General features: G+C 44.6%; 2 protein-coding genes across 8 annotated transcripts; both read left to right on the top strand.

Annotated features, from left to right (window-relative positions):
• Window positions 1–95172: 95172 nt before the first annotated feature.
• On the top strand, window positions 95173–258204 carry ano5a (anoctamin 5a). Of its 7 annotated transcripts, XM_080189902.1 has the most exons (23): window positions 95173–95280; window positions 144826–144864; window positions 146963–147036; window positions 162407–162460; window positions 170096–170137; window positions 188701–188811; window positions 215090–215158; window positions 218221–218505; window positions 219743–219856; window positions 228049–228164; window positions 231382–231516; window positions 232859–232961; window positions 239614–239674; window positions 240216–240367; window positions 241173–241247; window positions 242948–243170; window positions 246013–246182; window positions 249727–249824; window positions 250596–250726; window positions 250886–251091; window positions 252357–252526; window positions 253867–253972; window positions 256090–258204. In XM_080189902.1, the coding sequence occupies exons 1-23, from the start codon at window positions 95211–95213 to the stop codon at window positions 256312–256314; spliced, it is 2829 nt and encodes a 942-aa protein (XP_080046028.1). In that variant the 5' UTR covers window positions 95173–95210; the 3' UTR covers window positions 256315–258204. The 7 variants fall into 7 exon arrangements, with proteins under 7 accessions (XP_080046028.1, XP_080046029.1, XP_080046031.1 ...); XM_080189903.1 differs by lacking the exon at window positions 144826–144864; XM_080189905.1 differs by lacking the exon at window positions 162407–162460.
• Window positions 258205–275531: 17327 nt separating this feature from the next.
• On the top strand, window positions 275532–276398 carry LOC145344408 (P2Y purinoceptor 1-like). The gene has a single exon (XM_080191537.1). The coding sequence runs from the start codon at window positions 275532–275534 to the stop codon at window positions 276396–276398; it is 867 nt and encodes a 288-aa protein (XP_080047663.1).
• The last annotated feature ends 11960 nt before the right edge of the window (window positions 276399–288358 follow it).

Genomic DNA, 288358 nt, shown 5'->3' with positions numbered 1-288358 from the left:
AGAAATTACAATGTCTAAAGTAAAATAGAGGGTACGGGCACGGGAAAATGTTGAGGATGATCCAATAATAAAGGGAGAAGGGGGCATGAGAAAGGTTGGTAGCGTTCCTTCAAATAGGGTCCAGATAAAGGCTGGGATAAAGACACTTTACCTGAATGCACGAAGCATTCGGAACAGAGTGAATGAGCTGGTGGCGCAGATCAGCACAAATAGATATGATCTGGTGGCCATTACGGAAACGTGGCTGCAGGGTGACAGGGACTGGGAGCCGAATGTCCAGAGGTATCGAGTGTTTAGGAAGGATAGAAGGGAGGAAAAAGGGGGAGGGGTAGCTCTGCTGATTAAGGATAATATCAGGGCGGTAGTAAGGGAAGATATAGGCGCCAAAGAGCAGAATGTGGAATCGTTGTGGGTGGAGATAGGAACAGTAAGGGGAGGAAGACGCTGGTGGGTGTGGTCTATAGGCCCCAAATAATAACTTGGAGGTGGGGCGGGCTATAAACAAACAAATAAATGATGCGTGCAGAAATGGAACGGCAATAATTATGGGGGATTTCAATCTACATATTGATTGGTTGACCCATGTCGGACGCGGTGAGCTTGAGGAAGAGTTCTTAGAATGTTGCCGGGATAGTTTCCTTGAACAGTGTGTGACGGAACCAATGAGGGAGCGAGCTATCTTAGATCTGGTGTTGTGTAACGAGGCAGGAAGAATTAGGGATCTTGTTGTGAGGGATCCTCTTGGGCCGAGCAATCATTGTATGGTTGAGTTTTTGATGCAGATGGAGGATGAGAAAATAGGGTCCCGGACCTGAGTCCTCTGTTTGAACAGAGGGGAGAACGATAGGATGAGAGAGGAATTGGCAAATGTAGATTGGGGGCGCAGATTGGTCAGTAGGACTGCTGAGGAAAAGTGGAGGATCTTTAAGGAAATCTTTTTCGGTGCTCAGCAGAAATATATTCCGATGGTAAAGAAGGAATGTAGGAGAAGGGATAATCAGCCTGGTTATCGAAGGAAATAAAGGAGAGTATTAAATTAAAAGCTGATACTTTTAGAGTGGCTAAAAATAGTGGGCGAGTAGAAGATTGGGAGAGGTTTAAAAATCAACAAAGATTGACTAAGAAGTTGGAGATAAGGGGGGAGCAGTTTAGAACGGAGTTGAGGAGCAACTTCTTCACTCAAAGGGTGGTGAATCTCTGGAATCCTCTGCCCGTTGAAGTGGTGGAGGCTACCTCGCTAAATATATTTAAGTCGCGGATAGGTAGGTTTTTGGTAGACAAGGGAATTAAGGGTTATGGGGAGAAAGTGGGAAAGTGGAACTGAGCCACTTCAGATCAGCCATGAACTTATTGAATGGCGGGGCAGGCTCGAAGGGCTAGGTGGCCTACTCCTGCTCCTATTTCTTATGTTCTTATGTTATGTTATGTTATGGGGAAAAGGCAGGAGAATGGGGTGAGAAAAATATCAGCCATGATTGAATGGCAGAGCAGACTTGATGGACCAAATGGCCTAATTCTGCTCCTATGTCATATGGTCTCATGGTTTTGGCCTCAATTACTTTCTGTGGTAGTAAATTCCACACATTCACCACCCTCTGGGTAAAGGAATTTCTCCTCACCTCAATTCAAAAAGGTTTACCCCTTATCCTCAAACAATGACCTTTAGTTTTGGACTTCCCCACCATTGGGAACATTTTTTCTGAATCTACCCTGTCTAACCCTGTTAGAATTTTATAAGTTTCTATGAGATCCCCTCTCACTCTTCTGAATTCCAGAGAATATAATCCTATTATAATCCAGTGTTCAGTTATGAACAGGGAGCTCATTCTCTGATGTGTATAGAATTATGTGAACAAAGTTCTGTGCTGTTCCTGGCTCTTTTGCAGACTGACAGTAGTTTCAGGAGAAGGCAGGAAAGGTTGGGAAATATTAGGGGTGAGAAACAAATAAAAGACAGGAAAAGTGATATAAAAAAAATTTTCAACATATTTTCTTTTGAGCGATTTAGACTACACGCTTGTTAAGTTAATTTTTCAGGGCCAGAGAGATTGTTCATAGGTAATTATCATGATGACATAATGAAAAGCTCAGTCCTGAATGTACCAACTTAACCAGCTCATTTTACCCCTGCTACTGTTGTGTTATTGTTGCCTCTCCTTTTGATCCTTATCTGAGACCCAAAGAACAGCTGCATAAATGTCTCCCATACCATTGTGAAGGTTGATGCTGGCAAGTGCAAGAGAGTTATCTCCAAAGGAATGAAAGCACTCTTAGAACAAGCCCAGGGAACGAAACCCTTCATCTTTTCCAAGAAAGCTGTCTTATATCAGCATTTAAAAATACTCATATTGCTCAGCCCACAACTATCTTTCCTTTCTTAAATGGAAAATTCCAGGAATATGTACTCACAGTTATAGAATCCAGCATTAAAATCCCACTTAATTGTCTTTTTACATATGTAAATATCTGGCACAGTGGTCAGCATTGCTGCCTCACAGCGTCAGGGACAAGAGTTCGATTCCTGGCTTGGGTCACTGTCTATGTGGAGTTTGCATGTTCTCCCCATGTCTGCGTGGATTTCCACCTTCTGGGAATATGTGTGGAATTTCTAAACTTGCTGCCCACAAGTGACAGAGCCTGGGTGGAATTTTCCATTCTTTGAACAGAGCGTGCCATCCCTGTGAGATGGTGTGACCAGAGTGGCTTCATCTCACACTCCAAAGATGTGCAGGTTAGGTGGATTGCCATGCTAAATTGCCAATGGTGTCATGGAGACTAACTAGCAAATGGAATTTAATGTTGGCAAGTGCGAGGTGGTCCACTTTGGTAGGAATAATGGTAGGAAGGACTATTACTTACGTGGCAAAAAACTGCAGCAGGCGACGGTGCAGAGGGACCTCGGGGTCCTTGTGCATGAGTCGCAAAAACCCAGCCTGCAGGTGCAGCAGGTGGTCAGGAAGGCGAATGGGATGCTGGCCTTCATAGCGAGGGGGATTGATTATAAAAGTAGGGAGGTCTTGCTGCGGCTGTATAGGGCATTGGTGAGGCCGCAGCTGGAGTACTGTGTGCAGTTTTGGTCGCCGCACTTACGCAAGGATATTTTGGCCTTGGAGGGAGTGCAGAGGAAGTTTACGAGGCTGATACCAGAGTTGAGGGGGTTGAGCTATGAGGAGAGGCTGAATAAACTAGGCTTGTACTCGTCAGAGTTTAGAAGAATGAGGGGAGATCTCATTGAGACATATAAGATGATGAATGGGATGGATAGGATAGAGGTGGAGAGACTCTTCCTGCTCAGAAAGGACAGTAGGACTAGGGGGCACAGCCTCAAGATAAAGGGGGGGCAGTTTAGAACGGAGTTGAGGAGGAACTTCTTCACTCAAAGGGTGGTGAATCTCTGGAATTCTCTGCCCGTTGAAGTGGTGGAGGCTACCTCGCTAAATATTTTTAAGACGCGGGTTGATGGGTTTTTGATAAGAGAGGGGATTAAGGGTTATGGGGAGAAGGCGGGAAAGTGGAACTGAGCCACGACAGATCAGCCATGATCTTATTGAATGGCGGGGCAGGCTCGAAGGGCTAGATGGCCTACTCCTGCTCCTATTTCTTATGTCCTTATGTTCTTATGTTCTTAAATATGTGCGGTTACAGGGATAGGACTTGGGTGGAATTGTTGTTGGTGCAAGCTTGTTGGATAAAATGTCTTCTTTCTGCACTGGAGGAATTCTATGATTCTATCGAGCTTTACAGCACAGAAAAAGCCCTTTGGCCTATTGTGCCAAGCCTACCTGTCCCATGGGGTTTCTTAGACACTGAAGGATACACGTGGTCTAAAGTTAGAAGTCAGTATGTTCCTCTGAGCTTGTTAACGCAGTAGTTTCAGCTGGTTTAACAGGCCAACTGCAGAGAATGAAACCCACCTTGATTGGATCCAAAGCAGAAAATATAAAATAGATTTAAATGATGTATATTGAAAGAGAAATAAAGATTAGAAAATGTTAAGGGAGAGAAGTAAAAAGAGGCAGGAAAAGCATTAAAAAAGTAAAAATATCTTCAACACTCATTTTCTTTTGATCAATTGAGAGTACACAAATGCGACATTATATTTTCAGGGCCAGAGAGGTTTTTCAGAGGAAATTAACATGATTACATAATTAATAACTCGTGACTGAACGTACCAACTTTTCCAGCATCTCTGTTGTGAAAGCGCTAGGTGTTATAACTCACTCACAGTGTTGCAGTCAGGTCACTGCTGAGTCTATGCTGTGTGAATGCATACCCAGCACAAAACATTTCCAACAGCAACTTCTGGGTTTAATTATCTAACTGTGTAAGTATGAGCTCCAGAAGGTGCTGTCAGACTTTGTCCATTATAAATATGAGTGGTGATTCCCTGCAGAAATTCCGGGTTATTGTACTCACAGTGAGAGTGGCACGGTGGTACAGTGGTTAGCACTGCTGCCTCAAAGCGCCAGGGACCCAGGTTCGATTCCGGCTTTGGGTCACAGTCTGTGTGGAGTTTGCACGTTCTCCCCGTGTCTGCGTGTGTTTTTTCCGGGTGCTCCAGTTCCTTCTCCCAGTCCAAAAATTTGCATGTTCAGTTCATAGAAATCATAGAATCCCTACAATGCAGAAAAAGGCCATTCGGCCCATTGGGTCTGCACCAACAGCAATCCCACCCAAGACTTATCCCTGTAATCCCACATATTTACGCCACCCAGACTCAATGGGCCAAATGGCCTCTTTCTGCATTGTAGGAATGGAATCCCAGTGAGAAATCTCCCCACTCCCCTGATAAAGGAGCAGTGGTCCAAAAGCTAGTGGCATTTGTTACTAAATAAACCTGTTGGACTTTAACCTGGTGTTGTGAGGCTTCTTACTGTATTTACCCCAGTCCAACGCCGGCATCTCCACTTCAGGAATGGAATCCTTACAGTGCAGAAAGAGGCCAATGAAGGGAGTCAACCCTGAACCCTAAATCCTCAAGTGACAGCGAGCAGTAATGCGTTAGAGGGCAGGCGATTTGAAGAAACTTTCTTGCTCCATTCACAATGGGTGATTAAGGTTCAAACGCAGGCTGGAGCGATTAGCATTTCAGAACACCAAGCTACGCGCACGTCAAACTACGCCGCAAAACGAGAACTGACAAAACCTGAATAAGCAAATCATAATGCAAAATCTGGACAATGGGAATCACAAATAAAAATGTAATTGTTTATTTCAGATGGCCAAAAGCAAAGGACTTGCAGTAATACATTGAGAAGTTGTTATCCGATACATCTAATGGCCATTACAGTGGACTGGACGTGAATGTTAAACCACGACTTACACTTCCTGCATTGGAGATTGAAGAGTGCCATCTTGTGGCCATGTTCCAAGCAATCGATATGCTTTATTGTCGCTCTCTTCCTTCAGAAAGTGCCTTTTTAAATTTTTCATCAAATAATTTACCTTGTAAATTGCATTTGAGCGTATGAATTCGGAGCAGGTGTGGGCTACCCAGCCCTTCGAACATTCGCCGCCATTCAATAAAATCATGGTTGACCTGACTGTAATCCCAACTACACATTCCCACCTACCCCAATCACCTTTCACACCGCCCACCCCCACCTCCCCTCCCCTCCGCCCCATTGCATATCAAGGATCTATCTATCTTTGTCTTAAAAAATATTCAAAGACTCTGCTTCCACTGCCTTTTGAGGAAGAGAGTTCCAAAAACGCACAACCCCACTATGGAAAGAAGACGCATTCATCATTTTAATGGATTCTTGTTTACTGGAGGGTCTCCCCCCCCGGCTGCCATTGTTCCACCATTGACAACCAGACCCTTGGTTGCCAAGGCCCTAAATTCTAGATTCCCCTCCCTAAACTTCTCTATATCCCTCTCCTGCTTTAAGATGCTCCTCAAAGCTTACTTCTTTGACCAAGTTTTTGGCCATCAGTCCAAGTATCTCCTTATTATTTCTGCGTACCCCTGCCTTGGTATTTTTCACTACACTTGAGGTGTTGCATAAATGCAAGTTCTTATAGTTAGGAGAGATCATCAAGGTCTCGTTTCACTGCTAGCTTTCCTACCAAGCCACTGTTGAAATAGAATTGGAGTGGCATGATGGCACAGTGGTTAGCACTGCTGCCTCACAGCTCCAGGAACCCGGGTTCGATTCCCAGCTTGGATCACTATCTGTGTGGGATCTGCACATTCTCCTCATGCCTGCCAGTCTGGGTTTCCTCTGGGTGCTTCAGTTTCCTCCCACAATCGAAAAGACATGCTGGTTAGGTGAATTGGTCAGGCTAAATTTTCCCTCAGTGTACCCGAACAGGCACCGGAGTGTGGTAACTAGGTGATTTTCACAGTAACTTCATTGCATTGTTAATGTCTAGGAAGTGTCTTTGCATTCAGCTTCATGTCATGGGTGTTCATGTGAAGGCCAATGTGCCAGAATGATGTTCCCCAGTGGTATCTGAGGGACGGTACATGGATATAGCTTTCATTTCCCCAGTCAATGCTGCAGTTTCCATTCATGTACATGAATGAATAAGGGAAGAGGTCACCTGTGAACCTACAGAATGAGCTTCATCATGGGCGGGGGGGGGGTCAGAGATCGACCAATGCACACTCCAAGGCTTCCCATTGGCTGTACCATTAAATGCCAAGGCACAGCTTCAAAATATTTTTTGTTCTCTATCCAATTCAATCCAATCAAAGCCCAATTCAAAGTCTCAGCAAGTGAGACATTCCTGATCCAATCTTACAAGACAGGTGCCTCACTTCCTGTCTTGGGCTTGATCTACATGATCCAAGCTGATTGGAGCAGGAATTGTACTCCTCCAAGACCATAAGACCATAAGACATAGGTGCAGAATTAGGCCATTCAGCCCATCAAGTCTGCTCTGCCATTCAATCATGGCTGATATTTTTCTCATCCCTATTCCCCTGCCTTTTCCATATAACCCCTGATCCCCTTATTAGTCAAGAACCTATCTATCTCTATCTTAAAGACACTCAATGACCTGGCCTCCACAGCCTTCTGCGGCAAAGAGATTCAACACTCTCTGGCTGAAGAAATTCTTCCTCATCTCTGTTTTAAAGAATCATCTCTTTAGCCTGAGGTTGTGGCCTCTGGTTCTAGTTTTTCCTACTAGTGGGAACATCCTCTCCACATCCACTTTGTCCAGGCCTCCGAGTAACCTGTGAGTTTCAATAAAATTCCCCCTCATCCTTCTAAACTCCAACGAGTACAGACCCAGAATCCTCAACTGTTCCTCATACGACAAGCTCTTCATTCCAGGGATCATCCTTGTGAACCTCTTCTGGACCCTTTCCGAGGCCAGCGCATCCTTCCTTAGATATGGAGCCCAAAACTGCCCACAATGATCTCCTTTGCATCTTAGCCAAATGGCCTAGATGCCAATTTAAAAAATTGCTTCAAGTGACCAAAGAGGTGGATGGGGGCAAGGCAGTTGACGTGGTATACATGGATTTTAGTAAGGCGTTCGACAAGGTTCACCATGGTAGGCTTCTGCAGAAAATGCAGATGTATGGGATTGTGGGTAATCTAGGAAGTTGGATCAGGAATTGGCTAGCAGATAGGAGACAGAGGGTGGTGGTGGATGGTAAATATTCATCATGGAGTACAGTTACGAGTGGTGTGCCTCAGGGATCTGTTTTGGGGCCACTGTTGTTTGTAATTTTTATTAATGATCTGGATGAGGGTATAGTTGGGTGGATTAGTAAATTTGCTGATGACACCAAAGTTGGAGGTGTGGTAGATTGTGAGGAAGGGTGTCATAGTCTGCAGGGAGACTTAGATAGGTTGCAGAGCTGGGCCGAGAGGTGGCGGATGGAATTTAATGTGGAGAAGTGTGAGGTAATTCACTTTGGTAGGAGCAACAGATGTGTCGAGTATAGGGCTAACGGGAGGACTTTGAATAGTGTGGATGAACAGAGGGATCTAGGTGTGTGTGTACATAGATCCCTGAAAGTTGGGAATCAAGTAGATAAGGTTGTTAAGAAGGCGTACGGTGTCTTGGCGTTTATTGGTAGGGGGATTGAATTTAGGAGTCGCAGTGTAATGTTGCAACTGTACACTACTCTAGTGCGGCCGCACTTGGAGTACTGTGTGCAGTTCTGGTCCCCGCATTACAAGAAGGATGTGGAGGCGTTGGAGAGGGTGCAGAGGAGGTTTACTAGGATGTTGCCTGGTATGGTGGGGAGGTCCTATGAGGAGAGACTGAGGGATTTAGGGTTGTTTTCGTTGGAAAGAAGGCGGCTAAGAGGGGATCTTATTGAAACATATAAGATGATTAGAGGTTTAGATAGGGTGGATAGTGATAGCCTTTTTCCTCGGATGGAGAAAGCTAGCACGAGGGGGCATGGCTTTAAATTAAGGGGGGGTAGCTACAGGACGGATGTCAGGGGTAGGTTCTTTACCCAGCGGGTGGTGAGGGATTGGAATGCCCTGCCTGCTGCAGTTGTAAATGCGTCTAGTTTGGGGGCGTTTAAGAGATCTCTGGATAGGTTTATGGACGAAAAGGGATTGGTATAGGCTAGTGGGTCATTGTTTTTGTAACTGGTCGGCGCAACATCGTGGGCCGAAGGGCCTGTTCTGCGCTGTAATGTTCTATGTTCTATGTTCTATGTTCTATGAAGGCTCAGTGTAACCTCATGACTTCAACCAAGTGCAGGCCAACAAAGCTACACTTTGACTGGGGCATAGCTTCAAGTATGCTAACTGGATGGATCACTGCCATTTGTTCACAGATCACCTCAGGCTTACATGTTGCTAGCTCCAGGCAACTCTGCACTTCTTAGTAGCTGTGATCCAACCGAGGAGGCAGCAGTGGGAGTACCGACTTCCTGCCCACTCCACTACAAGGTTTTCTCTGCTCCTCTCCCATGTGTAGCTGATGAGCTGATTAGTGCATGATAATGCTTGGTTAGCCATCCGCCTCTGAGTAGGAATCGTTCTCACTTCTGCTCCTGCTCCCCCCAATTAATATTTGAGATCAGAAGATTCCACTTCTGGATGGAATTATTTTCCAAGAGGAACTCCTTCTCTTTGGGATAAAAGCAAAATATTGCAGATGCTGGAATTGCTGGAAAATGTCAGCAGGTCTGACAGCATCTGTGGAGAGAGAATAGAACCAATGTTTCAAGTCTGATGAAGGGCGATCCAGACTCGAAACATTAGCTCTATTCTCTCTCCACGGCTTCTGTTGGATCTGCTGACATTTTCCAGCATTTTTCTGTTTTTGTTCCTTCTTTTTGAGGATCATTCGTGTTTGGAATTCTTCTCTCCTTGCAGTGAGCAGTGAAGGGTTGTCATTAAATACATTCAATTTTAATTAGAGAGATTTTTGACTGACACAGGAGTCAACGATTATGGGAGACAGACAGGAAAGTAGATTTCATGTCACATCAGATCAAATCATGTTCGTATTGAATGGCAGTCCATTCTCCAAGAGCTGAACGGCCTTGTCCATACTATTTCTTATGTTTCTCTGTAATGTCCTTCTACCAGGATGGCACAGTGGGTTAACATTGCTGCCTCACAGCTCCAGGGACCTGGGTTCAATTCCTTGTGTAGCGTTTGCACATTTTTCTTTATTCATTTGCGAGACATGGGTGTCACTCGTTGGCCAGGAAGGGCAATTGGAAGTCAACCACATTGCTGTGGCTCTGGAGTTACACATAGGCCAGACCGGGTAAAGGTGGCACATTTCCTTCCCTATAGGATATCAGTGAGCCAAATGGGTTTTTCCGACAGTGGTTTCATGGTCATCAGTAAATTCTTAATTCCAGATATTTTATATTGAATTCAAATTCCGCCATGGTGGGATTCAAACCCAGGTCCCCAGAACATTAGCTGAGTTTCTGGATTAATAGTCTAGCTATAATACCACTAGGCCATTGCCTCCTCATAGTCCAAAGATGTGCAGATCAGGCAGATTGGCCATGCTAAGTTAGCTCTTAGTGCCTCAAGATGTGTAGGTTAGGAAGATTAGCTAAGTTTAAAGTTTATTAATGTCGCAAGTGGGCTTACATTAACACTGCAGTTAAGTTACTGTGAAAGTCCCCTAGTTGCCATAGTCCAACACCTGTTTGGGTACACTGAGGGAGAATTTAGCATGGCCAATGCACCTGGCCAGCCTGCCTTGTGTGGGATAAGTACATGGTTACAGGGAGAGGACCTGAGTAAGACACTGTGTCGGAGAATTGGTGCAGACTCAATGGGCAGAATGGCCTCCTCTGCACTGTAGGGATTCTCTGATTTTAAGTGATAACCCCCTGAATTTTCCACGCTTGAGACTTTACAAGCTGCCACACGGGGTTTGACAGGGGCAAGCCATCTTTTCATAGACAGATGTATCCGAAATGTCATCAAGCATGTAGCTGCTGTTTGCCTTTGTTGCAGTCTCTGGGCTTTAGCCATCTGGCTGAGGAATGGTCAAGATCTCTACATGGATTACACTAATAACCACAGGCAGTCCTGGTTTCTTTCCTTCTGACATGACATCCTGTGTTGAATTTACAGATCATTTCAGGAGATTTCAAATAAATTCTTATGGGCTTAATTAGCCTCCTGAAGACAAAAATTGTTGCATAATACTTGTAATAACCTGTATACTGGCCTTATTATGAACAGTCTCAAATTGTTTGAGTATTTTCATTTCTTTTCAGCCCCTGTAGATAATCGATGCGGCAGCTAAGCAGTTCTGGCATCTTTTCACTATTTAATGAGATACGATTCAATTTCATAATTTACCAACATTCTTTTAAAAGGTTTTCAATTGCTGGCTAGATTACCTGCCATCAGTACTTGTGCTGGCTTGATACATACTGAAAAATAGCTTGTAGATTTGAACAATATCCCCAGTGCATAGCAGTCTAATTTTGCATTTTGTATAGTCACATCGAGAGATTTACATTCGTATGAATATGGATATTTTTTGCATTATTCGGAAACAAAGGCAGAGCAGCTAATGTAAGCAGAGGTGGTTTAAATTGTGCGCTCGCAAACTCTTAACCTTTTAATCACAATGAACCATTGGAGAGCATTAATTTTCAGGATAGCAGACATTGTACTCTAAGCATTGGCACCTTTAGGTTTTAAAAGAGTACACTTGTTGGGTTTGATGATATAATATGGAAGCGAAAAGTTGTTAGGTTAAGAATAGGCTTTTGAAAAGGCAGGTTTTTGAACACAGCAGGGGCAGTGTAAAATGAAGCAAAAGACCGCAACGCAAGTATGACATTAGCTTCCTCTCACCTTAGAGATTGCAAGGTATCATGACACTAATGCCTCGAATAACAAAGGATAGGGCGAGGGAAGAGCAAAGATAGGAAGCATAAGGCATCTTCTAATTGTCCAGCAACCTGTTCAATGAGACAAGGGTCATAAAGTACACGGTAGAATTGAATCCAGTGAGAATCAGATGACGAAAGAAAATGGAATAATAAGAGGCAAGGCATTTTACTCAATACAAATTTTTGACTCCTATCTAGGCTGTTCAGGTAGCAGGATAAAACAGCTTGGATAGATCTATTCTGGAGTCCAAGAGGCGTAGACAAAGGTCATAGGCAGAAGAAGGATTGGAATGAGGCACTGACTGAATGTTGAAATGGCAGCGTGGGCTTGTAGGGCCGAAGGGCCTATTTCCTATGCTGTGTTGTTCTTTGTTCTTTGTTAACCCTACAGTGCAGAAAGAGGCCCCTCAGCCCATCGAGTCTGCACTGACCACAATCCCACCCAGGCCCTACCCCCACATCCCTACATATTTTTACCCACTAATCCCTCTAACCTAAGCATCTTAGGACACTAAGGGGCAATTTAGCATGGCCAATCAACCTAACCTGTACATCTTTGGACTGTGGGAGGAAACCGGAGCACCCGGAGGAGACCCATGCAGACACGAGGAGAATGTGCAAACTCCACACAGGCAGTAACCCAAGCCGGGAATCGAACCCAGGTCCCTGGAGCTGTGAAGCAGCAGTGCTAACTACTGTGCCACCGTGCCGCCCATACTATATGAACTATACTCATAATTCCCTGTAAAAATATCCTTCTTCACCTAAAATTTGGACCTGGGGCTGCCATGAATAAAGATTCTAGATAAAGATTTTGAAGCAATAATATATGCAGTTGCTAGACATATTATTGTCTCGGGCTTTATACATCCATTAAAAGGATAAGGAAGGAATATTATTCTAATAATAGTTAAGTATTTGTGCACGGCAAGCAGTATATAATTATCTATTGTCACTGAAGGTTCTTTGCTTTTAGTCATTTGGAATAAACAATGGAATTCTTTTGTGTTTTCTGTTCTCCAAATGTATCTCATAGTTTTTTTTTAATTCATTTTCAAGATGTGGGCATTGCTGGCTGGACCCAGCATTTATTGCCCATCCCTAATTGCCCACCATTTCAGAGGGCATTTGAAAGTCAGATGCACTGTTGCGGATCTGGACTTACATGGATCCCAGGTAAGGATGGCAGATTTCCTTCCTTAAAGGACATTAATGAACCAGATGGGTTATATGACAATTGGCAGTGGTTTCATGGTCATCATTAGGCTTTTAATTCCAGATTTTTTACTGAATTCAAATTCCACCATCTGCCATGGTGGGATTTGAACCTGGTTCCCAAGATCATGTCTGGGATCTTTGTACTACTAATCCAGTGACAAAACCCTTACACCACTGCCTCTGTTTAAATTTGTTAATTCTGTTTCTGTCAGTATTATTTTTGGAGCAAATTACAGATATATATTTTATTCTGTTGGTAATACAAGGGGAGATGATATCCTGCTGGTATTATCATTAGACTATTAATTCAGCAACTCAGTTAATATTCTGGGGACTCGGGTTTGAATTTCACCATGGCAGATTGTCGGAAAAATCCATCTGGTTTAGGGAAGGAAATCTGCCGTCCTTACCTGGTCTGGCCAACATGTGACTCAAGGCTGATTCTCAACTGCCCTCGGGCAACGAGGGATGTGCAATAAATGCTGTGATGTGGAGATGCTGGCGTTGAACTGGGGCGGGGACTGTAAGAAGTCTCACAACACCAGGTTAAAGTCCAACAGGTTTATTTGGTAGCACAAGATTTCGGAGCACTGCTCCTTCATTGGGTAGTGCAATGCTGGCCAGGCAGTGATGCCCATGTCTCAGGAATGAATTTAAAAAAAAGCCTTTATAGTTAAAGTTGCATCAACTACAGCCAAATTTATAATATTTGTATAACTCATAAGTGAAAGTGTTCAAAGTGCAATTTTTTTAAATCATTTTTTTAAAGCCCCTTTGGTTTTGCTCTGAGGTTGCTCATGGCAATACTCTGGAGATTAAACCTTGATTCCTAGAGACAGCAAAATCAGTCCTATAAGACCATAATCATAAGACCATATGACGTAGGTGTAGATTTAGACCATTGGCCCATCGAGTCTTCTCCATCATTCAATCATGGTTGATATTATTCTCATCCCCATTCTCTTGCCTTTTCTCCATAACCCCTTATCCTCTTGTTAATCAAGAACGTATCTACCTCTGTCTTAAAGACACTCAATGACCTGGCCTCCACAGCCTTCAGTGGCAAAGAGTTCCACAGATTCACCACTCTCTGGCTGGAGAAATTCCTCCTTATCGCTGTTTTAAAAGATCGTCCCTTCAGCCTGAGGTTGTGCCCTCTGGCTCTTGTTTTTCCTACCAGTGGAAACATCCTCTCCATATCCACTCTTTCCAGGCCTCGCAGTGTTCTGTAAGTTTCAATAAGATCCCCCCTCATCCTTTTAGACTCCAATGAGTACAGACCCAGAATCCTCAGCCATTCCTCATACTCTTCAGGCTCTTCATTCCAGGAATCATTCTTGTGAACCCCTTCTGGACACTTTTCTGGTCAGCACATCCTTCCTTAGATATGAGGCCCAAAACTGTTCACAATACTCCAAATGGGGTCTCACCAGAGCCTTATACAGCCTCAGAAGGCCTCTTGACATGAATGCTAACACTGCATTTGCCTTCCTAACAATCGGCTGAACTTGCACATTAACCTTAAGAGGATCTTAAGAACATAAGAAATAGGAGCAGGAGTAGGCCTTCTAGCCCTTCGAGCCTGCCCCGCCATTCAATAAGATCATGGCTGATCTGTCGTGGCTCAGTTCCACATTCCCGCCCTCTCCCCATAACCCTTAATCCCCTTGCCTATCAAAAACCTATCAACCCGAGTCTTAAAAATATTGAGCGAGGCAGTCTCCACCACTTCAACAGGCAGAGAATTCCAGAGATTCACCACCCTTTGAGTGAAGAAGTTCCTCCTCAACTCCGTTCTAAACCGCCCCCCCTTTATCCTGAGGCTGTGCCATCTAGTCCTACTGTCCTTTCTGAGCGGGAAGAGCCTCTCCATCTTGAACAATGACTCCCAAGTTCCTTTGTGTTTCTGATTTCCTAAGCATTTTCCCATCTAGAAAATAGTCTATGCCTCCATTCCTCCTTCCAAAGTGCATACCTCACACTTTTCCTCATTGTATTCCATCTGCCACTTCTTTGCCCACTCTCCTAACCCATCCAAGTCCTTCTGTAGCCCTCCCCCCACCTTCTTTGTATCATCTGCAAACTTAGCAACAGTGCTTTCAGTTCCTTCTTCCAAATCATTTATGTATAGTGCAAAAAGTTGTGGTCACAGAACCAACCCCTGAGGCACACCACTAATCAATGGCTGCCATCCTGAGAAAGATCCCTTTATCTCCACTCTCTGCCTTCTGCCAGTCAGCCAATCCTCTATCCATGGTAGGATCTTACCCTTAACACCATGGGTGCTTAACTTATTTAACAATCTCCAAGCAACACTTTGTCAAAGGCCTTTGGAAATCTAAATAAATCACATCCACTGGTTCTCCTTTATCTAACCCCCTTATTACCTCCTCAAAGAACTCTAACTGGTGTGCTGGCAATTCTCGATAACTCTAGATAAACTAGAGCAGCACGGTGGCACAGTGGTTAGCACTGCTGCCTCACAGCACCAGGGACCCGGGTTCAACTCCAGCCTCGGGTCATTAACTTTGTGGAGTTTGCACATTCTCCCCATGTCTGCGTGGATTCCCTCCAGGTGCTCTGGTTTCCTCCCACAATCCAAAGATGTGCAAGTTAGGTTGATTGGCTGTGGTAAATTGACCCGAATATCTGGGGGATTAGCAGGGTAAATATGTGGGGTTACGGGAATAGGGTCTGGATGGGATTGTGATTGGTGCTGACTCAATGGGCAGAAAGGCTGCCTTCTGTACTGTCGGATTCTATGATGCTATAACAACAGCTGGACAGGCAACAAGTTATCTAAGTCATGTAGGCCTGAGGTCCATCACTGCATGCTGGGATAGTTATCACTATGGAACAACTATAGCAAGAAATGTTCAGCCTCTTATAGAATGACTGGGCATTATTATGGTTCATTGATTAGATTAACATTGGAAATCCGAATACAGCTTTACAAGGTGAGTGTCATAGGGTAAAAGTTGTATATTTGAACCTATGAATTCCCAAAAGAAATTTCAATAGTAAGTTTTTTAGGTTTCACATCCAAGCCATCGATTTGTTTTTAAATGGAGAAAGGAAATCAGTCATTCGTCCTTTTTGTTTCTCCAGAGTTGCAAATTCACAAGTGACTTCCATTCCACAAACAATGACTAACCATTACTCGAGCACAGCATGCTCCGTAAGGGCAGCAATTAGACCTCATGGACTTAAAACAAAAAGCTAGGTTGGGAAATATCTGTATCCAATATATTACTATATATTAGATAGCTTATTAAGCATTGTAGGTGTAGAGATTGAGTGTCATTTCTGGTTGTATCATAGCTTGGTATGACTCCCGCTCTGACCAAGACTACAAAGGGTCAGGAAGGAAGCCCAGACCACTCAAACCAGCCCTCCATCCATTGACCCTGCCTACCTTTCCTGCTGCCTCAGAAAAGAAACATAATCAAGGACCCCACGTACCCCGGACATTCTCTCTTCCACCTTCTTCCGTTGGGTAAAAGATACAAAAGTCTGAGGGCACGAACCAACCGACTCAAGAACAGCTTCTTCCCTACTGCTGTCAGCTTTTTAAATGGACCGAGCATATATTAAGCTGACCTTTCTCTACACCCTAGTATGACTATAACAATACATTCTACCCTCTCTCCTTTCTTTCTCTATGAACAGTGTGCTTTGTCTGTGTAACACAAGAAAAAATACTTTTCATTGTATACGAATACATGTGACAATAACAAATCAAAACCTGAGAACGTGGCTACAAAAGAGGTCACATTTCCCTCATCCCCCTACCCTCCCCTCATCCTCCTCCCCTCATCCCCTTCCCCACCCCTCATCTCCCTCGTCTCCCCTCATCCCCTCCCCTCATCCCCTTCCCCACCCCTCATCCCCCCACCCCTCAACCCCCTCCCCTCCCCTCATCTCCCCCCTCCCCTCCTCTCATCTCCCCCTCCCCTCCCTTCCCCCTCCCCTCATCGACCATTTCCCCCTCCCCTCAACTCCCCCCGCCTCTCTTCATCCCCCCCTCCCCTCCCCTCATCCACCATCTCCTCCCCTCATTCCCAGCCTCCTCCCCTCATTTGCCCCCTTCCCTCCCCTCATCCTCCCCACCTCTCCCCTCATCCTCATCCCGTCCCCTCATCCCCCCACCCCCTCCCTTCATTCCCCCCTCCTCTCCCCTCATCCCCATCCCCTCCCCTCATCCCCCTCTGTTCCCCTCCCCTCATCCCCCTCCCCTCCCCTCAGGGAGTTATCCCTGGAGCACGGGCAGAGTGCACGTGTAGAAGTAGCTGTCAAGTTACTGAATAAACTATCTTTTGTTGAAAGTTCTTGCCGTCAGTGACTGGGGAACCCAGAACAGCTACAGTAGTTTTACACAAAAATTGCAGCAAATTTATTCTTGGGGGAAAGAAAATATTTCAGAATCCTTTAGCAATGTTTGTATCAGAATCACTGCTGTATAATTGATCCCATTTGTGAATTGTAAAGTTTCAGCATTTAACATTTATTTACCCCCTGCAACCTTACCACAGCTCTGTATACATGTCGGGAATCAAATTTATAACTAAAGAGATTCCTTGAAGTCCGGGTCACAGACTACAGGAGAGAGATTTTCTATCCAGTGATGCCACTGCAGAGTTGCACTCGCTAATCGTGTAAGTTAATTGATGGAACTTCTTTGAGAACCTACAGTATCCTGACAGAGGGTCCTCAGCGCAGGCTCATTTGATAAATTTCCTCATATTTCCTTGGTTAAAATAGAACGGAAAGGCCTTTATATAGTAACGTTCACTTCAGGACATCCCAACCTGCTTTACAATGAGGTGCTTTTGAAATGCAATTGCTGTTGTAATGTAGGACGCACGCTAACCAATTTGTGCACAGCAAGCTCCCACAAACAGCATTGATGTTAGTTGAAGGATAAATGCTGGACAGAACACCAGGGAGAATTTCCCAGATTGTCTTTGAAGTAACGCCATGGGATTTTTTATGCCCCCTGCAAGGGCAGATGGGGTCTCAATTTATTGCCTCAACTACCTCCAACAGTGCACCTTCCTCTTTACTGCACTGGGATCCTGCACTCAATTTTCTGGCATAGGACTTGAGTTTATGACCTTCTATCTCTGAGATGAGTAACAGCCAACAAGCCACAGCTATTACTAAAGCTTCTTCAAAAATCACTCAAAGCCCTATTAGCTCAATTACCCAGTGCTCACTGACTCTCAGACCCCAAAAAGCCTTGATTTTAAAATTCTCATCCTCAAATGCCCACCGGGTCTATAGCGTCTCTCTGAAACATCCTTTAGCCCCTACAACTTCCCTCTCTCTGTCCTTTAGCCCCAACATCCTCCCTATCTCTGTAACCTCCAATCCCAACAACCCACCCTGTCTCTGTAACCTCCAGACCCAACAACCCTCCCAATCTCTGAAACCTCCGCCAGTCTCTACACACCTCCCTATCTCCTTCAGTCCCTACAGCCCTCTCGATCTCTGTGACATCCTCTAGTCCCTACAACCCTCCCTATCTCTGGAACCTCTTACAGCCCTACAATTCTCTGTAACCTGCTAAATCTTGCAGGGCATATTTGTATACTGCCAAAAATAGGAATTTTTAAATGTGATTCTGTTATGAGCTAAGTGAGTAACTGAGAACTATGCCTGCATTAGCACTGAAAGTGTGCATATAGTTCTAGACAATATCACAGGAGCTATTTTATTATTGGTATATATTAGGGAATTAATCTCAAGCGTAGGCAATCCTCGGCATGTTACTCCACTACACGCATCAACTTTCTTCGTTCCAGTTGGAAAGGCTGCAGATATGATCTAGCAAACTCAATTCTAGCTATGACTCTACATCAAAAAATATCTCATTAAAACTTAAATAAAATCAGTACAGTGATAGATAGCAGAGAAGGAAACCATTCAGCCAACTGTCCCCATGCCAGCTCTGCTAGTCAAGCTACAACTAATCAGGTCCTCCCACTCTTTCCCCATCAACACTCACTGTACAAAGAATTCCAGGCCCCAACAATCCAACAGGAATTTGCTCCTTATATTTTGTCGCACTCTGGCGATACTACAAATCATTAAAAACATTTTTAATGGATAAAAATTTGGCGTGTCAGCTACGACTCTCACCAACTTTTACAGATGCACCATAGACAGCATTCTTCAGTTGTATCACAGCTTGGTATGGCTCCTGCTCTGCCCAAGACTGCAAGAAACTACAAAGGGTTGTGAACAAAGCCCAATCCATCATGCAAACCAACCTCCCACCCATTGACATTGTTCACATTTCCCACTGCCTCGGAAAAGCAGCCAGCATAATCAAGAACCCTACTCACCCGGACATTCTCTCTTCCACCTTCTTCAGTCGGAATAAAGGTACAAAAGTCTGAGGACACTACCAACCAAGTCAAGAGTAGCTTCTTCCCTGCTGCCATTAGACTTATGAATGGACCTATCTTGCAATAAGTTGATCTTTCTCTACGCCCTAGCTATGACTGTAACACTACATTCTGCAGCTTCTCCTTTCCTTCTCTGTGAACAGTCTGCTTTGTCTGTATAGCGCACAAGAAACAATACTTTTCACTGTATACGTGTGACAATAATAAATCAAATCAAATCAAACCAAAGTTCAATGATCTGTCCCTGAATTAATTTACATTGAATTACATAGGATGACATAGGATTTATAGTACAGAAACAGCCCACTTGGCCCATCTAATTAATGCAAGTTTTTATGCTCCACTCCAGCCTCCTCCTATCAACATAACTCTCTTGTCATGTGCTTCCCTATAAATGCATTTATGCCATTCACCCCACCCATTCCTCCAGCAGCAAGTTCCATACTCTCACCAACCTCTGTCTACAAAGGTTTCTTTTGAATTTTAATTTAATTTCTTGGTAAGTATCTTACATTGATGTCCTCTAATTTTACTTATTCTTATTTAATTCTTTCACAGGATGTGAATGTCGCTGGCTAAGCCAACAATTACTACAGCTGCAACTATCCTCCCTGCCCTCTGTAACAAACCCATTCATAATTTTAAAGACCTTTTTTTATATATTCACATCATTCCTAGTTGGAACAAGTCATGATGTGGAGATGTCAGCCTTGGACTGGGGTGGGCACAGTAAGAAGCCTCACAACATCAGGTTAAAGTCCAACAGATTTATTCGGTAGCTTTTGGAGCACTGCCCCTTCATCAGGTGATTTGGAACAAGGGCACTTTAAGAGACCAGTCGTGTGATGTCCTCATGACATCATCGGCCATCTGTCCGGGCAAACGAGTGGTCTATCCTAACAGCCTGTACAGTTAACTTCTTTCCAATAGAGCTCTTGTTCATTTGTACCTCTGTGATCTGCAAGTCTGTCCTTTAAAAATATCACAAGTAAAACGGATGATGAGAAGTGTGATCCACACCCGAGAAAGAATTGCAAACATCTGGGGAAACAATGGAAAAATCATCGGTCACATTGCAGACATCCAGTAAGACTTAAGAAGTTAAAAAAAATTGCAGCACTAAAGCTGGTGATCGAGGGGCACTAAATAATGATAGCAGACATTGAAGCAACTGAAACTTAAACAAAGCATTCAAAGAAACAATGTCATTTGATTTGAGTTGATTTGATTTGATTTATTATTGTCACATATATTGATATACAGTGAACAGTATTGCTTCTTTCATGCTATGAAGAGAAAGCACACCCTTCATAGAGAAGGAAATGAGAGGGTGCAGAATGTAGTGTTACAGTCATAGCTAGGGTGTAAAGAAAGATCAACTTAATGCAAAGTAGGTCCGTTCAAAACTCTGACAGCAGCAGGGAAGAAACTGTTCTTGAGTCGGTTGGTACATGACCTCAGACTTATATTTCTTTTTCCGAAGGAAAAAGGTGGAAAAGAAAATGTCCGTGGTGTGTGCGGTAAAGAAGCTCATCAAATGGCAACATGGCGGGATGGTGGTTAGCACTGCTGCCTCACAGCGCCAGAGACCCAGGTTCGATTCTGGCTTTGGGTCACTGTCAGTGTGGAGTTTGCATATTCTCCCCATGTCTGTGTGGGTTTCCACTGGGTGCTCCGGTTTCCTCTCACAGTCCAACGATACGCAGGTTGGGTGGATTGGCCATGCTAAATTCTTCCTTAGTGTCCCGAGATTTGTAGATGAGATGGATTAGCCTTGGTAAATGTGTTGGGCTACAGGGATACAGCAGGAGAGATGGCCTGAATAAGATACTCTGTCAGACAGTTAGTGCAGATTCAGTGGGCCAAATGAACTCTCCTGCACTGTTGGAATGCCATGATTCTAAGCGGTCTGCCCAGAAAGATTTGGAACAGTACAAGGAGCACAGCGAGTGTGTCCTGCAACAATATGTTTTGGGATAGGGCTGTTGCTAAACCTGGAAGGAAACAAGCTGAATTCAGGAGTACCTTACTTGAAAAAACAGAAATGAACATAGGAACATAGAAACTGGGAGCAGGAGCAGGTAATCCAGCCCTTCGTGCCTTCTCATTTAACACAATCCTAGCTGATCTCATCTGGTCTCAATTCCACTTTCCTGCCTGCTCCCCCATCATCCTTTATCCCGCTTTCCATCAGAAACATATCTATCTCTTTCTGGAATCTGTTGATTGATTCTGCCTCCACTGCACTCCAGGCCAGTGAATTGAGAGATTCACAACTCTCTCAAGGGAGGTAATGGCCCAGTGGTATTATCGCTAGGCTATTAATCCAAAAACTCAGCTAATGTTCTGGGGACCCGTGTTCGAATCCCTTCACAGCAGATGGTGGAATTTGATCAAAAAAAATCTGGAATTAAGAATCTACTGACGACCATGAAATCATTGTCGATTGTCAGAAAAACCCATCCGGCTCACAAATGTTCTTTAGGGAAGGAAATCTGCCATCCTTACCTGGTCTGGCCTTCATGTGACTCCAGAGCCACAGCAATGTGGTTGACTCTCAACTGCCCTCAGGCAACTAGGGATGGGCAATAAATGTTGGCCAACCAGCGACGGCCATGTCCCATGAATGAATAAAAAAAAGAGAGAAGTAGTTTCTCCTCATCTCAGCTTTGAATCTACCTCCTCTCAGTCGATAGCGTGATAGTGCGAGAAGAATTTCATGGCACATTGTGTTCATGCGAGCCATTTCCATCGTAAAAATGATGAGAATGCTTGGCACCAGGGGACCGTATGATGAGAACACAGAGCGGCGAAGCTCATATACCGAAAGATTTGATTATTTTTGTCTATCATTAGCAAGCCAAATGGATTTTTACAACAATCAACGGTCATTGTCACGGTCACCGTGACTGAATCTAGCTTTACATTCCCAATTTATTGATGGAACTTGAATTCCGTCAGCTGCCATCATGGGATTTGAATCCATGTTCCCCGAGCATTGGGTGGGTGCCTGGATTGTGACCCAGTGAAGTTACCACAATGCCACCATTTTCCTAGCATTTACCATTGTAAATTGATAGCCTTTCTTCGTGTGGTTACCTGTCAGAATACAGGTGAAGATTCTGGTCAAAACCTGGTTCCATGGAAAGGGTTTTGTCTTCCACTCCATTGCCACCTAGTGCTTAAAGAAAAATGTATCTTCAGCGAATGCTGCCACAGGCAATTTACTGGTACGTACCGTATTTAAAAAGTGACTAACTTGGCAAATTATGACAGAGTTTAACGTTTGACAAGGAATTAAAGTGAGTGTCATCAAATAAAGCTGCTAAGAGTTTAATTTCCATCTGATCTGCAAGCTTTCATCCTCATGATGACTCAATGATCAGAAATAATGGATTATGCTGTAATTTACATCTTGCAAAAACAATAGCAGGTGGGTGAAGTCTGGAATTGCCTGAATCTATCATCTTGCTACATTAAAACAGAGATGGGATCATGTACAATACTGCCAGCTACATAACAGATCCAGCCTGAAATATAATATAATTAATTCCTGCTCCAGTGCAAACTAAATTCTTGGAAAGATTTTACAGTCTCTTGATTTTATATTGTTCCTGTCTTACTGCTGAGAAGGTTATTAAGGTATTTTGAAGTTTTGTTTTGCTTCCCTGAATGTACTTCTAATATCTTGAGGAGCATGAACTCTGTGTTAATCCTTAGCTCTGAGTGCACAGATGCTTCATAGAGGGATGGCAACCCTAATGGAGAGGCATTTCTAGTCTAAGTTTGTCACAAGTAGGCTTACATTAACCCTGCAATGAAGTTACTGTGAAAATCCCCCCGTCGCCACACTCTAGCGCCTGTTCGGCTACCCTGAGGGAAAGTTTAGCCTGTACCTAACCAGCACATCTTTCAGACTGTTGGAGGAAACAGAAGCGCTCGGAGGAAACCCACGTAGACACAGTGAGAATGTGCAGACTCCGCACAGACAGCGACCCATGCCAGGATTGAACCCAGGCCTGCGGAGCTGTGAGACAACAGTGCTAACCGCTGTGCTGCCTGGTTGTGTTTGGACCTGCAAGCTCTTACACACAGTGACCTCAGGAGGTCACCGCCAATCTACAAGAGTGATGCACGACCCAGTCTCTCAGATGGATGGCCAACCTTCACTGGTGAGCAGGAAGGCCCAGAAGTACCTCAAAATGGCAGATGAGCTGGCTGCCTTCTCTGAGGCCTCTCCTCTCAGTAACCTGGGCAAGCTCCTCCTGCCACTCATGGTGCCATTCTCAGAGTCTGTGGCAGCTGAGGAGAGCTCAGCCATGTCGCTGAGTGCACCTTCCCAGGCGGATCCAGCTCAGGCCTTGCTGGCCAATGGAGGACTGCCAAGATCACCTACACTAACTGCACGGTGGCACAGTGGTTAGCATTGCTGCCTCACAGCTCCAGGGACTATGGTTCAATTCTGGCCTCAGGTCACTGTCTGTGTGGAGCTTGCACATTCTCCCCGTGTCTGCGCGGGTTTCCTCCGCGTGCTCTGGTTTCCTCCCACAGTCCAAAGATGTGCAGGGTAGGTTGACTGGCCATGCTAAATCGCCACTGAAGGCCTACATACTGTACTTAAAAAGTGACCAAATTGGCAAATTATGACAGAGTTTAACATTAGCAGGGTAAACACATGAGGGATAGGACCTGGGTGGATTGATTGTTGTCGGTGCAGGCTTGATGGGCCAAATGGCCTCCTTCTGCACCGTAGTCTTTCTATGATTCTAACTGGACACCTGCCTTTGATCCACCTGTTAGTAATGGTGAGGGGTGGGGTAGGGGATGGGGAGGGGGGTGGTAATCTAGCCATAGCCATCACAAACATAAGCTTCTGTATATGGGGGGAAGAAGGGATCAGGACATCGAACTTGATGATCAGCCATGATCATAATGAACAGAGCGGACTAGTCTCAAAGGGCCGAATGGCCTACTGCTGCTGCATCTCGTTTCTCTGTTTTCAAACACAGTGACAACAGCGATCGATTCAGAACAACCTTCAGCCAGGAGTGGATGATACATTTTGGCCTCCTTTGACAGTTGCCATCATCGTAGATGCCAACTTTTAGCCAATTCGATTCACTCCACATCGTATCAAGGAACAGCTGAAGGCACTGGACACTGTAAAGGTGATGGGCCTTGTCAATATTCAGCATTGGAACTTGCCACACTCCTAGCCAAATTGTTCTAAAACAACACTGGCAGCTGCCCTACAAGGTGGATTCTATTTTTATTCATTCATGAAATGTGGGCATAACTGGTTATCGATACCTAATTGCCCTTGAATGGCCTTATTTGGTCATTTCAGAGCCAACTACATTGCCGTGGATCTGGAGTCACATGTAGGGCAGGTAAGAATTGCAGATTTACTTCCCTAAAGGACATTAGTGAAACAGTTGGGTTTTTGCAACAATCGACAATGGTTTCATAAGACTTCTAATTATAGATTCTGACTGAATTCAAATTTCACCATCTGCCGTGGGGGATTTGAACCCAGGTCCTCAGAGATTTACCCTGGGTCTCTGAATTACCAGGCCAGTGACACTACCAATATGCCACCACCTCCCCAAGGCATGTCATATACACAAAAAGCAGACAACTCCAACCTGTCCAATTACTGCCTCATTAGTCTACTATTGATCCCTCATGGCAGGCTGGTGCAAAAGGTTAAATCTCACGGGATAAAGGGGGAGCTAGCCAGATGGGTGGAGAACTGGCTTGGCCATAGAGGGTAGCCGTGGAGAGGTCTTTTTCCGGTTGGAGGTCTGTGACTAGTAGTGTTCTGCAGGGCCCTGTACTGGGACCTCTGCTGTTTGTGATATATATAAAAGATTTGGAAGAAGATGTAGCTGGTGTAATCAGTAAGTTTGCGGACGACACAAAGATTGCTGGACTTGCAGATAGTGATGAACATTGTCAGAGAATACAGCAGGATATAGATAGGCTGGAAAATTGGGCCGAGAAATGGCAGATGGAATTTAATCCAGATAAACCCAGCCTGCAGGTGCAGCAGGTGGTCAGGAAGGCGAATGGGATGCTGGCCTTCATAGCGAGGGGCATTGAATATAAAAGTAGGGAGGTCTTGCTGCAGCTGTATAGGGCATTGGTGAGGCCACAGCTGGAGTACAGTGTGCAGTTTTGGGCGCCGCACCTGCGCAAGGATATTTTGGCCCTGGAGGGAGTGCAGGGGAGGTTTACTAGGCTGATACCGGAGTTGAGGGGGTTGAGCTATGAGGAGAGGCTGAATAAACTAGGCTTGTACTCATTAGAGTTTAGAAGAATGAGGGGAGATCTCATTGAGACGTATAAGATGATGAATGGGATGGATAGGATAGAGGTGGAGAGGCTCTTCCTGCTCAGAAAAGACAGTAGGACTAGGGGGCACAGCCTCAAGATAAAGGGGAGGCGGTTTAGAACGGAGTTGAGGAAGAACTTCTTCACTCAAAGGGTGGTGAATCTCTGGAATTCTCTGCCCGTTGAAGTGGTGGAGGCTGCCTCGCTAAATATTTTTAAGACGCGGGTTGATGGGTTTTTGATAAGCGAGGGGATTAAGGGTTATGGGGAGAGGGCGGGAATGTGGAACAGAGACACGACAGATCAGCCATGATCTTATTGAATGGCGGGGCAGGCTCGAAGGGCTGGATGGCCTACTCCTGCTCCTATTTTTTATGTTCTTATGTAAGTGCGAAGTGATGCATATTGGTAGATCTAATGCAGGGGAGACCTATACAATTAATGGCAGAACCATCAGGAGTATAAACACACAGAGGGACCTGGGGGTGCAAGTCCACAGATCCCTAAAAGTGGCAGCACAGGTGAGGAGGATGGTGAAGAAGGCATATGGCATGCTTGCCTTTATTTGACTGGGCATAGAGTATAAGAGTTGGCATATGATGTTGCAGCTATAAAGAACATTGGTTCGGCCACATTTGGAATACTGCATCCAGTTCTGGTCGCCACACTACCAGAAGGACGTGGAGGCTTTGGAGACAGTACAGAAAAGGTTTATCAGGATGTTGCCTGGTATGGAGGGTCTTAGCTATGAGGAGAGATTGGGCAAACTGGGGTTGTTCTCCCTGGAAAGACGGAGGATGAGGGGTGACCTAATAGAGGTGTATAAAATTATGAAGGGCATAGAAAGGGTGAACCAAAGAACAAAGAACAAAGAACAACACAGCACGGGAAACAGGCCCTTCGGCCCAACGAGCCCCCGTGGGAAGTTTTTTCCCAGGTCGGAGGTGACGAACACAAGGGGTCACAAGTTCAAGGTGAGGGGGGGGGCAAGGTTCAACACAGATTTCAGGGGGACGTATTTTACACAGAGGGTGGCGGGGGCCTGGAATGCACTGCCAAGCAAGGCGGTTGAGGTGGACACGCTGGGATCATGTAAGACTTGTCTAGATAGCCACATGAACAGACTGGGAATAGAGGGATACAAACGAATGATCTAGTTGGGCGCGTGAGCGGCGCAGGCTTGGAGGGCCGAAGGGCCTGTTCCTGTGCTGTACTGTTCTTTGTTCTTCTTTGTTCTTTATTCTTTGATCATTAATAAAGTGATGGAAGGAATCATCAATAATGCAATCAAGTGGCACTTGCTCAGCAATAACCTGCTCAATGATGGGTCATTTAACTCTTAATCATATTACAGCCTTTGTTCAGACATTTACAAAAGAGCTGACCTCCAGAAGTGAGGCAAGAGTGACTGTCCCTGACATCAAGACAGCATTTGACCAAGTGAGGCATCAAGGACCCCTAGCAAAACTGGAGTCAATGGAATCAGGGGGAAAAAAAATCTCACACTTGAGCACAAAGGAAGATGGTCGTTGGAGCCCAATTCACCTCAGTTCCAGGACATCACTGCAGGAGCTCTGTTGGATAATATTCTAGGCCCAACCTAGAATATTATCCAAATTTTCAGCTGCTTCATCAATGACCTTCCTTCCATCATGAGTTCCGAAGTGGGGGATATTCATTGATGGTTGCACAATTGTTCAATACCATTTGTTGCTTCTCAGATACTGAAGCAGCCCATGTCAAAATGTAGCGAGACCTGGTCAATATCCAGGCTTGGACTGACATGTGGCAAGTAACAATTCTGCCACACTAGTGCTGGGCAATGACTATCTCCAACAAGAGAGAGTCAAACCATCGCCCCTTGATATACAATGGCATTCCGCCACCATCAATATCCTGGGGGTTACCATTGACAAGAAACTGAACTGGACTAGCCATGTAAATACTGTGAGTACGAGAGCAGGTCAGAGTAAGAAGGTCTGTGATGAGTAACTAGGGATGGCCTAAGATGTCCACATGCCAAGAATGAATTTTTTAAAAGTTATAGATTGGCTCTTAGCATTGGATTACATTTGTGGGTAGTTAATATGGAGGCTGTGAAGGAATGTAATTCTAGGGCAAGGGAATGCTATTTTAGCTCTTTCATTTTATCAAAGAGAAAACTATGATATGGTTTAGAGAGATATAATTTGTCATAAAAATTGAGGAATACATGCTGTGTTCTACAAGAAAGATCCTGGTGAATTTCTGTATTATTAAAATTAAATGTATAAATCAAGAAGTTGCTGTATGAGATCCCCTGCTCTGCCAGAACGGAATGCCACTATCCAGCTGAAATAAACAAGATGAAATTCCTCTACATAAGGGAGGCGATGGCCTAATGGTAGCATTGCTTAAACAATTAATCCAGAAACTCAGCTAACGTTCTGGGGATCCATGTGCGAATCCTGCCACGGCAGACTGGAATTCGATTAAAAAAAAATTTGGAATTAAGAATCTGCTGTTGACTATCAAAACCATCGTCGATTGCCAGGAAAAACCCATCTGGTTCACTAATGTCCTTTAGGGAAGGAAATCTGCCATCCTTACCTGGTGCGGCCTACATGCGAGTTCAGAACTACAGCAATGTGGTTGACTCTCAGCTGCCATGGGCAATATGATGCTGGCCAGTCAGTGACAACCGTGTACTGTAAAATAATATACATACAAGAACCTGGCAGTCTGTTCCAGTGTAAGTACACTTTTAATGTTGTAATAAAGTTTTGATTTTTGCTAAATAACCTCCGTGACACTAAAAACAAACTTTAAAAGAGTGGAACCTCATCCCTTCAGATTTAGTTATTGTTGGAGAATTTTAATGGCATGTTTTTTGTTTACTTTTTCTCTCGCCCTCTTTTATTCCTCTCTCTTTCATTTTCCAGTCCTTTTTTTTCCCTCTCTCATTATTTTGATTTCTGGCAGTTGTTTTGACATTGAATTACAGACTATGCACTACTTATGACTGACAGGCTAACATGGGGTGGCACAGTGGTTAGCACTGCTGCCTCACAGTGCCAGGGACCCAGGTTCAATTGCAGCCTCAGGTCACTGTCTGTGTGGAATTTGCACATTCTCCCCGTGTCTGCGTGGGTTTCCTCCGGGTGCTCCAGTTTCCTCCCACACTCTTAAGACGTGCAGGTTAGGTTGTTTGGCCATGATAAATTGCACCTTATTGTCAGGAGGGCTAGCAGGGGGTTACGGGATAGGGCCTATGTGGGATTGTGGCTGCTGCAGACTCAATGTCCTACATAGGGATTCTATGAAATCTATGTTGCCCTGTTCTCGCATGTTCCAAAGGGTTCGTAGAGGATTTTGTGCCTCTTGGATCACTGGTTGACAGCAAGATTCTATGGGCAAATGCAAGAATAATAAGTGTTTGATGTGGCATATTCAATGCTGACAGAAAACCGTGGTCCAATACTGAAATTCTCTAAGATATGAAGCAAAATGTTGTTAATTTATAACTCGATAACTGAAGGAATAGCCTGTGCTTTGATAAAGAAAGCACAATGAGAATAATAACCTTGGTGAATGTAGTTTAATCTTTGAACGAGTGTAAATATAATTGATGAAAACAGATAAGAGAATCATTTTAAAACGGGAGTAAAGCTGCGTCACAAAAGATAACTTATATATTGAATATAACTTGAAGCCTGTCGAGCACCAGGAATGCTTAATGAATACACAAAATTCAGGATTAAGCAAATAATCACTCAAAGCAAAGTACAGGAAATCTAAAATAAAATCAGAAAGTGCTGGAAATTCTCCGCTCAAAAAAGACAGTAGGACTAGGGGGCACAGCCTCAAGATAAAGGGGAGGCGGTTTAGAACGGAGTTGAGGAGGAACTTCTTCACTCAAAGGGTGGTGAATCTCTGGAATTCTCTGCCCGTTGAAGTGGTGGAGGCTGCCTCGCTAAATATTTTTAAGAAGCGGGTTGATGGGTTCTTGAGAAGAGAGGGGATTAAGGGTTATGGGGAGAGGGCGGGAAAGTGGAACTGAGCCACGACAGATCAGCCATGATCTTATTGAATGGCGGGGCAGGCTCGAGGGGCTAGATGGCCTACTCCTGCTCCTATTTCTTATGTTCTTATGTTCTTATGTTCTCATAGAATCTGTAGTGCAGAATGGCCCCATTGAGCCTGTAGACAACAACCCCACCCTGACGCTATCCCTATAGCTCCACACATTTACCCTCCTAATCCCTTTGACACTCAGGGGCAATTTAGCCTGGCCAATCAACCTAACCCACACATTTTTGGATTGTAGGAGGAACCAAGAGCACCCGGAGAAAACCCACGTAGACATGGGGAGAATGCGCGAACTCCAACGCAGACAGTGACCCGAGGCCAGAATCAAACCTGGGATCCTGGCGCTGTAAGGCAGCAGTGCTAGCCAGTGTGCCACCATGCCGCCCTAGATCTGATGGACTCTGTGGAGAGAGAAACAGAGTTAATATGCTTGAGGTCAACTTGATCGTCAAGCTAGAGGGTTAACTTAATTTCTTCACCTGCACCCCCCCCCGCTCCCCGCCATCTCCAGTGCCCACTGAAAGAAAATTGGATAATCACAGGGAAACACTTTAACATCTCCTCATTAATTCGGGCCAAGAGAAACTGTTACTTTGAATTCAGAGTTGATATTTCTAAGGTCCTAGTTCCTTTGATAGGTTTTATTCAGTCAGCTGACATCTGCCGGATTAATTTGAAGGGATTTCTTTGCATTTTGTCGGGATTACTCGGCGCTGTGACTATTTAACACGCAGCCTGACTATTATTAAGGGTGTCAAAGAGAAGGAGAAAAACCGGCCCTTTCTGCTACCTCTTCAAAAAATCCTAGCAAGTTTGTTAAATATGATTTCCCATTTAAAAATCAATCCCATGCTCGACTATTCTCTATACCCGTGCATGTCTGTCTCCCCAGTATTTTGTGTTTCCTGTTTTGAAAGCCGTTGAGGACATTGGTTCCTCAGGGGAGCGCAGGCAGAGTCTGATTTGTGGCACCATGAGGATCTTGGCTGTACAGCAGGGGAGGAAGGAGAAAGGAAGTGCAGTAGTGTTGGAGGCTTCAGTAGGCCAGGGGACAGATAGGCATTTCTGTGGCTGGAGTTGCGACTCTACAGAGTTTGTCTAATCATTGTCAGCACAATGTCATGGTGAGGAAATAATCAGCGTCAATCAAACAAGTCAAGAGGGGCCTGATGAGGATTCCTCTATCCACATAATTTTTCCATGATATATCTTGCTCAGAAGTTCCATAGGTCCTGGAATTACCTGCAGAAAGGTCAGATCTCAAACAATGACGAGACAGAGTACAGGAATGAGATAGAGAATCTGGTGAACTGGTACAGCAACAATAATCTTCCCCTCAAAACGAAGGAAGTTGTCATTGACAAGGAGAACATGCTCTGGTCTACATCATGACATGGAGATGCCGGCGTTGGACTGGGGTAAATACAGTAAGAAGTCTCACAGCACCAGGTTAAAGCCCAACAAATTTATTTGGTAGTCCAAATAAACCTGTTGGACTTTTAACCTGGTGTTGTAGGGCTTGTCTACATCAACGGGGATGAAGTAGAAAGGGTCGAGAGCTTCAAGTTTTTAGGTGGCCAGATCACTAACAATCTGTCCTCATCCTCCCATGCTGACACTCTCATTAAGAAAGCCCACCAATGCCTTTATTTTCTCAGAAGACTAAGGAAAGTGGAAATGGCTGAAAGATTCAAGTTTCTGGGTATCCAGATCACCAACAACCTATCCTGGCCCCTCCACGCTAACACTGTTGCTAAAAACACCTAGCAAAGCATCTGTCTTACAGGTAAGGAAATTTGGCATATCTGCTAAACTCTCACCAACGTTTACAAATGCACCATAGAAAGCATTCTTTCTGATTGTATCACAGCTTGGTGTGGCCCCTGCTCTGTCCAAGATGTAAAAACTACAGAAGATCATGAATGAATCCCAATCCATCTCACAAATCAGCCTCCCATCTATTGACTCTGTCTACACTTCCCACTGCCTTGGAAAAGCAGCCAGCATAATCAAAGACCCCACTCATCCTGGACATTCTTTTTTCCACCTTTTCACTCAAAGGGTGGTGAATCTCTGGAATTCTCTGCCCGTTGAAGTGGTGGAGGCTACCTCGCTAAATATTTTTAAGACGCAGGTTGATGGGTTTTTGATAAGAGAGGGGATTAAGGGTTATGGGGAGAGGGCGGGAATGTGGAACTGAGCCACGACAGATCAGCCATGATCTTATTGAATGGCGGGGCAGACTCGTAGGGCTAGATGGCCTACTCCTGCTCCTATTTCTTATGTTCTTATGTTCTTATGAGAAAGATACAAAAGTCTGAAGTCCTATGTCAACCAACTCAAGAATGTCTTCTTTCCTGCTCTCATCAAACTTTTAAATGGATTATCTCATATTAATTTGATCTTTCTCTACACCCTAGCTATGACTGTAACATTACATTTTGCACTCTTCTCTGTGTACGGTATGCTTTATCTGTATAGTATGCAAGAAACAACACTTTTTACTATATACCAATACATGCAGCAATAACAAATCAACTCAAATCAAATGAGTGTGAAGTAATACTCTTCACTTGTCTAGATGAGTATAAGTCCAACAACACTCAAGAGGCTTAACACCATCAAGCCACTCATTTGACCAACACCCCATCCACCACCTCACAATTTCACTTTCCCCATCACTCAAGCACAGTGCAAGCAGTGTAGACCATCCATAAGATGCACTGCAGCAACTCACCAAGGCTCCTTTGATAGCACCTCTCGTATTTCCAATCTCTACCACCTAGAAGGACAAGTACAGCAGAAGCATGGCAACACCACCGCGTGCAAATTCCCCATGTTAGCTGCACGCCACCTTGTTTTGAAATCGTGTCACAGTCTTTGGATCAAGTTCTTGGAACTCCCTCCCGAACAGAACAAAGACCAAAGAACAACACAGCATGGGAAACAGGCCCAACGAGCCCGCGCCGCCATTTTAACATTATGAGTCCCTCTCCACCCATGACCCTTGTCTGTGCATTGCACTGTGTGCGTCACAATGTGAAATGGGCCGCAATGGTTCAAGAAGGCCAACTTTTCATGGGTAAATACTGACGTGCAATAAAGTCAGCAATGCTTACATTCCAAGAACAAATTGCAGCTCTCTGTAAAGCTCTTGGAAAGAAGCTTAATGATGTAGTTGGTACTGAACTTGTCACTAATGACCAGGTAGACACTCCACGTGCTTGGATGATGTCCACAGAGAGAGGTTGATGAGTGAGAACAAGGTTAAATTAAAAGCCATCCAGCATTTGTTAAAATTGCTGGCTTGCTTTTATACACAGAGAAATGAAATTGGGAAAAATCGATATCCTAAAACAGAAAGGAACATTGTGTGGCAACACATCAAGGGCAGTTGAAGGGTGTATTGATTACAATTGAAGGCTTCAGGAGTTAGCAGACAATGCACGAATGGAGGATTTTTTACAAAGAGAGAACAGTCGATTGAAGCGAATGTCAGAGGATGTTTGAGCAGGCCTTCTTGATGACACAACGGGCCCCATTTTGTACCATTTTGATTCTGAGTGCTGGGTGAATTTGAAACTAGGGGTCTTTCAGATCGAACTTTTTAACCCATTCTGAAGTGCCCCAGTACACACTCTACCTGTAAAAATATCAGCAATTCCGAATCGCACTGCACAAGCCTGTGGACGGGGCTTAACACACCCGAAACGTTTAGGTTTGGAAAGCTGTTGGAAAGATATTCAAATTTCCAGTGGACAAGCAGAAGAATCCTGGGACAAGATTTCAAGTTTTAAGACTTTTACTGCATTAAGCAACTAAAAGCAAAACTGACTAACCATTATTCAGTACACAATTTATAAAATACAGAAAATATCCCCCATTTAACTTATCAAATTATAGAAAATGTCCCTCCCTGGTTTAATTTTGCTCTGTCCCAGCTCAGGTGGGTAGCACAATCTCCAGGAACCAGTACAAATCTATTCACAATGGCTTGCTTACTTTTCCCTTTCATAGCCAGATCATTTCTAATCCTGGTCAAGGACAAAATGGAGATTTTTCTCTCTAGCCAAGCCAGGCAAGACTTTCAATTTTGTCTAAATCCTAACGGACTCAATCTCTTTAATGTGAATGTCAATTCCCATCTTTCCCTACACCCTAGCTATAACTGTAACATTCTGCTCTCTCTCATTTCCTTCTCTATGAATGGTATGTTTTGTCTGAATAACACACAAGAAACACTTTTCACTATGTTAATATATATGACAATAATAAATCAATTCAAAATCAAACCCATACATTCTGTGATGATTAATCAGTAGGGCTAAAATTTTCTCTATTAAAGGTGCTGCACTAGCTGCCTCTAGCTTTCTCCTTTCTCTTTTTCTCTCCCAGGGACAAGCCAAAAGTATAACAGTTTACTATGACCTGGTCCTCTCTCTAAACGACATTGGGTCTAACATGAATCACATAGGCCTTTTATCCAAGTAGAAATACTGACAGGTAGACATCTGCCCTAGCCATTGCTTACATGCGTGAACATATTAAACCTCCTCCCTCTAAACAAAAACTGGGACCCTTCCCCTCCTTTAAACTTTACTAACCAAACCATCTAAGCTTGTGGTCAGGCAGAATTCAGAACTGGTCACATGACTCACTTCATTCCTCCATTTTACCCTTAATTAAAGAGACAGTCCAGTGAATTTTGATAAATAATTACTAAGGCATCCACTATCACCTCTGCCATTTCTTTCAGATCCCTGGGATGCATTCCATCCAGTCCCAGGGACTTCTCTACCTTCAACCCCGTTAGTCTATCAAGCACTACCTCTCTAGTGACAGTAATTGCATTAAGGGCCTCATCTCCTACCAATCTTCTATCTTCAATATTCATAGAAACTTCATAGATTGTACACTCGGTGAGAAATCAGTTAAACCATGTCGCCGAACCTTAGAATCCAGTGCAAAAGGAGGCCATACAGCTCATCGAGCCTGCACTGATTCTCTGATGCAGCATCCCACCCAGGCCCTATCCCCATAACCTCACACATTCAGCCCACTAAGCCCTCCAATCTACGTATCTTGGGACACTAAAGGGCAATTTATCACGGCCAATCTACTTAATCAGCACATCTTTGGACTGTGGGAGCACCCAGAGGAAACCCAGACAGACACGGGAAGAATGTGCAAACTCTGCACAGAGAATGACCCAAGCTGGGAATTGAACCTGGGTTCCTGGTGCAGTGAGGCAGCAGAGCTAAATACTGTGCCACTGTGCCGTCCATGTCCTACTCTTGTACAACTGACCCCATAGCCAACAAAATCATAGCAACAACTTCAAGTCAATATTTTTATGAAAAAGTTCAGGCAGCCCCGAGGAATCATTATTTTCTGCTTGTTGTTTGTAATCTCCATAGCCAATGGCTGGAGATTGCTATAACAAATTCCAGAAGAGCTGTTTCAGTAAATTGGGGTTTGTGGGAGGCTATGACTGCGGACAGTTTGTTTCCAGTTATTTCACAGAGTTCCCAGCAAGTTACAGATCTCAGCATCATCCCATACTGTGTTACATGCATAACTGAGTGGTGGCTTTCAATGATTCGACAGGCTGCTGAAGGACAGTCTGAGGGCTATTCTGTCAGAGGGAGCAACATTCAGATAATCCATCCACCGTCCTACTTCAACACACATTCATCCACCACACACTGTCTGGCAGAAGGACACGAGCTGAAACTTGTCAGCTTTCACACACGGCTGACCATTCCTAAGCTGCCAACACCAGCTCACAAGAATGTCAGAGCGAAAGCAGATGAAATCGCGAAGCAACGCAGTGAAGCAAAACATCCTTTTGTGGTTTGTTCTCACTGGGGTGACAGAGGTTGAGGGGTGTCCTGATAGAAGTCTACAAGATTATGAGGGCCATGGACAGAGTGGATTGTCAGAAGTTTTCTACCAAGGTGGTAGAGTCAATTACTAGGGGGCACAGGTTTAAGGTGCGGAGGGCAAGGTTTAAAGGAGATGTACGAGGCAAGTTTTTTACACAGAAGTGGTGGGTGCCTGGAACTTGCTGACGGGGGAGATAGTGGAAGCAGATACGATAGTGAGTTTTAAGGGGTGTCTGAACAAATACATGAATAGGATGGGAATAGAGGGATATGGTCCCCGGAAGGGTAGGGGGTTTTAGTTAAGACGGGTAGCATGGTTGGTGCAGGTTTGGAAGGCCGAAGGGCATGTTTCTATGCTGTAATTTTCTTTGTTCTTTGACAAATCTAAAGTAACCATGATTTGAAGTTGGATTAAGGTTGAATCAAGAGACCAAATCATGTCCAGAAATTTACATCAACTGTATCAGGTCCAAAGCAGATCATGTGGTTGCTAGGTACCATTTCTTACAAGTTCCTCAAGTGCATCAAGTGGTACATGAGATGCTTGATACCAAGCAGAGCAGGATATCTCAAGAACAGTAATTTTGAGAATACATTTCCCTTTCCAAAGCTGATCATCTGTCTCATTTAGTTGATCACATGGAATCACAACATCATTTGTATTTTGAATACTATTCTGATACGTAGAGAAAATAGATAAGCTGAACTCTAAGGAAGACTTAATGTATATAAATATATTCTTTGCAAAGAATAATTTAATTCAAAACAAGTTAAAAGGGGAAACTGTGTGGTGTTCAATGGTTTGTTTAATTAGTGTTTGATTATGTTATTCTGGTAATTAATTTATGTAACTGTATTTGATTTCTTAATCTTTTTGGTGGTGTTACTGAGCCAAGGAGATGGAAAAAGTTCTAGAGAGACTAAGGCAGACAGGATGTTTGTGTAAAGAATTATAAAAGTTCTGAGATATTTGCATTGCTCTGATTTAATTTAGACATCTAAGATATAAAGCAAACTTTAAAAAAAATGAAGACTTTGATGAAATGGCTTGACATTTTGAATATGAAGTTATTGACACCATCATGTTGTTAGATTACAAGAAAAGTTATCATATGTTTGCATCAAAATAGCAAGGACATTTTCCAGTTGTGGATAAGGCAAACTCGACTGTGTGAGTGGCCTGTTGGCACAGTGGTTAGCACCGCTGCCAGGTGACCAGGGACACAGACTCAATTCCCAGTTTGACTCACTGTCTGTGGAGAATCTGTACATTCTCCCCGTGTCTGCATGGGTCTCCTCCAGGTGCGTCGGATTCCTCTAACATTCTGAAAGCCATTCTGGTTAAGTGCTAAATTCTCCTTCAGTGTACCTGAACAGGTGCCAGAATGTGGCAACTAGGGAATTTTCACAGTAACCACTAACTTCATTGTAGCGTTAGTATCAGCCTACTTGTGACACTAATAAATAAACTTTAAAACTTTGCCTTTTACCACACAAGAGGAAAAAGAAACCTAAAATCTAGATGGTATCGCATTAATCAATTAAGGACTGTGTAGTGGGGATAGAAATGGTCTCATAAGTAAACTATTTGCAATACTTGATTTACAAATGCAGAAACAGAATGCTAATGATGTTTACTTATTGTAACTGCAACAGTGAGGCTTTTGTGTGGAAATAATCACGTTGAATGAATTTGCATTAGGTATTGTATCTTGTTGATGGACTCACAAAGCAAGCCACAATTATACAAGATGGCTCCTTGATTGTGGAATGCAGAATACAAAGTGTCAGTCAACATTACATTGATGGAGCGTGGATAGAAATAATGATTACTTTTCATTTCATGTTTTAATGAGTACCATCCACCTTAAGGAGGGCCAAAGGGCCTGTTTCCTGTGCTGTATTGTTAAGGTAAAGAAAGATGGAGAAATCACGTACAGGACATCCTTCCCAGGACATCGGGTTAAGCCGGGAACTGTTGAGCCACTCTGATGATTACATATCTTTGTACATGTTCAGAAAAGACGTGAAGGCAAATACTATTGTGTGGCAAAATCAAAATGCTGGTATCAGGATGTTTTTCAAATAAGGAGGACACAAGAATCGATATTAATTCAAGTCCTACAAGATTCTCAAATAAAAACGCCCAAGCCCAGGGAAGAGTGTGTGATGGAGCACACTTTAGAGGGTCCCAGTAATTGGCTTGTGGCTCTGGTTACATACAAATCAAGTGCTACTCGAATGTGCAATCTGAAATGTTTGTAATTAGCTCAATAAGTGTAAAATTGCCTCGGGGATTGTTTGATAATCATTGTGAAGTTTGGGCTCAAGTAGTGCTCAAACAAGGATGGGACTGGTTTCATAAGTATATATCGCCAGGAGGCATGGAGAAAGTGTAATATTTCAGCACATTCTTGCCAGCGGAGGTAGATGATGGATCAAGTGGAGGTGCCGCTGATACTGCGTGAAACACAAATCAATATAATGTTCAAGGCAAACAAACTGATCTTTTGGAAGGGATACTCTCAAGCGTGAATGCAAGCGAGAAGGGCATAATTAAGGATGAAATGCAAGGGATGATCTCATTGAGGGTAATTATAAATGGGATAGGCGTGACTCAGGAAAGCATCAGTTAATGAATCAATAACTATAATGCGATAATTTTAAATGCCTCATCTGCAGTTGTTTATGCATTAAATGTACCACATTGGGAGAATATAACAAATCAGAGACTGGAGGACCTCATAAATCTTTTTTCCTTTCATGGGATGTGGACATTAACTGGTAAGGCCAGTATTTATGTCCATCCCAAATTGTCCATCCACTGAGTGGCTTACGAGGTCATTTCAGTGGGCAGTCTAGGGATGGGCAATAAATCCATCACGCAAACCAACCTCCCATTCACTGACTCTGCCCACACTTCCTGCTGCCTCGGCAAAGCAATCAGCATAAGACCCCACGCACCCCAGACATTCTCTCTTCCACCTTCTTCCTTCGGGAAAAGATAGAAAAGTCTGAGGTCACGTACCAACCGACTCAAGAAAGCTTCTTCCCTGCTGCTGACAGATTTTTGAATGGACTTACTTTGCATTAAGTTGATTTTCTTACATCTTAGCCATGACTGTAACACCACATTCTACACTCTCTCATTTCCTTCTCTATGAACAGTATGTTTTGTCCATGTAGCACGTGAGAAACAATACTTTTCACTGTATTTTAATATATATGACAATAATAAATCTAATCAAAATCAAAAATGCTGCCTTAAAAAAGCATTGTGACCAGTCTGGTCACAGGGTGGCATGGTCAGTGGAGGTTTGATGGGCTGAATGGCCTCTTTCTGCACTGTAGGATTCTATCATTCTATGGTGTCACATGTTGGGCAGACAGGATAAGGGTAGTAGATTTTCTTCCTTAAATGGCAATAATGTAATCGAGATTTTTTTTGTTACAACTATCAATCATTGTTAAGTTTAAGTTTATTTATTAGTATCACAAGTAGGCTTAGATTAACACTGCAATGAAGTTACTGGGAAAATCCTCCAGCCATCACACTCCGGCACCTGTTTGATAACCCTGAGGGAGAATTTAGCATGGCCAATGCACCTAACCAGGTCTTTTGGACTGTGGGAGGAAACTGGAGCACCTGGTGAAACGCTATATAGACACGGGGAGAACTTGCAAGCAGTGACCCAAGCTAGAACTCAAACCCAGGTCCCTGAGCAGTGCTAACCACTAATGGGAAACTCAGGGTCCTTATTAACATACTATGATTTGGGTATAAAACTGGAGAACAATCACATAAGATTTAGTCTATAGAACAAGTAAGAAGGAAAAGTATGAAATACCTTAATATCCACTTTGGAAGGTGATGGCCTAGTGGGATTATCTCTGGACTATTAATCCAGAAACTCAGGCAATGTTTTGGGAATTCAGGTTTGAATTCCCCCTCGGCAGATAGTGGAGGATGAATTCAATACCAAAAAAATCTGGAATTTAGAATCTACTGATGTCCTGAAACCATTGTTGATTGTCGGAAAAGCCCATCTGGTTCACCAATGTCCTTTGGGAAGGAAATCTGCCATCCTTACTTGGTCTGGCCAACATGTGACTGCAGAGCCACAGCAATGGTGTGGCAATAATGCAGGCCAGCCAGCGATGCCCATGTCCTATGAATGCATAAAAAAAATTGAACAAATGGACAGAAGTGAGACTGGATTTATGAAGTGGGCAAGGACAAAGCTAGCCACATGGGATATCACAATCCGTTAGGTTGTGGCATCCTTCTAAGATGATGGTTCGCACCATGGTAGTCGTGTGAGTGTAGTTGTGCAGACAAGTCACCATTGCAGAAGATTCAGATAATCTCTTTTCGCGAAAGGGCTAATATTGCATATAAAGGGAAAGAGATGTGTTATTATACCAGCTCAGAAACCATAGGGAGGCAATCTTACCAAAAAATGTCTCAGTGCCAAATGACCATAGAAACAGCAGAATTTCAGATCCATTTTTTGGGTGAGTTTGAAAATGCAATCCTGTGCCACTTTGCGCAAAAAGTGATGCACAATCTGTTTCTCACCAGTAGGGGGAGGGGGTGGTGCCTAAGCTCAATGGCAATCTAGCTGCTTACACGACAGGACACAATCGCGCATGCACAGATCTCTCTGTTCCCCAGAAAATCAGGCCTACCCCCATGGATATTGCCTCCTCCACTCGCTCCCAGTCAATCACATTACTTTAAATATTTTGTAGACTTCAATGAGGTCATTTCTCATTCTTTGAGACCCTCAAAAATACAGACCCAGCTTCCCTAATCTCACTTCATAAGACAGTCCCGCCATTCCCAGAACAAGTCCGGTGAACCTTTGTTGCACTCCCTCTGTTATGATAATATCCTTTCTGAGGTTAGGGGACTGAAAATGCACTCAGTACTCCAGATGTGGTTTAACCATGAACAGTTAAAAATACTGGGATTGTTGAATCATAAATGAGGAAGCAAAAGAAACTCTTCAACCTCAAGGAAGGAATTGTAAGATGCCATAATTATGTAAACATATGTATGTAGGATACAGCTTGTTTTAATCTTGTATGATTAAAAAAACTTTTGGTTTCTTTTGACTGAATGAAATCATAAAAGTTGTACATCCCCGAGAGGCTTTAGAGTTTGATGTGTCAGGGGAACAGCTTAGTTGGCTCTGTTTGAATTGTCTGCTGATAAGCAAGATATAAGATTTATCTTCCTGGCCATGTTAGTTAAGACCGTTTGAGATAAGGGATGGAACAGCAGTCAGCAAAGTTAAAAACAAGCAGCATCTGCTGTTTATGTGGGAGGTGCATTGTTTCCAAGAACATTGGTTTCAATTCTATAACCAACGGGAGGGCATTCTTCGACAGACACAAAAAAATCTTGAGACTTTCACTATTTGCAGAACGGTTCAGAGACAGAAAAGGGTAACATCTATAGCTACGTGCCCAAGAAAAAAAAAACATGTTTTAGCATTGTTTTGTCTCTCTGTCTGTGCTCTGTTTAAAGACATTTGGCTGGATTTAATCCAATTTGTCACAATGGGAACCATGGTACCAAAAGGCGCAACATCAGTCTCTAAACTGTGGAAAAACCTCTCCTCATTAACGTGAAGGGCTCATTGCAATTTTGTGGTGGCTCAGGAAGTAATTGGGCTTTGCACACTTCCCAAAGGTTACCCAGCAAATCAGACATAGAATCATAGACATAGAATCTTACAGTGAAGAAGGAGGCCATTCAGCCCATCAAATCTGCACCAACCACAATCGCACCCAGGCCCTGTCCTCATAACCCCATGCATTTACGCTAGCAAGTCCCACTGACACTAAGAGGAAATTTAGCATGACCAATCCACCTAACCCGCGCATCTTTGGACTGTGGGAGGAAATCGGAGCATTCGGAGAAAAACCACGCAGGCATGGGGAGAATGTGCAGCTCCACAAAGAAGTGACCCAAGATAGGAATCAAACCCAGGTCCCTGGCACTGTGAGGCAGCAGTGCTAACCAAGATAGGAATCAAACCTGGGTCCCTGGCACTGTGAGGCAGCAGTGCTAACCAAGATAGGAATCAAACCTGGGTCCCCGGCACCGTGAGGCAGCAGTGCTAACCAAGATAGGAATCAAACCTGGGTCCCCGGCACCGTGAGGCAGCAGTGCTAACCAAGATAGGAATCAAATCTGGGTCCCCGGCACCGTGAGGCAGCAGTGCTAACCAAGATAGGAATCAAATCTGGGTCCCTGGCACTGTGAGGCGGCAATGCTAACCACTATGCCACCAGGCCACGTCAAATCCTATTGGATTTTCCAGCCATTTCCCGGGGATCCCCCATTATCAGGGGCTCATTGCATGATTGAAGGGCTTTACAGCTTTACACAAGAAGGGACAACTTAAAGCTACACCAGTGCCCTTGATTCTAACATCCCTGTCCGTTCCCACCCCCCCGCCCCCCACATTCACCCAAACCTCACTTTGCAACCTCCATTTCACCCTTGAGGCCTAGTTGTCTTTCTGCGATCCTACGCCTCCAGTGAGTGCAGTGCTGCTGGGCTGCCGCCATTCCCCCGGTGCTGACGGGCAACACGCAGCTGCTGGCCTCTGATTGGCTGGCCGCTCTTAGCCCTCAGCAGTTTCGTCGGGGGGTCCTGAATGCGGCACGGTGGCCCAGTGGTTAGCACCACTGCCTCACAGCTCCAAGGAACAGGGCTCGATTCCCGGCTTGTCTGTGTGGAATTTGCACGTTCTCCCCATGTCTACACGGGTTTCCTTCAGGTGCCCCAGTTTCCTCCCACATTCTGAAAGTGTACCCAAAACAGGTGCCAGGCTGTTGCAATAAGGGAACTTCCACTTCATTGCAGTGTTAATGTAAGCCTACCTGAGACACTGGTAAAATAAAAAGAAATGTAAATCCTGGGGAAAGTCTGATGGTGAAAGACTCATAGTACAGTCGGGCCTCCCTCATGAGTGACACCCCCGCTGGTTTGGCTTAAGCCTGTGTATCATGTCTTTTTGCCTTGGCCTCATCCAATTAAATGGAGAATGTTTGTCAATCAGAATTTGTTGTCAGGAATCATTACTGTTTGAGAACCTTGGGCACCGAGTTGTCACTTTCTGAACTGAGAGTTGACAAATTATGCATCAATATGACTACTTGCCCTGCCAAGTAAATGTACTGACAATTGGCCACAAATTCATTAGGAGGCTACAGTGCTGTCAGTAATAAATGCGAATGGTTTGTATAATTGCCGTACTTCATTAGGGTGGCTTGCATATTTAGTATCACCGCATAAGATTAATCCAGGTTTAATATAAAAGATATGGGCTGGAATTCTCCCATCCCGGAATTGTAACGGACAGGGAGCAGACCATGTAAAGGTCCATTGACCTCAGGCGGGATTCTCCGATTTTGAGGCGAGCATGGCCACAGAATCCTGCCCTCGGATTAGGCTAATGGAACCCAGTATAACAGCAATTGATTTGATTTGACTTGATTTATTATTGTCACACGTATTAGTATTCAGTGAAAAGTATTTTCTTGTGCACTATACAGACAAAGCTCACCGTTCATAGAGAAGGAAAGGAGAGGGTGCAGAATGTACTTTCTTTAATTCATGGGTCATGGGTGTCACTAGCTGGCCAGCATGTATTGCCCATCCTAAATTGCCTTTGGGGGGCAGTTGAGAGTCATAGAATCAAAGAAATCATAGAAACCCTACAGTGCAGAAAGAGGCCATTTGGCCCATCGAGTCTGCACTGACCACAATCCCACCCAGACCCTGTCCCCAAATCCCTACATATTTAACTGCTAATCCCTCTAACCTACACATCTCAGGACACTAAGGGGCAATTTTAGCAAGGCCAATCAACTTAATCCGCACATCTTAGGACTGTGGGGGGAAACCCATGCAGACACAAGGAGAACATGCAAACTCCACACAGACAGTGACCCAAGCCGGGAATTGAACCCTGGTCCCTGGAGTTGTGAAGCAGCAGTGCAAACCACTGTACTACTGTGCCGCCCATAAGTCAACCACATTGCTGTGGCTCTGGAGTCACATATAGCCCAGACCAGATAAGGACAGCAGGTTTCCTTTCCCAAAGGACATTAGTGAACCAGATGGGTTTTTCTGACAGGCAACTTTGGTTTCATGGTCATCATTAGATTCTTAATTCCAGATATTTTTATTGAATTTAAGTTCCACCATCTGCCATGGTGGGATTCGAACCTAAGTTCCCAGAACACTAGCTGACTATCTGGATTAATAGTCTAGCGAGAATACCACTAGGCCATCACCTCTCTTGTTATAGTGTTATAGTCATAGCTGGGATGTAGAGAAAGATCAACTTAGTGCGAGGTAGATCCATTCAAAAGTCTGATGGGCATGAAGGAAGAAGCTGTTCTTGAGTTGGTTGGTACATGACCTCAGACATTTGTATCTTTTTCCTGACAGAAGAAGACGGAAGAGAGTATTCCCGTGGTGCTTGGGGTCTTTAATTATGCTGACAGATTTTCCGAGGAAGTGTAGGCAGAATCAATTGAAGGGAGATTGGTTTGCGTGCTGGATTGGGCTACATTCACAACCTTTTGTAGTTTCTTGCAGCCTTGGGCAGAGTAGGATCCATATGAGGTTGTGACACAACCAGAAAAAATGCTTTCTATGGTGCACCATAATTGGTGTTGCAAATATCTAATTCCATAAACCATAAGCTTTAGAAACGTAACTTTTAATACTCAAAATTTAAAAATATAAGATCAATGGCAAACCTCAGTTTCAAAAATTGTTAAATGCCCCTCAGCTAATTACAGTTCAAAAGATTTCCCATGTTTATTCAAAGGATTGGAACTAAGAGGTCTGAAAGCAACACATCATACCTGGTCATCTCTTTGCTTCATATTGGAGCCAATGACTCTGGGTGGGGATTAAGTTTATTTCAGTTTACTTACTAGTGCCACAAGCAGGTTTACATTAACACTGCAATGAAGTTACTGTGAAAATCCCTTAGTCACCACACACCAGCACCTATTCAGGTGAATTAAGGGAACATTTAACATGGTCAATGCATCTAACCAGCATGTCCTTTGGGCTGTGGGAGGAAACAGGAGCACCTGGAGGAAACCCAGGCAAACACGGGGAGAATGTGCAGACTTTGCACAGACAGTGACACAAACCAGGATTCAAACCCAGGTCCCTGGCACTATGAGGCAATACTACTAATAACTGTGCCACTGTGCCACCCATATAATTGAGCTTGCCTTATCCACAACTGGAAAATATCCTTGCCATTTTGATGCAAACACACGATTATGTTTCTTGTAATCTAACACTATAACCATGTCAATAACTTCATATCCAAAATGTCAAGCCATTGTATCAAAGTCTTCATGGTTATATTTTAATTTAGGTTTGATTTATATCTTAGATGTCTAATCACTATGCTACTTTGCCACCCCAAAGGATTGGAGAGAAGATGCAAATTATGTCGCTGGAAGGGAGGTGACCTTTATTTGCATTTGAAGACAACCACAGCTGCTGCAATGACAAAATCAAAAGATTTTAAGTTTCCTGATACCTGTGAAAGTATTTCCAGTATCAGGGTGGTAAAAGTTCACCTGCCCCTGTGTTTTTGAGATGAAAGGCTGTCGTGTATCGCTGTTGTTAATTATCATTGCTACTTCAAAACAGGGCTAAAGTGATTCCCGTTACTAGGGAGAAGGGGATAGGGGAAGTCATTTTTTGGATCAGGTTACAGGGTTTCCTATAAACCCATGAATATCACAGACAGACAGTTGCAATTGAGTCGCTGCGAAGTTTGTTGGAGCTGGATTTTGTGAGGGATAAGAAGCTGGAAGATTTGCCTGGCTTGGAAACAGAGAAAAAGATCTGCAGAAACCCTCACAACAAGAATCATTTAGCCGTCGGCTTGATCAGAACTTGGAAAATAAATATATGGGGGGAGGGGGTATTCACCAACCTCATTAGATGGCAAGTGGGAATCCTGATACTCTGCTGAATGGGGTGTCGGCTAGAAATCAGGATTCCCAATGGGTGTGGTGTGATGGCTGCCATAGGGGGCAGTAACACAATAACTATGCAAATCTTCTAAATGTAATATAATGTAATAACCACTCACCAGCTATTCGCCCAAGCCTCCCCCAGTTGGAACTGCATCGGGTGGACTTCAGTAATGGTAACCATCAGAATGAACAAGTGCTAGCAGAAGGGCTCCAACAGTCCTCGGAGAGTGGCTGGAACCCTGAAGAGAAATCAGAATGAATTCCAAGAAGCTGTGGCATGCCTTGAATTGGTGCCAAGGAAAGGTGAATTACCCCTCAAGGTCCTGTTAAGTATAAGGGGACTCTTGGGTGGAATGAAAATCTAGAAGTGGCTTCAAACAATAATGTTTAAGTCAGTAGTGCTGATTATGTGTATTTTTGTTATATATGATAAAAACGCATAATTTTATTTAAAAGGTGAAATCTGATGGCTTAGCTCCTACAGTTAATAACTGGAAGTTAAATGTATCTTTGAACATTAACTGTCTCTATGGAGATTGTAACACTGATGAAAGTTTAAAGTTATACAGAATCATACAGCAGTATATCGTACAGCCTATCATGCCAGTGCCAGCTCCTGAAAGACCTTCCAATTAGTTCTGCTCCTCTGTGCTTACAGCCCTGCGATTTTCTTTTCCCCTTATTAAGTAGAGATCCAATTCCCTTTTGAAAGCGACTATTGAATCTGCTTCCCCCTTCCTTCCAGGCAATGCTTGATATATATTTTTTGAGAGTTTTACTCTTCAACGGGGATCTCACAAGTTCTCCTGCATTGATGTTGTGCTAACCACTATTTAATATAATTCCTCTTGCGCTGATTATAAAAATTATTTTTGCCGTACATGTATCAATAGTGACAGGCTTTCCGAGGTCTGATTTGCTCTGCGGCAAATTTCACTTCAATCCATTTGGATGAAGGAAATAAAGCTTCTTGGTGTGGGTGGCACAGTGGCACAGCGGTTAGCACTGCTGCCTTACAGCGCCAGGGACTCAGGTTTGATTCCGGCCTTAGGTCACTGTCGGTGTGGAGTTTGCACATTCTTCCTGTATCTGCGTGGGTTTCCTCTGGTTGCTCTGGTTGCCACCAACAGTTCGAAAGATTAGGTGCATTGGTCATGCAAAATTCTCCCTCAGTGTTTCCGAAAAGGCGCCAGAGTGTGGTGACTAGGGTATTTTCATTGCAGTGTTAATGATAGCCTGCTTGTGACGCTAGTAAATAAACTAAAAGATTATGCATTTAAATAAGAATATTACTAAAAAAAAAATGTTCCTCTGCTGATGTTTATTTCTTTTGGCAGATCTGTGCTCACAACGTGTAACTAACCCATAGGAAATGAGGAATACTGGGAAATGGCCTACTCAAATAGGCTTCACGGAAAGACCTTGTTGCTGGAATTGATATGTTGCTTTAAAATAGGTTCTCTGTGCTATCTTGTTTCAGATATTGACTGGTTAGTTTTTTGAACAATTTTGTTTTTTATTTTTGTCAATGTTTTGCCTCATTAAAGCAGGCAATACAAATTGGTAAGCAATGGTATTCCACTGAGGATTCTTAACACAACACATTTCTGAGATGAGGAAGAAGGCCCACAAAAATACCTGATTCATCTTCTCCACACCTCCTCGTACCCAGTTATTTGCATTCATTGATAGCTTTCACAGGTATAATGAGGAGCCATCGCCATCTCTGCTTCACAAAGGAAGCTGTCACTGAGGTGTGCCATCTGCAGCAGATGGAACTGAAGACAGATTTGTATTTTGGTGATGGCAAACCCCATCCTCCATCCTGGCCATTCCCAAATCTTAGGAGCACCGGCTATTTAATATTGTTTCATTGGATGGTAGAATGACCATGTTACAGATTTGGGAGTGTTATGAAAAGCTGTCCATTTGATGTCATACATGTCGGTGATGGGAGATGAGGCATTGTCCTTGAGGACTAGTGTCCAGCACAGTGAGCTCCAAGGGTAGATTTGAGTTTTAAATAGATGTTCAATCATCTGATCCAAAAGAACATAGGAACAAGTGTTGGCCATTTGCCCCCTCAACCCTGTTCTGCCTAACCATGAGATCATGGAGGGATTACGTTTTGCACAACTAAGTTCCTGACACTCAGGAACTGAGTGAGAAAGATGTCGGAAGTGAGCAAAGCTGTGTGTGATAGAAGACTACCAAGATATTGTGTTTTATACCTCATAGATATGCGAAGATAACTCTCACCAGGTTCTATGGCTGGGATCTTCTGGTCCCACCAAAAGTCCAAGGCCTTTTGGCCGGCTGCCACATCCCTGGCATAACCTTAAAATCCCGCCCACTTTGTGAACTGGTGTTTTACTTCAATGCTTTTAAAATATCTGCTTTCTCACATTTAGTGTTTACTTTGGCCTGAACATTGAATACAGGAGTTGGGACGTCTTGTTGAAGTTGTACAAGACATTGGTAAGACCACACTTAGTATACTGCGTACAGTTCTGGTCACCCTATTATAGAAAGGTTATTATTAAACTAGACAGAGTGCAGAAAAGATTTACTAGACTGCTATCGGGACTTGATGGTTTGAATTATAAGGAGAGGCTGGATAAACTGGGACTTTTTTCCCTAGGGCATAGGAGACTGAGGGGTGATCTTATAGAGGTCTATAAAATAATGAGGAGCATAGATCAACTAGATAGTCAATGTCTTTTCCCAAAGGTAGGGGAGTCTAAAACTAGAGAGCATAGGTTTAAGGTGAGAGGGGAGAGATACAGAAGGGCCCAGAGGGGGAGTTTTTCATTCAGAGAGTGGTGAGTGTCTGGAATGAGCTGCTAGACCTAGTAGTAGAGGCGAGTATAATTATGTCTTTTAACAAACATTTAGACAGTTACATGGGTAAAATGGAGGAATATGGGCCAAATGTGGGCAATTGGGATTAGCTTAATGGTTAAAAAAAAGGGTGGCATGAACAAGTTGGGCCAAAGGGCCTGTTTCCATGCTATAACCCTCTATGACTCTATGACACTACATCCCAGGGCTTGACTAACAGCACACAGCACAATAAGCAGTCAACAGACATGAACAATCAAACAATGAACAATTAAACATAAGAAAAACATTGAGTTGTGACATAACTGAATCACTTCCATTACAGCGGGATCTATCTTGTATGGGGTGGAAGGGAGTGTGGGAGGGAGTAATTAACCTCTGCCATTTTCCTCAGACAATATGTATCGCGTGGTTATGAGAATGCTTGTGTCCTTCTGCCAGCAGTGACTGGTAAATGATTGCTCCTGAGGGGTTCTCCAGCAGCAGCCATGGGTAAATCTGGGGGTCAGTCCAGCTGCTGGTATTTCTAAGGCTGCAGTTCCTTAGGTTACTCCACTGAAAAGTGCAAAAAAAACTGCAGATGCTGGAATCTGAAACAAAAACAGAAAGTGCTGGAAAATCTCAGCTGGTCTGACAGCATCTGTGGGGGGAAAATAAAGCCAGCGTTTCGAGTCTAGGTGACCCTTCACTGTTGCTCCTCAGAGAGTCAAGAGCAGAAAGTTTGGAAGGAGGTAAATTAGAGTGGTTGAGAGGAGCAGAGAATTTGATACGACGGATATCACACCAACAATTCTTGATGAAAAGATCAAAAACAGGTAAGAGGCCAGAGGGAGGGATCCAGGTGGAGGAGCTGATGAGCAAAGGGTCGTCTAGACTCAAAACGTTGGCTCTATTCTCTCCCCACAGTTCTAGGTTGCATTAAGTGATGTTTTCAAGAAGGTAAATGATTTGTGAATTCAGTTTTGCATCATGCTTGATCAGGAGCAGCACAACAAGAGCTCATGTTAACAAATAAATCTGTTGGTCTTTATAACCTGGTGTTGTGAGACTACTTACTCTGTCTATCTATGCTGCTTCTGTGAACTTCTTCACTCACCTGATGAAGGAGCACTGCTCCGAAAGCTCGTGATTCAAAAACCTGCTGTTGTGAGACTTCTTACTGCGCCCTTTCAAGTAAGGCAGAGTGACTCTTACAGGAGATGCACCGATGCCTTGGGTGATCACAACTCTGCTTTTTTCCATTCTCACAAAAACCAAGGTGTTAGTTCTCTTATATCAATTCTCTTGACTCATCCAACAACGCTCATGCTGCTGAGGTTGTAGGTTTGAACCCCGTTACATGATGTCAACTACAACTGAGTAACCAATTGCCGTCAGAAGCCTCCACTCCAGAAATTTGAGCCCATAATCTGGGCTCAGTGTACCACTGAGAGAATACATAGTCCCTGGCCAAAATTCTCCGACCTCGCACACAGCTGGGATTTTCCGGTCCGCTGCAGTGAACTGAGATGTAGCTGAGCGCCAGATTCTCCATTCTCATTGGCAGGACAACGGGGTGTGTGAGACCCAGAGAATTCCAGCTTCGGATGAGATGTTAAACCAAGCACTGATCTCCTCTCTCAGTTGGGCGTCAAAGATTGCACATCATTAATTGATTCACTGATGTCCTGATCAATTTGGATCCCCTAACCGGCACCTCTAATAATCGTTATGATTATTTAATCATTCATTTCATTCCTGTTGATACAATCTTGCTCTGTGCAAATTAGCTGCCATGTTTCCCTATAATGAATGCACATGAAAGGTACTTCATTCATGTCTTGAAATCATTCCAAGTATGATATAACTGGGGCGGCATGGTGGAACAGTGGTTAGCACTGCTGCCTCACAACGCCAGGAACCTGGACTCTATTCTGTCCTCAGGTCACTGTCTGTACAGAGTCTGCACATTCTCCCCGTGTCTGCATGGGTTTCCACCAGGTGCTTCAGTTTCCTCCCACATGTGTAGGTTAGGTCGAATGGCTGGGCTAAATTGCCCCTCTGTGTCCCAAGATGTGTAGGTTAGGGATATTAGTGTGGTAAATACTTAGGGTTATGGGGAAAGGCCTGGGAGGGATTTCCTCTTAGCGTCAGGAGATTTACATGGGATTATGGGGATAGAGCTTGGATGGGATTGTTCTTGATGCAGATTTGAGGGGCTGAATGGCCTTCTTCTGCACTGTAAGGATTCTATGATTCTATCTATAACTTCTTGGTTGAAAGATTTGACCACATAATCAAGGCAGGGGCTTCAATGAGGGAGTGCTGTGTTGATCTCCATAGAAACTAGCAGTGCAGAGGGAATATATCTCTTTGCTAGAACACTATTTATCCCACTGTTCCCATCATTTTCTCCAAAAAAAATCCATTAAAACGTTTTTTCTTTTCATTTTTTTTAAAAGCCTTAAATATGGAAATTTATATAAGGCTTTCTGAAAATCCATACAAAATGTATCAAGTGGATTGCCTTCGTAAAGAACTTCAGCCTCAATTTTTGATTGTAACCTTGGCACACTATCCAAGAAAGACATCAATGAGTTCAGTTCATGATGGCAAGAGGAGGAAATTGACAAAAAGCAAGCTAACAGCATATTAACGTGGCAGGCGCATTATACATTTTGCTAAATCAATTTACCTGAAATATCCTAGGAGTAAAATTTTACCAACCAGTGCAATTACATCTCTTGAATCTTATATTGGTTATCCTGGACAAAAAGAAATCATTTTGTCCAATCACCCTCTCAAACTCAGGCAGAATTTTAAAAACCCTTATTCAGTCTTCTCTCAGACTTTTCCTGCAACAAGTGGCTGGCACCTTGCTACAACCAGATTAGTAGCTGTGTTTGCCTCTATTACCAGAGTGTCACAGTCTCTGAGGAGGCCAGTAATTGTTCATTTTTGAAGAAATACAACAAGAATGAAGTCACATGGTACAACAGTTTAAAACAGAAGAAATTTTGCTGTACAAGAGTCAAGCAAAGCAAACACTAAATACTATTTCAGATAACCTGCCATACTCTTGGGTGGCACTGTAGCACAGTGGTGTGCACTGCTGCTTCACAGCTCCAGGGTCCTGGGTTCAATTCCCAGCTTGGGTCGCTGTCTGTGTGGAGTTTGCACGTTCTCCTTGTGCCTGCGTAGTCCGGTTTCCTCCCACAATCCAAAGATGTGCAGGTTAGGTTGATTGGCCATGCTAAGAAATTGCCCCTTAGTGTCCAGGGATGCATAGGTTAAAGGGATTTGTGGGTATAATATGTAGGGATATCGGGGTAGAGCCTGGGTGGGATTGTGTTCGGTGCGGACTCGATGGGATGAAGGGCTTCTTTCTGCACTGTAGAGTTCTATGTTCTTACCAGCCAAAGTCAACATAATTTAAACGTGAATCAACAGGCACATTTTGGTTGATCACAAACCATAAATTACACATTAAATGGCAACTGGGACATATCTCATAATCCACATTATGTAGATCATCAAACTCAGTTACAAAGCCCTTCAAGGCTCTGTCTTCCTCATGAAGGATTTCAGCTCCTGCCCTTTGAAGAATCACTCTAACCCCCAGCCGACAGCAGCGCAATCTGAGTTCCATGGGAATGGCCTTCACCAAGAATGGCACACATCTGTAGAATTCTCTCCACTTGGTCTTGACAGTATGGATCCACCAATATCATCTTCAAGTATCATAAATAGCTGCAGTAACCTATCCTCAGATTCTGGGGCTAGGTCAGTCTTCGTCAGCCTAGCTATACTACACTGCTGGACTCATCAACTGGTGAACTTGGAGTACGCTGTGTACATTTATATGGCCTCAACTCAGTTCATTTTATCCAGAGGTTTTTGCTTCCATAGGAACCAAGAGGGTCAGTTTCCTTTCTATCATTCTTTTGTTAGGCTATGCTTTCAACTTCCATTTCCAGCTAGGGCCTGCCTCTAGAAATGCGAACTTTGAACCCACAGATTTAATCACAACAGTGTAATTTATTGATTGTCAACACATCGGCAAGTTCTTTTTCTATCCACACACAAATGTTTCAGTCCTGATTTGAATTTTGCTTTGGGTCTGAATTTCTCCACAAGGATTAACTGTCAATGGTCATTTCACAGAATCACAGAATACTATTGTGCAGAAGAAGCCCTTTGGCCCATCCATTTTGCACCAACACATGAAAAGCCCTGACCTGCCCACCTAATTGGAGGTGGCGCAATGGTTAGTGTTGCTGCCTCACAGCACCAGGAACCGGCTTCAATTCTGCCCTCTGGTCACTATCTGTGTGGAGTTTTTACTTTCTCTCCTTGTCTGCGTGGGTTTCCTCCAAGTGCTCCGGTTTCGTCCCACAGTCCAAAGATGTGCAGGTTAGGTTGACTGGCAATGCTAAATTGATCCAGGTGTCGGGGGATTAGCAGGATGAATGTGTGGGGTTACGGCTTGGGTGGGATTGTGGTCAGTGCAGACTCGATGGGCTGAATGGCCTCCTTTTGCACTGTAGGATTCTATGATTCTATAATCACTTAGGCCCATAGCCTTGAATGTTATATCATGGCAAGAACTCATCCAGGTACTTTTTAAAGTATGTGAGGCGTCCTGTCTCCACCACCATCCCAGGCAGTGTGGTCCAGACCATCACCACCCTTTGGGTAAAAGAGTCTTTCCTCAAATCCCCCCTAAATCTCCCACCCCTCAGTTTTAACTTGTGTCCCCTTGTAACTGACCCTTCAACCAAGGGGAACAGCTGCTCCCTATCCTCCCTGTCCGTGCCCCTCATAATCTTGAACACCACAATCAGGTCGACCCCTCAGTCTTTTCTGCTGCAGAGAAAACAACACAAGTCTATCCATCTTCTATTTATAACTTGAATGTTCCATCCCCAGGCACCATCCTGATTCACTCCTCTGCACGCCACCCCCCTCCAATGCGTGCGTGTCCTTCCCATAATGTGGCAATCAGAACTGCACACAGCACTCCAGCTATGGCCTCACCTAAGTTTTATACAACTCCAACACGATCTCTCTGCTTTTGCAATCGAGACCCTTATTTCTTTAAGGGTTTGTGGCCTGATTTCAGTCATACCAGCGGGGGTGTTATATATTCTCACTTGCAGTCACTCAATCTGACTCTTGCTCTTTCTCTGTAGATGGCAGAATAGATAAATGAAGCAGAATTCATGTCTTAGCAAATTAACATCAGGCAGAATGATTGAAGAAAGATACTGAATGTCAAAGCAATCAATCTCTCAGACCATTCCCATTATGGAAAGGTCATTTTCAAGCAAGGCCCCTCTCCAACTCAGCACTATCCAGACCTCATCCTCATTAGTTTTTTATGAAGTGTACTTTAAACACAGAATGCAGAATGCGCCCTCTTGACATTGCAGCGTGAGCGAGGCTGATCACATAGTGAAGCTTGCAATCCAGACTGACACTCCCGCACTAAGGTGGTGCTGCACTGTCAGCGAAGCCCTCACCTGGATGTGAATGGGGGACTAGTCCCCCCACCCCAGTGGAGGTTTAATAAAAAGTCAAATGGTTATTATTTGAAGAAGGGCAGAAAGGTTCTCCGCAGCATCCTGGCCAATAAATAACCCTCAACCGAATCGCCTAGCAACAGCTCATTATCAGAATGCTGCTTCTGCAAGCTTACTTAGGCACAGTTAGCCCAATTGTAACAACAACAAGCCCTCATGGCACAATTACTTTTTTTAATTCGCACAGAGGATGTGGGCATTGCTGGCTGGGCCAACACTTATTGCCCATCCCTAACTGCTCTCCGTTTCAGAGGGCAAGTAGGAGTCAACCACATTCTGTGGATCTGGAGTAACATATGGACCAGACCAGGTAAGGACAGCAGATTTCCTTCCCTAATGGGCATCAGTGAACTGGATTGGGTTGTACAACAATCAGCAAGACTTTCACAGTCATCATTGGACTTTTTTCTATGAATTCAAATTTTACCATCTGCCAAGTTGAGATTTGAACCTGGGATCCCCAGGTCCTGTCCTGAGTCTCTGGATTACTAACCCAATGGCAATACCACTACACCACTGCTTTTGGTTGTTAACTGAAAGGTTGGAGTTTTGTGACCATCTAGGGAAGGAGCTGCCTCTGTTTGGGAGGGATTGGTTCAGACAGCTGGTTAAAGATGCAGAGGGATGCTAACAGCATGGGTTCAATTCCCGTACTAACTGAGGTCATTCATGAAGCCCCTACCTTCTCATATTTGCCCTTTGCCTGAGGTGTGGTGGTCCTCAGATTAAAATCACCACCAGTTAGCTCTCTCCCTCAAAGGGGAGAGCAGCTTATGATCAGCAGGGACTATGGCAACTTGACCTTTTATTACAACAACAACTACAAGAACAAAGAAAATTACAGCACTGGAACAGGCGCTTCAGCCCTCCAAGCCTGCACCGACCATGCTGCCTGACTGAACTAAAACCCCCTATCCTACCAGGGACCATATCCCTCTATTCCCATCCTATTCATTTGTCCAGATGTCCCTTCAAAACTCACTGTTATATCTGCCTCCACTACCTCCTCTGCAGTGAGTTCCAGGCATTCACCACCCTCTGTGTAAAAACCTTGCCTTGTATATCTTCTTTAAACCTTGCTCCTTGCATCTTAAACCAATGGCCTCTAGTAACTGACTCTTCCACCCTGGGGAAAAAGCTTCTGACTATCCACTCTGTCCAAGCTCCTCATAATCTTGTAGACTTCTAACAGGAGTTCTATCAAGTTCTGGCTTTGAAGCTTTTAAAATATCCAATGTGTCCTGAAGTTAAAGAAGAAAAGATAACAAAGCCCCTTATCCTACAATGATAGGCAATTCGTCAAAGATTCTGAGACAGCACCTTCCAAACCCATGACCACTTCCATCTAGAAAGGTAAGAGCAGCAGATACATGGGGACACCGCCAACTGCAAGTTCCCCTCCAAGCCACTCACCATCCTGACTTGGAAATATACCCTCGTTCCTTCACAGTCGCTGGGTCAAAATCCTGGAATTCCCTCCCTGATGGTATTGTGGGTCAACCCGCAACACGTGGACTGCCGCGATTCAAGAAGGCAGCACACCACCACCTTTTCAAGGGCAACTAGGGATGGGCAATAAAAGTTGGCCAGCCAGCGACACACATGTCCCACAAATGAATTTTTGAAGGAGAAGGGAGGAAATAATCTTGGTCACAAACAGATTTTGACAATTGGATTTTTTTTTTGTCCTTTTGATTTTGTTGTAATTTTGACTCTTCTATTCCTCTTCGAATGTGCCTGCCATCGCCAGGTTTGCTCTTAATCCTTTTCTTCTTGTTATTCAAAGCTGGTTGTTTTCCAATTAACCTCACAGCCAACTGGAAGTCTGTCCATAACTCAATAAAAATCAGTCGGGTAGACATTGTTCTGAACTAAATATCAATGATGGAAACAGATGGCATATGTTATTATTGCTCACTGGTGCTTCGGAAGAGTTAGAGCATTCTAATGTTTGACAGACCTCTTAAATTAGTGATGAAGTCATCATCTCAAAGCACTCAGTGTTCAATGGCTGCAGTCATGAAGGAAGATTGAGATTTTCCCTTGATCAGGGATCATGGTAAAATTAGACAGAGTTTTCTCTTCTTGAAACCGTTATCTGAGGTTCGACACCTCCCTTGGGAAAATAAATAGCCTGGGAGTGCAAGTCACACATTGCTTGAATGACATTTACTCGTCTATGTTTTATGCTCTAAAAGGCATTTGTTTGGCATGTGGGTTGTTGCAATGGTCTCAGCGGGCTGCACAGAGGCACTTTAAACCTTCTAGCCTCTCCATGTGGCCGTGAGGTGCATCTGCAGACAAAAATTTTCTTTAGCAAAGGATTATCAAAAATGTTCTTGCAGTGGCAAAATGCAGTTAGTGTGATTTCTGATGCTGCGTTTCCCCTTTTTGCCATCATTCTTTACTGAACTTGATGTATTTTTGTGTAGCGTTCTGAGTTCATAGAGATCTTAGGATAGCTACAACGCAGAGAGAGGTCTCAATCAGCGCAGTATCCCAAATGAAAGACACTTGAAGTGCAGTTGTAATGTAGATATCATCTTCCAACACCTCACCCTCTTGCTCATTGTCCATATGGACAACATGTATAGTTGCACCATACAATTTGATTTGATTTATCATTGTCACATGCATTAGTATACAGTGAAAAGCATTATTTCTTGTGTGCTATACAGACGGTGCATATCGTCCAGAGAGAAGGAAAGGAGAGGGTGCAGAATGTAGTACAAGAGTCATTTGATTTAATTTGATTTGATTTATCATTGTCACATGTATTTGTATGCAGTGAAAAGTACTGTTTCTTGTGTCCTCTGCAGACAAAGCATACTATACATAGATAAGGAAAAGAGAGAGTGCAGAATGTAGTGTTACAGTCACAGCTAGGTTGTAGAGAAAGATCAACTTAATGTGAGGTAGATCCATTCAAAAGTCTGACGGCAGCAGGGAAGAAGCTGTTCTTGAGTCATTTGGTATGCATCCTCACATTTTTGCATCTTTGTCCCGACAGAAAAGGTGGAAGAGAGAACGTCTGGGGCGTGTGGGGTCCTTAATTATGCTCGTTGTTTTGTCGAGGCAGTGGGAAGTATAGACAGAGTCAATGGGTCATAATGTCATAGCTTGGGTGTAGAGAAAGATCAACTTAATATAAGGTAGGTCCATTCAAAAGTCTGATGGCAGCCAGGAAGAAGCTGTTCTTGTTGCTTGGAGGATAATGTGGGTGGCCTGATGCGTAATTTTGCAGATGACACAAAGATTGGTGGGCATTGTCAGAGGATGCAACAAGATATAGATAGATTGGAGACTTGGGCACAGAGATGGCAGATGAAGTTTAATTCAGATAAATGTGAGGTGATACATTTTAGAAGATCAAATTTAGGTGTAAATTATACTGCAAATGGCAAAATCCTTAGGAACATTAACATACAGAGGGATATGGGCATGCAGGTCCACAGTTTCCTAAAAGTGGCAGCACAGGTGGCCAAGGTGATCAAGAAAGCATATGGCATGCTTGCCTTCATCAGCCGGGGGCTGAGTACAAGAGTTGGGAAATCATGTTACAGCTATATAAAACCTTGGTTAGGCCGCATTTGCAGTATTGCGTGCATTTCTGGTCACTGCACTACCAGCAGGACATAGAATTGTTGGAAAGGGTGCAAAGAAGGTTCACCAGGATGTTGCCTAGTCTCGAGGGTGTTGGCTGTGAGAAGAGGTTGAATAAAATAGGATTGCTTTCCCTGGAAAGATGGAGGCTGAGGGGAAACCTGATAGAGGTCTATAAAATTATGAGACGCATAGACAGGGTGGATCGTTAGAGGCTTTCTCCAAGAATGAAATGGTCAAATACAAGAGGCACAGGTTCAAGGTGAGAGGGGGAAAGTTTAAGGGAGATGTGCGGGGAGGTTTTTGACAGACAGTAGCGGGTGCCTAGAACATGCTGCCAGAGAAGGTGCTGGAAGCAGGCGTATAAGCAACATTTAAGACGCATTAATTGGGCACATTATTTGGGAGGGAATAGAAGGATCAGACTGAGTAAGGGCAGAGGATTTTTTTCTTAGTTTAATTAGGGCATCATGATCGGCACAGGCTTAGTGGGCTGAAGGGCCTTTTCCTGTGCTGTTCTTTGTTCCTTGAGTTGGTTGGTACATGAGCTCAAACTTTTGTATCTTTTTCCTGATGGAAGTAGGTCGAAGAGAGTATGTCCGAGATACATGGTGTCCTTAATTATGGTGGTTGCTTTTCTGAGACAGCGGGAATTGTTGACAGAATCAATGGATGAGACGCTGCTTTGTGTGATGAACTGGGCTTCATTCATGATCCTTTGTAATTTCTTGTGGTCTTAGATAAAGCAGAAGCCATACCAAGCTGTGATACAACCGGAAAGAATGCTTTCTTTGGTACATCGGTAAAAGTTGATGAGAGTCATAGTGGACATACCAAATTTTCTTAGCTTCCTGAGAAAATAGAGGTGTTGTGGGCTTTCTTAACTATAGCGTTGGTGTGGAGGGACCAGGACAGTCTGTTGATGATCTGGACACCTTGAAACTGGAAGCTTGTTGCCACTTCCACTTCATCCCTGAAGCATTACAACTGAGCGCCTGTCATTCCTCTTCCTGTCCTAGTGCTCGGCAGCTCAGCTGTAGTCACCCAGGGCTGAGATCAACTAACTCATGGTGCAGCACAGTGGCACAGTGGTTAGCACTGCTGCCTCACTGCACCAGGGACCCAGGTTCAATTCTAGCCGTAGATAACTGTCCATATGGAGTTTGCGTGTTCTTCCTGCATTTGGGCAGGTTTCCTCCAGGTGCTCCAGTTTCCTCCCAAAGATGTGCAGATTAGTTAGATTGGCCATGCTAAATTGCTCCTCAATGTCTCAAAATGTATAGGTTATGGGGAACTTGTGGGTTAAATATGTGGGGTTACGGAGATGGAAGGGGTGGGCCTAGGTAAGATGCTCTGTTGGAGAGTTGGTGCAGATTCAATGGGCCAAATGGTTTCCTGTTGCACTGTAGGGATTGTCTCTCTGATGGTCTATCACTAGGAAACTTCTACCTCATCCGTGGCTGGATTTTTCCAGTGCTGCTGCAGTGAATGGAGTTTTGGCTGAATGCCAAGTTCTCTGTTCTTACTGGCAGCCAGGAGGGAACGGCAGGATCAGAGAATCCTGATTACGATAGTATGGAAGGCAGAAGAGATTCAGTAACAAAAGGGTTTCAAGTTCAAGAGAAACCAGAATGATAATGAAACGTTTCTTCAGAAATACTGTCAAGGAAAACTTTAACCCCGCTCCTTTATTTGCAGAGATGGATACTGCAAAAGAGACTTGCATCTTGATAGTGTCAAAAACTAGTGACGCATAATACCTTGTTGACAAGAACTTTTCCAAGTCTAGTTCATGTGTTCCAAAGAAACAAACCAAGATGGATGGGCCTCATCACGGTACAGAAAGAGGCCATTCAGCCCGTCGAGTCTGCACCGAGTCTCTGACAGAGCATCGTACCCAGGCACAGCCCCAGCCCTATCCCCATAACACCATATATTTACCAAGGCTAATCCCCTTAACATACACACGTTCGAACTCTGTGGCCTGAATGTTACCGGCACGCCCGCCCACGGCTTGTAAAGTTGTGCCTGGGGTCAACGGAGAATGCCGCTTTGCTGGTAAAATCAGGGCCTAAGTGTCAATTTAACGTGAGCTATGCACCTAACCGGCGCACCTTTGGAATGTGGAAGGAAACCGGAGCACTCAGAGGAAACCCACACAGTCACGAGAGAATGTGCATACTCCGCACAGTCACCTGAGGCTGTAATTGAACCTGGACCCTTGGTGCTGTGAGGCAGCAGTGCTAACCACTCTGCCACTGTGCTGGTCCTCATGGGCATACAATGTTATTTTCATCTTGTGTTCCTCCCTTAACACTAGTCCGATGCTCTCTTGAAAGGATGCTCATAACGAGAGGGAGGAAAGATAATAAAATCCGGGTACACAATGTGAATTCCTGCCAGAGCAATCATCTATATTCATGTATAATGGTACATGCTTAATCAAACTGAGGAAGACAATTTTCACCGCAAACCGGTTAAAACAAAAAAAAGCTATCCGGTGAAACAACTTAAATGATTGTGATATCTCACAAACTCGTATTCTGTTCAGCAGCAAATTATAGGAAATAAATGGAATTACTGACCTGACAAATTATAATAAGAATGAGCTACACGATGAAAAGATGTTGCAGTGTTAATCCTGTGCCTTCATTTGCCGTTTTTGAAAGTCAATTGCCATTCTCCATGCTTTATGTGCATTCTTAATTTCTGCACATGCTGTGCCCACAGAAGAACTGCAAGATTTCTTGTTTCTTTCGAATCAATTAAAATTTTTCAATGCAGCCAGATAATCTGCTCAAGCAAGAATGAAGCCCAGAGCACCCCACAGACAACAAAACCTGCAGCCTTCCATTGAATTCCAATTTCATTTCGAAGTGAATACGAATTATTCACTTCAGTAAAGTCCTCTTTCATATTGCCTTTAGAGGTTTTTGGTTTGATTTATTATTGACACATGTCAATAATAATAAGGGTCCACAGGACTCTTAAATCAACCTCGCAGGTGGAAGAGGTGGTCAAGGCGTATGGTGTACAGGCCTTCATTAATCGAGGGATTGAGTTTAGGAGTCAGGAGGTAATGCTGCAACTTTATAAGACCCTTGTCAGGCCTCATTTGGAATACTGTGTGCAGTTCTGGTCGCCTCACTATAGGAAAGACGTAGAAGCTATTGAAAGGGTACAGAGGAGATTTACAAGGATGTTGCCTGGACTGGGAGGCATGCCTTATGAAGTTAGGTTGAGGGAGCTGGGACTCTTTTCCCTGGAGAGACGAAGGTTGAGAGGCGACCTGATAGAAGTTTATAACATGTTGAGAGGAATAGATAGGGTGGATTCTCAGAGGCTATTTCCCCGGGTTGAAATGGTCGCTACGAGAGGACACAGATTTAAGGTGCGGGGAGGAAAGTACAGAAGTGATGTTAGGGGTAAGTTTTTCACTCAGAGGGTGGTGAGTGAATGGAATCGGCTGCCATCAGTGATGGTGGAGGCGAACCCGCTGGGGTCTTTTAAAAGGCTTCTGGATGAGTATATGGGGTTTAATGGGATTGGGGGTTATAGATAGGTCTATAGATTGGTAGGCGTTGATGTGATCGACGCAACTCGTGGGCCGAAGGGCCTGTTTGTGCTGTAGTGTTCTATGTTCTATGTTCTATGTATTGGCATATAGTGGAAAGTATTGTTTCTTGCACGCTACACAGACAAAGCATACCATTCATGGAGAAGAATGTCGTGTTACAGTCATGGCCAGGGTATAGAGAAAGATCAACTCAACACAAGGTGGGTCCATTCAGAAGTCTGATGGCAGCAGGGAAGAAGTTGTTCTGAGTTGGTTGGTACGTGATCTCAGACTTTTGTATCTTTTTCCCGATAGAAGACGGTGGAAGAGAAAATGTCCGGGGTACCTGGGGTCCTTAATTATACTGGCTGCTTTCCTGAGGCAGCAGGAAGTGTTGACAGACTCAATGGATGGTAGACTCATTTGCATGATGGACGGGGCTATGTTCACAACCTTTTGTAATATAATGCACACCCCATCTCCCCTCACATTTTTCAATAATTTCCCTACCACTGACATAAGGCTCACCGGCCTACAATTTCCTGCATTACTCCTGCTGTTCTTCTGAAACAATGGAACAATGTTGGCTATTCTCCAGTCTCCTGGAACTTCACCTGTACCCAATGGGGACTGCCTTATCTGAGGCCACGGTACAGTCCATTCGGTGAACTGAGAAACCCTCCGGCTGTTTCAAAGATGAATTATTTGCTCTAAAGGATTTTTCTATTCATGAGGGAGAGCCAAACAGGGTATGTTATTAGAGTTTCCGAGTGTTGCTGTTTGAAGACCATGCAAACTCAAGGCAGATAGTCATCTGAGGCCAGAATTGAACCCAGATCCCTGGCACTGTGGGGCAGCAGTGCTAATCAATGTGCCACCATGCTGCCTTATGGCAACAATTAAAAAAAAATGGGACAGGCAGAGGCCTGAACTAGACAAACATGGAGATTTCAATGGGATTCATAAGGCTGGAAGAGATTACAGAGATTGGGATAACATCCACATAAAATGCATGGGATTTTACAGCTTTGCTTGTCCCGAAACCTTAAAATCCCACCTGAGCTCAACAGACTTTTCTATGGTCCGACTCCCGCCTGCTCTAACTCCCATGGTGGGTGGGATGGTAAAAGTCTGGCCAATATTTCCATGTATTATATGAGCCTGACATTTTAATTAGATTAATACTGACATTAAAAAAAATACAGGAGCATATAGTACAACAGTACTAACCAGTCATGGTCAGTATTTCTGATCTGATATCAAGACCACCGAGAAGATCCTTCTGGAAAGGGGGTGGTGACGGCATCATAGAATCCATAGAATCCCGACAGTACAGATGTGGAGATGCGGCATTGGATTGGGTTTGGGCACAGTAAGAAGTCTCATAACAGCAGGCTAAAGCCCAACAGGTTAAAGTCCAACAAGTCCAACCTGTTGGACTTTAACCTGGTGTTGCGAGACTTCTTACTGTACAGTGCACCGACCACAGTCCCACCCAGGCCCTATTCCACACATTTACACTGTGAATCCCCCTGTCACTAGGGTCAATTTTAGCACGGCCAATCAACCAAACTCACAAATCTTTGGTGTGTGGGAGGAAACCGGAACACCCACAGGAAACCCACGCAGACACAAGGAGAATGTGCAAACTCCACACAGAGATCCGAGATGGAAATTGAACCTGGGTCCCTGGCTCTGTTAGGCAGGAGTGCTAACCACCGTACCACTCTGCCACCTTAATAGTAGTATTCTTGTTGGACTGGTGAGCTAGAGACCCAGGGTAATGCTCTGGGGATCGGGGTTCAAATCCCACCACCGCAGATGGTGAAATTTGAATTCGTTAAAAAAAAAATCCGGAATTAAAAGTTGTATTTTGAAGTTTAATGTTTTATTTATTAGTCACAAGTAAGGCTTACATTAACACTGCAAGGAAGTTATGTGAAATTCCCCTAGTTGCCACACTCTGATGCCTGTTCGGGTCAATGCACCTAACCAGCATGGCTTTCAGAATGTGAGAGGAAACCGGAGCGCCCAGAAGAAACCCATGCAGACTTAAGAACGTGCAGACTCCACATAGACAGTGACCTAAGCCAGGAATTGAACCGAGGTCCCTGGCGCTATGAGGCAGCAGTGCTAACCTGCGAAGGCCCACCATCTAATGATGGTCATGAAACCATTGACGCTCGTCATAAAAACCCACCTGGTTCACTCCTGTTCCTTAGGGAAGGAAATATGTTGTCCTTACCTGGTCTGGCCTATGTTTGAGTCCAGACCCACAGCCATGTGGTTGACTCTGAAATGCTCTCGGGGATGGGCAATAAATGCTGGTCCAGCCAGTGACGCCTACGTCCCAATGAATAAAAGAATACAATTACCACATCGAGTAAGGGAACTGCCACAAGTGTGAGAATTATGGAACCCGGGAGAGCAAAAACAAAAGCATTGTGCCGTGATCTCCCTCATGTCATCTGATGAAATATTTGTGGAATCCTTAGGGTCTCATCACCTCAGTGCCACAATCGGAGACAACAGTCCCACAGCAATAATCATGGCGATAAATCTTTTGAACAGCCTCAGGGAGTAGCTGCAGCTTTACAAAGTTTCCCCTTGGCTCTTAATATTTCAGATTTACTGGCTCCAATGTTGCCATTTCAGCACTAACTTTTAAGAACAAAATTAATAGCCTGTAGTCATTAAAGATGCCAGCGTTACTTTAATTTAAAAATTTCTGCACACGAGGGTTTTGAGCAAGGTTACAGCCAAAATAGGAGTGTGGGAACATGGGAAGAGCTGGAGAAGGCCATACATTCAGCCTGTCGAACATGCTCCATCATTCAATATGAACATGGCCGATTTTGGCCCCCATCTCAACTTTCTCCGCCAGTTGATTCCCTGGGGACAAAGAACAAGGAAAATCACAGCACAGGAACAGGGCCCTCAGCCCTCCAAGCCTGCATCAACTGTGCTGCCCGACTGCACTAAAACCCCCTACCCTACCGGGGACCATATCCCTCCATTCTCATCCTATTCTTGTATTTGTCAAGACACCCCTTAAAAACCACAATCACATCTGCTTCCACTACCTCTCCCAGCAGGGAGTTCCAAGCACCCACTACCCTCTGTGTAAAAAGCTTGCCCCGCGCATCTCCTTTAAACCCTGCCCCTCGCACCTTAAACCTGTGCCCCCTAGTGATTGACTCTTCCACCCTGGGAAGAAGTTTCTGACTATCCACTCTGTCAATGCCCCTCTTAATCTTGTAGAGAGATCCAAAATCTGTCTATCTTCCCTGAGAAGCATCTTGACGGATACGTGAACTGGCAGGGATACAGACCGTACAGAGATAGAAGGTCTATCGTTTAGAGAAGCTTTATGGGCTGAAGGGCCTGTTCTTGTGCTGTACTGTTCTTTGTTCTTTGCGAGATCAAAAGTCAAAACCATAACCTACGTTCCATTTTAACAATAATTTGCATCTCTATAATTTCCCTTTTGACTTCAGATCTTCAGAATTTTCAGCATTTTCCTTTCTAATGGCAACCTAACAGGCAATGTGATGGCGCTGTGGTTAACACCACTACCTCACAGCTTCTGAGGCCTTGGTTCAATTCCCAGCTTGGGTCACTGTCTGTGTGGAGTGTGCATGTTCTTCCCATATCTGCGTGCGTTTCCTTCAGGTGCTCAGGTTTCGTCCCACAGTCCAAAAGACGTACTGGTTAGGATGCATTGGCCATGCTGAATTCTCCCTCAGTGTACCCGAACAGGCGCCAGAGTGTGGCGACTAGGGGATGTTCACAGTAACTTCATTGCAGTATTAATGTAAGCCTGCTTGTGACACTTAATCTCAACGTAAAACTTAACTGTTTCTTTGACGCACAAACGTATCCCAAAAATAGTTCCTGGAGAAATAGAAGAGCCAATGCCAAGCGTTTGTGAGGCAATTAAGAGGCAACTGTAAGCTTGGGCAATACGTGAGCTTAAAGCAAGATTGAACTGGCTGCGAAAAATGTACAAAAGTGGAGGGATTTAAGGGAAAATTTTCAGAGAACAAGACTAAGGTAGCTTGAAGTTCTAGCAATGGATGGAGTGGAAGATACACTGAAGTCTAATGTGAGAAGAGACAATACAATCTAAAGTAGAAGAGATTGCAGAAACTGAGAGCGTAAGACGGTGAAGGGAACTATTTTTGATGAAAATAATTTTATAATTAGTGAACTGGGAAACAGGGAATCACAGACGTCCAGTTAGGATGGGGATGACCTGAGGTATTTTAACTCCCAATAGACGGCAGGGTTGGGAGCAGATGAAAAGGTAAAAATTGCAAAAAAAATCTCAAATATGATCTCAACTAATTATCAACTTCCAAGTTTAATGAAAGCTTGTTTAGCTGCGTGGGCGTAATCTGATCACCAAAGCTGCTTCAGTCAATATCGCATTTTAGTAAGGCAATTTTCAGCACGATTTCGACAGGGATTTTAATTTAACATCTCCAGTACAGGCATTCTGGAATAATCAGTTGTGAAACAGAGGCAAGATTGTTTGAAGTTTCTTTATTAGTCACCAGTAGGCTTACATTAACACTGCAATGAAGTTACTGCGCAAATCCCCTGGTCACCACTCTCCGGCGCCTGTTCAGGTGCACTGAGGGTGAATTTAGCATGGCCAATGCACCTAACCAGCATGTCTTTGGACTGTGGGAGGAAACCGGAGCACTTGGAGGAAGCCCATGCAGACATGGGGAGAATGTGCAAACTCCACACAGTCACCCAAGCTGGGAATTGAACCTGGGTCCCTAGTGCGGTGAGGCAGCAATGCTAACCACTGTGCCACCGTATTGCCATTTGTGCAATATTTTATGAGGATGTTTAAAGTTCAGATTGTTTCTTCGGAAGGAACTCTTCAAAATGCATCGAATAAAAATACAACAAAACTTATAAATCAAAGAAAGGATTTAATAAAGAACCATCATTACTCCAAACTTGGAGGCCTTGCTCTGGGCCAATCTAAGCTCTCCACAATGCTACATAGTTCCTTATTTTTCGTGAATCAGCTGTCAGCTGACCCTTACATAGAACCATAGAAAATTGCAGCTCAGAAACAGGCCTTTTGGCCCTTCTTGTCTGTGCTGAACCATTTTTTGCCTAGTCCCACTGATCTGCACTTGGACCATATCCCTCCACACCCCTCTCATCCATGAACCCATGCAAGTTTTTCTTAAATGTTAAAAGTGACCCCGCATTTACCACTTTATCCAGCAGCTCATTCCACACTCCCACCACTCTCTGCATGAAGAAGCACCCCCTAATATTCTCTTTAAACTTTTGTCCTTTCATCCTTAACCCATGCCCTCTGGTTTTTTTTTCTCCCCTAGCCTCAGTGGAAAAAGTCTGCTTGCATTCACTCTAACTATACCCATCAGTATCTCATACACCTCTATCAAATCTCCCCTCATTCTTCTACGCTCTAGGGAATAAAGTCCTAACCTATTCAATGTCTCTCTATAACTCAGCTTCTCAAGTCCTGGCAACATCCTCGTGAACCTTCTCTGCACTCTTTCAACCTTATTACACCCTTCCTGTAATTACGTGACCAAAACTGTACAGAATACTCTAAATTCGGCCTCACCAATGCCTTATACAACCTTATCATAACACTCCAACTTTTATACTCAATACTCCAATTTATAAAGGCCAACAACTTGTTCCCATTGGTCATATTACACCCAATACAAAGTTGTCACTGGTTACATTCTAACAAGGAGTGCCCCAGTTAAATAAAGACTAAGGAGTCAGAGCTGATTTGTCCCCCCTGATGTTTGAAGAGAATTCTTGTGATCATCCTCAGAGGTGTGGAAGCTTTCAAATGGACAACATTTGGATGGGGAGCCGTTTTCAAGAAAACATCGGATGAGGAAGATAAGGCAGAATTTGTCCGAGCCTCCACCTGTGAGTTCAATAGCATGGAGAATTAGGGAAGGATGTGGTGCTGTGGTATTGTTACTGGAATAGTAATCCAGAGATCCAGAGGAATGCTCTGGGGACCCAGGTTCAAATCCCACCACGGCAGATGGTGAGATAAGAATACAATAAAAATCTGGAATTAAAAGTCTACTGATGACCATGAAACCAACTGTCAGAAATCCCCATTTGGTTCATTAATGGCTAGGGAATTCAGCTTCCGGTCTTTGGGTAAGCGTCCTTCAAGGTGATCTTCAAGACAAATGACAATGCAGAATCGCTGAACAGAATCTGATAGCCAAGTTCAACGCGCATGAGGACACCTCAACTGGAATCTTGGGTTGATGTCACACTACATGTAACCCCCACAACTTTCCTGGGCTTGCAAAATCCTACTAACTGTCTTGGCTAGAGACAATTTACATCCCTTTAACCTGTGATTATCCCTCCCTCTATGCACACTGTTTGTATTTGTGAAGACTTGATTTGCTGTAAAGACTCGCATTCCAGCCATTCTTCACATCCCGATCTGTAATTATCTTGCAATTGTGTCTTTGCCTATATATGTCGTGTTTGTGAACCTACCTCCACTCACCTGACAAAGGAGCAGCACTCCAAAAGTTTGTGATTCCAAATAAACGTGTTGGGCTTTAACCTGGTGTTGTGAGCCTTCTGTGGTTTATTAAGATAAGGACAGCAGATTTCCTTCACTGAAGGATGTGAGTCCTTTTCTCTCTGGAGCGTAGGAGGCTGAGGGGTGACCTTATGGAGGTCTACAAAATAATGAGAGGCGCAGTTCAGCTAGATAGTCAATATCTTTTCCCAAAGGTAGGGGAATGTAAAACTAGAGGGCATAGGTTTAAGGTGAAAGGGGAGAGATACAAAAGTGACCAAAGGGGCAATTTTTTTTCACACAGAGGGTGGTGAGTGTCTGGAACCAGCTATCAGAGGTAGTGGAGGCGGGTACAATTTTAAATTTTAAGAAGCATTTGGATAGTTACAAGGGTACGATGGGTATAGAGGGATGTGGACCAAATGTGGGCAATTGGGATTAGCTTAGGGGTTTTAAAAAAAGGGGCAGAATGAACAAGTTGGGCCGAATGGCCTCTTTCCATGCTATAAACCTCTATGACTCTATGAATGAACCAAACGGATTTTCTTAACAATTAAAAATAGTTTTGTGGTTCATCATTAGACAATTAATTCCAGAATTTCTATTGAATTCAAATTTCACCATGTGCCATGGTGGAATTTGAATCCAGGTCCCACCATGGCGAAACACACCGCAGAAGGAGTGTGAAAAACACCAGCCCTGGTTTCAAGTCTCACCATGGCAGCTGATGGAATTTAATTTCAACTAATCTAATCTGGAATTAAAAGTTGGTCTCAGTAATTGTGTCCATGAAACCGTCGTCAGTTGTTGCAAAAACCCACCTGGTTCACTAGTGTTCTTCAGGAAAGCAAATCTGCCGTCCTTACCTGGTCTTGGGAGGCGATGGCCTAGTGGCATTATCGCTGGACTATTAATCCAGAAACTCAACTAATATTCTGGGCACATCTCCCAGAACAGCAGACGGTGGAATTTGAATTCAATGCAAAATATCTGGAATTAAGAAGCCACTGATGGCCATGAAACAATTATCGATTATTGGAAAAATCCATCTGGTGAACCAATGTCCTTATCTGGTCTGGTCTATATGTGACTCCAGAGCCACAGTAATGTGGTTGGCTTTCAACTGCCCTCTGAAATGGCCTAGCAAACACTGGGTCCAACGGTGACCAGGGATGGGCAATAAATGCTGGCCAGCCAGCGATACCCACGTCCCATGAATGAATATGAAAAAAAAAGTGACTCCAGACCGCAACAATGTGGTTGGCTCTTAAATGGTGTGCCTTCTCAACCTTGCCCCTCACCAGAGGTGTGGTGATCCTCAGGTTAGATCATCACCAGTCATCTCTCTGCCTCAAAGGGACATTTGGGACTATGGTTACTTTATCCTTAAGCTGCAACCGAATCTGGAGTAAGAAGAGGAATGAGATGTAGAAAGAGAATCCTAGTAAACCATGACATGATAAACCATGAGCTAGATCTTGAATACAATGGGTGGATAGGACCTGATAATATTGTTGTAATATGTCACGGCATGTACCAGAAAAGGAGAGAACTGGTTGCACTAAACTAAACTGAAGAGATTGAGGAAATGGGGAAGAGTAGAACTGTTTAGCAATAGGATTCCACAAACCTGGAGAATAATCAGTTCTGGAGCATTCAGCAGAGCTGCAACCCAGTGGCGTCTTTGCTCGGAGCTGCGCTCCGATTGTATTTTCATTTCAAAGGATAGGGGTTTCACATTTTATTGTGTGCATTCGCTTATTGATGGTCCTTTTGAATGGGCCTGACTACACAGTGAACACTGAAACGTTGATGTGGAGTAGTTGAAATTGCCATAAAATTGCCTTGCTGATTGCTGAATAAGCTGCGATAACACTGAGCTTGTAAAGCAGTGACGGAAATAATAGAGCAGTAGTGAAGGGTGAGCTGCTCGATTAGGATGTTGGGAATGCTGAACTGCAATGAAAAGAAAATCACAGCTAATTAATTGCAAGTGCAATGCTTTATTATTTTCCTGTTTAAAATATTATTAAAAAATAGTAAGGGGCTAGAACTTTTTGTGTGCATTGCACAGCACTTTATGACTCCTATCAATATTCAGTTTGTTAAAAAGCATAGGTAAGAATTTTTCTGTGGGTTTTGGGACCCTGACAATTATAGCATCTCTACAGTGCTGAAGGAGGCCATTTGGCCCATCAATTCTCTGTTAGAGCCTTTTACTCAGGCCCAGCCCACACCCCATCTCCATAACCCCTGCGTTTACCCCAGTAATCCCCCTAACCTACACATTTGAGACACTAGGGACATCTGAGGGTTAGGTCTAAGAGGGTTTGGAGTCTGAGTGGGGGTGGGATCATGGGGAGGGGAGGGAGGAAAGTGGGGAGCTCTTTAGGGTGGTGATTGGGGGGCGGGGGGGCAATCCCTGCAGGTGGTGTTCAGCCAAGGCGGGGGGTGTGGGATCTCTGCAGGAGTGATGATCGGCAAGGGGGGGCGGGGAAACGGGCCAACTTGGGGAATGATCGCTGGGGGGGCTGGGGGAGAGGGAGTGGCAGAGACAGCAGTTTGGGTCAGGGCAATATCTATGGTGGGTGGGGGAGGTTGGCAGGAGATCCCCCAGTTCCATCTCACTCCCCACCCTCCACACACTGGTGAGGATCACACCTGGGCTCTTTTATGTTGCACTGAGTGCCATAAAATTGCAATCTGAGGCTCGCTGGAAAAACCGGTACCACTCTCTCCCATTTTCACACTCATTTGGTACTTAGAATTTTTTCGTGCACAACACAGTTTTTAAAAAAATCACTTATTGGATCCCAGTATTCACAATTCCACGTATGAATACCCACTCTAAGTGAACCCACTATTCTGCTTCCAAAACCATCTCGTAACTTCACACTTGATAGGACTCTCTGTTTAACCTTCACGCAGTCAGCTGCCTTACATCTAGGTCATGGAATCCAAGCTTATCAGGTTTAGGAATGCAGCACAGTGACACAGCGGTTAGCACTGCTGTCTCACAGTGCCAGGGATCTGGGTTCAATTCCTGGCTTGGGTCACTGTCCGCATGGAGTTTGCACATTCTCTCTGTGTCTGCGTGAGTTTCCTCTGGTTTCCTCCCACAGTCCAAAAATGTGTGGATTTGGTGGATTGGCCATACTAAATTGCCCCTTTGTGTCAGGGGGACTTGCTAGGGTAAATACCTGGGGTTGTGGGGATAGGCCTGGGTGGGATTGTGGTCGCAGCAGATCTGATGGGCTGAATGGCTTCCTTCTGCACTGTAGGGATTCTATGATTCTTATTTTAGAACCTGCGCTATAGAATAATGTCTTTGTCAGATATAACAGGCATTTGTTGTTGTTATCAGCCCAATAGGTTGCTATGGATTTTCTTTTAGCAAAGAAAGCTGTGAGTTCGTTCTCAGACGGTAGCGCACTTACCTCTACATGACAAGGTTCAGGGCTCATAAAGCCATTCCAGTTCAGCACTGAGAGATCATTGCAATGTTGGAGGTGTTGGCTTTTAGATAATGCATTAAACCATTGACCCATCTTTCTGCACAGATGGATATAAAAGATCCAACTACACTGTTTCGAAGAAGGGCAGGGGACTTTTCCCAGTGTCATAGTCATAGAGGCCTACAGCATGGAAATAGGCCCTTCGGCCCAACTTGTCCATGCCACCCTTTTCTTTTAACCACTAAGCAAGTCCCAATTGCCTATGTTTGGCCCATATCCCTCTGTACCCAACTTATCCATGTGGCTGACCAAATGCTTTTAAAAAAAGACAAAATTGTAGCCGCCACTTACACTATCTCTGGCAGCTCGTTCTAGATACTCATCACCCTCTGTGTGAAAATATTGCTCCTCTGGACCCTTTTGTATCTCTCCCCTCTCATCTTAAACCTATGCCCTCTAGACTCCCCTACCTTTGAGAAAAGATGTTGATTATCTAGCAGATCTATGACCTTCATTATTTCATAGACCTCCATAAGATCACCCCTAAGTCTCCTACGAACCAGGGATAAAAGAGCCAGTCTATCCAGCCTCTCCTTATAACTCAAACCATCAAGTTCCGGTCACTTCCTAGTAAATCTTTTCTGATCTCTTTATATTTAATAATATCTTTCTAGAGTAGGGTGACCAGAACTGTACACAGTATTCCGAGTGTGGCCTTACAAATATCTTGTACAGCTTCAACAAGATGTCCCAACTCCTGTATTCAATGTTCTGACTAATGAAACCAAGCATGCTGAATGCCTTCTTCTCCATTCTGTTCACCTGTGACTCCACTTTCAAGGAGTTATGAACATGTACCCCAAGATCTCTTTGTTCTATAACTCTCCCCAACACCCTGCCATTAACTGAGTAAGTCTTGCCAAAATGCATTGCCTCACATTTATCTAAATTAAACTCAATTTGCCATTCGTCAGCCCACTGGCCCAATTGATCAAGATCCCGTTATAACCCTAGATAACCTTTTTCACTGTTCGCTATGCCATCAATCTCAATGTCATCTGCAAACTTACTAACCATGCCTCCTATATTCTCATCCAAATCATTAATATAAACAACAAATAACAGTGGACCCAGCAGCAATTCCTGAGGCACACCACTGGTCACAGGCCTCCAGTTTGAAAAACAGCCGTCTACAACCACCCTCTGTCTTCTGCCATCTAACTAATTTTGTATCCATTTGGCTATCTCACCCTGGGTCCTGTGTGATTTAACCTTATGCAACAACCATGTGGTACCAGGACAAATATTGTACTGTCCAATAGTTCCCCTTCTCACTAACATTATCTGGTCATTATCACATTGTTGTTTCTGGGACTTTGCTTAGTGCATGCTAGTTACTGTGTTTCTAAGCAGAAACTGATAGCCAAGTTCCATACACATGAGGACGGCCTCAAACGGGATCTTGGGTTCAGATCACACTATCTGTAACCCCCATGATTTGCCTGAACTTGCAACATCTCGCTTATTGTCCTGTCTGGAGACAATACACATCTGTTTAACCTGCGCTTAATGCTATCTCTACACACATTGTTTGCAACTTTAAGACTTGAATAGCAGATTAGCTGTAAAGACTCTCATTCTAATCAGTATTCTGTAAACAGTGTGTGCCTTTATATGCCCTGTTTGGGATCAGAAATCTCCACTGACCTAACAAAGGAACAGCGTTCCGAAAGCTAGTGGTGTTTACTACCAAATGAACCTGTTGGACTTTAACCTGGTGTTGTGTGACTCGTTACTACTTCTAGCATTACAACAGCCACTACAATTTAGAAAGTACTTCATCAGCTGTAAAACACTTTGAGACATCGGTGGTCAGGTGCTATGTAAATACAAGTCTTTCTTTCTTTAATAATATTCAATAAATTTCTCAAAATTTTATGAAGTTTTTTTTATTGACTCGTTTACAGGATGTGTGTCACTGGCATTTATTGTCCATCCTTAGTTGCCCTTGAGTAGGTGGTGATGAGCTGCCTTCTTGGACAGCTGCAGTCCCTGAGGTATAGGTACACCCACAGTGTTGTCATGAAAGAAAATCCAGGATTTTAACCCAGCGACAATGATGGAACAACGATATAGTTCCAAATCAGGGTGGTGAGTAACTTGGAGGGGGACTCCTAGGTGGTGGTGATATAGAATCATACAGTGCAGAAGGAAGACATTTGGCCCATCAAGTCTGCACCAACCACAATCTCATCCAGGTCCTATCAGTGCTTAGCTCCCTCACCTTAGTTAAGATCCCTCTGACCTATCACATCCCAGGCCATTAAGGGTTAATTTAGTAAGTCCGATCAACCTAAGCCTCACGTCTTTGCACTGTGGGAGACCCCATTCACACAACCCCATGCATTTACTCTAGCTAGTCCCTCTGATGACAAGCAGCAATTTTGCATGGCCAGTCCACCTAACCCACTCATCTTTGGAGTGTGGGAGGAAACCAGAGCACCCAAAGGAAACCCATGAAGATGCAGGGAGAATCTGCAAGTTCCACACTGATAGCAGCCCACGCTGGGAATTGAAAGCAGGTCCCTGGAGCTGCGAGGCACCTTTGTACCTTCATGTCACCCCGAGATATTCCGAGGTATCTGCTGCTTTTGTCCTTCTAGATGGTAGTGGTTATGAGTTTGGAAGATGCTGCCTCGAGAAGATTGGTGAGTTTCTGCAGTGCATCTTGTAGGTGCCACTGTTCTTTAGTGGTGAAGGGATTGAATAATAGAAAAAAAAATCAGAGAAACCCTACAGTGCAGGAAGAGGCCATTTGGTCCATGAGGTCTGCACTGACCACAATTCCACCCAGGCCCTACCCCCATATCCCTACCTATTTTACCCTCTAATCCCTCTAACCTACACATCTCAGGACACGAAGGGGCTATTTTAGCATGGCCAATAAACCTAACCTGCACATCTTTGGACTGTGGGAGAAAACCAGAGCACCCGGAGGAAACCCACACAGACATGAAGAGAACGTGCAAACTCCACACAGACAGTGAACTGAGCCAGGAATGGAACCCAGGTCCCTGGAGTTGTGAAGCAGCAATGCTAACCACTGTGCTACCATGCCACACAAAGTGTTTGGGGAAGGGCTAGCAATCAAGAAGGGCTGCTTTGTTCTGGACGGGGTCAATTCTTGAGTGTTGTTGAAGGTCCACTCATTCAGTCAAGTGGGGAATATTCCATTAAACTACTGATGTGTGCCTTACAGATGGTGGGCAGGCTTTAGGGATTTATCTAACAATTTCTTGCCATTGCCGGATGGTAAGTCGTTTGATGAAATCCAGTTATATCTTTCTTCGTTAATGCAGATCAGAACAGTTTGGCTCTGCTCCCAATTAGATCAGAACATTTTCAGTCATTAATTTTTTTCCTTGCAAACCTCTTGCATTATTCAAATTATTATTCCTTAACTTCGAGAGATCTTGATGCGAATTTGTCAATCAGAATGATTTTCTTTGGCTTTCTCATTATATTTGGATATACAAGAATTTAATTTGAGTTTCAGCCTTGCCGAACTCGAGGATTAATCTCTTGTTTTTAGAAAGTCTGCAGTATGATTTGGAATGGTCAGTTTTACTTGCACAATAAATCTGGAGTTTAAGAGATTTAATTGTTAATCTCTCATTAAGGAAACATTCCCCTAATATTGGAACCTCTAATATTCTTCAATCTAATCTTTGGACAAGAGCTGAATTAATCAGGCTAAGTACACCAACATAATGAATGATACAGCATGAAAAGTCTTTAATCCTATAAAGCTAATTATGCTCAGAGTCCAAATTCTGTCATAGACTTCACTCTCAAATCTCGGTTGTCAAGTTACCTGAAGGAATGTTAATTCCTGCCATCCATTCCCTTGAATAAAAATATCAATAGAATCCCTACAAGATAGAAGGAGGCCATTCAGCCCATCAAGTCTGCACTGATCACAATCCCATTTTAGCCCTATCTTCATAACCCTTTTACCCCAGCTAATCCCCCTGACACTAAGGGCAATTTGGCATGGCCTATCCACCTAACCCCACATCTTTGGACTGTGGGAGGAAACCGGAGCACCCCATGCAGACACAGAGGGGGGAGTGTGAAAACTCCACCCAGACAGTGACCCAAGCCAGGAATCAAACCAGATCCCTGGCATTGTGAGGCAGCTGTGTTAACCACTGTGCCACCGTGCTACCCTTAATGTAAGTAACTATGAGAACAAGGGCCCGGAAACAATGAAATGTATGAACTAATCTGACTTTGGTTTATTAGTGAAAGAACCAATGTTGGCCAATACACCAAGAAAGTCCCCATAATTAAGGCCCCTATGCACCCCTGACATTTTCTGTTCCACCTTCTTCCATCAGGAAAAAGTCTGAGGTCACGTACCAACTGACTTAAGAACAGCTTCTCCCCTGCTGCTGTCAGACCTTTGGATGGATTTATTTTGCATTAAGCTGATATTTCTCTAGACCCTAGCTATAATTGTACTGCACTCTCATTTCCTTCTCTACGAATGGTATTTTGTCTGTATATTATGCAAGAAACAATACTTTTCACTGTATACTAATGCATGTGACAATAAGAAATCAAATCAAAATCAAAGAAAAAGAGCAAGAAAATCTGCTCCATGTGCACCTGTACAATGGGAGGGGAAGAGGGTTCAGTTTAATGTTCCCCCCTGAAGACACCATCTCTAATATGCAGCACCCCTTTTTTTTACTACACTGAAGTAGTGTCAGCCTACATTGCATGTGCGCGTCTTTAAGTGGGAACTGAATCCATGGTCTTCTGACTCAAAGATAAATATTCTACCACTGAAACAAGCTCATGTTTCAAAATGTAATGCAGAAACAATTCTCAAGTTGGGAAAAAAGAGTGATGTTTTGACCCCCCTCCCCCCCCACCATTTGTTCCTGTTTGTGCGTAACCTCCCGTAGCAGTGTCAAGATTAATAAAAATCCTTATAGTGCTTTATTTACGAAATTACGTTGGCAGAAAAAAAACAAGAATTGATCTTCTAAAACCAGAAGTGGTGGTTTAGATTTAACCAAGCAAATTATTTGTGACAATTCAAATACCAAGGACAACAAATTAACAAAAGGGGGGGAGAAGTGTTAGTACTTCATGTGTCTCATGTTCCAAAATATTTTATATCCAATGGATTACTTTATAAAACATTGTCTCTGATGTTTCATAGGCAAGAGTGACAGCCAGTTTGCACACAGCTGGTATCATAAGATTAGTATGATAAGTAGACTGTTTTGATGATACGGGTTCATGGATGAATATTAGCCGTGACTCCAGGAGAATGCCCTGCTCTCCTTTGAAGTTGTGCCACAGGATAGCTGACCGCTACCTGAATAGGCTGGATTTCAGTTTAAAGTCTCATTCGGAAGACTTCCAACTGTGCAGTATCCCTTCAGTGCTGCATGGAAGCGTCAGCCTGGATTACACACTGATGTCCTTGAGTGAGACATGAAGACCCACGGCATGTGAGAATAAAACGCAAGTGGAAAATTTTACAGAGAGGGCTGATGGAATAAATTGCCAGCAAAAATGTTTGAAGCATAAACACCAGCATGTTTTTCTTACCCTTCTCCTGCAAAAGTAATTTCATAAATAATGTTCTGCAATGATTGTGTTGAGAAGGGGACGTTGATGCCAAATAATTTAATGGAAAACTTATACACAAAACTGGAACAAATGGTTGAATTCGAGTCAAGTGCCACTGTTAGTTTTTAAAGGAACCACATTAATATCATTACATTAATGATTTGGACTTAGTGTAGAGGGTATGATCAAGTTCATGGAAGACATGAAAATTGGTCATTTGGTAAATAGTGAGGAGGATAACCGTAGACCACAGGAGGGTATCAATGGTCTGGTCAGGTGGACAAAGTAAGAAGTCTCTCAATACCAAAGTCCAACAGGTTTATTTGGCAGTAAATGCCACAAGCTTTCGGAATGCTGTTCCTTCATCAGGTGAGTAAAGAGTTCAGATCACACACAGGGCATATAAATGCACACACAGTTTACAGAATACTGATTAGAATGCAAGTCTTTACAGCTAATCTGCTATTCAAGTCTTAAAGTTGCAAACAGTATAAATGGAGATAGCATTAAGCATAGGTTAAAGAGATGTGTATTATCCACACAGGACAGTAACTGAGATGTTGCAACTCATGGGGGTTACGGATAGTGTGACCTGAACCCAAGATCCTGGTTGAGGCTGTCCTCATGTGTGAAGAACTTGGCTTCAGTTTCTGCTCAGCAGCTCTGCACTGTCGTATTCGTGAAGGCCGCCTTGGAGAACGTTTACTCGAAGATCAGAGGCCATACTTCCATGACCGCTGAAGTGTTTGCCAACAGAAAGGCCTGGTGATTGGCGAGTGGTGTTTATTCATCCATTGTGGTCGCGTCTACATGGACTCCCCAATGTACCATGCCTTGGGGCATCCTTTCTTGCAGCGTTTCAGGTAGGCAACGTTGGCCAAGTTGTAAGAGTATTTACCGTGTACCTGGTGGATGGTGTGCTCATGTGAGATGATGACATCCATGTCGATGATCTGGTGTGCTCTGTCTACATAACACGTAAGAAACAATACTTTTCACTGTATACTAATATATGTGACAATAATAAATCATAGAACGTAGAACATAGAACACTACAGCACAAACAAGCCATTCGGCCCACAAGTTGCACCAATCATATCCCTACCTACCAGGCTTATCTATAACCCTCAATCCCATTAAATCCCATGTATTCATCCAGAAGTCTCTTAAAAGACCCCAACGAGTTCGCCTCCACCACCACCGACGGCAGCTGATTCCACTCACTCACCACCCCCTGAGTGAAAAACTTACCCCTGACATCTCCTCAGTACCTACTCCCCAGCACCTTAAACCTGTGTCCTCTCTATACCTCTCAACATCTTGTAAACCTCTATCAGGTCGCCTCTCATCCTTCGTCTCTCCAGGGAGAAAAGACCTAGCTCCCTCAACCTATCCTCATAAGGCATGCCACCCAATCCAGGCAACATCCTTGTAAATCTCCTTTGCACCCTTTCAATAGCTTCCACTTCCTTCTTGTAGTGAGGCAACCAGAACTGTGCACAGTACTCCAAGTGGGGTCTTACAAGGGTCTTATAAAGTTGCAGCATTACCTCCCTACTCCTAAACTCAGTCCCTCGATTAATGAAGGCTAGTACACCATACACTTTCTTGACCACATCCTCCACCTGCAAGGCTGATTTAAGAGTCCTATGGACCCGGACCCCAAGGTCCTTCTGATCCTACATTGCTAAGAGTCCTACCCTTGATATTATACTCCTTCATCCCATTGGACCTGCCAATACGGACCACTACACAATTATCCATGTTGATACCAGAGATGAGGGGGTTGAACTATGAAAAGAGGCTGAATAGACTGGGTTTGTACTCGTTGGAGTTTAGAAGGATGAGGGGGGATCTTATAGAGACGTATAAGACAATGAAGGGGATGGATAGGGTAGAGGTAGAGAGATTCTTCCCACTCAGAAAGGACAGCAGGACTAGAGGGCACAGCCTTAAGATAAAGGGGGTGCAGTTTAGAACGGAGTTGAGGAGGAACTTCTTCACTCAAAGGGTGGTGAATCTCTGGAATTCTCTGCCCATTGAAGTGGTGGAGGCTACCTCGCTAAATATATTTAAGACACAGGTAGACAGGTTTTTGGTAGGCAAGGGGATTAAGGGTTATGGGGAGAAAGTGGGAAAGTGGAATTGAGCCACTTCAGATCAGCCATGATCTTATTGAATGGCTGGGCAGGCTCGAAGGGCTAGATGGCCTACTCCTGCTCCTATTTCTTATGAAGTCCATCTGCCACTTCTCTGCCCAGTCTTGCATCCTATCTATGTCTCACTGCAACTTCTGACATCCTTCCAGACTATCCACAGCACCACCAACTTTTGTGCCATCGGCAAACTTACCAACCCATCCCTTCACTTCCTCATCCAGGTCATTTATGAAAATGACAAACTGCAAGGGTCCTAGAATAGTCTCTGGGGCACTCCACTGGTGACCAACTATGCAGGAAAAGACCCATCCACAACCACTCTTTGCCTTCTGCAGGCAAGCCAACTCTGGATTCACAAGGCAACAGCCCCTTGGATCCCATGCCCTCTCACTTTTTCAAGGAGTCTTGCATGGGGGACCTTAATCAAATCAAATCAAAATCTCCACAAAAGTTAATGACTTTTCAGCACTTTCTGTTCTCCTCAGGTTTGTAGGGTGGGCAGTGTGTTGCATTGCTCTCAGACAGGGACAGCAAAAACCTGGATGAGTTGAAGTTTACAGAGAGAGTGAAGTGGGGTGTTGGCCATAAGCTGATGAAATAAGATATTTTTACCACAGTCACTGCACCAACATCATTGAAAAGATAGGCTAGAATTCAAGTTTCTGATTGAATACAGTCCCTGGTGCCACAACCTTGCATTACAGTGACCCAGAGTACAGATTACAAATCAAATGATATCAAGATACAATAGATCTGTTTCACAGGACACCGTGTGACCCTTAGCTATGACTGTAACACCACATTAGAACCATAGAACCCTACAGTGCAGAAAGAGGCCCTTCGAATCTGCACTGAACACAATCAGACCCAGGGTCTTCCCCCATATCCCTACTAATCCCTCTAACCTATGCATCCCTGGACACTAAGGGGCAATTTCTTAGCATGGCCGATCAACCTAACCCGCAGATGTTTGGACTGTGAGAGGAAACCAGAGTACCCGGAGGAAACCCACGTAGACATGAGGAGAATGTGCAAACTCGACACAGACAGAGACCCAAGCTGGGAATCGAACCCAGGACCCTGGAGCTGTGAAGCAGCAGTGCTAACCATTGTGCTACCGTGCCGCACATTGTGCATTCCCTCCTTTCCTTCTCTTCTAAGTACTCTATGAATGGTATGCTTGTCTGTATAGTGTGCAAGAAACAATACTTTTCACTGTATCCCAATACATGTGACAACAATAAATCAAATCAAATCAAAAAGAAAACGAAACTTTAAATTCACAGGAACTGTCCAGGACACATGACCTGCCAAACAGTCTTCCTCCTAACAATGCAGGGTCAAAAAAGATCCCAGAGTAAAAATAAACAACCCCCATTTAAGCCACTTAAGGAGCAATAAAAGAATCTCTAGTAGGTGGCTCAGTAACAATAAAACCAAAACTGCTAATCGCTGCAGAGAACATGATTTTTAAAAAATTATATTAAAGGTACACTAACATCACAGGTAGAATATTTATCTTTATTAGATCAGATGGCCTTCTTCTGTACTGTAGGAATTCTATGATTCTATTCGATGTCTTGTTTTTGTCATGTAAATAGAGATGATTTGAGAGTTGAATTTTCTGTCTTTACTTTTTCCACTCTTATCCTCTTTACTTGCAAATGGCTGAAGCCCGAGCAGATATTTCCGGAGAGAGAGGGGATTGAATTAAATGGTGAGTAGATGGTGTGTCAATACAGGAAGGGACTTGTTGGACCAAATGACTGTGTTCCAACCAAAATGTTGCTGCGGATGTTTTCAAGTTACAGCAGGAGAAGCAGCGGTAAAATTTGAAGGAGGTGGCGATGCTTGCCTGAGCTGCTTCAGAGGCCCATTATTTTCATGACCCTAACATTGGTGAAGGGTATATAAATCCTCCTTCCGTTCGTACAACAGTAGGAGTCAAATTAACAGCCCAGTCATCATACAGGTGTAATATGGTGAAAAAAAGAAATAAAACTAATTGCTTTTTGTCCTCAACATCTCAGGATTGCAGTAACTTCTTAATTAGTGGGCCAGTAATAAGATTCCTCCTGTGGGAGCTGACAAGCATCACAACCTGGGAAGATATGTTTTACGAGGCATTTTTAAATCCTTCTATAAGACTGCAAAAACAATTTACTCTTCTGCCATTACGGATATGTAAATATTGATAATTAAAAACAGCCGCTGATAAAATATTAGGAAAGGTACCTTACCCCTAGAGGATGTGTCAGCCATGAAGAATGTTTATGACAGAAAAGGCAGACAAATTTTAATTTGTTTTCACTTTCTATGGGAAACCAATAAAGGATCTGGTGCTTCCTAACATCAAAGCACTGAGGAGGAATGAACTCTGCTTTTTATTTGGAAACGCCATGTTGTGGTTTAAGGTTGATGCGTTGCCAAACATTCTCGGGCAGTTATTAATGTGTCAATATTAATGACCACATCAATAATGAATCATGCAAAATCAAACCAAGCCTCCCTCATGCTGAGAATGCACTATTTCCATGGCCATTCTATACTTACTTCAGATGTGCCTGAAAACAAGGCAGAGTCTCATCTTTTGACCGTCTATGATGGTCAAGCCCAGATGTTGTGTGACCATCAGATCTGCTTCATGTACATGCAGATTAACCATTAGGCTGAGTAGGCTTAAGCCTAGGGGCCCAGAAGGGAGGGGAGGCCCAAGAGCAAAAGAAAATTGGTTTAACCCTTTAAAGGGTGAATAAGTTTTCATAAATATACCCCGTGGGTGAATTAATATAACAAATACCTATAAATAGAACATTACAACGCAGTACAGGCCCTTTGGCCCTCGATGTTGCGCTGACCAGTGGAACCAATCTAATGACCCTCTAATCTAAACTATTCCAATGTTATCCATATGCCTATCCACTGACCATTTGAATGCCCTTAAAGTTGGCAAGTCCACAACTGCTGCAGGCAGGGCATTCCGTGCCCTTACTACCCTCTGAGTAAAGAACCTACCTCTGACATCCGTCCTATAATTACCACCCCTTAATTTAAAGCTATGTCCCCTCGTGTTAGCCATCACCATCTGAGGAAAAAGGCTCTCACTATCCGCCTTATCTAACCCTCAGATCATCTTGTATGCCTCAATTAGATCACCTCTCAACCTTCTTCTTTCTAACGAAAATAGAGGAGCTTCAGCCCAGGACTTGTACTACATGCAAGTTATCCGTCAGGAGAATTTATCCGTCATAGAAATCATAGAACCCTACAGTGCAGAAAGAGGCCTTTCAGCCCATTGAGTCTGCACCAAACAGAATCCCACCCAGGCCCTACCCCCATACCCCTACGTCTTTACCCACTATTCCCTCTAACCTACACATCTCTGGACACTAAGGGGCAATTTCATAGCATGGCCAATCAACCTAACCCACGCATCTTTGGACTGTGGGAGGAAACCAGAGTACCCAGAGGAAACCCAGGCAGACACAAGGAGAATGTGCAAACTCCACACAGACAGTGGCCCAAGCCAGGAATCGAACCCAGGACCCTGGAGCTGTGAAGCAGCAGTGCTAACCACTGTGCTACCATGCCGCCCGCAATGTCCTTAATGATCATTAACTGTTCAGGTGAGTTTTCATTTTCGGCACTGAAGAGGATCAAAATTTATTCGTGCTTAACAATGAGCAATGAGAAACTTAGTCATCTGGCACTCAGGCATATTGAATCAGACACGCTTCGATCTGTTGATTTACATGCTGTTATCGACACTTTCGTAAACCAAAAAACACAGAAGCTTTTTAAAGTACAAATGTAAAGAAAATGAAAAATAAATGAATTAAAGGGCTGTAATTCATTCATATAACTTTATGATATTATACATGTAGTACTTTATATAGAGTACAATGATATAAGTTATCTAACATCACTTAATGTTACTTTATCCTGTTCAATGAAGGGGGCAAGGTCAGGGGGCCTTACTAAAGTTGAGCCCAGGGGTCCGCATGATAGTTAATCTGCCACTGGTGTGCCTGTTGTACATTATGGCTTCACCCTCAACCAGTCGCAGATCCCTGGAATCTTCAAGGAAAACCCCAGACAACAAGGTTCGCTCCCTGGGGGGGCAAGGGATATCCCATCATATCATGGCTGATGACACCAGTGCAGAGGCCATTGACTGCAAAGATCAGGTACAATGGTGCTCATAGTGCAACCTGAGCTGTCATCAACACTGCGTCGGACTCTTGGAGATGTATTTCTGCTACCTTGATATGTTAGGGGTGTTGGGGGTTGGGGGGGTGCTCTACAATATAGCCCTTCAAGGGTGCACACGGTCTAAAGACACCCTCATTGCCTCATGCTTCATGGAGGATGACTAACTCATTGGCCTACAACTTGACACCCACCCCTCATCCTTCCCAGCCCACCTCCACCCAGGATGTTGTGATTCCTTGCAACAAGGGCGTGAAGATGGCTGAGCTCTCACTCAACGGGGTACTGGGGCTGGGGAGTGCCCGCTCCCTGCTCTCTGCATAGAGTCATAGGGCAAAATTCTCCTGTCCTGCCCGCTATGGGAATTGTAGCGGGCGGGGACATGGACCATGCAAACATTCGTAGACCTCGGGCATTCGTAGATTTTCCGGCCTTGGGGGCGAATGCAGCTGGAAATTCTCATCCATAGAATCATACAGTGCAAAGAAGGCCTTTTGGCCCATGGTGCACTAATCCCATTTTGCTGCACTTGTCCCATTTCCCTGAATGTTATGATGTTTCAAGTTCTCATCCAAATGCTTTTTAAAGGTTTTAAGGTTTCTGGTTTCCACCACCTTCCCAGGCAGCTCATTCCAGCTTCCCACCACCCTCTGTGTGAACACATACATTCTCAAACCCGCTCTGAATCTGCTGTCCTTTACCCTAAAGCTATGCCCCCTCGTTATTGACCCCTCAACCAAGGGGGGCAGCTTCTCCCTGCTCACCCTGTCCATAAACCCTCATAATTTTATAAAACTGAGGAGGGTGATGAAAATTCGCAGTGGGGAATGGTCTGTGACCCTCCTCAGCCACTGATTATGTCTGATTCCTGTCGGTTGCCAGCACGCTGACTCCCTGGCTTGTGTTTGAGTGAGGTTCCGTGCTTCATTCCTTTGTGCCTTTGCTCTGGAGGGGGATTAAAGATGAGGGCCTTGGGTTCCTTGAATATTGCCTGACTCCTTTCACTGGGAATGCAGGATTCACGCTGAGAGGGCGTAGCTGCCTGATGGGTACGGAGTCCCATAGAGAACAATGGTGTCCCAATGGGGAGAAAAACCATGTCACCGAGAGTTGCTTGAGATGCCCCTGCTTGGTATTATAGAACCCCGACAGTGTAGAAGGAAGCCATTCGGCCCATCAAGCCTGCACTGACCACAATCCCATCCAGACCCTATTTCTGTAACCCCATGCATTTATCCTGCCAGTCCGCCTAACACCAAGGGGCAATTTAGCATGGCCAATCAACACACATCTTTGGACTGTAAGGGGAAACCAGAGCACCTGGAGGAAACCCACGCAGACATGGGGAGAAGGTGCAAACTCCATACAGATAGTTATCCAATGCCGGGATTGAACCCGGATCCCTTGCGCTGTGAGGGGCAGCAATGCTAAGCATTGTGCCACTGTGCCACCCTTGTTGTCAGCTCACACGCCAAAAAAACTGGAGACATTGGCGCAACGTTCCTTGATGTATTCTGCATCTCGATGCTGTGAGAATTAAATATTTCCCCATAGAAAGAATGGAAAAATTTAAAATGCGGTCACTTTTTAAAATTAATTTGTGGGACATGGGCATCGCTAGCTGGCCAGCATTTATTGCCCGTCCCTAGATGCCCGAGGGCAGTTGAGAGTCAACCACATCGCTCTGGAGTCACACATAGGCTAGACTAGTTAAAGACAGCAGGTTTCCTTCCCTAAAGGACATTAGCGAACCTGGGTTTTTCCAACAATTGACAATGGTTTCATGGTCATCACTAGATTCTTAACTCCAGATATGTTTATTGAACTCAAATTCCATCAGTTAACTGACAGGATTTGAACTGGGTCCCCCGGGACATTAGTTGAGTTTCTGGATTAATAGGCTAGCGATAATACCACGGGGCCATCACTTTCCTTATTTAATCATTTCTTCAGTAATTGTAACTGCTGCAAAGCGTAAGAGGACTTTTAAAACAGAAATTGAAAAAAATTAAAAGATCATGAATGAAATTGCCTTCTACAGTTCATCAAATGAACCGGTCCCATCTCAACCACTGCAGATGTTTGGGTGTAAAAGAGCCTGTTAAAAAAAAAACAGACAACTTTGGCAAGTGGCCAGAGCTTCTAGTTGAGAAGCCCAATAATTACCTGAACTGAATATTTGTCTCATCGTCAGCAGACAATTAAATGTTAAAAGTAGAACATTCGCCAAAATTTCCACTGAATGTGTTCACTTTTCTTGATGTAGAGATGCCGGCATTGGACTGGGATAAACACAGTAAGAAGTCCTACAAAACCAGGTTTAAGTCCAACCAATTTATTTGACAGTAATCCCACAAGCTTTCAGAAACAGTATTCCTTCGTCAGGTGTGTGGAAGGTTCTGATCAGAGAAAGGAATATAAAGACACACACAGTTTACAGAATACTGATTAGAATGCAAGTCTTTGCAGCTAACCTGCTATTCAAGTCTTAAAGATGCAGACAATGTGAGTGGAAATAGCATTAAGCATAGGTTAAAGAGATGTGTATTGTCTCCAGACAGTAAGAGAGATGTTACAAGCCTAATCATATATCTCTTTAACCTATGCTTAATGCTATCTCCACTCACATTGACCGCATCTTTAAGACTTGAATAGCAGGTTAGTCTCACAACACCACTAGAATGAAAGACTTGCATTCTAGTCAGTATTCTGTAAACTGTGTGTGTCTTTATATGCCTTTCTCTGATCAGAATTTTCCACACACCTGACGAAGGAACAGCGTTTCCGAAAGCTTGTGGGATTAGTATCAAATAAATTGGTTGGACTTAAACCTGGTGTTGTGAGACTTCTTACTGTGCTCACTTTTCTTGCCATGGGGTGGTGTGAGTGTTCAGATTCTGAGATCTATCGCAGTCCCCAAATTTAAATATGCAAAGGCAAAGCATGACGGTGCTTTCAAAAAAAAGGACTTCCAAAGGATGCTTCTGTGATGTTAACTTAACATGACTAACTTCATGATCATAACAACCCTACAATGAAGAAGGAGGCTGTTCAGCCTGCACCAACAACAGTCCCATCCAAGCCCTATCCTCACATATTTACCCTGCAAATCACCCTGACACTAAGGGGCAATTTCACATGGCCAATCAACCTAACCCACACATCTTTGGACTGTGGGAGATGCACTCAAAGGAAACCCATGCAGACACACAGACAAGATGCAAAATCCACACAGTCACCCAAGTGTGGAATTGAACCCAGGTCTCTGGTGCTGTGAGCTAACAGTGCTAATCACCATGCCACCTAGGCTTTAAAGGTTTAGAGCCCATTTGAAGTGATTGAAGTACTTGAATTTAATTGTCTCCATCTGTTTATGTTTTACTAATATGCTACATGCTATGCCCCCCATTGGAGTCAGCTGTGGTTGAATTGGTCCCTGTTGTATGATTGATATGATGTGGAGATGCTGGCCTTGGACTGGGATAACTACAGTAATAAATTTACAGCAGATAGATGAATGCTTTTTGCCCTTGGTATTTTGAACAACGTATCATGTGTCTTCTCTGGACCAGTAGATAAAAATTGGTGAATATTCCTTGTTTTAGAGGCAACATTCAGTATTCATTTAAATTAATACATTTCCTTTTTCCTTTTGTATGGCGTTCATTAATTCTGCCCCTCTTTAAAGAAGGGACAATTCCATTAAATTTCTGTTACTGGGGTTGATGACGCTTAACCAGTCCAATATCATCTTTCAGAGAAAGAATCAAAAATGATGAGGCAGTCACGGCTTCAGTCGGAAGCAATTGTTTGAATTCACAGTGAGAGGAAGTGCTGTGTCACAGGTATCTCAGGGGTCCAATTGCCTGAGGGAGAACTGCAGTTCATGCTGCCAGCTGCCTTGTCTCTTTGGGATAAGTCAGTTAGTTTAACAGGAAAGCCAATGGAACTGGTAAAACCAGATGGCATGAGAAAAAGAGGGTGCAGTAAATTACCACATGAATATTAATCAGGTCCGACTACTTAAAACAGGCCTGCTTTGGAAATCACTGACACGGATCACAGGCAACTGGAGGTGAAGAATGGAGATGGATTTATATATTTTCAGTCTATTATCCACCTACAAAATAACTTGATCATCACAGGCTTTCGCTTTCAGCCTTTTGGCTGAGATCAAGCGTAGGATCAAGCATAGGATCAGGTGTAATGTCCGTACTTGCCAGCTTGGATCTAGTACGTCACTATTGAGGGAAACATGAATTGGTTTGAGTTTTGAATTGGTTTTTGGAGTAAGCAAGGAGATAGAGTATAGAACAGTACAGCACAGGAACAGGCCCTTCGGCCCACGATGTGCTGAACATGACGCCAAATTAAACTAACCCCTTCTGCCTGCCCTTGGTCCATATCCCTCTATTCCTTGCAAATTCTTGTGCTCATCTAAAAGCCCCTTAAACGCTCCTGTATCTGCCTCCACCACCACCCCTGGCAGTACATTCCAGACACCTACCACTCTTGCTGCCCTTTGAACTTTCCCCCTCTCACCTTAAGTGCATGCCCCCTAGACAGTCAACCCTCTCCGTGCCTCTCATAATTTTACAAACTTCTATCAGGTCTCCCCTGGATGATGTATTAGGGGCTTTCCCATCCACTCTGCTCATTGGCTTTGGAACTCTGTAAAAAAGTTTAAAAAGCAGTGAATGTCACTAAAATTATTTGAAGTGTTTTTGAATGTATTTTTAAGAAATGATATGAATAAATGATAATGTGGGGGGAGAAGATCTATTCTTATTATTTGGGGAAAGGACTCAGGTTATGGTTTGCCTCTGACAGTGTACTGAAGGGCTGGTAGCTGTGTAGAAACTGCCCTCCACGCTCCACCCCTACACTCCACACTCTGGGTTTTATGCTTGATAATCGTATCAGGTGCATTGCAATCGTACAGAGACATGTCAGAGTGCAACATACCATATGGAGGTAAGTTTAACGTGACTGCACTTTCCCACATGCCCAACTTGACATCATAGAGTGCAGAAGAGGCCCTTCAGCCCATCAAGTCCGCACCGACACATTAGAAACACCTGAACTCCCACCTAACCCCAACTGCCAGCATTTGGCCCGTAGCCCTGAATATTATGATATGCCAAGCGCTCATCCAGATACTTTCTAAAGGATGTGAGGCAACCCTCCTCAACCACCCTGTTAGAATGTAACTGGTGACAACTTTGTATTGGTTGTAATATGACCAATGGAAACAAGATTTAAGGGTCAGCTGACCCAGTAAACAATGGAGCCAATTACGGAGTGATGTAATAGTCAGCTGACCAGCTGATTCACTATAAATAAGGAACTATGTAGCACTATGGAGAGCTTGGAGTGGCCCAGGGCGAGGCCCCAAGTTTGGAGTAGTGATGTTTCTTCATTAAACTCTTTCTTTGATTTATAAGTTGGAGGAAGTTTTGTTGTACTTCCAGTAGCTGCAATTTGAAGAGTTCCTCCTGAGGAATCACGCCCTCCCAGGCAGCGAATCTCAGATTGTCACCACCCTCCACATAAAAAGGTTTTTCCTCACATCCCGCCTAAACCTCCTGCTGCTCACCTGGAGCACATGTCCCCTTGCGACTGACCCTTCCACTAAAGGGAACGACTGTTCCTTATCCACTCTGTCCATGTCCCTCATAATCTTGTACACCTCGAACAAGTCACCCCTCAGTCTTCTCTTCTCTAACAAACTAAGCTTATCCAACCTCTCTTTGTAAATTAAATGTTCCAACCCCGGCAGCATCCTGGTAAATCTCCTCTGCAACCCCTCCAGTGCAATCACATCCTTTTGATGATGTGGCGACCAGAACTGCACACAGTCCTCCAACTGTGGCTTCACCAATGTTCTACACAACTTCAACATGACTTCCCTGCTTTTGTAATCTATGCCTTGATTGATAAACATGATGTGGAGATGTTGGAGTTGGACTACCTGGTGTTGTGAGACTTCTTACTCGATTAATAAAGGCATGTGTCCCGTATGCCTTTTTCACCACCTGACTAACAAGCCCTTCTGCTTTCAGAGATCTATGGACAAACACACAAAGATCCCTTTGATCCACAGAACCTCCTAATGTCCTGTCATGTTTGAAATGTGCATTTTATAAAAAGTACATTTTTATGAGTAAGAAGCGATGAATACCATTGGAAGTAAGTGAGCCATGACACCTGTGGCAACAGCTTACTTAACTAACCACCCTCCCCTTCCACCCCCAGCTCCTCAATGCCATCTGTTTGCTACAGGGAGCTTTGTGCACAGATATCTGGGGAGCCTCAGAAGCAGCCTTGTTTCAAACATTTGCTTCAGGTGCCTTCTCTCAGTTACAGTCTGTGTTATCCAGTCCCCATTAATTCCTTCTAAAAATGTTTTAAGTTATTTTAAATTCCATTTCCTGGTGATTTTCTTTTGGTTGGCATCATATGGAGAAGGATGGACACAGGTGCTGGCCTGGTTCGGAGGAGGGACCATGAAGGCTCGAATCTCCAGGCAGCTAGAAGCAAGTCCTTGGAAGAGGAATTGCCAGTATCGGGAGATCCCCGCTTGTATTGGGAAGCCCCCATTTCCCAGGACACTCTGGTACGACAAATATCATTTGTAGCAACCTGTTACTACCAAGGCTGGAGATGCCGGCGTTGGACTAGGGTAAACACAGTAAGAAGTCTCACAACACCAGGTTAAAGTCCAACAGGTCACAAACGCGTTTGCTACAAATAAACCTGTTGGACTTTAACCTGGCGTTGTGAGATTTCTTACTGCCAAGACTGCCAGCAGAGGGAGCCCCCAGCTACAACATTCTAATGAGTTTGCTGCAAACGAACGCACAAGGGCAATTAAACTTGATCTTAACATTAAACAGGAGATGTTGATCCTCCACCCCATCCACTCCCACAAAGCAATATTCTTTTAAAAAATTAGGCAGAGTATAACACAGAGTCCAACTTTCCCTCTACAATCAAAGGCCAATTTCACCCAGAAAGTTTTTAAACAGTCCACAAAGCCTTGAAGAAAATACAACATTCATCAGAATTCTCCTGCTTTGGGATTCTCTGACTGCGCTCACCCTAAGGCTGGGAAATCCAGTCCGAGGTCAAACTGACCTTTGCGCGATCCGTGTTCTGCCCACTATGATCCCAGTGGTGGGCGGGACGGGAAAATTATTGCCTGAGGGTGTGACCTTGCTCCTGCTGCAGCGAGGTCAGAGAATTTGGCACCCAGTCAAATCTCTGTCCACTCCAGCGGGACAGGAAAATCCCCCGATGATAATGGCTGTGACATTCCGTTCTCAATCTTTCCCACTCCAGCAGCCGACAGGAATACACGCAAAGTCTTCCAGCCCCAGCCTGGGTCAATAAGCACCCAGGGGAAGCAGTAGCCTAATGTTACTATCATTAGATTATTAATCAAGATATTCAGCTAATGATTTGGGGACCCGGGTTTGAATCCCTCCAAGGCAGATGGTGAAATTTGAATTAGAAAAACAATATCTGGTATTAAGAATCTGATGATGACCATTGTCGATTGTTGGAAAAACCCATCTGGTTCGCTAATATCCTTCAGGGAAGGAAATCTGCCATCCTTACCTGGTCTGGCCTACATGTGACTTCAGAGCCACAGCAATGTGGTTGACTCTCAACTGCCCTCGGGTAACTAGGGATGGGCAATAAGTGCTGACCAGCCAGCAACGCCCATGTTCCACAAACAAAGGAAAATAAAGGTGCTTCATGCCATATTCAGTGATGGGGCAGACCTGGAGGGTGCATTGTCTGCTATTGTGTCCAGGTAAGGAATCTGACAACACCAGGTTTAAGTCCAACCGATTTATTTGATAGTAAATTCACAAGCTTTCGAGGTTTCCCTCGCCATCAGGTGGATGGAGAGTTCTGGCCTCAGACAGAGCATATAACACCACAGACAGAAGAAGGGACACAGACGTTGTGTCCGGGTGCCATGGTGAAGAGACACCCAGAATCACTGACCCAGTATTGAGGAACGGAGGCGGACAACCTGGGAAAGAACGAATCTCTGGTGAGGCTCTGATGCTGGAATCTGGACCGCCACCCCCTCGCTTTCATTTATCTCCCCAACCCGCCCTCATCTCCCCCCTCATCCCCGCACCCCCCTCCAATCCCCTCTATCCCCCCCATGATCCCCTCAAGATTAGGTGTCCTAGGTTGCTGACTGCCTTCTCCCTGAATTCCGAGAGGCAGAATCAGGCATTGTTCAAATAAATCCTGACATTTACGCATCATGTTTTTCTGCTGGCATTGTGGAGAATCTGGCATGGGATGTAAATACGGATAGAAATACAATAAATACAGGCAGCACAGTGGCACATAGTTAGCACTGCTGCCTCACAACGCCAGAAACTCAGGTTCAATTCCTGGCTTGGGTCGCTGTCTGTGCAGAGTCTGCACATTCTCCCTGTGTCTGCGTGGGTTTCCTTCAGGTGCTCTGGTTTCTTCCCATTGTGTGAAAGACGCGCTGGTTAGGTGCATTCACCGTGCTAAATTCTCCCTCAGTGTACTGGAACAGGCATTAGAGTGTGGCGACTCGGGGTTTTTCACAGTAACCTCATTGCAGTGTTAATGTAAGCCTACTTGTGACACTAATAAATAAACTTAAACTTAACTGAGATTCACGCCATTGTCTGCTGGGTTTTCTGACCCGCCACAGGGGGCACCAGCTATAAATTCACACCGATGTGAAATCGATTTCTGGGCTTCCCATTATATTCTCCCACCATTTCCACCATTGGGAATGCCAGTGGGGGAGAATTCCGCCCATAGCTTGTAGGCAGAGCTATGAGTAAAGGGTGTCATTTTACCAGTAAAAAAGTACCTACCATTAAAACTGCTTATGCTTTTCAGCATCACCTTGTCTGTCGACAAACAAAAAGAGGCTTGCTAAACATGTCAACTCCCCCATTGAACTCATTCCCATTAACAATTGGATCATACAATCCCTACAGTGAAGAAGGAGGCCACTTGGTCCATTGATCATGAACCAACAATCACATCCAGGCCCTATTCCCGTAACCCCATGTATTTACCCTGCTAATCCCCCTGACACTAAGGGGCAATTTAGCATGGCCAATCAAACTAACACGCACATACTTAGAGTGTGGGAAGAAACCGGAGCACCTGGAGGAAACCCATGCAGACATGGGGAGAACGTGCAAACTCCACACGGTGACCCGAGGCCGGAATCGAACCCGGGTGAGGCAGCAGTGCTAACCACTGTGCCATCATGCTGCCTGTGGTGAGATATAAAACTGTGGGGCACCTTTTAGAAAGAAATTAAGATCATGGCACTACTTGAGGAGACAATGCTCAAAACATCTTCGCTTTTTGTTTAGCAAAAATATACTTTCTTCATGTCCAAAAGAACAAATACAAAACATTCCACAGAGCGGGAAGTTGAATGCTCTACATGGATCATGTTGCATGATGAGACGTTGCTGTATAATTGTGATAGATGTAATATTTACTGTATACGTTGGATGTGAGTCACACAGCCCACGGGGGTGCAAGATGATTCCCAGTCCCTTGGTACACTATGCCTGAAACGCCTTCTACTGCGATCTTTCCCTACTGCACCTCTGTGACAGAGGGCCCAGGATTTAACCTGGCAAGTCAACAGGACACGTCTGGGATTTGCCCTTCCAACAATGCAGTGTGCACTCAAAAGGTATTTGCCACAGACAACCTTAGCCTGACCTGACTGTAATCAGGAACTAACTGAAACCAAACTAATTGCTAAAAGTAACACAGTTGTATTGTTCTTAGATTTTGCCTTTAAGTCAGCGGACAGATAAGGGTGAAATTAATTAAGGCAGAGCCTAGCTTTTATTTATCCTGTGTGACCCAACGACAAGATAAGCCTTTGGTATTTCCCAGATATCAAACTTCTAGCCAGTCAGTTACTGTGAGCAGAGTGGGAGGGTTTTACTTGGGACAAGTACCTCAACAGTGAAGGTGGAGGCGTCATTGAGGCTATCATCAGCTCCAGAAGTAGCGAGACAAAAGGAGGGACAACTGTCAGGTAGAAGTTTGAAACTGGCATTCTAAGTGATTTTTGGAATGAGATTTTTCCAGGGAGGTGTGGGAGAGGAAATGTAGCTTGGAGGATGTGGGTGGCTGAGGAATGGATAACAAATGACCTTGTCTTTGATGAGGCACTATGAATAGAGACTACATGAGATGGCAGGAGGGAGAGTTTATATTGTTGGAAAGGTCAAGGGGGAAATAGGAAGACAGTGAATGCAAAGAGAGGGTCTGGTGAGTCCAGATCATCAAGAATGAAGAGTCAATCAATGAATAGACTCAGGTAGTGAAAGAAGTGAGGATCTTGATGAAAATGGGTAGAAAGTGAGGATTTTAAAGGCGAGGCAAGAAAAGTGATAAATAGTGATGAATTAAAATGGGGAGGATATTGCAGAAGAACAGAAGCAGACGAAAGTAAGGTAACACAGTGGCTTAGCAATTAACACTGCTGCCTCACAGCTCCAGGGACCCGGATTCAATTCCTAGCTTGGATCATTGTCTGGGCGGAGTCTGCAAGTTGTCCCCGTGTCTGCGTGGGTTTCCTCCGGGTGCTCTGGTTTTCTCCCACAGTCTGAAAGACGTGCTGGTTAGGTGCATTGGCCATGCTAAATTCTCCCTCGGTGTAGCCAAACAGGTGCCAGAGTGTGGCGACTGGGGGATTTTCACAGTAGCTTCATTGCTGTGTTAATGTAAGCCTACTTGTGACACGAATAAATAAATAAAAAACAAGGTGAAGTTTCATCATAAGAGCCTGAACCAGCACCATGAAGAGTTGGGGAGAGGCAGGTGGTGAAAGTCATGAACAGCTGGGGAAGATTCAGTGAGTGAGAATAGGTGGGATTTTCCTGCTGTGTTTGGCCCAAGGTTGGTAAATCCCGCCTGAGGTCAGTGGGCCTTTGCATGGTTCATGTCCTGCTGGCTACAGTTCCTGTGGTGAGCGGGGCAGGAAATTTACCCCCAGTGTGTCATCAGGCATACTGCCAATGCAATTGTGTATGAGAAGAAAGAAAAGGAAATGGAGGGAACAGGATGAGATTTAATGATGAGGTTCAAACCTTCCCCCAAAACCTAGCCTCCAACTTGCACTTGTTGGTCTGCAATTTCTTCTCGGATCTTGTCTTATCCATTAAACCCATCATCTGGTCTCTCAACTCTCTTTCTATTAAGATGCTGATTGTCCAACCATTCTTCCTGGCAGCCATGCTAACTGACATCATAAGTGGCTCACCCTCCACGTCTCTCACCAAAACAAGACACTCTTGACCCCCAACCCCCCACCCCACCCCCACCCCACCTCTTTTCAGAGCAATCCACTTAACATGCACATATTTGGAGTGTAGGAGGAAACCAGAGCACCCAGAGGAAGCCCACTCAGACACGGGGAGAATGTGCAGGCTCTGCGCAGACCGCCATCGGAGGCCTGAATTGAACCCGGCTCCTTGGCGCTGTGAGACAGCAGTGCTAACCACTGTGCCACCCACTGGCTACCTCCGCTATTGGTGCAGAGTGCCCACCCTCTTTGCCCATGCTAACAGAGTGATGCCCCCCAGGATAAATATAACCAATTGCTTCTCCCTCTCTGTCCAATGGAGAAGGGGATGCCTGTAGTCATTCGTGGACAGAGGCTTATTATTTATAACCTGTGCATTATTGGAAGGAATTCAAAGCTTTTGACAAGCTCCCTGAGGAATAGTCTTAGAATCATAGAATCCCTGCAGTATAGAAAAAGGCAATTTGGCCCATTGACTCTGTACCGACCACTCAGGTCTGAATCCCCTAACCCTACACATTTACCCCGCTAATCCCCCAGACACTAAAGGACAATTCAGCATTTCCAATCAACATAACACATCGTTGGAGTGTGAGAGGAAACCGGAGCACCCAGAGGAAACCCACACAGAAATGGGGAGAATGTGCAAACTCCACACAGCCAGTCTCCACCAAGATAGTCTCCCGTTATAGATAAAAGCGTGCCAAGATCTTTGGCATCAAGCTTCCCACCCAACCAGTCGCAGAATGACAAAGCTTAAAGTTTTAAAGTTTATTTATTGGTGTCACAGATAAGCTCCCATTAACACTGCAATGAAGTTGCTGTGAAAATCAGACGAATCACTCGGAATCTGTAAGACGGTAGGTGGGGACATTCCTTTCTGCCGATTGAAAAGGCGAACGGGACCATCCCTTTAAGGCAGACGTCGAGATAGCTGAATGTAAAACAGGCTGAGAGAGGGAGAGGATTGAGAGTCAGCAGTGGTGTGCATGGGGGAGAGAGAGGATGAACCAATTCAATGGCAAAAACCAGGAAACTCTCATTGAAATGTCCTCCACTGGGGAGGACACAGGAGGTAAGTGTGTTTTATTTATTCATTCATGTGTACACACACACACACACACACACACATACATACAGATGTTGGTTATTGTACAGGTTAGCATTCGGGGCAAGAGCACTGGGGATGGTGAGCGTTGCGGAGGCAGGAGGCGGGGGGGGGGAAGCTCATTTCTTTCCCAGAGGGGATGCTGGAGGAAATGGGGAGCAGTCCCACTAACGGTGTTGGAGAAGGAGGGGGTGAAATGAGAGCGCCTGCCTCGGCTGGCTGGTTTCAGGGTAAATCAGCTGGTGCGCATCACTCAAGGCTGAGTGACAGCTTCAGGCTCCCACTGAAACTGACACCAGCCAGTGTCAATTTCACCTGACCAGCCAGAGGGGTGGGGGGTGTGGGGTGGGGTGGGTGTCCCCTCAATCCCTTACTGTGAAAGGCTCTCTCGGGAGACAGGATCACCCCTTAAGTGGTCACCATGAGTAATGTCTTTGTTGGAGGCACTTTTGAGGAGACGGTCACTGATATTCTAGGGTCAGAAACTGCGGCGAAATCTCCACGTTTTGTTCTCATTCGTGTCCTCCCTGGGTTGGGGAATGGATATTGCGATCTTTCCTCCAAATGGCGGAGGAGAAGCGCATTCCCTCTCTCCGGCTGTTCTCAATCCTTTTTTTTTGCCTGCCTCCCTGTTTAAGAGATGCACACACAGCCACCATGTCCAGATGCCCACTCCCAATCTGGATAGGGCAATTCAGATTCTCTGATTTTGAGATTTGATTTATTATTGTCGCGTGTATTGGGATACAGTGAAAAGTATTGTTTCTTGTGCACTGTACACAGAGGAGGAGGAAAGAGGGTGCAGAACGTAGGCCAGAATTCTCCCACCCCGCCCGCCACTGCGATTTGTAGCGGGCGGGTTGCGGACAAGGTGAAGGCCCGTTGAGAGTTAGGCGGGAATTTCCAGCTTTTAGACCAGCGCGACCGGAGAATTCGGCCCACGGTGTTACTATCACGGTGGGATTTTCCATCAGCGCTCGCCCCCAACCTGGAAAATCCCACCCGAGGTCAACAGATCTTTGCACGGTTGGACCCCAACCCCCTGCTCGCAACGATTCCAGTGGCAGGCAGAGCAGGAAAATTGCAGTGATAGCGTACAACTTTAAAACAGTAGAATTAGAGGGGATGTTGGGGACAGCTCGCAAGAAGTCATCTCGCTTTGGCATCATCATGAAATCTCTTGTGCCCATTGGTGGCAACCACCTACATTGATGGTGGGGTAGGGAGAGAGCAGGACATGTACAATTCAACAAGAGCAAGAGGGAAGATTCCACATAACCTGGGTTACAGCAGCTTCAAATAAATCCTTTTAAAGGAATGGGATATTTAAGGTTGGTTCTCTGTTCTGGAGCATGTGATGTCTTCCCTATTGTCGTGCTATCCTGCACAGAATTATCAGTTGTGTTTTTAAAAAAAATCTACCAGCTTTTTCACTTGTGGGGCAAATTTCATTTAACTCTTCAGTACTGCTCACTCATTAGGAATGGGTCTGTCTCTGTGGGAAAGTGATTCATCTCCTGTGTAAGGACACATGGGTGCTGGGAGCAAATTATTTTGTTTTTTTGCTCCCCAGTTGGCCAGATTGGACGGTCTGAACCCAACAAAATCTCACCACATGACAACAATTCATAAAATGCAGATGCTTAGACCATGGAGGCTATTTTACTCATACGGGGCAGCTCAGTGGTGAGCACTGCTGCTTTACAGCACCAGGGTCCCAGTTCAATCCCCGGCTCGGGTGACTATTGATATAGAGTTCGCAGATTTGGCCGGTGTCTATGTGGAGTTTGCACGTTCCCCCCCCGTGTCTGTGTGGGTTCCCTCCGGGTGCTCCACTTTCCTCCCAAAGTCCAAAGATGTGCGGGTTAGGTGGATTGGCCATGCTAAATTGCCCTTCAGTTTCAGGGGATTAAGAACATAACATAAGAAATAGGAGCAGGAGTACGCCATCTAGCCCCTCGAGCCTGCCCCGCCACCCAACAAGATCATGGCCGATCTGTTGTGGCTCAGCTCCACTTTCCCGCCCTCTCCCCATAACCCTTAATCCCCTCTCTTATCAAGAACCCATCAACCCGCTTCTTAAAAATATTTAGCGAGGCAGCCTCCACCACTTCAACGGGCAGAGAATTCCAGAGATTCACCACCCTTTGAGTGAAGAAGTTCCTCCTCAACTCCGTTCTAAACCGCCTCCCCTTTATCTTGAGGCTGTGCCCCCTAGTCCTACTGTCTTTTTTGAGCGGGAAGAGTCTCTCCACCTCTATCCTATCCATCCCATTCATCATCTTATACGTCTCAATGAGATCTCCCCTCATTCTTCTAAACTCTAACGAGTACAAGCCTAGTTTATTCAGCCTCTCCTCATAGCTCAATCCCCTCAACTCCGGTATCAGCCTAGTAAACCTCCTCTGCACTCCCTCCAGGGCCAAAATATCCTTGCGCAGGTGCGGCGCCCAAAACTGCACACAGTACTCCAGCTGCAGCCTCACCAATGCCCTATACAGCTGCAGCAAGACCTCCCTACTTTTATATTCAATCCCCCTCGCTATGAAGGCCAGCATCCCATTTGCCTTCCTGACCACCTGCTGCACCTGCAAGCTGGGTTTTTGCGACTCATGCACAAGGACCCCGAGGTCCCTCTGCACCGTCGCCTGCTGCAGTTTTTCGCCCCGTAAGTAATAGTCCTTCCGACCATTCTTCCTACCAAAGTGGACCACCTCACACTTGCCAACATTAAATTCCATTTGCCATTTCCTGGCCCATTCGCCCAGCCTATCTAGATCCTTCTGCAGACTCTCCACACCCTCCGCACAATTTGCCTTTCCCCCAATCTTGTTTTAGAAAAAATATTCATTCATGGGATATTGGTGTCGCTGGCTGGCCAACATTTCTTGCCCATCACTAATTGCCAAGGGCAGTTGAGAGTCAGCCACAGTGCTGGGCTGAATGGCCTCCTCCTGAATTGTAGGGTTTCTATGGTGTCAGCAATCCACTGTGCCAATCAGAATTTGGGGACACAGCACCCATGATTTTTCAACCAAGGGACAGTGTTGACTCATAAAATGATCCTCCCCCATTCCTCAGGGTGACTGTCCTTTAAAATCTAGAGAGTCAGAAAAATAAATTATATTTAATAAAGGGTTTATTCTCAGAGTCATAGAATCCCTGTAGTGCAGAAGGAGGTCATTTGGCCTATCAAATCTGCACCGACCACAATCCCACCCAGGCCCCACACCCACAACCCCAAATATTTACCCTGCTAATCCCCTGACAATTTAGCATGGCCAATCAATTTAACCCACAATCTTTGGAGTGTGGGAGGAAACTGGAGCACCAGGAGGAAACCCACGCAGACATGGGGTGAACGTGCAAACTCCAGACAGTGATCCAAGGCTGGAATTGAACCCAGGTCCCTGGTGCTGTGAGGGAACAGTGCTAGCCACAGTGCCACCCAGTTCTTATTGACACTGGAGTGATTGGGTCACAGATGTTGTTATTAATGCAACAATCACAACTGTACAGTATTATAAATAAGGAATCAAGCCTAAAAAGCTCAGAGGCTATGAATTCTCTGGTGGATAACTTGCTTCTGGTATGTTTAGAACCTACAAAGTATAAGGTGGAGTGTGGTGGAATACTCTCCACTTGCCTGAATGAGTGCAGCTCCAATAGCACTCAAGAAGCTCAACACCATCCAGGACAAAGCAGCCCGATGATTGGGATCCCTTCCACCACTTTCAACATTCATGGATTCCACCAATGTCTCTCAGTAGCCGTTGTGTGTACCATCTACAAGATGCACTGCAGCAACTCACCAAGACTCCTTAGACAGCACCATCCAATTCTGTGACTATCTACCACCTTGAAGGATGGGATTGGATGAGGGTAAACTTGTAAAATTATGAGAGGCATGCATAGGGGTTGATTGTTAGAATATTCTTCCCAGAGTTGAAATGTCTAATACTGGGGGGGCATGCACTTAAGGTAAGAGGAGGAATGTTCAAAGGAGATGTGAGGGGCAAGTTTTTTTTATAGGGTGGTGGGTGTCTGGAACGGGCTGCCAGGGGGGTTGTGGATGCAGATATGATGGGGACGTTTAAGGGGTTTTTAGATAAATTTAGAATACTTTATCTTTTAGAATATGCATGGAATAGAGGGATACAGACCAAGGGTAGGTAGAAGGGATTAGTTTAATTTGGCATCATGTTTTGCTCAACATCGTTGGTCAAAGGGCCTGTTCGTGTGCTGTACTGTGCTATATTCTATCTTCTTGTTTGCACCAAAAATCAATTCAAAACTCAAATCAATTCATAGTTCACACAATAGCTAATATTAGATCCAAGCTGACAAGAACGGGCATTCCATCTGATCCTGTGCTTGATTCTATGGTTGGTCTTAGCCAGAAGGCCGAGAAGCTAAAGCCTGTGATGATCAAATAATTTTGCAGTGGATAATAGACTAAAAATATACAAATCCAGCTCCATTCTTCACTTTGAAGTGCCTGTGATCTGTGTCAGTGATTTCCAGAGCAGGTCTGCTTTGAGTGGTTGGACCCAATTAATATTCATGTGATAAAACTGCAGAACATAAGAACATAAGAAATAGGAGCAGGAGTAGGCCATCCAGCCCTTCGAGCCTGCCCCGCCATTCAATAAGATCATGGCTGATCTGTCGCTGCTCAGTTCCACTTTCCCGTCCTCTCCCCATAACCCTTAATCCCCTCTCCTATCAAAAACCCATCAACCCGCGTCTTAAAAATATTTAGCGAGGCAGCCTCCACCACTTCAATGGGCAGAGAATTCCAGAGATTCACCACCCTTTGAGTGAAGAACTTCCTCCTCAACTCCGTTCTAAACCGCCCCCCTTTTATCTTGAGGCTGTGCCCCCTAGTCCTATTGTCTTTTTTGAGCGGGAAGAGTCTTTCCACCTCTATCCTATCCATCCCATTCATCATCTTATACGTCTCAATGAGATCTCCTCTCATTCTTCTAAACTCTAACGAGTACAAGCCCAGTTTATTCAGCCTCTCCTCATAGCTCAACCCCCTCAACTCCGGTATCAGCCTAGTAAACCTCCTCTGCACTCCCTCCAAGGCCAAAATATCTTTGCGCAGGTGCGGCGCCCAAAAATGCACACAGTACTCCAGTTGCGGCCTCACCAATGCCCTATACAGCTGCAGCAAGACCTCCCTACTTTTATATTCAATCCCCTTCGCTATGAAGGCCAGCATCCCATTCGCCTTCCTGACCACCTGCTGCACCTGCAAGCTGGGTTTTTGCGACTCATGCACAAGGACCCCGAGGTCCCTCTGCACCGTCGCCTGCTGCAGTTTTTCGCCTCGTAAGTAATAGTCCTTCCTACCATTTTTCCTACCAAAGTGGACCACCTCACACTTGCCAACATTAAATTCCATTTGCCATTTCCTGGCCCATTCGCCCAGCCTATCTAGATCCTTCTGCAGACTCTCCACACCCTCCGCACAATTTGCCGTTCCCCCAATCTTGGTGTCATCAGCAAATTTCGACACTCTACACTCGGTTCCCTCCTCCAGATCATCTATATAAATGGTAAAAAGCTGAGGCCCCAGCACCGACCCCTGGGGCACTCCACTAGTCACCATCCGCCAATCTAAATAGCACCCGTTGACCCCCACTCTCTGCCTCCTATTTGACAACCAATCCTCTATCCACGCTAACACCCTACCCCCAACTCCATGTCCCTCGACCTTCTGCAATAACCTCTTGTGAGGCACTTTGTCAAACGCTTTCTGAAAATCTAGAAAGACCACATCCACCGGCTCTCCTCTATCCACCGCCCTAGACACATCCTCATAGAACTTCAGTAAATTTGTCAGACACGACTTCCCTTTAATGCAGCAGGCGACGGTGCAGAGACCTGGGGGTCCTTGTGCATGAGTTGCAAAAACCCAGCCTGCAGGTGCAGCAGGTGGTCAGGAAGGCAAATGGGATGCTGGCCTTCATCGCGAGGGGGATTGAATATAAAAGTAGGGAGGTCTTGCTGCAGCTGTATAGGGCACTGGTGAGGCCGCAGCTGGAGGACTGTGTGCAGTTTTGGTCGCCGCACTTACACAAGGATATTTTGGCCTTGGAGGGAGTGCAGAGGAGGTTTACTAGGCTGATTCTGGAGTTGAGGGGGTTGAACTATGAGGAGAGGCTAAATAAACTAAGTTCGGCCTCGCAGGTGGAGGAGGTGGTCAAGAAGGCGTATGGTGTACTGGCCTTCATTAATCGAGGGATTGAGTTTAGGAGTCGGGAGGTAATGCTGCAACTTTATAAGACCCTTGTCAGGCCTCATTTAGAGTATTGTGCGCAGTTCTGGTCGCCTCACTATAGGAAAGATGTAGAAGCTATTGAGAGGGTACAGAGGAGATTTACAAGGATGTTGCCTGGACTGGGAGGCATGCCTTATGAAGTTAGGTTGAGGGAGCTGGGACTCTTTTCCCTGGAGAGACGAAGGTTGAGAGGCGACCTGATAGAAGTTTACAAAATGTTGAGAGGAATAGATAGGGTGGACTCTCAGAGGCTATTTCCCCAGGTTGAAATGGTTGCTACGAGAGGACACAGATTTAAGGTGCGGGGAGGGAGGTTCAGAAGTGATGTTAGGGGTAAGTTTTTCACTCAGAGGGTGGTGAGTGAATGGAATCGGCTGCCGTCAGTGGTGGTGGAGGCGAACTCGCTGGGGTCTTTTAAAAGACTTCTGGATGAGTATATGGGGTTTAATGAGATTGAGGGTTATCGATAGGTCTGTAGGTTGGTAGGTGATGATGTGATCGGCACAACTCGTGGGCCGAAGGGCCTGTTTGTGCTGTAGTGTTCTATGTTCTATGTTAAACTAGGTTTATACTCGTTAGAGTTTAGAAGAATGAGGGGAGATCTCATTGAGACGTATAAGATGTTGAATGGGATGGATAGGATAGAGGTGGAGAGGCTCTTCCTGCTCAGAAAGGACAGTAGGACTAGAGGGCACAACCTCAAGATAAAGGGGGGGCGGTTTAGAACGGAGTTGAGGAGGAACTTCTTCACTCAAAGGGTGGTGAATCTCTGGAATTCTCTGCCCGTTGAAGTGGTGGAGGCTGCCTCGCTCAATATTTTTAAGACGCGGGTTGATAGGTTTTTGATAGGCAAGGGGATTAAGGGTTATGGGGAGAGGGCGGGAAAGTGGAACTGAGCCACAACAGATCAGCCATGATCTTATTGAATGGCGGGGCAGGCTCGAGGGGCTAGATGGCCTACTCCTGCTCCTATTTCTTATGTTCTTATAACATGAATAAATTCATGGCACCTTCTTTCTCTCTTGCCATCTGTTTTTGCCAGCTCCATTGGCTTTCCTATTCAAGTAGCTGACTTTTATCCCAAGCGGCAAGGCAGCTGGCAGCATGAACTGCAGTTTTCCCTCAGGCCATTGGACCTCCTGAGATAGAAAAGGAATAGAAGGATATGGACCAAGTGCAGGCAGACGGGATTAGTAAGGCTTGGCTTCATGTTCAGCATGACATTGTGCGCCAAAGGGTCTGTCCGTGTTCCATGTTCTATGCTTAAGAACAAGGATAGCATGGGAAAGCTACAATCTGCAAGTCCCCCCCTCCCTCCCCAGTCAAACACCATCCTGTTTCTTCACTCTTGCTGGGCTAAAATCCTGGAATCCCCTTCCTAACAGCACTGTATCTACACCACATGTCTCGTAGCAGTTCAAGAAGGCAGCTCACCACCACCATCTCGACGACAATTAGAGATGGGCAATAAATACTGGCCTAGCCAACAACACCCCATCACTCGAATAAAGAAATGAAAAGACACCCAAGGGGGAGTCTTATAGGGCTTAGTCCTGGGTTTCTTGCATGCTGATGGAGAGCACTCATCCAGGCAAGTGACGAATATTCCAACACACTCCTGACTTGTGCCTTGTTGGTGGTGAAAACACTTGAGGGAATCAGGAGATAAGTTAGAATTCCTACTGCTCTTATAGCCACAGTATATACATGGCTGGTCCAATTCCATCACTTGTCAATGTTAACCCTCCCAGGATGATGATAAATGTTGATTGTGGGGGATTCAGTAATTGAATGTCAAAGGGAGATGATTAGATTCTTTTTAGTTGGAGATCATCATTGCCTGGTACTGTGTGGTCTGAATGTTCTTTGCAATGAAGCCTCTTTCCAGTGATCAGTGCCAGAGAAACACCTGACCTGAAGATGACTTGGGTCATCTTTCAGACACAGAGTCCAGAATTCTACCACGGGAATTGGAGTGGGTGAAGGGCATACTCTGGGAAGGTCCGTTGAGCTCAGGCGGGATTTTACAGTTTTGGGATGAACAAGGCCGTAAAAATCCCATCTGTAGAGTGGCTGCTAAACAGTGCATTTGGCTTGTTGCATGGATTAATGAGGGGCCTCATGCGGGATTGAGGACACTGCGGAGAGACTGGGATGCCAGGTATCAGACCTGCTGTCAGCCATGAGCTTCTGTCTGTGGCGTTGACAATAATAGTTGGCAATGTGTTCCTGGGGGTTTCGTCATGTGACCTGTCCCCGCATTGGAGCCATCAGTCGCCAACACATCCATCCTTGTGATGCACTGCCTTCTTACAGTAATTGGAACACAAACAGACTCTCACCAAATTGGATGATGCATGACTGTCAGCCAAGCAGCCTTTTTCAAACCGTTGGCAGAACATTCACTGTGTGACTCAGCTTGTACAGCTCTCATTCACACTGTTATATCAATGCAGATCCTTGTCTCTTCAACAATTTAACATTGTCCAACATATTGGGATTTGTAATTTTTTTTATTAATTCATTCCATTTCTCTGCTTTGCATCTTGAACTCGCAGGTGGGCTTTTAAAGTTAATTGTGGATTGTTGAGACTGAGGCACTGGTGCACTGTGTTGTGTCTAAACATGCTGGATTCACAATGCAGAAATTAACTAGGTAGTTGTAGATTAGCTATCTTGAAAATGTGTATATTTAGAACATGTTAGCTTCCTGTTAAGATTTATTAGAAATTTAAGCGACCAATTACAAGATTGGTTCCAAAGAGCACCAATGTATTGAAATCTCAAGTTAAAATGTTACACTTATGAGCAGGATTGGGCAATGTGCTTGGCCTCTTTAAAGGGGGCAGTGTGCTTGGAGTTATGTTGGTTCACGTAAAGCAAAAAAAATAATGTTAGTGTAATTGAGTCATACGGATGAGAGGATTCCTGGTTACAAACTGAGCTGATAAGGGTGACATTAAAGATGTTCAGCACTCCTGGGCTAGATAGTACAGAAAACAGACAGGGTTTCCCAGTATCTAGTTCTTATCCACTTAGCCCTTTCAGAAGTGGATGTACAATTTGGTGAGGGGATTGGACTTGGCTGTGGTCTCCAGATGGCATCCTGCCCAATATGCCACTAATTTTGTTAGTGTTGTGCTCCTCCTGCCATCTTTGATGTGCCTTCTTGGAAATTTGCTGTGTTCACTCTACCTTAAATGTGAATCCTCAGTGTAAGTTGCTGATTTTATTTTGATATAAAATCAATGTCTGAGAGGTTAAGCAAAGTTAAAGAACAGTATTCCACTTTGCCAGGTCAGTTTGCTTAACCTCTTTACAAGTCACGCAGCTTTAAAGTAGGGTCCTCCTCTTGGAATCTCTTGTCTGTTTAAACTTCCTGCAATACTTTCTTGCCTGATTGCCATTGTCTTGTATTTGGAATTTTAAAAGCTTTACACTTGAAATTGTTCTTTTTGTAGCATTTTAAAGGTCCTCATCATCTGAGCACAGCCTGATTCGAGCATTGTTGTGTTATGTATGATTTTTGCACTGTCCATTCGATATTTGGAGAAAGATCAGAGAAGCAATTATTGATTTTTTTTTTACATGCATGCAGAAAGAGCAGTTTGAGCCAAATAACACAGATTGAAGTAGAGTTTCCACCACTCTGATGAATTAAGAGAAGCACACAAGCATATTGGCTTGCATTGTTTTATTTCTTCCTTTGTCTAATGGTTGATGGTACCAAGGCAATTTTCCAAATACATAAATTGATGGCATTCCATTTAATAGGATGGATGGTGATTTTTCCGTAACTCTTGATCTTGCTCGATGTTGACAAGAGCTTGGCCCAACCAAACCCAACTTCCCCTTACTCTCTGAGAACGCTGCTGCCATCTTTACTGCATTTGAGCTATCTTGCTGACATTGATTTTAATGAATTGGTAAACTTAGCTTGAACAATAATTATTTTATGGAAAAACTTGCACTCAAGCTTTTCAAATTGCGCGTGTGTATCAATGAAATTGAAAAGTTGGCTTATTATTTCGTTTCTGACCGAGGGCAAAAGGTCATTTGTTGTGCCTTCCTATGGTCAAGATCAGCAAAAACCAGGACTAATCTGAGATCGTTCTTGCCTCTGTATGGCTCAAAATTTACTTCTGTGCCATTTGGATGGTTTAAATAGTGTTATGAACTCGCAGTCTTTTTAATTTTTTGAAAATATACTTTTTTCAGGCCACTGAAATTTTAAAAATTCTAATGATTGGGAGCAGCATTCAGTGCTCAGATTATCAATTCCTCCTTCTTTACAAACCTAGGCAGATAGATCATTTGTTAATGTACAAGCAGAAATTGCTGGAAATACTTAGCAAACCAGGCAGTATCTGCAGAGATAAACAATGTTAGATTTCAGATTTCCCATATTTTTCCTTTTGGTTATTTATTGAAAATCATAGAGTGTTGAGTGCAGAATGGATAATTTCAGTTCCCAGTGTCTGCACCAAGCGTTCCACTAGCTATTTTGTAGCCATCTACTAGCCATACTTCCAGATCATGAACACTTCTATGCTACAAGCGTGCATGCTTTAACTAAGTATAATTCAGAAACTGGACTGGTTGATGTGAGGTGCGTTTCAAATCTCATTGCTGAGATTAAATGAGAATGCTAATCTACCTACTGTTCTGCTGATCATTGACACAGCTTTGAATGGAGGCAGGATTTTGTCCTTGGAGGAAATACAAAGAAGGGCAACTAAATTGTGTGTTAAGATCTTAAGAAATGAATGTTAATAGGGATGTTTGTACTGTATTAGAAAAGGGTGGTTTTGAGTTGCTATTGAGATGTTTGAAATTTTAATTGTCTGCTGTGTTTCCTACTTTACAACAATGACTACATTTCGAAAGTACTTCTTTGCTGTTGAGAGCATGGGTTGCCTGAGATTGTGATACATACACAAATGAAAATTTTCTTGAAAGAAATTGGATCCCGAAATAGTTAGTGCTCACTGAGCATAAGGAAGTATGGATGCACGCTGTGGTCAGGAAGAAAATGAATATGTATTTTAGATGCAACTTTGTGCAAATGTGAGATAGGTTAATCCACATTTAGCTATCAAACACGGTGGAGCCGTAGAGTTTTGCTAGAAATTTCAGTCACAGCATCGATACTTTTTAAAGACTTGAGTTGTTAGATTTGTGGTCTTGGGGAATTAGCGTGATGGATAGCAATATTGTTTTCTAGTCCTGTTTGGAGTACAATGTTCCAAAAGCCTTTCGGACATGGCTGAGGAGGGTGGGGAGGAGAGAGCAAAATATCAAGGATAATTTAAGGTTCAGTAAGTCACTTTAATCTTTATTTGGGTCCTAACAAGACAGATGTTTGACGGACATTAGTTTTGGTGTAACAAATTAGGAGGATTTATTAAGTAATAAAGCAATACTTAACCATGTGCTAGTTTACAAGTTCCAGATGGCCTTTACTTTCTGCAGCAGCTTGAACACAGGTCAACATTAGTTTTGGTCTGGTCTGATTTTCTACTTGTTTTCTAAATATTTTTAAGATGCGGGCTGATAGGTTTTTGATAGGCAAGGGGATTAAGGGTTATGGGGAGAGGGCGGGGATGTGGAACTGAGACACGACAGATCAGCCATGATCTTATTGAATGGCGGGGCAGGCTCGAGGGGCTAGATCGCCTACTCCTGCTCCTATTTCTTATGTTCTATGTTCTTATTAGGGGAAAAAATACAAAACAAGCTCTACTTTTCTACCGGGAAGCAACTTGCATTTATGTCACACTTGTTTAATGGAGTGAAATGTTCCAATAGTGTACATTCAGGTAGAGATGAGTACCTTGAGCCATCAATGATGAAGTGACAGAAATTGGAGAAGCATAGATTTCTTTGAGTATTGCACAGTATTTACAGCACAGAAACTGACCATTACAATGTCAGATCCTGCTGTGGGTTTGGTGTCAGGTGTAGGCCAGATCAGGAAAGGATGACAGATTTTGCTAAAATGCATCAGTGTACCAGATGGGGCTTTTACAACAATTGATAGTTTCGAGGTAACCATCCCTGAAACCAGCTTTACATTCCATATCTTATTAACTGAATTCAAGTTTCACCAGTTGCTCTGGTGGGATTTGAACCCACGTCCCTGGAGCATGTACTTGAGTTTCTGGATTACTAGACCAGTGGCGTTACCATTACACCACCATCTTTCCCTAAGCCTTCATTGAGGGCACAGCCTCAAAATAAAGGGGGGGGGGGGGTAGTTTAGAATGGAGTTGAGGAGGAACTTCTTCACTCAAAGGGTGGTGAATCCCTGGAATTCTCTGCCCGTTGAAGTGGTGGAGGCTACCTCACTAAATATATTTAAGTCACGGGTAGATAGATTTCCTGACAGACAAGGGAATTAAGGGTTATGGGGAGAAAGCGGGAAAGTGGAACTGATCCACTTCAGATCAGCAATGATCTTATTGAATGGTGGGGCAGGCTTGAAGGGCTAGATGGCCTACTCCTGCTCCTATTTCTTATATTCTTATGTTCATCAGACCCCATTGACGTGTTCTCATATAGTCAGTCGTACAATTTGAAGGAGGCTATTCGGCCCATCAAATCCAAGTCGGCTCTCTGTAGAGCAATTTTATCAATTCCATTGCCCTGCTCTGTCCATGTTGTTTATAGCCTTTTAAGATCATTCTTTGCCTCTGCTCCCATCAGGTAGAGAGTTCCTGGTCGTACCATTCGCTGTGCTGGGGGGAAAATAGAAGTTATTTCTTCTGCTTCTTCCCCGCCCTGCATGTCTTGTCCAAAACCGTAAATTCACAACCTTAATCCTGACACATTCGGTTTGTCTTTGTCTACTTTATCTAAACCTTTCACAGCCTCAATAAAATCTCCCCTCCATCTTCTTTGTTCCAGTAATCCCGGTTTACCCAGCCTAACTTTATAGCTTGAAAGTATTTCCATAAGGATTAATTTTCCATACTCGTTACTGAGAGTGAACAGTGTAGCAGATCCGTAACAGGACATGGCCTCAGCTAGCTGTTTTCACACAGTTCGTAACAGTGGGAGAGGTTTTTCTGATTTATGAGCAGTCTGTTTCCAGCATTGATGTTCTCCTGCTTCAATGAGTCACAGCAACTTGTAGTCATTTTATAACTTTCCCACCCTGGGATGACAAACCTGCGAAATGTTATCCTACGCATCCAGCATAGCCTTCATCGACTCCAGCAAGATATAATTAGCACTGGTTCTATTTGACTGTGGAGACAATCCACTCACTGGGCAAAGGCTCTCAGGCAGATGTTTGAGCTGTCCTCGTGCTGTAGGTTGTTTTGAAGCTCTCATTGATAGTTAATCGCTTGGTATTCTTACTGTTGATAGATGGTGTTAAAATAGCAACTGTGCATCTGTCCTTTTTCCAAAATAGATTCTGAAATAAAATGTTTTTTTAGAAGGCCGAATATCCTAATGTACAGTTGGACAGCCTCGTGGAACTATTTAAAATTGCTTTGACAAATTCTTGATGCTTTACATTTCACCAAAGGTTAACGCCCAATTGAACAATCTGATGCATTACATAATGGATTGCAACCTTAATCTTTCTGAATATACCTACCCTTTCCCTAGAATTAACAACACAGCCCAACTGGTCCATGCCACACAAACCTCCTTGCATCCCTTCGGATTTCATCTTCTCAGCATAACCCTCGTTTGTCCTATTCATATGTTTATTTAGCTTCCTGTTGTTCTAATTTGATTTGATTTATTATTGTCACATGCATTAGCATACAGTGAAAAATATTGTTGCTTCCACGCTATACAGACAAAGCATACTGTACATAGAGAAGGAAAGGAGAGAGTGCAGAATGTCATAGCTAGGGTATAGAGAAAGATCAACTTAATGCAAGGTGGGTCCAGTCAAAAGTCTGATGGCAGCAGACTTTTCCATCTTCTTCCGTCAAGAAAAAGATACAAGAGAGAATGTCTGGAGTGCAAGGGGTCCTTAATTATGCTGGCTGCTTTGCCGAGACAGCGGAAGTGTAAACAGAATCAGTGGATGGGAAGCTGGTTTGCGTGATGGATTTATATCAACTACTCCATGTAATAGTGAGTTCCACATTCTAAACATTCTTCTGGATGAAGTTGTTTTCTGAATTTTCTTTTGAATTTATTGGTGGCTATTTTATCATGTATTTATGATGTACAAGTAGCCAATCAAGCATGATTCATAACCGTAAAGACCTCAATCAGATCACCCTCAACCTTGTCCTTTGTAGAGAAGAGACCCAGACTATGTTCATTTTGATTTTTTTTTTAAAAATTGATTTGATTTATTATTGTCACATGTACTGGTATACAGTGAAAAGTATTGTTTCTTGCGTGCCAAACATACAAAACATACCATACATAGAGAAGAAAAGGAGAGAGTGCAGAATGTAGTGTTACAGTCATAGCTGGGGTGTAGGGAAAGATCAACTTAATGAGGTAGGTCCATTCAAAAGTCTGAAGAGAATGAATTGAAGTTCAAAAGAGTTAGAGCAGAGTTTTAAAAGCATAGAATGAGAGTAAAAGATAGAATTAAAAGGTATGCTGGGCACAGCTTGCAAGAAGTCACCACACTTTTGCACCATCTTGGAATATCTTCAGTCTTTGCTGGTAGTCATAACCTCTCATGTTGCAGCTATATTAAACATTAGGTTGGACCGGATTTGGAGTATTGCATTCATTTCTGGTCAGCACGCTACCAGAAAGACGTGGAAGCTTTGGAGAGAGCGCGAAGAAGATTCACCAGGATGTAGCCTGGTCTCGAGGGTGTTGACTATGAGGAGAGGTTGAATAAACTTGGATTATTTTCATTGGAAAGACAAAGGCCGAGGGGAGATCTGATAGAAATCTACAACATTATGAGACACACAGACAGGGTGCATAATCAGAGGCTTCTTCCAAGGGTGGAAGTGTCAATTACAAGGGGGCACAGGTTCAAGGCGAGAGGGGAAAAGCTTAAGCGAGATGTGCAGAGGAGGTTTTTCATGCAGAGAGTGGTGGATGCCTGGAACGTGTTGCCAAAGGCGGTGGTGGAAGCACACACATCAACAACATTTAATAGGCATCTGGATGGGTATATGAATAGGGAGGGAATAGAAGGATACAAACTGAGTAAGGGTAGAAGTTTAGTTTGGACACCATCATCAGCATGAGCTTGGAGGGTTGGAGGGTCAGAGGGCCTGTTCCTGTGCTGTACATTTTTGTTCTTCGTTCTCTCAAGTTCTTATGTTCTTCAGTTAGTTTCTTTGACCGGGCCATGAGAAATTGGCTGCTTTCTCTGGGAAAGTTATTTATTTATCTATGTCTCAGATACGCTTCCTAGAAAATGCATTGTAGGAATACATTTGAAAAATTACCTAGTGCTCGATTTACAGTCATACTAGTGATGGCTCCAGTGTAAGTAACAAAATGCTGAAATGGACATTGGACCAACAAGCTGTGGGTGAAAGGCTTTGAAGAGGTAATCAGGGCCAGAGTTCTCCAGCTCTTTGTGCCCTGCCGCTATTGCCAGCGAGAATGCAGAACTTGGCGCTCAGCCAAATCTCCACCTACTGCAGCGGGACTGGAGAATCCCAGTTGTGGGCGAGGTCGGAGAATCCGGCCCCAGAAGCGTGGTTAGCAAGGTGGGATTTTGGAAAGGTGTAACAGAGAGTACAGGCAAAGGAAATCAGGGAATGGGTTGCGGAGAGTAGGGTTTAGCAGCCTCTCAGTATTGTTATGGTGATAGAAAGGAGGGATGTGTGGAGAACTGGCAGGTGTGGCATTGAATATCCAGCTTTAGGAGATAGGATTATTAACTGTGATTAAATGTATTCCTAAAGGTTTCATCACGTGACTTGCCTTTGCTTTCAATCAATCATCAGCCTACAATCTCGCTTCCTGACGCGTTTCCTTCTCGTGCCAACTGTAAAGTGAAGAGTCTCGTTAGCTAACTGGATGATGTCTGACAGCCAAGGAGCCCCCCAACCCCATTTTCAATACTTTTATTCAAAAGTTAGGGTTTATTTATTAGTCACAAGTAAGGCTTAAATTAACACTGCAATTAAGTTACTGTGAAATTTCCCTAGTCGCCACAATCCGGCACCTGTTCAGGTCAATGCACCTAACCAGCACGTCTTTCAGACTGTGGGAGGAAACCGGAGCACCCGGAGGAAACCCATGCAGACATGGGGAGAATGTACAAACTCCACACAGACAGTGACGCAAGCCGGGAATCGAACCGGGGTTCCTAGCGCAGTGAGGCAGCAGTGCTAACCACTGTACCACTATGCCATTTCCCCACCCCCCTCTTAAACTTTCTTTAAACATTTCTTTTTGTCACGTTTAACATCCCTAATATTTTTGTCCAAGGTTATACACAGTGGGGAGAAATATAGAATAGATTACTCTATCAAAAGTGTCCAGAGCAGCAATTTTTTTCACACAGAGGGTGGTGACTGTCTGGAACAAGCTGCCAGAGGTGGTGGTAGTAGAGGTGGGTACAATTTTGTCTTTCAAAAAGCATTTAGACAGTTACGTGGGTAGGATGGGTATAGAGGGATATAGGCCAAACATGGACAATTGGCTTTAAAAAAAAATGTTGAAGTGAGAAAGATAAGCAGTTTTGGAATGGATAAAATCACAGAATCACAAAATCCTACAATGCAGAAGAGGCCCTTCGGCCCATTGAGTTTGCACCGATGCATGAAAGGCCCTGACCTGCCCACCTAAGTGCACGTGGCCCTTGGCTTTTAGTGTTATGCCATGCAAAGTACTCCTCCAGGTACTTTATAAAGAATGTGAAGCATCCCACCTCCATCCCAGGCACTGCATTCCAGACCCTCACTGCCCTCTGGGTAAAAAACATTTTCCTCAAATGCTCCCTAAAGCTCCCACCCCTCACTTTTAACTTGTGTCCCCTTATAACTCACCCTTCAACTAATGGGAACAGCCGTCCCTCTCCACTCTTCCACGCCTCTTATAATGTTGTACACCTCCATCAGGTCGCCCCTTAGTCTTCTCTGCTCCAGAGAGAACAACCCAAGCCTATCCAGTCTCGCTTTTATAACTTAAAAGTTCCATGCCAGGTAACATCTTGGTGAATCTCCTCTGCACCCCTTCCAGTGTATTCACGTCCTTTCTATAATGCGGCAGCCAGAACTATCTGTACTCCAATACCTAAGTCATTTATGAGTAGCAACAAAAATAATTGTGGCCCCAGGACTGAACCTTGGGGAATGCCAGTGTCCAATAATAACATCCTCCAATCTGAAAAACAATCATTGACCAGGACTTGCTGTTTTCTGGCCTGAAGCTAATTTTTAAAGAATCTAAGATGACTCGTTCCAGGAGCCATTGTTTGGTAAACCAGCCTTTGATGTGGTATGTGTCTCGGATAGTGATAACGTTATTGATTCTATCCTCATCCAGGCAAGTGGAGGGTATTCCAACAATCTGCTGATGGGTATCTTATTGGTTTTGAGGAGTCGAGCTATAAATTGCTCTCAGAAAAATAGAAAATGCTAGAAAATCTCTACAGGTCTGACAGAGAGAAAATAGAGCCAACTTTGAGTCTAGATGAGAGCTTCCCTGGGCAAAGGTCACACCTTTCATTTCACTCCTTCTGTTTTCGTTTCAGATTCTAGCATCCGCAGCATTTAAGTTTCAAGTTTTATTTATTACTGTCACAAGTAGGCTTACATTAACACTGCAATGAAGTTACTGTGAAAATCCCTTAGTTGCTACTCTCCGGCGCCTGTTCAGGTACACTGAGGGAGAATTTAGCATGGCCAATGCACCTAACTGGCACGTGTTTCGGACTGTGGGAGGAAACTGGAGCACCCAGAGGGAACCCACACAGACATGGGGAGAACGTGCAGACTCCGCACAAGCAATGACCCAAGCCAGAATCGAACCTGGGTCCCTGACGCTGTGAGGCAGCAATATGTTGCTCACTGCTGGATCCTGAGCCCCTGGCCTGTTTGTGTAGCTCTGGTATTTGTGTCTGGTCCAATTTGTATTTCTGGTCAATGAAGGTAATGTCATTAAGTGCTGAGGTAGACTGTTAAGCTAAAAGATAACAAGATATACCATAATGTCTGTGATTCAAAGGTAACCAAAGGTAAATTAAAGATTTCATGCTGTTTTAATAAGAGTCTGGGAACCAACAGTTATAGCAATTTTGAACAGTTTGCACTTCAATCAAGATAAATAAATCTTAAAGGGGCTGTTATAACATCCTGGATAGGATTTTCTGTTAAAAGTGGAGTGAAAGTTTTGTCTGAAAGTGTCATTCGGAAAACCCGGTCTGGACTTTAGAATGCAAACTGCTAACGGAAAGCATTACGATGAGACAGGGTTGTAAAACCTGTTTCTGGAAGTGGAAATGTCATGTAACAACAATTTGGGGGAATTCTGTGGAGAAATCCACAGATATTAACTTGGGTAGAGAGCAGAGTGTGTGTATTTGACCACAGTCAGTCTGTGTGCCTAAAAGAGACTTTAGGCCTGATTTTTACCATTTTCATGCTAAGTGCTGAATCTGGGCATAATTCACATCCGATTTTGGAAATCTGCTTTCAGGCGTCCCCACACGCACTCAGTCTGAAAAAAAATCGCGGGTCCCATTCAATCTGTGGGCGAGGCTTAGCGCAGCTGAAAACAATCAGAGCTCTGAACTGTGCATGCGCACCAGCACCAGACAACGATCGTCCCTGCCCCCCCACCGTCCACCCCACCAGAGATACATCTGACCTGCCTCCTCCTCTTTCTCCTCCTTCCCCCACCCCCCCCACAACCAAACAACAATTTAGCCTCACACCCCCCCCCCGCCCCACCCACCCCAGAGAATGCTCTGACCCACCTATCCCAGCCACACCCCCTCCACCAATCTGAGTCAGAGTCGTTAGAAACTCTGAACTCGCTCATCAGTGGCTGGAGCACCCGATTCAGACTTTTATTCAGCAGGTTCATTTTGGCGCTATTCCAGATCGGCGAATGTGGCAGTTTAGGGGGAAATGCCTCCCCTTTCGGGTGCAAATTGGACCACCACCATTTCTGGGTTTCGGTAAAGTGGCCATCTGCGCGTGTGCGGATTGTGTTAATGGCCTCACACCCAACTTTACCTCGTTTTTGCTCCCAGAGATGGGCGTGACACAATGGTAAAATAGGGCCCTTTGCATTAAACATTAGAAATTAGATGCACAGTAGCACAATGGTTAGCACTGCTGCCTCACAGCATCAGGGACCTGGGTTCAATTCCTGGCTGGGGTGACTGTATGTGCGGAGTCTGCACATTCTCCCTGTGTCTGTGTGGGTTTCCTCTGGGTGCTCTGGTTTTTCGCCCACAGTCCAAAGATGTGCGGGCCAGGTGGATTGGCCGTGCTAAATTGCCCCTCAGCGTCAAGGGGATTAGCAAGAGTAAATGCACGGGGTGATAGGGATTGGGCCTGGGTGGAACGGTGGTCGGTACAGAGCTTTTGGGCCAAATGGCCTATTGTAGGATTCTATGCAAGAGTAGGCCATTTGGCCCTTCGAGCCTGCTCCACCATGCATTATGAATGTCCAATTTATAACTTAATCCTGCTTTTTCCCCATAACCTTTGATCCCTTTCATCCCAAGTGCTATATCCAGCCACCTCTTGAATATATTCAACTCCAGATTAGAAACTTTGAAGTTGAAAGAGACAGGAGTCCTCTTTAGTCTTCCTTCCTGCTGTTGTTTCTGATTTGCCCTACCTCAAGATATTTTACCTTCAGTTCCTCGGTTACACAAGCATCCTCGGTAAGAAGTTTGCATATATGTAATAAATAGACGGGAGAAGACAGGAAGTGTGCTGCACATTCATGAGGACTAGTAGAACATGACTAAACACTTCCTCTCTCTTTCCTTCCGCCAGAAACTTTAAATTCTCCTGGGAGAACTAAAAATTTGGAAAAAATAACCCAAGGCCGATGTTAGTGGCATTCCCATTGTTTAATATTACAATAAGGGGTTGGTAGTCCTGCAACAATGACTCCCTCATGATTCAGGCCTGAGAGGTCTTTGAACAAATGTGCACTGTCTAATAATAACAGTATTTGTTTTATACAGCTATCCTTTAATGTTAAATGACAAGCAACAAACTGTTTCTTCCATTCAAGCTGATCAGACATTCTATCTTTCGTATTTATTTATTTTATTAGTATCACAAGTAGGCTGACATTAACACTGCAATGAAGTTACTGTGAAAATCCCCTAGTCGCCACACTCCAGTACCTGTTCGGGTACACAGAGGGAGAATTTAGCATGGCCAATGCACCCAACCAGCATGTCTCTCGGACTGTGGGAGGAAACCCATGCAGATAAGGGGAGATCATGCAGACTCCGCACAGAAAGTGACCCAAACCGGGAATCGAACCTGGATCCCTGGCGCTGCGAGGCAGCAGTGCTAACCACTGTGCCACCGTGCCTCTAGCGTAGGTCAACGTTACAGTGAATGGACCTTAAAACTTCCCGCAAGAACTTTAATGTTTGTCGGGAACAGGTCTATTCTTGTATTATCTGGCTACCTTTGGGGCCGTTTGTGCTTGTATCAATACTCTGTCAGAACAAACAGTTTATGATGTGCCCTCATGGTTATTGTTCTGTTTATCTGAAAGTGGTTCAGGACATGTTACCGTAATGCCAGCCATCCTATGACGTTGCCTGTTTGTTGGGGGTTACCCTAGCAACCAGTCCCTGATCTAAGTTTTGAAACTTGAGCACTTTTCCCACATTTTGTTTTCCTCTGGCCAAAATGCTGAAGCAAAGCATGCGGGGATATGTCGACCATTACAACCCCTTCAAAATATTCTAATATTATAATAAAGGGGAAACAATAATCTGGAAGATTCCTATCTGCTATCCTATGGGATTAAATCTAGTCCAGGAGATCACATTATCTATAAAGGCATTAAATGCTGTGACAAGTATCTGCAGTCAGGAACCAGTGAAGGAGATGATCAGATGCATTGGACAGGAAGTATAGAGAGTCATGAGTTAATGCTATTAATTAATGAAGTTAAATAAATGGAAAAGATTGTTGATCTGTGCCAGTCAATACACCATCTGATCTGTTTGCATACCTCTTTGTCCTCAGCTGTCTAATGACCAGGAATATTGTGACAATTGTCAGCTGTGTCACACTGCCTTGAGTCAGAATGTTGTCAGTTCAAATCCCACTCCGGCAATCTAGGCTGATGCTCCATTGAGGTACTGATGGAGCACTGCATTGCCTGATAAGAGCTCATTCATCACAGATTCAAAGATAAGTAAAAGAACTTCCCTGGCCAATATTTATTCCCCTCCCCCAACCAAGATCACATTTTGATCATTATCTCGTGCTATTTGTGGAATCTTGCTGTGCACAAATTGGCTGCTAGGTTTCCCACCTTGCCTCAGTAACTCTACTTCAAGGGTATTTCATTAGTTGCAAGGCACATTGAGATTCCTGGTGGTCATGAAAGGTCTTAGAATCCCGGCAGGACAGAATGGCGCCCTTTCGCTCATCAAGTCTGCACTGTCTCTCTGATAGACTATCTTACCCAGGCCCTCCCCCTCGCCCTATCCCCTTAATCCCACACAGTTATCATGTTCAATCCACCTGACCTGCACATCTTTGGACTGTGGAAGGAAGCGTGTGCACCTGGAGAAAACCCACGCAGACACAGGGAGAATGTGCAAACTTCACACAGACACACACCTGAGGCCGGAATTGAACCTGAGCCCCTGGCACTGTGAGGCAGCAGTGCTAACCCTCCTTGTACTTGCCTTCTATTTTTTCTTTCGGGTGGAAAAGCCCCTGAATGATTTCTTTTTTGGGTGGATCTTTCATGCACAACAAACAGATAAAAGAACAAACTTTGGACAGATTTAGACCAAATGCCCCTGGAAACGTGAGAGGCATCAGCAGCTTGCTGCAAAACCCCTAAAGACCATTTTCAGGACTTTCTCGGACCGAGTTTTCCTTGCATTTGTGCCACCTGTTTTAGTTTATGCCTCAGAGATATGCAGAGTAACTCCTGTCAGGCACTAAACAATTGAACACATCGCTATTAACTCATTTTTACCTATTGAAGATCACTTTCTTTGCACACTTGGAGCTGATTTCCCATTCTCATCAACTTTTCTTTGCTGGGATTAATGATCAAATAAATGGGGCGGCGGGGCGGAATGGTGGCATAGCTCTAGGGATCCGGGTTCGATTCCCGGCTTGGGTCACTGTCTGTGCGAAATCTGCATGTTCTCCCCTGTGTCTGCAGATTTCCTCTGGGTACTCCGGTTTCCTCCCACAATCCAAAGATGTGGGTTTGGGTGCATTGGCCATGCTAAATTCTCCCTCAGTGTACCCAAACAGGTACTGGAGCGTGGCAACTGGAGGATTTTCACAGTAACTTCATTGCAGTGTTAATGTAAGCCTAGTTGTGACACTAATAAATGAACACTAAAAAAATAGGAAAAATAACAAACAATTTGTAGAAGAAAAACAAAAGCAAGCTGAAGCAGCTGATGGAAATTTCACATTTGCAGGAGTCTTATTTTCCAGGACAGGACAATTGGTAAATAGCAGTGATTCGGCTACACAGAATCCAATTTCCTTCATTTAAAAGCTCCAGGATGCAATTTGCAGGATTCATTGAATTACAGTAAAATATACTTAGAATCATAGCATCATCAAATCCCGAAAGTACAGCAGGAGGCCATTCAGCCCATCGAGTCCCCGCCCCCCCCCCCCCCCCCAAGTCACTATAACCCTGCACAGTTAACCTACTATTCCATCTTGGGACACTAAGCAGCAATTTAGCGTGGCCAACTCGCCTAACCTGCACATCTTTTGCCTGTCGGAGGAAACCAGAGCACCCGGAGGAAACCCATGCAGACACAGGGAGAATGTCTTTCTGTGTGGAGTTCGCACAGTGACCCAAGCTGGGAATCGAACCCGGGTCCCTGGCGCTGTGAGACATCAGCGCTAACCACTCGCCCTAGAAAGCACACAGTTGGTGTGGGCAAAAGCAACGTAAGTCATTGTAACTTCTGCATTTCCAGATGGCTGAACTGCTGAGGTGATTGCTGATGCGTCGACATGGAAGAAAATAACTAACGGGTTACCCCAAAAATGGACTAGGTTGGAGGAGGGGGGTACGGGGTGGGGGGCGGGGCGGTGGTAGGTGGGAAGAGTGTAGAAGTCAAGCGAGAAGTGAATGGCTGGAATTCCGGGAAAGAAACGAGTAGCAGTCCGAGTTGGGTTGCTGCTCCGTGGAAATTCGGGCTCACCAACCAGATCCTTGCCACCTTTTACAAACATTATACCCTGTGATTTTCTTTCTCTTTTTTGCATTTGATTTTATGTAGACATATATAAGCACGAAAACATGTTTTCAGAAATCTCCAGTGTAATGTTGTTGGTGCATTTGATTGCATGTTATTTTGGTACAAAGACACTTGTGTTTATATAAAGACACTTCTTGACCTCAGGACAACCTGAATGTTTTACAGTCAATGGAGTATTTTGTTGAGGTGTAGTCACTGATGTAATGTAAGAACCGTGGCAGTCAATTAGCACACACATTAAGATCCCACAAAAATGTGATAACAACCAGATCGTCTGTTTTGTTGGTGCTGAAGGTTAAAGGGTAAGTGTCGAGCAGGACATATTTAAGCTAATTCAGTTATGAACTGAAGCGCAATTGTTTTCTTCCATGTCAATGTATTAGCTGCCACCTCAGCACTTCAGCCATCTTTTAAATGGGCGGCACAGTGGTTAGCACTGCTGCCTCATAGAGCCAGGGACCTAGGTTCAACTCACTGTCTGTGCAGAGTTTGCACATTCTCCCAGTGTCAGCATGGGTTTCCTCTGGGCGCTCCGGTTTCCTCCCACAGTCCTAAGATGTGCGGGTTAGGTCGTTTGGTCGTGCTGAATTGCCCCTTGATGTGTCAGGGGGATTAGGAGGATTACGACGATAGGACCTGGCTGGGACTGTTGTCGATGCAGGCTCGATGGGTAAAATGGCCTCCTTCTGCACTGTAGATTCTATGAGATGGTTAAGATGTCAGGATGGCTAAGATTTCAGGAAATCTTTCTTTGTGTAAGTATGTTAGATGGAGGTGTAAGGCAAGAGAGATAGATAGTTTGGAGTGGGTGGGTGCACATATAGGAAGAGGGGAGTCCCCTTAGAAGTGTGAACCTATGAATGACCAGTTAATGAATGTATATTTAAGCACCTGTTAAACAGACAGCTGAGAAAAGAAGAGAAAGGGACCAGGAAGCAGAGCAGGGCCTTTGAGATTGGGCCTAGTTGTGTGAAGAATATACAAGTGGAATGTTTGGGTCTTGCTGTAATTTTCTGTAGCTTCTATGAAAAGCACAAATCCAAACTGAATTGATGGGAAGGGGTGTATAGGAATAGAAAACTGGAATTATTCTGAAATATAGAAGGTAGGATCAGGATTAGGCCATTTGGCCCTTCGAGCCTGCTCCGCCATTCATTTTGATAATGGCTGATTGACCACCTCAATAACCTGATCTCCCCCCACCACTCTAGATCTTTTGATACCCTTCAACCCAACATTTCTAGCTAACTCCTTCTTGAAAATGTCCAATATTTTGACCTCAGTTGCCCAATGTGAGGATCGAGGAACGATGGTAGAAGCAGACTCTTTAAATGACTTCAAGGAAGAGGTGGATAGATTCTTGGTAAGGAAGGGAGTGATAGGTTACAGGGGGGTAAGCAGGATACAGATTTAAAGTCTATATATTAGTGTCACCAATAGGCGTATATTAACACTGCAATGAAGTCATTGTGAAAATTCCCTAGTTGCCACACTTCGCCTGTTCGGGTACACCTGAGGGAGAATTTAGCATGACCGATGCACCTAACCAGCACATCTTTCAGATTGTATGAGGAAACTGGAGCACGCAGAGGAAACCCATGCAGACACAGGGAGAATGTGCTGACTCTGCATAGACAGTGATCTAAGCCTGGAATGGAAGCCTGGGTTCCTGGCACTGTGAGGCAGCAGTGCCAGCTGCTGGGAGGTTACTATCAGATCAGCCATGCTCCTATTAAATAGCAGAGCAAGCTCAAGGGGCTGAATGGCCTACTCGCGCTCCTCATTTCCATGTTGCCACAGCTCGCTTGGCATAAATGTCTGCCAGTTCTTCTGGTTACTGCCAAAATCTTGGGGTAAATAGCATGAATTTAATTCTGTGTCGAAAAGTAAACTGAATGTGTTCCAAAATGGATACCATTTTCCCCAACACCAACATCACCCTAAAGGAAAATCTACGTGGATGGATATTATAAGAACATAAGAAATAGGAGCAGGAGTAGGCCATCCAGCCCTTCGAGCGTGCCCCGCCATTCAAAAAGATCATGGCTGATCTGTCGTGGCTCAGTTCCACTTTCCCGCCCTCTCCCCATAACCCTTAATCCCCTCTCTTATCAAAAACCCATCAACCCGCGTCTTAAAAATATTTAGCGAGGCAGCCTCCACCACTTCAACGGGCAGAGAATTCCAGAGATTCACCACCCTTTGAGTGAAGAAGTTCCTCCTCAACTCCGTTCTAAACCACCCCCCTTTTATCTTGAGGCTGTGCCCCCTAGTCCTATTGTCTTTTTTGAGCGGGAAGAGTCTTTCCATCTCTATCCTATCCATCCCATTCATCATCTTATACGTCTCAATGAGATCTCCTCTCATTCTTCTAAACTCTAACGAGTACAAGCCCAGTTTATTCAGCCTCTCCTCATAGCTCAACCCCCTCAACTCCGGTATCAGCCTAGTAAACCTCCTCTGCACTCCCTCCAAGGCCAAAATATCTTTGCGCAGGTGCAGCGCCCAAAAATGCACACAGTACTCCAGCTGCGGCCTCACCAATGCCCTATACAGCTGCAGCAAGACCTCCCTACTTTTATATTCAATCCCCTTCGCTATGAAGGCCAGCATCCCATTCGCCTTCCTGACCACCTGCTGCACCTGCAAGCTGGGTTTTTGCGACTCATGCACAAGGACCCCGAGGTCCCTCTGCACCGTCGCCTGCTGCAGTTTTTCGCCCCGTAAGTAATAGTCCTTCCTACCATTCTTCCTACCAAAGTGGACCACCTCACACTTGCCAACATTAAATTCCATTTGCCATTTCCTGGCCCATTCGCCCAGCCTATCTAGATCCTTCTGCAGACTCTCCACACCCTCCGCACAATTTGCCGTTCCCCCAATCTTGGTGTCATCAGCAAATTTCGACACTCTACACTCGGTTCCCTCCTCCAGATCATCTATATAAATGGTAAAAAGCTGAGGCCCCAGCACCGACCCCTGGGGCACTCCACTAGTCACCATCCGCCAATCCGAATAGCACCCGTTGACCCCCAGTCTCTGCCTCCTATTTGACAACCAATCCTCTATCCACGCTAACACCCTACCCCCAACTCCATGTCCCTTGACCTTCTGCAATATTAGGTTGAAGACGTGACTGTATTCAACTGTCATGCGTTTCATGGTCAAATACTAATCTCACACATGAAGAATGTGGGTCAGCTAGAATGAAACATCAAAGTGTTTGCCTTCCGGAGAATGAGAGTAAAACGTGCTGTATCGTGTTTAGCATATTCCATCTTTTGATTTTACGAGTGCCAGTGACAATAAATTGCTGTTTTTGGTGGTTTTTGTCATCTCTGATTTGTATTTTACATCGCAGGAGCAGACAGGCTGTTGCTTGTTTCGTGTACACATCTTTAAGCTGTCTCTCAGCATAATAACCATATACAGGAATGCTTCTGATTTATGTCAAAACAAAGGTCTTGAATCAGCTGATGTTCCAATTCGAACAGCAACAATTTTTACCGGAGCCACACTTTTAAATTACTTCTGGCTGCCTTAAAAAGAGTAAATTATCCAATTTTACAAGTATGTCCTATAAGGTTACATGTTATAACAGTGGAACTTGACGTGGCACAGTGGTTAGCATTGCTGCCTCAGAATGCCAGGGGACCTGGGTTCAATTCCCAGCTTGGGTCACTGTCCGTGCGGAGTTTGCGCATTCTCCCGTGTCTGCGTGAGTTTCCCCCTGTTGCTCCGGTTTCCTCCACAGTCCAAAAGACGTGTGGTTAGGTGCATTGCTCCTAAATCTACCGGAGTTGAGGGGGTTGAGCTATGAGGAGAGGCTGAATAAACTAGGCTTGTACTCGCTAAAGTTTAGAAGAATGAGGGGAGATCTCATTGAGACGTTTAAGATGATGAATGGGTCTGGATAGGATAGAGGTGGAGAGACTCTTCCCGCTCAAAAAAGACAGTAGGACTAGGGGGCACAGCCTCAAGATAAAGGGGAGACGGTTTAGAACGGAGTTGAGGAGGAACTTCTTCACTCAAAGGGTGGTGAATCTCTGGAATTCTCTGCCCGTTGAAGTGGTGGAGGCTGCCTCGCTAAATATTTTTAAGAAGCGGGTTGATGGGTTTTTGATAAGTTTGATATGTTCTTATGTTCTTAAATTCTCCCTCAGTGTACCCAAACAGGCACCAGAGTTTGGCTGCTAGGGGATTTTCACAGTGGCTTCACTGCAGTGTTAACGTAAGCTGCTTCTAACACTAATAAATAAGCTTTAAGAACATAAGAGACGGGAGTAGGCCATCTAGCCCTTCGAGCCTGCCCCACCATTCAGTAAGTTCATGGCTGATCTGAAGCGGATCAGTTCCACTTACCCGCCTGCTCCCCATAACCCTTAATTCCCTTATCGATCAGAAATCTATCTACCCATGACTTAAGCATATTCAATGAGGTAGCCTCCACCACTTCAATGGGCAGAGAATTCCAGAGTTTCACCATCCTCTGAGAGAAGAACTCAACTCTGTTCTAAACTGCAACCCCCCCACCTTTATTTTGAGGGTGTGCCCTCTAGTTCTGGTTTCCTTTCTAAGTGGTAAGAATCTCTCTACCTCTACCCGATCTAGCCCCTTCATTATCTTGTAAGTCTCTAATGTGTTAGAACTTTTGAATTCTATCAAGATAGATAAGTCGCCGGGACCAGATGGGATATACCCCAGGATACCGTGGGAGGCGAGGGAAGTGATTGCAGAGCCCCTGGCGATGATCTTTGCGTCGTCAATGGAGACGGGAGAGGTTCCAGAAGATTGGAGGATTGCGGATGTAGTCCCTATTTTCAAGAAAGGGAACATAGATAGCCTGGGAAATTACCGACCGGTGAGTCTGACCTCAGTGGTTGGTAAGCTGATGGAGAGGCTTCTGAGGGACAAGATCTACGAGCATTTGGAGAGGTTTGACATGATCAGGAATAGTCAGCATGGATTTGTCAAGGGCAGGTCGTGCCTTACAAGCCTAGTTGAGTTCTTCGATAATGTGACTGAACACATTGACGAAGGAAGTGCCGTGGACGTGGTGTACATGGACTTCAGCAAGGCATTTGATAAGGTCCCCCATGCAAGACTTCTTGAGAAGGTGAGAGGGCATGGGATCCAAGGGCCTTTGGCCTTGTGGATCCAGAACTGGCTTGCCTGCAGAAGGCAGAGAGTGGTTGTGGATGGGTCTTTTTCTGAATGGAGGTCAGTCACCAGTGGAGTGCCCCAGGGATCTGTTCTAGGACCCTTGCTGTTTGTCATTTTCATAAATGACCTGGATGAGGAAGTGGAGGGATGGGTAAGTAAGTTCGCTGATGACATGAAGGTCGGTGGTGTTGTGGATGGTCTGGAAGGATGTCAAAAGTTGCAGCAGGACATAGATAGGATGCAGGACTGGGCGGAGAAGTGGCAGATGGACTTCAACGCGGATAAATGCGTAGTCGTCCATTTTGGCAGAACCAACGGGATGAACGAGTACACTATCAAGGGCAGGAGTCTTAGTAGTGTTGAAGAGCAGAAGGATCTTGGGGTCCGGGTCCACAGGACTCTTAAGTCGGCCTCGCAGGTGGAAGAGGTGGTCAAGAAGGCGTATGGTGTACTGGCCTTCATTAATCGAGGGATTGAGTTTAGGAGTCGGGAGGTAATGCTGCAACTTTATAAGACCCTTGTCAGGCCTCATTTGGAGTACTGTGCGCAGTTCTGGTCGCCTCACTATAGGAAAGACATAGAAGCTATTGAAAGGGTACAGAGGAGATTTACAAGGATGTTGCCTGGACTGGGAGGCATGCCTTATGAAGTTAGGTTGAGGGAGCTGGGTCTCTTTTCCCTGGAGAGACGAAGGTTGAGAGGCGACCTGATCGAAGTTTATAAAATGTTGAGAGGAATGGATAGGGTGGATTCTCAGAGGCTATTTCCCCGGGTTGAAATGGTCGCTATGAGAGGACACAGATTTAAGGTGCGGGGAGGAAAGTGCAGAAGCGATGTTAGGGGTAAGTTTTTCACTCAGAGGGTGGTGAGTGAGTGGAATCGGCTGCCATCAGTGGTGGTGGAGGCGAACTCGCTGGGGTCTTTTAAAAGACTTCTGGATGAGTATATGGGGTTTTATGGGATTGGAGGTTTTGGATAGGTGTTGATGTGATCGGCGCAACTCGTGGGCCGAAGGGCCTGTTTGTGCTGTAGTGTTCTATGTTCTATGTTCTAAGGTTTAACTTGTTAAGTACAGCTGGAATGAAGGGAATATCGTCAGTTTGATGTAACTTTTCCATTTCTCTTTTATTCCAGTGAGGTTTTCTCTCAATATAACCTTTTCTGTTTTAATGACTATAAATAGACTGCGTGAACCCAAGCTGGTGATATCTCTTTATTCCATTTAGGGTAAATAACATGATTTTAATCCCTAAATTTAATAGCAATCTCAGCCACTGATTGTGATCAATGTGCTGTAATAATTGGGGATAATCGTGGTATTATATTTCCTATAAAATGAGCTTCAGAATGCTTTGTGTGTTTAAACTCAGGCTTTTTTTCTCATTACAATAGATCTTTGTTGCTTTCTAAAAACCTTTTCTCCCATTTTGTGCAGCAGACAATCTAATGGACTGAATATTTATTTTGGTTACCTCGCATTTTCTGACTTCAGGCTCTGTCTCTGACATTTAGTTGTAGATGGATCAATTTTTTTCTTTATGAGGAAGACCAGAGACACCAGTGTGCACTCCCACTTAAAGGCTGTTTCACTGAGACTGTCTGCAAACATCACCGGCTGACCCCTGAGGCTGAATCAGCAGCGGTAAAGCCTTGGGATGTTATTTGACCCTGAAGAACTGGGTTTCAATCTTCAGCATTATCAAAACCGATTAGCCATTAACTTGAGGAAGACCAGTCAGTCCACCGTTCACTGAGCTCAGGGATGATCCGGGATCTAATTCCATGGGCTTGGATATACAACCCCCCTGCTGAAACTGGGAATGCAGGCTGGCCTGCAAAAGCCTGACAGCAGCAGAGAAGAAGCTGTTCTTGAGTCAGTTGGTATGTGATCTCAGACTTTTATATCTTTTTTCCCAATGGAAAAAGATGGAAGAGCGTTTGTTTGAGGTGGTTGGGGTCCTTGATTGTGCTGGCTGTTTCTCTGAGGCAGCTAGAAGTGTAGATGTAGTCGATGGGTGGGAGGCTGGTTTGCACGATGGACTGGGCTTCATTCATGACCCTTTTGTAGTTCCTTGCAGTCTTGGGCAGAGCAGGAGCCATACCGAGCTGTGATACATCACGAAAGAATGCTTTCTATGGTGTGTCTTGTGTGAAGATGTGGCTGAAATGCCTCTTCATAAAAATTCACTTTTTAAGAGGTATTTTTCCAGATATCCGTGACAGGTATCTTTCTAGGCAGCATGATAGTGCAGTGGTTAGCATTGGTGCCTCAGAGCCAGGGACCTGGGTTCAACTGTGACCCTGGTGACTCTCTGTGTGGAGCCCTCACTTTCTCCCCGTGTCTGCATGCGTTTCCTCCCGCACTCTGAAGATGTGCAGGTTAGGTGGATTGGCCACTCTAAATTGCCCTTTTAATGTCCCAAGATGTGTAGTTAAGGGGGATTAGAAGGTTAATTACATGGAGTAATGGGGATAGGGCCTAGATAAGTGCTGTAGGGCAGCACAGTAGCACAGTGGTTAGCACTGCTGCTTCACAGTGCTGGGTTCGATTCCCAGCTTGGGTCACTGTCTGTGTGGAGCTTGCACATTTCTACCCCCCCCCCCCCCAACCCCGTGTCTGTGTGGGTTTCCTCTGGATGCTCCAGTTTCCTTCCACATTCTGAAAGACATGCTGGTTAGGTACATTGCCCGAACGGGTGCCAGACTGTGGCGACTAGGGGAATTTCACAGTAACTTCATTGCAGTGTTAATGTAAGCCTTACTTTTGATAAGTGAACTTTACTTTACAATTGGAGAGTCAGTGCTGAGTCAATGGGCCAAACAGCCTGTTTCTGCACTATAGGCACTCAACGATTTTAGGATATGCCACTGAACATAGACTTCTTGATGTTTTGACAGAATTGTCGGTTGCTTAAGTTAACGTGGCTTTTCTGAGATGGGCGATCTTTTAAGCTTGGTCAGGAAGGTCAGTTTTGCCTTTGGATCACTTTTAGTGGTTAAACCTTGACACGCAGATAAAGAGTTCCAACACCAGGGTTCACAGTGCCACTTTCTGTGAACTCGCTCTTCTGTCTTTTTCCTGAGTCACTACATATGGCAACATGTTCTCACTGAACCAGTGATTTGCAGTTTTTCATTAAAACACGCAGCGTTCTTTAGTCTGAAAAAGTGCCCCAGTGTTCCTCAAAGATATGAGGAAAGTATAAAGGAGGACGGGGTAACTTGTCCGACCAAAAGTGCTTTAAAGAGATGGATTTTGAGGAGAGTATTTGAAGAGATGGCAAAGGGTGAAAAGGATGGAATTTCAAGAGTGGGATCTTGGTTTCAGAATTTTCAGGTAGGGCAAAGTTGAAAGGTATTGATCAAGGGGTCAGTGCTAGAAGAGGGGAGAGCCCTGGCGTGGGAGGACCTTGTTCGATTGTAGCACGTTTTTAAGAGACTGGAGGAACATAAGAAATAGGAGCAGGAGTAGGCCATCTAGCCCTTTGAGCCTGCCCCGCCATTCAATAAGATCATGGCTGATCTGAAGTGGATCAGTTCCACTTTCCCGCTTTCTCCCCATAACCCCTAATTCCCTTGTATATCAGAAACCTATCTACCCGTGACTTAAATATATTCAGCGAGGTAGCCTCCACCACTTCAATGGGCAGAGACTCACCACCCTTTGAGTGAAGAAGTTCCTCCTCAACTCCGATCTAAACTGCAACCCCCCCCCCCCCCCCCCCCCCCCCTGCTTTATCTTGAGGCTGTGCCCTCTAAGTCCTGCTATCCTTTCTAAGCGGGAACATGAATGAGAGTTTTTTATTTGGCACTGGACCTGGTCAGCAGCGATAGGAGGGAGGAATTGGGAGCAGTGTTTTAGGTAAACTGAACGTTTAGAACCAAATTAATCAACAAGAGACAAATAGGTCAACAACACTCCACAAATTATTGATTACTTAACCAGTGTGGCTCAGTCCAGGAATCTGGAAGGATAGACCAGCACTGGAGATGTTTCCCACTCAGCTCTGGCTAATTTAATGTGCAAAAAAAAATTTTTCATATGGCATAATCCTTATTACAAAAGCAAAAGAAAGCTTACCAGATGCCTGTAATCGAAAGTTGGAAGTTTAACTGTGCAAGTGTAAAATGTTTGTGAGGCAAGTGTAGATCTTGGCCTCACTTTTAACAAGTCCTTGGGCTTCCCTCCAAATCACAATACTCCCACTGGGCTTTAGTTTGATAAAGCAGTGGACCAAGAGCATTCAAGGACATGGAGGCACAGCCATTCTTAATGTCATTTTCGCATTTTAACCCAATGTTTCCAGGGTCCTACCAATACCAGCCAAATTGGTACAGCGCACAGTGGTTAACACTGCTGCCTCACAGCTCCAGGGTCCTGGGTTCGATTCCTGGCTTGGGTCACTGTGTGATTGCACATTCTTCCTGTGTCTGCGTGGGCTTTCTCTGGGTGCTCCAGTTTCCTCCCACAGTGCAAAGATGTAGGGGTTAGATTGATTGGCCATGCTGAATTGCCCCTTAGCGGCCCAGGATGTGTATGTTAGAGGGATTAGCAGGGTCTCAGGGATAGGGCCTGATGGGATTGTTGTCAGTGCAAACTCGATGGGCCAAATAGCCTCCTTCTGCACTGTAGGAATTCCTATTCTGGTTGGAGCGGGATTTTGATGACTTGAACTGCTAGACAGGAGGAAGTTGCAGAGTGCTATAGGTGGGGGGTGTGTTTGATCTGATTTATCAGTGTCACATGTATTAGTATACAGTGAACAGTATTGCTTCTTCTGTGCTATACAGAAAAAGTGTACTGTTCATAGAGTACATCGGGGAGAAGGAATGTCGTGTTACGTTCATAGCTAGGGATGTAGAGGAAGATCATTGTGAAAAGAGATTGTATGGGTGGGCCTCTCTGTGGGACACAAGGACGTTCTGTGAGGCCTGATAAAGCACTCTGACTCTTGAGAGAAGTATTTTTTTTCAATAATTAACTTGCTGCAAATTCTTCACATCTTTGGGGTATGTGTAACACCTTGAATGGTGGTTCTGTTGCTGGACGACAGACAATAGGAGAATCCCCGATATTAAAATGAGCATCATTGGGCTCTGGCTTTTGTAGGCCACTTTGTATCCTGCTGCCCTCAGAGCCTTGTCAACAGCTTGATTTTTGCCATTGTTAATCTCACAATGACTACGAACATGGTTAGCTAGAGGTGGGGTCAAGAGCTTTGAGACTTTTAACTCCTTAATGGCTCATCTCTTTCCTGGCCCTCTTGTGGGTGGGTGGGTGGGGTGGAGGGTGGGCGGGCAGTGGGTGACCGGGGTCTAAAAACGAGGCCTATAATTGTGCCTATTTCTGACTATCATTTAACCAATGGAAACGCCATCGGAAAACAGCTTGAAAGATGTGTTCATCTTTGGACGTGCTAAGAACAGGGTGTGTACTCTGGCAATAAAACCAGTAAATATAGAAAATTAATATAATCATATGTTCAAAACAGCTGTTTTGGTCAGCGAGTTAGTCACTTGGTTTCGAAAATTAATTTGCACCTTTATTGTATTAAGAACATTTCTGCAGTCTGGAGAGTGTCACAATGTCTGAGTGCCTTGTTTGTGAAGTGAGCCTTGGCACAGTTCCTTGAATTTATATTTTACTACAGTATCAGTTCTCTTGTAGGAAAAACTTATTTTGTCTGTTGACCTCGGAGCAAGAAAGTTGCTTTATTTGTCCTTTTATTCTCTGCGTTTCGGCAGCTGAAATCATTTCTTCTTTACGGCTCGTAATTCTTAAGCTGTGGGAAAAATCCATGAACAAAAATTACTGAAATTTGACCTGTTAAATACAAAATCTTCCAGAACCCTGGGGTAGCTGACACTGATGGGTGCTGTTTTTGATGTTCATTAATCACTAATTGTAAAGTAGTATCACTGGGAGCACAGGGAAAAAATCCAACTGCTGGGTCAGGTTGCAAATGGAGAAGGGATGAAAGCTGTGGACGAGGCCCGGCATCGCTGGAGTGGAGACAAGTTGCAGGATTTTCTGGAAGAATCATACACTCTCTACAGTGCAGAGAGAGGCCATTTGGCCCATTGAGCCTGCACCGACAGCAATCCCAGCCGGGCCCTATCCCCACGCCCCAATGTATTTACCCTGCTAATCTCCCTGGCACTAGGGGGTAATTTAGAATCCTAGAACCCAACAGTGCAGAAAGAAGCCCTTCATCCCATCGAGTCTGCACCAAACACAATCTCACCCAGGCCCTACCTCCATATCCCTACATATTATACCTACTAATCCCTCTAACCCATGCATCCCTGGACACTATGGGGCAATTTCTTAGTATGGCCAATCAACCTAACCCCGCACATCTTTGGACTGTGGGAGGAAACCCACGCAGACACGAGGAGAATGTGCAAACTCCACACGGATAGTGACCCGAGCCGGGAATCAAACCCAGGACCCTGGAGCTGTGAAGCAGCAGTGCTAACCACTGTGCTACCGTGGCCAATCCATCTAACCTGCACATCTTTGGACTGTGGGAGGAAAGCAGAGTACCTGGAGGAAACCCATGCAGACATGGGGAGAATGTGCAAACTCTACAGGCAGTCGCCCAAGGCTGGAATTGAATCCAGTTCTCTGGTTCTGTGAGGCAGCGGTGCTAACCACTGTTGTGTGCCACCCAATAATTGCTTTTCTGATGAGGTGAAGCAAACCTCCACACTTCTTTCTTATTACACCAAAGATTTTATATTACACTACGCTGTTGTTGTTTTCCTGGTTAATTTTGCCAGATAGCTTCCTGACTTTCTTTCCCGAGATGTGTGATGTTCCTTCCTCTGTATGCACACCTTTTAATGTAACTGAAGTGAATTGGGACAGCGTGTTTATAACCCATCAGATTCTTCTGATGTATGAGTCATATTTTGGTATGTCCAAAATCAACCTTGTGGGTTAGGGTTGAAGTGGATCTCTGGATTGAAGGTCAGGTTTAATAATCTTTCTTCAAAAATGTAAACAGCACGTATACTAGTTTAAAAATAATCACCTGTGCACAAAAGGGTATTAGCCTAGCCATCCATCAAACATGTCACTCATTAGAGTAACACCCACTCATTTTCGTAGAATCCTACAGTGCAGTAAGAGGCCATTTGGCCCATTAAGCCTGCACCAACAATAATCCCACCCAGGCCCACGCAAACCAGCTTCCCATACATTGACTCTGTCTACACTTCCCACTGCCTTGGAAAAGCAGCCAGCATAATTAAGGACCCCACGCAACCCGAACATTCTCTCTACCACTTTCTCCTGTCGGATAAAAGATACGAAAGTCTGAGGTCACATACCAACTGACTCAAGAACAGCTTCTTCCCTGCGGCCATCAGACTTTTGAATGGAAAATCTCAGCAGGTCTGGCAGCGTCTGTAAGGAGAGAAAAGAGCTGAACTTTTGAGTCCCTTCATCAAAACTAAGAAAACCTAAAAAAAAAAGCCCCAGCTTTGACAAAGGGTCATCTGGACTCAAAACATCAGTTCTTTTCTCCTCTTACAGATGCTGCCAGACCTACTGAGATTTTCCAGCATTTTCTCTTTTGGTTTCAGATTCCGGCATCCACAGTAACTTGCTTTTATTTAGACTTTTGAATAGACCAACCTCACATTGATTTGATCTTTTTCTACTATGACTGTAACATTACAATCTGCACACTCTCATTTCCTTCTCTATAAATGGTATGCTTTGTTTGTATGGTGTGCAAGGAACAATACTTTTCACTGTACGCCAGTGCATGTGACAATAAATCCAATCAAAATGCAGTGTGCCTGTTTAGTGAACTTTAGAAAATTTTCAATCTACAGGGGAAAAAAAAGGCAAGTGTTTTTGTCCTTTTTCCAAGGATAGGTCAGTGTTGTAAACTGAAATGCTGATTACTTTGACTTGATACACCCAGTGTCACCAGCAAATGGATTACTGTGATTAGAGTGAATTGCATTTATTGAGCTCAAAAAAGCTCACTGCTGCCTAGCTAAAAGCAGCTTAATTTTTCTCAATAGACAAGAACTGGATGATTTATATGCCAAACTGAACCAGATGGAATTTGCTGTCAGGAGAGTGCCTGAGGCTTCAATATTTGACTGCATAGCACCTGTTTTTCTTCTTTCTTGGGGGGTAGGGGGGAAGGAAGGGGTACAAAATGGCTGTCTACAAGATGGCTGACAGGAAGTGCGCCATTAAGATGACCTAGAAGTGCACCACAATTCATGTTGTCAAAGGTTAGCATGCTATGCCCATATCTCAAATGGATGAAGTCACAATTGTGAATGCAAATATGGGGCCTGTTTGAGGCCATCATGGCAAAATTGATTTACTGAAAAATGGGCATGTTTAATTATGGCCAGGAAGTTCCCCTAGCAGTTGAACAGTGTTGTGTGTCTCTTCCCAGTCCACTTTGCCATGTGGTATATTACTCAGAATCCAAATCGTGCATTTTTGCCCTTGACAAATTTGAAATGATTATGGGCAGAACTTTCGGGGGCGGGGGGGGGGGGTGAGTGATCAATGCTCGCCATCCTGAGAATTGGCACACAGCATGCACCCGCTGACTCTTGGAAGCCCATTGCCATATTGCACTCAGTTGAGCAAGGTGGGTGAGACTTGCCTTGGCCAAGAGTTCTCCAACCCAACCAAAGTGCTACAGTGGCCAGAAGAGGTACTGCAGTGCGCTGCCTGGGACTAAGTCCTGGGGCCAATCTTAACGTAAAACCTGCATGTCCGGGGGACAGGAGGGGTGCGGTCATGACATCGGCAGGGGTGGGGTGCTGGCGCAAGCCATGGGGGATGTCGAGAGATGGGACATCCTCGGTCCCAGAAGGGAGAATGTTTTAATTGTGAAGGGGTCCCACCCACTGTTCTGGCGCAAGATGGAAAATTGTCTTTGTTTCCCACCCTGCTTCAACTTTGGCTTTATGGCTACTTGCAGGCCTTAATAAGGGAAAGGGTGGATTTCCCATCCAAGGATCTGCTGGGCCAGCCATCAAAACCTGCCTGCCGAGAGTGTAAAATCCTGCCCTATGTATCGTAAGATTCCAGTTCATCACCTCCCGTTCTTCTTATTTTTTGGCTCCAGTATATTGTTTGCTTGGCACAGTTCCCAGATTATGATCAGACTTGTATTGTGTGTATTTTTCACTTAGTGTTTCCTAATGACCGATTATCTTCTCCCTCTGTGCTCTCGAGCAAGACTAACCAACACTGGGGTAGGATATTATTACCTAATGGTACTTACCAGTAATTCAAAGGTCGTGCCTTCAAATCCCATCCAGGAAAATTGTACAATGCAATAGAATTGACAGGGTGGATGTGCCGAGGATGTTTCCTCTTGTGCGACAATCTCGAACTAAGGCTCACTTTTTAAAAACAAAAGGTTGACAATTGAGATGGAGATGAGGAGAATTCTATTCTCTGAAAGTCATGAGTTGGATGATCAGCCACGATAATGGATAGCGTGGCAGACTCGAATTTCTATTTTCTGTGTGTCTTTGGAATTGCCTTCCACAAAAGGCTGTGCAAGCAGCGACTTTGAATCTTTTTTAAGGCAGAGATAGATCCTTGAAAAGCAAGGGGGCAAAAGGTTATCAGGAGTAGGCGAGAGATTACAATACGATCAGCCGTTATGTTATTGAATCGGTTCAAGGGGGTAGTGGCACACTCCTGCTCTTAATTTTGTATGTCAATATGATATGAAGATAGTAGGCAAAGTGCCAGATTAACCATGTAAATTGCACATTGTTATTTAATGAAATTCCATCTGACCTCCTTTGTGGAATGGAGAATTTAGTTGATATACTGTGTGGCTGATTCTTAACGCAGAGCGTGGGTGGTTCTTCACCCCCTGTGATGTGTTTTGCGATGGCGGGGGTGGCCCTCCACTCTCTGGCGGTGGGGCCGGCCGTCAACGGGGTTTTCCATTGGTCGCACGGTCTGCTGCGGGGGAACCTGTGGCGGGGGTGGTCACTGCTAGCGGGAACAGAAGATCCTGTCATTGCGATCAGCTGGAAAGTCCCTACCTTATGTAGAGTCATAGAGTTTTACAGCATGGAAACAGGCCCGTCAGCCCAACTTGTCCACGCTGCCCGGCTTTTGCCACTAAGCTATTCCCAATTGCCCGCATTTGGCTCATATCCCTTTATCTTACCCATATAACTGTCTACATGCTTTTTCAAAGACAAAATTGTACCCACCTCTACTACTACCTCTGTGTTCCAGACACTCACCACCCTCTATGAAAAAATTGCCCCTTTGGACTGTTTTATATCTCTCCCCTCTCACCTTAAATCTATGCCGTCTAGTTTTAGACTCCCCTATCTTTGGGAAAAGATGTTGACTATCTAACTGATCTATGCCTGGTAGGTATGGATATGATCGGTGCAACCTGTGGGCCGAAGAGCCTGTTTGTGCTGTAGTGTTCTATATTCTATGCCCCTCATTATTTAATAACTCTCTATAGGATCACCTCCAAGCCTGCTACGCTCCAGGAGAAAAACGTCCCAGTCTCTGCAGATGTTTTTTCCCCCAAGTCCCAGCAGCATCCTACTAAATGTTTTCTGCACTCTTTTTTTTTCTAGTTTAATGATATCCTTTCTATAATAGGGTGACCAGAACTCTTCACAGTATTCCAAGTGTTGCCTTACTAATGTCTTGTACAATTTCAACATATATTGGAGAATATATTTTCTTGGGTGTTACTTGGAGATTAAAATAATGCACATTTGCTTTGGCTTTCTGCTTCTCCAAAGACCTGTTTAACCCACAAAAGTCAATACCTTTTTAAAATGTTAGAATAAAAAATGGGTTTCTATAGTTGTTACAAACCCTTAATCCATCTCCTTTCCTGCTCCATAAACCAATTCAAATTCAAATTGAATCCAATTTATGGACTAGGCAATGGCCTAGTGGTATTATCACGAGAGTATTAACCCAGGAACTCAGCTAATCTTCTGATATTTCAGGTTTAAATCTCACCACCGCAGATGGTGGAATTTGAATTACATTTTTTTTTAAATTCTGAAATTAAGATCTACTGATGACTTTGAAACCATTGTGAATTATCACTAATCAGGTTCACCACTGTCCCTTTTAGGGAAGGAAATTTGCCGTCCTTACTTGGTCTGACCTACATGTGACTCCAGAGCCACAGCAATGTGGTTGAATCTCAACTGCCCTCTAAACAAGGGCAAGAAGGGATGGGCAATAAATGCTGGCCAGCCAGCAATGCCCATGTCCCACAAATGAATCAAAAAAAGGAGCGACATAAAAGGTCCAAACTGGATAGGGAAAGGCATTGCACCTGATCCTGGGCTTGATCTGATGTTTGATCTTGGGCAAAATATCACTTGTGTTTTATCATGTTCCAATTATCCCCTTATTTGATTGCAGCCTTCAGTTCACTCACAACTAGTTTTAATTTACATTTATCATTACATTGTGCTCTTTCTCTTCCCCTCTCCCCCTCTCACACAAATGATGTGTACGAATCATTTGCCACTTCAGCCTAATTTGTGCATTTGGCACTACTTTTAACAGCAAATGTTTGGATTAAAGAATTCCGACAGGGATCTCAATGCTGGGATCAGCAAGGTAATTGGAGAGTTTCCTATTGGAATCATAGAATCCGTGCAATGCACCAGGAGGCCATTTGGCCCATCGAGTCTGCAGCAACAACAATCTGAGCCAAACCCTATCCCCATAACCCCATGTATTTACTTGCTACTCCTCTTGACACTAAGGGACAATTTAATACGGCCAGTTAACCTAATCTGCACATCTTTCAGGCTGTGGGAGGAAACCGGAGCACCCGGAGGAAACCCATGCAGACACGGGGGAAAAATGTGTAAACTCCAAACAGACAGTGACCCAAGGCTGGAATTGGACCCGGGTCCCTGGTGCTGTGAGGCAGCAGTGCTAACCACTGTGCCGCCATTATGTGGATATAACCCTGGATCAGTTTTAGACAATGGGAAGGGAAATGCCTGAAAATTGAGTGGATCAAATGCTCAGAAAGGAATCACAAATGGATTTAGTCAGAAAGAAAATGACCATTCAATGTTACGAATAGTATTTTGTTTCTTCTATCAACATTTCAGTTTTACTGCACTTTTGTATGCAGAAAGCCAGTGCCTAGATAAGTCACCATGTTGTTTTTGAGTTTATTTATTAGTGTCAGAAGTAAGTTTACATTTATAGTGCAATGAAGTTACGGTGAAAATCCCCTGGTCGACACAGCCTAGCGCCAGTTCGGGTACACTGAGGGAGAATTTAGCATGGCCAATGCACCTAACCAGCACATCTTTCAGACTGTGGGAGGAAACCAGAGCACCAGAAGGAAACCCACGCAGACACGGGAGAACGTGCAAACAGACAGTGATCTAAGCCTGGAATCGAACCCGAGCCCCTGCCATAGAACCATAGAAAATTACAGCTCAGAAACAGGCCCTTTGGCCCTTCTTGTCTGTGCCAAACCATTTTTTTTTTTTGCCTCGTCCCACTGACCTGCACTTGGACCATATCCCTCCACATCCATGTACCCGTCCAAGGTTTTTCCTAAATGTTAAAAGTGACCCCGCATTTACCACTTTATCCGGCAGCTCCTTCCACACACCCACCACTCTCTGCGTGAAGAGCCCCCCATAATATTCCCTTTAAACTTTTCTCCTTTCACTCTTAACCCATGCCCTCTAGTTTTTTGCCATCCATTGTGCCACTGTGGTGCCCGTATTAGCTCAATAGATTACGTGATCTATTCCTGTCCCTATTTCTTATGTTCCTTCATCTCATCTGGGCCATTGTTCCTCTAACCTACATACCATAGCCTCCCAAATAGGGTATGATCATGACACAGATATATACATACATACCATATCCCAGGACTTTGTGGGAGGCTAGGGAGGAAATTGCAGGTTCTCTAGCAGAGATACTTGAGTCATCGACAGCCACAGGTAAGGTGCCTGAAGATTGGAGGATGGCAAATCGTATGTTTAGGAAGGGCTGCAGGGAAAAGCCTGGGAACTACAGGCCGGTGAGCTTAATGTCAGTAGTGAGTAAGTTGTTAGAAGATATCCTGAGAGACAAGATCTACAGGCATTTAGAGAGGGAAGCACTGATTAGGGACAGTCGGCATGGCTTTGTGAGTGAAAAATCACGTCTCTCAAATTTGATTGAGTTTCTTGAAGGGGTAATCAAGAAAGTAGTTGAAGGCAGGTTGGTTGATGCTGTCTACATGGACTTTAGCAAGGCCTTTGACAAGGCCTCAGATGGTAGGTTGCCACAAAAGATAAAATCTCACGAGATCCAGGGTGAGGTAGCCAATTGGATACAAAATTGGCTTGATGACAGAAACGAGGATGGTTGTGGAGGATTGTTTTACAAACTGGAGGCTTGTGACCAGCAGTGTGCCTCGGGGATCGGTGCTGGGTCCACTGTTATGTTATTTGTTATTTATTTCATGATTTGGTTGAGAATATCGGAGGCATGGTTAGTAAGTTTCAGATGACACCAAGGTTGATGGCGCAGTGGACAGTGAAGAAGGATATTCAGGATTGCAACAGGATCTTGATCAGTTGGGCCAGTGAGTGTTTGAATGACAGATGGAGTTTAATTTGGATAAATGTGAGGTGATGCATTTTTGTAGATCAAATTGGGGCAGGACCTACTCAGTTAATGGTAGGACGTTGGAGAGAGTAATAAAGCAAAGAGATCTAGGAGTACAGGTTCATAGTACCTTGAAAATGGAGTCAGAGGTAGACAGGATAGTGAAGAAGGCATTCAGCATGCTTGGTTTCATTGGTCAGAACATTGAATGCAGGAGTTGGGATGTCTTGTTGAAGTTGTACAAGACATTGGTGAGGCTACACTTGGAATACTGTGTACATTTCTGGTCACCCCATTATAGGAAGAATATTATTAAAGTAGAAAGAGTGCAGAAAAGATTTACAAGAATGCTACCAGGACTTGATGGTTTGAGTTGTAAGGAGAGGTTGGATAGACTGGGACATTTTTCCCTGAAGTGTAGGAGGCTTAGGGGTAATCTTATAGAGGCCTATAAAATAATGAGGGATATCGGTCAGCTAGACAGTCAATATCTTTTCCCAAAGGTAGGGGAGCCTAAAATCAGAGGGCATAGGTTTAAGGTGAGAGGGGAGAGATACAAAAGGGTCCAGAGGGGCCATTTTTTTCACTGAGGGTGGTGAGTGCCTGGAATGAGCTGTCAGAGGCAGGTACAATTTTGTCTTTTAAAAAAGCAGTTACATGGATAAGATTGGTACTGAGGGCTATGGGCCAAATGCGGGCAATTGAGACCAGCTTAGTGGTTAAAAACTGGGTGGCATGGACAAGTTGGGCCGAAGGGCCTGTTTCCATGCTGTAAACCTCTATGACTCTGATACGTGTTCACAGGAGTAAATAATAAGCTTTTTTGCGGAATAGGTGTCTTGCTTACAAGTCAAGGTAGGTTACAAATTTGGCAGCATAGTTGATGATTACAAGCTGCCTGAAATAGATCGACTGTCCCACAATGCCCTACACAAAGGAGAAACAGAACGCAGATTCAGGCAGGATTTCTCTGAGGCAAGCGCCATATGGCACAGTGCCACTAACAAGCAGATTATTTACATTTTCAAACAAAATAGTACCAACTCCCTCTAAATACTGCACATTGTACATGAACAGATGATCAGTGCTAGAAGTGGAAATGGATCTTGGATAACAATCAAATTAGAGGAGGACTCATTTTGAGCTCTAAAAGGTGCAAATAGAAACTAGAAGCAGGAATAGGCCATTTGGCCCTGTGAGCCTGCTCCTCCATTCAGTTTGATCGTGGCTGGTCATCAAATTCAATATCCTGATGTTTTTTCTTCCCCTTCCTTCCACCCCCGCCCCCACCCCCGCCCCCCCCCCCCCCCTTTCCCCCCTTCATCCCATGATTCCTTTAGCCCCATGAGCGCTGTCTGATTTCAAGAAATTAGACAATGTTCTGGCCTCAGCTATCATTGCTACAGTTCTGTGGCGGTGAATTCCACACATTCAACACTCTCTGGGTGAAAAAATTTCTACTCGCCCCAGCTCCTAAAAGGTTCTAACTTTCTTTTTGTATAGAGCCAAAGAGCATTAGCATTATAAGTTATGAATTTAGGTAGCAATGAAATAGAATCCCCACAATGCAGTCCATTCGGCCCGTTGAGTGTGCACTGTCTCTCCTCAAGCATCATGCCCTATCCCTGGAACCCCACGCATTTACCCCACTAGTCCCCTGAACCTACATGTCTTGGGACACTCGGGTCAATTTAGCATGGCCAATCCACCTAATCTACACATATTTGGACTGAGAGGAAACCAGAGCACTGGGAGGAAACCCACCCAGACACGGGGAGAACGTCTAAGCGCCACACAGTCATCCAAGACTGCAATCAAACCCTAGCGCTGTGTGGCAGCAGTGCTAACCTCTGTGCCACCATGTCAACCCTTATAATGCTTGAATGTTGGAGTAGACCATTTGGCCCTATGAGCCACATGCTCCACCATTCAATACATTCATGGATGACCTGGTTATGGTTGAAATGCGTGTGTTTATCTTTCTTTCTATTTCTTTACCATGGAGCGTTTCCACTTCAATAAAAAGTAACCTGCTTGAGATTAAACTCCAGAAAGCTTGTCAGACTGAGTTCTTTGCAGCTAGCACGTGAACAGTTCCGAACAGACATTGAATTGAACCTTCACCCTTATAAATTTCAAAAAAATCAGGCACTGATCTATTGAAAAATGGGGGAAAAAAAGAGGGTGCCCTCGCTCCAGTCTCAGCCATTGTAACAACTGTTGTAAAGTAGGAATTGTGGCATCCAACTTGTGCCTAGTGATGTCTCCCAAACAGCAACGTGTTAATGATTAACTAGTGGGAGAGACGAATGTTAGACAAGATAAACACCATCCCAAGGCATTGTTCTCCTTTTCTACATTTCTAGCTAATTGGAATATTTTATTTATTAATGACAAGTAGGCTTGCATTAACATTGCAATGAAGTTACTGTAGAAATCCTCTGATTGCCAGCCTCTGGTGCCTGCTCCGGTAGACTGAGGGAGAATTTAGCATGGCCAATGCACCTAACCTGCACACCTTTCAGTTAGATGCATTGGCCATGCTAAATTCTCCCCCAGCGTACCCGAACAGGCACTGGAGTGTGGAGTTCAGGGGATTTCCACGGTAACTTCATTGCAGTGTTAATGCAAACCTACTTGGGATTAATAAAAAAATAAAATGAATATTCAATTAGATAGAAATACAGTGTTGATGTGGCTGGAAGATTGGTTAAGATTTCTCTGTGTGAGGCACTTTCATCCAGTGAGAGAATGGTCACTTCCAAGTGCATATCATCTTTTCCTCTTGTCAATGCGGCATCCTTACTAACACTGATTCACAGTTTAATCTGTATTTTTACCAAGCTATAATTCAGTTTAGCTTGTTTGGTGATCTGTGCTTTCAAATCAAACTGTATATTAATCTGCTTGGGATTTCATTATGATGCGATTGAAGTTGAGTATTTGTCCATGATATAGGCCAACATGTGCTGCAAAACGTGAGATGATGGTTTGAGCTATGGTTGTCAACTTCTGTGTTTAAGCATTGCTCTGGACCTCCACTCTGGCCTGGCTGTCTCTGTGGAGATGCCGGTGTTGGACTGGAGTAAACACAGTAAGAAGTCTCACAACACCAGGTTAAAATCCAACAAGCTTATTTGATAGTAAAAGGGGTTTGTCCTTCGTCAGGTGAGTGGAGAGTTCTGGTCTGTCCGCTCTCCACTCGCCTGATGAAGGGGCAAACCCTGAAAGGTTGTGGCTTTACTATCAAATAAACTTGTTGGAGTTTAACCTGGTGTTGTGAGACTTCTTACTGGTGGTCTCTGCCATACTTGCTGCGGAGGGAGACCGGGGGCTGCTGAGAAGGTTCACATTTACATAGAAATATAGAAGATAGGAGCAGAAGGAGGCCATTCAACCCTTCAAGCCTACTCTGCCATTCGTTATGATCATGGCTAATCGTCCAACTGAGTAGCCTAATCCTGCTTTCTCCCCATAACCTTTGATCCCATCTACCCCAAGTACTTGATCCAGCCGCCTCTTGAATACATTCAATGTTTTGGTATCAAGTATTTCCTATAGTAATGAATTCCACAGGTCGCCACTTTTTGTGTGAATAAATATTTTCTCACCTCTGTCCTAAACGGTCTACTCTGAATCCTCAGACTCCGACCCCTGGTTCTGGACTCCCCATCATTGGGAATATCCTCTCTGCAGCTACCCTATCTAGTCTGTTTCCTCTGGGCTCTCTTCTTGTCCAGCTAAGTCTCTTTGTGTTTCTGCTTGCCTCTTTGAATGACCTTCCAAACAGTGGCATGGTAGCACAGTGGTTAGCATTGCTGCTTCACAGCTCCAGGGACCTGGGTTTGATTCCCAGCTTGGGTCACTGTCTGTGTGGAGTCTGCGTATTCTCCCCGTGTCTGTGTGGGTTTTCTCTGGGTGCTCCGATTTCCTCCCACAGTCCAAAGATGTGCAGGTTAGGTTGATTGGCCATGCTAAAGTTGCCCCTTAGTGTCCTGAGATGCTTAGGTTACAGAGGTTAGTGGGTAAATATGTAGGGATGGGCTCGGGTTGGTTGGGATTGTGATTGGTGCAGACTTGATGGGCCAAATGGCCTTTTTCTGTAGTGTCAGGTTTCTATGATTCTAGAATTAATTGAAATCTGAAGCAGAATTGGGGACCCCAAAAAGATATAAATACTACACCCGTCTTTGCAGCTAGTTCACAAACCGATTTCCCCACCCCCAACCCCCGCTTCCCTGCTATGTTTATTTTATATCATTATGCTGTTTGTTTCCTCTTGCTTTAATTTTGGAGCTATGATGTCTCTCTGGAATACTGCTAACAAGAGAGTCCCAGCATCCTTGGTGATATTATTGTGGTATCCCAGAGGATAATGAACAGTAGATTACAGGGTAAATCTGAATACATTCATGACCTAATTTCCAACACTCTTGCTGGAATTCATTTTCTGGTTTAAGTACTGATTTTACACAGTGATGCATTTAGCAATTATCAGCAAGCATATCACTGAGTAAAATACAGGGGTATTTATATTTTTCCTTTTTGAATAATAAATTTCACTATGATTAACAATTCGTTGGCCCACAGCAGTAGCTACATGATGAAAACAAACCATTAGGTTGAAATTTCTCTGTGCGCTACTTGCTAGTTAATTGTGTGTCGTGTTCCTGTGTTTTAGTTATCCATGTGACGTGGGTATTTCTGACAAGGCTGATATTTATTGCTCTTCCAGGATGCCTTTTGAAATGTTTTTTAAATTAATTTATAGAATGTGAATGTCACTAGGCTAGACCAGCATTTATTGTGCGTCCCTAGCTGCCCTTGAGAAGGTGGTGGTGAGCTGCCTTCTTGAACTGCTGCAGTCTGTGGTGTAGATACACCTACAGTGCTGTTAGGGAGGGAGTTCCTGGATTTTGACTCTCAAAAGTGAAGGAACGGCAATATCATTCTAAGCGAGGGTGATGAATGGATTTGAAGGGAATGTCCGTGCGGTGGCGTTCTCATGTGTCTGCTACCTTTCTCTGTCTGGGTGGTAGCAGTCATGGGTTTGGGCGATGCTACCTACCAAACCTTTGTGAGTTCCTACAGTGCATCTTGTAGATGGTGCACACTGCTGCTACTGTTCGCCAGTGTTGAAGGGATTGAGTATTTGTGGAAGGGGCAGCAATCAAACAGCCTGCTTTGTCCTGGATGGTGTCGAGCTTCTAACATGTTGTTGGAGCTGTACTCATCCAGGCAAGTGGAAGGTATTTTATTACACTCCTGACTTATGCCTTGTAAGTAGTGTACTGGCTTTGGGGGACACAGGAGGTGAACTGGTAGTGGTGAGTCATCTCTTTGAACAGTTTGTGTGAAGTTGATTTCACTCAGAGGTACTTTTGGAAGTGTCGGCACTGTTTTGATGTAGGCTAATGAAGTATTTCATTTGTACTCAGCAAATTTCCACAAAAGCAATGAGATAAATGACCAGGTAATCTCTTTTAATGACCTTGATAAAAATCGGCCGTTATGTTAAGGAGAACTCGCTACCTTTCTTTGCATTAGTGATGTGGAGTTTTTGTGTGCACCTGAGAGAACACAAGAGGCCTTGACTTAGCATCTCTGACTGAAAATTGAATGTTGGGAGTCATGCTAAGAAATGGTACTTTCCTGGTTAGCTCACGTAAAAGCAAGCCTGGATTAAAAGTGGAAAACACAAGGAAATATGCTGGTATGTTACTTACTGCACTGTACTGGTTCAAATTGAATTTAGTCTCAGAATTCCAGAGGAAAAATGGCTTTAAAGGTGCAGTTTTTACTTTCTCTTCAGATGCTGGTAGAAGCTAACAGTTAACTTGACAAAAGACCAGCCCTTCGTACTTTCCATTTTAAATTCTGAGATTTTTAATTGGTACTGTGCCTTAATTCAAGTGTGAAACCTTTAGTTTGAATACTAATTAACATAATTGATGCATACAGAATTGTTTGATTTTTGTCCCGTGCCAGATCTCCCATATATTACAATGCCCAAAGCATTTCTCTGCGAATTATGAGTAAAGCTGCCCAGACGATTGTCAGAGAAGGAATATACCCTGACTTTAAAGTGAAGGAATCCTGTGTGATCTAAATCCATTCCCCAGCAACTTCAGATGAGTGGCCACTTCAGTGACAACTGAAGAGGCAATAGCCTAGTGATATTATCATTGCACCATTAATTGAAAAGCTCAGTTAATGTTCTGGGGACCCCAGTTTGAATCCTGCCATGGCAGATGATGAAATTTGAATCCAATAAAACATGTCTGGAATTAAGGATCTGCTCGTAAATGTGAAACCATCATTGATTGTTGGGAAAAATCCATCTGGTTCGTTGATGCCCTTTAGGGAAGGAAATCTGCTGTCCTTACCTGATCTGGCCTACATGTGACTCCAGAGCCACAGCAATGTGGTTGACTCTCAGCTGCCCCTAGGCAACTAGGGATGGACAATAAATGCTGGCCAGCCAACGATGCCCATGTCCCACCAAATGAATAAAAAAAATGGACATTTAATTTGATTTATTATTGTCGCATGTATTAGTAAACAGTGAAAAGTATTGCTTGCATGCTATACAGACACAGAGGAGGAAAGGAGAGAGTGCAGAATGTAAAGTTACAGTCTTAGCTAAGGTTAGAGAAAGATCAACTTAATGCGATGTAGATCCATTCAAAAGTCTGATGGCAGCAGGGAAGAAGCTGTTCTTGAGTTGGTTGGCATGTGACCTCAGACTTTTATATCTTTGTCTCTTCCACCTTCGGTTGGGAAAATGTCCGGGGTGCGTGGGGTCTTAATTATACTGGCTACTTTGCCTGGGCAGTGGGAAATGTAGACAGAGTCACTGGATGGGAGGCTAGTGTGTCATTCAAACTTCAAGAACAAACCTCCAAACATGCAAGGACTTGGCTGTGGTTACTAGTTCTGAGAATGAAACTTTGTTAAGCTGCTAGTTGATGTATCATTTCAACAAAGCGTTATTTTACCTTAATGGATTCAAGTTGTTCTTGCTTTCCCTTGTCCCTAAACCTAATATTTTCTTCCTTAAAGATATTGCTGTTATCACTGGCACCGCAGTGGAATCGCCAGGTATAATAAATCTTTCTGCCAATGCTTTGTGCATTTTGTGTCCTGTTGTGTCTCATTTTCAAGTGTCATACCAATGTGCAAGTGGTTGGAAGTTGTGCTAGTTGATCTTTCCCGTGTTATTCTTGATGTTGTGTCAGTGTCATCGCGTTTTGTGGTACTCCTCAGTAATTAAGCTGAAACGCCATAATTATCAGCATTGCGCAAGAATCTATAGAGGAAGTGAATTCATCTGAAATGCCATGTGCTGTTCCTGTTCCAGTCAATGTCTTCGTAAAGTCATGATTTTTGATACTGAGGAGGATAGGTCAAGTCAACAATTCTCCCCACTCAGCAGATACACCTTGGTTTAAAGGTCCCAGCTTGATCTAAATTTCACTCCAGGGCAAGAGGGGGCAGTATTGAGTCTGGCCTGCTGACCCCAGAAGTTGAGGAGTTGAGGAGCCACAGGGATGGGCAAGTGCTGAGGCAGCTGATCAGAGGATCCTCCTAGATTCCCTGGGACTTCATTCCAGTTGTTTTGGATGCTTTTTGGGCCCTCTCACCCCTCCATGCCCTCATCCACCCACCATACCCCCTCATGGCCCCTTTCCACCTCCGTTCCAATGAATGGCTACATCCTGAAATGACAACTCATGTCCCCATGCCCCATACCCACCTTCCATGCCAACACTCACCCCTTGTACCACCATGCCAGCTCCAGAACCACTCGCCCAGCATCGACCATGAACAAACCTCAGGGTGACATCAAACAATAACTTCTGACTATTTAATCCCATGCTCACTCATAAACGCTTAGTAGTCTGGGACACACACACAAACACACCCGGGCAAGAAATGAATGCAAAGTTTTAAAATCTCCTCAAGTGGTTAATCTCCTATAAAAACAAACTTCATTCAGACTACGCAGCAAGGAAAACTAATCCTTCACTAGTCTCTTGATGTCAATCAAAAAGTCAAGTTGGAACCCTTTGCTAAGCTAATTGAAATTTTAAAACTCAGACTAGCAATCAAAATGACATAATAATAGACCTTGGGGCAACAACAACAAACTCATCTTGAAAGTACATGACCAGGTGGCGATTCTTTTTCTAAACTACATCAAATTCCTGTCAATCAAATTGGTCCAGCAGAGGTTGTTCTTTAAAGTCTTAATGACAGTTAAAGCCTGTCCTTTTTTTCATGTTTAAGGAAGAGAGATTAAAATTAAAATCATGACACAACAGATTTTATTTTCTCCAAGAGCTTTTTCATCTACTCCATCAATTCCTTACTCAGACATTGCGGATTAAGGCCCTCGGGGGTTCTTTTGAACCCGACACTAAGATCAAAAAGGCCTTACTAAGTTTAGATTTCCCTGCTGGGAGTCAAGCTCTGCTCTCTTCCCTCTGCTCGTAAATTAGGATTTGTTTTTAATGGGAGCAGGAGTCCCTCCCACTCTTTTTAATGATCCGCAGAACCTTCCGGACTCCGACAGTGAGAGTCATGGAGTCAACATTTGGGCAGTGACTGGGGTACTGGATTAAGGTTGTTCTGACAATCTATAGCACATTGAACACTGGCCAGGGCACATCATAGTCAGCTGCAGAAGTGTTTTGAGTGGTGGTGATCACCCTTCCTATCTTAGCCTGCAACAGCTGAACTTTGCTCCAAATAGGTCATTCTCCAGATAGTTTGGCTCATGTAAATCTCCCCAGGCTACCCACTGATTGAATAATCAGGAATTCATGAATAGTTTTTTTGCACAGCTTATCCAGTTTGAATAGGGAAGGCTTCCACTCTTCCCACCCGATTTCAGCCCATCATCAAGGCTGGAGAGATAAAGATGTGTTCGATTAAGTGAAGCATGTTGCTTAAACTTGGGATCTAGCAATCGAGTGTCATGCCCACGTGCCGCTTTCCGCATCAATGTTCTTGTCCCACAGTGTTTGAAAGAGCCACGTCCAATATTTAGTTGTGAAATGTTGTTTTTGCCTGAACATCCTGAAATAAGACGCTGGGTGATGTTTTGAAAAGATCACTTGCTTCATAAAATGTTGCTGAGATTTCTAAGGATTGTTTGTGCCGGCAGAAGGAACTCATGTTGTCCATTATGTTGTAGGTGAAGACAATGAGCCTAATTACTACGACTCTTCCGTTGGGAACAGAGACTGTGAAATTCCCGGCAATCCAGAGGTAAATCCAGTTTTTCTTGACCAACTTGTATCTCTATGTATGTTAAAACTTTTGCGGAGCGGCAGTGCTGAAAGAATATTAATGGCTGAGATAAGTGCTCAAAGTGAAGGATGCATTAACCTAGCTTGGACAAAGGGTCATCTGGACTCGAAACGTCAGCTGTTTTCTCTCCTTACGGATGCTGCCAGACCTGCTGAGATTTTCCAGCAATTTCTCTTCTGGCTGCATTAACCTAATCTGATGAACAGCGGGCCAGAAGTATACAAATCCGAAATATCATAACTTGTCATTTTCTCTATACAGTTCCTGATTACTGTGTATTCTTAGAATTTTTTTGGTCCTTTTTGATTATTTACCTTTGTGTCCTTTTTTATCAAGTGTTGTGCTATAAAATGTTTTGGATGATATGACCAGTATGAAATGTTGGCAGGCTGTGGAAACGAGCTTCATAGATTACTCAGGACGACTGACAAGAATTAATGAAAAAAATGTTGTACCAGTATTATTGAAAATGTAGCTTTCCTGTGAAGGAGTGATGTTTTCCCCTTTAGATACTTCTATAGACATCTAATACTTGACTGTTCAGCTTTAGTTTTGTTTCTGTCACTGGAAGCCCTCGACTCTCCCTCAAGACTCACTCCCGGATAAGCATGGATGCGTAGGTTAGAGGGATTAGAGAGGTAAGTATGTGGGGTTATGGGGATAGGCCCTGGGTGGGATTGTTGTCAGTGCAGACTTGATGGGCTGAGTGGCCTCCTTCTACACTGGTGTAGGGTTCTACGATTCGATGAACCAGTGGCATTCTGCCAATCGACAACTCTGACAGAACTTCCCCCTCATTTTATGCCTCCTCACTCCTGGATTCAGACTCATAGAATCCCTACATTGCTGCAGAAGGCCATTTGGCCCATCGAGGCTGCACCGACCACATTTCCATCAAGGCCCTGACCCCATGCATTTACCAGGGTTGGATGTGAGATGAAAGAAAAGGGGACATGTCCTCTCTGTGTCCAACCCCAAAAACCCATAACCCCGTGCATGTACCCTAGCTAATCCCCCTGGCACTAAGGGATAATTTATCATGGCCAATCCATCTAAGCCACACGTCTTTGGACTGTGGGAGGAAACCGGAGCACCCGGACGAAACCCATGCAAACACAGGGAGAATGTGCAGGCTCTGCACAGACAGTGACCCAAGCCTGGAATCGAACTCGGGTTCCTGGCGCTGTGAGGCAGCAGTGCTAACCACTGTGCTACCCATCTCAGGGCAAACGGACTCTGAAATCGGATGCTAACGTGAAACAAGCAGCAGAAAGGTGGAAGTTAATCGTGAGAATTGAGTGAGAAATACCATCCAGATGCTTCCCCGGTACTGTCTAAGAACTCTATTTGGGATTTGTGCGATTTTTAAACTCTAACCTCCCTCACCTCATCCAGTGAGGATGGGCATTGAGTGTGTCCCGGTACAGACTTAGCTTGGAGCAACTGGCCCAGGAAGAGAGGGATCAAGATTATAAGCAAATTTTAAAAGATCCTGGAATTATTTTTGTTGTTTTATTTTAGCTTGTCATAAAATCACACGAGCTGCCAATTCCAATATTTTTAAAAGCAGTAAATGAAAGTGTTCAAAAACGCACACTTTTTTTAAACGTTTCCATGGTTTTTCTCTTGAGTTGCTCACTGCAGTGTCCTGACACCTCCAGGAATTAATCCTGGAGGATTGGCAAGGCTGCCAACGCTCCTAATGATCACACGTTGGTTAATGGTCACCCATTACAGTGCCTCTGTGGAAGCAGAGATTAGGGGATAAACCACATTTTTATTTTTGTGTTTCTTTTTTAAAATGAGTACTAGTTTCCTGGTCCTGATGGCAATATCAAGACTGCCAAACATTCTAAATTCCATTCCATTGCTATGAGTGCAGATAAAGCTGTGGTCAGACTATTTAAGGAAGAAAATTTGCTCTTGTTTTTAATACAAGTAAATTGTTACAGGGATCTGTTTCAGCTGCTTGTCAGCAGTGTTTAAAGGTTACACATGATGCCGGCGTTGGACAGTAAGAAGTCTCACAACACCAGGTTACAGATTAAAAAGGTTTGTTTGGAATCACAAGCTTTAGGAGCATTGCTCCTTCATCAGGCGAGCGGACAGGTAGATTCACAAACACGGCACATGTAGGCAGGGACAGGATTGCAAGACAATTACAGATTGGAATGCATTCCAACCATTCTTCACATTCCAATTTGTAATTATTTATAATTGTGTCTTTGCCTACATTTGCCGTGTTTGCGAACCTACCTCCGCTCATCTGATGAAGGAGCAGCGCTCCGAAAGCTTGTGATTCCAAATAAACTTGTTGAACTTTAAACCTGGTGTTGTGAGACTTCTTAGAAGTTATACAGCTGTGCTCCTTCTTTCACTAAATTGGAGGATGGGGTTTTGTTTGACTTGGCACATTGGAAGGATGTTCAGAGTTACAGGTTCCCCCTGTGTCTGCATGGGTTTCCTCTGGGTGCTGCAGTTTCCTCCTACGCTCCAAAGATGCTCACGTTATGTAGTTTGGCCATGCTAAATCGACCCTTCGCGCTGCGGGCGAGTGTTAGTAGGGCAAATGCATGGGGCTGCGGAGGTGAGGCCTGTGTGGTGCTGTTGTCTGTATAGGCTCAGTGGGCCAAATGGCCTCCTTCTGTGCTGTGGGGCTTCTGTGATTCTATGAAATGTTAACTGGTCCCTCGGTCATTTGAAAGCAATTTTTTGCACAATTTTCCACTTCATATTTGAGTGTAAGAATTTACTTTTGAATCCATCATTGGAGTTTAGTCGCTCTCGGGCTGATAAAAATCCCCCAGCAGTTTTGCTTCTGTGGTTATCACCTCATAGTCTTTTGCAGAACAGAATTTCGCACCCACAGTATTTTATCTCTGGACAGTTCAGGTAGTTTCTGGAGCTGGGGAGCCCAGGCAAATTCTGACAGCTGTCTGTATTTCCCAGGTACATGATGAGACCTCCAGCTGTATCTTCGCAACTTGTGTTGGGGATCAGCTAAAAGAAAATTGTTACATCAGCCAGAGTTCTCTGACTGTTCATGCCAGCGGGATTCTCTGGTCCCATTGTGGTGAATGGAGATTTGGCTGAGTTCCAAATTCTCTATCCTCGCTTGCAGTGGCAGTGGGGTGTGAATGGCCAGTGAATTCCGGCCATCGTTCCTGGAATAAACATAGAGACGTCGAAGATAGGAGCAATTGGAGGCCATTCAGTCCTTTGAGCCTACTCCACATTTCATTTACAATCATGCCTGATCACCCAACTCAATAGCCTAATCCTGCTTCCTCCCCATTGATCCCATTTGCCCTGAGTGCTATATCCAGCCGCCTCTTGAATACATCCAATGTTTCGGCATCAACTACTTCCTGTGGTAATGAATTCCACAGGCTCACCACTCTGTGGGTAGGGAAATGTCTCCTCATCTCCATCCTAAATGGCCTGCCCTGAATCCTGATTGTGACCCCTGGTTCCGGACTCTCCCACCATTGGGAACATCCTCCCTGCATCTACCCTGTTTCATCCTGTTAGAATTTTATAAGTCTGTATGAGATCCCCTTCCATAAATAACAACATCAGCATTGCATGAGTGTTAGGGTCGCCAACTCTGGCTGGATGTTCTCTTAAGAGGTTCAATTGCGTGACTTCTGACCTCCAACTGCGCCACAATCCCCTTCCCCCGTTGGTCACGTCCATTCATCCCACCCACTGATACACCAAGCTATTTCACGCTTTCGAAAAGCCCTTCGAGTGCGGAAGAGGATGACCAAGTGAATCCCATCTGCTGATATGGCAACAAGCTCACGTTGTGGAGCGGCCATTGTGCGTGAGAAGAGATTCATGACATCCATCCCCCAACGCACCACCTTCCTGTGTCCGTTGAAAAGCGAGCTGCCCTTTGACCTGATTGGATGATTCTTAACTGTCCTCTTTCTCACGACCAGCACTGTTTATTTTGAGAACAATGAAGTACATTTTTCTTTCCTTTAATGGCTTGATTGCTTTGCTCTCAGCAGCGCCTTGGGAGCTAGTCTTAAATACTTGGAAACTCCAGACACAGACGAGGCAATGCTGCTGAGAGTGTGTGTGCACACATTATAGTGTCGCTGTACAACGGATGGGAGCAAAATCAAACACAGGTCTGCGTATCTGAGTCATTCTCATAACTCAGAAGCAAATTTTGGAGAGGGGGTGAGTGCACAGAAAACAAGAAATCCTTTTAGTCAGGCAAAATCCGGTCTCATAAAGTGTTGCATTATATGCATTGGCTTCTAGCAGCCATGCTGTTGCGAGTTAATTGCTTGGGTTTTAAAAGGCCTGACTGCTGGGTTCTGTGAAAGGAGGAAGATTTTAATAGTGGAAAAGGAACAGCGTAGTTTAAACTCCAAAAAAGTGGCACATTTCCCAATGAGCTCCAGTAGAGCATGAATCAGATCGGAGGTTAGAATACCACTACCGTCTCTCGAGTGGTTTGTCACTTGTGAGTTCCTCTGCGTGAGAGAGAGGAGGTAATTTTTTTTTTAGAATCGGTGAATCCCTACAGCGCAGAAGAGGCAATTCAATCCATTGAATCTGCATCAACTCTCTGACAGAGTGACTTACACAGGCCCTCTCCCCTGCCCTATCCCTGTAACCTCATGGTTAATCCATTTAACATGCATATCCATGGACTCTGAGGGGCAATTTAGCACGGCCCAATCCACCTAACCTGCACAGCTTTGGAATGGAAGGAAACTCACATAAATAGGGGGAGGACAAGCAAATCCACACAGACAGTGACCGAGGCCAGAATTAAATCCGGGTCTCTGGCGCAGTGAGACAGCTGCGCTAACCACTGTGCCACCATGCAAAATGTTACTTAAGCGTGATAATGGAGAGAGGGCTACAACCTTTTATATTTAATAAGACCATAAGACATAGGAGCAGAATTAGGCCACTCAGCCCATCTAGTCTGATCTGCCATTCAATCGTGGTTGTTTTTCTTTCTCATCCCCATTCTCTTGCCTTTTCCCCATAACCCCTGATCCCCTTATTAATCAAGAACCTATCTGTCTTAAAGGCGGTCAATGACCTGGCATCCACAGCCCTCTGTGGTAAAGAGCTCTACTGATTCATCACTTTCTAGCTAAAGAAATTCCTTCTCATCTCCTGTTTTAAAGGATCTTCAACATTGTCCAGGCCTGGCAGTATCCTGTAAGTTTCAATAAGATCCCCCCTCTCCTTTTAAACTCCAATGAGTACAGAGTCCTCAACTGTTTCTCTAATGACTAGCTCTTCATTCCAAGGTTCATTCTTGTGAACTTTCTCTGGATCCTTTCCAAGGCCAGACATCCTTCCTGAGATTTCCAGTACGCTGACCAGTGTTTTCCACGAGTGAGGCAGATTGGACAATGGGAGAAGAGGCAATAATTTTTGTTCAGCATACTAGTTTTTTATGCTCTGATCCTTCTAATGCATTCTATTATTATTACTACTGAGGGAAAGTTATTTTCTCCCCATTTTCCACACTTTTTTTTTCTTGGCTACTCTAAATGGAGCAAAGAGAGCAAGGAGCCACCCTGCACCCTTTGTCAAGGCTACCCTGAACTGTCTATGTATAATGTGTACTTCCGGTAGATGTGCCTCCACGTCAGGGAGACTGGCCCCAACCCTCCCTCAAGTGTGTTTCTTTCATTTTCCACAGTGATTTGGCTGATGTTGGAAGGTTGCAGCTCCAAACCACATCCTGTTGCTCATCCTGTGCATAATACTGATGTAGAAACATAGAAAAATAGGAGCAGGAGGAGGCCATTCAGCCCAATGAGCCTGCTCCGCCCACCATTCATCACAATCATGGCTGCTCATCCAATCAATATCCTGATCCCCCTCTCCCCCCCCCCCCAACATCCTTTGATCCCCTTCGCACCAAGTGCTATATATAACTGCTTCTTGAGAAAAACATAAAGGGGAGAGTTTTACCTTCCTACCTACCTACCTACCACAGGAATCGTAGCAGGTGGGGGGTTGGGGAACCATGCAGAGGTCCATTGACCTCGGGCGGGATTTTCCGGTTTTGGGGCGAGTGCAGCCAGAAAATTCACAATGAAACAAGGAACACCTCCTTGCCAGAGTGTTGCACCATTCAAAGGTGTGTGTGTGTGTGTGTGTGTGTGTGTCCATTTCCATGAAGTGGGGGTCCTTGTTATCATTTCCATTTTTTGTTGGATCGGGGCCCCGATCTCTTGAAGGCCAAGGTTGCGGGCAGAGCGGCCTCAGTCAGATACTATCCCATCAGTATAATGCTATGGGGCCCACTTCCTACATTTTTTAACCGTGTTTCCAGTGAGGTGGCAGGAAAAATAGAGCTGGTAAGCAGCACACCAATTCCCCCTACCTGAGTTGTCACTTAGTTTAAAAAAAAGGCTCAGTCCTTCATTGGCTCCCATTCCACAAACAATCAAGTGGGCCGCTTTGTCCTGGTCAGTTTCTTGAGTGTTGCTGGAGCTGCAACCATTCAGGCAAGTAGGATAGTATTCCATCACACCCCTGATTTGTGCCTTGTTGATGGTGGACAGGCTTTAGGGAGTCAGGGGGTGAGTTACTCCCTACAGCATTCTTAACCTCTGATCTACTCTTGCAGCCACAGTATTTATGTAGCTAGTCCAATTGTATTTCTGGTCAGTGGTAATCCCAGGATTTTGATAGTGGGGAATTCAGTGATGGCAGCACCCTTGAACGTCAAGGAGCAATGGTTAGATTCTTGGAGCTCTCGTTGGAGATGATCATTGCCTGACACTTTTGTGTGGCGTGAATGTTACTTGCCTCTTGGCAGCCCAAGCCTGGATATTGTCCAGGTGTTGCTGCATTTGGGCACAGACTGTTTCCATACATGAGGAGTCGCGAATGGTGCTGAACATTATGCAATCAACAGTGAACGATCCCACTTCTGATCTTATACCAGAACGAAGATCATTTATGAAACAGCTGAAGATGGTTGGGCCTAGGACACAACCTTGACGGACTCCTGTAATGATGTCCTGGAACTGAGATGACTGACCTCCAATCATTGCCCTTTGTGCCAGGTACCATTACACCAGTGGAGAGTTTTCCCTCTGATTTCTACTGATTCCAGTTTTGCTGGAGCTTCTTGATGCCACACTCGGTCAAATGCTGCCTTGATGTAAAGGACTGTCACTGTCACCTCACCTCTGAAGTTCAGCTCTTTTGTCCGTTCTGGAACCAGGGTTGTAATGAGGTCAGGAGCTGAGTGACTCTCGTGGAACCCAAACTGAATGTCAATGAGGCTTTATGGCCTATATTCCTCCTTCCCCTTGTGTGTGGTACATGAATGTGTTCTTTCAGTAGTTCGATCTGAACTTGCTAGAGCAAGTCTAAGAATTGGTGAGTGCTGCAGTGAATGAGTAATCATGTCAGCCTCCTAAGGATCAGGACACATCACTGGAATACTATTTTTTATGTTTCATTTTTAAACCAACTCAGTTTTACAAACTTGAAATGGGGTTGAAGAGCCTCATAAGGATGAGGGGGGGATCTTATTGAAACTTACAGGATACTGTGAGGCCTGGATAGAGTGGATGAGGATGTTCCACTAGTAGGAAAAACTAGAACCAGAGGGCACAACCTCAGGGTAAAGGGGACGATCCTTTAAAACAGATGAGGAGGAATTTCTTCAGCCGGAGAGTATTGAAATCTGTGGAACTCTCTGCCGCAGAAGGCTGTGGAGACCAGGTCACTGAGTGTCTTTAAGACAGAGGTAGATGGGCCCTTGATTAATAAGGGGATCAGGGGTTATGGGGAAAATGCAGGAGAATGGGGATAAGAAAAATATCAGCCATGGCTGAATGTTGGAGCAGACTCGATGGGCCGAGTGGTCTAATTCTGTTCCTATGGCTTACGGTCTTACAAAACACTCTGTGAAAGCCAGAGTGTTAGTGTCCTTTTTTAAAAAAAGAACAGCAGTTCCTTCAGTTACACCGATTTCTTTGGCGGAGGCCCTGGCCAGGAGTTAGGAAGCTTTTTGAACTAATTTGCTGGAAGAAGCTGAAGAAACAGAAATGCCTCAGAGTGTGTCCTGTTTTCAGCGGAGGACGGGGATCAGATAACTGTGAAATGTGCAGATGTCAGCTGGGTGGCTGCCGCAGGCTATGTTTCCATGCGTGGCTGACACAGATTTTTGCAGCAATTCTAGGTTGGAATGTAGTGTTTGAAGGCAACACAGATGCAGCGCACAGCTTTTAACCAGTGTGCTAGGAGTTGTGCATTCCAGAGATGAGGAACCCTGATCATATTACCATCAGCAAATTCCAAGGGATAATATACTTCTTTCAGAGGGAAATGACAATGGCATTGTGCCTCGCCAGCAAAACTAATCTGCTTAAGAAAAGGAAAGGTAGGTGGATTGCCCTTCAGAAATCAATTACACCCCAACACCAAAGCAACGTGACTTGCCCATGACTTTCAAAACTAGACACTGAAGCCAGCGTTATTCTAATGATCATTTTAACCCATTATTAAATAACTCATAACAGCATTAAAAATGAAGCCAGTCTGAAAGCCTAGTGCTCAAAGTTTAGCTTGTTTGAAATTTAGCAACACCGTTCCAAAACCATTATTATATTAAATGTTATAATAGGTAGGGATATGATCCTGGAAAGCGACCCATTGAAGGTGATCTTCGTTGTTGCCAGGAAGGGATTGTGGAAAATCTGGTCTGGGGTGTTGTAATAATTAGCTATTCTGTTTTTTTTTAAAAATCCCCCCCTTGATTTTAAATTCTCATCTTGTTGCATGTTCTCCCCATGTCTGCATGGGTTTCCTCCAGGTGCCCCAGTTTCCCCTCTCGGTCCAAGAAGTGTGCTGGTTAGGTGCATTGGCTGTGCTAAATTCTCCCTCGATATACCTGAACAGGTGCCGGGATGTGGGGACAAGTGGATTTCCATTGTGGCATTAATGTAGGCCTACTTGACGCTAATAAATAAACTTTAACTCTAAATTCTTCCACGGCCTTGTTCCTCTTTATGACTTCCTCAAGCCCAACAACCGCAAGATGTCGGCATGCCTCCAATTCTGGCATCTTGCGTTCTCCTGAATTTCTTCTTCTCGCTGGTGACCTCAGTTCCTTGAGCCCAAAGCACTGCAGTTTCATCCCCAAAACCTCACCAACTCTATTCCATTTAAGGTTGTAAAGATTCGGCAGCTCAAAACTGGGCATCCATGAGGTATTGTGGGCCTCAACAGCAGCAGAATGGTATTCAGCCACAATCTATAGCGTCGTGGCCCAGCATAGCCCCCACTCTCCCCTGAGTACCAACGCTGTTCAATGGAGTACAGGAGGGCATGCCAGGACCAGCACCAAGTGTGCCTAAAAATCGGGTGTCAACCTGGGGAAGCTACAGCAGGGGACTACTTGCTTACTGAACAATGCAAGCGGTATGTGATAGACAGAGCTAAGGGATCCTACAACAAATGGATCAGATTTCAGCTCTGTGGTCCTGCCACATCCATAGAAATATAGAAACTCGAAATAGGAGTAGGCCATTCGGCCTTCGAACCTGCTCTGCCATTCATTTTGATCATTGCTGATCGAAATCAATATCCTGATCCCTCCCTTCCCTCATATCCCTTGATCCTTTTTATTCAGTGATGAGTAACAATGGGTAATTAAACAACTCAGTGAAGGGGGATTCACAAATATCCCCATCATCAATGATGGAAGAGCCTAGCACATCAGTGCAAAAGACAACGCTGAACCATTTTACAATAATCTTCAGCCAGAGGGGCCAAAAGGATGATTCATCTTGGCCTCCTGCTGAGGTCCTCAGCATCACAGATGTCAGTCTTCAACCAATTTGATTCACTTCATGTGATATCAAGATATGAAGGCACTGGGTACTACAGAGGCAATTAGCTCTGACAATATTCTGGCAATAGTTCTGAAGACTTGTCCTCCAAAACTTGCTTCATCTGTAGCCAAGCTGTTCCAGTACAGCTGCAACACAGGCACCACTCTAGCAATGCGGGAAATTTTCCAGGTATGTTCTGTACAGAAAAAGCAGGACAAATCCAACCTGGCCACTTACTGCCCCAGCAGTCTGCACTCAATCATCAGCAAAGGAAGAGAAAATATCGTCAACAGTGTTATCAAATGATTCTTAATCAGCAAATAACCTGCACACTGACACTCAGTTTAGGTTCTGCCATGACCACTTGGTTCCTGAACTCACAGCCCAAATGTGTCAAAAGCATTGGACTCGAGGTGAAATTGGCATCAAGGCAGCATTTGACCGAGTGTAGCATCAAGGAGCCCGAGCAAAATTGGAGTAAATGGGATTCAAGGGGAAAACTCCCTACTTTTTGGAGTCATACCTGGCACAAAGGAAGATGGTTGTGAAAGATCAATCCTCTCGTTGACAAGACATTGCTGCATACATTCCTCAGGGTAATGTCTGAGATCCAACCATCAGCTGTTCAGTTAATGAACTTCCTTCCATCTTAAGGTCACAAGTGGGGGATATTTGCTGATTGCATTATGTTCAGCATCATTCACAACTCCTGAGATACCTTAGCAGCCCATGTCCACATGCAGCAAGACATGCACAATATTTAGCCTTGACTGATTTGTGATTAGTAACATTTGCAACAGGCAAGTGTCGTTCATGACCATATCCAATAAGAGAATCTAATCATCTCCCCTCAACACTCTCAAAGGTATTACCATCGCTGAATCCTCCACTATCAACGTGCTGGGGGTTACCAATGACCAGAAACCGAATTGGACTAGCCATATAAATACTGTAGCTGAAAGATTAGGTCAGAGGCTGAGTAACTCACCACCTAACTCCCCAAACCCTGTCCACCCATCAAAAATGCACAAGTCCTTGAATGTGATGGAATTCTGTCCATTTGTCTGAATGTGTGCAGCTCTAATAGCACTCAAGAAGCTTGACAGCATCCAGGACAAAGCAGTTTGTTTGACTGGTGCCCAGTTCACTATCTTAAAACATTTGCTGTCTCCACCAGTGACACACAGTAGCAGCAGTGTGTATCATCCACAAGATGCATCACAGCAATTCATCAAGGTTCCTCCAACAGCACCTCCCAAACCCAGAAGGACAAGGGTAGCAGCTGAATGGGAAAACCACTTCCTGGAGGTTCGCCTCCAAGTCGCATGCCATCCTAACTTGCAACTATATTGCCATTCCTTCACTGGGGAAGTCCTGGAACTCACTCCCTAACAGCACTGCAGGTGTATCTACTCAACATGGACTGCAGCATTCAAGAAGCTGGCTCACCACCTAAGCGCAATTAGGGATGGGTAATAAATGTGAACCAATCCCATGATGTAAGAACACATGTAAAGATAATAGCTCCTTCAAACCTACCTCTTTGATCAAGTTTATGGTCACCTGTTCTCAGCACTTTGTGGCTTGAGTGTCAACCATTGGCAGCTAATATTTCTGCAAAGCACTTTGGGACAGTGTTACTATGTTAAAGGGCAGCATGGTGGCACAGCAGTTAGCACTGCTGCCTCACAGTGCCAGGGACCCGGCTTAGATTCCCGGCTTGGGTCATTGTCTGTGTGGTTTGCATATTCTCCCCGTGTCTGTGTGAGTCTCCTCCAGGTGCTCGGTTTCCTCCCACGGTCCAAAGATGTGCAATTTTAAGCGGATTGGCCATGCTAAATTGCCCCTTAGTGTCATGGGGACTAGCAACGGTAAACGCACAGAGTTATGGGGATAGGGACTGGGTAGGATTGTGGTCGGTGCAGCCTCGATGGGCCAAATGGCCTCCTCTGCAGGATTCTATGATATAAATGCAAGTTGGCTTTTAGTAAGTAGCCCTTCTTGCAGAATTTTGGGACTCATTCATCCCTGAAGTCTGCTGGTGAATGGAGCCTGACTGGTTGCCAACGTGTTATGACCCATCAGTGACTTTGATGATAGCTGTTAGTCATTTGCTGCATTAAAATGACAGTAGGAAATTGCAGACTTTTATCTGCATTCGTGAAGAATATCCATGGGATCCACTTTTGGAATTGGAGAAACCATTGGTTCAGAGAGGAACAAGAAAGCAACCTCTGATTATCTCTGATAACTGAAATAGAATTAAAGATGTTACAGTAAATAGTGGACACCACTGTGGCCAGAACAGTGGCTGGAGCTTTTCTTGTTTAATTTCATTTTCCAGCCCTTACTCTCAGTTGCTTATCCAACTCGAGTTATGTTGGAATGTCAACAGCCACTTGTCACAATGTTTTCCTTGTTCTACTAACCCTTTGTGTTGAGTACTAACTTCTCCCTTTGTGTTCTTCTGTTTGACCCATGTTGTTGCCGACTTGAAAGCAAGTTGTTGACTTTTATTTATTAGTGTCACGAGTAGGTTTACAGTAACACTGCAGTGAAGTTACTGCTGACCAGTATGGGACTGAATTAATCCAGGGGTGCTTTTTATAACTTAACCTACCCAACAAGAGATCATGCCCATGAAATCATCCGCCCATGAAATCATCCAAACATTTAGTGCCTTGCCCCATTCAATTTTAACAATATCCAGAGGTAGCCTCTGTAAACATCACTGCCAACATGTCCATTTGAATGATTCTGATGTGGGGACACCAGTGTTGTTCCTCAGAACTCTATGTGCATCGATCCAGCAGCATGTTTTAAAGTTTAAAGCTCAAAGCTCATTTATTAGTGTCACAAGTAGGCTTACATTAACACTGCAATGAAGGTATTGTGAAAATCCCATAGTCCAGCCGGCTGTTTGGGTACACCTGAGGGAGAATTTAGCCTGGCCAATGCATCTAACCAGCACGCCTTTTAGATTGTGGGAGGAAACTGGAGCATCCAGAGGAAACCCATGCAGATATGTGGGTTCTGCTGCTGGACTTGTGTATATAATGGACATGTAATTTGTCTACAATGCATAGACATGACAGTAAATTAGGTTATATTTAGATAGAGCAGAGCCGGTGGATGTGGTCTTTCTGGATTTTCAGAAGGCGTTTGATAAGGTACCTCACAAGAGGTTACTGCAGAAGGTCAGAGGACATGGAGTTGGGGGTAGGGTGTTAGCGTGGATAGAGGATTGGTTGTCAAATAGGAGGCAGAGAGTGGGGGTCAATGGGTGCTATTCGGATTGGCGGTTGGTGACTAGTGGGGTGCCCCAGGGGTCGGTGCTGGGGCCTCAGCTATTTACCATTTATATAGATGATCTGGAGGAGGGAACCGAGTGTAGGGTGTCGAAATTTGCTGATGACACCAAGATTGGGGGAAAGGCAAATTGTGCGGAGGGTGTGGAGAGTCTGCAGAAGGATCTAGATAGGCTGGGTGAATGGGCCAGGAAATGGCAAATGGAATTTAATGTTGGCAAGTGTGAGGTGGTCCACTTTGGTAGGAAGAATGGTAGGAAGGACTATTACTTACGTGGCGAAAAACTGCAGCAGGCGACGGTGCAGAGGGACCTCGGGGTCCTTGTGCATGAGTCGCAAAAACCCAGCCTGCAGGTGCAGCAGGTGGTCAGGAAGGCGAATGGGATGCTGGCCTTCATAGCGAGGGGGATTGAATATAAAAGTAGGGAGGTCTTGCTGCAGCTGTATAGGGCATTGGTGAGGCCGCAGCTGGAGTACTGTGTGCAGTTTTGGGCGCCGCACCTGCGCAAGGATATTTTGGCCTTGGAGGGAGTGCAGAGGAGGTTTACTAGGCTGATACCGGAGTTGAGGGGGTTGAGCTATGAGGAGAGGCTGAATAAACTAGGCTTGTACTCGTTAGAGTTTAGAAGAATGAGGGGAGATCTCATTGAGACGTATAAGATGATGAATGGGATGGATAGGATAGAGGTGGAAAGACTCTTCCCGCTCAAAAAAGACAGTAGGACTAGGGGGCACAGCCTCAAGATAAAGGGGGGGCAGTTCAGAACGGAGTTGAGGAGGAACTTCTTCACTCAAAGGGTGGTGAATCTCTGGAATTCTCTGCCCGTTGAAGTGGTGGAGGCTGCCTCGCTAAATATTTTTAAGAAGCGGGTTGATGGGTTTTTGATAAGAGAGGGGATTAAGGGTTATGGGGAGAGGGCGGGAAAGTGGAACTGAGCCACGACAGATCAGCCATGATCTTATTGAATGGCGGGGCAGGCTCGAAGGGCCAGATGGCCTACTCCTGCTCCTATTTCTTATGTTCTTATTTATTAGTTTGGGTGGCACAGTGGTCAGCACTGCTGTCTCACAGCGCCAGGGACAAGGGTTCGATTCCCGGCTTGCGTCGCTGTCTGTGTGGAGTCTGCACATTTTCCCTGTGTCTAAGTGGGCTTCCTCTGGGTGCTCCAGTTTCCCCCCCATAGTCCAAAGATGTGCAGGTTAGATGGCTTGGTAAATTGCCCCTTGGGGTTAGAGGGACTAGCTGGGGTAAATGCATGAAGTTATGGGGATAGGGCCTGGGTGGGATTGTGGTCGGTGCAGACTCGATGGGCTGAATGGCTTCCTTCTGCACTGTAAGGGTTCTATGGATTCTATAATTGAGGCAACCAGAAATCTGCCTTGTTCATGACCCCCCCACTTGAGTGAGACCTCTATGGTCTAATTGATCCCGGGCTGGTTTGCAACACATTCAGAATTGGTTTTCAAGCTGTCATTCACATTTCAGTCCAAAGAAACTGATTTAAAGTAGCTTCAACTAAAGTTATAATCCTGATTATATTTACATTTAAGGGAGGCAATGGCTTATGGTATTATCGCTAGATTATTAATCCAGAAACTCAACTAATGTTCTGGGGACCCAGATTCGCATCCTGTCACAGCAAATGGTGGAATTTGTGTTCAAGAAAATAAAACCTGGAATTATGAATCTACCGTGGAACCATTGTCAACTGTCGGAAAAACTCATCTGGTTCATTAACGTCCTTTAGGGAAGGAAATCCACTGCCCTTACCCGGTCTGGCCTGCATTTGACCCCAAAGCCACAGCAATGTGGTTGATTCTCCAAGGGCAACTAGGGATGGGCAATAAATGCTGGCCAGCCAGTGACGCCCATGTCCCACGAATGAAAATAATAGTGATATTATACGTATTGAAAGATTTTTATTTTTTGTACTGCTTGCCTTATTGTTCAATAACAAGACAGAAGGTGTAACCATCCAGAGAAGGTGCATTCCTCCCCACAATTGCATGCACGCTGTCACCACTGCGTTTAATGTATGCTCTCCTTTCACTGCCCCGCTCCTTCACCTACGCCCCGAATGAATTCCATTCATTAACCTAGTTGACTGCTGTATAACCCTAAAGAATGGCTTCTTTGTGTGACCTAACATGCAAATCTCTCCTTGATGCACTCATTAGGTACTAAGCACCACAACAGAGACTGCATCTCTCATCCATGGTCTGCCTAAGGGGGTAAGCAGCCATCGTTACATAAGTCAGTCTGCATGTGGGTGTTTGCATGTTGTGCATGCTCGAGCATTGTGAACCGATTTGTAAAAGTAGTGCATGTTATGCCCATAGAACACTGTTTGTCTGTGTTTTTTGCCCTCCAGTATGTTGAAACTTGGCTGTTACTAGGAAGTCACGGTTAGCTTGTTGGTCGGGATTTTCGTCCCAAGCTCGGGCTCACAAGGTCGGCAGATTTCTTGGTTCGGCAAACACAATGTTTAAAAATAGCCACCCTCAGGATGTAAAGAATTCCAAGGTCCTATTCTGTCCCTCAAATCAGCATCAGCAGAACAGATTACCTGCTCACTGTCACGCGGCTCTTTGTAAGAGTTTGCCGTATGTAAATTGATTGTCACGTTTCTTACATTACAACAGTGGGAACACTCCAAAAAATACCTCCATGGCTGTAAAGTACTTTGGGGTGCCCTGCGGGTGTAAGAGATGCTATATTAAATGCAAGTCTTGTTTTTTCTGAGTGGTAGCATAAACACATGATAGCAAGCCTGCATTGCTTTGTCTCAAATGAAATTCACAATCACTTCCGATGTTATTTGAACTGCCAACTTACTGTTGTCTGTTTTTCAGTACTACACTAAGTCGAGTGTGTTTCCTGTTAATTTACAGCCTGTGCTGAAATCTGACTGATTTGTTGGAAGTTAATTGTCGGTGGTGTAATCACGAGAAAAGTCTTAATTCACTCGTACTGTGCACTCCGTGTTTCAAGAAATAAGCATTTAAGCAGTTTAAGATATTTCTAAGTGAGAACAGCAAGGACAGCACTTTTGACCGTCCCACCTCACTCTTCTTAATGTCAGAAAAAGAAAAACTGAGAATCTGGAAGTCCAAAATGAACATTGGAAATGCTTGGGTTCAGTTAACATTTAAACATTGAGGCTACCTCGTTGAATGCTCTTAAGACAAAGATTTTTTTTGAACAGTAAAGGAATGGGATGGCACGGGTTCAATTCCTGGTTTGGGTCACTGTCTGTGTGGAGTTTGCATGTTCTCTCCGTGTCTGCCTGGGTTTTCTCTGGCTGCTCCAGTTTCCTCCCATGCTCCAAAGATGTGTAGGTTAGGTGGATTGGCTGTGCTAAATTGCCCTTTAATGTTAGGGAGACTAGCTAGGATAAATGCATGGGTTATGGGGTTAGGGCCTGGATGGGTTTGTGGTCGGTGCAGACTTGATGGGCTGAATGGCCTCCTTCTGCATGGTAGGATTCTGTGATTCTAGTGTTGATGGTGAGCGGGTGGGTAAGTGGAGCTGAGTCCATGAAATGATCAGCCATGATCTTATTGAATGGTGGAGCAGGCTCGAGGGGCCAGATGGCCAACTCCTGCTCCTAGTCCAATGTTCTTATTAAAGGAAAAAGCTAGGTTTGCAATTTGGGTGGAAACTTCTGACCAATCTCAAATATTTGGGAGAAAATTCCTTTTTTACAACTGCCCAGAACAAAATTGACCTTCTGCTTAGTAACTGGAGCTGAGTGTGAATGTGCAGCTACTGTTCTTAATGTCAGCTATACTTGACAATATAAACTCGCAGGTTTATCTTGCTTGGCGGCAAGACAAAGCAAAGCAATGTTTGACTGAGTTGTAGAGGAGTTGCTGCTGCTTCTCCAGCTCTGCTTCTGTCTGTTATCTACTGTTGAATGGCACTGATTTCTCCAGCCATCCATGCTGGTGGGATCACCTGGTCCAGCTAAAGGCGCACCCCTACCGCGGGTCTCCTGGTGACATGGGGTGCAGTCATTGACACTGGTGGGACCAGAAGATCCTCACTGCTGATGAACAGCATGCCACCTCCCACCAGGAGAAAGACACTGTGGGAAGATCAGGGAATCCCCTTTTAGTATGTGAATAAGACGAATGAAATAGACCAGAGTAGTCAAAGCAACTCTCCTTGTGTTAAAAGGCCTAATGCCCAGCAGGAGGGACAACAGATTACTTCATGAGTACACTTGCGGCACAACAACACTAAAGCAACATTCTGTGGAAAATGGAAATCCTGAAGTAAGAACAGAAAATGTTAGAAAAATCATTAGTCAGGCTGTAGAGAGAGATGCTGAGTGCTTACAACATCTTCTATTTTTAATAGATATGCTTGCCACTTCCCCAAGAGACAGCTCTTAATCTTGGTTTTTGTCTAGCATGGATTGATTGCTCATTTTCATAGAGAACCTGTCCACGGGCAGAGAGTTTCTTTGGAACTGAAACCAGTTGTCTTGTATTGGTTAGCGTGCACAGATTTAATATCAGGTTTAGCTTTGAGTCACAGCGTGTTGATCATTGGAGGACAGAAAAGCAGACTTGTCATGTCCCATCCGCACAAACCAATGTGATGTGCCATTTGTCCGATGTATATAAGCTAAATCTACGTGGCCAGTTAACTTTACAGTTTGAATGAATAGTGAGACAGGCATTGAAACAGGATATTCTTTAGAAGAAAACATCCTTTTCACAATGTTATTTGATGAGTTATATCATTTCCTCTTGAAGTTTATTTATTCATAGAATCATTAGAAACTATGGCACAGAGACAGGCCCTTCAGCTCAAACTTGTCCATGCCGACCAAAATGCCCATCTAACCTAATCCCATTTGCCTGCATTTGGCCCATATCCCTCTAAATCTTTCCTATCCATGTACCTGTCCAAATGTCTTTTTAAGTGTTGTCAATGTCCCTGCCTCAACCACTTCCTCTGGCAGCTCATTCCACATGCATACACCCTCTACCAACCTGAAGATGCTCCTCAGGTTCCCATTAATTCTCTCCCCACTTAACTTAAACCTGTGCCCTCGAGTTCTCGATTTCCCATCCCTAGTTTTAAAAAAAACCTGAGTGCATTCACCGTATCTATGCCTCTCATCATCTTATACACCCCTATAAGATCACCTTCAGCCTCCTAAGCCCCAGAGGAAAAAAATCCTAGCCTGTCCAATCTCCCCCTGTAACTCAGTCTCTTAAGTCCTGGCAACATCCTTGTAAATCTCTTCTGTACTCTCTCCGGTTTAATAACATCTTTCCTACAGCAAGGCGACCAAAACTGAACACAATTAATTCTCCAGGTGCAGCCTCACCAATGCCGTGCCACAAATAGGTTTACATTAACACTGTAATGAAGTTACTATGAAAGCCCCCTAGTCGCCACACTCCGGCGCCCGTTCGAGTACACTGAGGGAGAATTTAGCACGGTCAATGCACCTGTCCAGCACGTCTCCCAGACAGTGGGAGGAAACTGGAACATCTGGAGGGACAACATGCAGACATAGGGGAGAATGTGCAGGCTGTGCACAGACAGTGACCCAAGCCTTGAATCAAACCCAGGTCCCTGGAACTGTGAGGCAGCAATGCTGATCACTGTGCCACCATGGCGCTCACATCTCTGTGTAGGCTTCCAATACAAGATGAACAATTAGGATGTGAATTTCCTTTGCTTTCATTTCAAATTGCGCGTTGAAAGCTATTTTTCACAATGTTGAACTGACCTGTTCATGTCCTTGGCACCCGATGCATGGATTCCATGCAGCCAACAGTGATGTCAGAGAAAAATTGTTGATCTCACTGAAGCTGCCAACTAATAGAGTCCATTTCTTAAAAAATGTTTCTCATTGTGTCCAGCCTCAGCTAGTCTGCTGACAGTGACCTTTCAACACTAACATGGTTGGTACAACAGTATAGCTTTACATGACAACTGGGATTCATGCCAGGAGGTGCTTCTTTCATTTAAACAAACAGACAAAGAAATTAACAAATCTCACATGTTCTGATCTAAGATGTTTAATGTCGGGATATTACTGCTTCACCCAGGCAATATTAATAATAGCTAACTGGAGAAATGAGAATCCTTTATTTCACTGACTGCCAATAAGTGGCCTAGTGATGTTATCGTTAGCTGAGTTTCTACATTAATAATCTAATGTTCTGGGGACTCGGGTTCGAATCCCACCACGGCACATGGCGGAATTCATATTCTATAAAAGTATCTGGAATTAAAAATCTACTTATCACCATTGTTGATTGTCAAACAAACCCATCTGATTCACTAAAGTTTAAAGCTTTAAAGTTTAAAGTCCTTTTTAGGGAAGGAAATCTGCCATCCTTACCTGGTCCAGCTTACATGTGACTCCAGACCAACAGCAATGTGGTTGATTCTCAACTGCCCTCAGGCCGCTAGGGATGGGCAATGAATGATGGGCAGAGAGCAATGCTCATATCCTATGAATGAATAGAAATAAATAAATACGTTCAGAGAAACAATTCCAGCTGTGAAATATTTTTAACTGAATTGGTTTCTGGTCGAGTCATTGAACCCACAAGCAAACCTATTTGTGGCAGACCAGTCTCTGTTCACTGCAGCAGGATGGGAAAGTCTCGCTGGTGTGAATGGCAAGACAATCCCACCCCTTAACTCTGCTTCTTTCATCACAGATGCAGCAGGACCTGCTGAGTATTTCCAGCATTTTCTGCTGGATTTTTTGGGGGGTTTCTTTAATTTGCAATTGGGCTTCATAACCTTTGTCTTGTTTTACAAACAAATACGTTAGGAATATATACTAGGTCCTTGAACAACAGAGGTGACCAATTGAGTGGAGATGCTTCATCCTCCACAATCTTTTGTGTAATGGAGGAAGGGATTGGGAGTAGACTGGGATAAGGATGTCAAAGTAATGTCATTATTGACATGATAAAGTCAATGGGGCACCTTCTTCTGAAGATTTGGGCTTCAGTTAAGCATGCCCTGCGCGCATTGGTGGAAAATGGTTGGCAAGAAGGAGAGAGACTAAGGACAAAGAGAACATTTTCTATTGGCGAGATGCGATAAGGGATGTCCCTCATTTTACTGGGCTTTGGATTTTCACAAAACCGATTATTGTCGAAAAGTAACAGTTTTAGCTTAATGCTCAGTCATTAAGTCCATTCTACAAAGCTCATGAGATAGATAACTCCAAAAATTCAAGCCTTCTGAATGGAGTCATTTCTCCTCATCGCCATCCAATTCCTAATTGGTGGCACAGTGGTTAGCACGGCTGCCTCAGTGCCAGGGACCCGGGTTCGATTCCCGGCTTGGCCACTATCTGTACGGAGTCTTCACGTTCTCCCCTTGTCTGCGTGGGTTTCCTCCGGGTGCTCTGCTTTCCTTCCACAGTCTGAATGACGCGCTGGTTAGGGTGCATTGACCATGCTAAATTCTCCCTCGGTGTACCCGAACAAGTGCCGGAGTGTGGCTACTAGGGGACTTTCGCAGTAATTTCATTGCAGTATTAATGTAAGCCTACTTGTGACACTAAAATAAATTCTGAACCATGCCCCTGGTTCTGGACTTTCATCATCGAGTCCTGTCAAGCCTCCTTAGAACTTTCTAACACAGATCTTCTAGGGAGTAGCAGTTATCAGGCTCCCACTCCACTTGCACTTTTCCCCACCTCAGTGCTACTCCGCATTTCTCGCCAGGTCTCCCAAACCTGGCTTTCCAAGAAATGTGGAACATAACATCCATTGGGATATTCTGTTCCTGCAGTGTCAAGTAAGGGATATGAGAGGGCGTGGTCCCTCCTTTTCTAAGGGCACTAGCTTTCATATGGTATGCTTAGAGGTCCAGTGTGTGTCTTAGAATCAGCGAATCCAACAGAAGGAGGCCATTTGGCCCATCGAATCTGCACCAACCAAAATCCCACCCAGGCCTTATTCACATAACTCCATACATTTACCCTAGCTAATCCCCCTGACACTAAGGGGCAATTTAGCATGACCAATCCACCTAACCCGCACATCTTTGGAGTATGGGAGGAAACCAGGGCATCCAAAGGAAACCCATGCAGACACGGGGAGAATGTGCAAACTCCACACAGAAGGTGACCCAAGCCGGGAATCGAACCCGGATCCCTGGTGCTGTGATGCAGCAATGCCAACCACTGTGCCACTGCGCTGCCCTTAGTGAATGGATGAATGATGCATGGATAAATGAGTGAATGGATAGAGTGGTGGGTAGATGCAGAGTCAGTTAGCTGAGTGGATGATTAGATAGTCAGGTTGGTGGGTCGTCAAGCCTGGTAGAATTTCTACTTGTCTCTTTTACCCTGTCCACCATCATTGTTTTTCATCTCCTTCTTGGAGTTTGTGTCTATTGCCTATCAATTATTGCCCCTCCCCCACTCCTCACCCTCGCAGTATAACTCTTGTCCTATTTTCCTTGACTTCAGCTCTGACGGAGAATCAGCATCCGGACTTGAAACGTTGGCTGTGTTTTCTTTCCACCGATGCTGTCAGCCCTGCTGAGATTTTCCAGCATTTTCTGTGTTTGAACTTACGAAGCAAGTTGCTTCTCCATACAGCTGGATGGTGTACTGTCCAGGCCATCAGATTAGAGTGTACTGTTACCATTCACTGTAGGGAGTCACTGGAAAAGATTAAAGAGCGGGTCTGTCATCTGACCCTTTAACTTGGAAGAGGTTGTGGTGACATGGTGAGATAAATGGGAACATTTTCCACAGTGTAAACAAGAGGAAAAGGAAGAATATGTCTGTGTGGGTGGCATAGTAGCACAGTGGTTAGCACTAGTGCCTCACAGCGCCAGGGATCCTGGATTCAATTTTGGCCTCGGATCACTGCCTGTGTGGAGTTTGCACATTCTTCCTGTGTCTGCGTGGGTTTCCTCCAGGTGTTTTGGTTTCCCCTCACAGCCCACAGTTGTGTGGGTTAGATTGATTGGCCATGCCAAGTTGACCCTCGTGTCAGGAAGATTAGCAGGGTAAATATATAGGGTTACGGGATAGGGCCTGAGTGGGATTGTGGTCAGTGCAGACTCAATGGGCCGAATAGCCTCCATCTGCACTGTAGGGATTCTAAGTTTTGTTCCAGCAAGTTTTGCTTCAATATTAAGTGCTTGAATGTTTGGCAATATACTAATGGCTATATCCTACCTTCAGACAGTTGTCTGTATGAGTGGTATTATTATTTAGAAACATGGATTTTTAGTGCACGAAATGCCAACATGTTAACTATTTCTGAGACTGGAAGGTAAGGCTGAGCAAGTGGGGAAATTATCTGCTGCTGTGGCCTTTGCCTGTCCATGAATTTGTGTTTGCCATCTGTGGAATTAAATGTTTACAACAGTCATCTACATTGTACAACATTGCATTCATCTAACCAAGTTCAATTGTGCTGTCTCTGTTCTTGTACAAACGAGTAATTGTGTAGCATGTGTTGACTCTTCATGAATTTTGACATAGCATTTATCATTTTACCCCTTTTTTAGCAAGGGAGGGACATACCTGCATCTGCAACTCTTAATCCCCGAGTAGGCAACAGGTACCCCCTGAATGGGACTTTTCGTCAGAAGTTTCATCATTTATTTTCCCTGTGATTCCATTCATTTAGTTTTCCATTGGTCAGAGTGTTGGTGAAACCTGTTTGCTGAAAGCAAGTGAGTTATAAGTGTCAGCCATGGGCCCAACATGCAACCTGAATTGTATACCATGCTGACACTACCTGGATAACACAATGTATAATGCACTAACGTTGGGGCTGTGAACAGCTACATGTGTAGGTGTGATGTCTTTTACTGCACTGTTCTTACTCTTTTTGGTGGTTACTCCACAGATGCAGAGAAAACATGTACTCTTCATGAATAGGCGTTTCAGGGTACTGTATGGTAAAGCACCTGTAGTGTTAAATAATGACGGTGGCTTGGAGGCTGCAATTACTCACCTTTTGTACAGCAGCAGTGTACCTTTTAATGCTCAAAAATTGCTCTTGCTTTTAACAAGGGAATGTTTCTCCTTCCAAATTGTTCCATGAGGTGAATAATTTCCCAACAAGATTTGCCGGTTGTGCCACAATATTGCATTCGTTTCAAGTTGTTAGAATCCCCACAGTGCAGAAGGAGGCCATTCAGCCCATCAAGTCTGCACCGACAACAATCCCATCCAGGCCCTGCCCCCATAACCCAATGAATTTACGCTAGGTCTCCTGACAGTAAGGGTCAATTTAACAAGGACAGTCCACCTAACCCGCACATCTTTGGACATTAAAGGACAAATTAGCCTGGCCAGTCCACCTAACCAGCACATCTTTTGGACTGTGGGAGGAAACCAGGGGGAAACACAGGGAGAACATGCAAACTCCGCACAGACAGTGACCCAAGGCTGGAATTGAACCCAGATTCCTGGTGCTGTGAAGCAGCAGTGCTAACCACTGTGCCACCGTGCCGTGCTATCCATCTGAATACTGCTAAGCACCATTAATTCTATCCTATTTCCTGGATTGATTCCTGCCTAATTTCATTATGTTCAGACAGAAAACTCCTTGAACTATAATAATTGTGATGGTTTATACCTGCTATGTTTCTCAACAGGGGAAATTTGAGACAGAATTCAATTGCGAATTCCAAATGATAAATTTGTGTAAAATTATCCAGGTACTTTGACAGACTTCTAGTTTAATATTTCCACAAATTAGTGGTATGTGGGTACACCCATGTACACCTACTCCTCCATTCATGGTTCTGTTGAAAGCCTTTCTTTGGCACTGATTTAGAGATTGTATTGCTGTGTAATGCTGCAAAGCTTGTTTTGGGATTGGCGTTCTCTTGCAGTTACCGTGCCATCTAACCCAAGGAGCAAACTGCTGCGGCAAAGTCTTCTTTCGCCTGTTGAAATATTCTGCCTACCAAATTCTACCTTGAAACTGGGGCAAGTTGCTTTAGCTTGGAGGAATTGTCTTTGCATGTTTGGAAAATGATTGTTTAACCAGACAACCTAATGTGAAAGGTTATAAAACTGCCTGATGCCTTTTCAGTATTACGCATTCATTGTTCTAAGAGATGGGGCACTTGCGAAGAGTCTGTGCATTTAATGCAAACAATTTTGTTGGAAACCTTAACGTACACTATTTTTCACTAGAAAATAGAAGCATGCTATTTCATGGTCTGTGCTTCAATGATGTGGATATGCTGGCGTTGGACTGGGGTAAACACAGTAAAAAGTCTGACAACACCAGGTTTTAGTCCAACCGATTTATTTGATAGTAAACTCACAAGCTTTCGGGTTAGTCCCTTCATCAGGTGAATGGAGAGTTCTCCATTCACCTGATGAAGGGACTAACCCGAAAGCTTGTGAGTTTACTATCAAATAAATCGGTTGGACTAAAACCTGGTGTTGTCAGACTTTTTACTGTGCTTCAATACCAGAGTTAGGAAAATGCACATTTATGAGGGCGCAGTGTGTGTGTGTGCGTGTACATACTCGAGGGCGCAGTGTGTGTGTGTGCGCGTACATACTCGAGGGCGCAGTGTGTGTGTGCGCGTATATAGTCGAGGGCGCAGTGTGTGTGTGTGTGCGCGTACATACTCGAGGGCGCAGTGTGCATTTTTTTTTCCTACATGTTTTCTCCATATTTTCATTCAGAAATTGAAGACAGAGTGGGAATTGATAGAATTACTGGGTGACATTGTGGAAATATAATGTGATAGAGGAACTATTCTGAACTAGACAGGCTGATTTCCCCAAATCACCATGGCAGATGGTGAAATCATAGAAACCCTATGGTGTAGAAAGAGGCCATTCGGCCCATTGAGTCTGCACCGACCGCAATCCTACCCAGTCCCTACCCCCATATCCCTACGTATTTTACCCACTAATCCTCTAACCTAAACATCTCAGGACACTAAAGGGCAATTTTAGCATGGCCAATCAACCTAACCCTCACATCTTTGGAATGTGCGAGGAAACCAGAGCACCCAGAGGAACCCCAGGCAGACACGAGGAGAATGTGCAAACTCCACACAGACAGTGACCCGAGCCGGGATTCGAACCCAGGTCCCTGGAGCTGTGAAGCAGCAGTGCTACTCTGCCGCCAAAAGTCTGGAACTACAAGCCTACCGATGACCATGAATATATTGTCGATTGTTGTTTTAAAAAAAACCCATCTGTTTCTCTAATGTCCTTTAGGGCAGAAAATCTGCTGTCCTTACTTGGTCTGGACAACATGTAGCTCCAGATCCACAGTGATATGGTTGACTCTTAAATGCTTCCTCAAGGACATTTAGGGATGGACACTAAATGCTGGCCCAGCCAGCAACACCCACATCCTATGCAAGAATCTTTTAAATCAAGTGCTTCCAGAGTGGTGTTCAGTTCATCATCAGCCGACAAACCTTGATTTTCCATTCACTTGCGTTAATAAACAATTCCTTGGCGAGTATTCCTTGCAAGTTCTGTTCCTCACTAGGATTGCTGAATGAAGAAATTTAGCCTGGAATGTCTATGTGTGCGTGTGTCTTTTCAGTGGAATCTGATACACCAACTTCTGGTTCCACCATTTGACATTTCTGGCAAAGCGAAGGCTGCAAATACCTTCATTAAGTTTAAGTTTATTTATTAGTGTCACAAGTAGGGTTACATTAACAGTGCAATGAAGTTACTGCAAAAATCTCTGTGTCACCACACTCCGGTGCCTGTTTGGATACAGGGAGAATTTACTATGGCCGATTAACCTAACCAGCACATCTTTTGGACAATGGGAGGAAACTGGAAGAAACCCACGCAGACACAGGGAGAATGTGCAAACTCCGCACAGACAGTGACCCAAGCCGGGAATTGAACCCCTGACATTGAGAGGCAGCAGTGCTAACCACTGTGCCATCGTGCCAACCAGAAAGTATCATTGGTCCTACACTGAAATTCCTCCAACGTTGTGTAGCACACAACTAGGGATTAAAAAGAGAGTGGAGGAAGCAACGACACAGGCCAGTAAATAGTCATTCAATAAGCCCGTGCTTCAGGGTTGTAGGAACACATTTACCAGAATTCTACTACTCCACCCGCCATGGAATTGGAATGGGAATCTACACACTTTTTAGCCAAATGAAAAGATTCTCTTGAATTTCCTAATTCATTCAGATGCAACAAAGGCTGCAAGGGGGCGGAACGGTGGCGCAGTGGTTAGCGCTGCTGCCTCATAATGCCGAGGACCTGGGTTCGATTTATCAGCTTGGGTGACTGTCTGTGTTCAGTTTGCATGTTCTCCCCGTGTCTGTGTGGGTTTTCTCCGGGTGCTCTGGTTTCCTCCCACAGACCGAAAAACGTGCTGCTTAGGTGCATTAGCCAAGCCAAATTCTCTGTGTACCCGAACAGGTGCCAGAGTGTGATGACATGGGGATTTTCACAGTAACCTCATTGCAATGTTAATGTAAGCCTACTTGTGACACTAATAAATAGATTATTATGGACTGTGCTGGGATTTAAAATACAGTTAGAAGCTAAACTGAGGAAACTATGTCAAAGGTGATTGTTTTTGTTGTGAAGGGAATGTGTTTCAAGTGTTTCTTTTTTTAGTCCTATCTATTCTGCACATTAAACCACTTTCTTGATGAACTAGTTTTGTAAGAACTTTCAATAGGTACACCTGTTGGAAAATGGGAGAACTGGGAAGGTGTTAAATTTATTATTATCCAAATGCACTCCGTAACCTTAAGGCCCATTATCACAGAGACGGATATTAGATAATGTGAGGCAAATCCAGACAAGGAATCCACTTACAGGAGTGAGTGATGCCATCAAAACCGAGAAGGTTCTTTCTGAAGATTTGAAATCATAAAGCTTTGGCTCTATTTTAGCTCATTGGCTCTTGCCACTTTTCACCTAAATTTTACCAGAACAATGTTCACTCAGCCTCACCTTCCTGCTTGGTGTTTTGTTTTGGTTAAAGAGCAACAGCAACGGTTTGCAATTATATAGCAACATTTAATGTAGAAAAACAAATCCTGAGTTGCTTCACAGGGTGCGGGGGTGGGGGTTGGGGTTGTGGGGGGGGGGGGGCAGTGGAGGCGGGGGGGGGGTGCAGGAGGCAGGGCAAGCAGGGGGTTGGAGTCACCAAAAAGGAGAGAGTTAGAAGCAAGAACGGGGGAATGGCCTCCTTCAGGATCCCCCCTCCAACTCCTGATTTAGATCCTTAAATCAAACACAGTTTGCCTGTGAACAAATGTGTGGAATTCTCTACTCCAGAGTGCAGTGAACACCTGAACACCAAACAAATTGAAGGAGGAGATAGGTTTTCCATTAGTTGTGGGCTGAAGGGTTTTGGGGAGCGGGCAAGAAGGCGGTGATAAGACTAAGATGCAATCAGCCATGATCCTGTTGAATGGCGGAGCAGGCTCAAGGGGCTAAGTTACTACCCCTGCTCCAGACATCACCACCAATTCCATCTGTCTCTTCAGCCACTGTCTCAGGCTGTTTGCATTCTTAGTAACCTGTACGATCCCAGGCTGAGCTTCCAACCCTATAACCTTTCCACTGCAATTTGCACTCTGTTTACCTCCCGAATGCCCCTGCCCCCTTATCACCTCCAAACTCAACGAGAGCAAAATCTTTGATTGATAACGTTCTTTAGTCCCCCCGCCCCCCCCCCCAATAAACCTCAGCTCGCCCACCAAGCAACAAGTCCCATTCTTCAATGCTCGTTAACTTACATTGACCTCCCTAGTGCCTTCCTTCTATTTAAAATTCCTTTAAGCCTGCTCCTACCTCTCTCTCTACGTCATCCTCCCAAGAACTCTGGGTTCCTCTGACCCCCCTTTTTTTTTGTGTGTACCCCCACTCTCTCTCTCTCTCTCTCCCATTGTCACCATTCTTCTATCTCCTCTAAGTGGGGAAGGGGGGTGTGTCTTGGAATGTAGCAATAGTCTTAGCTCACACTATTTAGCAATGTTGAACAATGAAGTGTTACTAGCTGGGCAAGTCACTGCAGATGTATGATTAATGCATGGTTTTCTATTCTCTTTCCCAGTGTGAAGTTCCCCTTTTCTGTGTTACCTCTATTATTTGAATGTTATTTGAACTCTGCTGCGGCTGAGCAAACAAATGGCAAGAGCCTTTGCAATGAATTGTCCCTTCAAGCAGTTACAAGCAAATTAATGTTTAGGTCAGTAAATCACCCTGCTGTACACTGGAGAAAGTATTTGAAAGCCAATGTAAATGCCTAGCGTAAAAACAAAAGCATATCTTTAATCCTATTTATCGAGAGAGGACGGTTATCTCAGTCGGCTGGATTGTTGGTTAGTGTTGCAGAGTAATGCCAACAGTTTGGCTTCAGTTCCCGTACTGGCTGAGGTTATTCATGAAGGCCCCGTCTACGCAACCTTGCCCCTTTTCAGCGGTTGCTGCCTCGCAGCGCCATGGACCCGGGTTCAATTCGGGCCTCTGGTGACTGCCTGTGTGAATTTGCACATTCTCCACGTGTCTGCATGGGTTTCCTCCCACAGTCCAAAGATGTGCAGGTTAGGTTGATTTGACCATGATAAATTGCCTCTTCGTGTCAGGGAATTGCCAGGATAAATACGTGAGGTCACAGGGATAGGGCCTGGGTGGGATTGATGTTGGTGCAGGCTTGATGGGCCAAATAGCCTCCTTCTGCATTGTAGGGGATTCTATGATTCTTTCCTGAGATGTGGTGAACCTCAGGTTAAATAAGAACATAAGAACATAAGAAATAGGAGCAGGAGTAGGCCATCTAGCCCTTCGAGCCTGCCCCGCCATTCAATAAGATCATGGCTGATCTGTTGTGGCTCAGTTCCACTTTCCCGCCCTCTCCCCATAACCCTTAATCCCCTCTCTTATCAAGAACCCATCAACCCGCTTCTTAAAAATATTTAGCGAGGCAGCCTCCACCACTTCAACGGGCAGAGAATTCCAGAGATTCACCACCCTTTGAGTGAAGAAGTTCCTCCTCAACTCCGTTCTAAACCGCCTCCCCTTTATCTTGAGGCTGACCACCAGTGGGCTCTCCTGCCTCAATGGGCAGAGCAGTCTATGTCACCTATGGTGACTTTAACATAAGTTTGATTTTTAATTCCCCTAACTTCAGTTGTTATGATAGTCTTTCACCATTCACGTGCCTGGTTATTGCTAAGTCTTTGATTGCAGTGCTGTGCCAGTGTAGCCAAAAATAGAACATGAAAGCAGCTGTAAAGGATTAAACTTAGTTCCTCTTTGTGTGTTCAGTTTTGTTTTATTGAATCCAAGAGTTAAACAGAGGTCCACAGTTTTAAGTCTCAAACAATAGAATCCTACAGTGCAGAAGGAGACCATTCAGCCCATCGAGTCTGCACCAACCACAATCCCACCCAGGCCCTATTCCCATAACCCTATGCATTTGCCCTAGCTAGTCACCCCGGCACTAAGGGGCAATTTAGCACGGCCGATCCACTTAACCCGTGCATCTTTGGAGTGTGGGAGGAAACCGGAGCACCCAGAGGAAACCCATGCAGACAGGGGGAGAAAGTGCGAACGGCAATCAAACAGTGACCCAAACCAAGATAAGTGAATGTGATATTGTGAATAGAATAGGTGCGGGTGAACCAGTTGGGTTTTTCAATATTTTGACTATTTTGTGCGACCTTTTTCCCAGGTTTCTATTTACAGATCTTCCCTTTTTAGCTTGAAATCAAATTCTCATATTACCACCACTGAATCTCCTTTCACTGCATTACTTGGCCAGGTCTCTGGGTTACTGGGCCACCAACATAACCACTACACGACCAAAGTAAATCCTTTCATCAAAAGGATGGAAGTTGAAGAAAAGTACAAAACTGTTAGTTGAATCTGACATTGTGCCAGTTTACAACCACATATACCAACTCAGAATGTCCTTATTGCATTTTAACAACCCAAAACACTATATAAGGTCACCAAATCACATGCCTCACATTATTGTCATGGTTGGCTGCTTTGTATAAAGGTTTGTTTGTTGTTAGAATGCCCAACAATGTATTCTTGATTACTATTGAGCCCATTTGTTCAAAAAAGCTTTACCGTTCTAAATTACCAAATTACCTCCACTTTGGAGCCGGGGGCGGGGAAGGAAATAGTGGTGATTATTGAATCAACATACTGAGCAACATTTCATATTGGATATGAAATCACTTTGAATCCAGAATGCAATATTGGGAAATAGATTTGTGCCTGTGAAGGTGCAAAGCTGAATTTTGGCTTAGCCTAGCACAAGCCAACAGGATGAACTGTTAATGTCACAGTAGAAAATCCTCTGGAAATAGTGATCATAATACGATTAAGTTTAATGTTGACATTGCAAGCAACATTCTCCAAAAACAAACAGGATTATTAAACTTAAAGCCAATTGCATGAATGTGAGGAAACAGCTGACAGATTGGGTTGAGCTTTCGCGTCCGCCCGCCATAGGAATCGGAACAGGCGAGGGACGGATCATGGAAAGGCCTCTTGATCTTGGATGGGATTTTATGGTTTTGGGATGAGTGAGGCTGTAAAATCCCACCCATTAATGCTGTTTCTCTACACAGATGTTGGCTAGAAATTTTCATTCATGCTGGCAGGATCTTCCTGTTCTGCCAGTTTTTAATTTTAATTATTAGTGTCACAAGGAGGTTTATATTAACACTGCAATGACGTTACTGTGAAAATCCCCCAGTCGCCACACTCCGGCACCTGTTCAGGTACACCAAGGGAGAATTCAGCATGGCCAATCCACCTAACCAGTACATCTTTCAGACTGTGGGAGGGAACCAGAGCACCCAAAGGAAACCCACGCAGACACGGGGAGAATGTGCAGACTTTGCACTGTGACCCAATCCCGGTATCAAACCGGGGTCCTTTGAGACAGCAGTACTAACTACTCTGCCAGCTAATGGCACACCCCTACTGCGGCTTTCCCAGAGACGAGGGGTGCATTCAATGGGAAACCTTGTCAAAAATGGTGAGACCAGAAGATCCCACCTGGCTAATGACAGATTGCCTTCACTGCCACGGAGCAATCAGCGGGTTTAGCAAACCCCACCGTCTGTCTGACTTGCTGAATGTGGTAAGAAGTCTCACAACACCAGGTTTAAGTTGTGAGACTTCTTACTGTGTTTACCCCAGTCCAACACCAGCATCTCTACTTGCTGAATGTGTCCAGCAGTTTCTGCTTACAGATTTCCAGCCTCTGCAGTATTTTGATTTTTGTAGATACCGATCTGAGTCTGATTACATCATTGGCATTACGTAGGGACTTTAACTGGTAGTCGTCTTAGCAGAGAAGTCTTTTATAGTGTTCCTGCTGGTTGAAGCTAAACAGGAAGAAGAACTGAACCAATAACGGCTCAAATACAGAGAATGAGAGCTCTGCTCATCTGGGCCCAACTTCCAAAACATCCCGAAGAAGTGAATTCCAGAATTGAGGTTCCACGTGACTGATGGCATGGCCCCCCCCTGCTCTGGGAAAAAAGGAACCGGGGAATCCATAAGAAACCAGAGATCTTGTAGGGATTAGAACGAGGTTGCAGAGCTCAGCAAAAGTGAGCTCATAGAAGAAAATGAAAGCTGAAGCACATGGAAATTGATTATTTTTAAAACTGAGGCCTTTGATGGACCGAGAGCCAGTCAGGGTTGATGGGTGGCTTAATACAAGTTAGAATATTGATGGGGTTTTTTGGACGAGTCCAAGTTTATGCAGAGCAGAAGGTGTGAGGCTGGTCAGGAGGACGTTGGAATATAGGTGGCACAGTGGTTGGCACATAAGAACTAGAAGCAGGAGTAGGCCATCTGGACCCTCAAGCATGTTTCGCCATTAAGTAAGATCATGGTTGATCTTATCATGGACTCAGCTCCACTTACCCGCCCGCTCACCATAACCCTTAATTCCTTTACTATTCAAAAATGTATCTATCCTTGCCTTAAAAATATTCAATGAGATATCCTCAACTGGGCAGGGAATTCCAGAGATTCACAACCCTTTTTTGTGAAGAAGTACCTCCTCAACTCAGTCCTAAATCTGCTTCCCTTAATTTGAGGCTATGCTCCCCAGTTCTAGTTTCATCCGTCAGTGGAAACAACTTCCCTGCTCTACCTTATCTATTCCCTTCATAATCTTATATGTTTCTATAAGATCTCCCCTCATTCTTTTGAATTCCAATAAGTACAGCCCCAGTCTATTCAGTCTCTCCTCATAGGTCAACCCTCTCAACTCCAGATTCAACCTAGTGCATCTTCTCTGCACCCCCTCCAGTGCCGATATATCCTTCCTCAAGTAAGGAGGCCAAAACTGTACATCTTTATACAGCTGCGATATAACCTCGCTGTTTTTAAACTCCATCCCTCTCGCAATAAAGGACAAAATTCCATTTGCCTCCTTAATTATCTGCTGCACCTGCAAACCAACTCCTTGTGATTCCTGCACAAGGACACCCAGGTCCCTCTGCACAGCAGCGTGCTGCCAGGGACCGGATTCAATTCCGGGTGGAATTGGAATGCGTGGAATCTGCACATTCTCCTCATGTCTGTGTGGGTTTCCTCCGGGTGCTCCGATTTCCTCCCACAGTCCAAGGTTGCGCAAGTTAGGTTGATTGGCCATGACCTCCTTTGCATTGGCTGTGATCTGTGGATTAGTTCTATACTGGAACTGTAAACAGATGCATATGTCTTGAACTTCTCTCTTACCTATTCCCTTCATAAACTTGTATGTTTTTGTAAGATCTAGCGTCAAGGGATTAGCAGGATAAATATGTGGTGTTGTGGGAATAGGGCATGGGTGGGATTGTGGTCAGTGCAGACTCAATGGGCCGAATGGGTTCCTTCTGCACTGTAGGGATTCTATAGTTCAGTTTTTGGAAGTAACCAGAGCATGGATGAGGAGTTCCACTACGTTCTGTCAGTATTGCCCTAGGATGCCAGCCTGCATTATGTGTTTAAGTCGTGTCCTGTAAGATAAGCCATATAAATTTCAAATAAGGCACCTTGGTTCACTTCTAGAAGAATGATTTTCAGAAACAGGAACGTCATATTAAACTTAGTTAGATCACACTCGGGAATTCTGGTGCCTGTTTGCAAAAAAGTGTATGGAAATAATGGAGAAGATTCAGGAAAGAACTGAGGGAGTGTAATAGTTAATGTTAACAATTACCACAACCCATGACCTAATTTTTAAAAAATTAGGTAGCAAAGCCAGTAAGGAGGTTTGAGATTGTAATTGGTAATTCTGTGATTCAAGCAAATGGAATGATTTCTTTTAAACAGTTTATATTACTGGGTCATTGTTTTTTTTAGCACGAGGAGATGAGAGGAGCTGCAGACATTCACTCTTGAAAGCATTTTGAACACCCAGCAAAGACTCACTCCTGCACTGAAGAAGGGAGAAGCAGGAGCAGCTAAACCCAACTTGTACAACTAGATCATTTCAAACTTTTAAAAATAGTTAAAACATAATCTTGCGAAAGCAGGAACCTTTTTTCAAAACTGTTTCTTTTTTAAATATGTCGGTGTTGAAATCCATTGTCTGTGTTTGTGCCTAAAGACGGTTTATAGTGCTGACGGTACGCAGATTAGTCATTGTAAGGGCATTTCCTAAAAGTCCAGCTGAGTGAGCGATCGAATGAGTGTGGTGTTGGCAGTTCTGCTCTGCAGAGTATCTGTGATGTGAGTGAATGCTGACTCATTGTTTCCATGGCACCCTCTTCCTATTTCCTCCAGAGCACAGATAGAAGCAGCTCAGTCAGTACAGGCCCAAGCCAAGATAACTCAGCAAAATAAAGACCACTCACCTGATAAAGGAGCAGCGGTCCGAAAGCTTGTGCTACCAAATAAATCTGTTGGACTTTAACCTGGGTGTTGTGAGATGTCTTGCTGTGCCTACCCCAATCCAATGCCAGTATCTCCACATCACAGCAAGAATAAAGACAACTTCATTGACCACAAACAACTGTTACTTCTGAAGTGCTTATTGGGGTATTTGATGGGTTGATGCAGGAGTAATGAAGTTAATTGAATTTCTCTGTCAGTCATTGGTAGTACTTTTGTCTTTGTTACAAAGCTGTGGCTTTGTGGTTGAGCTATGAGAAAGGATTAGTTGGCAAGCCAGTTGAGAGAGCTCTTGGAGATAAGTGATTATAATATGGTAGAATTCTTTATCAAGGTGGATAGTGATGTAGTTGATTCTGAGACCAGGGTCCTGAATCTCAATAAAGGTAACTATGATGGTATGAAGCATGAATTGGCCATGATAGACTGGGAAACATTATTGGAAGGAAAGACAGTGGAGAGGCAATGGTAGGCATTTAAAGAACAAATAGGTGAATTCCAGATGTTGTTTTATTCCTGTGTGGTAAGGGAATTGTGGCCAAACCCTGGCGTACAAGGGAAATTAGAGAGAGTATCAGATTCAAGGAAGAAGTATACAAATTGGCAAGAAAAAGCAATAGGCCTGAGGATTGGGGACAACTTAAAATTCAGCAAAAGAGGATCAGGGGATTGATTAAGAAGGGGAAAAATGGAGTATGAAAATAAGCTAGTGGGGAACATCAAGGCTGACTGTAAAAGTTTCTATAGATGAGTAAAGAGAAGATTGATTAAAAAAATACAGGCCCCTTACAGTCAGAAATGGGAGAATTCATAATGGGGAATAAAGAAATGGTCACGGAATTAAATTTGTTCTTTGCTTCAGCCTTCACAAAGGAAGACGTGAATAATGTACCAGAAATGCTGAGAGAAACATGTTTTAGTAAGGAACTGAAGAAAATCAGCATTAGCAGAGAAATGGTTTTGGGGAAACTGATGGGATTGAAAGCAGATAAAACTCCAGGTCCTGATAATCTTCATCCCAAAGTACTTGAGGAAGTGGCCCTGGGAATGGTAGATCCATTGGTGATTGTTTTTTTTTCAAAATTCTTTGGACTCTGGACCAGTTCCTACAGATTGGAGGGTAGCTAGTGTAAGCCTGCTATTCAAACAGGGAGGTAGAGAGAAAACAAGGAACTATGGACCAGTGAGCCTAACGTCAGTACTGGGGAAGTTGCTAGAGTTTTTATCAAGGATTTCATAACTTGGCATTGGAAGGCAGTGGTATAATCAGACAAAGTCAGCATGGATTTACAGAAGGGAAATCATGCCTGATGAATCTATTGATATTCTTTGAGGATGTAACTAGTAGGTTGACTGAGGAGAACCAGTGGATATGGTTTATTTAAGGTTCCAACAAGGTCTTGCGTAACAGGCTACTATGAAAAATTAAAGCACATGGGACGTCTTGAGATGGATAGAAAGGTTAGCAGATAGGAAGCAAAGAGTTGATAGAAATTGGTCTTTTTCGGATGGGCAGTTGGTGATTAGTGGGGTTCTGTAGGGATCTGTGCTAGGACCCCAACTGTTCATGTTATATATTAATGATTTGGAAGAGGGGACCGAATGTATTATCTGCAAATTTGCAGATGGTACAAAGTTGGGTGGGAGGGTGAGCTGTGAGGAGGATGCAGAGATGCTTCAGCGTGATTTGGATAGACTGAGTGTGTGGGCATATGCATAGCAGACACAGTATAATCTGGGTAAATGTGAGGTCATCCGTTTTGGTAGCAATAATAGGAAGAGAGATTATTACTTGAATGGGTGTAAATTGAGAAAGGTAGATAGTGAAACTTTGGTGTCCTTGTGCATTAGTCACTAGACTCTGTGAATAGGGTGGATTCACAAACAATATTCTTGATGGTGAGGGAGTCTAGAACTAAGGGTCTTATTTTGAGGATAAGGAGTAAACCTTTTAGAACTGAGGTGAGGAGAAATTTCTACACCCAGAGAGTAGTGAATGTGAATACTACCACAGGAAATATTTGAAGCCAAAACATTGTGTGATTACAAGAAGAGATTAGATATTAGCTTGTGGGGCTAAAGGGATCAAGGGATATGGGGGAAGGGGGAATCAGGATATTGAATTTGATAATCAGCCATTATCAAAATGAATGGTGGAGCAGGCTCGAAGGGCCAAATGGCCTACTCTTGTTTCTATTTTCCATGTTTCTATGTTTATGTTCTGCTCCAGAATCTTCAACACTACGTGCAGCTGATATTTCAGATGAGGCATTTACTACATTCACAAGTGGACAACTCTACTTGAAGAGCAAATTAACACATATATGTGTGTATATATGTACATATATATATCTCCCTCAATAGCACCAATAAAATCAGATTATTTCTTTATAATCTCATTGATGTCTGTGAGCACTTGGTGAGTTGGCTGCTGCAGTTCCCACATTGCAAAAGATCTGACATTTCAACAAGTACTTGTGTGGTCAGAGTTCAGGGATGTCCTGAAATTGTGCCAGGGGCTATGTAAATATAAAAGTACAAGGTACAAGAAACTACAAAGCATTGTGAACGAAACCCAGTCCATCATGTAAACCAACTTCCCAACCATTGGCTCTACTGCCTCAGAAAAGTAGCCAACATAATCAAGAACCCCACGCACACCGGACATACTCTCTTCCACCTTCGTCTGTTCAGAGAAAGTTACAATTGTATCCATCTCTCCCACCACTTTGGCTGCTCATTCTATATATGCACCACGCTGTCTGTGAAAATGTTGCCCCTCAGATCCTTTTTAAGTTTTTACCCCCTCACCTTCAATCTATGCCCTCTGGTTTTGGATTCTCCTACCCTGGGGAAAAGACCTTGGCTATTCACCTTATTTATGCCCCTCAATATTTATAAACCTCTATAAGGTCTCTCCTCATCGACCTAGCTCCAGGGGAAAAAAAATTCCCAGCCTATCCCGCCTCCTGTTATAATTAAAACTTTCCAGTCCCAGCAACATCCTTGAAAATGCATTTTGCACCCTTTCCAGTTTAATTACATTCTTCTTGTAGCAGGGCAACCAGAATTGTATGCAGTATTCCAAATGTCTAATTTGGAGTACTGCATACAATCAACCAATGTCTTGTACGGTTGTAACATAATATCCCAACTCCTGTACTCAATGCTCTGACTGATGAACATAAGAACATAAGAAATAGGAGCAGGAGTAGGCCATCTAGCCCTTCGAGCCTGCCCCGCCATTCAATAAGATCATGGCTGATCTGTTGTGGCTCAGTTCCACTTTCCCGCCCTCTCCCCATAACCCTTAATCCCCTCTCTTATCAAGAACCCATCAACCCGCTTCTTAAAAATATTTAGCGAGGCAGCCTCCACCACTTCAACGGGCAGAGAATTCCAGAGATTCACCACCCTTTGAGTGAAGAAGTTCCTCCTCAACTCCGTTCTAAACCGCCTCCCCTTTATCTTGAGGCTGTGCCCCCTAGTCCTACTGTCTTTTTTGAGCGGGAAGAGTCTCTCCACCTCTATCCTATCCATCCCATTCATCATCTTATACGTCTCAATGAGATCTCCCCTCATTCTTCTAAACTCTAACGAGTACAAGCCTAGTTTATTCAGCCTCTCCTCATAGCTCAATCCCCTCAACTCTGGTATCAGCCTAGTAAACCTCCTCTGCACTCCCTCCAGGGCCAAAATATCCTTGCGCAGGTGCGGCGCCCAAAACTGCACACAGTACTCCAGCTGCGGCCTCACCAATGCCCTATACAGCTGCAGCAAGACCTCCCTACTTTTATATTCAATCCCCCTCGCTATGAAGGCCAGCATCCCATTTGCCTTCCTGACCACCTGCTGCACCTGCAAGCTGGGTTTTTGCGACTCATGCACAAGGACCCCGAGGTCCCTCTGAAGGCAAGTGTGCCAAATGCCTCCTTCATTACCCTTTGTGGATTTTTTGTTAGTCCACACTTGGAGTACTGTGCATAATTCCAGTACTGCAAAAAGAATATTGAAGCACTGCAGAAAGTACGGATTACTTTTACAAGGGTGTTGCCAAAATTGAGAGGGTTTGACTCTCAGGAAAACAGGAGGCAGGGCTGTTATCTCTCGGGGGGGGGAAAAGAAGAAGGTGAGCTCTTGTAGAGATCATTTAGAATTATGGAGCAGTTTGAGAGTTGACGTGAAGAGATAATTTCTGCTTGTGGATGAGGCCAGAACAAGATTGAATGAATATGACATAACTGCAAACAGTTCAAATAAAGAACTTACGAAGAATTTCTTACATAGGAAATGTAGAGTATGCCACAGAGGATATGTACTCTATCCTGAATGGAGAGATTAAAAGAGATAGCATTATTGCTTTAAGGGGAGATTGATGCAGACAGGAAGAAGGTGGCTACGGTGGGTAAAGATTATTAAAGTGGAATTAGGTTTGTGAAGAATGTAAATATCAGGAAAATTGAGTTATGTCAATTGGCTAGTTTCTGTATGGTGGATGATATTCAACTCTGTGTAAGGGATATGTTAACATAAAGTTATTGATAATCAACAAGGGCAGAAATAAAGACCATAGCTGCAGGAAAAAACAGCCATCTTGTTATGTATTTGTTTGCTATTTGGGGGACCTTGCTGGATGCAGGTTAGCTGCCAGACTGCTTACATCCATAAGACTGTAAAATATAGGAGCAGAATTAGGCCCATCGGGTGTGCTCTGCCAATCAATCATGATTTATATGATTCTTATTCCTGTTCTCCTGCCTTCTCTTTGTAACCCTTGATCCCTTATTGCTCAAGAACCTATCTGTCTCTGTCTTAAAGACACTCAGTGACTTGGCCCTCACAGCCCTCTGTGGCAATGAGTTCCACAGATTCACCACCCTCTGGCTGAAGAAATTCATCCTCATCTCACTTTTAAAGGAGCATCCCTTCACTCTGAGCTTGTGCCCTTAAGTTCTAGTCTCTCCCACTGGTGGAAACATCCTCTCCACATTCACTTTATGTAGGCCTCTCAGTATTCTGGAAGTTTCAATTAAATCCACCCTCACCCATCTAAATTCTGTCGAGTATAGATTCAGACTCCTCAACCGCTCCTCATATGGCAAACCCTTCATTCCTGGGATCATTCTTGTGAATCTCCTCTGGACCCCATCCAAGGCCAGCACATCCTTCCCCGGGTATAGGGCCCAAAACTGCTCTCAATAGTCCAAATGGGGTCAGACCAGAGCCTTATACAGTCTCAGCAATACGTCCCTGCTCTTGTAGCACAACACTGATTCGATTTCCAAAGCTCTTACATAGTCCCCTGTTATCCAGGGTGATTTGCTTCCACTCCCGCTTGTTGGATTCTTGAACAAAAACAGAAAATGCTGGAAATAAAGCTAAGGTTTTGAGTTAGGCTGACTCTTCATCAGAACTATTTCTGATATGAGTCAGATTCCGAGATGGATTAGATCCATTGCCAGCTTTGCAGACTCTGCCACGTGTTTCGCAGTTGGTGCTTGATAGAGAGGGTCAGTGAGTTGTTGGGAGGTTGATGCGTTCCCTCAACTTAGCTCCTGCACATTGCCGATAATATCTCAAGGAGTTTGGTGCTGTCCAAATGAGCGTTCTTTATTTTGTTCAGTCACAAGCCAGGGTCTTCCGTGAGTGGGCAGGAATGTTTGACATCTTGAGGGATGCTTTGAGGACATCCCTAAAGTAACCAAGTTCCAAATAGAGAAGTTGCTTCTGGAATCTGCTGCGTCAGGAATATGATTGACGTGTCACACTCAGCAGAGTGGCTTCAAGTGATTAGTGCCTCAATGTTCGGCCCAGTTGGCTCTGGAGAGATTGCTTTCTTTGATAATGAGTTTGGAAAATTTTGCAAAGACACAGCTGATGGTACCTTTCCAGTACTTTGAGGTGTCTGCAAAAGGTCATCTCTGAAGCATATAGGAGCATTGAAATCACTGCCCCTCATTAACTCATGAACTTAGTCTTGACTTTGAGATCCTGGTCCTCAAATACTGTTCCTCAATCGGCCAGTTTCCAAAATAAGAGCACATGAAGTTGTCCTTTCTAAATCTGTTTTTGGCATTGGCACAGTGAAAGGAAGTGTTTATTGTTCATCCTTACTTACCTTGAGTTCAAAAGTCTATAAGTTATAGGAGCAGAATTAGGCCATTTGGCTCAACGAGTTTGCTCCGCCATTCGATCATGGCTGATATGCTCCTCATTCCTATTTTCCTGCCTTCTCCCCATAACCCATTAACCCATTACCAATTAAAAATCTGCCTAACCCCTCAAATTTACTCACTGTCCCAGCATCCACTGCAATTTGGGGTAGCAAATTCCACAGATTCACAATCCTTTGGGAGAAATAATTTTTCCTCAATGCTTTTAAATTTGCTGCCCCTTATTCTAAGACTATGACCTCCCGTCCTTGAATGCCTCACAAGAGGAAGCATTTGTTCCACGTCTACTTTATCCATATCTTTTTATCATCTTAGGAGCAGTAAGATATTGTGACGATTGGAGTTGTATCCCAGAGCTGTTAGTTAGACAGGTTCCCTTCCCAAAGGACATTAGTGGATCTGTTCGGCTGTCCTTTCGCAACAATGCAGTAGCTATTAGTGTTTCTTTTTTTACCTTTCATTTTAACTTTGCATCAAGCCGTGGTTACGCAATCAGCTATTTTTGTGATGTAGGCCAATAATCTGAAAATGTCTGCTATTTGACTTTTGATTTGATTTATTATTATCACATATTAACATACAGTGAAAAGTATTGTTTCTTGCACGCTATACAGACAAAGCATATCGCTCATGGAGAAGGAAACGAGTGTGCAGAATGTAGTGTTACAGTGATAGCTAGGGTGTAGAGAAAGATCAGCTTAATGGAAGGTAAATCCATTCAAAAGACAGCAGCAGGGAAGAAGCTGTTCTTGAGTCAGTTGGTACGTGACCTCAGGCTTTTGTATCTTTTTCCCAACAGAAGAAGGTGGAAGAGAAAATGTCCGCGATGCATAGAGTCCTTAATTATGCTGGCTGCTTTGCCGAACCAGCAGAAGTGTAAACAGAGTCAATAGATGGGAGGCTGGTTTGCATGATGGATTGGGCTACATTCACAACCCTTTGTAATTTCTTGCGGCCTTGGGGAGTGCAGGAGCCATACCAAGCTGTGCTGCAACCAGAAAGAATGCTTTCTATGGTGCATCTGTAAAAGTTGGTGAGAGTCACAGCTGACATGCCAAATTTCCTTAGTCTTCTAAGAAAGTTGAAAATGCACTGGACAATGAAGGATACAATGCTGCCATAATTTGGTTGGGCAAGTTACATGATATTACAGGCATGGGGTTGTGTTCAGTAATTACAAGTGAATGAATAGTTCAGTAACAGGATCACGACCATTCCTCTGGGGCAGAGGAATATACATCTCATTGCTTTAGTTTCATGAGTGTGCATGGTCTTTGGGTTGTGGCTTGGCTTGGTTATATGCCTTTTGCAAGTAAACAGTTGCCTGCTGAGTGACAGATAATTTGTGCTTGTGACCCTGTTTCGCTCTGACTTTTCACTGTTAACAGGAGTCTGCACCAGAATCACTGACCACTTTTTTACAGTAGGTTTTCTGTTTCTTCCTCAGATAGACAAACAGATCCACAGCAAGGACTCTATTTTCTTCCGTGATGGGGTCAGAAGAATTGACTTCATCCTGTCCTACGTGGATGATCTCAAAGACGCAGAAAAGAAAATGGTAAGAACCTTGTCTTTCATACTGACGTCCATTCTGCTTGTAACAGTCATTGAGCAATTGTACACCTAAAATCTACCTGTCAATGCTTAGCTGGCTGCTGTACAGAAAGTTGAACTGGTATCCCACGCTAACACATCTGTGCATACCGATTTGAGCTCTGCATTAGCTAAGGTGCTTTTCTAAGATGAAACATTAAATAGAGGCCCCATCCACAACATTCAGAAAAGGAACATTTGGACTTCGCTAAGATCAAGGCAAAATAGAATCATAGAATCCCTACACTGCAGAAGGAAGCCATTCAGTCCATCGAGCCTGCGCTGACGACAGTCCCATCTGAGGCCCTAGCATAACCCCATATATTTAACCTGCTATTCCCCTGACACGCTAAAGGGCAATTTACCATGGCCAATCGACCTAACCTGCACTACTTTGGAGTGCGAGAGGAAACTGGAGCGCTCAGAGGAAACCCACGCAGACACAGGGAGAATCTGCAAACTCCACACAGTCACCTGAGGCCAGAATTGAACCTGGGTCCCTGGCGCTGTGAGGCAGCAATGCTAACCACTGGGCCACCCTTATGCTGGAATCTGAAACAAAACAGAACTTGTTGGAAAAACTCAGCAGGTCTAACAGCATCTACAGAGAGAGGATAGAGTCAACGTTTTGAGTCAAGCTCTGACAAAGGGTCATCCTGACTTGAAACGTTGGCTCTATTCTCTCTCTACAGGTGCTATCAGACTTGCTGAGTTTCTCCAGCATGTTTTTGTATTGAAGTTTTCTTGCCTTCCCGGTCAATATTTATCTCTCAGCCAACATCATCATAATTGCCCTTGAACTGAGTGGCTTGCAGGGCTATTTCAGAGAGCAGGTAAGTGATTACTGCGGTATTGAGTGATATAATGGAGACTACCTTTCAATTTCAGATTTTATTAATTGAATTTAAGTTGCGCCAGCTACTGTATTGGGATTTGAACCCATGTCCCGAGATCATTAGTCTTGGCCTTTGGATTACAAGTCCAGTGACATTACCATTACATCACCACGTTCCAATTGCGAGCACACTTAAAAATGACCATAAAGTGCTTTGCGACATTCTACTGTTGTGAAAGGAATTGTATAAATGCTAAACATTTTTTTATTGGTTGTTGCCAAAAGCTTAATAAGAAAAGTGCTCATAAGCTAATATATCTTGGTGAGATCTTGCTGATAGCCATTGTCTTCAATACACTTGCACAGGGTGGCACAGTGGTTAGCACCAGGGGTCTGAGCTCAATTCCTGGCTTGGATGATTGGCGTGACATTCGCCTCGTGTCTGCATGAGTTTCCTCCAGGTCTCCGGTTTCCTCCCACAGCCCAAATAAGTGCGGGGTTAGCTTGCTTGGCCGTGCTAAGTTGCCCTGTAGTGTCGGGAGATGAGCAGGATAAATAAATGGGCTTATGGGGAAAGGACCTGGGAGGGATTGTGATCGGTACAGACTCAATGGGCCAAATGGCCTCTTTCTGCACTGTAGGGATTCTATGATTCTAGGAACTCTGTGAAACACTAGACGCTGCAGCAGCAAATTGATGTCACCTGGTTACGTTGGAGTAAGTGTTAACACGGGACTACGTTCATACCACCTGCGCCCTTCAGTTAACAGAGTTGCTGAGCTTGTTGATTTCACTGGAACATTGAGCCAGAATTCACCAGCCCTCCCACTGATGGGATCTTGGCGTGTGAATGACCTGCCATGCCAGAGCTGCGAAATCCTGGCCCCCGTAACTGTGGAGTACAAAATTTGTTCTTTTTATTGAAAGTGCGATCGTGTTACACTTAAAAGCTTCTTACTTTCTTCACTTAAGATTGAACTGAGCCGTTTCAAGTCCTTAGCATAATCTTTATTATGGCTTGCTAGCTTCTCCAGTCAGATTTTAAAAAACTTTTTTCTCCCCCTGTCAAAATTTTTCGCCACAGAATGTTGCCAAGTTTAGGAGTCTCTGTTGCAGTTGCGGGAGTAAGCCTGGGGCCTACATATCTGAGCGGAATTGAGATCTCTTGCATTTGGCCCTTGAGGCCTAATTATTCAAGCCATCCCATTAGACGGCTTTCAGAATGTTCTTTTACCTCATTAGACTGCAGTCATCTGTTTGTGCTGGTCCTGAGCCAATTCCAAATTGAATCACCGTGGGCAGCATATGCCAGTCTAAACTAAACACCATCCCATAGCAGGCAAAGATGACTGTGAGAGTATCACAACTCTGACACGGCACATTTACCAATGTGTCTGTAGAATATGTGCCTCCACATTCACCAATTCTACTTAGAATAGAATCCCTACAGTGCAGAAGGAGACCATTCGGCTCATCGAATCCGTATCGACTCGCTGGCAGCGAAACTTATCCAGGTCGGATAGGTTTATGGGTGGCACAGTAGCGCAGTAGTTAGCACTGCTGCTTCACAGCTCCAGGGACCTGGGTTCAATTCCCAGCTTGAGTCGCTGCCTGTATGGAGATTGCACATTCTCTTCATGTCTGCGTGGGTTTTCTCCCGCAGTCTAAAGATGTGCGGGTTACGTCGACTGGCCATGCTAAATTGACCGTAGATGCGTAGATTAGAGGATTAGTGGGTAAAATAATGTAAGGATATGGGTGTAGGGCCTGCATGGGATTGTGGTCGGTGCAGACATGATGGGCTGAATGGCCTCTTGCTGTATTGTAGGACTTCTGTGATTTCTAGGTCCTATCTGTATGGAATCATAGAATCACTACAGAGCAGAAAGAGTCCATTTGACCCATCAAGTCTGCACTGATCACAATTCCTCCCAGCCCCTAGCCCAGTAACCCTACATATTTACCCTGCTAATCCCCCTGACACCAAGGGGCAATTTAGCAATGCCAATCAACCTAATCCACAGATTTTAGGACTGTGGGAGGAAACCCATGTAGACATAGGGAGAACGTGCAAATTCCACACAGTCACCCAAGACGGGAATCGAACTCGGGTCCCTGGCACTGTGAAGCCCAAATGCTATAACCCTACATAATTCAAAAGATGTGCGGGTTAGGTTGACTGGCCATGCTGATTAACCTGAGAATTGGGGGGGAGGGGGATAAGTAAGGTATATATGAGGGGTTATGGGAATAGGGCCTGGGTGCGATTGTTGCCATTGCAGACTCAATGGGCCAAATGGCTTCCTTTTGCACTGTAGATTCTATAATTTTTAATTCTATGACTCCCATGGTTAATCCATCTAACCTGCACATCCTGGGACACTTAGGGTCAGTTTAGCATGGCCAATCCACGTAACCTGCACATTTTTGGAATGTGGGAGGAAATCCATGCAATTCCCCTTTTTTGTTTACTGTATTTTACATTCCAGTGACAAGCCCGAGGTGTTTTCAAATTGGAGGGGAGGGGGAGAGAAAGCTAGGAGCACTAAGCTTTTCAGAAAGCAGATAGGGCCTTTGGTGACTGTCTGTATGGAGGCTGCACATTCTCCCCGTCCTGCGTCCTGAGAACGTGCAAACTCCGCGCAGACAGTGACCCGAAGCCGGAATTGAACCTGGGTCCCTGGTGCTGTGAGGCAGCAGTGCTAACCACTGCACCACCCTACTGCCATGAACATACAAGTGTCAGTTGAGATTAAATATTATAATGATTTGAAAGACGTCTCTGTGTGTGTGTGTGTGTGTGTGTGTGTGTGTGTGTGTATGTGTGTGTGTTTGGGGTGGGCAAGGGGGTTGTGCTGTGGAGAAGGTACCATTAATAATCTACTTTTGAGACTAACGCTTGAAAATCCTGACTGGAACAAGCAAAAATCGCAACGTAATGATGTTTATCTATGTTATCAATGATCAGTTATTCTGGAAAGAAATGTGTGCTCACCATCAGATAGGCCAGTTGTAGTTTGCTTTACTGACCATGCCATTCCAACTTCATCTCAACCAACCAAGTAACTTGTGTTAAATGTCATTCTGGGTGGCTCAGCTAAAATTACTACTTTTTTTGTCAGGTGCTTATCTGGAAAGGGTGGGGCTCTGCCAGGCTTGGGTGACAAATGCCTGTAGTTGGCAGCTGTGTGTCTGGCAGATGCGATTTTCACTCCTTCTTCCAGCCCGCCCGCTTTAATAGAAAGCACTAATTGAAGATCGCATTCTCAAGGCGGGCAGCAGGAGTCGTGAAATTCCCAGTTTGCTCCATCCTCCACCACAGGAGGACATGCCAGAAAGGATAGAATTTTCCTTATCATAGAATCCCTACACTACAGGAGGAGGCTGTTTGGCCCATTGTGTCTGTACCGACCACAGTCCCACCCAGGCCTTTTTCCCGTAACCCCACATGCTTACTCTACTAATCCCCTCCACACTAGGGTCAATTTAGCCTGGTCAATGCACCCAACCTGCACATCTTTGAACTGTAGGAGAAAACCAGAGCACCCGGAAGAAACCCATGCAGACACAGACAGGGACGTACAAACTCTACACAGATAGTAACCCAAGGCCAACAATTGAACCTGGGTCCCTGGTGCTGTGAGGCAGCAGCGCCACTGTTCTGCTCATGGGGCACAATGTGGGATGGGCAGGAGAGGCTGTGGGCACAGGGAGCAGTTGGCTACTGACCCTGGGGATGTTTCAGGGGTAGCCACGGGCTGCTGGGTGCCAAGACATGCTGTTTAAAAGGCCTTCCCTCATGCTGTGCAACTTAATTCCAGTTATACTAAAACAGGAATGTTCTCCAGTCCTCAACGCCCCCCCCCCCCCGCCCCCCGCAACACACACACTCCACATTCTCCATCCACGCCACCTCAAGTCTCCCCAAACAACCACTATGGTCCATCGTGTCCCCATGCCAAGGTATGACCTCCACCACACACCCCCTTTCAACAAGCTAATAGATTTCTGGACTTTCAGCCAAGCCTTATTATGTATTCTTGGCTGGGAACCCAGTATCCGTGAGTGTACTCGAACACCTAATCCCCAGTGAAAATATTACTTGATTGACGGCTCTGGTTGTTTGATCTCTTCAGTAATTTCACAATGTTTATTTACACATTATAAAGAGATTTCAAGTGCTTTCAGTTATTGATCCTTCAAAGGATCTGGATTGTTGGCCACTTTATTGAACCGTAAGAAAAGTGAGAACTTCTTGAAAACTTTATTTTACACAACTACTGTCACGACAAGGCTCATTCACCCACTATACATTGTATAGAACCAATGGGCACAGAGGTGCCATCATTTTTTAGGGGGGCATAATTTGGAACATAGCCATAGGGGGCATTGGGCACAAACCTTGGCATTGGAGACATGAGAGGCACCATTTGAAAGGTTCTCTCATGCAGGCAAGGGTTCACAACACCTCTGAGGTGTCACAAACCATGATTTGAAAAACTGGCCTGATTCAATGAAATTTGGGGAGGACTCGGACATGCTCAACCTCATAATGGAGCGAGGTGGGTCAGGAATGCAAAGTGTGGGCTTACAGCCAAACTAGCCTGCATTCTTGAAGGGTACCAGATATCCTGGGACTGAGGTCAGGAACCCCAGAATTGGATCCCGGCATCCATTGTTTTTTAAAGGGCTCCTGAGTCATCCTGATTCAGTGACCAGCCCAATATATCCATTATCAAGTCTTTACAATCTTCCTGTTGAGCAAGCTTCCAGCTGTGACAGATTGGAAAGAATTCACAGTGCCAAAGACAATGTGCTGCCAGTTTTGGGTTGAGTATTTTGGTAACTTTGAGCTACAGAAACCCAGTGCAGCTGTGCGAAATTTCCTGTGCAATAAAACTAGCACATGTTCACACTTGATGAATGTAATACACCCAAATTCATGGAAATAAATTCCCTTCAGGTGCTTTGTGCACCAAGGCAGAAAGATAAATCACTGTTTGTCAAGAAAATGAACCTTAGTTACAGTTCTGCCTGATACTTGACTTTTTTTCTTCCCCTGTTAAAATAGTGATGATGAATCCCTCTCTTTCATAATTTGCGAATGACTCATCCTCCTGTCAGGAAAAAAATCCAGAAAGCTTAAATTTCCTTATTTGGCTTCCTTGCAGATTTCTTTCTTAAGTTGTCCTCATTGATGGTGGCACATTTTGTGACCTTGTGTGGAATTATTTTATGGGATAGATTGTAAAAATGGTGGGCGGGGGTGCCGATGGGACATCTTTACCATGCCTGATCTTGGTAACTGATTAACGAGCATTGAGGCAGCTCCATTGACAAGGAAATTGCCTCAACTGCTTCTGACCTGGAAGTCATAAGAACATAAGAAATAGGAGCAGGAGTAGGCCATCTAGCCCTTCGAGCCTGCCCCGCCATTCAATAAGATCATGGCTGATCTGTCGTGTCTCAGTTCCACATTCCCGCCCTCTCCCCATAACCCTTAATCCCCTCGCTTATCAAAAACCCATCAACCCGCGTCTTAAAAATATTTAGCGAGGCAGCCTCCACCGCCTCCTGTCGAGAATATCTGAATTGAATCAAGCTACTGTGAACTATTAAAAGTTCTTCTGCCTGTCTCTGAGCAAAGAAATTGAAAATGCCATCATCCTCTCAAAAATGTGGTATCAATTTAAGGTATTGTGTGGCCGAAATCAAACTCTTGTGAATGAATGGTACACCTATATCAACTGTACCAGAGCAGGCACTAACAACACACATTGGGCGGAATTTTGCTAGTTCATCCCGCCCATCCACGGGCACAGCGAGCCAGTAAGGTCATGCAAGAGCTGAGAAATCAGGATCTCGCCGGAAATGGACAAGAAGTTGAATAAATTATGTTAACTTATTGAAATGTTAATTTGCATGTCTTTAGTGAGTCTAGGTTCTCTCGCCTCTATGGCCCCGTCGGGATAGGTTCTCTCTGGCGAAGAAAGCATCTGCTCCCTGTGAACGGGGAACAGTCATGTTGGCCGGGCCGGTAGAACCGGAGGCCGCTGAGGCCCCCTGGGGAGGTCGAGGGCAAAGGTTGCCCCTTGGGCACTGCCAGCCTCACACCTTTAGTAATGCCCACCAGGCACCTTGGCACTGCCCACCATAGGCGAGATTTGTGGAGAAGGCACCTACGGGGCAGGCAGGCCTTATTTTGGCAGGGCCCACGACAGATTTGTTTAAAAACTGGAAGGTCGAAGGCTGAGTTCAGTCGGGTATTTTGGCTGAGGGTGTTTTTGCTTTAACATTTATTTGCACAGAAACTTGTTTGTGATCAACTTAACATATTTTTAATTCATGTCTAAAGTTGGGTCAAAGCCGATCTCGGCCAGCTGCAGGTGGGATCCTCACTGAAGGGGAATGAGACGCTCACAGGATTCTGATTGTGTTTTTTTGGCTGACAAAGGGGGTGGGGGAGGGGGGTTATTTCTGCTTCAATAGAAACGGGAAGTGTTGGAAATGCGAAGAATATCCGGCGTCTTCTATGCAGAGAAAAACAGGGACCAGTGCTCCTTCGTCAGAACGAGTACAGATGTTACTCCACAGGTGCTGAATATTTGCAGCATGTTTTGTTAATATTTCAGATGTATTTCAGATTTCCAGCGTTAGGAAGTTTGACCCAAATCCCAAGCTCTGCTTTGAAGTCAGGTTAAGCCGCAGCAATTTTTTTTTTTATTTTTGGCGCAAATATAATTATAGAATGCTTCACTCTAAGTGTGATTCTACTGACAAATTAGGCTTCTTTATCAAAACTAGCTTTATTCATAAGAGTTTACAGATAGCTCAAACAAAATGAAACAGGGTAACTCTTAACAGTTGAGCAATCTTTAAACATGGGGGAAAAAAACCCTCTAATTTCTAATTTATCACCATTTCAGTTCCAAGTAAGCAACAGTCTCCCCATAGACTTAACCCCACTTTAAATATAGTTAGCAAACCCAGACATACTTGCTTTAAATTGTGGTAATACACATGAAGGTTGCAGAGAATCTTTTCAGAATAAGAGAGCGCTACCGGAAGTCTTCTATCTTTTGACGTGGAGTTGCTGGCATTGGACTGGGGTAGGCGCTGTAAGTAGTCTCACAGCACCAGCTTAAAGTCCAACAGATTTATTGGGTAGCACCACTCCTTCAATAGGTGAGGGCACTCATCTGATGAAGGAGCGGCGCTGCGAAAGCACATGCTACCAAATAAACCTGTTGGACTTTAAGCTGGTGCTGTGAGACTACTTACTGCTTCTATAGTTAAACAGTCCTCTCCAGCCACTGAACTAAATTGAAACCAAAAGCTGTCTTTCTGGCTCCTCTCATTAACCTCATGACCATATGACCCTATATACCTATACACACCTTCCATTACACTAATCAAAAAAAATCCCAGGAATTCATTCCCATTTATGAATGAAAGCCCATTGAGCCTTCTGCTAAATAAATGCTTACATGGCTAAAATGAGTAATTATCCTGCTTTCCTGCATCTGCTATATTCCTTCCAGACAAACCAACCCCACTGGAGAAAAAGACTGAATCTTAAAGCAGTCCCCCTTAAACATAAAATAAATCAACAGCACAGTATTGTCATATTAACATCTACAGTACTTTGCTCTCCTTCCCTATGCTGCATGTTGGGCATTTATCAAGTGAAATTGGTTGGCGGAGAGAGAGAAAAAAACCTTGCTTGCAGTGCTGGATTCAATATTTTGTTTTGTAATTGGTTCCTGAACTCTGCCTGTCTCTCTGTCTGTGTACAAACATACAAGAATCATCAAGGAAAGATCAGCCAGCCAAATCAGTATAAATATTCTCAGCAGTGATCAATGAAATCCAGATGCTAATTTAGCGCTTTCAAAACTCAACTTCTATGAAGCTTGGAAGTGCAGAATCTAAGCACTGCAGTGCCACAGATGGTGGGAGGACACAATTACAGTACACAGATTCACATTAACAAATTCTGCTGTGTGTCAGCCAAGTCTAGATTGTATCTCGAACTGTATCTGGCTGTTGGAATATGTAGACATCATGATTTATTAATTACCAACATAACAGTAATAATCAGGTGACATGATTACAGATTTGTTGATTCATTATGCCACCAATTATGTCAAAAATGGTCTCCATCCCAATGTTTTAAAAAAGGGGATATGAATTTCAGGTTGTAACACATAGAACAAAGAAAATTACAGCACAGGAAGAGGCCTTTCGGCCCTGCAAGCCTGCACTGACCATGCTGCTGGATTCAACTAAAACCCCCTACCCTTCTGGAAACCATATCCCTCTATTCTCACCCTTTTGACCTACTTGTCCACATGCCCCTTAAAAGTCACTATCATATCTGCTTCCGCTACCAGCTTTGTACATCTCCTTTAAACCTTGCTCCTTAAACCTATGCCCTCACAGAATGACAGATTGCAAATTTTGGGCTCCAGTTGATGTATGGTGGGATACGGATTTGCTATTCCTCATTTTGTATTATTGCCGAACATAAATTTCTACCCAAAAAAGATTCAGCGCTTCTCTCTGTTTGCTAATGCTACCTTTGATGTACAAGCAGTAATTTGCCTTCTCGCACAAAAGCACGTACTCTGTCTTTAAAAAATCATCAGATATAAATCTTACCTGGACCCAGGTTTTTTTTCTCAAGATGGCACTGGAGCGTGGTGACTTCTTGCAAGCTGTGCCCAGCATACCGTCTGATTCTATTTTTACTCTCATTCCAAGCCTCTCAAACTTTTAAGCTCTCTAACAATGCTCTAATTCAATCTATGACTAGCACTACATCTACACTCTCTCCTTTCCTTCTCTATGAATGGTATGCTTTGTCTGTATAGCGCATAAGAAACAATACTATTCACTGCATACTAATACATGTGACAATAATAAATCAAATCAAAATCAGATCAAAGTCTTGAAATTTCTTTCCTCAAATAATTTTTAGAAGACATTTTGACCGGATGCTGGTGCAGTTGATTCAATAGTTCTGGTACATTCTAGGATATGTAAGCACACTGCACATGCAGTAAATGGCAAAACCCTTCAGAATATTGATAGGCAGAGAAATCTGGGTGAACAGATACACGGGTCACTGAAAGTGGCAACGCAGGTGGAGAAGGTGGTCAAGAAGGCATACGGCATGCTGGACATTGAGTTTAAAAATTGGCAAGTCGTGTTGCAGTTTTATAGAACCTTAGTTAGGCCGCACTTGGAATATAGTGTTCGATTCTGGTCGCCACACTACCAGAAGGATGTGGCGGCTTGGGAGAGGGTACAGAAAAATTTACCAGGATGTTGCCTGACATGGAGGGCATTAGCTATGAGGAGAGGTTGGAGAAACTTGGTTTGTTCTCACTGGAATGACAGTGGTTGAGGGGGTGACCTGATAGAAGCCTACAAGATAATGAGGGGCGCGGACAGAGTGGATAGTCAGAAGCTTTTTCCCAGGGTGAAAGAGTCAATTACTAGAGGGCATAGGTTTAAGGTGCAAGGAGCAATGTGAGTTGAAGGAGATGTATGAGGCAAGTTTTTTTTACACAGAGTGGTGGGTGCCTGGAACTCACTGCTGGGGGAGGTAGTGGAAGCGGATACAATAGTGACTTTTAAGGGGGGAGTCCTGACAAATACATGAATAGGATGGGAATAGAGAGGTATGGTCCCCGGCAGGGTAGGGGGCTTTAGTTCAGTCAGGCAGCATAGTTGGTGCAGGCATGGAGGGCCAAAGGGCCTGTTCCTGCGTTGTAATTTTCTTTGTTCACATACTCGAACAGCATAACCAACATTTAGGGCAGAATTATCCATATTTGAAACTTGGGTGCTTTGGCGAGCGGCTCCGGCGGTGCTTTTTCACTGGCCAAAGTGGCAGGATCCCACAAAGTTCTGCGTTTAATACCTCATTAATTGGGCACTGGCAACTTCCCCTCAGAATCCACTTGGCAGGTCAGCAACTGATAGGCCTGCCCGCCATCATCAGGCATTTTGAGTGAATTTTGAATGAGGGTGATAATGGGTTTCTTTGACAAACCCCTTGCTGTCAATGATACCAATGAAATTTGGGGGAGATGGTCGTGTAATGACTAGATAGATCACTAGGCTAGTAATCCAGAGGCCCAGGCTCATGTGCTGGGGACACGGGTTCAAATCCCAACAGGGCAGCTGGTGGAATTTAACTTCAATGAATGAAATCTGGAATATAAAGCTAGTCTCACTAAAAGTGACTGTGAAGCAATCATTGTTGTAAGCATTCACTCTTTTTTTTAGTTTATTTATTAGTGTCACAAATAGGCTTACATTAACATTGCAATGAAGTTACTGGGAAATCCCCCCCGTCACCACATTCCGGCACCTGTTTGGGTACACCGAGGGAGAATTTAGCCCGGCCAATGTGCCTAACCAGCACGTCTTTCGGACTGTAGGAGAAAACTGGAGCATTCAGAGGAAACCCACACGGACACGGGGAGAACATGCAGACTCCACATGGACAATGACCCAAGCTGTGAATTGAATCTGGGACTCTGATGCTGTGAGGCAGCAGTGCTAACCACTGTGTCACCGTGCTGCCCCAGGGAAGGAAATTGACCATCTTCATGGTCTGGCCTACATGTGACTCCAGATCCACATATTCTTAACTGTCCTCCGAAATGACTGTGCAAGTCACTGAGTTCAAGGGCAGCTGGGGATAGGCAACAAACCCTGGCCTTTCCAGCGAATCCTATGAAACAATTAAAAACAAAATTGGAAGCTAAGTGGTTTAGACAGAAAATGTACTTCAGTGTAAGGATTTAATATGCTAAGTAGCTGAATTGAAACTGTGAATATGCAAAATATTACTAACACATTGTTGTGTAATTGCTTAACCAGAAATAAAGGCAAGGTCAGATTTCAGCGAGTTTATAAATAATGTAAATCGCAGTGCTCAATCTACTGCTGGGTGGGGGAGTCTCACAGTTCACACTGGCTCTCTGTGCCTCTTCCCACTCACTGGAAAAAAATAGTCTGAGACAGGTCAACAGGCAGGATATTGGGTCTAACGTTTAGCTTCCTGAGTACTGCTTACCAGTTCTCTAAGTTAGAAATTTTAAATCCACACCACGTGATCTCTCCTGACATCACACAGACATTTAAAAGAAAATCTTTTCAAACGTAACAGCTTGTTTTTAGGGCTGTTTCTTTAGAAATGGTTTCCTGCTGCTGTGCTACCAGCGTAACCTCTGTCCTCTCTACTTCAAATGAAGGAGTAGACCACGATGGCACGGTGGTTAGCATTGCTGCCTCTCAGTGCCAGGGACTTGGGTTCAATTCTCACCTTGGGTCACTCACTGCCTGTACAGAGTCTGCTCCTTCTCCCCGTGTCTACATGGGTTTCCTCCAGGTGCTGCAGTTTCCTCCCACAATCCAAAGATGTGCTGGTTAGGTAGGATTGGCCAGGCTAAATTGCCCCTTAGTGTCAGGGAGAATAGCAGAGTAAATATGTGGGATAGGTCCTGGGTGGGATTGTGGTTGGTGCAGACTGGATGGACCGAATGGCCTTCTGCTGCGCTGTAGGGATTCTATGATAGGTTATAAAATTTAGAACTCACCCTTCATTCTCTACTGATTATGCTGCCATTAGAAAGGCTTGATTAAGCTGTGTGATAAACAGCTAATAATAGGATAAACATTGTAACCACACAAGTTTTGTGATGATTGTGTTATGTCATATTAGCATGCACTTCAGCATAAAGTGTCTTTCAAAACCTTTACCTTTCACAGATCAACCCCTTTAAGTTTCACAGTCTAAGAATGCTGTCATGAAATGATTCAGCTCCAAGTGTGTAATTACTGTGGGCTGTCTCCGGCTGCTTACTGGGAGCGATGACTCTGCGTCTGTGCCATACATTCCTATCCTCTTATCCATCCTGTGCAAAAATGAACTCCATTTCCTGAATCTTGTGTCGTTGCTATCATCACTAAAAAAACCATTTTTTTTGTTTATTCATTCGTGGGACATGGGCGTCGCTGGCTGGGCCAGGATTTATTGCCCATCCCTAGTTGTCCTTGGAGGACAGTTCAGAGTCAGCCACATTGCTGTGGCTCAGAAGACACATGTAGCCCAGACCGGATAAGGACGGCAGATTTAAAGTTTATTTATTAGTCACAAGTAAGGCTTGCGTTAATGAAGTTACTGTGAAATTCCCCTCCTTGCCACACTCCGACGCCCATCCGGGTCAATGCACCTACCCAGCACATCTTTTAGAATGTGGGAGGAAACCGGAGCACCCAGAGGAAACCCACGCTGACACGGGGAGAATGTGCAAACTCCACGCACACGGTCACCCAAGCCAGGAATTGAACCTGGGTCTCTGGAGCTGTAAGGCAGCAGTGCTAATCACTGTGCTTAGTGAACCAGATAGGTTTTTCCAACAATCCTCAATGGTTTCAAGGCCATCAGCAGATTCGTATTTCCAGATTTTGTTAAAATTCAAACTCTTCCACCGGTCGTGACGGGATTCAAACCCGGGTCCCGAGAGCATTCCGGGATTAATAGTCTAATGATAATACCACTGGGCCATCGCCTCACCACATCATTTCTCTCATCCACAGCCCAGCTCTGTATTCTAACAGCTCCATTCATATCTGTTTCACCGTTAGTGTTTAACGTGTTCAGACGACATTCTTCTGGCTGTGTGTAAATGTTACTCTATTTGTTTTAAGTGGATATCTGCTGACTTTGGAACAGTCATGATGCGGATATGCCGGCATTGGACTGGGGTAAACACAGTAAAAAGTCTGACAACACCAGGTTTTAGTCCAACCTGGTGTTGTCAGACTTTTTACTGACTTTGAAACAATAGACAGAGGAATTCATGTGAAGGCATTTGTATTCTAATCCAGGCAGTCCCTGGACTTGCAGCACAGTCAGTTCCTGAAAACCGCGTCTTAAGTCGAAATGTCGTACATTGGGACCGATTTTCCCTTAAGAACAATGTGAGAAATCAGGGATTGGTTCCTAAACCAAGGCCCGAAACCCGATTCTCATCAAAACAAAACAGCATTTTGGACTCGGATCAATTATAAAAATACAATATAGCTATAAATATTATAAAACATAAATTTTAAGAAAATGTTTGAAAACACAAAGATTCGCCAAGTAAAAATGTTAAAAAAAAAAGGATCCTGTGTCAGGATGATGGGCGCAGAACATTGATGTGTATACATGTTCGCTGAAATATAAGTACTAAAAGGTACCACAAGAAAAGAGCATTCAGGCTCCCCCCCCTCCCCCAATGCTAACCACTATGCCATTGTGCCACCCATATCACTAAAGTATGAAGAATAGGCCCATTGAATGTTCATAAACTATATTAATAATTTATTATTCCAGGACAACAGAGGAGAGGAGAAACGCCCACGTAATTGCTGGCATTGCTGTGAGCTCCCTAAGGAGTCCAGGACACCGGTCACAGGCCCCATTGACTCGAGCATTAATCTGTCCCGTCACTGTTCATATGCACCCACCCATCCTGCGACACTAGATTACTGACTGTTCCTTTACAGTGCTGCAATCCATTGTTAAAGGCCATTCCTCGCATTAACTGCACGCCTGATTTTTAGATCTGCTTCTCTTTGACCATGTGTTCAGTATCCCTCTGCAAGTATCCTCCTTTTGCCTGTAGCATTCTTCAGGCTGCGTCAACCTCTGAACCTTGGGCAAGCTTTGACACATTAAAGTCACGAGACAAATGCAAAATGCTTTTGCTGAGATGGGTCTGGAAAATGTGTGCAAATATTAGTTGTCAAAACCAGTCGTTGGTGAAATGAAGGCTCAAATCCATCTGTGGCTGATGCAAACAGTAGGAATTAACAGTAGAAAAGTACATGTTATCTTGTGGTCCACTGGTACCAATAATTGTCACTGCGGTCAGCCAAGAATGACTTAACAAATGGTTTTAATCTCATCGGAGTGTCCTGAGATACTGCCACCTTGTGGTATTTTGCACTGTCTGCACAGACTTGCTGGCTGCAGAGAAGGATGCAGTTTTGTGCAAATGAAATTAGATAATCTTGATACGAAAATTGAGTGCTGACCCGTGGATGCAATGAGTTCACGTAATATGTTGTTTTTACTCATTCATGCAATGTGGGCCTCACTTTTATTAAGCCACAACATTTATTTCCCATTGCTAATCGCCCTTGATCTGAGTGGCTTGCCAGGCCATTTTCGAGGGCATTTAAGAGTCAACCACATTGCTGTGGGTCTGGAGTCACAGGTAGGCCAGACCAGGTAAGGACAGCAGATTTCCTCCCTTAGAGGACATAAGTGATCCAGATAGGTTGTTATGACAATCGACAATGACTTCATGGTCATCAGTCGGCCTTTAATTCCAGGTTGTTATTGAATTCAAATTTCACCAACTTCCACGGTGGGATTTGAACCCAGATCCCTAAAGCATTACCCAGAGTCTCTAGATTGCTAGTCCAGTGACAATACCACTACACCACCACCATTTGCTTCATTCACTGAAGGAACAGTGGGCGGCATGGTGGCACCATGGTTGGCACTGCTGCCTGACGGCACTAGGGACCCTGGTTCAATTCTGGCCTCGGATCACCATCTGTGCAGAGTTTGCACATTCTCCCCGTGACTGCCTGGGTTTCCTCCGGGTGCTCCGGTTTCCTCCCACACTCAAGATGTATGAGTTAGGTGGATTGCCCCTTAGTGTGAAGGGATTGGCAGAGTAAATATGTGGGGTTGGAATTGGACCTGGGTGGGATTGTGGTTGGTGCAGACTTGATGGGCCGAATGGCCTCCTCTGTACTGTAGGGCTTCTGTGGATTCTGTGAAACTGCATAAAGGCTCAGGATGTTAAAAAAACAAATAACATTACAGCGAATTATGAGCTGAAATACACTGCCTGAATAGGTGGCAAAAAAGTAGCCTGAACGCTAATTCTTAGAAATGGGAATTTCAATAGTTAAAAGTTTGAAGCAGAGAATATTGTAAGACAGTGGGAAAAGAGTAGGGAAGATGGGATTAATAGGACAGCTCTTTCACAAAACACTTGAGTGAATGGCCTGTTTCTGGCTTGAAAAGTTTGATGATTCTCAGTTAGAATCAAATGGCTGGCATGAGGATCGAGCTTTCACTGATCGCTTCCTTTCCTGTATAACACTGCTCCCCGAGAAATAAAGTTTATTCATTAGTGTCACAAATAGGCTTACATTAACACTGCAATGAAGTTACTGTAAAAATCCCCTCATCGCCACATCTAGCGCCTGTTCGGCTACACTGAGGGAGAATTTAGCATGGCCAGTGCCTCTAACCAGCATATCTTTTGGACTGTGGGAAGAAACCGGAGCACCCGGAGGAAACCCACGCAGACACGGAGAATGTACAAACCACGCAGACAGGGACCCAAGCCCGGAATCGAATCCAGATCCCTGGCACTATGAGGCAGCAGTGCTAACCACTGTGCCACCGTGCCGCATGAACTCCAGTCCTTTGTAGATGGACGGGTACACCAAACAAAATACAAAGCTTCCCAGTTACCGTGGTTTAAATGTCAAGACCTATGTGCAAGTAACACTGTGGGGCTGCTTGATTTTCTAATATTGTTCTGGAAATTCCCTGACCGTTCTCACTCCTCTCAGCGGAGCTGTGAGGCATTAGTTGAACAGGCTGATAGCCTGCCCCCATGGCCATGCAATCAGACATGACAGCACTCCCCCAGCAAACATATACATCCTTACCACTGTGCTTCTAGAAAAGAAATCGCTGTCCACACCAGAAATATACTTGTGTTTTATCTGTATTCATAAATATAAAAAATGGTATTGCATATAAATGTTGGTTAGTAGGGTAAATAAGTAGGGTTATGGGGAAAAGGGCCTGGGTGGGATTGTGGTTGGTGCAGACTCGATGGGCCAAATGGCCTCTTTCTGCATTATAGGGGAATCTATGATTCTACTAAGGTGGAGAGCGCAATAATATGGTGTTATCACAGAGTCAATGAATAGAGATAAAGAAAAGTGCAATCTAAAGTTTACTTAGTACCGTACCTGACCTTGGGCAGTTGCAGTCAAAGTACCTTTGAAGTGTAGCCACTGCCCTCATGTAGGTAAGAAATAGAATAATACAAAATCCGTACAGTGCAAAAGAAAGCCATTCAGCCCATCAGTTTGCACCGACTCTCTGACAGAGCATCTCAGCCAGGTCTATCCCTGAAACCCTGTGTATTTAGCCTGTTAATCATCCTAACCTACACATCCTGGGACACTATGGAGCAAGTAAGCATTGCTAATCCACCTAACCTAAACATCTTTGGACTGTGGGAGGAAATGGGAGCACCCGGAAGAAACCCACGTAGTCCCCGGGAGAACGTGCAAACCCCACACAGTCACCCAAGCCAAGAATTGAACCCGAGTCCCTGGCACTGTGAGGCAGCAGTGCTAACCACTGTGCCACCGTACTGCCCCATAGTGTACCTGGGTTCACAGGGAAACTGGTTACCGTGGCAATCCATTTTGGCAGACTCTATCATGAGACTTCACGGCCCGATTTCTTCAGATGTTCACGCTGGAAAGATTCTCAGTCCCACTGGCAGTGCACGCACACCCATGGATTTTCGATCAGTGTGGGGTGACATCAGTAAGAATTCCCATTGACAATGGCAGGACTAGATAATCCCGTCGCTAGCAAACAACATGCAACCTCCCACTGGTGGGAACAGGTGGCTGGGAGGCTGGAGAATGTAACATCTATTCTTCTGATTGAATTTGAAGCAGATATCCAGCAGTCAGCTCGGCAGTAAACAAACCATGCAAACCAAACACATTTCTTTCACCAGCTATAGCGGCACCAGGGACCCTGGTTTGAATCCTGGCTTGGGTTACTGTCTGTGTGAACTTTGCACCTTCTCCCCATGTTTCTGTGGGTTCCCTCCAGGTACTCTGGTTTCCTCCCACAGTCTGAAAGATGTGCCGGTTTTCTCCCCAACGTTTAGCATGACCAACGTTTAGGTGCATTGGCCAGGTTAAATTCTCCTTTGGTGTAACCGAACAGTGCCGGAGTGTGGGGACTAGGAGATTTTCACAGTAGTTTCATTGCAGTGTTAATGTAAGCCTACTTGTGACTAATAAATAAACTTTACTTCAGCACTGCCAAGGACCCATCCGTAATCTGTGACCTTACTGACCTTAATCTAGGTCTTAATTTTTTTTTATACTGCTTTCCGTTCCCACCCTGTCAGCTCAAGACACAGACAAGTCTCTTCAGCTCAGGAGTCCACCACAATAGCTGTAACATCACCTACTGGAAAGTCTCAAGTCTTTCTGACTTTTGTTTGTTATCGGAATTCACCTGTCACTCCCTGTGGGGAGAGGCAGTGGGTCCGCACGTTTGAGATGAAGTATCAATTTGTGAAAGGACTTGCACACACAGTACTATTTTTGTGGTTGCGATAATCAACTCAAGAAAACAGGGTTCAGGAAATACTTGGTTTTAAAATACTTCCTTCTGTTAAAATGAATTGCTTTTACGTTCTCACTTGCAGCCTTGCAAACATATCAGAGGTTACGCTTGCATGTAGTTGCAGCACGGGTTACAGACAGAATGAAGGTGATTAAGTAACTCCCCTGTGAATTGGGGCCCTCTTTAAATTGACTAAGCCTCGAACTACTGCCAAATCTTTGGCCGACACAGCGCAACTGATTTGACTTGACACACCGGTGTCATAGAGTCATACAATCATACAGCAACACAGCATGGAAATAGGCCCTTCAGCCCATCCAGTCTATGCCGAACGTGATACCCTCCCAGCTTGACCCAATTGCCTGCGTTTGGCCCATATCCCTCAAACCCTTTCCCATCCGTGTATTTATCCGAATGCTTTTTAAATGTCGCTATTGTACCTCCCTCAACCACTTTCTCTGGCAGCTCATTCCATACGCATACCACCTTCTGCATGAAGGAGTTGCCCCTCTGTCCCCTTTTAAATCTTTCGCCTCTCACCTTAAACCTATGCCCTCTAGTTTTCAATTCCCTTTCCCTAGAGAAAAGACGATTGCCGGAATTCTACCGCTCCACCTGCCATGGAATTGGAGTGGGCGAAGGGTGAACCATAGAAATATCTGTTGACTTCGGACTGGAATTTCCGATCTCACTTGAGAGAGAGGCCGTAAAATCCCGCCCTATGTGTGTTCATCCTTCTTATGCCCCTCATGGTTTTGCACGCCTCAGTAAGGTCACCCCTCATTCTCCTACATTCCAAGAAATGAAGTCCTAGCCTGGTCAACTGCTCCCAGTAAGTCAGACCCACTAGTCCTGGCAACATCCTCGTAAATCTTCCTTGCACTCTTTCCTGTTTATCAAAGCCAGGGGGTGACAAGTATCAATACTCGTAATTGGAGCTTTGTTTCTGAAACATTGTAGTGAATGAACTCTTGAGTAGTGGCACCGATGCCAGGCCTGCCACGTTTCATGGGTTCGTAGGTGGTGAGAAGCTCTCCAAATGTTAACAAGTAGTCACTTCAGTCTTGATCTGGATCGGCTTGAGTGTTTTGCCACTCAGGCGGCTCCATGACATGAAGACAGGTGTTGAATAGTGTCTGGCTACTGCATGGGCAGAACTTCATTTTTGGTCTTGCTCATTCCTTTGACGAGAGACCGTTGTTTGTGCTGCAGACTTCATTCACATATCTCCTTTTCTTACCAGCTTTGCCAGGAAGTGATTTGGACAGGCTGAGTGCGTGAGCATCTGCGTGGCAGTTGCTGTATAATGTGGACAAATGTGAGGTTATCCACTTTGGTAACAATAACAGGAAGACAGATTATTACTTGAATGGGTGCAGATTAAGAGAGGTGGATACTCAACGAGACTTTTCGTGCATCAGTCGCTGAAAGTAAGCGCGCAGGTACAGCAGGTGGTAAAGATGGTAAATGGTATGTTGGCTTTCATGGTGAGAGGATTTGAGTATTCGGATGGGGATGTTTTGCTGCAGTTGTATAGGATGTTGGTGAAGCCAGGAGTTTTGTGTGCAGTTTTGGTGTCCTTATCTGAGGAAGGATGCCCTTGCTATAGAGGCAGTACAGCAAAGATTTACCAGGTTGATTCCTGGGATGGCAGGTCTGTCATATGAGGAGAGACTAAGTTGGTTAGGATTCTGTTCACTGGAGTTTAGAATAATGAGAGGAGATCTCATAAAAACTTATAACATTCTAACAGGTTTTGACAGGGTAGATTCAGAAAGAATGTTCCTGGTGATGGGGAATCCATATCATAGTTGAGGATAAGAAGTAAACCATTTAGAACTGAGGTGAGGAGAAATTTCTTCACCAGAGGGTGGTGAATGTGTGGAATTCACTACCACAGAACCTCAACTAGGCCAAAATGTCGTCTGATTTCAGGAAGAAATTAGATCTAATCTTGGTGATAAGGTGATCAAGGGATATGCAGGGAAGGGGGGGGTCAGGATATTAAATTTGATGATCAACCATGATCATGCTAAATGATGGAGCAGGCTTGAAGGGCCAAATAGCCTCTTCCTGCTCCTATTTGCAATGTTTCTATACCTCTCACTGTGCAGCGTGCTGCTGTTCTGCTAACCTTTTTTTTGCCACAAAATTCTACAGTCAGTTAAAGCTGGCAACAGGAATTGGATAACATAACTCTCAAACCCACACAATATTGGAACGATGTACAAATCTATCATTCATATCCGAATCCCCCATAATGGGCTGGGTTGTGGTCTTTATGCAGTCTTAAGTATTGGTCACTGTGTGCAGCAGACACGATCCTGTTTGGAAAGTGTATGTAGCTTGGTAAGTCTCATGAGGAGGTTGTGTGTCTTGTACAGTTCAACAGTAAGTGTTTATTAACTACTTGTAACTAGATAAACATATACAGTGTATGCTCTCAGCTAGGAACAGTCTCCATGCTTGCCTCTGCACATGTCTCTCTCCATCTCTGATTGCCCTGTAGATTTGGGCGATATGTTCCTTTATAACCGTCTGTGTACGGCACTCAACGTGACACTAAATCTTTCCACGTTCAGTGCTGAGTGTCATATTAACCCTTTCTGTGTACGGTACTCAGTGTCACATTAACCCTTTCTATGCCAGAGACCTATACTGCAGACTGGTCTTTTGCTGACACTAGCTTGTCGTATAGTTTAAGTTCATTTGTTAGGCTTACCTTAACACTGTAATGAAGTTACTGTGAAAATCCCCTAGTTGCCACACTCCAGAACCTGTTTGCGTAACTGAGGGGGAATTTAGTGCGGCCAATGCATCTCACCTCACCAGCATGTCATTCAAACTGTGGGAGAAAACCAGAGCCCCTGGAGTAAACCATACAGTAAAAAGTCTGACAACACCAGGTTTTAGTCCAACCTATTTATTTGATAATATTCTCACAAGCTTTCGAGGGGACAGCCTCTTCGTCAGGTGAATGACACAGACATGGGGAGAATGTGCAGACTCTGCACAGACAATGACCCAAGCCGGGAATCCCTGGCAGTGTGAGGCATGCTGTGATATGTTCTTTGTTGGTTAAGATGTGGTCACTGTGCTCCTCCCCATTGGAGTCATGAACTGTGTTACTCATGACATCAACACAGCATTGCACCAACCTCAACCAAGCAGTCTCAAATATTTTTACTACTTCAGTTTTTCTATCATAACGAAAGGAATACCACTTTGTTTTAAAGCCCATACGATTATTTCCCACCCAGTTCTGGAGTAGGGTTGCCAATCCTCCAGGATTGGCCTGGAGTCTCCAGAGATTGAAGGTCAACCTCCAGGACACTGCTGTGTGCCACCCTAGAGGTTAAGAAATCATCAGGACATTTGAAAAAAAGGGTGGATTTTAGCTTTTCTTTTTACCAGATGCACAAATATAAAAAATAGAAAGAAAAGGTTGAGATAGGGACATGATGGAGGGAGATAGGAACTGCGTCAGCGATTCAACAATTATTCAGGGGAGGTGAGGTGTGAGACCCTCGGTCTGGGGGGGCAAAGTCCCTCTGCTTGTATCGTTTTTTTTCACTCAGAAGGTGGTGAGTGAGTGGATTCGGCTGCCGTCGGTGGTGGTGGAGGCGAACTCGTTGGGGTCTTTTAAGAGACTTCTGGATGAGTACATAGGATTTAATGGGATTGGGGGTTATGGATAGGCCTGGTAGGTTGGGATATGATCGGCGCAACTTGTGGGCCGAAGGGCCTGTTTGTGCTGTAGTGTTCTACGTTCCACGTTCTATGTTGCTGCTGCAAGGGTGTCATTTGAAGCTTGTGGACTCTCTTTAAGGGATGGAGCCTCCAGCTGTAATGGGTCTCACCCCATATATTCCACCAGGCTACCTTCAGGTCCCAAGTACTTTGAATGAGCACTTCCCCTTTGAGGTGCGTTCATCAAGTACTTCCTATTGTTAAATACGAGGTGTTGAAGAATACCGTGTACAGTTCTGGCTGGCGGGAGATGGCTTCAAATGAGCAAGAGGCCATTCCTCCACTGGCGAAAATGTGGTGAGACCAGGAAGTCGCCCCAAATTGGGGCCTGACACAGTAAGTTTGCAGTCTGCCTCTGAGACGTGAGTAGCTGATTTCTATACCTACCTTCCCTGGCAATTTCCTCAGTGGCATGAATTTGTCAGGGCAACATACCAACGTGACCCTCCCCACCATCACCGGCCGCACCCCATATATTCCACCAGGCTACCTTCAGGTCCAAAGTAGTTTGAATGCATGCTTCCCCTTTGAGGTGTGTTCATCTGCAGGGGAAGTAATTTGAGACCAAGTACTTCCTATTGTTAAATTTAAGGTATTGAAGAATACTGTGTACAGTTCTGGTCACCCTATTATAGAAAGGATTCATTGAACTAGAAAGAGTGCAGAAAAGATTAACTGGGATGCTACCAGGACTTAAAGGTTTGAGTTATAAGGAGAGGCTGGATAGACTGGGACTTTTTTTCCCTGGAGCGTAGGCGGCTGAGGGGTGATCTTATAGAGGTCTATAAAACAATGAGGAGCATAGATCAGCAAGATAGTCAATATCTTTTCCCAAAGATAGGGGAGTCAAAAACTAGAGAGCATACGTTTAAGATGAGAGGGGAGAGACGCAAAAGTGTCCAGAGCGGTAATTTTTATCACTTAGAGGGTGGTGAGTGTCTGGAATGAGCTGTTAGAGATGGGTACAATTTTGTCCTTTAAAAAGCATTGACAGTTACATGGATAAGATGGGTATAAGTGGGCCAAAAGCAGGCAATTGGGACAATTTTAAGGGTTTAATAAAGGGGCAGCATGGACAGATCGGGCCGAAGGGCCTATTTCCATGCTGTAAACTTCTATGACTCGATGACTCTGAGCCTTTTATTGGCATGTTCAGCACTAAGATCGAGCCTGAGATCAGGCGTATTTCCTGTTCTTGTCAGTTTGGATCTTGTATGTCTCTCTTGTGGCAACCATAAATTGGATTCAATTTGTATTTCAATTGGTTTTCGGAGCAAACAAGGAGATGGATAAAGGGTTTCTCCTCTTCATTCTGCTCACTGAGAACGGAATAACATTTAAAAAAAAATGCCTGTCTTATAGATTTGTTGCTGAGCTCACTCACTTATTCTCACTGCCTTTGCATGTTGGTGACTGCTCTGAAAGGTTTCCAAGTTTAGTCCAGGTTAACACCCCCTCCCCCTGCCAGTATCCCCCTCCCGCTGCTTCCCTTTTCTCGAGGGATTGGATTCCTGCCATGAAACTGTTGGAAAAGGAGTTTCACATGTCTTCTGTTGGCAAGCTGTCTTTAATTCACTCATGGGGAAATGCTGGGGCAGCATTTATTCCCCATCCCCCAAGAGTCAACCACATTGCTGTGGCTGTGGACTCGCACATAGGCCAGAGCAGCTAAGGATGACAGATTTTCTTCCCCAAAAGTATATTAGTGAACCAGATGAGTTTTTATGACAAATGTTTTGCGGTCCTCATTAGACTTTTAATTCCAGATTTTTATTGGATTCAGATTTCACCATCTGCTATAATAGGATTTGAACCCAGGCCCTCAGAGCATTTGGATTACCAATCCAATGTCAATACCACTATATCACTGCCTCCTCCCTGTTTGTCTACATGGACATCAAAGCCAGATTGGGCCCTGTTCTCTTCAGTGCACAGACAGGTGGAAGATTGGCTGCTGGATAGCCAATGGAGTGTGAAATAATAGCTCATTTTCTTCCCCTGCACTGAGGCCCATTGCAAAGCCCAGTAAGTGAGCAGGAGCTTTTCTTGCCCTCTGCTGCCCTAGAGACATGGACACAGACCAGCAAGCCTACAGGAAGGATGTGGAAGCTATTGAGAGGGTGCAGAGGAGATTTATAAGGATGTTGCCTGGATTGGGAGGCATGCCTTATGAAGATAGGTTGAGGGAGCTCGGTCTCTTCTCCCTGGAGAGACGAAGGTTGAGAGGCGACCTGATAGAGGTTTATAAAATGTTGAGAGGAATAGATAGGGTGGATTCTCGGAGGCTATTTCCCAGGGCTGAAACGGTCGCTACAAGAGGACACAGGTTTGAGGTGCTGGGAAGCAAGTACAGAGGAGATGTTAGGGGTAAGTTTTTCACTCAGGGTGGTGAGTGAGTGGAATCGGCTGCTGTCGGTGGTGGCAGAGGCGAACTCGCTGGGGTCTTTTAAAAGACTTCTGGATGAGTATATGGGATCTAATGGGATTGGGAGTTACAGATAGTTCTATGGCTTGATGAGTATAGATGTGATTGGCGCAACTTGTGGGCCGAAGGGCCTGTTTGTGCTGTAGTGTTCTATGTTCTAATGTAAGTATTCTCAGCAGTGATCAATGAAATCCCAATGCTAATTTAGCGCTTTCAAAACTCTACTTCTATGAAGCTTGGAGGTGCAGAATCTATGCACTGCAGTGCCACAGATGGTGGGAGGATGTAATTACAGTACACAGATTCACATTAACAATTTCTGCTGTGTGTCACCCAAGTCTGGAATGTATCTCAAACTGTATCTGATGGCTGTTGGAATATGTAGACATCACGGTTAGTAATTATCAACATAACAGTAATAATCAGGTGGCAATGATGAGAGGCTTGTTGCTGCGCAATGCAACAGTGTTTGTTAAAAGTGGCCTCCATCTCAAAGTTTCAAACAAAAGGGACATGAATTCCAAGCTTTAACACAGAGTGACTGAATGCAAATTAGGAGCAAATCTTAGGTTTCAGTTGATGTAAGGTGGGATACTGATTTGCTATTCCTCATTTTATATTATTGCCAAACATAAATTTCTATCCCAAAGATTCTGTGCTTTTCTGTTTAAGAACATAAGAACATAAGAAATAGGGGCAGGAGTAGGCAATCTAGCCCTTCGAGCCTGCCCCACCATTCAATAAGATCATGGCTGATCTGTCGTGGCTCAGTTCCACATTCCCGCCCTCTCCCCATAACCCTTGCTGACACTACCATCGGTGTACAAGTAGTAAATTGACTTGTCACACAAAAGCACGTACTCTGACTCTTTTTTTTAAAATTGGATATAAATTTTACCTGGACCCAGATTTTTTTTCTCTCAAGATGGCACTGGAGCGTAGTGACTTCTTGCAAGCTGTGCCCAGCATACCTTGTAATTCTATTTTTTACTCTCGTTCTATGCTTCTAAAACTTCGTTCTAACTCTTTTAAACTCTCCAACAATGCTTTAATTCAACCTATGACTGTAACACTACATTCTGCACTCCTTTCCTTCTCTATGAATGGTATGCTCTGTCTGTATAGCGTGCAAGGAACAATACTTTTCACTGTATACTAATACACGCGACAATAATAGATCAAATCAAAAAGTTTTTTTCCTTCTCAAGTAATTATCCAATTCTTGTTTGCAAGTTTATAATCTACTTCAGGCCCCATTCAAGCAATGCATCTCACTGCATATCAACTTGCTGCCGAAGGAAAAAAAATGATTTTGGCGTCCTCCCTCAGTTACATAGAAAATTGGAACAGGAGTAGGCTCTGCTGCCTACCTTCAAGCCTTTGATTTTACTTCATTTGATTATTGTCAAATGTATTAGAATAGAGTGTAAAGCATTGAGCAGGGTAAATACGTGGAGTTGCAGGAATGAGGCCTGGTTTGGATTGTGGTCGGTGCAGACTCGAAGGGTCAAATGGCCTCCTCCTGCGCAGTAGGGTTCTATGATTCTAGTCAAAGTGGCACTTCACTGGAGGAGAGTGGGATTATATCCAGCAGCGAGGATCCCGACTGGCAGACCACTCTCTGCCTAACCGCATGTGCCAGTTTGAGATATTGGCCAGCAACCGTTCCAACTGGTGTTACAAATCTATCTCCTTTGCTGAGGATATCAGCAAGTGATGTTCTTTGTGTTTAAATTCCTCTTTTTCAGGAAAGAAGAAAAGAGTTTGAAATAAATCTGTTGAAGACCGGCCTTGAACTGGAAACTGAAAGTAAAGAAGTAAGTAAAGCTCTCTTTCATTCCATTGTTCAATCATTAGCTGCCGCTGAGGCCCAAAGCTCAGGGATTCCCTTCCGTCCTTGACACTTCACCTCTGGTTAAAACCTACCTCAATCTCCTTCAGCTTTGTTCCCATCCCATATCCAGGAACATTGGAATTAGGAGCAAAAGTCGGTAAACTCAGCCCTTTGAACCTGCTCCACCATTCAGTCAGATCATAAGAACATAAGAACATAAGAAATAGGAGCAGGAGTAGGCCACCTAGCCCTTCGAGCCTGCCCCGCCATTCAATAAGATCATGGCTGATCTGTCGTGGCTCAGTTCCACTTTCCCGCCCTCTCCCCATAACCCTTAATCCCCTCGCTTATCAAAAACCCATCAACCCGCGTCTTAAAAATATTTAGCGAGGCAGCCTCCACCACTTCAACGGGCAGAGAATTCCAGAGATTCAGCTGATCTCTCCCTGGTCTCAAATCCACCACTCCCCTTGTTCCTCATATCCCTTCCTCCCATTTTTATTAGAAATATATCTATCTCCTTCTTTAAACCATTCAGTGATTCAGACTCCACTGAGCTATGGGCAGCAAGTTCCACAAATTCACCACACCCTTCAAGAAGTAGTTCCTCCTCATCTCAGGGTTAAATCCATCACCTCTCAACCTATACTTATGACCTCTTGTTTGACATTGCCCCGTAAGAGGAAGCATTTGGTCTGCATTTACTTTATCAATCCCATTTAAAATTTTATACACTTCAATCGAATCCCCCCTCGTCCTTCTAAACTCCAGCAAGTACAAGCCCAAACTGTTTAATTTCTCCTCATACATTAACCCTTTCACCCCCCCGCAAATCAATCTGGTGAACCTCCTCTGAACTGCCTCCAATGCCACCACGTCCTTTCTCAAATAAGGGGACCAAAACTGGACACAATACTCCAGCTGTGGTCTCACCAACACCCTATACAGCAGCAACAGCATTTTGCTGAATTAAAGGGCACTGTATCAATGCCATTTGTTACTGGTGTTCACTATTCATAGAATAGACCTCAACGTGGGAATTTTGTAGAAGTTGCACCCGCTCCGCTGGAAATAATTTGACCACAGCAGACTTTCCAGTGAAGCAGACAAATGGGTTTACGCTGCACTTCTTACAGAGCAGCTGCATCTTAGGATTTGTGAATAAAGGAACTATTGGTCCTCAGCTCCTTAACTGAGTACGCAGTGTGGAGGATGGGATGTGACATGTTGTAACAGCTGTGCTTTTAAAATGCAGAGGAAGATCCCAGCGTGCGGACATCCACATTTTACAGACTTTATCTGAAATACATCTAACCTGCTGCTTTAACCTGATCTATCAAGTAGATCTGGTCAGGTGTATGTACATGTGACCAAAATTGTCTTGGGGTAGACTTCAGTGAAACAAAACCTGGGAGAATCAGGTAGGGACAATGCTGCACTGTTGGACAGCTGATCTTGGAAGCCTTGAGTTTGAATCCCAGGGATTAAACCAGAATACTGCGACCTGAGACACCAGGCATAGTGGCACGATGGTTAGCACTGCTGCCTCACAGCCCCGGGACCCAGGTTCAATTCTGGCTTCGGGTGACTGTCTGTCTAAAGTTTGCACACTCTCCCCGTGTCTGCGTGGGTTTCCTCCGGGCGTTTCGGTTTCCTCCCACTGTCCAAAGATGTGCGGGCTAGGTTGATTGGCCATGCTAAATAGTGTCGGGATCAGCAGGGTTAATACGTGGGGTTCTGGGGTTAGGGCCAGGGTGGGACTGTTGACGGTGCAGGCTCAATAGACCAAGTGGCCTTCTTCTGCACTGTAGTGATTAATATGAGTCCTCAACAAGCCCGCCAGCCATAAAAAAAAAACAACAGGCAGCGAGATCGAAGATAGAGTCCTCAATAGCGCAGCACACGGCTCTGAGATAAATGAAGAAAGGGATTGGAGGTTGGGTCATGGACATCGGGAAGTTGTGTAACCATGTCGGGAGACTGTAGTGACTTGTGAGAAAATGGCAGCTCCCATTGAGGCAAACCAGTCACTTGGTGAGGTCTTTAATACTCATTTGGTCCCTCATTTGCACAGCGCTCTCTTGACGCTGTGTTGTTAGCTTCCATCAAAATACTTCTGGCCTGTAATGAGCTGTGCTTCCTACATTTAGGAAGTAATTTAATGATTGAAAACTGGACATTCTGCAGCTGAATTTAGAGGTCTCAGTACTCGGGCATCCACAGGAGGAGGCAATGCAGCATTTATTCAGAGTGACATGTGTAAGGAGTGGAAAATTCACCCTGCATTAAATTATGCCTCTTGGATTATGAATAGATAGTGAGGTGGACATCGGAATAGAGAAAAGCAGTTCACCCTTGAGCCTGTTTTGCCAAAGCTTAATAAAAAGGGCTCCATTCTGGACTCTGAGGAAGGATGTTCTTGCTCTCAAGGGAGTGCAACGAAGGTTTACCAGGCTGATTCCGGGGATGGCGGGACTGATGTATGAGGAGACATTGAGGGGGTTAGGATTATTTTTTGCTGGAGTTCAGATGAATGAGGGGGGCATCTCATTAGAGACTTATAAAATTCTAACAGGACTAGACAGGATAGATGCAGGGAGGATGTTCTCGATGATGGGGAAGTGCAGAACCAGGGGTCACAGTCTGAGGATTCAGGATAGACCATTTAGGACAGAGATAAGGAGACATTTCTTCACCCAAAGCGTGGTGAGCCTGTGGAATTCATTACCACAGGCAGTAGTTGATGCCAAAACATTGAATGCGTTCAAGAGGCAGCTGGATATAGCACTTGGGGTGAATGGGGTCAAAGGGTATGGGGAAAAAACAGGATTAGGCTACTGAGTTGGACAATCAGCCATGATCATAATGAATGGCAGAGTAGGCTCGAAGGGCCAAATGGCCTCGTCCTGCTCCTATCTTCTATGTTCCTATGTTTCTAATTTTCTCTCATCTTCCTGATTGATGATCACTTTGGAAGTAGAGGGGTATGAAATTTATCTGCAGTGTAACACTACAGAACTAAGATGAGATATGTTATGTTTCCAGGATTCAGATGATGGTAAAACATACTTTACCAAGATTCACGCTCCTTGGGATGTCCTGGCCACATACGCGGAGGTTATGCACATCAAAGTGCCCATCAAGGAAAACGATATTCCACAAGCAAGAGAAAACCCATTTGACTGGCTGATGAAACCGTTCCACCTGAATCCAAAAATAATAAACCCAGAACCAGATTACTTTACTGCGCCCTTCAGTAAACAGAGGCAGGAACTCTTCCTCATCAATAATCCAGAGACTTTCTTCTCCCCTTCTACCCGCAACAGAATTGTAAGTGTGGTCAAGTATACTGTAATGTGCAGGCATAGACCTCAGCGTGCGGAATGTAATTTACCATTACAACTTTGCAGGAAGCAGACTTTGCTCTGTTTCGGTGAGCCTCTCAATGTTGCACTGATCTTTTCTATTTACACAAAAAGAGAACCGCAGAATCTATGGTGAGACAGATGCACAGGTGCTGCCTGAGTCTAGGAATATTTCCAGCTTGCTTTTATTTAACAGTTTGCTTGCAATCTGCGATTATGTGCTTCTGAGTACAGATCATTTGGTTCCTTTGAATGTTGGAGCACCTGATTTTAATTAAAGGCTTCATTTGTCATGGGGGCTGCAGAGTTGCTGTGTGGATAGCATTGCTGCCTCACAGCGCCAGGGACCCAGGTTCGATTCCTGGCTTGAATGACTGTGTGGAGTTTGCACGTTCTTCCATGTCTACGTGGATTTCCTCTGGGTGCTCCAGTTTCCTCCCACTGTCCAAAGATTTGCTGGTTAGGTGCATTGGCCATGCTGAATTGCCCCTTAGTGTCCCAAGATATGTAGGTTAGGGGTGGTTAGTGAAATATGTGGGATTTCAGGGATAGGGCCTGATTAAGATGCTCTGTCAGAGAGTCGCAGCAGACTCAATCTGCTGAATGGCAAATTTCTGCACCATAGCTATCCTGTAATTCTATGTTATGTACCCTGGAAAGCAATATTCCTAGTCTTATGGGCATTTTAAAGTTTCCCCTCAATTGTACGAGTAGAATTTCCAGGCAGAAACTGATAGCCAAGTTCCGCACGCATGAGGACAACCTCAGCCGGGATCTTGGGTTCGTGTCACACTATCTGTAACCCCCACGATTGGCTGAGCTTGCAAAATCTCATTAACTGTCCTGGCTTGAGACAATTAATACCTCTTTTACCTGTACTTAACCCTTTCTCTGCTCACATTGTCTGCACCTGTAAAGACTTGATTACCTGTTAAGACTCACATTCCAACCATTATCTTGTGATTGAGCTTGTGTCTGTAAATGCCCTGTTTGTGAAACAAATCCTGCACTCACCTGAGGAAGGAGCAGCACTCCGAAAGCTCGCGCGACCAAGTAAACCTGTTGGACTTTAACCTGGTGCTATGAGACTACTTACTGTACGAGTTTTAGTGAGTTTCTAATCCCACCCCCCCCCCCTCCTGTGTTGTGTGTAGGAAGTGTGCTGTACATTTGTTGATACGCTGTCTCAATTTTTGCTTCAGGTATATTACATTCTTTCTCGATGCAAGTACGCAACAGAAGAAGGGAAGAGGAAATTTGGGATCAAGAGGCTGCTCAACAATGGCACATACACGGCTGCTTTCCCACTTCATGATGTAGGTACTCTGCTCAGGGTATACCCTGTGCTTCTGTCTCAATCAGATTATTGGTATCTAAGTTTGATTTGATTTATTATTGTCGCATGTATTAACATACAGTGAAAAGTATTGTTTCTTGCACGCTATATGGACAAAACATACCATTCATAAAGAAGGAAAAGAGAGAGTGCAGAATATCTTGTTCCAGTCATAGCTAGGGTGTAGAGAAAGATCAAATTAATGCAAGGTAGGCCCGTTCAAAAGTCTGACAGCAGCAGGAAAGAAGCTATTCTTGAGTTACGTGACCTCAGACTTTTGTATCTTTTTCCCAATGGAAAAAGGTGGAAGAGAGAATATCTGAGGCAACGGGAAGTGTTGACAGTGTTAATGGATGGGAGGCTGGTTTGCGTGATGGGTTGGGTTTCATTCATGACCTTTAGAAAGGGCTGTAGGGAAAAGTCTGGGAATACGAGACAGTGAGCTTCATATCTCTGGTGGGTAAATTGTTGGAAGGTATTTTGAGAGACAGGATTAACAGGCATTTCGAGATGCATGGACTGATTAGGGACAGTCAGCATAGCTTTGTGAGTGGAAAATCATGTCTCACAAATTTGATTGAGTTTTTTTTGAAGGGGTAACCAAGAAGAAAGATGAGGGCAATGCAGTTGATGTTGTCTACATGCACTTTAGCAAGGCCTTTGACAAGGTACTGCATGGTAGTTTGTCGCATAAGGTTAAATGTCACGGGATCCAAGGTGAGGTAGGCAAATAGATACAAAATTGGCTTCTTAACAGAAGCCAGAGGGTGGTTGTGAGTGTTGTTTTTCAAACTGAAGGCCTGTGAACAGTGGCGTGCCTCAGGGATCAGTGCTGGATCCATTTATAATTATTTGCCATTTATAATTAATGATTTGGATGAGAATATAGGAGGCATGGTTAGTAAGTTTGCAGGTGACACCTAAGATTGGTGGCACAGTGGACAGTGAAGAAAGTTATCTTTGATTGCAACGGGATCTTGATCAATTGGGCCAGTGGGCTGACGAGTGGTAAATAGAATTTAGTTTAGACAAATGCAAGGTGATGCATTTTGGTAGATTGAACCAGGGTAGGACTTACTCAATTAATGGTAGGATGTCGGAGAGAGTTACAGAGCAAAGAGATCTAGGAGTACACGTTCATAGCTCCTTGAAAGTGGAGTCACAGATGGACAGAGTGGTGAAAAAGGCATTCAGTATCCTTGGCTTCATCTGTCAGAACACTGAATACAGGAATTGGGATGTCTTGATGAAATGGTATAAGACATTGATAAGGCCAAACTTGGAACACTGTGTGCAGTTCTGGTCACCCTATTGTAGAAAGGATATTATTAAACTAGGAAGAGTGCAGAAAAGATTTACTAGGATGCTACCTGAACTTGATGGTTTAGGTTATAAGGAAAGGCTGGATAGACTGGGACTTTTTTCTCTGGAGTGTAGGAGACTGAGGGGTGATCTTGTAGAGGTCTATAAAATAATAAAGGGCTCAGATCAACTAGCTATTCAAAACAATTTCCCAAAAGTAGGGGAGTCTAAAACTAGAGGGTTTAGTTTAAGGCGAGAGGGGAGAGATACAAAAATGTCCAGAGGGGCAATTTTTTCACAGAGAGTGGTGAATATCTGGAACAAGCTGCCAGTGGTAGTAGTAGAGGCAGGTACAATGTTGTCTTTTAAAAAGCATTTAGATAGTTACATGGGTACGATGGGTATAGAGGGATATGGGCCAAATGCAGGCAATTGGGATTAGTTTAGGGGTTTAAAAAAAAAGGATGGTATAGACAAGTTGGGCCGAAGGGCCTAATTCCATGCTATAAACCTCTATGATTTTATGACCTTCTATTCTTAGTTGTTTTTCAGTAATTTAGAAATACATTTTATTGCATGTGTTTACGATAAAAATGTCTGACTTGTGGTTTCCTCCGATACCTAATGTTGCCCAGAAGAATGAAACTCAGTAAAACAGGGAAGTAAGAATACTGGTCGGAACTGTTCTTTCCCTTCCCTTCTGGGTAAGACTGTCGGACACTGGTGTGCTTCATATTATGCGTAGACACTTTGTTCTTTGATCCTCCCCTTAGTCTGGAATTGCCACACGTTCCTGGAAGACAGTACCAACTAGTTTTCGTAAGCCACCCTCGTATGCAGATTCTTGTGGCAGATAGGAGGGCTGATGAGCAGAGTGCATGTTGACTAGTAGGGCAGGGAAAGGTTGTTAGCGGCGACTGAGCAGTGGGCCGCTATGTCATGGAAGGGATGGTCCCTTCCGAATGCTGAAATAGGAGTTCAACCTTCATTGTTCCCTTTTTTTTGCTTTTGGCTTCACTATCTCCTCCCCCTATGCCCAACCGCAGTGGGATATTCAAACTTTTGTGTCAACTTATTTTGTTCCCAGAGCAGAAATTTTACTTTTTGTGTCAGTAATGTGAATATCTGCTCTTATAACGCACCAGCTCAAGAACAGCTTCTTCCCTGCTGGCACCAGACTTTTGAATGGACCTTACTTGCATTAAGTTGATCTTTCTCTACACCCTAGCTACATTCTGTACTCTCTCCTTCCCTTCTTTATGAATGATATGCATTGCCTGTATAGTGCGCAAGAAACAATGCTTTTCACTGTATACTGATGCACGTGACAATAATAAATCAGCTTTGTATGTGGAGTTTGCATGTTCACCCTGTGCGTGGGTTTCCTCCGGGTGCTCCAGTTGCCTCCCACACCCCAAAGATGTGTGTGGTTAGGTGGATTGACCATGATAGATTGCGTCTCAGTGTCAGGGGGATTAGCTGGGTAAATGTGTGAGATTATGGAGATAGGGGCTGGGAGGGATTGTTGTTGGTGCAGAATCAATGGCCTGATGTGCACTGTAGTGATTCTATGAGTTTTGGAGTGAGTCTTTGTGTCTTTTTAGTCAAAGATATCTCCTCAACTGTGGAGTTTGTCCGCATTAGTTAAAATGACGCAAACATGTAAATAACATTTTTTTTTTAAGCAGTGCAGGACTTCTCCCCCTCTGCTGTTCTTGGTCAAGAAGGCAGGCAATGAGACCTGTTCAGCGAGGTGCTGGCACCTTTTAAAGTAGCTTCATTCATCAGCGGTGCTGTGGGTTGGCTTAACTCTCTAAATTAACAGAGAAAATGCTTTTCCGGCATCCTTGCAGCAGTTTCAGTATCACTGCAGTCAGCCTCAGAGGTTAGTAGCTGGCCAAGATGGGAGGTTAACTATACTCTGCTGTGCACTCCCCCTCCCCCGTTGCCTGCGTTACTGAAAATATTAACATTGATTTCCAGCCAGTTACCACATTTGGAATAATATTTGGCATTAGCTTTTGAAGTCGGGTGTGTTTGTCTGGAATTTTGAGACCTCTTGCATCGGCAAAACAGTTCTCATAGCTGCAGTTGCGCCTCGACAGAATCAGACTGACCCGCTTAGAATCATAGAATCCTACAGCGCAGAAGGAGACCATTCAGCCCATCGAGTCTGCACTGACCACAATCCCACCTAATGCCTGTCTCCATAAACTCCTGGCTAGTCCTCCTGACACTAAGGGGCAATTTAGCATAGCTAATCCACCTAACCCGCACCTCTTTGGACTTGAACTTGAACCGCGCTTCTCCAGTTCACCTGGATCCTTCATTGTCACGTTAAAATTGCCTTCTTTGTCAAGAAGGTGTGCTAATGTCTATTGTAACTGGAATGCTTTGAAAGACTAAAGGGGGTAACCTGGTTTTCCAACAAAAGCAAATGTACTGTATCAGCTGCAGAAGAATTCGACTGTGTACATCCATTATACATAGTTCCAGTGCAATTCAGCTGACTTGAATGTTTGCGTGTCCGAGCCAAGTCACTGAGCAATCTATTCCACTGCTGTGGGTTTAGGGAACTGAAATATTGCCCTGTGAATCAGACACTTGATGGAAAGAGTAATTTTAGTTCAAGACTGCACCAGCATCTGTGAATTTTAATAAGTTGCAACACTTCTTCTCACATATAGTCATCGTCATTCTCTGCCCGAAGGTCGGTCCTTTGCGATTGTTCTACAAACTGTGGCAAAATGCCATGATTTTTATCACAGGTGGGGCAAGGACACAGACCGAGCGTCTACTTCAGTCAGATTGGGGATCTTTGGCTGCTGACGTTGATTTGAGCCAGCCGTGCGGCTACCTGCGCTCTCCAACCTCTCCCCACGCTCCCATATAGGAGTAAATAGCTGTGTAAATAACCCTGTAAATTGTAAGGGTAAGGGACCTCAAAACTTGAGCAACAGGTGAAACTAGCTGTTTCACACCGCTACCTTGCAGTAACGACGCGAATGGTGTTTTCCATGAACAGGACGCTGACATCAAGCTAAAGATATGTGCTGCTTATCATGCAATTCAGCAATATGGTTGTATGAATTCAAGTGCTGGTACAATGATTTTATTTCAGCTCAGGCAGGTTAAAGGAAAATAAAAATGCTTTTCCCTAATCGATGCTGACCTGTTTGTAATATGTTTTTCCTGGAAATCGATGTCCTGAACACATTAGCAAGTGAAAACGACCTGTCTCTCTCTCTCCCTCTGTCTTGTTGCTCCTATTGCTGGAGGCCACATTGCCTTTAAGAGCAGCTGCATGCGTTCTGTGGTGATAAATGTTGCTATAACGCACTGGCGGCTTGCCAACGCAGGCAGCTCAGCATGTGTATCTAGGCTAGTATTCTGGAACTGTCTTTAAAAATAGCACCATGCACAATACAGTGTCATAGTTCTTTTGAGCACTGGTTTCATCTATTTGAAAAAAGTCTGACAACACCAGGTTTTAGTCCAACCTATTTATTTGATAATATTCTCACAAGCTTTCGAGGGGTTACCCTCTTCGCCATTCACCTGACGAAGAGGGTAACCCCTCGAAAGCTTGTGAGAATATTATCAAATAAATAGGTTGGACTAAAACCTGGTGTTGTCAGACTTTTTACTGTGTTTACGCCAGTCCAACGCCGGCATACCCACATCATTCATCTATTTGTGCAGGTGTATGATGTTCTGTAGAGTATCAGTGGAAAAATACATTGAGGATTACACTCAAGCTGTGGTGCTTTTGGAATGAATGTAGTCATCGAGAGGATGGGAGGGTACATGGGCAGAAATTCACAAGGATTATGCCAACGTTTTGGGTGCGACATTGGGTTAAGACACCCCTTGTCTTGGGCAGGTGATGCAGGCCTGCATTATTTACTTTTCCATAGCAGAGTGTGTTTCAGAGCTAGTGACAGACACCTCATCTGTTAGTCCTCCAAGCAAAGTAGTTTTGTTTAAGCTCCAGATAGAGGTGGCACAACCTCCACTTTGGAAAGCGTGCCGATGTGCATTATCGCGATGGTATTGAAAGGCTTTGCGTAGTAGGGCAGCATGGTGGCACAGTGGTTGGCATTGCAGCCTCACAGCGGCAGGGATCCAGGTTCGATTCCCAGCTTGGGTCACTGTCTGTGCAGAGCCTGCACCTTCTCCCCGCGTCTGCGCGCGTGGGTTTCGTCCGGGTGCTCCGGTTTCCTCCCACCGTCCGAAAGACTTGCTGGTTAGGTGGATTGGCCACGACAAAATTCTTCCTCAGTGTACCCAAGCAGGCGCTAGAGTGTGGCAACTGGGGGATTTTCACCGAGGATGAACACTTCATTGCAGTGTTAATGAAAGCCCACTTGCGACACTAATAAATAAACTTAGACTTTAAACTTAAAAACTAATGGGTGTTGTGCATTTGGGGATTACTGCAGGCGGTGTGCCCCCTTTAAGATGATGGTCACATGATCACTTTGTGGCATCCCCAGAGCCTCCATAGCCTGCTGGCTAGCGAGCACAGTTTTAAAATTAGGGATTGCACTTTTAGGAGAGAGATGGGAAGAACTGGAGATTGGAGCCTGTACAGTGAACATCTAAAATAAACCTTACCTGCTGTTTATATTAAAACTTGTGTGGACATCCTGAATGGAACTGATCTTCACACCTCTCCACCCTAGCCACAGGCAACACAACAATGGGAAGATTGTTACCCTGGGTAGAATTATGCTAGTGGGTGCAGGTCACCAGGTGAATAATCCCCCTGCCATTCTGAGCGAGGGGATCAGAGGAGGTCTCAGTGTTTCTTTGACTCAGTATTTTGGAGGACAAGGCAGCAGGTGTGTGTGTGTGCGGGAAAAATCATGTTGCCTTTTTTCACAAATTGTCTACAAAATGACAGTGGTCCTTTAACAATGCTGTTCTGTGGTCTTGTTTCCACAAGTTTGAAATAATCACGCTAAAAATGCTGGAACTTCATTGAACGTATCTCCTGCAGTTCTCCATTTGGCTGATGGACTGATGCATTGTTGCTTAGTGTCTAACTGCAGAGCCACAGCGAATGTGTCACTCTGAATCATAGAATCCCTACAGTGCAGAAGAGGCCATTTGGCCCATCGGGTCTGCACCGACTCTGTGATAGACCATCTTACCCAGCCCCTCTCCCCCGCCCTATCCCCGTGTCCCCACACATTTCCCACAGCTAATTCATCTAGTCTACAAATCTTGGGATGCTAAAAGGTAATTTGTCATGGCCAATCCTCCTAACCTACACATCTTTGGACTGTGGGAGGAAACTGGAGCACCTGGAGGAAATCTACCCAGCAGGCATGGAGTGTACATGCAGTCTCCACACAGATACCCAAGGCTGCAATCAAACCCGGGTCCCTAGTGCCGTGAGGAGCAGTGCGAATCACTCTGCATACCCATAACGATTAGTTCTGAGCTGTTTACGAGTCACGTAGGAGATAACAAATGCTTAACACTACATTTCCAAGGTTGCTTTCTTCGCTAATAAGGAAGCGGTTTGCATAGGGTGGGATTGTCTGGCCCTGCCTACTGAGGGGATCTTCCGGTTACGCCAAAGTCACGGGGATTTAAATGGATCACTGCACCCAATGCAGGAACATCTCAGCGATGGGGTCAGAGGCTGAGTCAGCCTGAGAATCTGTCTGACAGTCAAGCTTCAGCTGGCAGCTGCAACGCAGTGAAGCATATTCAAGATGCATTGAAGCTTTTTATTGAGTACTTTCTGCATGAGATGTTCAGACATCCAAGATACCCAATGTACCATAACAGGACTGCACAATGCCAAATAGTTAGCACTGCTGCCTCACAGTGCCAGGAGCCTGGGTTCGATTCCCGGTTTGGGTCCCTGACTATCTGGAGCTTGCACATTCTCCCCAGGTTTCCTCCAGGTACTCTGGTTTCTTCCCACAGTCCAAAGATGTGTGAGTTAGGTGGATTAGCCACGCTAAATTGCTACTGTCTCCAGGGGACCAGCAAGGTAAATATGTGGAGCTACAGGGATAGGGGCTGGATGGGACTGTGGTCGGTGCAGATTCGATGGGCTGAATGGCTTCCTTCTGCGCTGTAGAGATTCTGTGGAGTCTTTGGAGGACAAAATAATGGCATCCTCCATTACGGTAGATTAGGAAAGTCCACTTCCTGCTATCCAAGTACAAAAGAAGGTATGATGTGGAGATGCCGGCGTTGGACTGGGGTAAACACAGTAAGAAGTCTGACAACACCAGGTTTAAGTCCAACCGATTTATTTGATAGTAAACTCTCAAGCTTTTGAGGTTTCCCTCTTTGTCAGGTGGATGGAAAGAAGGTATGCAGAGTGGGTTCTGACTCCTGTGTGTATCAGGAGTTTATGCGGTGCCTTTTCACATCAGTGTGGAATTCATTCTGGAACAATTTTTATGTACATGGACATGTATGAACATTACAAGGTCGGAGCAGAAGTAGGCCTTTTGGCCCTCGAGCCTGCTCCACCATTCCATAAAATCATTGTTGATTTCTTGAATTTTGAGCTCCACGTTTTTGTTTATCCTGTTAGATTCTTTTCCTCTCTGTCTGCCTCAAAAATATTCAATGACCCCAACACCACCTTCTAAGGCAGAGAGTTCCAAAGTCACGCAACCTCTGAGAGAAAAGTAATATTCTTCTCATCTTTACCCTAGAAGGGTGACCTCTGATTTTAAAACTGTGCCCCATGCTCTGGACCTGCCCCAAGAGGAACCACCTTTCCTGTGACCACCTTGTTTGAGACCATTCAGGACCTTGCGTACTTCAATCATTTAAAAACCTATCTCCTTCATCCCATTGTGGTTTTGTAATGTACGTGTTTGTTTGTTGCTACAGTGTCGATACTGGAAGAAATCACATGACCCCAAGAGTGAGAATGAGCGATACACGTTATATAAGGAGTGGGCGCGATTTGGACGGTTCTACAAAGAGCAGCCTCTAAACCTCATCCGGTGAGAGACGTTGGGCCTGATTCCTCCAAAAAAAAAATTGCTGAATTCGCAGGAGAAATGGTGTAAATCACGATTTGTTTTTTTTTAAGTGGGAGTTCAGATTCGAATCTCCCACGCTCTGTGCAATCCAGAGCTGGCAATCAGGAATATGATTAAAAGCTCGGGCGGCAGGGCCTCTTCGCTCCAGAGTCTGACAGCTCGATCGCTGGCCACCCCAGGACCCTCGCACTGCTGTCCCTCCGGCACCATCACTACCACGCACCCCCCACCCCCCGCTGATTGCAATTCGGTCGTGGCTCCCACAATCATTCCCGATCGCTGACCTCCCTCCAGTCCCAACCGGATCCCAATGCAGAGAGACGGCAATATTCCCCACCCCCACCGATCACCCCCTCAGCCCTGCCCCCATCGGGTCCCATCCTAAGCCCTGCCCCAACAGGCCACGCCATCTTGGCACTGTCCCATGCCTAGTGGGCAATGCCAAGATACCCCTGGGCCCATGCCGGGGGGCACAGGCTGGCATTACCAGGGTGCCCATGCCCAGGGGGCATTACCCACCCCCCCCCCCCCCCCGCACTGCCCAACCCCCTGGCGAGGCCCTGATTGCTTCCCCCCGCCCTTTTACTCCAGTGGGGTCTCCCACTAGTTCCCCGAAGGTGGGGAGCTACTTTAAACCCCGCCAGAGTGAATTTGTACGGGCGGAGCGGGAGATATAATTGGGCCCAGAGAATTCAGTCCCGGCCGGATAATCACATTTAAATAACATTAAAAATAGATTAAAATTACTTACCTGGTCATCCCTCCGGCTTCCTGTGTGGTCCTGACTGCGCCTGATTTCCAGCGGTGGGAGACATGCCTGCCTCGGGAATAGAACGTAGAACACTACAGCACAAACAGGCCTACAAGTTGCGCCGATCATATCCATACCTACCAGGCCTATCTATAACTCCCAATCCCATTAGATCCCATGTACTCGTCCAGAAGTTTCTTAAAAGACCCCAACGAGTTCGCCTCTACCGCCACCGATGGCAGCTGATTCCACTCACTCACCACCCTCTGAGTGAAAAGCTTACCCCCGACATCTCCTCTGTACCTGCTCCCCAGCACCTTAAACCTGCGTCCTCTCATAGCAACCATTTCAGCCCTGGGAAATAGCCTCCGAGAATCCGCCCTATCTATACCTCTCAACATCTTATAAACCTCTATCAAGTCACCTCTCAGTCTTCATCCCTCCAGGGAGAGAAGACCGAGCTCCCTCAACAATGCGTGTGTGAATCCTACACAAATTGGCAAACGCATGCATCTCCCGACCAGACCCATCAAACAATAAGCAGGTCAGAGTGGGAGAAACGCCCCCTTTTGAATTGACTCTCTTATATTGGACTTGAGGTTAAAACTGAAGGACCCCATGTGAGCAAACCAGCCAGCAAGAATTTATCTCCCCACTGCAGAAGAGGCGTTGGATATTCCCTGTAAATAACATAAAAGGCTACAACTCCAAAGGGGGTGAAGAAGTAGAGAGACCTGGGTCTGTGTGTGCATCAGGCATTGAAGGTGTTAGCACAGGTTGAGAGAGCAATTAATAAAGCATATCATATCCTGGGCTTTATTAATACAAGTATAGAGTACAAAGAGCGAGGATTTTACGCTGAATTTGTGTAAGTCACTAGTTCTGCCTCAGTTGGAGTATTTTGTCCAGTTCTGGACACTTACTTTAGGAACAATGTGAAGGCATGGAAGAGGCTGCGGAGAAGTTTCCCGAGAATATTTCCAGAGATGAGGAACATCAGTTCTGATGATAGATTAGAGAAACAGCGCTGCTGTCTCACAGCGCTAGGCACCCAAGTTCAATTCCGGCCTGGGATGACAGTGTGGAGTTGGCATGTTCTTCCCGTGTCTGTGTGGGTTTCCTCTGGATGCTCCAGTTTCCTCCCACAGTCCAAAAATGTGCAGGTCAGATGGATTAGCCGTGCTAAATTGCCCCTGGGTTTCGGGGGGTTAGTGGGGTAAATGTGTGGAATTATTGGGATAGGGGCTGAGTGGTATTGTTGTGAGTGCTGGCTCGATGGGCAGAATGGCATTCTTCTGCACTATAGGGATTCTATATTGTCAGGTCCATGTTTTTCCATTATTCTTCCTTTTGTTCTTTGAATTCCTCAAAATAAAACCTTCTCCTCATGTGTATTGGCTCCAGTGTGAAGAACGGCCATATTAATTGGTTAACTGTACTTGTAAAATTACTTTTAAAACTGAAACATGGATCACTTCAGAAACCAGGAAGAGTCAAACACATGGTTCTCTTGCTTACCACCATTTAGTTTTGACTGGATTTTTCCTGTGTTAAAACCTCAGTAAAGTCATCTCATTGAATGTTCTTTTATGGGATATGGGCATCGCTGGTAGGGTCAGCATTTATTGCCCATCCTTAATTGTCATTGAACTGAGAGACTTGCTAGAACCATTTCAAAATGTAGTTAAGAGTCAGTTACATTTCTGTGGGTCTGGAGTCACACGTAGGCCAGACCAGGTAAGGACGGCAGATTTCCTTCCCTAAACGACATTAGTGAACCAGATGGGTCTTTATGACAATCAATGCTACTTCACCCTAGAGTAAATTTCTATTCCAGATTTTTAAGTTGAATTTAAATTCCACCAGCTGCCATTGCGGGATTTGAACCTGTGTCCCCAGATCATTAAGAAAGAGAGAATGGTGGGGGGGAGGGGGAAAAACTCAGCAGGTCCGACAGCATCTGTCAGGAGAGAGAAACAAAATTAGTGTTTTGAGTCTGTTTGGGTCTTCGTCAGGACTGAGAGAGAAGGAAAATCTCTCTACTGCAGCTGGAAGAGATTGCAACAAAAGTGTTTCAAACCTAAGAACAGGAGAAAAGCCTGGGTTACTAGTCTAGTGACACCACTGTTATGCCATCATCTTGGCTATGGACCATGTGCTGGCAGGTGGGATTAGGTGGGAGTTCAGGTGTCTGTGTAGACACGATGGGCCTCTTCTGCACTGTATGGCCCTATGATCTCTGGAATTTGACCCCTAAGAAAGGGCCAATTTTCCAAATGTGCATTTTCAGCAGGAACCTTCGTCTGGCTCATAAGGGAAACAACATTTGGATTGTGACCACATTAGCATATGCAGCACCTGTTGGATTATTCTGCTTTACAGATGTGAGTTAGCGCTCTCTGTAACTCCTCTCTTTCTACCTTCCAGGAAGTACTATGGAGAGAAGATTGGGATATATTTTGCCTGGCTCGGATTTTACACGGAAATGTTGGGCATTGCTGGCGCCATCGGCTTCATATGCTTTTTGTACGGATGTATCACCAAGGATGGAAACGTATGGAGGTAAGGTCCCCCCCAACTCTTTGCGAGCAGCTAGCGCTTCTTGCGCAGGAACACAAAACAGGAAGCTGAACACCTCCCCGACCATCTTACACATGAAATTCACACCATTTCCTAACTTGCTTGCTGTGTTTAAATTTAACCACCTGTCTAAAAATATTTCATTGCCAGATATTGCCCCAAAATACCAGCGTTGTGTCATTGTTAATGATTGTAATACAGATGCAGTAAGGCCAGTGTTAAATTGGGGGCAGTAGCAGACAGTGAAATGTCGGGGTCCCCACAGTATGAGGCTGGAGAGATTTTAACTCCTGGGCCTCATTTGCACACTCCAACTTTGCCTCTGACCCGGAGTTGGTGGGAAGGATGTCGACGCTGGCAGGTGGCGGTCCTAGCTGTTTGGAAAAGGGAGGATGTAGGCACATGACACTGTTATCAGGGGCATATAGAATCAGCCCTTGGTAAGGCAAATACAGATTGGAAACTAAATCCATGACTTGCTTTGATTTTGCACCAGAATGATCCTTGATTAATAAGAAATATGAAAATATATAGTTAGATGACAAGAATATTTTTATTTCACCAATCAAATATTGCGGCACGATGGTTCGCACTGCTGCCTCACAATGCCAGGGATCCGGGTTCAACTCTGGCCTTGGGTCACTGTCTGCGTGGAGTTTGCACATTCTCCCCACGTCTGCGTGGGTTACCTCCGGGTGCTTTGGTTTCCTCCCACAGTCCAAAGGCGTGCAGGTTAGGTGGATTGGCCATAGTATATTGCCTCTTAGCATCTAAGATGTTTAAAGTTTCCTTATTAGTGTCACGTGTAGGCTTACACTAACACTACAATGAAGTTACTGTGAAAATCCCCCAGTCACCACGCTCCAGCGCTTGATCAGGTACATTGAGGGAGAATTTAGCACGGCCAACGCACCTAACCACACGTCTTTCGGATTGTGGTTGGAAACCAGAGCACCCGGAGAAAACCCACACAGACACTGGGAGAATGGGCAAACTCCGCACAGACAGTGACCTAAGGCAGGGATTAAACCCAGGCCCTTGATGCTGTGAGGCAGCAGTACTAACCACTGTGTGTAGATTGGATGGATTAGCAGTGGTAAAATGTGCAGGATTACAGAGCTAGGCCATTTGGCCCATGGGGTCTGCACCAACTCTCTTACCCAAGCCTTCTCCCATGGCAGAGGGCTTGGGTAAGAGAGTCAGTGCAGACCTGATGGGCCAAATGGCCTGCTTCTGTACTGTAGGGTTTCAATGAAGTGTGTGTTAGATTACAAATGAGGTCTGCAGGGAACTTAATGTTTCAGTTTTCCCATCCCTCTTCCAGTGATGAGATTTGTGATGCTGAATTCGGAGGAAAGATCATCATGTGCCCCCTGTGCGACGGTTGTGACTTCTGGAGACTGAATACCACCTGCGAATCAACCAAGGTCAGTAGCTTTGAACAGAGGGAACTGCAATTCCAAACCATACAGCTCTTCAGGACACTTCCAGCTACACATACCAACATAGAAACTAGGGGCAGGAGTAGACCACTTACCCCCTCGAACCTGCTCTGACACTCAGTGAGACCATAGCTGATCTGATTATAATCTCAACCCCACATACCTGTGTACCCCCCTATAACCTTTCACCTCCTTGTTACTGTAAGGTGGTGATTCAGGAATGTCAATGCCCAAGTTGGTTTGATATTTATGCACTCTTTTGGAAATAAAATGGAAAATTTGGCATCCCCGTTGCAACATTTTACCTGACTGCCCAGACTATCTCCTTATCATTCTTCTCAAACCCTCTTTCTTGTATCACTCCATTATAACCACGTGATTGGCTCTTAACACCATCGAAAAATTACAGCACAGAAGATGCCCTTTCCATTCTCACCTCCCTGAACCCAGCCCAGCTTGTAGCTGTCAACAGAGAATAATACAGGTTGTCCAGATGTTCTTATTCCTCTTGGTGTTGGAATGGTTTATAGTGTTTTTTAATTAATTTTGCAAGATGTGGGCGTCGCCAACTGGGCCCAGCATTTTATTGCCCATTTCTAATTGCCCTCCCGTTCAGGGGGCAGGCAGTGATGGTCAACCGCATTGCTGTGGGCCTGGAGTCACATGTAGGCCAGACCAGGTAAGGACGGCAGATTTCCTCCCCTAAAGGACATCAAGTGAACCAGGTGGATTTTTACGACAATGGTTTCATGGTCATCAGTAGACTTTTAATCCCAAAGTTCTCCAGCTGCTGTGGTGGGATTTGAACCAGGAAACTTAGAGCATTAGCCTGGTACTCTGGATTCTAATCTAGTGACAGTACCAGTATGCCACTGCTTCCCTCAATTGTTGTTGCGATTAACAACGTAGATCGGAGTATCAGAGCAATTGCTGCTTGATGCCAGCATGTAAATAGAAGGTGGCTTTGGATGAAACATTTTTTAGACAAAGGAATACATTTGCTCCGCCACTGAATTGCAGGAATTGGCACAGTTTCGTACAGATTAGCTTTAACTCATTGACCTTCTCATTTCCTTCCCTGTTGACTTAGTTTCTTGAAATTTATGTTTCGTTCTCTTTCGCTGCCTTTATGGGTGGCATGGTGGCACAGTGGTTAGCACTGCTAGTAGTCCCAAAGAATAATCCACAAGTACCAAGCACTACTTCGGTTCAACGACCAAGATAATATCAATATGTGTGCCTGTTGGCAACACGGTGGCACGGTGGTTGGGACTGCTGCCTCACCGCGCCAGGGATTCCCAGCTTGGGTCACTGTCTGTGTGGAGTCTGCACATTCTCCCCGTGTCTATGTGGGTTTGGTAGGAATAATGGTAGGAAGGACTATTACTTACGTGGTGAAAAACTGCAGCAGGCGACGGTGCAGAGGGACCTCGGGGTCCTTGTGCATGAGTCGCAAAAACCCAGCCTGCAGGTGCAGCAGGTGGTCAGGAAGGCGAATGGGATGCTGGCCTTCATAGCGAGGGGGATTGAATATAAAAGTAGGGAGGTCTTGCTGCAGCTGTATAGGGCATTGGTGAGGCCGCAGCTGGAGTACTGTGTGCAGTTTTGGTCGCCGTACTTATGCAAGGATATTTTGGCCTTGGAGGGAGTGCAGAGGAGGTTTACTAGGCTGATACCGGAGTTGAGGGGGTTGAGCTATGAGGAGAGGCTGAATAAACTGGGCTTGTACTCGTTAGAGTTTAGAAGAATGAGGGGGGATCTCATTGAGACGTATAAGATGATGAATGGGATGGATAGGATAGAGGTGGAGAGGCTCTTCCCGCTCAGAAAGGACAGTAGGACTAGGGGGCACAGCCTCAAGATAAAGGGGGTGCGGTTTAGAACGGAGTTGAGGAGGAACTTCTTCACTCAAAGGGTGGTGAATCTCTGGAATTCTCTGCCCGTTGAAGTGGTGGAGGCTGCCTCGCTAAATATTTTTAAGACGCGGGTTGATGGGTTTTTGATAAGCGAGGGGATTAAGGGTTATGGGGAGAGGGCGGGAATGTGGAACTGAGACACGACAGATCAGCCATGATCTTATTGAATGGCGGGGCAGGCTCGAAGGGCTGGATGGCCTACTCCTGCTCCTATTTCTTATGTTCTTATGTTTCCCTCAGGTGCTCCAGTTTCCCCCCCACAGATTGAAAGATGTGCTGGTTAAGTGCACTGGCCATGCTAAATTCTCCCTCGTTGTACCTGAACAGGCCCTGGAGCGTGGCGATTAGGGGCTCTTCAAAGTAATTCCATTGCGGTGTTAATGTAAGCCTAAATATGACACTAATAGATAACTTCTTAAGTCATCAGCTCAAAGAAAACATTTTTCTTGCTATTTTATCCTTGATGTAGCTCCACTCAAAAATTAAGCTGATAATTACCTTGTTTTGTTTAAAGATTTGTTTTACTACTATCACAAGTATGCTTACATTAACACTGCAATGAAGTTAATGTGAAAATCCCCTAGGGTCCAGGTGAAGGCTGGGATGAAAGCACTTTATCTGAATGCACGAAGCATTCGGAATAAAGTGGATGAGCTGATGGCGCAGATCGACACAAATGGATACGATCTGGTGGCCATTACAGAGACGTGGCTGCAGGGTGACAGGGACTGGGAGCTGAATGTACAGGGCTATCAAGTGTTTAGGAAGGATAGACAGGAGGGAAAAGGGGGGGACGTAGCTCTACTGATTAAGGATAGCATCACGGTGGTAGCAAGGGATGATATTGGAGCCAAGGAGCAGAGGGTGGAATCGTTGTGGGTGGAGATTAGGAACAGCAAAGGGAGGAAGTGTTAAACTAAAAGCGGAGGAATTTAGAGTAGCTAAGAGTAGTGGGCGAGAAGAGGATTGGGAGAGGTTTAAATGTCAACAAAGATTGACAAAGAAGTTGATAAGGAAGGGTAGGAGAAACTATGAAGCTGGGCTAGCACTTAATATAAAAAAGGATAGCAAGAGTTTTTATAAATATATAAAAAGGAAGAGGCTGGCTAGGGTGAATGTTGGTCCTTTAGAGGATGAGAAAGGGGACCTAGTGGTAGGGGATGGGGATATGGCTAAGGTATTGAATAACTTTTTTGTTTCTGTCTTCACGGAGGAGGACGTGAATAATTTGCCGGGTGTTAGCGATAGAAAGGTGGTAGGACTGGAGGGTCTTAATGACATTACTGTTACTAGAAAGGCGGTGCTCGACAGACTGGAGGGGCTGATTGTGGACAAGTCCCCAGGACCGGATGGAATGCATCCGAGGGTTCTGAAAGAAATGGCGGAGGTGATAGTGGATGCCTTGGTGGTTATTTTCCAAATGTCGCTGGATTCCGGGGAAGTGCCGGATGATTGGAAAACGGCTAATGTTACGCCGTTGTTTAAGAAGGGTGCCAGGCAAAAGGCGGGGAATTATAGGCCGGTTAGTTTAACGTCTGTGGTAGGTAAAATGTTAGAATCTGTCATTAAGGAGGAAATTGCAAGGCATCTTGAAGGGAATTGCTTGATAGAGCAGACGCAGCACGGTTTCATTAAAGGGAAGTCGTGTCTGACAAATTTACTGGAGTTCTATGAGGATGTGTCTAGGGCGGTGGATAGAGGAGAGCCGGTGGATGTGGTCTTTCTAGATTTTCAGAAGGCGTTTGACAAAGTGCCTCACAAGAGGTTATTGCAGAAGGTCAGGGGACATGGAGTTGGGGGTAGGGTGTTAGCGTGGATAGAGGATTGGTTGTCAAATAGGAGGCAGAGAGTGGGGGTCAACGGGTGCTATTCGGATTGGCGGATGGTGACTAGTGGGGTGCCCCAGGGGTCGGTGCTGGGGCCTCAGCTTTTTACCATTTATATAGATGATCTGGAGGAGGGAACCAAGTGTAGAGTGTCGAAATTTGCTGATGACACCAAGATTGGGGAAAGGCAAATTGTGCGGAGGGTGTGGAGAGTCTGCAGAAGGATCTAGATAGGCTGGGTGAATGGGCCAGGAAATGGCAAATGGAATTTAATGTTGGCAAGTGTGAGGTGGTCCACTTTGGTAGGAAGAATGGTAGGAAGGACTATTACTTACGTGGCGAAAAACTGCAGCAGGCGACGGTGCAGAGGGACCTTGGGGTCCTTGTGCATGAGTCGCAAAAACCCAGCTTGCAGGTGCAGCAGGTGGTCAGGAAGGCGAATGGGATGCTGGCCTTCATAGCGAAGGGGATTGAATATAAAAGTAGGGAGGTCTTGCTGCAGCTGTATAGGGCATTGGTGAGGCCGCAACTGGAGTACTGTGTGCATTTTTGGGCGCCGCACCTGCGCAAAGATATTTTGGCCTTGGAGGGAGTGCAGAGGAGGTTTACTAGGCTGATCCCGGAGTTGAGGGGGTTGAGCTGTGAGGAGAGGCTGAATAAACTGGGCTTGTACTCGTTAGAGTTTAGAAGAATGAGAGGAGATCTCATTGAGACGTATAAGATGATGAATGGGATGGATAGGATAGAGGTGGAAAGACTCTTCCCGCTCAAAAAAGACAATAGGACTAGGGGGCACAGCCTCAAGATAAAGGGGGGGCGGTTTAGAACAGAGTTGAGGAGGAACTTCTTCACTCAAAGGGTGGTGAATCTCTGGAATTCTCTGCCCGTTGAAGTGGTGGAGGCTGCCTCGCTAAATATTTTTAAGACGCGGGTTGATGGGTTTTTGATAGGAGAGGGGATTAAGGGTTATGGGGAGAGGGCGGGAAAGTGGAACTGAGCAGCGACAGATCAGCCATGATCTTATTGAATGGCGGGGCAGGCTCGAAGGCTGGATGGCCTACTCCTGCTCCTATTTCTTATGTTCTTATGTTCTTAGTTGCCACACTCCGGCACCTGTTTGGGTACACTGAGGGAGAATTTAGCATGGTCAATTCACCTAACCGCCAGAGCACCCTGAGAAACCCATGCAGACACGGGGAGAATGTGCACACACTGCACTGGCAATGATCCAAGCCGCGAATCGAACCTGGATCCCTGGTGATGTGAGGCTAACCGTTGTGTCACCGTGTCGCTAATTCTGGGTATTTGATGGTCTGGGTTTTAGACTTAGGCTTTCCGAATGATACGTGTTCAATATATTTCTTCATATGACATGGAGTGAGAGGCAGAGACTAGAGGCCTGATGCGTGGCTTGGTGAGACCAAAGTAGAGACAGGCACACATTTATATTGCTGGTATATTGGTTATCTTATATAGATGATGAACTGATGCACTGCTTGGCACTTGTGGATTATTCTTGGCATTACTAGCAGAAGTCCTGCAGTGTAAATATTTGACACAATTAGACTTTGTGGTTTCCAAACTTCACAACTTGATAAATGAAGAAATAATAACAAATCAGTTCAAATGAAACCGTGCTCAGGGATTCGTTAAATTGACAATACAATTCAATTTTAAACTTGGAACTATGAATGTCATTTTTGAATTCAATCCTGAAAGTTCTTATTCTAAAGCTGCGACAGAGGAAACATCCTTTTTGTACCTACCCTGCCCAGCTCTGTAAGAATTCTGTATGTTTCACTGAGATCACCTCTTATTTGTCTAAACGCTTGAGAATGCAGGTCCAGTCTCCTCATATGACAATCTCCCCCCTCCCAAGGGATGCACCTTCATTGCACATCCTCCGTGGCAAATACATCTTTCCTTAGATAAGGAGATCAAAACTGTACACAGTGGACCACCAGCTGCAATTTCCCCTCTGAAACACTCACCGCCCTGGTTTGGAACTACATCAGTATTCCGTCACTGTCGCAGGGTCAAAATCCTGGAACTCCCTTCCTAATATTATGCGTATAGACTGGGTCTGTACTCATTAGAGTTTAGAAGGCTGAGGGGGGGATCTTATAGAGACATATAAGATAATGAAGGGGATAGGTAGGGTGGAGGTAGAGAGATTCTTCCTGCTTAGAAAGGATAGCAGGACTAGAGGGCACAGCCTCAAGATAAGAGCGGGGGCAGGTTAGATCGGAGTTGAGGTGGAACTTCTTCACTCAAAGGGTGGTGAATCTCTGGAATTCTCTGCCCGTTGAAGTGGTGGAGGCTACCTCGCTGAATATATTTAAGTCACGGGTAGGTTTCTGATAGACAAGGGGGATTAAGGGTTATGGGGAGAAAGCGGGAAAGTGGAACTGATCCACTTCAGATCAGCCATGATCTTATTGAATGGTGGGGCAGGCTCGAAGGGCTAGATGGCCTACTCCTGCTCCTATTTCTTATGTTCTTACGTATATAGGTGTGTATGCCTATGCTAGATGGACTGCAGTGGTTCCAGAAGGCTCATCACCACTTTCTCAGGGCAATTAGGGATGAGGAACAATTGTTGGCCTTTTCAGTGATGTCCAGATTCCCTGAAAAAGCAGACAATTCTTAAGTGTGGGACGATCTTCATCCTCAATCCTTTAACTTCACATCTTTCTCCTTCCCAAGTAATTCACTGGTGTATCTATGTACCACTGGACTGCACAGATCGAGGGGACAATTGGAGTTTAAACTTGTAAAGGGCCTTTTTTTTGGAAAAGTGAGTGGGAAACTTTCCATTTCTGATGTTGCTGTAATCCGCTCAATGTTTGAACTTTGCTCAAAAAAGATTTTCAAACCTTCTTTCTTTTGCTGCAGAATTCGCACTTGTTTGACAATGCTGCCACTTTGTTCTTTGCGGTTTTTATGGGAATTTGGGGTGAGTGCCTTTTGTTGTTACATTTGGATAGTGTAAAGCCAACACAAAACTGTGTGTCAATTTAATTTGTATTTGCCTAATACAGTCACAGCTGAAAGCACTGGATCTACCCACTGTGGCACAGTGGGTCAGCACAGCTGCCTCACAGTGCCAGGGACCTGTGTTCGATTCCTGGCTTGGGTCACTGTGCGGAGTTTCCTTGTTCTCTCCATGTCTGCGTGGGCTTCCTCTGGATGCTCCAGTTTCCTCCCACAGTCTGAAAGACGTGGTGGTTAGGGTGCATTGGCAATCAGTGTACCCAAACAGGCAGCGAAGAGGGGCGACTAGGGGATTTTCACAGTAATTTCATTCCAGGGTTAATGTAAGCCCACTTTGAGACACTAATACAAATAGATTTTTTAAAATGATGAACAAAAATAAATCCTCTGGCTGTGTACATCAAGAAATCTGTGTACTGAAATGTAATAGAAAATACGGTTTTCAAAAGGATGAAGGTTGGGGCTTGGTTACAGAGCTTCCTCTGTTTGTGTTTCTTGAACAGTCACTCTTTTTCTGGAGCTGTGGAAACGTCGACAGGCCAAGCTTGAGTACGAGTGGGACCTTGTGGACTTCGAAGAGGAACAGCAGCAACTCCAGATACGCCCAGAGTATGAGGCAAAGTGTACTCACTCCAAGAGAAACCCAGTCACTCAGGTACAATTTAGCGGACTAAACCACGACATGCTCAGCTTCGCCACCTGGTGCGGGAGCCGATGGCATGAAGCAGCTTCTGTAAGGGGTATTGGTTGGAATTTAGGGGACCACGGTGGCTGATTCTGATTTTGATCGTAAACAGGTATTTGATTTAATTTATTATTGTCACATGTGTTAGCATACAGTGAAAAGTATTGTTTCATGAGTGTTATACAGACAAAGCATGTCGTTCATAGAGCACTTAGGGGAAAAGGAAAGGAGAGGGTGCAGAATATAGTGTTACAGTCAGAGATACGATGTAGAGAAAGATCATATGATAGGTCCATTCAAAAGTCTGATGGCAGCAGGGAAGAAGCTGTTCTTGAGCCGGTTGGTGCGTGATCTCAGACCTTTTGTATCTTTTTCCCGATGAAAGATGGTGGAAGAGAGAATGTCCGGGGTGCGTGGGTTCCTTTGTTATGCGGACTGCTTTTCTGAGGCAGCGGGAAGTGTAGACAGAGTCAATGGATGGGAAGCTGGTTTGTGTGATGGACTGGGCTACACTCACTATGTCATTTCTTGAGGGTCTTGGGAAGAGCAGGAGCCATACAAAACTGTGATACATCCGGATGGACAGACGGGCAATGAAAAGAGGACGATTAGGGAGTCCTGATCAAACGTGAATCAGTTGTTTGGCCAGTTTGTCGAACAGTGTTTCAGTCCAGCTCATCACCTGGGAGCTGGTATTTCTGGTCAAGCTGCCAGAGTAGGCGCGGTGGGGGTGCTCTCTTTTTACACTGTGTGAACTCATGTTAACCCTTTTCAGGAAATGGAGCCTTACATTCCAATATCAAACCAGGCAGTACGGTCATGTCTGTCAGGAGCTACAGTCTTGTTTTGGGTGAGTGTTGCTTTAAATTCCTTGATACCGTGTCCTTGTTAACCACACTGAGGGCCAGCAGTCCGGATTCCAATCCAGATGTTGGTTAGCACTGCAGCCTCACAGCGCCAGGGGCCCGGGTTCAATTCCGGCCTCGGGCCGCTGTCTGTGTGGAGTTTGCATGCCTGCATGCGTTTCCTCGGGGCCTCCCATTTCTTCCTACACTGCAAACATGGGCAGGTTTGGTGGATTGGCCATGCTAAAATGTCCATTAGTGTCCCAAGATGTGTAGGTTAGATGGATTAGCCATAGTAAATGGGTACAGTTATAGGGTTAGGGCTGGGGAGAGGGCTCGGGTAAGATACCCTGCCTGGGAGTTGGTGCAAACTCGATGGGCTGAATGGCCTCTTCTGCACTGTAGGGATTCTATGATTCTCATCATTTCCCCCTCCCATGGCAGATATATTGTTTGATTTTTAACTATTGTGGGGGTGGAGACTGGGTGGCAGGGGGAGGACCTGAACACAAGAAGAAACACAAAATGGTTACAACTGCATTTTCCACCTGCTACACAAAAGTGCTCCCACCTTCCATCCCCCAGCCCAATATTCAGCCTTATTGGAGTCCAATAAGAGTTGAATTTTAGGCAGACTGTGTAACAGACAGTCAGTGTGGTAATAAAAACAGAAAATGCTGGAAAATATCAGCAGGTCTGTTACATCTGTGAGAGAGAACAAGAGTTAATATTTTGAGTCTGGATGACCCTTTATTAAAAGAGTCACCTTTATAAGAAATAAGAACATAAGAAATAGGAGCAGGAGTAGGCCAACTAGCCCTTATTCGGAACATTGGCTCTATTCTGTCTCACCAGATGCTGTCAGTCCTGCAGGGATTTTCCAGCATTTTCTGTTTTTGTTTCAGATTCCAGCATCTGCAATATTTTGCTCCTGTATCAATGTGATAATGCTGGTATTTCATCTCCCTACATTTCCATTCTCATTCATCACCATTTCTATTTATTTAATTGGATTCAGTAATTCCTCCCAACCCCAGGTGTCAGTGCTCATTGCATAAAAATACATTGCAGAGTTTTCAGTTGGCATACACAGTAATGTTACTGTGCAGAAGGAGGCCATTCAGCCCATTGTATCACTGGACTATTAATCCAGAAACTCAGTTAATGTTCTTGGAACCTGGGTTCGAATCCCACCACAGCAGTCAGTGGCGTTTGAATTCAATGAAAAAAAAATTAAAATCTACCGATGACCAATTGTCAGAAAAACCCAATTTGGTTCACTAATGTCCTTCGGGGGAGGAAATCTGCCATCCTTAGCTGGTCCAGCCTATGTGCAACTCCAGACCCAAAGCAGTGTGGTTGACTCCCTACTGCCTTTGGCCAACTCGGGCTGGGCAATAAATGCTGTACGAAGCCTGACAACACTAGGTTTAAGTCCAACAAGTTTATTTGACAGTAAACTCACAAGCTTGTAAACTGTGTTTACCCCAGTCCAACGCCGGCGTCTCCACATCAATAAATGCTGGCCAGCCAGCGATGCCCACGGCCCATTAATGAATGAATAAGATGTTGAAATTATGGAGAGTGCAACACACTAGCAGTGTTGCTAGCAGTGCAGTGGAGAAAGGGATTGCACAGGGAACGGCTGCTGTGATTCTCTCCTCTTTTTCAGTGGCTTAAATTCTGCTTCTAATTTTTCACACAGATCTTCCTAATCCTGGTCTGCATCATTGCGGTTATCGTGTACCGCCTCTCGATGTACGCCTCCTTTGCGAAGATCACTGTGAATATGAAGAAGGTGAAGTACATCGGCACTTTCTTCACTCCTCAGATGGTAACATCAGTCACAGCCTCCGTACTGAACTTCATCATCATCATGATTCTGAACTACTTCTACGAGAGAGTGGCAATCTGGATCACGGACATGGGTAAAACTCTGCATTTACCACCTTCCTCACTGGACCCTGTCTCTTATCAGGTTAAAGCTCACCTTTTTAATGCTGTAGATTAATTGAATTGAATTGAACTGGTTTATTATTGTCACCTATATTAGTACACAGTGAAAAGTATTGTTCCATGCACACTATATAGACAAAGCATACCATTCATAGAGCACATAGGAGAGAAGGAAAGGAGAATGTACAGAATATATTGCTGTCTATTCGTGTATCAATCCAGCTGCCTCTTGAGTGTTGTTACAGAATCTGCTTCCACCACCTCTTCCAGCAACGCGTTCCAGGCATCCACCATCCTCTGTGTGAAAAACTTGTCCCTTATATCTCTTTTAAACCTTACCCCCCTCTCGCTCTCAATCTATGCTCCCACATAATTGACCCGTCGACCTGGGAAAATGACTCTGACTGTCCACTCTATCCGAGTCTGCCACAGTCTCGTAAACGTCTATCAGGTTCCCCCTCGTCCTCCAAGACTCCAGTGAAAACAAATAAGAACATAAGAACATAAGAAATAGGAGCAGGAGTAGGCCATCTAGCCCTTCGAGCCTGCCCCGCCATTCAATAAGATCATGGCTGATCTGTCGTGGCTCAGTTCCACTTTCCCGCCCTCTCCCCATAACCCTTAATCCCCTCTCTTATCAAAAACCCATCAACCCGCTTCTTAAAAATATTTAGCGAGGCAGCCTCCACCACTTCAACGGGCAGAGAATTCCAGAGATTCACCACCCTTTGAGTGAAGAAGTTCCTCCTCAACTCCGTTCTAAACCGCCCCCCCTTTATCTTGAGGCTGTGCCCCCTAGTCCTACTGTCTTTTTTGAGCAGGAAGAGTCTCTCCACCTCTATCCTATCCATCCCATTCATCATCTTATACGTCTCAATGAGATCTCCCCTCATTCTTCTAAACTCTAACGAGTACAAGCCTAGTTTATTCAGCCTCTCCTCATAGCTCAATCCCCTCAACTCCGGCATCAGCCTAGTAAACCTCCTCTGCACTCCCTCCAGGGCCAAAATATCCTTGCGCAGGTGCGGCGCCCAAAACTGCACACAGTACTCCAGCTGCGGCCTCACCAATGCCCTATACAGCTGCAGCAAGACCTCCCTACTTTTATATTCAATCCCCCTCGCTATGAAGGCCAGCATCCCATTCGCCTTCCTGACCACCTGCTGCACCTGCAAGCTGGGTTTTTGCGACTCATGCACAAGGACCCCGAGGTCCCTCTGCACCGTCGCCTGCTGCAGTTTTTCGCCACGTAAGTAATAGTCCTTCCTACCATTCTTCCTACCAAAGTGGACCACCTCACACTTGCCAACATTAAATTCCATTTGCCATTTCCTGGCCCATTCGCCCAGCCTATCTAGATCCTTCTGCAGACTCTCCACACCCTCCGCACAATTTGCCGTTCCCCCAATCTTGGTGTCATCAGCAAATTTCGACACCCTGCACTCGGTTCCCTCCTCCAGATCATCTATATAAATGGTAAATAGCTGAGGCCCCAGCACCGACCCCTGGGGCACCCCACTAGTCACCATCCGCCAATCCGAATAGCACCCATTGACCCCCAGTCTCTGCCTCCTATTTGACAACCAATCCTCTATCCACGCTAACACCCTACCCCCAACTCCATGTCCCCTGACCTTCTGCAATAACCTCTTGTGAGGTACCTTGTCAAACGCCTTCTGAAAATCCAGAAAGACCACATCCACCGGCTCTCCTCTATCCACTGCCCTAGACACATCCTCATAGAACTCCAGTAAATTTGTCAGACACGACTTCCCTTTAATGAAACCGTGTTGCGTCCGCCCTATCAAGCAATTCCCTTCAAGATGCCTCGCAATTTCCTGCTTAATGATGGATTCTAACATTTTACCTACCACAGACGTTAAACTAACCGGCCTATAATTCCCCGCCTTTTGCCTGGCACCCTTCTTAAACAACGGCGTAACATTAGCCGTTTTCCAATCTTCCGGCACTTCCCCGGAATCCAGCGACGTCTGGAAAATAACCACCAAGGCATCCACTATCACCTCCGCCATTTCTTTCAGAACCCTCGGATGCATTCCATCCGGTCCTGGGGACTTGTCCACAATCAGCCCCTCCAGTCTGTCGAGCACCACCTCTCTAGTAACAGTAATGTCATTAAGTTGTTCAACCTTTCTTCGTAGTCCATATCCTCCAAAGCAGGCAACATCCTGGAAAGTCTCTTCTGCACCCTTTCCAATGCATCGGCATCCTCCCAGTAGTGTGGTGACCCAGAATTGTACGCCACACTCCAAATGCGGCCTAACCAAAGCCTTATGCAGTTGCTGGGACTTCATGGCCACAGAGGAATCATGACATAGATTTATCTGGTTTCCAAAGACCAGATCAAATATGCAAACTAGAGTTGTATTTCCAGGAATTTATAGGCGGTTCAGAGATAATTTGATCAACATTTTCAGGATATTAAGGGGAAAGGATAGGGTAGATCGAAACAATTTCCTCTGATTGGAGAGAATCTGTGACTCAGATACAACCTTAAAAATTCCTGTGTATTTAGTCATCTGAGCTACAGTCTGTTTACCTCTGTCTTTTAGGCTGCAGCCTCCTGTTTTAATTCTTGCCCAGTTTGTCCCAGAGTGCTTTACAAATCGCCATTGTAGGTGGCCCGTTTGCCCACACTGGGGAAAGGTGAGTTAGGTCACAGATCAGTCATAGCACACAGGATGGCAGAACAGGTTTGAGGGGCTGAATGGCCTTCGTTCCTGTATGTATAAGGACATTGAGGTGTCGTCACAACTGATTGATGTTATGACCGCTCTCTCTTTCACCTCCCAGAGATCCCCAAAACCCACTTTGAGTACGAGAACCGACTGACCATGAAAATGTTCCTCTTCCAATTTGCTAACTACTACTCCTCCTGCTTCTACGTGGCCTTCTTCAAGGGCAAGTTTATTGGCCGCCCAGGAGAATATAACTACCTGTTTGGTTCATGGAGAAACGAGGAGGTAAGCCATCTGAACAGACACAGCAACAACTTGGAAACATACTGGCCCTTTAACACGGAAAAAATTCAGGCTGCTCTGTAGGCATCATAGAAATTTCACAGTGCAGTAGGAGGCCATTCAGCCCATTGAGTCTGCACTGAGTCACTGAAAGATCATCTTGCCCAGGCTCACACTTCCCCACCTATCCCTGTGCATTTCCCATCCACCTAACCCACGTATCTTTGGACACTAAAGGGCAATTTGGCATGGCTAATTGCTAAATGCTTCACAGCTCCAGGGACCTGGGTTCGATTCCCAGCTTGGGTCACCAGTCTGCGTGGAGTTTGCACATTCTCCTCGTGTCTGCATGGGTTTCCTCCGGGTGCTCTGGTTTCCTCCCACAGTCCAAAGATGTGCAGGTTAGGTTGATTGGCCATGCTAAAATTGCCCCTGAGTGTGACCTGAGATGCATTGGTTAGCGGGATTAGTGGGTAAATATGTAGGGATGTGAAGGTAGGGCCTGGGTGGGATTGTGGTCGGTGCAGACTCAATGAGCCAAATGGCCTCTTTCTGCACTGTAGGGACTCTATGATTCTAAGACAATCCACCTAACCTACACATGTTGGAACATTAAAGGGCAATTTAGCATGGTTAATCCACCTAACCTACACATCTTTGGACTGTAGGAGGAAACCGGAGCACCCAGCGGAAACCCTCGCAGACACAGGGAGAGTGTGCAAACTCCATACAAACAGTGACTGGGGGCTGTAATTGAACCCAGGTCTCTGGTGTTGTGAGGCAGCATTGCTGACCTCTGTGCCACCGTGCTGCCCAGGACAAACTTTAGCAAGTGTCTTAAAGTAGGAAAGCAAGAAAAAGAAAACAAGATAGAAAGGCTGTAAGATTTAGGGCTTGAATTCCAATGCTTAGGCCCCAGGCAGCTGAAGATACGGTCACCAAAAACCTCTTTGTCAGAGAGGCAAAGCACCAAGAGCCAATAGTGATAAAATACTCTGTGGAAATTCCTCTCTGACTCTCCCCTCAGGTGGCTAGAACTCAATCCATGATATAGTGCTGGATTCCCTGACCTTGCCCGCACTGGATTCTCCATTCCCGCTGCAGTGAGTGGAGATTTAGTCGAGCGGCAGAATCTCCACTCTCGCTGGCAGCAGAACTGGGGCATGAACGGCCGGAGAATTCCAGCCAGAGTATGAATCAAATGTTTCACGTTCCGTGTGATGCGATGTCTGCCCCCAGCCAAGAGCTGGTCTGCCCTCTCTTGAAGGCCCACAGAGAATAAGCTGAACATGTTCATACGGTGGATGTGCAAGCGACTAGAGTTGGAGGAGTGTTGCGATAGAGCAGGACAGGATCACAGAGATAGGGAGGGCAGGGCTGAGGGAGATGTGAAAACCAGGATGCGAATTTGATACAGCCAGGAGAGATCCAGGTGAAGTCAGCAACGGATCGAGGGCTCACTCAAACATAAACTTTTACCCCGTTATTTTTGGGTGGCACAGCGCCAGGGACCCGGGTTCAATTCCGGCCTTGGGTCACTGCGAAGTCTGCACATTTTCCCCGTGTCTGCGTGGGTTTCCTCCCACTGTCCAAAAGATGTGCTGGTTAGATGGATTGGCCATGCAAAATTGCTCATTAGTATCCAAAGATATGCAGGTTGTTGGGGGCAGCGGGGGGTGGGGGTGGGGGGTGTGGAATTAGTCAGGTAAATACAGGAGGGTATGAGGATGGAGATCTGGGCAAAGCACTCTGCTGGAGAGTCGATGCAGGCTTGACGGGCTGAATGGCCTGCTTTTGCACTGTGGGGATTCAATGCAATGCATAATGTGAACTAATTAAATACATAATCCATATGAATCACTTAGAAAAATATCATTCTAAAGATATCGGTTGTAAATTAAAATAAAATACATTAAAATGGAAAGTTTGATGAAATGGGTGAAATTTTCCTGTCCCGCCTACCACGGGAATCGGAGCAGGCCGGGGTGTGGACCACACAAAAGTCCTTTCACGTTGGGTGGGATTTTCCAGTTTTGGGGCGAGCGGGGCTGGAAAATCCTGCCCCAAAATGTTTGTTGGTTCACTGTTGGTGTCGGTTTTCCTGAACGTTCTGCATTGGGATTGGACCATTGGGTCCTGCACCTAGCCAAGTGCACCCTCTGGTGGTTTGTCTTGGCTATTACACAGCAGCGAGTCATTTTCAGCTCTTGGTTTTAATGGAGGTATAATTTGGGGAATAAAAGAAAGACATGCATTTATACAGCCCTTACACGACCACCCGAGTTCCCCAAAGTGTAATCACTGCTGTAATGTGGTTGACTCTAAAAATGCCCTCCGAACAAGAGCTATTAGGGATGGACAATAAATGCTGGCCTAGCCAATGACTCTCTCATCCCATGAACAATTTTAAAAAACCAGCAAAGTAGCCAATATGTACAAAGCAAACTCCTAGCAATATGATAATGTCAATCTTTTTGTTTGATTTGCTTTATTACTGTCACATGTATTAACACACAGTGAAAAGTATTGTTTCTTGTGCGCTGTACAGACAGAGCATACCTTTTATAGAGAAGGAAAGGAGAGAGTGCAGAATGTAGTGTTACAGTCATAGCTAGGGTGTAGAGAAAGATCAACTTAATGCAAGCTAGGTCCATTCAAAAGTCTGACAGCAGCAGGGAAGAAGCTGTTCTTGAGTCGGTTGGTACGTGACCTCAGACTTTTGTACCTTTTTCCCAATAGAAGAGAGTGGGTGGGATTTTACGCCCTCTCTCATCCCAAAGCCTTAAATTCCCAACTGAGGTCAACGGACCATCCCATCGTCTGCCTCTTGCCCGCTCCAATTCCCGAGGCAGGTGGGGTGGAACAATTCCAGCCAGTTTGTCCGGGGCGCTGTTCTTTTTTGATGATGTCGATTGATGGGTAAATATAGACCAGGATACTGGGAATAACTCCCCTTTTCCCTAAACAAATGATGCCTTGGTTTCACATTTCATCGGAAAGATGGCATCTCTGACAGTGCAGCATTCCGCTGGAGTGCAGCAGCGCTCACCCATGGCACAGCGCTCCCCTGCAGTGCGGCGCATCCCCATGGTGCAGCACACCCCCACAATGTAGCACTCGCCTGCAGTGCTAAACTGTTAAGTGTCGGCCTCGATTGTTGCTCTCAAGCCCTGCAATGGGAGTTAAGTCCAGAAGTTTGTGACTCAGAGCTACCGACTGAGCCATGGTGGACACGGGAGGATGTAAGAGGGTTTGCCCCTTGGATGTCACCCATCTCTCTCAGTTGCAGTCAGTCATAGTGGCCCCAGCATTTTTGGAACTTTGATCTCTCATAATCCCTCGGACTGGGAGGCAACATTGATGTCTTACCTTGAGATGTCATGGGAAATAAGCCATTCGCAGCGGCACCCATGTAAGATTCATTGTCATAAGTCATTGTTTCACACGTTGAGGTAAAGAGACATTTGGGTGACTGCAGATGTAAAATATTCTTGTACTTAGTTTTATCGTCATTGAATTTGACTTATTTGTGTCCCCATTCTCCCAGTGTGACCCAGGTGGCTGCCTTATTGAACTAACCACTCAGCTCACCATCATTATGGCAGGGAAGCAAATCTGGGGCAATATTCAGGAGTCGTTTTTGCCGTAAGTACACTTTTCAATTGCTGCTGCTTTTCATGTAGGGGTGACACAATGGCGCAGTGGTTGGTACTGCTGCCTCACAGTGCCAAGGACCTGGGTTCAATTCCGGCCTTAGGTGACTGTCTGATTTGATGTGATTTATTATTGTCACGTGGATTAACATAGAGTGAAAAATATTGCTTCTTGCGTGCTATACAGACAAAGCATACTGTTCATAGAGAAGGGAAGGAGAGGCTGCAGAATGTATTGTTGCAGTCTAGGGTGTAGAGAGATTAATTTAATGTGAGGTCAGTCCATTCAAGAGACTGCTGGCAGCAGGGAAGAAGCTGTTTTTGAGTCTGTGTGGAATCTGCACGTTCTCCACATGTCTGCGTGGGTTTCCTCTGGATGCTGTGGTTTCCTCCCAGATATGCAGGTGAGTTGGGTTTGCCTTGATAAATGCATGGGGTTATAGAGATAAAGCAGGGAATGGGCCTGGGTGAGAGTGTTTCGGAGAGTCTATGCAGACATGATGAGTTGAATGGCCTCCTTCTAGCAATGTAGGGGGAGGATTCACTGTCCTCATCTATGAGTGACTTGACAATGACAATACCCAACCTTCTGAGATGGGACTGGGTGATTGTAGGCTCTTTGATGTCACCTACACATCCCTTCTGCCCATTTGACCATTTTGTCAAGAGTGCTGGTCCACACTGCGACTGCCATAAGAAAGCATGAAATTGGGACTCTCAGCACAAGCGACGATGACCTTTCCCTTTTCTGCTGTCTCCGCAGTTGGGTGAAAAACTGGTGGGTAAGTCGGAATGCCAGGCACCACCCGGAGAGGCTGTACTCCCGCTGGGAGCAGGATCATGACTTGCAGGACATGGGCCAGCTTGGTCTCTTCTACGAGTATCTGGAAATGGGTGAGTGAGATAACGGATCAGTATCACCTTTCTGGTGTCCTGGCTCTTTCTCTGGCTTCAAAGTTGGAAACCGTTTTGTTCCCTTTGTGTAAGTAAGTGATAAAAGATGCCGATGAATTGGAAGGGGTTCAATCATGATATCTGATGCCTGTTTTGCAGTCATCCAGTTTGGGTTTGTCACTCTGTTTGTGGCCTCGTTCCCCCTGGCTCCTGTTCTTGCTCTGCTCAACAACATTATCGAGGTCCGTGTGGACGCCTGGAAATTTATCACGCAGTTCAGGAGGCCCATGGCCGCAAAGGCTCACAGTATAGGAATATGGCAGCAGATTCTGAATGGAGTCGCCATCTTCTCTGTGGTTACCAATGTAAGTATAGCACCAAGTCTAGCACCATGAATTCCTCACACAAAAGTATTCCCGCAAGAGTAGATTTTCATGATCCTCACTCAAATTAAAGACAACGTGGCCTCCTCTGAATCTAGACCAGAAAACTGTGAGCACGGTAACTCCACCTGGGTGAGGATTTAGGAGTTCCCGTAGATTGTACACTCTCGCCCGTTGGTAAGACCGGAGAATGCCATTCCGCAAGCCTCGCCTGCCACGGAATCGGGTCTGGCGTGCTGGTAAAATTCTGGTCTTGGTGCCAACGAGAGTCACATAATCATAGAATACGACAGTGCAGAGGAGGCCCTTCAGCCCATTGAGTCTGCACCGACGCATGAAATGACCGCCTAATCCCACTTGCCAGTTGAACCGCGGCCTTGAATGTTATGGCGTGCCAAGTACTCATCCAGATACTTTTTAAAGGATGTGAGGCATCCCACCTCCACCACCCTCCTGGAGTTTAGGAACTCACATTGGTGCACCACTCAGATTGTTACTCATTTCTAGCTAAAATGAGTTATTAATCTACTTTCACAACTCTTGGGCTAAAGGTTTTCCAGACGCCCTGGCTGGCTGCAGAATAAACTGAATTTTAAAACATTCCCCTTAAATGTATCAAGGGCACATTATCATCACTCAGGGCAGGAGTGTGATGGAATACTCTCCACACGCCTGGATAAGTGCAGCTGCAACAACACTCAAGCAGGTCAACACCTTCTAGGACAAAGCAACCCACTTGATTGGCAACCTATCCATAAATCAACATCCACTCCCTCCATCACAGAGGCACAATGATAGCAGTGTGTACCATCTTCAAGATGCACTGCAGAAAATCACCAAGCTTCCTTAGACAGCAGAGTTCACCCCGCGACCTCTACTACCACCTCTCTAGAAGGTCAAACAGCAGCAATGCATGGGCATGACACCGCCTGGAAGCTCCCCTCCAAGCCGCTCACCAACCTGACTGAAAATTTACCCACCGCTCCTTCATTGTCGCTGGGTCAAAATCCTGTAACTCTCTCCATAACAGCACTGTAGGTGTATCTACACCGTACATACAGCACTGGTTCAAGAAGGTAGCTCAGCATCACCTTCTCGAGGATAATTGTGGACGGGCACTAAATGTTCACATCCCATGAATGAATGAAGAAATGGGTGACATCAGTATAAATAATCTGCAAACGATTTAGGTTGAAAAATAGAATTACCCTATCCTACAATGAATGAGTTCTCTCAAATTCTTTCAGGCTTTCATTGTGGCTTTTACATCAGATATGATCCCCCGATTAGTTTACAAATACGCATATTCTTTCAATGATCAACTACCAATGAAGGGCTACATCAACAACAGTCTATCAATCGCCAATGCCTCCGTTTTAAAATTTGGATCTTTAGACAAAGAAATCACCACTTGCAGGTAAGAATCCCAACAAAAATTTCCTTTCCAGATAAACCGATCCCCCGTGGTACATAACTTCTAAGTGTATTTTTAAAATGTTATGAGAATGTTTAATTCTGTTGCATGTTAACTGGGACAGCCACAGTTCAGATATATTGCATGTTGGACACTGGTTGTAGTTTGCAGGACAGAAGGATGGGGGTGAATTGTGCTGCGCGAGCAATGGACAACACTGAGTTTCCAGTTCATGAAGTTGTGTTCCAACTACCCAAAAGCAATGAGGAGACGACTCCCTTTGCACAGGAGTTTTGGGAGATGAGAAACAGAGCATTATCATATCATAGAATCCCTACAGTGCGGATGAAGGTCATTTGGCCCATCAAGTCTGACTAACCACAATCCCACCCAGACCCTATTCCAGTAACCCCACATATTTACTCTGCTAGTCCCCCTGACTGTAGAGTTAATTTAGCATGGCCAATCAACCTAAACTGCACATCTTTGGATGTCTTAGGTGTGGATAAGGTCATAAGTGTAGATAAAGTCCTCAAGTGAATGTCACTGGCAAGCGAAGTGGAGCGTAATTTCTGGGCAGTTTGCCTAATGTAATCCTCCTTGTGTTTTGGCAACCTAAACACAACTGCAGCACCCCCCTCCTGCATTCCTGGTGTAAGCAGAGAGGGCAGCCCGGAGAATTATTAGTCACCGCTCCAGTTACAATCACCTATCGTCGACAGTCATCGGCATGGTGGCACAGTGGTTAGCGCTGCTGCCTCACAGAGCTAGAGACCCAGGCTTAATTCCAGCCTTGGGTCACTGTCTGTGTGGAATTTTGCACTTTCTCCCCATGTCTGCGTGGGTTTCCTCCAGCTGCTCCAGTTTCACACCATTGTTCAAAGATGTGCAGATTAGGTTGGTTGGCTGTGCTAAATTGATCCTTAGTGTCTGGGGAATTAGCAGGGTAAATGTGTGGGGTTTTGGGAATATAGGTTTGTGGTTGGTACAGACTCGATGGGCCAAATGGCAGCCTCCTGTACTGTAGGGACTCTGTGTGATCCACTTTATATCCTACAAACCTCATCTTGGAAAGCATTTAGCAGACTTTTATTGACGAGACGATTCACATTGTGAAAAGTCAGCTACAATGTGAGGCCCCCCCCCCCACGTACCAAAAGTTGGCGAGAAGTCCCCCTAACTTTGAAATAAGAACCTCTTTTAGAATTCCTGGCATTGTGGTGTTTAGATTCTTATTTTCCGCAATTAAGAAGTTTGTAAGATTGCCGTAAGTGGTGCCAGTCTGAACGGCACTTTCGACTTTACAAAAACGTTCACCATCAGATTCCTTTTCAATGTTGCAGGTATAAAGACTATCGTTATCCGATGGGACACAGATTAGAATATCAGCACACCATGCAGTTCTGGCACATTTTGGCTGCGAAAATGGCATTCATTATCATCTTGGAGGTATCATCAGAAACCTACTTTAATGTCTGATTCTAAGATGCAGGTGACTGGGAGAAGGATGTGTTCTGAAAGACCGGCAACCAACATTTTCTAATTTGGAAGGAATTTATCTCATTATAACCTGTTAATGGTTATTTATATTCCCAATGCGTTGCCAGCATTGGATTGGTGATATTCAGCTACACAGCGTGACCTAGCTAACCACCTCTGAGTCATAGTCATAGAATTGTACGGTGCAGAAAAGGCCTTTCAGCCCATCGAGTCTGCACCTACAATAACTACCACTAAAGGCGCACTGATCCCATTTTCCTGCACTTGTCCCATATCCTGGAACGCTCTAAAATTTTTTTTAAAGATTGTAAGTTTTCCAGTTTCGACTGGGGAGGGTGGCACGGTGACGCAGTGGTTAGCACTGCTGCCTCACAGCGCCAGAGACCCAGGTTCAATTCCAGCCTTGGGTGACTGTGTGGGTTTCCTTCGGGTACTCCGGTTTCCTCCCACAGTCGAAAGATGTGTGGGTTAAGTTTTCTTATGTTCTTAAGTTGATTGGCCGTGCTAAATTGTCCCTTTAGTGTCGGGGGCAGGGTAAATAAGTGGAATTACAGGGATAGAGTAGGATTTTGTCGGTGCAGGTTAGATGGGCGGAATGGCCACCTCCAGCACTGTAGGGATTGTATGTTTTACATTCCCAGGCAGTGCATTGCGGATTCCCAGGACCTTCTGAGTGAAAGTATTTTTGTTTCAAATCTGCTGTGAATCTCTTGCCCCTCACCCTACAATGTGCCCCCTCATGATTGACCCCTCAACCAAGGGGAACAGCTGCTTCCTATTCACCCCGCCTGTACCTCTCGAAATCTTATACACCTCAATCATGTCCCCCCTCAGCCTTCTCTGCTGTAAAGAAAGCAATCCAAGCCTATCCAGCCTCTCATTATTGCTCAAATGCCTCTTCCCAGGCAACATCCTGATGAATCTCCTCTGTGTCCCCTCTAGATCAATCATGTCCCTACTATTAATGAGATGACCAGAATCGCGCACAGTACTCCAGCTGCGGCCTAACCAATGTTCCGTACAGCTGCAACATTACCTCTTTGCTCTTACGCTGTACACCACTACTGATAAAAACACATGTCCCATACGCCTTCTAAAAGCCTTGAGGATTGACAAGTTGAAAGTTTCCACTTAAATATCCACTAACACTTCCAGTGGGAATTCCAAATAGGGGAGCTGGCATCTAGCTGGAAGTGTGTTCCTATTCACAGCTACCTAGGATTAAGTGGTAACTTATTTTTTACTCTTTCATGGGAGGTGGGCATTGCTGGCTGGGGCAGCAAATGACCCAATTGCTGTTGAACTGAGTGGCTTGTTCCGCGGTTTCAGAGGGCAGTTAAGAGTCAACCAAAGAGTCAAGGTTGTAAGTTTTCTTGGCTAAAAACCTCTAAGTAATAGAGTGACAAACTCATACAGTGTAGGAAAGGCCCTTTGGCCCATCGAGTCTGTACCAAGTCATACTAATCCCAATTTCCTGCGCTTGTACCATGTCCTTGAATGTTATATTTGAAGTCCTCTACCTAATACTTTTAAAGGTTGTAAGCTTTCCAGCCTCCACTATCTTCCCAGGATTCTCACTACCCTCTGAGTGAAAATGTTTTCTCAAATCCCCTCTGAATCTCCAGCCCCTTACCCTAAAACTGTGCCCCCCCCCCCTCGTAATCGACCCCTCTGCCTTGGATAAATCAGATATCATTAATTATTACAGATTTCAGAAACTTCATAGAATCATTGAATTCCTGCAGCACAGAAGGAGGCCATTCAGTTAGTACCAACCACAGTCCCACCCAGGCCCTACTCCTGCAACCCCACACACTTACCCTGCTAATCCCCCTGATGCTAGGGTCAATTTTAACATGGCAACTCAACCAAACCTTCACGTCTTTGAACTGTGGGAGGAATCCGGAGTACCCGGAGGAAACCCACGCAGAGGCGGGGAGAATTACACCCCCGAGTGCCCAGATCAAATGACATTCTGTCAGGCTTTTGCCTTGACTGTCCAATGTCCTCTGTTCTAATCTGTAAGATGATGTGATAATGAACCCTTTTTTGCTCTTTAACTCCAGCATGTCGTCTTCCTGGTGAAGTTTGCAATCGCGGCGCTGATTCCGGACGTCCCGAGCGAGGTGAAGGCTCGCATAAAACGGGAGAAGTACTTAACGCAAAAGATTCTGCACGAGTACGAACTCAACAAACTCAAAGAGATGCTGGTTGGCCAGGGGGGCTGTTCCGGGAACAAGGAGGTGTCGGTCCAGGCGGAGAAGGTGGAGCTGCTGAAGGGGGAGTTATAGTCCACGCGGTGGCAGGTTTCAAACGTGAGAAGAAAAGACGTGTTTCTTTGTTGTCCGCAACAGGAAAAAAAAACAATTGTTTTGTTTTCTTTAACAATGAGCAACCTGCCACGATGGCGCGGGATTAGGCTGGCAGCAGTCGCGATGCTGAGACCACCAATTCGGGTGATACGTCCTACCGTAGACCCAGTGAGCTCCTGCTTTCAGTGCGACATCGGGCTTCTATCAGAGCAGCTTTCTAAGTTGGAATTAATGGTTTCTGTCGTCTTCTAATTTGCCGTTCCCATGGGATGAGGAAGAATGTCTGTTGTTGTTGTAAGAACCTGACTGTTAAACCTCCCAAAATGTAACCACACTCGGCATGTTGAAGAGCTAGCAAATAGGATCGGGAAGAATATGATTGTTAAAGACATATTTCATACTTATCTTCTTACCTCGTCGGGAATCAGAAGCAACGCGGTCCTCTGATCATAGAACCCCTATCGTGCAAAAAGAGGCCATTTGGCCCATCGAGCCTGCACCGGCAACCATCCCACCCGGGGCCTATCCCCGTAATCTCATATATTCGCCCCACTGGTCCTCCAGACGCTCAGGGTCAATTAAGCATGGCCAATTAACCTAACCGCACATCTTTGGACTGTGGGAGGAAACAAGAGCACCTGAGGAAACCCACGCAGACTCCGGGAGAACATGCAAATTCCACACAGTCACCTGAGCCGGATTTGAACCCGGGTCCCTGGCGCTGTTGAGGCAGCAGTGCTAACCATGGTGCCACCGTGCTGCCCACAAACATCTTTCCATTTCTTGGCTTCGCTCCATTGACTCGATCCTATCCCCTACATATTTTTTTCTCAGCCACTTGCCTTTCCCCACCCTGTCTCTTTCTTTCCTTTTTGACGTCTCTTCTGTATCTCTCTTTCCGTTATTCTTGTCCCTTTTGTCCGCACACCGCAGAAATTCGCCAGCATGGCCCCCAGCTTGTGATAACGCGGCAAAATTGAAGAGTAAACTTGCACAATGTAACACGTGGGGTGGGATTTTCAGGCCAGAAATTCCATCCGAGGTCAACGGACCTTTGCATGGACTCCCAACCCTCTACAATTCCCATGGTGGGTGAGACAGGCAAATTCCACCCATGAACTGAGACCTTGCCCACCCCACAACCACATCCTCCAGACCTAGAGTCTAATGGGTAGATGCTAATCCACTGATCTCTCAGTAACCATATCACATGTATCTTCTAGACGAGATGACGGCAAAAGGCCCGAGATACAAATCCTCTCAATTCTTTCTACATATGCTGGATGAAAAATCCATCAGTTTCCTAAAAATAATACAATGACTAGAGCCAAACACTTTCCAACTCTTTATTCTTAACCAACATCTCGACATTGGACCGTGCACTAGTTTCAGGTGACAAGGAAGGAAATGTACTATTTTATTTAAAATCAAATTTTATTTATTTAAAATCAAGATGTGCTCTTGGAAGTTGCAATCAATTGTTCAGAATGGTGGCACAGTAGTTAACACTGCTGCCTCACAGCGCCAGGGAGCCGGGTTCAATTCCGGCCTCAGGTCTGTGTAGAGACTGCATGTTCTCCCCGTGTCTGTGTGGGTTTCCTCCGGGTGCTCCGGTTTCCTCCCACAAAGATATGCGCGTTAGATTGACTGGCCATGCTAAATTGACCCTAGTGTCAGGGAATTAACAGGGTAAACATGTGGGGTTATGGGGATAGGTCCTGGGCGGGATTGTGGTCGGTGTAGACTCAATGGGCCAAATGGCCTCCTTCCGCACTGTCGGGATTCTACGAGTCTCTATGATTATTAAACCGGTGGGTGTATAAGGTGCAGAGTGAGTGTATTTTGTTCCAATCACACATGTCCTGAGCTGTCGCCACCATTTTATGTTTCCCCACTGGCGGGTTTGTAGGCAATGGGACCTTCCCACCAGGTTCCCGCCCTTCTCCACTATGTTATGTTTGGACAGGTGAGGCCGGAGCGAGCCAGCCCGCCCGCCATTGCATCAGTTGAGGCCCTTTGACCACTTGAACCCACCCAGCCTCAATTTTCAGTGGTGTGGTGGGGGGGAAATGGGGTGGTTCAGTGGCAGAGTGGTCTTCCCAGAAAATCAGGCTTGAAGCAGGAAGGGGTGGGGTGGGAGGCAGCCTCCTTTTTGATGTCCAGCAGCCCTTGAAAAGGACTGACTCTTGTTGAATCCCCCCTCCCTACTCCCAGCCTCTCTACCAATCTCACCAATCCCTCTGCCAACTTCCCTGGGCCTCACCTCTCCTCCCCACCCTGAGACTCCCAGAACCTAAACTCTGTTGGAGAAGGTAGATTGAGAAAGAATGTTCCTAGTGGTGGGGGAGTCCAGAACTATGGGGTCATAGTTTGAGGATGATCGATAAACATTTTAGGACTGAGGTGAGGAGAAATTTCTTCACCCAGAGGGTGATGAATGTATGGAATTCACTACCACAGCATGAAGTTGAGGATCAAACATTGTCTGATTTCAAGAAGAAATTAAATATAGCTCTTGGAGCTAAAAAGATCAAGGGAGATGGGGTAAAAGGCGTTTAAAGTTTTTTTATTAGTGTCACAAGCAGGCTTACATTAACACTGCAATGAAGTTACTATAAAAATCTCCTTGTCACCACACTCCTGGCCCCTGTTCAGGTACACTGAGAGGCAATTGAGCATGGCCAATGCACCTAACCAGCACTTTTGGATTGTGGGAGGAAACCTGAGCACCTGGAGGAAACCCACGCAGACACGGGGAGAACATGCAGACTCCATACAAACAGTGACCCAAGCTGGGATTCGAACCCACGTCCCTGGCGCAGTGAGGCAGCAGTGCTAACCACTGTGCCACCACGCCGCCCTTCCAGGAGGCAAGGTATACTCCAGGAACACATATTAATACAGTCACATTGCTAGTTTCCTCCATGACTGATGCAATGATTAATGGGAATAAATGTTTGTTTAATTCCCATTTTAATTTTTTTTAAAATTCCAATGTGTTTTTTTTTAAGTCATTGCCACACATATATACTGTTGAAAAAACATACAGTTTTAATTTTAAAACGTTTTGATTGCAGTGATGTTTGTATTAGTGGAAAATGCCTGTTACAGGAAGCTAAACAGTCAGTCTAACACAAACCTAGCTAAACAAACCAGGCTGGGGGATTTCAGTGAGGAGGATTAGCTGTGAGGTGGTGGACTGGGCCTCTCCATTGGGGCATAAGGTCCAGCCACCACTGCGATGCCTTGTGACAAGAAGGTTTACTTCCCCGTTGAGGAACTTTGCCGAGAAATTGTGTCATAATTAAGGCAGAGGTCCAAGGTGACCAACTGCAACATGGCGCCCTCAATACCATTAGTTAAGGCATCATATTGGTAGCCCATTATCCAGCAGGACAAGTGGCAGAGGACATTTGTCACTTCCAGCCTCATTCACATGGGGGACATATTCATTGACAAAATAGCAGACCAAACAGTGGATGGTGTCCCCACGCAAGTTTGCACCCACTCCATAATACTGCAAAATTCACAGATGCTTGTGGGGGAGGGGATATTAGTCTGGTCTCATTTGCAATAACAAGTTGCCTCTTACCATCACAAATGGCCAATGAAATTGTCACTTGCCTCTCATTTGAACAGATAATTGGTTTGTTCTAGTATAGGCCTAGATGTAAATTGGACCTCATGTAAAGAGAATACATTGATTGAAGTCTTCTCCACCCTATGTCTGCGTTTTCCAACCGCTAAAACCAGGATGCCTTTTTCCTCTCTGCTGAGTTTTGAAATCCAGAGGATTAATAAAGGTTGACATAAAATTGGACTCCACTCGGCTGTTGAACTGATGGAGTTGAATGTCGTTCTGGCCTGGGATACCAAAAGTAGCCACAGTTGTCAGTAGCAGACACCCAGATCTCACTCAGCTGCGTATTATCTACTCCGGATTTTTCTTCCTCTTTACTGATGCCGGTTTAGAAAATGATTCCAGCTTCAGTTCATTCTCACCACTGAAGATTCATTGATCTCACTTGCTTCTGTTTTTACAATGATTAGATTTAATTATTTTTTTAAACTGTTGCAAAAGCTTAGGGGTCCTCGTATGTAATTTTACGAAAGGAAACCATTAGGTTGCACGATAGAGTAGGAACTGGGAACTGTGAAAAAGGACTGAAAGTTGGTCTCTAATTAAAGCTGCGGTTATTCTTGTTCAAGCTACATTAACGAATGAAGGTTATATTCTAAATATCAGAGAGGGATCTGTGCTGGTAGCATCATTACACTTGAAGATACCCCATTAAGAGCTGAGCTCAGAAATGTGAAACATAATAGGACATTATCAAGATTTGCAAAGGTTGCTTCACTTGGTTGCCCTCTTAACTGTGGATCTTCTGGTTAACTTGTCTCCATACTCTTTTTTTTAAAACTCTCAGCTATTTTAGTGTCTGCTCTAAGTGCCCACACTCTGGCTCTTGTTATCTCTAAAGCCTAGAGGTTCTGAAGCTGCGGCTTTACCTGGTCACTGTGAGCTGCTGGATATTCATTTGGAAGAACAGATTTTGATCTGGGTAGGATGTTGTTGTGAAAGAATTGTGCATTTCCTTATTTAAAGTGACTCAGTTTGATTAGAATAGCGCAGCATTGTGATTTGTGAATGAAAGCTCTGGAAGAGACTTTTGTAAACCCATCCGTAGAATACCAAAAAACCATTTCTGTTTAAAGTTAATGTGTTTTTTTTTTGTAAATTGTATTTCAATGACGTTATCATTAATAATGTACTCAAAGCCAAAGAACTGGTGCAAATTGAGAAATAACAATGTGCAGGAATCCAGATGTTCAGCGCTCAAATGTTTTGCTGTTAAATTGAGAACTCCAGTTGTTTGATAAAAATTCAGTGCAGCGAAACCAAGCATGAAGGAGATGTGATTAGAAAGCTGCCACTTGCCTCATGGCTGTTATATTTCAGCTCAGCACATTCTATTGTATTGGCACCTGTTTGGGACACACCTGAACAGCAATCTGCCATTGAAAGAGAGATATGGACACTCTGCCAATGCAGTTACAGTCCGTGGAATCCCTACAGTGCAGACGAAGCCCACTCGGCCCATCAAGTTTGCACCAACTCTCCAAAAGAGCATCTTACCCAGTGCATTTACCATGAATGTTCCACTTAACCTGCACATCTTGGGACACTAAGGCACAAATTAGCACGGCCAATCCACCTAACCCACCCATCTTTGGGCTGTGGAAGTAAACCGGAGCACTCAAAGGAAACTCGCTCAGACCTGGGGAGAATGTGCAAACTCTACACAGACAGTGGCCCAAGGCCAGAAGTGAACCCGGGTCTCTGACACAGTGAGGCAGCAGTGCTAACCACTGTGCCATCATGCCTGCCCTGGGATACTAAAGTTAGAGCAAATATCAGGCAGTTTCCTCATCAATCTGAGCTTTCTTTATTGTGTGAAAGGTCCACATTAACTTCACACAACACAATAGATAACAGGACTGAGAATTTGGTGCTGCAACTAGCTATTGATGAGGTGTGACGGGGAAATAAGTTCCCTGCAATATAGTAAGGAGTAAATTCGAACTAAAGGTGGTTCGTCTATGCAAGTGTTTTCCCTTGTATCTCTCATGCACTATTAGGGAAGGGAGTGAAGATTCTTTAATCTACAAACATTATCCAACATTTCAACCGTAGAAAAGTATTGATGCATGTTCAGAACTGCAGAATTAGAATAGAAAATTAAAACCTATTAAAGCCAAGAGATTCCAAGGGAACTTAACACTTGGCTGTTGTTTTAATGGAGATAGAAGCATGCATTTCGTATAACACGTTCATAACTGCTGTAAATATTGAATATGCCTGTATTTAACCTGTTTAAAAAAAAATAATACTCCAAGCCAGGACACTGAAATGAAGTCAGCAGTAACTTGCTACCAATGCAACTTTAAATAAACCTCTTTTAAATAACACGGTGCCTTCGAAGGAGACCTCACAAAACAGATATATTTACTGCAACACGATGTGTCACAATCTTTCCCATCTCGACATTGCAGCTACACACCAAGCCTTTTCCCTGACTGTCATTTGTTTTCTGAAGATATCGCCGTGCATTTGTCCCTCTTCGCATAAGAGCAAACGGCAATTACTTCACCAAAACCTGTCGCTGCTCTCTAACAGTGGAGTATAAACTTCACACAGGGAAGGTATGCCTTATGCCAAGATTTCAATAAGCCATATATGTTTACAGTACCTGTATCGAGCAGTATTGCCCTACATTGTGAATCCAGTTGGGTAAAGATATTTTTATTTAACCCGAGCGGGCACCCCGAGCATTTTTGACTTTAGTAGCTAAAAATGCCTGGGGAAAGAGGAACAGAAAACGAGTCCAAATATTTACTAAGTATTGGCTACTGTTACATGTATATTTAAAAAAAAACTATTTTGTTTCATTGAAGGAAAGGTGAAAAATATAACATGCTGGTTAGTAACAGTTTTTTATTATTTGTATAGTGTATTTTTGTAAACCCTTCTTTGCTTTCGTTCTGGCTTTCCCTCTCCTGCTCCAGAATGATGGCTTCATTGCAGATGTTTTACTGATACTGAATGTTTCTGGTCTCCAGTTCCAGATGATTGTTTCTTGTAAGACCATATTTGCCTTTTAAATGATACAACTATGTTTATTCAGGATAACACATTTGCTTTGTACCCGACTCGAATGAAATAAAACACTTTACAACGTCGAGGAAACCCCTTCAGTGTTTTTCCATGTGTTTTACCAGCATTTACAATACCAGCAATTTTCATTTTTTTTTTGGGTGGGGCTATGATGAGTGTTTGATTTTTCACTTAAGGTGTTAGGACGGGGCGTGAGGGGACATGGCACATGCAAAGATCCAAGACTTTGAGTTATAGGTAAGCCTAGTGGGTAGGGACACGTTCGGTGCAATTTGTGGGCCGAAGGGCCTGTTTGTGCTGTAGTTTTTCTATGTTTCCACTGGAGACTCATGGAAGGTGTCTCACAAGGGAAATGTACAGAACTGTTGGCTTGGGGATCAGCTGTCATTGCATGCACTACAGTGGGGAGGCAGTGGCATAATGGTATTGCCACTGAACTATTAATCCGGAGACTCAGGGTAATGCTGTGAAGACATGCGTTCAAAACCCACCATGGCAGAGGGTGAAATTTAAATTCAATAAAAATCTGAAATTAAAAGTCTTATGACTATGAAATCATTGTCGCAAAAGTCCATCTGGTTCACTACTGTCCTTTAGGAAGGGAAATCTGCCATCTTTACCTAGTCTGACCTACACGTGACCCCAGAGCCACAGCAATGTGGTTGACCCTCAACTGCCCTCTGAAATTGAAGGTAGTTAGGGATGGGTAATAAATGCTGGCCTAGCCAGCAACACCCACATCTTGTAAATGATTTTTTTTATTTCAGTTCTCTGCCAGAGGGCAGTTCCGACACACAGCACCACAATCTCTAGTGTGCATAGAACAAGACTGTCCCCAGTCAGTATGAATGTGAGATGAGCACCAATCTAACCCACACCAGCCGAACCAGAAGATCCATTTGATCTACCATGTCTTGCCAACTCTTTGAAGGAATCATCCAATTAGTCTCGTTTACACCCCTGTAAAAGAAATGTGGTTGCTGTTTGAATCCTTGAAAGGGAATATATTGAGATAATTTAAAATGCTAACTGCATCAAAATTAAAAGGTCAAGCTATGGGACAAAGAGCTATAACAGGTTAAATATACATAGAAGCAGGAAATGTAGACTGCAGCATGTGATGGATTGCCCCAGCTCCTGAACCTCTACAGCTGCACTTGAGGAATGTATTGTTGCCTGAGGTGTGTCCATTTTGTCAAACCGTGGCGACCTTCCCAAGAAACTGTACACACCCCTCCCCTGTGCCTCACCACCGAGCAAGCACTGGGGGCTCTCCACACTCCCCCTCCCCGCCCACCTCCTTCCCCATTGCCCAAGCGTCAAGAGTTCCCCTCTCTCCCCAGCCATCAGAATGGGAACCCCTAGCTCCATGTGGCTCACCAGAGGGTCCTACCCAGGCACTGCCCCCTTTCACAGATTGGCAGTGCAATGCCAACCTGTATTAGGAGGCAATGCCTGAGCATTACCCTTTTCCCCCCTGCGGGTTATATTTAACTTTGCGCTCCCAAAGGGAATCCCTTCCACTGGTTCACACCTTTCTACACCTGCTCTAAACCTCGCTGACGGGGTGAATATTAAGTGAGGGGGGGATCCTGTGTCGGGGGGGAGGGCTCATTAACTATATACAATGTATTTAATGTATTACAATGAGGTTCTAGCCCTTTGTGGACAAACCATTCTTACATCACCAGAGAGGAGTGAGAAAACCGAGAAACAAGCTCTCACTGGCAAGAATCGCGTTCCCTGAATTTCGCTGGATTTTATGCTTGTGGCAGACACGGACACAAAATTGATGCCATTATTAATGAGCGACTGTCTGCTCCCAGAAGAAATCCTCAGAAACTGAGAAGTATGTCTGAAATGTCCCGATAACAGTTTTTATTTATTTATTAGTGCCACAAGTAGCTTACGCTAACACTGCAATGAAGTTAACTGTGAAAATCCCCAAGTCGCCACACTCTGGTGCCTGTTCGGATACGCTGAGGGAGAATTTAGCATGGCCAGTGCACCCAACCGGCACGTCTTTCAGGCTGTGGAGGGAAAACCAGAGCAGCTGGAGAACACTCACGTAGACACGGGGAGAACCTGCGGAGTCCGCACAGACGGTGGCCCAAGCCAGGAATCGAATCCGGGTCCCCAGCACTGTGGGGCAGCAGTACTGACCACTGTGCTGCCCTATTCCTAACAGAGCTCCATGTCAGGGCTGTGCGCTCTGAAATTTGGCCCTGAGTGTTGTCAATAACTAGCTGGGAAAGAATATAAAATCAAGAAACAAAATGTTGGCGACGAACGTGGAATTAAGGCTCCAACCGTGAGCTGACTTGACAAAAAAAAGTGGAAACATTTCCTCAGCCCTTTTAAAGTTGAGATTTGAACGACTTTCCCTTTAATGTGTGTCTGTAATGAACAGAACTTTGCTAGAAATGTGAGTGAGCTTGTTAAATGCCCTCATTACTAAACTGGGTGCATGCCTCATTACTAAGCTGGGTGCATGCGTGATTAGGCTCCTGCCTGGTACAGACAGATACAAATGCCTTCCATTCAATGGAATGTCTCGCAGCCTTGACTGCTATTGACAGAGGCAAAAAATTAGTGCTTGAATTGAACAACACCAAGAACTTACAGGGCTGCAGCCTGGAATGTTTTCACAATCTTACCGTGCCTTTGGACCTCTCGTAGCCGCAGGTGGCAAAGAATTTCTGATGGTCTGTACGCTAGGTCAGCTCTCCAAGTAACCGTCCACCCACTCAGCACAGCAGGCTTTCTGTTTCAGTGAGATTTGTGTGGTTTGGAGCTGAATAATTTGATCAGCTATGATAAACAAACCAAAAACACTGTCCAACTCGAAAGGTAAAATTCTGCAGATGCCAGAGATCTTGAAACAAAAGTGGAGAATGATGAAAATTCTCAACAAGAGGAGGTGATGGCCTAGTGGTATTATTAGATTAATAATTAACTATTAATCCAGAAGCTAAGCTAATGCTCTGGGGACCTGGATTCGAATCCCGTCACAGCAGACGGTAGAATTTGAATTCAATTTAAAAAATCTGGAATTAAGTATCTACTGAGGGCCATGAAACCATTGTCGATTGTCATAAAAAACCCATCTGGTTCACTAATGTCCTTTAGAGAAGGAAATCTGCCATCCTTAACCGGTCTGGCCTAGATGTGACTTCAGAGCCACAGCGGACTCTCAACTGCCCTGTGAATAAGGGCAACTAGGGATGGGCAATAAATGCTGGCCCAGCCAGCAATGCCCATGTCCCATGAGTGAATAAAAAGAAAATTTGACAACATCTCTGGAGAGAGAATCTAAGTGAACATTGCAGACCTGTGACATTTGATCGGAACTGGGAAAAGTTAGATAATGTGATAGGTTCCGAGCAAATGAAAGGGTAAGGGGATGAGGATTAATAATCTAGTGATAATATCACTAGACCATCTCCTCCCCTCTGTGGGATTTTGTACTGGAAGTAGAAATCCAACCCAGAGCTGTACCTCAACAGGGACTTAGAACCTGCATAAACAAAACCGTGCCCTTAACTACTCAGCTTGAAGGATCTTTTCTGAAACACACACAAAATTCAAGCAGGAAATGGCAGTTAAGGTTCATGTACAGAACATGAAATGAAGTGATTGAAAGAAAGGCGGGATTACAATCAAGAGATAAAGGATACAGAAAGAAAAATCTCTACACTTGTTAATGGTAAATTTTCTGTACTGGAGCAATAGTTTGGTGGTAATTATAATTTACCACTAATGTTCCTTCTACCTGTAAGTTGACAGCAAGTTAATTATGTTTATGAATCTGCAAATGCATAGTTACACAAAATAATGTAAAGGCCCCGCACGGAATAATAGCGACACGGCGGTACAGTGGTTAGCATTGTTGCCTTACAGTGCCAGGGAGCTGGGTTCGATTTCCAGCTTGGGTCACTGTCAGTGTGCAGTCTGCATGTTATCTGCATGAGTTTCCTCCAGATGCTCCAATTTCTTCCCACAGTCCAAAAGACGCGCTGGTTAGGTGCATTAGCCATGCTAAATTCTCCCTCAGAACAGACACCAGAGTGTGGCAACTAGGGATTTTCATGGTGACTTCATTGTCGTGTTAATGTAAGCCTACTGGTGACGTGAATGAATAAAAAAAGGTTGCACCCAGCTAAAGGAAATAAGAGAGTTGTTTATCACACCAATAAATATTTCATTGTAATTGAATGTACGAGCCCTAACTTTTACTGGCATATTTAATGGGTAAATATGACAAATCAAATAACAAATCTCTGTCTTTCACATTTACCTGCACGTGTACACATGCTTGAAGTTGCTGTGAGATTTACTGCTTATGATGGTAAATGCTGATAGCTTAACAGTTATTGTTATTTCAAAACCCTGTCCATTTCCATTGGAGCAAAACTGGAGTGAATGATCAACATTAACAGGGATGTAAGATGTGTCGACTCACCCTGACATGCTGTGTAGTCCTATTCTTCAATGATGTGGGAAGATGGAGACATGGTGAGTTGTTGTGCAGCACTTCATTGATATGCACCTTTTCTTTTGTCAGCGCTGAATGGTACAAATGTCTGCAGCTTCATCAAGACCTAACACATCATTTCAAATGCTGTGACAGTCACAGTTTGAGCACTCTCCCAACTCTGTTTATGTTCACAGTGAAAGGCAGTTTCCTTATCTGACCTACATATCCTAGGATGACATTGGTGTTTTCAATAGCGTGGCAGTGAATTGACAATAACTCCTCTTTTGCAGTTTTTCTGATAGGGAATTGCATGGGCTTTTTACCGTGCACAATGTTCTACAAACCACAAATGATTTTCTGATTGCGTTAATCAGGGTCACTCTAAAAATCAAACTCACCTTCAAGAACAAAAGTTGAAAGTTCATTTATATATATCTTTGCTTCAGGGTGCTGAGTTTGAGGACAATAACATTTAATGTGGGTGGTGGACTTCCCCCTCTGACCTTCACATCAATGGACCACGGGAAGATGCATCACGCTGCCCAATCACCAGCTCCTGAAGTGCAACCACGAGAGAGGTTTCTGGCAAGCAGTCATGAGTGTACCTCAACCCCCCAGAACCTTCTCCATATACATACTCCAACATGTGCTCTTCCACCTTTCTACTGTCGAGAAAAAGATACTTAAGTCTGAGGACACGTACAACCCGCTCCAAGAACAGCTTCTTCCCTGCTGCTGTCAGACTTTCAAATGGACCTACTTCACATTCAGTTGATTTTTTTTTATACCCTGGATATAATGGTAACACTGCATTCTGCACTGTCTCCTTTCCTTCTCTATGAATGGTATGCTTTGTCTGTATATCACACAAGAAACAATATTTTTCACTGTATATTTCTATATGTGACAATACTAAATCAAATCAAATCAAAAATATCAGAGCCTAAATTTACATCTCCAAGGTCGTAGAAAGCATCCTTAGCTACCATGGCACAGACATGCCTCTGGCACACAGAGTAATGTTAAAAACACTTTCTAGACTCTAGCTCGGACTGGGTTGTGAAGATGCTGGCCATTGCATGAAAACACCCATTAATCTGAATTGGTTCACACCATCGATAGCGAATCCCCCTGCCCCTCCCCCTTGCTTTAAAATTAGCATCTAAGACCATGTTTGTCAACGTAGATGTCATTAAGGTAACAAGTTAGATAACAGAATCACACTTTGCTTCGGATCACATAGTCGGGTTACCCTGGTGAAATGCGATAAACTGCTAAAAGCTCCATAGTTGCTTACAGACAGGGTCAGAAAGTCCAGGGATCTAAACCCATGTGCTTGGCAGAGCAGGAAAGCTGGAGTTATGATTCACCCAACTGCACAAGTAAGTGGGGCATTTCAATAAACAGTAAGTGGCACATTTCAGTGAGTTTACTGGATGCGGAGTGAATTCGACACGGCATAATTCTACCCTCCCCCAGGGTACAGGGGCTAAAGATGTTATTTCAAGACTAACTTTAACGTGAAAATTGAATCCTTTTTTTGGCAATTACCAGCAGGAATGTAGCTTTACCTTGGTAAGATTTGGTTTGCAACCAGATAATCACACTTTCTCAGAGATGAGACATTCCCAAATAGTTACTTGGTTAAAAAGTAAAAACATTTAAACATGTGTATATTCATTATTTCTGAAATTAAGATGGGTGATGGCCTCCCTCAGTTGTGAGAAGTTGGCATTTGCATGTTCACTGAGGCTGGATTTAGAAAGGTTGTTTATGGTAGGGTTGCCCTGTCGAATTAATTTTAATTTGTTGAGAGATGATGAGCGGATTGTAAACTGGGGAGGAAAATAACCATTTAGGAAACTGCTCTCCCCACCCCCCCACCCCTCCAGCTTTGACCAGTCAGATTGGGTTTGGGTTACGGAAAGTGAATTTGTGAAATGAATTCCGAAGACCATTTGGCCCAGCCATTGCCTTCCATCCCAAGGGCATGGCTAATTATTTGTCCCCAAAATCATCTGCTTTCACAGAAGGCCATGTTTGATTTGATTTAATTTCTTGTTATTGTCACATGTATTAGAATACAGTGAAAAGTATTGTTTCTTGCATGCTATACAGACAAAGCGTACCATTCGTAGAGAAGGAAACGCTAGCTGGCCAGTGCTATCATGGAATCATAGAAACCCTACAGTGCAGAAAGATGCCATTTGGCCCATTGACCCTGCGCTGACCACAATCCCACCAAGGCCCTACCCCCACATCCCTACATATTTACCTGCTAATCCCTCTAACCTACTCATCTCAGGATACTAAGGGGCAATTTTAGCATGGCCAATCAACCTAACCCGCACATCTTTGGACTGTGGGAGGAAACTGGAGCACCTGGAGGAAACCCATGCAGACACGAGGAGAATGTGCAAACAGCAGCACTGTTGGGAAAGGAGAGAGTGCAGAAGGTAGCTTTATAGTCATAGCTAGGGTGTAGAGAAAGATCAACTTAATGCAAGGTAGGTCCATTCAAAAGTCTGATGGCAGCAAGAAGGAAGCTGTTCTTAAGTCAATTGGTACGTGACCTTAGACTTTTGTATCTTTTTCCCGATGGAAGAAGATAGAAGAGAGAATGTCCGGGGTGCGTAGGGTCCTTAATTATGCTGGCTGCTTTGTTGAGGCAACAGGAAGTTTAGGCAGAGCCAATAGATGGGAGGCTGATTTGTGCTATGGATTGAGCTAAATCTGTAGTTTCTTTTGTAGTTTCTTGCTCCCACTACACCCACTGAGCCTGCTACATTGATGGGCTGAATGGCCCCCTTCTTCAGTGTAGAGATTCTGTAAGGCACTTTCAACCATATTATGAATGGGGTTACAGGAGTGGACAGGTGAGACCACACAAAGTATGGGTCGATAGGCGATTTGAAAACACCAAATGCAAGGATATGCTGACAAACACAGCAGGGTGAAAACCATCCACACATACAGCAATTAAAATGATAGATAATCTCTGTAGAAATAAAAGCAAGCAGGGTGGCACAGTCGATAGCAATGCTGTCTCACAGCGCCAGGGACTCGGGTTCAATTATGGCCTCAGATCACTGTGTGTGTGTGTGTGGAGTTTGCACGTTCTCCCCTGTGTGCATGGACTTCTTCCGGGTGCTCCGGTTTCCTTCCACAGTCCGAAAATATGCAGGATAAGTTGATTGACCACTGATTCTGGTGTCAGGGGGATTAGCAGGGTAAATATATGGGGTACGGAATAGGGCCTGAGTGGTCAGTGCAGACTCGATGGGTCGAATGGCCTCCTTCTGCACTGTTGGGATTCTATGATTCAAATAATTGTGGACGTTAACCTGAAACAAAGGCAGAAAGTGCAGGGTAAACTCAGCAGCTTTGACAGCACCACTGGAGAGAGGAATAGAGTTGGCTTGACTCCTATGTGACTCTTCTGTTTCTCTCTCCATAGATGCTGCCTGACCTGCTGAGGTTTTCCAAAACTTCCTCACTGGAATTCTACCACTATGCCTGCCACGGAATCGGAGCGGGCGAGGGGCGGATAATGGAAGTGTCTGTTGACCTTGGACGGGATTTTCTGCTCTCGCTCGAGCGAAGCTGTAAAATTCCACCGGTTTCAGATTTCCAGGACTGCCATAGTTTGCTTTTATTTCAGTTTTGCAATCTGTAGAATCACCAGTCACTTAAACAATCGCTGTCTTAACCTTTCAAGTGCTTGGGAAGGAATGTAATCTTTCTTTGAGCTATGATCTATTCATTTTAAAATAGCCCCGTCGGTATGCAAGGCTTTTTTAAATTTAAAGCCATAAATTAAAAGTTAAGTACCGGGGTCTATCAATACAGCACAGTGGCACAGTGGTTAACACTGCTGCCTCACAGCTCCAGGGACCTGGGTTCAATTCCAGCCTTGAGTGACTGTCTGTGCAGAGTCTGCACCTTCTCCCCATGTCTGCTTGGGTTTCCTCTGCGTGCTCTGGTTTCCTCCCACACTCCAAAAACATGCAAGTTAAGCGGATTGGCCATGCTAAATTGACCCTTAAAGGAAGGTTAGGGGAATTAGAGGGGAAAATACGTGGAGCTATGGGGATAGGGCTTGAGTGGGATGCTGTTTTGGGGAGTTGATGCAGACTTGATGGGCCGAATGGCTCCTTCTGCCCTGTTGGGATTCTGTGTCTCTCTGAAACAGCATCTTACACGGGCCCATTCCCCACCTTATCCTTGTAATCCCACACGTTTACCACGGCCAATCTCCTTAAAGTACACCATTTGTGAGACACAGGGGCAATTTAGCATGGCCAATCTATCTAATCCGGGGGGAGGAAACCGATTACAGACAAGGGAGAATGTGCAAACTGGAAACAGACAGTTATCCAATGCCAGAATCGAACCAGGGTCCCTGTTACTGTGAGTAAGTAATGCTAACCACTGTGCCACCATACCATTCAACCCCTTCAACCTCTCCTTTCATATGAAAGCTGAGCTCTGCCTCAACTCCATCCTTTCTCCATAGTACCCTCAGCCAAAAAACTCGATTGAACTCAGTTCCAGAACTTCCAATTTTTAAGCAATTGTTTCATGGGATGTGGGCATCACTGACCAGGCCAATATTTTTTTTATTGCCCTTCCCTCGTTGTCCTTGAAAAGCTGTGGTGAGTCACCCTCTTCCTTTATTCTTTTATGGGGCGTATGTGTCTCTGGCAAGGCCAGCATTTGTTGCCCATCCCTAATTGCCCTTGATTTGAGTGGCAGTTAAGAGTCAACACATTACTGTGGGCCTGGAGTCACATGTAGGCCAGACCTGGTAAGGACAGCAGATTTCCTTCACTAAAAGGCATCAGTGAACCAGATGAGATTATCTGATAATTGGCAATGATTGGCTTTGATTTGATTTATTATTGTCACATGTATTACCATCCAGTGAAAAGTATTATTTCTTGCATGCTACACAGACAAAACATACCATTCATAGAGAAGGAAACAAGAGAGTGCAGAATGTAGTGTTACAGTCATAGCTAGGGTGTGGAGAAAGATCAACTTAATGTGAGGTAGGTCCATTCAAAAGTCTGACAGCAGCAACAATGGTTTCATGGTCATCAGTAGATTCTTAATTCCATTATTTTTATTTCAAATTCCACCATCTTCTGTGACAGAATTTGAACCCGGGTCCCCCAAAGCATTAGCTGAGTTTCGGGAATTTATAGTCTGGCGATATGACCATTAGGCTATCACATTCTTGCTAACTTTACGGTTGAATCTGACACATGCGGAGACTAAGGATGAAATTTTTCGGCTGCGCTCAACCCGAGACCAGGAAGTCCCACTCAAGGTCAATGCATCTTTGCATGGCCCATGTCCCAACCGCTATGGTATCTGTAGCGGGTGGGATGGGAAAATTTCCACCCTGATTCTTTCTTGTGAAACGTGTTAACAACTTTCCAGATGTGAAAGGCACATTCTGCAATTGGCACGACTCTAAACAGTAAGGCTGAGGTGGCCAGGAGGTGTAAGCACTCGGCAGTCTGAGTGAGGGCAATGCCTCGTTGAACGCGTTATGAATTGCCGTGCTGCCAGCTAGCAGTGAAGTGCTGTGACAGAGGAAAGTTATCATTTTAAACGTACGTTCAGCTCTTAGAGGAACAGGCATGTGTTTTTTCCAAAAACAAATTCTCCGGTGACCTGGATAGAAGAGAGCACTCCCTGTGTAAAAGGAAAGCAGGAGAACGGCATTAATCACTCAGGTGCAGATTATTGTCCGCTCTCCGTGCTCTTAAAAATACACTGTAGCTTGATAAGACCACTTCAGGAGCTTGAGATGACACATAAGGGGAAGAATTAAGTGTGAACGAAGTGACACTGAATCGGGGAGGTGGTAGCCTAGATGTAAGAACATAAGAATATAAGAACATAAGAAATAGGAACAGGAGTAGGCCATCTAGCCCCTCCAGCCTGCCCCGCCATTCAATAAGATCATGGCTGATCTGTCGTGTCTCAGTTCCACATTCCCGCCCTCTCCCCATAACCCTTAATGCATTAACGCTAGGCTGTTAATCCAGAAACTAGGGGCCCGATTTTACCATCAGGTTGTGCCCATTTTCGGGCGTGAAAACTTCGGGCATGAGGCGAGTGGTGCGATCCACGTCCACCTCCCTGCTGGTTACCAAGGCCTGAAAATGGCTGCACCTGAAGTGGACGCGACGGCCATTTAAATGTATTTCCATGCATTTAAATTGAGTTAATGGGCTCCACGCCCAACCTCACCAGCACTTCCCTCTTTACCACCGATCCAGAATTGGCGCGAAACAGACATGCTCCATGTCAGTCCAATGTGGGTGCTTCAGTTAGTGAGGGATAAGTGCCGAGCATCTGACGGCTCTTTGCTTGAGATGAGTGAGGAGGAATGGGGTGGGGGGGGGGGGTGGTCTGCTGCTACTTTGCCTGAGACCAGTGAGAGGGAAGGGGGGGGGGTCCGCTGCCATTCTGTCTGAGACCAATTAGAGGGAAAGGGGGGGGGGGTCTGCTACCACTCTGCCTGAGGCCAGTGAGGGGGAATGGGAATGGGGAGGGTTTGCTGCCACTCTGCCTGTGATCAGTGAGGGGGAAGGAGGGGGGAGGTCTGCTACCACTCTGCCTGAGGTCAGTGAGGGGGAACGGAGAGGGTTTGCTGCCACTCTGTCTGAGATCAAAAGGGGTGAAAGGGGATCCACTGCCACACTGCCTAAGATTGGTGGGTGGGGGGAGGATGGGGGAACGGGCCATGATCAGTCTGGGTGGTGGGAGGAGATGGGGGGATAAGGAGGTTAGCAATGTTATGGGGATGAGGCAAAGTCTGTGGGGTTGGTAGGGCAGGGGGAGGCATGATCCGGCCCGAGAGCAATGTGGCAGGAGAGCAGCATTCTGTTTTTTCTTCTGCGCGTGCGTAATAGGAGGCACCAATCGGAGTTGCAGGGTTTTGGGCGCATTACACCCCACCCACAGGCCTCTGCAGTACAATTTGAAATTGCTGATTTTTTTCAGGCAGAGTGCGTATGGGGGTGCCTCAGAACGGGTCTAAAAGTCGGATCTGAAATACTCCCAGTTTCAAGCCCACCCAACACTTAGAATCAAAATGGTAAAACAGGTCCCTGGGCTAATGTTCTGGGCACCCAGATTCAAATCCTGCCATGCAAGTGTTGGAAATTGAGTTCAATTTAAAAAATCCGGAATGAGGAGTCTATTGATGACTAATTGTCAGAGAAACCCACTAATGTTCTTTAAGGAAGGAAATCTGCTGTCCTTACTGGTCTGGCCTACACATGACATAAGAACATAAGAAATAGGAGCAGGAGTAGGCCATCTAGCCCTTCGAGCCTGCCCCGCCATTCAATAAGATCATGGCTGATCTGAAGTGGCTCAGTTCCACTTTCCCACTTTCTCCCCATAACCCTTAATTCCCTTGTCTATCAAAAACCTATCTACCCGTGACTTAAATATATTTAGCGAGGTAGCCTCCACCACTTCAACGGGCAGAGAATTCCAGAGATTCACCACCCTTTGAGTGAAGAAGTTCCTCCTCAACTCCAATCTAAACTGCCCCCCCTTATTTGAGGCTGTGTCCTCTAGTCCTGCTATCCTTTCTAAGCGGGAAGAATCTCTCTACCTCTACCCTATCCATCCCTTTCATTATCTTATACGTCTCTATAAGATCCCCAGACTCACTCACATGACTCCAAGCTCACAGCAATGTGGTTGACTCTCAACTGCCCTCGGGCAACTGGGGATGGGCAATGAATGCTGGCCAGCCAGCAATGTTCATGCCCCCATGAATGAATAAAGAAAAAAAGATTACTGGATAATATTAGATGGAAAACCGTATTGTGATCTAATTTTTGTAACTAGCTCCACAGAGTTTGGGAAATACAGGTAACCTGTCAGGAATTCCTCTTTTTGCAGGGAGTTGAGTCTATTTTCTGCAACTTGGAACAGGACCAGACACTGTTCTTCATTCAGGTCTATGTGATCCCGGTGGCATTCCTGCTGGTTTTAGTCATCGGGCTGACGATGAACTGCCTTGCTCTATGGGTTATGATCTGTAAGACCAAGCCCTGGAACCGCAGCACCCTCTTCCTCTGCAACCTGACGATGGCCGACATCATGTGGATGCTCACCCTCCCCTTCCTCATTCACTACCACTTTGCCAGACTGCAGTGGGTTTTCGGAGACCTTGCCTGCAAGATGGTGCGGTGCATGTACCACGCCTGCTTCTACTCCAGCATCTACTTTGTGACTTGCATCAGCCTGGACCGTTACCTGGCTGTCGTGCACCCTTTGCAGTCATTCTTCCTGCTCAGCAGGCGACAGTCCTTGTATGTGTGCGTGGGGATCTGGGTGCTGACATCTGTCGTTAGCATCCCCTCCGCGCTCATGACCTTCATCACCCCTTGTTCCCAAAACCGAACCGTTTGCACCCTCTACATCTTCTCCTACAACACTAACAAGACCTTACCCTACACGTCTGTCAGCACGGTGACTGGCTTTGCGCTGCCCTTCGTTGCCATCTGCTACAGTTACTGGAGCTGCACCAAGGAGCTCAAAAAACACAGCATCCAAAAGAAGAAGAAACTCTTCAGGTTGATGTATTCGGTGCTGATCATTTTTGGCCTCATGTACCTGCCCTATCACCTGGTGAGGAATATCTGCATTGTACTAAGAGCCTTCTGGAGCAACCAGACCAGGCTGGTCTACAGCTCGGACGTGGCTTTCTCAGTGGAGATGGCCATCTGCAGCTTCAACACCTGCGTCAACCCTTTCTTTTATTTTGTAACAAGTAGCAACGGCAAGAACTCTCTAAAAGAAACCCTTTCCACTTGTTGCGGGGAGACCAAGCAGCAGGTTAGGTTCAAGGTCGCTGCTGTCCATCCAGTCTAGAGGGTTTGGTATTCAGGCTGATTTTAGCACCTCTTATATTGCACATTGACCATTTATCACTATGGATTCCAAACCTTCCATGGGACTGCTTGCTAGAACTGTGTCGATAAAGATATTTGTGCACTTTCCACTGTTGACTTATCTTGAGTACTTTAAATATTTAACATCTCTCACGCAGTTAAAAAAACATTGCTGCTAATTAATCTTTTCCGTACCAATTTAAAAATATATATATAATTGGTTTTTCCAATCATTTTTTATTTTAGCTGATATAATTGTGCAAGACGACAATGTTTTTTTATATAGTGTACCTTTCAATCGCAGCAACAGGAAATCTGCAAAGATCGTTTGCCATTGTTCTTTGGATTTCTGTCTATCTGTAATATATTAAAGATCTTTATGCTGCCACATACTTCCTTTCTGCCAAACTTTTTTCTTTTAGAATTTTATTCACCGCAGTCCCCTGCAATCCCTGAAGTGAGGGGTGGTGGTGGCATAGAGTGTAATCCAGAGATCCAAGAACAATTAGGGATGGGCAATAAAACTGGCCAACCCAGTGATGCTCAGATGCTGTGAATGAATAATACAAACCAAATGGTCAAACAGACGTAAGAGGCGGAATGGCCTATTCCTAGTCCTATGTTTATAGGATTTGGGAGAGATGAAATAGAGGACAAAGATGGAGAAACAGAGGACAGGATAGAACAGAGTCCCTGATTGCTCTGAGGACCAGGGTTCAAATACCACCTTGGCAGATGTTGAGATTTGAATTTAATAAAAATCTGGAGTTAAAAGTCAGATGGTGACCATGAACCCATTGTCCCGCTGGTTCATTACTGTCCTTGAGGGAAGGAAATTTGCTGTCCTTATCTGGTACATATGATTCCGAAATGGCCTAGCAAGTCACTTAGTTCAGGGAAATTAGGGGTGGGTAATAAATGCTGGTGCCAGTGATGTCCACGTTCCATGAACAAATTTTAAAAAGTGTTGCTGTGGGACAAAAGAACATAAGAAATAGGAGCAGGAGTAGGCCATCTAGCCCCTCGAGCCTGCTCCGCCATTCAATAAGATCATGGCTGATCTGATAGTGGTTCAGTTCCTCTTACCCGCCTGCTCCTCATAACCCTTAATTCCCTTATTGGTCAAAAACCTATCTATCTGTGACTTAAACACATTTAATGAAGCAGCCCCTATTGCTTCAATGGGCTGAGAATTCCAAAGATTCACTACTCTCTGGGAGAAGAAGTTCCTCCTCAACTCTGTTCTATCCTGTCCTCTGTTTCTCCATCTCTGTCCTCTATTTCATCTCTCCCAAATCCTATAAACATAGGACTAGGAATAGGCCATTCTGCCTCTTACGTCTGTTTGACCATTTGGTTTGTATTATTCATTCACAGCATCTGAGCATCACTGGGTTGGCCAGTTTTATTGCCCATCCCTAATTGTTCTTAAGAAGGTGAGCTGTCTCCTTGATCCATATGCTGCAGTCCATGTGGTGTAGGCACACTGATGGCACTGTTAGGAAGATTTATTATATCTTGGTTGACCTGTGTCCCATTTGCCAACCCTAGTTACATATCACTTTAATACTCTTACAAACAAAAAACTATGCAATCCACCCTGATATCTTCCTGAAATGGCTGAGGTTTCCGCACACCCCGGACATTCTCTCTTCCACCTTCTTCCATCAGGAAAATAATACAATCGTCTGAAGTCATGTACCAACCAACTCAAGAACAGCTTCTTCCCTGCTGCTGTCAGACTTTTGAATGGACCTACATCTTTTGATTTGATTTATTATTGTCACATGTATTAATATAAGTGAAAAATATTGTTCCTTGCGCGCTATACAGGCAAAGCATACCGTTCATAGAGAAGGAAACAAGAGAGTGGAGAATAGCTAGGGTGTAGAGAATGAGCAACTTAATGTAAGGTAAGTCCATTCAAAAGTCTGACAGCAGCAGGGAAGATGCTGTTCTTGAGTCACTTGGTATGTGACGTCAGACTTTTGTATCTTTTTCCCAAAGGAAGAAGATGGAAGAGAGAATGTCAGGAGTACATGGGGTCTTTAATTATACTGGCTGCTTTGGCAGGGGGAAGAGTAGACAGAGTCAGTGGATGGGAGGCTGGTTTGTGTGATCATTTGGACTACATTCACAACCTTTTGCAGTCTCGGGCAGAGCAGGAGCCATACCAAGCTGTGATACAACCAGAAAGAATGCTTTCTATGGTACACCTGTAAAAGTTGGTGAGAGCCGCAGCTGACATGCCAAATTTCCTTAGTCTTCTGAGAAAGTAGAGGCATTGGTAGGTTTTCTTAACTATAGTGTCGGCATGGGGGGGACCAGGACAGGTTGTTGGTGATCTGGACACCTAAAAACTTGGAGCTCTCGACCCTTCCTACTTTGTCCCCATTGACGTAGACAGGGGCATGTTCTCCCTTATGCTTCCTGAAGTCGATGACAATCTTCGTTTTTTTGACATTGAGGGAGAGGTTATTGTTGCTGTACCAGTTCACCAGATTCTCTATCTCATTCCTGTACTCTGTCTCATCATTGTTTGAGATCTGACCCACTATGGAGGAAAATTTGGCCGCACAGTCATAGGTGTGTAAAGAATATAGTAAGGGGCTGAGAACACAGCCTTGTGGGGCGCCAGTGTTGAGGATATAGAACATAGAACATTACAGCGCAGTACAGGCCCTGAGGCCCTCGATGTTGCACCGACCTGTGAAAACCAACTTAAAACCCATCTAACCCACACTATCCCAATATCATCCATATGTTTATCCATATAGGAGGATGATCGTGGAGGAGGTGTTGTTGCCTATCCTTACTGATTGTGGTCTGTGAGTTAGAAAGTTCAGGATCCAGTCGCAGAGGGAAATGCTGTGCGTAAGCCACAGAGTCATATTAAGCTGACCTTTCTCTACACCCTAGCTATGAATGTAACACTACATTCTGCACCCTCACCTTTCCTTCTCTATGTTTTGTCTGTTTCGTGCGTAAGAAACAATACTTTTCACTGTATACTAATGCATGTGACATTAATAAATCAAATCAAATCAAAATGCTCTACTTTTAATGTTATGCCTTGTTCTCGACACCTCCATTGGAGAAAATACTTTCCCTCTATCTACTCCACCAAATTACCTCAAATACTTATATTGCACCATTCCATGGTTTTCTTTACTCAAGGGACATAAATCTAGTCATATACAGCCTCTTCTCATTATTTAACACTCTGAGCTGCGGTATTATTAAAATCAATTGCCACAATACCATCCCCAAGACCTATATGTTGTTCCTTAGGCCCAGAATAGAGTGCAGTTCTCAGGATGAGATACAACTAGATCTTCCACAACCATTGAAAAATTTCCACCCCTCTGTATGCTGGTTTATATCAGGAAAAACTAGCATCAGTTAGCCCTTTTTAAAAAATTCATTCATGAGACGTGGGTGTCGCTGGCTGGCCAACATTTATTGCCCATCTCTAGTTGCCCTTGAAAAGGTGGTGGTGAGCCAGCTTCTTGGAACACTGCAGTCCACGTGCTGTGGGTTGACCCACAATGCCATTAGGAAGGGAATTGTAGAATTTTGTAGAATAGTGACTGCGAAGGAACACCATTATATTTTGTTTCTAAGTCAGGATGGTAAGTGGCTTGGAAGGAAACTTGAAGGTTGTGGTGTTCCCATCTACCTGCTGCCTTTGTCCTTGTAGACAAAAGTGGTCATAGGTTTGGAAGGTGCTGTCTAAGGATCTTTGGTGAATTGCTGCAGCGCATCTTATAGATAGTACACACTGCTGCTACTGAGCGTCGGTAGTGGAAGGAGGGGACGTTTGTAGATATGGTGCCAATCAAGTGCGCTGCTGTGTCCTGGATGGTGTCAAGCTTCTTGAGTGTTGTTGGAGCTGCACCCATCCAGGTAAGTGGGGAGTATCCCATTACTTGACTTGTGCCTTGTGAATGGTGGACAAGCTTTGGGGAGACAGGAGGTGAGTTACGACAATATTCCTAACTCTGACCTGCTCTTGCAGCCATAGCATTTATGTGGCAAGTTCAGTTCAGTTTCTGATTAGTGGTAACCCCAAGGATGCTGTTTGGACAACCCCAGAAAGTTTTAATGATTTGCAGACATGGATCCTTAAATCTTTCAGCTTTTTTGCAGTTCCTTGCTGCTCGCCAATCACCGAATATTCTGACTTATTTTTCCTTAAGTCCAAAGTGAATTACTTTACTCTTTCTCACATTACATTCCACTTTCTCATATTAAATTCCATCTGCCACAGCTTAGCCCACTCACCTAATTTATGAATATCCCTTTGCATCTTTCTGATCATCTGTATGAACATAAGAACATAAGAAATAGGAGCAGGAGTAGGCCATGTAGCCCTTCGAGCCTGCCCCGCCATTCAATAAGATCATGGCTGATCTGTCGTGTCTCAGTTCCACATTCCCGCCCTCTCCCCATAACCCTTAATCCCCTCTCTTATCAAAAACCCATCAACCCACGTCTTAAAAATATTTAGCGAGGCAGCCTCCACCACTTCAACGGGCAGAGAATTCCAGAGATTCACCACCCTTTGAGTGAAGAAGTTCCTCCTCAACTCCGTTCTAAACCGCCCCCCCTTTATCTTGAGGCTGTGCCTCCTAGTCCTACTGTCCTTTCTGAGCGGGAAGAGTCTCTCCACCTCTATCCTATCCATCCCATTCATCATCTTATGAATTATTGTGCAACATAGAAACATAGAATCTGGAATTAGGAGTAGGCCATTCGACCCTTCAAGCCTGTTCCACCATTCATTTCGAACATGGCTGATCTTCAAATTCAATATCCTGATCTCCCCCTCGCCACCCCCACATATCTTTTGATCCCTTTAGCCCCAAGAGCTACGTCTAATTTCTTCTTGAAATCAGATAAAGTTTTGGCCTCAATACATTCTTAGTAGTGAATTACACACATTCAGCAACCTCTGGGTGAAGAAAATTCTCCTCACGTCAGTCCTAAAAGGTTTACCCCTCATCCTCCAACAATTACTCCTAGTTCAGGACTCCTCCACCATTCTTTCTGAATTTACCCTGTCTAACTTTGTTAGAATTTTATAAGTTTCTATGAGATCCCATCTCACTCTTTTAAACCTAACTGACTTATTGTCTTCTCATATGATAGACCAGCCATCCCAGAAATCAGCCTAGTAAACCTTGGCTGTACTCTCCCTATAGCAAGGACATCCTTTCTCAGATAAGGATACCAAAACTACACACAATACTCCAAATGTAGCCTCACCAATGCCCAGTTTGTTGCAATTGCAACAAAACATCCCAATCCCAATACCAAAATCCTCTCGCAATGAAGGCCAACATACCATTTACCAACTTCACTGCCTGCTGTACCTGTACACTTACTTTCAGTGACTGGTGCACGAGAACTCCAAAGTCTCATTGTATATCCACCTCCCTCAATTTGCATCCATTCAAGTAATGATCTGCCTTCCTATTAATGCTACCAGCGAGGCTAACCTCATACTTATCTACATTATACTCCATCTGCCATGCAGATTCCCACACACTCAGCCTGTCCAAATCACGCTGAAGCATCTCTACATCCTCCTCACAGCTCACCCTCCCACCCCACTTTCTGGCATGGTGCCACGTGGTTAGCACTGCTAACTCACAGTGCCAGGGATTCAGGTTCAATTCTGGCCTCATGTCACTGTCAGTGTGGAGTTTGCACATTCTCCCTGTGTCTGCATGGGTTTCCTCCAAGTGCTCCAGTTTCCTTTCACAATCCAAAGGTGTGCAGGTTAGGTGGATTGGCCACAATAAATTGCCCCTTAGTATCAGGGGTGATTAATAGGGTACCATCTGCAAATGTGGAGCTAATACACTCAATTTCCTCTTCCAAATCATTAATATATAATGTGAACAGTGGGGCCCTAGCACAGATCCTTGCGGAATCCCGGTAATCACTGTCTGCCAACCCACTCTTTGCTTCCTATCCACTAACCAGCTTTTTGTCCATCTCAAGGTGTTACCTGCAATCCCATGTGCTTTAGCTTTACATAATAGGCTGTCATGTGATATCTTATCGAAATGCTTCTGAAAGTGTAAATAAAGCACATCCACTGGCTCTCCTTGATCAACTCTACTAGTTATATCCTCAAAAGGTTCCTCATCAAGCATGATTTCTCTTTTATAAATCCATGCTGACGTTGTCTGATTATACCACTGCCTTCCAAATGTCAAGTTATGAAATCCTTGATAATGGACCCTAGCAACTTCCCCAGTACTGACGTCAGGCTCACTGGTCTATAGTTCCCTGTTTTCTCTCTATCTCCCTTTATGACTAGTGGGCTTAAATTAGCTACCCCCCCACCCCTCCACAGCAATCTATAGGAACTATTCCAGGATCGAAACAATTTTGGAAAGTAACCATCAATGGATCTACCACTTCCAGTGATCCTTCCTTAAGTACTCTGGGATGAAGATTATCAGGACTTGGAGAGTTATCCACCTTCAATCCCAACAATTTTCCCAAAAAACATTTCTCTATAATGCTGATTTCCTTTAACTCCTCATTAAAACATGTTTCTCTCAGAACTTCAAGTACATTGTTCACATCTTCCTTTGTGAAGACTGAAACAAAGTACAAATTTAATTCCTCAGCTATTTATTTATTCCCTATTATGAATTCTCCCATTTCTGACTTAAGGTCCTACATTTGTTTTTGTCAATCTTTTTCTCTTTACATATCTATAGAAATTTTTAGTCAGTTTTTAAGTTCCCTGATACTTTAATTTTATATTCCATTTGTCCCTTCTTAATCAATCTCTTGGTCTTCCTTTGCTGACTTTTAAACTGTTCCCAATCCTCAGACTTATTGCTTTTTCTTACCCAGTTGTATCCTTCTTCCTTGAATCTGATACTGTCTCTAATTTCCCTTGTAAGCCATGGTCTGGCCACAATTCCCCTCCCACTCCTGTGCCGAACAAGAATAACAACATCTGGAGTTCACCTATTTGATCTTTAAATGCCTACCATTGCCTGTCCTCTATTTTTCCTTTCAACAATGTTTCCCAGTTCATCATTGGCAAGTCATGCCATCATAGTTACCTTAATTGAGATTCAGGACCTTGGTCTCAGAATCAACTACATTCCTATCCACCTTGACAAAGAATTCTATCATGTTATGGTAACTTGTCCCCAAGGGGTTCTTTCACAACTGTGTAACTTAATGTTATCAACGAGCTTCAATATACACTCTCTACTCCTTTAGCTGAATAATTGATAAATGTAGAGTTAAGCCAAAGTTGTAGTACAGATCCCCATGGGAACACCACACTTCACACCCTGCCAAATGGTGTAGAAGTTCATTATTCTGTTTATGTTTTCAAACTAATTCGTACCCCATTTCAATAGGTTTCCTCCGATTCCATTCACTTTCATTGCTAACAGCTTCCCGTCCAAAACTCCTAGGAGTCCATGTAAATACCATACATAGATATTTCCCTGTCCACCATATTAGGAAGCACCTCTTAAAATTCACTGAGTTTAATTCTTCATAATTTAACTTTTACAAAACTAGGTTAGTTTGACATGATTTACCCTTTACAAATCTGTGCTGGTTCTCCCTAACTAGTTCATAATTGTCCAAATGCTCTGTCACTAATCATTTCCACATAACAAATTCAATTGTAATTTTCAAAACGGGATTGAGTATATAGTAAAAATAGACCTGCAGATCTCTGGGGAAATCAGAAAGTGCGGGTCTTGGTAGAAAGCTGTTTCAAAGAACAATGAACAAAGAAAATTACAGCACAGGAACAGGCCCTTCAGCCCTCCAAACCTGCACCAAGCATTCTGCTCAACTTAACGAAAGCCCACTAGCCTTCCAGGGACCATATCCCTCTATTCCCATCCTATTCATGCAGTTGTCCAGACGAGCCTTAAAAATTACCATCATATCTACTTCCACTACCTCCCCCAGCAGCGAGTTCCAAGCACCCACCACCATCTGTGTAAAAAACTTGCATTGTACATAAAATCATAGAATCCTACAGTGCAGAAGGAGGCCATTCGGCCCATCAAGTCTGCACCGACCACAATCCCACCCAGGCCTTATCCCAATAAACCCATACATTTACCCTGGCTAGTCGCCCTGACACTAAGGAGCAATTTATCATTGCCAATCTACCTAACCTGCATATCTTTGGACTGTGGGAGGAAACTGGAGCACCCAGAGGAAACCCACACAGACATGGGGAGAATGTGTAAACTCCATACAGACAGTGATCCAAGCCGGAAATTGAACCCTGGTCCCTGATACTGTGAGCTAACAGTGTTAGCCACGTGCTACCATGCCAGCCCAAGAACAGTAACAGCTTTTAAATAATTGCCCAGCGTAGCCAATCCACCTAACCTGCACATTTTTGGATTGTTGGAGGAAATTGGGACACCCGGAAGAAAATCCTTTATCCCTTACTAATCCTTTACTGTTCATCTCCTTTAAACCTTGCCCCTTGCACCTTAAACTTATGCCCTCTAGTATTTGACTCTTCCACCTTGGGAGAAAGCTTCTGACTATCTTTTAGTGACCATCACGGGCATGACTTCTTCCTGTGCTACATGATGTGGGTTCTAGCTAATTTATAACACCCTCCTTTCCTATTGTTCTGCCTCTTCTTTGTCCTGTCCTAGTGTCTGCACTATTGTTTACTTTAACCCTTTCCAAAACTTCCAACTTTCTTTCCTTTCCCAATAACATCCATTCATAGGGCACTGTCCTGCTCCCAGGTCCATTCCTCATCATTGCTACTCTCGTAACTTTATCATACTAATTTCTCTAAAATTCTATTCTTATCTCTACCCTGGTGCCAAGACTCCCTCTGGACTCTTTGTTATGTTTCCCAAGCCTCACTACCAGAGTAGCAAGCCATCCACATCTCTTTTGCTTCCTCTCTCCATCCTACATCCCAAACCCACTTCTTCCTCATTTACCATCCTCGTATCTCTGGCTGTGAATAGCATACACAGACGTTCCTGCCCATCCTTCTCGCCAGCTCACTGTGCATGGTGTTCGCTAATCAGCCTTTGGACCAAACTTCCTCTTTTTTGGTCAATGGGTCTTCCAGCACAACGGTGGATCCCAACTTCCCTCCCCCGATTCCCGGGTCCAAATATTCTTGGTATCTATTGGACCTGAAAATGTTTTAATCTGATTCTGCCAGTTGTGGGAAGCCAGAATGCTCTAGGGAGATAAATCTCATTCAAAGAATGTGACAAAACTTTGTAAGTACACAGATGAATATTGAATGATAGTTAACACAAAGACTGTTGAATACTGTATATTAATATTAAAATCATTCATTATGATTATACAATAAAGCTACATCAATAAATGAATTAAAGTAGAAAGTGATCTGACTATGCTGCTTCCTAGTTTAAAAGGTCCCCTCATTTTATGTTTAAAGATTGTTAGACTAAACAGGAAATTATTATAATTATATACAGAGTGAAGTTCTGGGAAATTATATGGATACTCTGATAAAGCAGGTCATTTTTGGTCACGATACAAAGCACAACACGAAAAGGGAACAAAAAGGGACCAAGGGAAAGCACCAAAGTTTAAAGTTTTTTTAAATTTATTAGTGTCACAAGTGGACTCACATACACACTGCAATGAAGTTACTGTGAAAATCCCCTGGTCATCACACTGCAGCGTCTGTTCAGGTGCACTGAGGGGGAATTTAGCATGGTCAATCTACCTAACCAGCATATCTTTGGGCTGTGGGAGGAAACAGGAGCTTCCAGAGGAAACCCACCCAGAGACAGGGAGAATGTGCAAGCTCCATACAAACAGTGACATAAGCCGGAAATCAAGCCCTGGTCCCTGGTGCTGTGAGGAAGCAGTGTTAACCACTGTGCCATCATGCCAGCCCAAGAACAGTAACAGCTTTTAAATAATTGATGCAGAGATCAAAGAAATTAAATTTGCTACCAGAAGTAACAAAAGGCATTAAAGGCAAATATAATCCAAATGTTTAAAAGCAAGACAATTTCATTGTGTCTGAGGCCAGATGCTCTTCACAAATAATAAATATTGAATGAGAGGAAGTGTATTGTTGGTGGATTTTAGATCGATATTAGAATGCAAAAAACGCAAGCATCAAAAAATAAACAAAGCACAAAGATACGTATCGCTTGAAGAAACCAATCATTGCTCATGCTAACCATCCAATCAAGATACCAACTGAGCATTTTGCTCACCACAAACAGAATGACAACTGGAGAATACACCCACCCAACCAAACATTTACTAATCATAAAAGCAACTGCTTCTTCTGAGTGGGTTGCACAGAATTGACATAAATGGTCTTTGATTTGATTCATTATTGTCACATGTATTGGGGTACGGTGAAAAGGATTGCTCCTTGCATGGTGTACAGACAAAGCATACCATTCATAGAGTACATTGGGGAGAAGGAAATGAAGAGTGCAGAGTAAAGTGTTACAGTCATAGCTAGGGTGTAGAGTAAGATCAACTTAGTATCAGATAGGTCCATTCAAAGTCTTATGGCAGCAGGGAAGAAGTTGTTCTCGAGTCAGTTGGTTAGTGATCTCAGACTTTGTATCTTTTCCCAACGGAGGAAGGTGGAAGAGGGTATGTCTGAAATTAAAAATAGTAAGGAGAAAAAGTCACTAATAGGCGTAGTCTAAGGGCCACCAAATAATGACATCATAATGGGGCAAGAAATAAAGAAATAACTGATGCATTTAAAAATGGTACAGCAATTATCAGGGGGGATCTATATCAATTGGTATCAATTGATTAAACCAGATTGGTCAAGGCAGCCTTGAGGAGGAGTTCATAGAATGTATCCGCGAAATCTTTCTTGAACAGCAATGTAATGGAACCTACAAGGGAGAAAGCTATCCTAGATCTGGTCCTGTGTAATGAGACAGGAATAATTAATGATCTTGCAGTTAGGGACCCTCTTGGAAGAAGCGATCACAGTATGGTTGAATTTAAGGTGGAGCATGAGAAGGTAAAATCCAATACCAGTGTCTTGTGCTTAAACAAAGGAAACTGCAAAGGGATGACAAGGAGTTGGCTAAGGTAGACTGGGAGCAAACATTTTATGATAGGACAATTGAGGAATAGTGGCGGACTTTCAAAGTGACCTTTCACGGTGCTCAGCGAAAGTATATACCAGTGACAAGGAAGGACTGTAGAAAAACAGATAATCAGCCATGGATATGTAAGGAAATAAAGGAGGATATCAAATTGAAAAAAAATGCATACAAAGTGGCAAAGATTAGTGGGAACCTAGAGGATTGGGAAACATTTAAAGATCAGCAGAAAGCCTTGAGAAAAGCAAAAAAGAAAGGTAAGGTGGGTTATGAGAGTAAACTAGCTCAGAATATAAAAACAGATAGCAAAAGTTTCTACAAATATATAAAAAAGAGTGGCAAAAGTAAACATTGGTGCTTTAGAGGATGAGAAGAAGGATGTAATAACTGGAACTGAGAAAATGGCTGAGGCATTGAACAGGTATTTTGTGTTGGTGTTCACAGTGACAGTCACAAATAGCGTGCCAAAAATTGATGACAGGAATCATAGAATCATAGAACCCTACAGTGCAGAAAGAGGCCCTTCGGCCCATCGAGTCTGCACCAAACACAATCCCACCCAGGTCCTACCCCCATATCCCTACATATTATACCCATTAATCCCTCTAACTTACTCATCCCTGGGCACTAAGGGGCAAATTCTTAGCATGGCCAATCAACCTAAGCCTATGGCAGGTGAGAACCTAGAAAGTATCATTATCACAAAAGAGGTAGTGTTGGGCAAGTTAATGGGGCTAAAGGTAGACAAGTCTTCTGGTCCTGATGGAATGCATGCTAGGTTACTAAAAGAGACGACAGGAGAAATAGCAAATGCACTAGTGGTAATTCA

Source organism: Carcharhinus amblyrhynchos, chromosome 6, assembly GCF_965287045.1.
Source record: "Carcharhinus amblyrhynchos chromosome 6, sCarAmb.v2.hapA, whole genome shotgun sequence".
Classification (NCBI taxonomy): Eukaryota; Metazoa; Chordata; class Chondrichthyes; order Carcharhiniformes; family Carcharhinidae; genus Carcharhinus; species Carcharhinus amblyrhynchos.
Note: the sequence above shows the minus strand (reverse complement) of the source record. Positions and strands in the feature narration are given on the sequence as shown.

What these genes read in the sequence shown, in the direction of transcription:
- ano5a (XM_080189902.1), top strand. Translation starts at nt 95,211, where the DNA reads ATGAACCAATTCAATGGCAAAAACCAGGAAACTCTCATTGAAATGTCC. An exon ending in TCATGAATAGGCGTTTCAGG is followed by an intron (nt 170,138 to 188,700) that starts GTACTGTATGGT and finishes TTTCTTCCTCAG; the next exon opens with ATAGACAAACAGATCCACAG. An exon ending in ATTCAGGAGTCGTTTTTGCC is followed by an intron (nt 249,825 to 250,595) that starts GTAAGTACACTT and finishes CTGTCTCCGCAG; the next exon opens with TTGGGTGAAAAACTGGTGGG.
- LOC145344408 (XM_080191537.1), top strand. Translation starts at nt 275,532, where the DNA reads ATGAACTGCCTTGCTCTATGGGTTATGATCTGTAAGACCAAGCCCTGG.